Consider the following 288,358-nt stretch of genomic DNA (forward strand, 5'->3'; position numbering starts at 1 on the left):
AAACATTACCGGGAAGCAATCCTCAAGGAAAAAAACCCTACCACAGATAGTCCGCAAAAATCCACGCCGCAAGAAGCCGAGCTCCCTAAATCACCCTAGACCCTGAAGACCAGGAAGGACCCTCAGAATCCAGAACCAGTAAGGAGGTCACCACGACACCTGCACTTTAGCAAGTTCACAATGGAGGAAAAGGGTAAAGCGGTCACAATTGAAAGTGATTAGGAAGAAGAAGGTTCTCCCACATATGTCGAAGAAGTAAACCCTGAAGAGGATCCCATCCAGCCAGTAAGACGACCCAAGTATGTGTCTCCCAGCAAGGGGAAGGCGAAGGTACCTGCAAATTTGGATGAATTCGACACTATACTCATTACCTCGTCTCTTCCAAAAGTAGTCCCAGTAGAAAGCTTGATGGTTGGCCGTATTACGACAATGAAATTCGAAGACTGGGACCTGGTAGATATAGCCAAATTTCCCCACTTGGTGACTAACATGCTGATGGAGCAGAGTGTAGAAGGGACGGTGACAATGCTACAGCCAAAGGAGTGGTTGCGAAAGGTGGAAAAGGTCAGGTTTCTCTGTCTCTTGTCTATTCACTTTCTCTAGCCCCCTATCACAATGTTGGTCATAAGGTAGTTGCTCTGTTTTGTTCATGAGGAAATATTATGGGTTGGCAAACCCATTCGCATCACAACTGAACTTGTTTATCGGGTTTCGCACCTTCCCTGCGAAGGAAGAGACCCCCGGGAAATGCTGATAGAAGTGGCAATGTCGCGATGATAGATAACCTAAAAAATAAGTATAAGATCGAGAAGGGGCAACGAGGGTACATCATTGATATCATTTCAAATAAAGTAGTCTGCATCACCACCCAGTTGCTGGTAGGGAAAGTGATGCGGAAATGTCGTGGCACTGAGGTTCCGGCAGTAGTCATTCCACTCACTGAGGAATGCACAGCTGGAGAATGGTTCAATTGGTCACAGTTCCTTTGTGAAGAATTTTTGTCCAACTGCTGAGAGGTTCAGGAGGAGGGCAAGACCTTCCATTATGCATGGCTACTCCTATCTATTATGTTGCTCACCACTGACTTACCCAAAGACAACCAGTTTCCTGTTCTAGACCCGAATTGGCCGAAAGCCGTTAGATATGCTTCCCTCTAGGCAACAAGGGACGCTGGACGAATTCAAAACATCAAATTTTTTTGGAGACTGATGGACGCGAATGTGCGCCAATGGATTAACGAGCTACCCCGCCTATCCAATGGGATCTATGAAAGCATGAAGCATATTTCCGAGTTCTAGTGAGAAAAGTTCATAGTGAGAGAATGAAGCATATTCACCAACAACGATAGATTTCTGCAATATCATTCGTGTCTCCCCTTTTCCGGTACATCCCTACTGTGAGAGCATATACAAGTTCATAGTGATAGCATGAAGCATATTCGCCAGCAATGATAGATTTTACAATAAATACCATATCATACTTGACCATTCCACATCATATTACCCTCAAGGTAATGGATTCGCAGAATCCTCAAACAAAAGCCTAGTTGACACAGGCGGAAATAATGCCTTTAGAAATCTCAACAATCACCCCATGATTAACCCATTCTTTACTATTCTGCCTTTTCCTTTATTACCAGAATGCCTTTGGAAAAAGGCCAAAATAATGCTTTTCCCCTTTACAAATATAAATTTTCGCGATTCACCAGAGATCGCGATCTAAATGAGCCAATGGTCTAGATTAAATTGCAAGTCGCAAGTCGCAAGGCTATGATCTAGTGCTTTTCCCTTAAAAGTTCTAATGCGATTTATTGTGCTAATCGCATCACATATCAACAATCGTTGTTCCATTGGATTAAGGCCATATCACTCCAACTCAAATGTTGTGATGCGATATATCGGTGGTCGCACGTCACAATGTTTCAATGTTGAGGCCCTTACCATATGCCACTCCATTATTGTGATGTAATATTTCGGGGATCGCAAATTGTAACTCTTGAAGACTTGAGGTCTGCCCTTCTCCTAAATAATCTTGTGATGCGATATATGGTGATCCAATGGTCGGGGAAGGTTTGCTCCATTGATTCAAACGGGAATCAACAGTTGAGATCTAATCTAGCTCAACACTATAAAAAAAATACAAAAGCTCTCATTTTTTCTGTTAAGTCTGTGTTTTCTATTGCGAAGCGTGAAAACAAAGAAATCATCAATTCTCTCCCGAATATAAAGAAAACAAAAGCATAATGAGGATTTCCATAAGCTTGATAAATAATCACACACATAGCAACAATTTGTTCATAATAGCAAAAGTTACAGAGTCTCGGCCTTGGCTCGATTACAACATATGAAAAGACCTCTATTTCAACGGAAATCCACATGCTAATTCTTGGCTCTTACTCACTCAAATCCCTATGTCTCTCTCTATATTACATTTTTTCTTCCTTTGTTCAATTGAAGATTACTCTGACTGTTCTTAACAACTCAATCTCTATTTTTAATCAATCTAACAGTAAATATCTAATTCCTAGCTCTACCACACACCTATGCTAACAAATTATCTTTGAACCTAAAATAAGACGATTTCTAACTATTACAATAATTAAATACAACTCATTTCTTGATAGATCCAAACCTCTAAGTAAAACTAACTTTTGACCAATCAAGTTAATGAAATTCAACTTATTTAGCCACAACATGTGAACAAACTTTCACATTGTTGGCTAAGTCCGGATGCTCCTGCATCAGACTACCGGGGAAGAAAGAAATCATCCTTCGTACTTTCAGGGCTTACTCCATACTTCTGCAACTCTGTTGTGGTTAACCAGCTAGAATCCTCCACTGGCTGTCCTTTCCATTTGACTAGATATTGAAAATAAGTCTGCCCTCTGGTTCTTTTGGATACTCTTTTCTCCAAAACAACTTCTACTTCTTTCTTAGCTGTCTTTGGCATTTGTTCTTCCCAGTTCAAGGTTTGAACTTCATCTTCTGTAATTTCCTCCTTTAGCTTTGTCTCTGTCTCTTTGTATGGATACAAATCTGCAATATTGAAAATAGGTGATATTCCAATCCCTTCTGGCAATTCAATTTCATATGCATTAGCTGAAAACTTTCTTACAATTCTACATGGTCCTATCTTTTTCATCTTTAGTTTATTGTAAGTCTTAGTAGGAAATCTTTCTTTTCTCAAATATACCCTTACTAAATCTCCCACTTGGAATTCTTTTTCTCTTCTCTTCATATCCACTCTCTGTTTGTATTTGCTATTGCTTTCCTGCAATCTGCTTTTGACATCTTCTTGTAGTCTTTGCATCTTCTCTGCAAACTCTTCAGCTTTTGCACTTCTTGTCTCTTGTTTACCCAAATTTCTGAGCTCATACACACCGCTTGGATTCATTCCAAAAACAATCTGAAATGGACTCATTCTAGTACTTCGGTTTGGAGTGTCATTATAAGCAAACTCAGCTTGACCTAGTGCTAAATCCCACTGCTTAGGATTTTGATAAACTAAACTTCTCAATATGTTTACCAAGCTCCTGTTTACTACTTCAGTCTGTCCATCTGTTTAAGGATGGTATGCTAAACTAAAACTGAGGTTAGCTCCCAGTTTCTTCCAAAGAGTTCTCCAGAAATTCCCTACAAACCTTGTATCTCGATCAGACACAATACTTACAGGTAACCCATGTAATCTTACAATTTCTGAAAAAAAATAGATTATCTATATTTGTTTCATCACTAGCCTTCTTACAAGCAATGAAATGGGCCATATTGGAAAATATATCTATTACAACATAAATGCAATCATTCGCACTCTGTGTTTTTGGAAACCCCAAAACAAAATCCATGCTAAACAACATCCCACGGTCAGTCTGGTATTGGTAATGGCTGATACAATCCTATATTTTGGCTCCTTCCTTTAGCATGCTGACATATCCTGCACTTCTCAACAAATTTCTTAACATAAGTCTGCATTTTTGGCCAATAATAAAAAGCATTCACCTGAGCAAAGGTTTTATCTTGTCCAAAGTGACCAGATAATCCTCCACTATGTTTCTTCTTTATTATGTTTTCCCTCATAGAACATTTGGGAATACACAGCTTGTTGCTTTTAAGCAATAAGCCTCCTTGAATGAGATAACCCAACCATTGAATTTTGTTATGAACTATTGGATTCTGAACTGTTGTATAGATATCTTGAAATCTACATCATCTTTGTACATTTCAATCATTTCCTTAAATCCTACAACACCCACTTTGAATTCTTGCACAATAAAACTTATCCTGCTTAATGCATCAACGACTTTATTTTACTTACCACTCTTGTGTTTTATCACAAAAGTAAAGCTTTAGAAAAATTCTACCCACTTGGCATGTTTCTGGTTCAGTTTCGGCTGGTTATTGATGAACTGTAAGGTATGATTGTCCGAATACAATATGAATTCTTTTGGCAGAAAATAATGTCTCCATTTTTCCAAGGCTTGTACAATAGCGTAAAACTCTTTATCATAAGAAGAATATTTTTTCTTTGCTTCATTCAATTTCTCACTGAAGTACGTTATCGGTCTTTATTCCTAACTCAGAACTGTGCCAACTGCAACTCCACTAGCATCTGTTTCAACTTGAAATACTTTTTCAAAATCAGGCAAAGCTAAAATTGGTTCCTCTCTAATTTTCTTCTTCAGCAATTTAAAATTTTTGTCTGTTGCTTCTGTCTACTTGAACGACTGATTGTTCTCCTTAATTGTTTCAAGAATTGGTGCACAAATCTAAGTAAAGCCTTTGATAAACTTTCTGTAAAAACTTGCAAGACCATGGAAGCTCCTTACCTAAAATATATTTCTAAGAATAGGGCAGTTCCAAATTACTTGGACTTTCTTTGGATCCATTTTCAATCCTTCTTTAGAAACTACAAATCCCAAGTAAATTAATTCTTCCTTCATGAAACTACATTTCCTCAAATTTATCAGTAGTTTCTCTTTCTACAGAGTTCTTAAAACCAACTTAAGATTCTCTAGATGTTCTTCTTTACTTTTACTAAAAACTAGAATATCATCAAGATAAACAATAACAAACTTCCCTGCATATTCCTTCAAGACTTCATTCATTAATCTCATGAACGTGCTAGGTGCATTAATGAGTCCAAAAGACATCACTAACCACTCATACAACCCACTATTTGTTTTAAATGCAGTCTTCCATTCATCGCCTTCTCAAATTATTATTTGATGATATCCACTCTTCAAATCTATTTTAGTAAAATATTTTGATCCACTCAAACAATCCATTAAATCATCCATGCGTGCCAAAGGAAATCTATACCTGATAGTGATCTTGTTGATGGCTCTAGAATCTATGCACATACGCCATTCTCCTCCTTTCTTTGGACTGAGTACTGTTGGTACAACATATGGACTAATACTTTCTCTGATTAGCCCCTTATCCATCAACTCCTACACTTGTCTTCCAACTTCTACATTCTCTTGAGGAGTTAATCTATATGCTGCTTTATTTGGCAGACTTGCTCCTGGTATTAGATCAATATGATGACTAATACTCCTAATCGGTGGTAATGCATTTGGAAACTCATCCACAATAATATCAGTGAAATCATCTAACAGAATTTTAACTCCTTCAAGAAAATCGTCCAAGTTTGTGGAAGTTAAATTACCTTTGGTCTTCCCACAATAGCAAAATGCAACTCCTCGTTTTTCACTACCTCCTGTAGCAGCGCCTTTCCGCTTATCAGCATAATACTACTTCTAGGTGTTCCTTTGTCAACGTCATCCTTAAATGGTAGCAATGTATGTTTAGTTCCATCCTTCTCCAGAGTATAAGTGTTTCTCCTCCCATCATGAATATCTTTTCGATCAAGTTGCCACGGTCTTCCCAGTAATACATGGCATACATCCATGGGCATTACATCACATAATATCACATCTTTATACGTACCAATTTGTATCTCAACCTTGCATTGTTTTGTCACAATAATCTGATGTCCTTTATGTAACCATGACACTTTATAAGGAGTAGGGTGTATTGTCTTTGCTAGTCTGAGCTTGTCCACCATCTCTGTAGAAACAAGGTTGTCAGTGCTTCCACTGTCAATTATTACTTTACAACACTTACCTTTTGATTTACAGGTAGTTTTAAATAATTTCTTCCTCTGCGCTGGTTCTTCAATCTCCTTCTCTGTCTTAAGCAAGGTCCTTCTCAATAATAGGGATTCTCCTACTTTAGGGGATTCTTCCTTTTCCATCAGTCAAGGTGGTTCTGGCTTTGCCTCTGCCACATTCGCATTCCTCTGACTTGCTGATTTATTATGAGGACCGTCCCACGACACATGTCCCCATTCTCCACATGTATAACACCGAATATCTCTTCCTCGGCCTCTTCCTCTAGGCGCAAATATTTCTCTATTAAATTCTCCTCTCTATGGTGGTCTGCTACTTAAGCTGCCTACTTCATGTTGATGTTGTTGTCCCCTTGGTCTGGTAGTTCCTCTACCTCTTACTGAGCTTCTTCCTATATTCCTCTGATTCTGTTTTCTCAATATCTTCTCTTCTGATCCGGATTTAAACAGGAATGCAATAAAACACAGAGATAACCATAAACATAGATATGCAGCGGAAATAATACTTCACTTCATTAATGTAAAATATTGAAATATGCTTACAAACAGTAATGGAAATAAACCAGCTAGGGTGATGGTAGCTTATCTCTGAGAAGAGATGTGGTGGCTACATGCCTCTGAACTGTTCCGAATTGAGTTACAATGAGGCTCGAAGGCCTATTTATTGTTGAGAAACAATGGAAAACCCTTCACATTCCAAAACCTAACCCTAGAAGATGAAACGCCAAATTGTGGGCCTCGTTTGGTTAAATTGGTACATCAATTTCTCGGGGTCGTAACTTTGGCATACGATCTCCGTTTGACGCGTACAATAGCTCGTTAGAAAGATCTATCTGAGTACTACCACTTTGGTAGGCAACATCGGTCCATGGACCCATGTTGCCCTAGATTACCCAAAAAACATCGTTTAGGGCCTCAAAACGGCTCCGGAAGTTCAGGACCCGAAAAACTGCTAAAAATAGTAAACTGCTACAATTTAGGAAATTGAAAAAGTTGAAAGAGACAGTTGTGGGGATCCAAATGGGATAGGTGGGTGGCCACCAACATCCACCTGGATCATTCCTCCCCCCTTAGGAAGCAATGGTCCCCATTGCATTGAGTTCCTCCATGAGATGAGGAAGCTTCTGCTGAGCTGGGTCTCTGGTGAGCTGTTCTGCAATCTCTGATGTGACCAGAAATGGTGGGAAGCATGGTCGATGATGGTCCATATTGAACATTCGGTGCAAGCGAAGGAATGGAGGAATGTTGTGCTTCAAATCTTTGTTGCCCGTAGCCTTGGTATAGGTGTAAGGACCATGTTGGAGTGGTCGGAGCTTCTGATGGGCTCTTGTAAGGCGTTCTTTTTGCATATGTAACCAAACTTTGTCGTCCACCTAAAACTTATGTGGTACCCCTGTAGGTGAGGAGAAGTTGTTCCTGCGTTCTGTCATGGCCGTATCCCTTTGCTGCTGCTACTGCTACGTGGAGGAACCCTTTGCGGGGGTCATGGATGTAGCACGATCTTCCCCTTACTTTGGAAGCAAACCAGACAGAAAATAAATTTCCTAGTTTGTGATATGAGCTTGTTGCCTTTCTTAGCAGTGATCAAAGAGGTGGCGGTAGGTGGGGCTACCTCCGGTATCCTGTATAATGAATTATCCAAAGAAATAATGACAGCGCGAGGCCTTGACTCATACACAGCATGTCGCCTCCACAAGTATGGCTGGCCTAATAGTACATCACAAACATCCAGAGGTGTAACATCACATAATACCTCGTCTATGAAGGGCTTGATAGCGCCAGTACGGATTGTGCTCCCACGTACCGTCGCGTATATATTGGGAGACCCCTATAGGAATATAACCTTTATCCTTAGGAAGCCATGTCGGCCGCCCTACTGATCGCAATGCACTGAACACAGCATTCAGGAAGATCGACCGCCCGTACCTTAAAAAGTATTCTGCGGTTTTGCGAGAAGTTTGGCACACCCTCTACCTAGAACTCCAGAGCAGTTCCTTTTGGCCTTTTTCAGACTCTATAACGGAAAAAGTCCATCCGATCATTTGTCACTTCGGGCTCGTTAAAACATCGAAGGAGACTAGAGTCATCTTTAGCTTTTTCTCGACTCTTTAAAATTGAAAAAGCAAGTTGTGTCTAAGCGTCGTTAAAAAATTATTTTAAACGGAACAATCACCCTTTATTCCTGCGTTGATCTTTAGGTTGAAAAGATGGAGCCCACCAACCAAGGAATTCCCCTTGGTGGAAATCCTAGTCCCTTCTCCTCTTGGGGAGATGTTGGTGCGCCTCACATGGCCACATTGTCGCTTCCAGGACTGACAATTGGCCTGTCGGTCTGGCTCTTTTCAACCAATGTCGTTCAGAACACCACTATTCCTGAACAGTCGAGTCAACAGTTAGACCAGACCAGAATTGCCCACCAGCCTTTGACTTCATCTAATTCTTCCTCTCCTCCTTCCTCTTCGCTTGACGGAACTGGTAGAGCAAAAAACCAAGTTCCTAAGGAGAAGAAGGAAAAGGAGAAGAAAGAGAAGAAGAAGAAGGAGCCAAAGGCGCCTAGGGGCAAACAAGTGTCGTCTGACAAAAATCCACACACAGCACTGACCAGGCCTAAATCGCCATGTGTCATATGCAAGGGAGACCACTTCCACAGAGATTGTCCCTGCATCCCTCAGATACTAAGGGACTGGTCTCCCCGTTTGCACAATTCGGTAGCGTCGACCTCTGATAGCCATGTTGACAGCTCACCGTCAACTAGTGGAAGTGAAGCCCCAGGACAGAGAGGGAAAGCTAGATTTCCCTGCAGACTGTGTGAAGGCGATCATGCGATCCACCGTTGTCCCTTCTTAGACGAGGCAAAAAGAGTTTTGGAAGATCGCCCGATTTTACGAGCGCAACTTCCTCCTAGATGTCAAAAACTCCTGCCAAGTCCTTCGCTAGTTGAGAACCCGGCTGGCCCGCTCAGGTGGTCAGCCGAAGCACCTATCATTGGAGATGAACCATCTGAATCCATACCTAAAGAAAGTCAAAAGGTTGAGGCGGCAGTTGACCCAGTTTTGCCTTCAGAGGCTCTATCTTCGAATGATACCATCACAGAGGAGAATAAAGACGACACCGTCCAAATTCTCTTCATCAACACTGACTCCGATGAACAAGGGGGCAATGCCCCCATTCCTTTATCGCAGGAAGGAAGTTCGTCAGAGCGATATCCGGCCGTCTATTCGGTCCCACCACCAAGCAACCTAGTTGTCTCGTTCGACTGGAACCAACTAGGCAGACCCCGGTTGCCAGCCAGTATACCATTCAGAATTATCGTTCAAATATATAGAATGGTAATGGCTGGCACTATCATTGATGAGGGGGCATCTGTGAGTATCCTTTCCTCTATTGCTTGGAAAGCGCTTGGTTCGCCAGCGCTTTTGCCTGAAATGAGAAATCTATCAGGCTTTGATAAAGGAACCAGTCGACCTTTAGGGATCCTCCCCAATGTGCCCGTAACATTGAAAGGGAAGACCGTTCAAATGAATGGGATGGTCGTTCAAGGACCCTTGGATTATAACCTACTCCTTGGACGAGACTATATATATTGCAAGGGAGCCGTCGTCTCCTCACTCTTTAGAGTAATGTGTTTTCCGCATGAAGGAAGAATGGTCAAGCTCATGGACCAACTTTCATTCCCCGGATCACGCATCGCAAATAGTCATATACCATCCCTAAATGGTCTATTCACACAAGAATTGTCTCAACCCACGGTCCGTCCTCCTGATGAGCGCGAGTAATCCGGGAGGATATGACTGGAACCCAGGGGGCATGAGTCCTGGTCTGCTTCGGCAGGGAAACTTTGGGTATAGAGTAGGTTTCCGCGGGAGAATATGACTAGTCCGTACCCCGTCCGTCTAGGAAGAGGGTTGTTCTAGAATAAGATTCTTTTGTCAAAGTTATGTGAGTTGGCGGGCTACGTCGCTCACCTTTGTCTATTTCGGTAAACATTTCCGAGGAAGTGTTTTGTTTGAAATATTAACGAGACAATCTTTGGGTAACCTGAAAGAGGTAAGCCTCTCTCGTTAAAACAAATGTTTTGGCGGAAGTGAAGTAGAGGTAACCTTGAAATCGCACTTTATGCCTGGGGGCATGCAAACCTTTTGGAATGCTAGCAAGGGGCGGCTATTTATTTTTTAAATTTTTAGGTCTTCACTTTAAACCTGTAGGTCTAACCCTTTAAACTCGTAGGATTAGTCGTTTCCGAACTTGCATAACGAAAGGATCCGGGGCAAAGCTTCGTGAGATGAAGCTCCATAAAAAATAGAATATCAATGAGACACTCTTATCATATGACTGGTATAATCGAGCAGTTTTAGCACAAAGTTCATGCTCGTTAAAAAATAACGCAAGATCCGAGCAGTTTTAACGCGGCCTTCATGCTCGTTAAAAAATAAACATAAGCACCGAGCAGTTCTAACGCGGACTTCATGCTCGTTAAAAATAAACATAAGCACCGAGCAGTTTTAACGCGGACTTCATGCTCGTTAAAAAATAAACATAAGCACCGAGCAGTTTTAACGCGGACTTCATGCTCGTTAAAAAATAAACATAAGCAATGAGCAAGTGTTTCCACCAGCGTTTAAGCTCATTCTAAAATAAAAAATGAACCTCTACCCGGTAAATAACCACTGTGAATGTAACCTTATCAGCCATTAAAGCCTTGGTCGTGTTTGCACCGTCACCTCCACTTTTCATTTGGCCGATCGTTCACCTCCATCTGATTGTTTACCCATTTTGAGGAACAGCTGCGAAGAGTGATTTCACCTAGCCATCCTTGTGACACTGCCGTGATTGGAAAATTCCAACCTGTACCTGGAATCAGCTGCTAACCCTGTTTATCACTCGTTCCTCAAAAGACAAGTCTTCTTTAAGCTCTTTTCAACTGACTCATAAAACATGAAAAGATTTTCGAGTCCTTGGCCTTCCATCTCGTTAAAGGGACAGGAAGTGCTATCCCTCCTCTAGATTTTAATCTTTTTGGACCTGAGGGATTATTGCACAAAAAGATCGAGCGCTTGTTTTGTTCGGCTCGTTAAAACTATCGAAAACTCATCCCTTCTGTATTGTTTTATACTTTTTCGGACTTAAGGGATTAAATGACGAAAAAAGAATTTTGGAGTTAACTTTATGTACCTTTTCAGACTCTCTAAAAATGAAAAGGACCGAGTTATCCTTGTCGTTAGACTCGTTAAAATCATTAAATAGCGACAAACTTGTCTTTAGACGAGAACGAGTTTCACTATTGCTAGGCTCGTTAAAACATAGCGATGGGCTTGCCCGAAGGGCAGGTTATAGAACAAGCATATGTTATCCTCCTCAAGCTTGACAAAAATAAAGAGGTACTGGTCAGCAATGACTGGGAAAAAATTGGGAGAAACTCAAGAAAACTTTGATGGTAGCAAGTCGCTCTTGAACATGACACTTTTCCTCCATACCACAATCGGGTTGGGTTGTTTCATTCACCGGTCACATCACCATGGTCTCGCCATACCATCCATATTTGGGGTAATGCTACCGATCCATCGCATCAGTGTCGCCATATGTTCAAGAGAAGTCGTTCAGAAAAGTCAACCGTGTCCCATCCACTGCCATACATTATCCTTCATCCTTTCATGACCGCCACCCTGAATCATATGTCACAGATCGTTTTCACCTCCATCAAAATCATTAGCTCCGTTCCGTGTCATTGATGTGGGATTCATTAAGGCCCTCCTTTTACGGATCGCTTCTTGTCGACATCAGCTCATTATCCAAGAAGTTGATCTAGGAACAACCCCTTAAGTATTTTGAAGCTTGCATGCCTCAATGGCAAGTTTCTCACTTCCGGCGACAGGTATACATCAATGACCTTCGACCGAAAGATTTTGCGTGGTGTTCGACGCCAAGTCCTTTATTCACACCACGTGAATTGTACTGCAGTACCTTGAGGGTCATTATCATTATCGGTGATTCCTCTCGCGCTTGTTAACGGTTTACCTCATTGGCCGGTAATCAAGCGATGTCTTTCCATGTTCGACTTCAGAACATTTCTCACATGGATCGACTTGTACTTAGAGTGAAGATCGAACGAGTTTGAAGACCCCAGATCTAGTTTCATCCATCCGGGCTGCGATATATATTCAGGAAAGATAAAGACATTGACATGTACATCATTGCAGCAGATAATCATCCTACTCAAAGGATGATAATTTCATCAAAATTATCAGTCTACCATCAGACGATTGTCTGTTCTATGTACAGAGAAATGAATTTATAAAGCTGAGCATGGGAATGCCCGCCTCAGCTAGATCATGAAAGCAGTATGAAAAATAATGTATTGTATTGTATCTTATTACAGGTCTCCTCCCAGCATTGGATGAACTTCGGACCCTCCTGGATAAAGCATTTCACCCGATAAACGGCCTCATACTTTAGGGGGAAACTGTTATAAACATTTTTGTGCCTTACAGCATTGAGCATGAAATGTCCATAATCTAAGGGATCCAAAGTCCCTAAACATGTTGTTCATACCCCTAGAGGAACAAGGCTAACAAACCACAGCAATTCACAGAAGTTCTCCACCAGAAACTACTCAAAAACAAGTCAATTCAGGATCATGTCAATGGCTCCACTAGCTGTCTGCGTTGAATGTCAAAGCCAACACTGGCTACCTACGCTGAGCGAGAGTGGACATGTGGCAAGCTCATTTCTCAAGGTGTCAAAACCCAGGAAGCTTCCAAAATGACACTTGCCTCAGGGAATTCGACTATGATGAGTAAGAGGTTCCAAATCTCCAAGTGGAAGCAAGAACCTCCAAGTGGAATCAAGAACTGAAAGAGGGAGAGGACACTAGTCAGATCTCAAGCTGACTCATCCTCTCTCCAAACATCTATATATGGATCTCTCCTCCATGAGATCTAGAGGCTGGAATTTTGTTATTGCAAAGAATTGTTGTTGGTTTGAGACTGGGATCATTGGGTGCTTAATGCTTTGAAGGGAGGTGAAGATAGGAATTCCATTTTGCTGGGAAGGAGATGCTGGATTGGAGCCCTCTGGGTTGTATCTCTTCCTGAACCTTGTTATTCATCAATAAAGCTATATTGGTTTCTCCTATATACTGATGTATCTTTGATGTATGATTGCATTAGTATGTTTAGTTTACTTCTAATCCTGAACTAGTTATGTTTATGAATCTATGTCTTTGTGTAGTGTTCTTCTCTTGTAATCTTGCAGAGACCTGTTGAAGATGGGTGAGCGAGAAGACAAGTAGCTGTGAACTCCCAAAGAGAAGAGAAACTGGATCGAGGGACAAACGGAAGACACCGGTTAGTCCATCCATCTCTCTTCATTCTTAATTCATAAAGGAAGAATACTATAATAGATGTCTCTGTTTGTTGCTAAGGCACTGTCACACCTTAGGTGGATAGGATCGTCCTGCATAGGCATTTTTCCCCACAACACGCCCAGCTTCACAAAGTACCTGTAAGATCACAGAAGCATAGCACTATACAAAGACATGGATCTATAATCATAAACAATCTAGGATCAGATGTAAATTGACCATACAAATGTAACAAGCATCAATGACACAAAAGCATGGAGGAAAACTCAAATAGCTTTTATTGATAAACAAGAAAAGAGCCAAGAGGAGTTACAACCAGTTGTTCTGACCCAGCATCAACCTCCCAGCAAAGAAGCCCCTCTTCACCTCAAACAAAGCTTAGATCACCCAACAATCTGATGTTTGTCTCAGGAAAGCAATAGCAATTCCTTACAATATGCAAAATTCCAGCCTCTGGATCTCTGGGATGAGGGATCCATATATAGATATCTGTAAGGGGGATGAGTCAGCTTGTGATTTGATTAGTGTCTTTTCTCTGATAGTTCTTGCTTCCACTTGGAGAGTGATGGCCTCTTACTCATCCTTGGTCGAATTCAGTGAGGCAAGTGTCACAGGAGAAGATTCTGGAAGCTTCCATTGCCTCTCCACCTCGCGGAATGACACTGCCATTTGTCATTTCTCCCCCATCGCACCCCACAGAAGGGACTTTTGAAATGCAACGCACCCTCACAGTGTATTTGGGTGAGATGCAATGCACTTAGCCAGTGGAGAAGCTGCAATGATCCTGTTTTGACCAATTCTGAGCAGTTTCTCATGGAGAACTTCTGGGAGAAGCTGTAATCTGTTGACCTTGTTCCTTTAGGGGTTAAAACAAAACTTTTAGGGACTTAGGAGCCCTTGGTTTATGGACATTTCATGCTTGGGGTTGTAGGGCCCAAAAATGTCTACAACAGTTGCCCCCTAAAGTATGAGGCCGTTAATCTTTTGGTGTCGGGTGAAATGCTTTATTTTGAGGATCCGAAGTTCTTTCAATGCTGGGAGGAGACCTGTAATAAGATACAATACAATACATTATCTTCATACTATTTTCATGATCTAGCTGAGGCGGGCATTCCCATGCTCAGCTTTATAAATTCATTTTCATGTACATAGGACAGACATTCGTCTGAGTGTAGACTGATGATTCTGATAGAGCCATCATCCTTTTGAGTGGATGATTATCTGTGTAGCAATGATGTACATTTAATGTCTTTATTTCCCTGAATATATATCGCAGCCCGGATGGATGAAACTAGATCCGGGGTCTTTAATCTCGTCTGATCTTCACTCGAAGTACAAGTCGATCCATGTGAGAAATGTTCTGAAGTCGAACATGGAAAGACATCGCTTGATTACCAGTCAATGATGTAAACTATTAACAAGCGCGAGAGGAATCACTGATAATGATAATGACCCTCAAGGTACTGCAGTACAATTCACGTGGTGTGAATAAAGGACTTGGCGTCGAACACCACGCAAAATGTTTCGGTCGAAGGCCATTGATGTAAACCTGTCGCCGGAAGTGAGAAACTTGCCATTGAGGCATGCAAGCTTCAAAGTACTGAATGGGGTGTTCCTAGATCAACTTCTTGGATAATGAGCTGATGTCGACAAGAAGTGATCTGTCACAGGAAGGCCTTAATGAATCCCACATCAATGACATGGAATGGAGAAAATGATTTTAATGGAGGTGAAAACGATCTGGTGATATAAGGTTCAGGGTGGCGGTCATGAAAGAATGGAGTATAATGTATGGTAGTGGGTGAGACACAGGTGAATTCTCTGAATGACTTCTCTTGAACATATCGGTGACACTGATGTGATGGATTGGTAGCATTAACCCCAAATGTGGATGGTATGGCATGACCATGGTGATGTGACTGGTGAATGAAATAACCCAACCCGACTCGGACACGGAGTGGAAGTGTCATGTTCAAGAGCGACTTGCTACCAACAAAGTTTCTTCAAGTTTTCTTCCCAATTTTCCCCAGTCATTGCTGACCAGTACCTCTTTATTTTTGTCAAGCTTGAGGAGGATAACATATGCTTGTTCTATAATTTTCCCTTCGGGCAAACCCATCGCTATGTTTCAACGAGCCTAGCAATAGTGAAACTCTTTCTCGTCTATAGACAAGTTTGTCGCTATTAATCTTTTTAATGAGTTTAACGACAAAGATAACTCAGTCCTTTTCAATTTTAGAGAGTCTGAAAAGGAACGTAAAGGTAACTCCAAAATTCCTTTTTCGTCATCTAATCCCTTAAGTCCGAAAAAGTATAAAACAATACAGAAGGAATGGATTTTCGATACATTTAACGAGTCGAACAAAACAAGCGCTCAATCTTTTTGTGTAATAATCCCTCAGGTCCAAAAAGATTAAAATCTAGAGGAGGGATAGCACTTCCTGTCCCTTTAACGAGCTGGAGAGGCCAATGGCTCGGCAATCTTTTCATATTTTACGAGTCAGTTGAAAAGATCTTAAATGAGACTCGTCTTTTGAGGAACGAGTGATAAAACGGGTAGCAGCTGATTCCAGGTAAGGTTTGAAATTTTCCAATCATGGCAGTGTCACAAGGATGGCTAGTGAAATCACTCTTCGCAGCTGTTCCTCAAAATGGGTAAACAATCAAATGGAGGTGAATGATTGGCCAATGAAAAAGTGGAGGTGAAGGTGCAAACACGACCAAGGCTTTAACGGCTGAAGTACTACATTCACGATGGTTATTTACCGGGGAATAGTTCATTTTTTAACGAGCTTAAACGCGGGGGGAAACATTTGCTCATGTCTTATGTTTATTTTTTAACGAGCTTGAACTATGTGCTAAAACTGCTCGATTAATCCAGTCGTGTGATAAGAATGTCTCATATAAAACGACAACTTTTAGAGTTTTGCCCCACATCCTTTCTTTATGCAAGTTAGGAGACGACCAATCCTACGAGTTTAAAGGGTTAGAGGTCCTACAAATTTAAAAAATAAATAGTCGCTCTTCGCTTGCACGCCAAAAGGCTTGCATGCCCCCAGGTATAAAACAGAGTTTCAAGGTTACCCCTTCTTTAGTCCGTTAAAACATTTGTTTTACCGAGAGAGGCCTACCTCTTATAGGTTACCAAAGATTGTTCCATTTACAGCGCAAACAAAACACTTCTTCGGCGATGTCTACCAAAATAGACAAAGGTGAGTGAAGGAGGCTACTCCACTCACATAACTTTGACAAGAGAATCTTGTTCTAGAATAACCCCCTCTTCCAATCACGGACGGGGGTACAGACTAGTCATATTCTCTCGCGGAAACCTACCCTATACCCAAAGTTTTCCTGCAGAAGCAGACCAGGGTGCATGCCCCCTGGGTTTCAGTCATGTCCCCCCGAATCACTGGCGCTCATCGGGAGGACGGACTGGAGATTGAGACATTTCTTGCGTGAAAAGACCATTTAGGGATGGTATATGACTATTTGCTATGCGTGAACCGGGAAATGAAAGCTGGTCCATGAGCTTGACCACTCTTCCTTCGTGGGGAAAACACATCACTCTAAAGAGTGATGAGATAATGGCTCTCATGCAATAAATATAGTCTCGTCCAAGGAGTAGATTGTAATCTAGGGGTCCTTGAACTACCATTACGTTCATGTGAACGGTTTTCCCTCTCAATGTTATGGGCACATTGGGAAGGATCCCTAACGGTCGACTGGTTCCTTTATCAAAGCCTGTTAGATTTCTCATCTCAGCCAAAAGCGATGGCGAACCAAGCGCTTTCCAAGCAGTTAAGGAAAGGATGCTCACAGAAGCCCCTTCATCTATGATGGTACCAGCCATAACCATTCTATATATTTGAACAATGATTCGGAATGGTATACTAGCTGGTAAATGGGGTCTGCCTAGTTGATTCTAGTCGAAGGAGACAACTAGGTTGCTTGGAGGTGGGACCGAATAGATGGCCGGATACGACTCTGACGAACTTCCTTCCTACGGTAAAGGAACAGGTAAATTGCCCCCATGTTCGTTGGAGTCTGTGCTTATGAAAAGAATTTGGACGGTGTCATCCTTGTTCTCTTCAGTGACTATATCATCTGAAGATGGAACCTCTAAAGGCAAGACCGGGTCAACTGTCGCCTCGACCTTTTGACTTTCGTCTGGTATGGATTCAGATGGTTTATCTTCAATGATAGATGCTTTGGCCGACCACCTGAGCGGGCCAGTCGGATTTTCAACTAGTGACGGACTCGGCAAGAGTTTTTTATATCCAGGAGGAAGTCGTAACGGTGAAACCGGACGATCATCCAAAACTCTTTTAGCTTCGTCTAAGAAGGGACAACGGTGGACGGCATGATCGCCTTCGCACAGTTTACAAGGAAATCTATATTTTCCTTTTTGTCCTGGGGCTTCACTTTCACTAGTTGACGGTGTGTTTTCAACATGATCATCAGAGGTTGATGACACCAGGTTGTGCAAACGAGGAGACCAGTCCCTTAAGATCCGAGGGATGCAAGGACAATCTCTGTGATAGTGGTCTCCTTTGCAAATGACACATGGTGATTTAGGCCTGGTCGGTGCGGTGTGTGGGTTTTCGCTAGATGACACTCGTTTGCCCCCATTCGCTTTTGGCTCCTTCTTCTTCTTCTCTTTCTTCTTCTTTTCCTTCTTCTCCTTAGGTACTTGTCTTTTGGCTTTACCAGCCCCATCAAGCGAAGAGGAAGGAGGAGAGGAAGAATTAGAGGAAGTAGAAGGTTGGTGGATAACTCTGGACTCATCTACTTGTTGATTCGATTGTTCAGGAATTGTGGTGTTCTGAACGACAAAGGTTGAGAAGAGCCATACAGGCAAACCAATTGTCAGTCCTGGAAGCGACAATGTGGCCATATGGGGTGCACCAACATCTCCCCAAGAGGAGAAGGGACTAGGATTTCCTCCAAGGGGAATTCCTTGGTTGGTGGACTCCATTTTCTCAACCCAAGATCAACACAGGAAAGGGTAATGAATATTCTGTTTAAAATAAATTTTAGACGCTTTGGCACAACTTGTTTTTTCATTTTTTAAGAGTCGAGAAAAAACAAAATATGACTCTAGTCTCCTTCGATTTTTTATGATCCTGAAGTGACAAGTGCTCAGATGGACCTTTTCTGTTAAGGAGTCTGAAAAGGAACGAAAGGGACTGCTCTGGAAATCTAGGTAGAGGAATTACCAAACCAATCGCAAAACTGCAGAATACTTTTTACGGTACGGCAGTCAATCTTCCCGAATGTTGTGTTCAGTGCATTGCGATCGATAGGGCGGCAGACACGCCTATGGATAAAGGATTAAGCCTATTGGGGTCTCCCAAAATATACTCGACGGTACGTGGGAGCACAAGTCAGTACTAGCACTTATCGTCCCAAAGTGGAGGAATCACCCAACCATCAGTGAGAACAACAGTTACCAGGCTTTACGACACCGGAATATGTCTCTAGCCTAGACTTCTAAATGTTGTGCATTAAGTTCCAAAGCGTTGTTAGATTCATTGAATTTATTTTAAGTTGATCTTGTTTATGAAGTTTGCCTTTCGGGTTCACCACGAGATGTAGATGTAATTCCTAAAATGCAATCCAAGGTAATAAACAAACTTTTTATCTCCTTTATGCAATGAAAATCCTAGCTACTAGGGAAAAGAAAGACAGAATCTTTTCACAAAGAGCAAAGAGCACACTCTAAATGCACTTTCCTAAATCAAGTCAATCAGACTGTCTATATGCAAATGCACATGCATGTATTTGTTTTCAACTTTCTTAGTATATGAATTCTAAAAAGAAAGTTGATGCACAAATCTGAATTTCTTTTCAAGCGACAAATATCAACAAGTTTCGTTTCGAAATCAAAAAATGGAGACGATTATAACACCTTACGATTTTGAAATGAATACTTGTTCTTGACACTAAAAAATTACAAATTCAGACCAAAAGCAATACAAGATAATCGACCATCAACAACAATTAAACTTTTTCCTACGATTGAAATCGACACTTGCGACAGTTTCAAATCAAAGGGCGACAGTACGATTACGCTACTTTTGCAAAGGAGAACTGTAAATGACTCAACAAACACACAAAAACATCTACAGTTCTTTTGTACAAAGGAGGCGGAATAACAGTAAGGAAAAGGGGTTTCAAACAGACATATACTGATCACAGGCAGCAAAATTCAAGAATAGAACTAGAAAGAATGAACCACAGAAGCCACAACTGCACAGAGCTAATCTGATCAACGCACCTATAACACAGAGAATCTGAAATGCAACGCAGGTTGTCCACTCGGGAAGTGCGCTGAAATTCAGAATCTCTGAACAGTACCTGCGCTGGACCAGAAACGAGACTCTGTTCGGATTCCGGGTCACAGTTTGTAGTTCAGTTCTTGGGTTTTGGTCGAGCAAAAAGCAATCAGTAATGCAACAATCAGGGGTAGATCTAAGGAGGATCTAAGAGCTATCACAAGGGCAATCAGATAGTTTGTGAATCAGTTGTTTAAATCATAAACAGATCCAGTAGATGGATTGAAGTAGTAGTTGTCTACTTTGCATTTGTTATGGCAAATGCAGTTCGATTGCTACTTGTAAGTTTATGAAACAAACAACAAAGAATGATAAACAAACAAACTAATTAGCTCCCCAGCGGAGTCACCATTTTGTTACAGGGAAAAGTGTCTATTTAGAACTGCTCTATCCCACTAAGGTGTGACAGCTGCCTTAGAAACAAACAGAGAAAAGCTACTTTTGTTTTTCCTTTATGAATTATAGATAGAGAGGAACAAAAAGACCAACCTCTGTCTTGCGCCAATCTCCTGATTTGATCCCTCTCTTCTTTGATAGTCCTCAGCTACCTGTTCCCTTGCACGCCCAGCTTCACAAAGTACCTGTAAGATCACAGAAGCATAGCACTATACAAAGACATGGATTTATAATCATAAACAATCTAGGATCAGATGTAAATTGACCATACAAATGTAACAAGCATCAATGACACAAAATCATGGAGGAAACCTCAAATAGCTTTTATTGATAAAAAAGAAAAGAGCCAAGAGGAGTTACAACCAGTTGTTCTGACCCAGCATCAACCTCCCAGCAAAGAAGCCCCTCTTCACCTCAAACAAAGCTTAGATCACCCAACAATCTGATGTTTGTCTCAGGAAACCAACAGCAATTCCTTACAATATGCAAAATTCCAGCCTCTAGATCTCTGGGATGAGGGATCCATATATAGATATCTGTAAGGGGGATGAGTCAGCTTGTGATTTGATTAGTGTCTTTTCTCTGATAGTTCTTGCTTCCACTTGGAGACTGACGGCCTCTTACTCATCCTTTGTCAAATTCAGTGAGGCAAGTGTCACAGGAGAAGATTCTGGAAGCTTCCATTGCCTCTCCACCTCGCGGAAGCAAAGTACATTTCAGCATGGGAAGCAGCGTGTGAAATTGTTTGGTTGCGCAGAATTTTGCAGGACTTGGGCATCTCTCAGATAGAAGCTACATCATTATTCATTAACAGCCAGTCAGCCATCAAACTTGCCAAGAACCCAGTTTTTCATTCAAAGACAAAGCATGTGGACACCAAGTATCATCATATTAGATCTCTCATTGCCAAAGATGTCCTCAAGCCAGTTTATTGTCCTTCCAAAGATCAGATCTCCGACATTTTCACGAAACCGCTTGGCAGAATAAAATTTACTAAGTTCAGGGATGAGCTTGGTATCTGTTGTAATGTATCTTTGGATCACAGGCGGGAATGTTAGGTGATCCAAAAATACAATTTATCATAGGTTATAAAATTAAAATAAAATAATTATTAATTTAAGATATTAAATTAATAATTATTATTCTAGAATGTTTAATCATTTAGAATTAGTACATTGTTGTAACTAGATATGACTCTCCAAATGTGTCGTATCTTAGGCTCTATTTTAGGAGATTTTTTAGCTAGTTGGTTTGAATAGCATTTATTGTAAATGGACACTTGTTATTTAATAAGTGATCCATAATTAGAGGTAGTTAGGACATGGAGCTTATAAATAGCTCATTGCAAGAGTGTTTGGATGTTCGGGTGTAAACTCTTGCAAAATCAATTATGTAATTATTTTTTCTGATTAATAAAATTACGTGTCTTAGGACACTTCTGCCATTAGCCTTTACATTATTATTGTTATTTCGGCTCTGATTATATTATGACCCCTTAGACTCCTATATATAGAAAGGAGGTTTTGTCATTTGAATCATCCAAGAATTGTTCATTTGTGTAATGTAAAAGAGGTTGCCCCCTCGAAGAGGCTTATTTCTAAGGCGTTGATCTATCATTTCTATATTTTTGTGAGCTGGTTTCATAACATTTGGTATCAAAGCTTTGGATTCTAGGGTATCGCTGCTCCAAACAGGTCATCGTGGGATTTTCGATATAACTGTTTTTCTGTGATGTTTCAGAAGCTAAAAAAAAACTCATTTGAGGAAAAATCTCGTTGAACCTCAGGTCTGAATTTCACATCTTGTCTCGCTATATTTTTGGAGATATGATCTGATGAAGTTATGGTTTTTCCAAGATCCTGAATTTCATCTAAAACAGGTCATCGTGGAATTTTCGCTATAACGTTGTTAATGAGAAGTTTCAGAAGCTAAAAAAAACCATTTGAGAATAATTCGATCTGATCCTCAGGTCTAAATTTCAGATCTCGTCTCGCTATATTTACGGATATATGGTCTGAGGAAGTTAGGATTTTGGAAGATGCCCAAATTACATCCTAAACAGGTGACCTAGGGAAAATCGTCATAACTATCTTTCTGAGCATCAAATTGAAATTCAGTAAGAAGTTGCAGAAAGAGGTCAGACTGTAGTTTTCTGTGTATATTTTTCAGATCCGAAGGTCAAAGCAGTGACATGTGGCACTTCATACAAGTTCGATCTTCTGAAAAAGGTATATAATCAGGTCATCTTGGGAGATTATGCATAACTCCTTCTTGGAGAATCCAATTTCTATCAGACTGGCGGCATTAGAAAGAGAATGTAGAGGGCTACTGCAGGTCACTATTTTAGAACTGGCAGATCCAAAATGACAGAGTTACAGTCGTTTCAATATAGAGCTAATAAAATCAAGAAAAGGCAATATGAGGAAGTTTGATGTCATGGATCCGGTAAATTGGATACTACAAATGGAGAAATATTTTGATCACATCGAGAAAGAAGAAATGAATCCAACCATATCTTGTAATGCATTGGAAGAAATTACCACTCCTCAAACTCTAAAGATAGAAGGACATATCAAGAAGAAAAAGATTCAAGCAGTGAAAGATCACATCGAGCATCCACAACAAGTTCTCCAACTTTTAAACGATAACGCGACTTTGGCGCATAATCAAATGAAACAACAGGTAGATCAACATCGCAGTGAAAGAAATTTTTATGTAGGCAATTGGGTATTTTTATGGCTAAATCTCAAGCAATCTATTTATGAGAAGGAAATGTTGGCAATACTACATGCACTTAAAAATGGCGACCTTACCTAATGGGAAGACACTTCAAGGTAAAACTGGATCATGATAGTCTGAAATACTTTTTAAAACAAATATTATCTTTAGAAGAAAAGAAAAATGGGTCACAAATATGTTGGGTTAGGATTTTGAAATCATCTACAAAAAAGGGAAGCAAAATGTTGTTGCAGATGCACTATCAAGAAAGGATGAGGATGTGGAAGCATTGTTTTGTGCTATTTCTATTATCCAACCAGATTGGATAAATGAAGCAAGGGATGAATGGAAGAAGGATGAAGAAGTGTCACCACTCATTCAAAAGTTGCAGAAGATCCTAGTTCAAACAATATTGCTAGAACTTGACAAGGAAGGAAAAATCATATTGGAACCTGAAGCAGTGACAGAAACAAGAACCCAACATCTACGAAATTGATCAATTTCAGAGTATCTTATCAAGTGGAAGAACTTACTCGCTGAATATTCCACATGGGAGGACAAGAATTTTATACAGAAGCATCAAGAACTACTCAAGCGTTGAGGACAACACTTTTTGAAGGAGAGGGGCATGATAGGTCCCTATACTACTAGTGTAACCCCTTATTGTTATTAGTAGAACCCCCTTATTATATTGTTGTGCCCATGTAGTCCCCATATTGTTATTATTGTGCCCCATAGAAGCCCACTATTGTTATTATTGTGCCCTTACATTATTATTGTTATGTCGGCTCTGATTATATTATGACCCCTTAGACTCCTATATATAGAAAGGAGGTCTTGTCATTTGAATCATCCAAGAATTGTTCATTTTTGTAATGTAAAGGAGGTTGCCCCCTCAAAGAGGCTTATTTCTAAGGCGTTGATCTATCTTGTCTATATTTTTGTGAGCTGGTTTCATAACATTTAAGGTTATATAGGGAAGTCAGATTCCTTCATATTGTTTATAGGTCTAGTCAAGCAAAAAACCACCCTATCTATGCAGTAGATCAGGATTTTGGTTTCTTTGAGTTGTCTTCACAAAATGCATCAAATACTCAGCTTGCCATTGAAAATATAGTTTCCAAACCTAAAGTTGTAGAATCAGATATCTGAAAACTTTACTTTGATGGCTCTTTCTCAAAAGAAGGAACACGAGTAGGAATTGTTTTAATTTCACCAAATAAAGAAAACATAACTCGGTCATGTAAACTTGCATTTGAGGTCACCAATAATGTGGTTGAGTATGAGGCTTTTCTTCTTGGTCTTGAGCTAGCTAGGAGTTTAAAGGTTCAAAACTTGAGTGTCTTTTCTGATTATGAGCTTATAGTGAACCAGGTTAGAAATCTTTGCCAAACGAAACACCCAAGGCTTAGGTCCTATAGAAATGAAGCTTGGGACACAATTGAAAATTTCTTCCAAGGATTTAACATAATTGTTATTCCCAGAGATGAAAATATGCATGTTGACTCACTAGCTGTATCAGCAAGCTCTTTCAAAATCCTTGAGCCAGTGTTGTTAGAATACCAAATCCAAGTCAAGTATAGACCATCAATTCCTGATAACCTTAAACACTGGCAAATTTTTGAAGATGATGAACAATTAAAATCTTTTCTTCAAGTCATTGATGAATTCTCAAATATGCAAATTGATGAAGATCAAAACGATGTTCAAGAATCAAATCCAGAAACTTCATTCAGTCCTAAAATTATTGATCATGATATCATCCAATTATCTAATAATTTTATTCATGAAAGATTGGTTCTGTTGGAAAAACTATTTGATAATAGTGATATCCCTAAAAATCCTTTGTTTAACTCACCTAAAGAAGAAATCGAAGAATGCAATATTGGGACTTTGGATGATGTGAGAAATATTAAATTGTCATCAACCTTACCTTTGGATGTAAAAATCAAATACTTGAATCTTCTTAAAAATTACAAAGATGTTTTTGCCTGGTCTTATAATGAGTTAAAAACTTATGATACATCTTTGATTGAGCATAAGATTCCTTTGAAACCAAAAGCAAAACCATTTCAACAAAAACTAAGAAGAATCAATCCCATACTACTTCCAACCATTGAGAAAGAACTTAAAAAGTTGCTTGATTCTCATATTATAGTACCTTTAAGGTATTCTAATTGGGTAGCCAACCTAGTTCCTATCAGAAAGAAAAATGGTGAGATTAGGCTATGTGTAGACTTCCGAAATTTGAAAAAATCATCTTTAAAGGATAATTATCCATTGCCCAAAATGGATCATCTACTTCAGAAAGTTTCATGTGCAAATAGGATTTCTATGCTAGATGGATTTTCTGATTACAACCAGATCATGGTAAGTCAAGTTGACCAAGACAAAATTGATTTCGCCACACTTTGGGGTACATTTATGTATGCAAGAATGCCATTTGGGTTAACCAATGTTGGAGCCACTTTCCAGAAAGCCATGTATCTAGCATTTGTAGGTAAAACATCTGAATTTGTTGTCATTTATTTAGATGATTTAACTGTTTTCTCTGATTCTGATGAAAATCATTTAAAACACTTGAGCAAGGTTTTTGACAGGTGCAGGAAATTTGGCATATCCATCAATCCAAAGAAATCTTTATTTGTTGTAAAGGAAGGGAAATTACTAGGGCATATAATCTCCAAGGAGGGAGTTATAATTGACCCAAAGAGAGTTTCAACTATTCAGACCCTATCTCTACCAAGGAATAAGAAAGAGATACAAACCTTCCTTGGAAAGATCAATTTTCTCATAAGGTTCATCCCAAATTATGCTGAGATAGTTAAAGATATAACAGATATGCTGAAGAAAAACAATGAAGTGAAATGGACAGTTCCTGCTAGATATGCTTTTGATCAGATCAAAAAGGCTATATCTAAGGCCCCTACATTAGCTAGCCTTGATTATTCTTCACCTTTTAGCATATTTTCTTTTGCATCCGAGACAACCTTAGCTGTTGTACTTTTATAAAAGAACACAAATGGTGATGACCAACCTATAGCCTTATTTTCCAAAGTTATGAGGGATGTTGAACTTAGGTATGATATTATTGAAAAACAAGCTTATGCCTTAATTCAAGCCCTCAAAGCCTTTAGAACCTATGTCTTTCATTCACACATTACAGCGTATGTCGCTAATCATGTTGTTAAAACTATTTTGACCTAACCTAATACTGATGGAAGAAGAGGGAGATGGATTGCTAAAATCCTTGAATTTGACCTTGAAATTAAGACCACAAAGCTAGTAAAAGGCCATGCCTGGCCAAATTGTTCGTTGAATCCAACTGCAAGGTATTGGGGATAAATCTGGTTTCTGAACTGTCATATAGGGAGAATCCACAAGAATCTTCTTTAATATCAGGGGAGAATCCAGAAGAACCTTCCTTAATATCTGAGGAGAATCCACAAGAACCCCTTTCTTCGGATCAAGCCATTCTTGTTAAATAGATCAGAAATATCTACTCTCTTCTTGGTACTTTGATATTGTTCAATTTCTTAGGGATTTTCAATGTCCAGTTGATCTTAACTTGAAGCAGTACAAAGCCCTGAAGCTTAAAGCAGTGAAATATTGCATTATCAATGTTAATCTATACTGGAAAGACCCTCTTAATATCCTTCTTCTTTGTTTAAATGAAAATGAAACAGAGGAATTATAGATCAGTTCCATGCAGGGGTTTGTGGTGGACATTATCCCTGGAGAGCAACAGCCTACAAAATTTTAAAAATAGGTTTCTATTGGCCCACACTTTTCAAAGAAGTTGGAGCAAGAGTAAGAAGTTGCAAACCATGCTAATTATTTGCAGGAAAACAGAAACTGTCAACACTTCCTTTGGTTCCAGTGTTGGTTCATGCTCCTTTTCTACAATGGGGATTGGACTTTATAGGGGAAATTCATCCACAATCAAGCAATCAACACATATGGATTTTAACTGCTATAGACTATTTTACCAAGTGGGTAGAATCCATACCTGTTAAAAATGCAACTGACACTGTTGTGATTAAATTTCTTGAAGAAAACATCCTATCAAGATTTGGATGTCCTCAACAAATTGTTACAAATAATGCAGCAGCTTTCAGCAGTGTTAAAATGATTGAGTTCTGTCAAAAATATTCAATCCTATTACACCATTCTACACCATACTATCCATAGGGTAATGGCCTAACAGAGTCTTCCAACAAGAGCTTAGTTAAGGTCATTAAGAAGACTCTTTAAGACCATAAAAAGAGTTGGGACAGCCATCTAATCCATGCAATTTGGGCAAACAGAGTTTCTCCTAAGAGATCAACAGGCAAGTCTCCTTTCCAGTTAGTTTATGGCAAGGAAGCAGTTTTTCCTACTCATTTAGCTTTACTTGTTATGATATTCCTTCAGGAATCCTATGAAGAAAAAGATGATTTCTCAAGAAGGATTAATCAAATTATTGAGTTAAATGAAGACAGGGATGAAATTCAATACAAGCTAAGGAAATACCAAAACAAGATGAAAGAACTGTTCGACAGAAAGGCTAGAGAAAGAAATTTCAAGAAAGGTGACCTAGTGCTTAGGTGGGATACAAGGAGAGAAGATAAAGGCAAGCATGCAAAATTTGACAAACTTTGGTTTAGTCCATTCAGCATTGAAGAAGTCAAAGGGAACAATACATTCATCCTACAGAATCTAGAAGGAGATTATTCCTCATTTCCAGTCAATGGGAAATACTTGAAACATTAGATTCAGTATCGATTTTTCATTCATTCATCATCTGTAAATATCCGGAGAGTTTATTTCATTTTTTACAAATTTGCAAGTGAGTATTTGTTTCAGCAAAGACTCCATAGCCCGAGGAAAAGGCACTTGGATCTGCTTGTTCTCTGCATCCCACGGGGGGAAGCAGTCCCCAACAGGAGTCGATGTTGTAACATTATTTGGTTTTGATAAGTTAGTATATTAGTCAAAAATAATTTTAAATGTTAAATTAGGATATGGAGGCAAAAGAAAAAAAAAAAGTTAAAATGTTAGACCAATTTAATGTTTTATAGGCATCCATATCAATAAAATGTTAAATGTTAGCTACCCTAAATAAATAAGGCAAAAGAGAAATAAAATGTTAGGAAAGAAAAAATAAAAGAATGGCTTCATTTCATATTTTATAAATGCACAGGCTGCGAGTCAAAATGTGCCACAAGTCAAAAATCAAATGTAATCTTCATGTGTAGAAGCAAAAAGGCAAGGAGTAAAGGTTTTGCTCTAAGGTTTTATATATCAATTAATTTTGGTATTAATCCCTATTCCCAAGTTTAAAAACCCACAAATCATCCCTCCGCTCATATTATCCTCCACCTTCATATACCTAAGTTTTTATACCCCTTTCATACATTGCAAATATCCCTCTATGCATTAAATAATTCCCGTCGGCCCCACCGGTTGTCTCATCTGATCACGATAATTCTCCGCCACATCATGCTCCATCTCTGCCCATCTCCCAAGATCTAATGGCCCACATGACGTTTCGCCTCCCCCCCCCACTATCTGGACTTTATCGTCGAGGGGGGGGGTCTGAAATGGGCGGTTTACGAAACCGCGCTCACCCCTACGTGTCAACACCATGGCTTTTCGGACCCCCCTCAGGTAAAACCACTAACCGCTCCCCTGCCCCTCCAAAAATTTGTTTCCCTTGCTACTAATACCATCCTCCTAACCTGTGTGCTCTTTCCACTCACCTTCTACCACAACATTTTCCGGTTAAATCCACCAATCACCACCACTCCCTCCAGAATTAAGTCGTTAAGCAATTAATGGCTTAGCCGTTAATCCAACGGACCCATGCCACCTCCAATGAAAAAACTAGATTGATTATAAACCTCTCTTTCGCTTTTGAACATGTTACTAAACTCATGCATTATCACTATTATTCATTTGTTACAGGTTTTTTGGACTAAAAATTCCACTGTTTCAACCCGCCAGCGACACTGTTTGCTCATTCTTTTTAGTTTATTGCCTTTGTTCTTGCCTCCAAAACCTGACTTCTCTTTATGTATTCAAGCCTCCAATCTAGTTTTCGCTCTTGTCCTTAGCTTTATTCAAAGATGCATCCAAAGGAAAAAGGACTAGAGGAACCTGTTAATCCTCTGATCTATCCTCCCATAGATTTTCATCACATACCTTTGGCTGACAGAGACTTTAAAATCCATGAAACTCTCTGCGAATTGGACCTCTTTGAGATGTATTGTTGGCTTGAGGACAAATACATTGACAAATCCGATGACATTCAACTGTGGGAGACCACTTTACCCCACTATATTTTTCCTCGTACCCACAGCACCCCAGAGTTTGTTAGGAAGTTCCATGCATCTTATTTACCAAACCAAAGGGCTATCATTACCCCCACTAGACAAATTCTCTTTACTATTACTCCTCGGGCCATAGACCAGATGATGAAAGTCCCCACAGTAAAGAATGCCACCCCCTTTTCCTATGAAGCACTTCTTGAGTTATACCAAAAATTAGACTTTTCCAAGAGGGCCCAAACTCTTGAGTTGTTCTTGACACAAGATGCCCCATTGCCAAAGAAAAATCCCCCCTATCCCTCCTCTATTTTCCCTGAGAGAGCCAAACAAATCATCACAGTTATCTCCTACCTCCTTGGCTACTAGTCAAATCAATGGGTAGATGAGGCCATCATAGGATTTTTGTCCATTTTCTCTGCTGATTCTAAACCCTCCATTGTGTTTAACTTCAACGAATTTCTTGTAGAATCAATTCATGAGCAAATTATCAAATTCCCAACTGAGGAGGTATTCAAGTATTCTTTTGTATTAGTTTATAAGTTCTTATACTTCCAGGGACACAACATCAACCTTTCCTTACAAAAGTTGGATGCAGAAGGGAACCAACAGTCAGTCATCTTTTGGACTACTCTGGTGATGAAGGAATAGAAGGAATATACATATAAACAGTTTACATAAATGTTTTTTCATCCAGCAATCAGTCTTCTGAGCAGCAGGATAGAACCAAGGATTAATGAGGAAATCAGAAAGGTGTTGCAGCTATCAGACCAAGTTCAGACATGGGATTGGTACCACTACCAAAACTATACTAAATTGAGAATATTTGGATGTGAGGTTGCACCTTACAAGCTAACTAAATTCCTCCCAATGAGGATTTTTTCCCTGAAGTACATAAGGCAAATGCTAAATATGGATGAAATCCACTTTGTTGCTACCAAGAAGAAGTCCCAGTTTAAAATCAAAACACAGATTGGGCCTTTCATTTGTAACACAAGAGTAGCAGGGGAAGAAGCAAACAAGCTACTAAAGGAAACGCAGTTCATCTTAAGCTTTACTTGGTCATATGATCCATTAGGGATCATTTCTAAATTAATAGTAGAAACCAAATCTACTCCTCATTTTCACACTGCCAAACGAGAGATAGAGAAGTACAAAAATCAGCGAGAATGGGTTGAGAATATCCTAAAAGAGGTAGAAGAGCAGTGGGGTTCATCCTCTATAGTACATACTCCTACCATGCAAGAGAAAACAGCTAAGAGAAGCATGGAAGAAGTTAGCAGTTGAGTCTTCTATTGGCTATACACTGGGTCATGTTAAAGAAATCATCTGGAATAATATCATTGAAGAAATAGATGAAATTTGGCCATGTATCCTAATTATTTTTAGCAGAAGGAATTGATGGAGATAGCTAAGCAAACTATTTCTACTATCAATGCTCAATTGGGAGAAATGCCTGCTACAGCCAACAAAATCATAAAGTTCCTCAATTCCAAAAACAGATATGAGTTGAATGATCTAGGAGTGGAAGACAGAACAAAAACTATTCTAGAGGTAAAGAAATTTCTAACAAAGAAGAACTTGGTTGTACCGCTGACAGAGAAGTGTCACACTCTAGAGGTAGCAGTTAACAGGTTTTTCACTAGGATAGATGCATTGAATAAGAAAGGTTTGCCTTCATCGTTTGTAATCAATGACAAATTAATGACTAGGGTAGATTACATGAATAAGCTTCAAGACATTTCCAAGGATACAGTTAAGTCTTCCAACATCAAAGGTTCTATGATAGGCAGATCTTTTTACAAAGCTATCAGCAACATAAGTTTTATTCAACATGAGATAAAACATATTTTTGCAGTAAAACCCACTTTTGCTCAGTGTACTGAGGTAGATGAAATCTACAGCAAGGTAACCAAGATTTATATTCCAGATGAAGAACGTGTTGATCTAGGTTATCATTAATGTCAATATTAAGCCAAGGAGAAGCATAGCAGACCTGTGAAGAACAGGAGCAAAGCCACTGGAAAGAGGATCGCATCAACGAAGGAACATAAGAAGAGGTCATTGGAGAAGCATAAACAGTGTTAGCGGAGGAGCCATATCGGAAGTATCGCATGAAATATATGCCCAAGAAAGAGCAAAGAGGAGGAAATATCGGAAGTATCGCATATGTCGAGAGTATCGCATAACGGAGGAGTTAACAATTATAAACCATGAAAAATCCTTAAAGAAATGTATTACAGACCCAATGGTTCCATAATAATGTGCTTTATTGTAATATCGCTTCCGCGGTAATCACAAGTCTTGAAGAGAGGTAACAAGGGAAAATTGTTGAATGTGATAAGCTATGGACCCGACGGATGTATCAACAAGCGCTTAATATCATATCGTGTCTGCGTCATCGGAAATATCATATCATAAGTTAAATATGTATATTATATATGCAATTGCGATATATATGTATAGTATATATGTGATTGTGATATATATATATATATATATATATATATAGATGTGTTATAATAACGGACCCGCTACACCATTATAAAATACCCTATTGCTATATTGCATCCGCGGTAATCGCAATGTATAAAGGGTTGTGACCCCCGAACCACCAATTGCATATATATATATATATATATATATATATATATATATATATTTATGGACCTGACAGAGGCATTAAAAATAGTCTATAATGATATCGCGTTCGTCATATCGGGAGTTATGTATCACAGCGCTTAAAGCCCTTGTCACATTAAAACTGCGATTGCGATAATAACACAGACCTGACTACACCATTGCAATATAAGTTAATATATTATCGCATCCATTGCATATCGCATATATTGTAAAGCCTTGCCACACTATAAAGCGCCAATTGCGATAAAGTTGTGGAGGAGCGGACCCAATGAAGTTATAGATGCGGTAGTAATGCATTTGAAGTCCGGCCTTAAGCGTTCGGTTGGGTTTTTTCATGTATTCCTGTGTATTCAAATAAATGTGTTGCCCGGGGTTTTTTAAGGCCAAACGCATAAATAAATGCTTCTGATAGTTTAGTGGGCCTGAACCGTTGCGATTGTGATTGCGGGATTACTATTGTATATTGAAAAAAAAGGTGGGGGGGGGGGCTTCTCTGATATAGTCATTTCTTTAATATGCAACATTATTATTACTCGGCCTCTTTTCCACATTAACGTGTCTTGTATGTATTGATGGATTTGAAGAGACAAAGGAAGCCGAAGAGTGAGTGCAGAGGAAGTTGAAAGGTCAAGCGAGCGTTGAGGAAGCCGAAGATCCAGCGGAGAAAGGAATCCAAAGGCCAAGGGTATCAGGAATATAAAACAGAGAACAAGGAATGATGAGGGTAACTGGCAAAACCGTAAGAAACAGAGGAAGCTGAAGTTCTGGCAGAGGAGGAAGAAGCAGGAAGACAGAAGTAGTCACAGGTCCAGCAGGGTTGGGAGCAGAGAATTACAACCAAACAGATCCAGACAGTCTACAACAGAGGGTTGGAGCCCTTGAGGTCGGTGCCTTAGAGCTAAAAGGGTTGGTGTCCTGGGATTTGGTGCTCCTAAATTCAAGGTTGGTGCCTTGACAAAACAAATTTGGCGCTCTGGAGGTTGGAGCCTCACAAAGAGTCCAAGTTGGTGCTTGGCAACTGATTGAAACCATAGATATGTATATATATTGTATTTGATTTATTGCAAAGACCACATTAATAAAATCATCTATTTCTGTTATCTAATTCTGTGTTCCAAATATGAATGTTTTAACTAATAAAATTAATAATTGAAAATAAATATTGATTCACCCCCCCAGTATTTCCAACAATTGGTATCAGAGTAGGCTTCTTCATATCAGTCTAACAGCTTGAAGAAGGATTCTTAGTCATGACGAGAAATCAAGAAGTGTCAAGAAGACCTCCTCTGTTTGATGGCACAAACTTTGGTTTTTGGAAAAAGAGAATGACCTACTAGTTAATGTCCCTTGGACCTAAAGTTTGGCATTCGGTCTTAAATGAGTACATAGCTCCTTCCACTCTTCCAATAGATCAAGATGAGAGGAAAGTCTAAACTCCATCACTAGTGGAATCACTAATTCTGAATTTACAAAAGTCATGAATTGTAACTCTGCCAAAGAAGTATGGGATAAGTTAATTGGCTTATACGATGGGGACTCCAAAGCCAAGAAGGAAAAGCTTCAAACTCATAGAAGGCAATTTGAAAGTCTGAAAATGGATGATGAAGAAGATATTGCATCATACTTTCTCCGAGTAGCTGAAGTGGTCAATTCTCTTAAAGGATTGGACGAAAGCATTGAAGAAAGTACCATTGTTCAAAAGGTCTTAAGATCTCTCCCAGACAGGTTTGACTCCAAAATAAGCGCCATAGAAGAAATAAAGGAACTAGATACTCTCAAGATGGATGAACTCCATGGAATCCTCACTGCCTATGAGATGAGAAAAGGTTGCCCAAGTTCCAAAGATGTAGCATTCAAGGCCTCAAAATCAAAAATGGGGAAAGAAAGGAATGTCAGTAGTGATGACTCCGATGTTGAATCCGAATTGGCACAATTTGTATGAACGCTGAAGAAAGGATCTAATCTAAAAGGTAAATACCCTCTTATTTGTTTCAATTGTGGAAAAATATATCATTATGTTGCAAATGTCCTAACAAGCATGAGAGTGATGATGAAGAAAATTCTAAAAGAATGGTATACAAAAAGAAAGGGTGCAATAAGAAGAATTTCCTCTCTAAGCAAGATGAGTCTGATGAAGATGAATTTGTAGTCATCAAAAAGAAATCAACTAACCAGTTCCCTCACCACAAAGGAGGTAAGGACGAATCAAATGAAGAAAATGACCATTCTGGAAGCCAAAAAGTATTATTCATGGCATTCACAAATGATGATGGCTTAGGGCTAGAAGGAAATGTAGATGAATTATTAATAAGTGTCATTGAAGAAGATGAGAAATTACGAAATAAAATCATTTCTCTCAAGGTAGAAAACGAGGAAACAAAAAGAAGGGAAGATCTCTTGGAAAATAAGCTAAAAGAAAAAGAAGAAGCTTGCAAAGAACGTGAAGCTGAAATAGTATCTTTGAGTAAGGAATTGGAGCAAGTTAAAAATGGTTGAAAAAGCTCTCAAATACTTGACATTATCCTAAATAATTAAAATCCTCAACATGATAAATCTGGAATAGGTTTTAAAGGAGAATCATCAAGCACTAAGAATAATGCGAAAAGTTATGCCGATGTACTTTCCAACAACCTAAAGGAAGAAAGATTATTTCATCAAAGGCTCATCCCAAATTCAAATAATGAAGAGAGAGTAACTCCAAGGAAAAATGTTGATTCGAATCACGGATGCTGCAACAGATACAAAACAGTGTTTCATCAAAGGCCCATCTCAAAATCAAAGAATGAAGCGGGAGTAACTCCAAGGAAGAATGTTGATTCAAATCGTGGCTATTACAACAGGTACAAAACTATCTTTTTTGGGCATTGTTTCCATTGTAAAAAATTTGTTCATCAAGCTAGACATTGCATGGCTCGTAAGAATGACACACCAAAACTGAAGAATCAAATAAACAAACCATATGGCCCCGAAGGGCAAGGACAAATCAAGACCTACAATTCTTTTGATCCCTTGGCCAAATTTGATCTGATTTGCTCATTATGTAATAATAATGGACACAATGAACAAAATTGCCCACTCAAGAGAGGAAAGCAAGAAGTGAGAATCCCAACACGGATAAATGTGGCCTAGATCTATGTGCTCAAAATAATGAAAATCATTGGTTTGTGGATAGTGGGTGCTCCAAACACATGACAGGGGACAGAAGGAAGTTTGTCTCATTGAACAAAAAGGAAGGAAATGTATCCTTTGGAAGTGGATCTGCCAAAATTGTTGGAAAAGGAACTGTTACTCTTATTAATGGAAAAGGAAAAGCTCAAAATGCTTTGCTAGTAGACGGGCTCAAACACAACCTCCTGATTGTTAGCCAAATCTGTGATCAAGGAAATAATGTTGTCTTTAGCACCAAAGACTATGAAATAAAGAACTCTTCCTCAGGGGAACTTGTGGCAAAATGGATTAGAACACCAGACAACATCTACATTCTGAACAAGATTCAAGAAGATAAATGCTACTTAAGTCAAACAAATGAAATTTGGTTGTGGCACAAGCAAATTGGACATACAAGCTTCAATAACTTGATCAATATCAGCAAGATTAAAGTAGTACGAGACATCCCAAAGTTATTCAAACCAAATCAAGAAATATGTGGACCATGTCAACATGGAAAGCAAACCAGAACCAGCCACAAGACCAAGGAATTTTCTACATCAAAGCCTTTGGAAATCACTCATGCTGATTTATGTGGACCAACTAGAACTCCGACACTCCAAGGAGAAAGGTACTTTGCTTTATTTGTTGATGACTATACTAGAATAATGTGGATATATTTTATAAAATATAAATCCGAAGCATTTGAGCGTTTTAAGAATCTTAAAGCTCTTGTGGAAAATGAAAAGGACTCAAAGATTAAGTGTCTCAGAACAGATAGAGGGGGAGAATTCACATCAAAAGAATTTGATGAATTCTGTAAAATACATGGAATTAAAAGAGAACTCTCTGCTGCCAGAACACCCAAGCAAAATGGGGTAGTTGAAAGAAGAAATAGAACAGTTCAAGAAATGGCAAGAACAATGTTAATAGCAACTGACTTACAGCCAAAATTCTGGAAAGAAGTAGTCGGGACAGCTGTCTATACCTTGAATCGAACTCAATTAAGACCAACTAATGAAAAGAATCCTTATGAATTATGGAAAGGAAGACCTGCTTCAGTAAAATACTTCAAGATTTTTGGAAGAAAGTGCTTCATAAAAATCAATGATGGCTCTCCAGGAAAGTTTGATTCTCAGATTGACGAAAGGGATCTTTCTTGGATATTCTACACAGAGCAAAGCCTACAAGTGCTACAATAATCAACTACGGAAAATAGTGGAAAGCATTGATGTAAAGATTGATAAAGACCTTCCAGAAAAAGAAATTGAAGAACATGAAGTTGATCCTCTCATTGAAGAAGAAGAACCTGAAAAAGAAGAAATAGATCAAGAAAAACCCAAGGAAAAAGAACCATATCAAACCCCTTCAAAGATGAAGTTTCTCCAAAAATATCACCCAAACAAGCAAATTATTGGCAAGGTAGATGAAGGGATGCAGACACGAAGAAGAATGACAAGTACACCAAGGAAGAATGATGTTGCTCTTCTACCCATGATAGAACCATAAACATTTACTCAAGCAAGTAAGGATCCTCATTGGGTAAAAGCCATGGAAGAAGAAATGTCTCAAATGGAGAAGAATGAGACATGGGCGCTGGTCCCTCATCCAAAGGACAAAAACATAATAGGAACCAAGTGGGTATTCAAAAACAAAATGAATGAAGATGGACAAATCATTAGAAACAAGGCAAGGCTTGTTTGTAAAGGTTATTCACAAGTTGAAGGAATTGACTTTGAAGAAACATTTGCACCAGTAGCTTGTATGGAAGCTATTAGGATGTTATTGGCATTTTCTTGCTCAAAAGGATTCAAAATCTATCAAATGGACGTAAAATCAGCATTTCTGAATGGGGAACTCAAGGAAGAAGTCTACATGGAGCAACCAGAAGGGTTTAATCTAACAAAAGGAAAAGATTGTTTGTAAGTTGAAAAAGGAATTATATGGGTTGAAACAAGCTCCTAGAGCTTGGTACTCAAGATTGGATCACTATCTACAACAACAAGGCTTCAAGAAGGGGGTGGCAAGAAGTATTCTCTACATAAAAACGGATGAGGATAAGTTACTAGTCACATTTGTTTATGTTGATGATCTGATTTTTGCTAGTAATAATGATGAGATGAGCCATGAATTTTCTCAAAACATGTCAAAAGAGTTCGAGATGTCGATGATAGAAGAGTTATCTCACATCCTTGGACTACAAGTATCTCAAACCACGGTAGGTCTGTTTATATATCAAGCCAAATATCTTAAGGACATTCTTAAAAAATATGGAATTGAAGACTGTGCACCCATGAGCACACCTATGACCACAAATTGCAAATTGAGCAAAAATGATGACTCCCCTCCAGTAGATGCAACTCATTACAGGTAAATAATTGGATCCCTTCTGTACTTAACCACTACAAGACCCGACATTATGCAAGCAATAGGAATGGTGGGAAGATTTCAATCAGCTCCTAAACAATCCCATTTGTTGGTCGTAAAAAGAATTCTCAGATACCTGAAAGGAACTTCTGATTTCAGTCTTTGGTACCCTAAGATCTCAACCCTTACTTTGATTGCATACACCGATGTTGATTGGGCCGGAAGTGTCGATGATCGAAAAAGTGCTAGTGGAAATGCATTTTTCCTAGGAGATAGTTTAGTATCTTGGCTCAGTAAAAAAAACAGACATCCATATCATTATCTATCGTTGAAGCCAAGTATATCGCTATTGCAGATTATTGTACTCAAATATTATGGATGAATGAAGCTCTAAAAGATATCAACATTGACACAAATCAACCAATTACCATCTATTGTGATAACACAAGCGCGATCAGCCTCAACAAGATCCAGTGATGCACTCAAAGACCAAAATATACCAATCAAGTATCATTTCCTTCATGAACAAGTAGCTGAACAAAACATCATCTTGGAATATATCAATACTAAGGAGCAGATAGCTGATATTTTCACAAAAAATCTTCCTCGAGAAGCATTTGAACATCTTCATCAAAATATGGGGGTTATCTCTTTAGCATCACTTAAGTTGATCCATAAAGATGTTACAGGACAGGGGGAGCAGTTCGACAAGGGGAGTCCTTGTGCACTCTTTTGCCACTGATGTCAAAGGGGGAGAGAAGAAGAATATTGCCATCAATGACAAAGGGGGAGATTGTTGATCTAGGTTGTCATCAATGTCAATATGAAGACAAAGAGAAGCAGAGTAGACTTGTGAAGAACAGGAGCAAAGCCACTGGAAAGAGGATCGCATCAGCGAAGAAACATAAGAAGAGGTCATTGGAGGAGCATAAACAATGTTAGCGGAGGAGCCATATTGGAAGTATCACATGAAATATATGCCCAAGAAAGAGCAAAGAGGAAGAACTATCGAAAGTATCGCATATTCCAAGAGTATCGCATAATGGAGGAGTTAACATTTATAAACCATGAAAAATCCTTAAAGAAATGTATTACGGACCCAATGGTTCCATAACAATATGCTCTATTGTAATATTGCATCCGCAATAATCAGAAGTCTTGAAGAGAGGTAACAAGGGAAAACTATCGAATGCGATAAGCTATGGACCCGATGGATGTAGCAACAACAGCTTAATATGATATCGCATCCGCCTCATCGGAAATATCATATCATAAGTTATATATGTATATTATATATGTGATTGCGATATATATGTATATTATATATGCGAATGTGATATCTATATATATATATATATATATATATATAGATGTGTTATAATAACGGACCCAATGCACCATTATAAAATACTCTATTTTTATATCGCATTTGCAGTAATCGCAATGTATAAAGGGCTATCACCCCCAAACCACCGATTGCGATATATATATATATATGGACTTGACGGAGGCATTAAAAACAGTCTATAATAATATCGTGTCTGTCATATCGGGAGTTATGTATCGCAGCGCTTAAATCCCTTGTCACATTAAAACTGCGATTGCGATAATAACACGGACCCGACTACACCATTGCAATATAAGTTAATATATTATCGCATCCGTCGCATATCGCATATATTGTAAAGCCTTGCCACACTATAAAGCGTTGATTGTGATAAAGTTGTGGAGGAGTGGATCCGATGAAGTTATAGATGTGGGCGTAATGCATTTGAAGTCTAGCTTTAAGATTTCAGTCGGGTTTTTTTCCGTGTATTCCTATGTATTCAAATAAATGTGTTTCCCGGGGTTTCTTAAGGCCAAATGCATAAATAAATGCTTCCGATAGTTTAGTGGCCCTAAACCGTTGCGATTGTGATTGCGGGATTACTATTGTATATTGAAAAAAAAGGGGGGCTTCTCTGATATAGTCATTTCTTTAATATGTAACATTACTATTACTTGGCCTCTTTTCCACATTAACATGTCCTATATGTATTGATGGATTTGAAGAGATAGAGGAAGCCAAAGAGTGAGCGCAGAGAAAGCTGAAAGGTCAAGCAAGCGTTGAGGAAGCTGAAGAGCCAGCAAAGAAAGGAAGCCAAAGGCCATGGGTGTCAGAAATATAAAACAAAGAACAAGGAATGATGAGGGTAACTGGAAAAACCATAAGAAACAGAGGAAGCCAAAGTTCTAGCAGAGGAGGAAGAAGCAAGAAGACAGAAGTAATCACAGGCCCAGTAGGGTTGGGAGCAGAGAATTACAACCAAACAAATCCAGACAGTGTACAGTAGAGGGTTGGAACCCTTGAGGTTGGTGCCTCAGAACTAAAAGGATTGGTGTCCATATATATGTATATATATGTATATATATTGTATTTGATTTATTGCAAAGACCACACTAATAAAAGCATTTATTTCTGTTATCTACTTCTGTGTTCCAAATATGAATGTTTTCACTGATAAAATTAATAATTGAAAATAAATATTGATTCACCCCCCCTCCTCTCAGTATTTCCAACAAAACAGTGGGATAAGTTATGTGAATTTCAGGATTAAAGGACAGGTCAACTTCACCAACGCAACACTTGAATAGTGGCCACTCAGCAACTGTTCTACTTCAAAGCAGGGCCAGATGTTCAGATTCATTCCATTTGATCGAATTACTTATTTTTTGTTAGTTCTAAGTTAATAATAGAATGTCATGTCACTCGGGCATTAATTGTAATATTTTTGTAATTGTGTATAAATACTTCATTCTGTCGAAGTATTCAGTGGTGAACCCTTGAACCAGTGATCACACAAATTTGTACTAAGCTAGAGCATTTTTTAGATAATAAAAGATTTTGGATTTGCCTCATATGGTCTGTCTCTCAATGAGTTGTTTTCATCTTGGTTTTTTCATTATGTTTTCTTCATGTAAATTAATTCTTTTACAGTCATCCAATTTAAAATTTAATTGAATATCAATTTCATTTTGAATCCTCTGTGAAGTTGTAATTTAAATAAGAGATTATTCGCAGAACTATCTGTTATTGTAAATTCCTCTTTGAACGTAAATTACACTAGATTTCTGTAATAGTTTAATTATATTCTGTTGATCAAGGAAATATTGTTTCCTTGATTTCTGCTTATAAATGATTAAATACTCAGTTTGAATACTAAATCAATTATACTTCTCCACATTCTTCTTATCCATCCAACTAAAATCAAAATAACCATGTGCATGTAAAGAACAAAGTTTTATTTTATTGAAGATCTATCTAAGTTTAAAGCACATGTTTATAAACAATTCACTAGTCATCCAATCATTAAAATCAACGGAACATTATAGATGCTTTGGCATAACCAATTGACCTTAGGTTATCTCAAAAGACAACACAGTTATTATTACCGGACTTTGTGGATCTTATCTTTATTGTATTTTTCCTATATATCACATGAGAAATGAGGGGAAAAGGTTGGAATTTAATGAAAAGATAGTTATTTTTTGTGTGTTTAAGGCTTTATTAATCTACAGTTTGCTAAGATCAGTAGATTTTGATCAATGACAAAGATTCATGTGATGGTATCTCTTAGTATGTATTTTCTACATGTTTTAGTGTTTCGCTCTTTGTAATATCATTTGAATGTAATGTCTTTTGATATTTGAATGAGAATAAATGCTACAAAATTCATCCTTGCTTTGATGCTTTGTCTCATACATTCAAATATTTGCACTCCTATCTTCTAAAGCTACTTTAGGATTCATTTCTTATGCTCTACTGTAGTGGATTGTTCTTCTATTTTCTTCTTTCAGCTATAACGATGACAAATGTCTAGGATGTGTTATCTACCTTGCCTTTGTCAATCCTGATCAGACAACCAGTATCTTGGTAAGTTGACATAAACCCTAGCTTGTTAACTCCATTGCCCAATGGACTATCTCCCTCATGCCCAACCAAATCCTACCTCAACACAATTCAACTGAATATCTAGCCATTGTGTGAATGTACAGTCAGTTGTTAATTTAGTGATTAGACTATCAGAGAGAGCTCTTTTTGGATTGAAGGGGCTAGCCTTCACTCTGTAAGATGGGTTTGAATGGTTACCTTAGGAATTTCTCTCCTACAACCAAGAGGACATTTCTGAGTGATAACGATGAGATTCCAAGAACTAGTTGGTATAGTGTATCTTGTTCACCATCCAAAAAGAAGTCATATAAGGTTTACTCCTTTTGTGATAAGAAGGAAAATATGGTTAATGAGAGTGTGTTGAAAATTTAGTGATGGAAGGTCGTTTAGCTTATGCCTTAGCTAATGAAGACCATGAGTCTCTCCCACATGAGTGTGAATTCATGAGATAGACTTCAGTGAAAATGAGTTTATTTCTAATTTACATGAATGGCCTTCAAGTTTACATTCGTAGTGTGTTGTCATTGTGATAAACACCCTCCAAAATTTTGCGTAAACTTGAATTTTGTAGCCTATTGTGGATCTTGCAATTAGTCGTTCCATAGTTACTTCTTGGTCAGTTGATGTTTTTTGAGCTCCCTTCTTGGATTGGAAGTGTCGAAGTCACTTACTCACACATGCTCAGTCTATAACGAGTGCATGAGCGCATTCTTTTACACAATATTGAACAAGCATAGCACGTTCCATCAAGATTGTGCCTGTGCGATGTCCAATCCATGTTGACAGTCAATGCGCACTGACAACCACAGTTTCTCACATTCTATTTGCGTTTGTACTTCTATTTCGGTGAGCTTTGCAAACTCTCTCCCGCGCAGACTTTTGTTTTCGCGAGTATCGCTTTCATGTTTTTGGTTGTCGCTTTCGCTTGCTTCCACTTTAATTAGTGTCGTTTTCATCTTATCTTTGCTCTATCATGTGTTACTTTCATTTTCGTTCACATATTGCAAGCGGCATTCGCACTTTAGCAATTTTCATCTTTTCGCATGTTAGTTATCGCACAATGTATGAATGCTTGTTTTGGTGGTTTCAAGGGGTTATCTTTGTGTGAATGAGTTGGTCTAACCATGCGAAAATCAGTCCAGTCGCACTCATTCCCAAAGTTTTAAGCATTGTCGCACAAGTGTCATCATGATTGTCGCAAAAGTCTATCTTTATTGTCGCGCTTGTTGTAACTTGTTACAAAGTTATCGCAATTGAGGGAAATATGTTGTTAACATGTTCTGGATGATCTATGTTGTTGTCAAAGTGTTTCAAGTGTGTGATCACAATAAAGTCATATCATTTTTCACATCAGACTGTTTGGTCCCACACAAATTCCCCAACAACTCAGCCTCATCTAGCCTTCCTTAATTGTGCACTACTAAGTTCGAACCCTCAAGTTGCATCATTGTCCCTTGACACTGCGCAATGCACAGTTCTTGCTCCTCGGGACTGCTGCACTGCGCAATCCCAGTGCTCAAGCCCAACCTTGCCTCCAAAAATTATGCAATTCATTTTCCCAGCCTATCCTCAACTGTGCAATCTATAGCCTCAAGTTCATCCCTTGAGCTCCTAAGGTGTGCAATGGCCCAACCTCCTCTACCTCCCAGAACTGCATAGTTCTCCCAAGCTGTGCAAAACCCCGCAACTAAGCTCACTAAGTCCAGAAACTGCACAGTTTGTCTCCCTAGTCCTACCTGAACTGCGCACTGTGCAGTCTTAGGGCTCAAGCTTCACCACTGAGATCTTGAATTGTACAATTGCGCAATCACTTAGGCTCCTCTCTCCTCCAAAATTGCACAATTATGCAATCACTTGGGCTCCTCTCTCCTCCAGAACTGCGCAATAGGCTGATCCAGTGCCCATCCACTCAGTATGTCACCCTGAGCTCCCAGACTACACAATTTTCTTCCTCAACCTAGCCTGAGCTGCACATTACGTAATCTCAAGGCTCAAGCTTCACCCCTGACTATCTGAGCTATGCAATTGCACAGTTACTAAGCCTCTTTCCTAGTATGTCTCCCAATTTGAGCTCAGTCAATGGATCAATATGCACCATCTTAGACTAGGGGCTTATCGGACTAATGTCGTCTTGTCATGAGTGGATTGCAGATGTAGGTACTCTATCATGCTACAGCAAGATGATGAAGGAGATGGATAAGGAGGACATGCTTGAAGACACATATGGAGTTGAAGAGATAAGATAATCATTAGGCGAGAAAACAAAGGAACATTGAACTATAACAGAAGATCAAGATCAAGATCACATGGAAGACTCGCCATCTTCAATTCATAAGGAGGAGGAAGAAGAAGAACATGTACCATCTTTTCAAGAAGACACAAAGAAAGAAGCAGCAAGAAACACAGCGTGGCACTGTCACATCATCATGCAATCCATGTCATCAATGTCATGTCATACCATGTCACAATTCATCATATGTCACATCATTATTGTGGATTATGTAATTACCTATTCAAAATGTATTGTAAAGTGGAAGTCCAAAGGACACATTCAGAACATGAAGAGTCATGTAAAGTCGAAAAATCAAAGGAAGTCAATTAGTCATGAGGGTAGTCAAAGAGTCACAAGGAAGGTGAAGCATCACCTCTTGGTTATATATACACCCTCATTGTATGAGCAAAGGACTTTTCACCTTGACTCCCCCTACAAGGCATTAGAGAGACAAACCAGTTCTTTTGAGGAGCAGCGAGTGGCTCCAACACTCCACTATCGGAGCTAGTGATGTTCATTGTATACATGTCTTGGAACTTTTACTTAATAATAGAAGCCTTCAAGGCCAACACATTCTTCATGCATGGATTATGAATATTTGTAAGTCTATTTTGCAAATGCTTGTATTTCATGTTTGTTTTCATTTGTGCTAAAGTAGTTGAACTATTTCGGTTATTTTACTACTTATCTTATTGAGAATGTGTTGTAATGGTTGTTATGACATCGCATATTTTGTGGACTATTATGACGGATGTTAGAAGGATACTTCTTGTTTGCATGTGTCTCTACTTGGGTGTTACTATTACCTCTCCCTTAGGGGCTCACTTTACCCTTTCCCTCCACTGTAGAAAAACTCTGACACAGCTACAACCGAACACTCACCAAGCACACCTTCTTGCTTTTAGAAGGCACCATGCATTCCTCTCTTGTTGAAAGAGAGAGCTAAGGAAAATCTATACATGGCAACGGGGTCGATATTCCAGAAGGGGCTCCTACTCCAAACAGTGTGAGGTCTAATTGGGATTTCACATCAGGGAGATCCCTTGGTTGACATATTTCCAGCACCGTCATATTTAGTTAGTTGGAGTCTTTGTTAGTTAGACTACAAGAAGAGGTGGCAGTGACAACTTAAGTTAGAACGAGTTAAGATTTTAGTGTTGAATGGAGAGAGAATGAGTTGAATTCTCAATTAAATCACAACTACAGTAAATCAAGGAGGAACTCAAACTAGTTAATTGAGAGCTAGTCCAAGTGTAACTAGGACATTCTCCAATTAACTAGCAAAAGAAACTCATGACACTAGTGTAAACTGAAATTCGACTAGGCCTCCTGCATGCATCGATTTCTATCTATAAAGAGAAGGACGAAGGCACAAGATAATAGATCATTGTTCATTGTGGAGTGTGCATAATTGAGGAGCAATTAAACCTAGATTTTGGAGCCTAAGTGCGCAAGGAAATAGGAGCCTAAGTGCACAAGGAAATAGGAGCCAAAAGTGCGCAAGGAAATACGAGAAATAGTGCGCAAGGAAATAGGAGCTATAGTGTGCAAGTATTGTGGAGATGAGTTCAATATTTGTTGAGCAAGTCAAGGCTATTCAGCAGGGGAACAATTGTGTGCAGGACCGAGATCAAACAGTAATCAAGGTAGGCTGAGATCAACTGTAGAAGTTGAGATTAGCAAGAAGAATCCTAGTGCTTTCTCAAAGACAGGTTGTTGGTTGTGGTAGTAGCATGAATTGTAATAGATCCATTTCCTCAAAGGACAATCAAGAAAATACCACAACAAAGAAAGTATGTTTGCCCTTTCGGGTTTTTTGGGTAAAACAAGTGTGTCAATTTTGTGTGCATGTGTTTTTATCTCTAGTGTTTCTTTCGTTGCTTTTTTATTGTTAAGAAACTCTATATCTTGTTGAAAGTAAATTTGGTTTCAATTTTAAGTAATTCATCCAAGTAATGGACAGAGTTTCAAGAAAATTAACAATGGACATTTCACTCCAAAATTGTGTCTAAGATGTAAAGTGAGCAGATGGTTGTGCATAGCATTGGAGAAAGTGGTGAACCAAACCATTACGAACTATGTCTTCAAAGTAATAGGAAAGAAGTTGGACCTAATATTGATGGAGAGCTGATTAAAATTCATCAAGATGAAGGGTTTGATTTGCATAGGAGTGGAAGAGAGATGACACCTCATACCAGCAAGCAAGAAGCAAAAGAACATGATAATAAACTAGTTGAAAATTTGTGCAAAATATGTTCAACCAAAAAAAAAGAGGATAATGTTTGTCTTATAGAATGTAGTAATAAGAATTGCCTCTATAAAGTTTATCATTTAAGATGCTTGAGGCATCCATTAGCAAGTGTTCCTCCACCAAAATGGTTTCGTCCTTCATGTCTCTCTTGATGAATACGATCAAGATATCATCCTTAGTGATGGTGGTGATGATTGGCTATCACACATATTGTTTGAATCCACATCTCATGGTGGAACAACAGGAGATGGTTGGAAAGTACAAGCTACAAACAGAAACAAATGTATTTATAAAGTTTATCTTTCTCCAAATAGGAAAAGGCACAAGTCAATGAAAGAAGTTGAAAATTCTCTTCGAATTTTCTAACAATAAACGTTTTATTGTTATTGAAGAGGACCTAGATAATGCAAAGTCAAAAGTAGATAATTCTCTTGAATGCCAATTCTTCCAGCAAGTAACTAGAAATTTGGGCAGTGATGAAATTTCCAGGAGAACAGCAAGCATGGTGAAAGAATCAAGAAAATGCCATGGACTTTCCACCTATCCAATTATAACATTTGAACCAAAACGGGCAGAGCTTTTGGCTAAAGAAAAAGTACAGCCTTCAAGTGGATTATTGATTATGGGATTGAAGGACAAAAGCATAACAAATACTCCAAAAGCATCAGTTTTGTCATATTGTACAAAGAAGAAGAAAAAAATTAAAAATATGCATTGGGCAAAAATATTGGAGAAAAAATTGAAAACGTCAAACATGAGTGCAGGTGGGATCAGAAATCAATTTTGAAGGTTGTTGCATTTGATCCACACAAATGAATCGAGCAAGTGCTACATCCTTTAATTGCTACAAATGCTCCTATTCCAAGTGGATTTGGACTAGTGAAGGAAGTTGTATTCTTAGTCTTGAAACAGTATCGAGATGAAGAAATAAGTTGCAAACAGATAACCAAGGAGACATTCTATAAATTACTCGTTAGTGTTGAAGAAATAGGCAAGACAAATAAAGGAATAATTGAAAATGATTAGATGGAAGAATTATGGTCAAAAGGTAATTCCACCTTCTGAAGTGATCACTGAAGGTTGTCAAAATTTATTCCAAGATATTACTTAAGCAAAAATATTTGCAGATCTTTGTACCTTGATTCACAATACTTTTACTGGATCCAGGACACTTGAATTTTTTGATTTCCCACCTATAGATGTGAGAATGAAAGTTGGAACATTTGGAAGCAAATGTGAGGTATCGTCAGGAGATGATTAACCTTGCAAAAAGTCTTGCACATTATTCACAGGGTTCTTATAAGAAACAAGTGTCTAGTTTGCTCAAGGGAGAAGTTGAAGGAAATTGCAACATCCTTCATACAAACATGACTATGAGGGAAAGTATCAATGGAGCAACGTTTGGTCATAATGTTCTAGATCAGCAGTCTCGGGAAATCATTGATTGTTGCCACAACAGTTGCATGGGTGGACTTGATCTTCCATATGTGTTTTTGGTAAAGAAAAGTTATGAAGAAGCGCCAAAAGAACCAGGGAAAACATCAGCCTTGAAAGCTCAAATTATTTCCCATGGAGTTTGGATTGTCTTCCAAAGGCAAATTGAAAGATGGGAAGGAAGACGAAGATTATGTATAGATATTGAAAGCACGAGCTCAGGGGAAGCTCAAGCAATCCTCAGTGATACAAAAGGAGGAACACCTATCAAGCTGTGTTGAAAAAATGTTGGCAGAGAGAGCACCCTTTTTTATTGATGTCAAAGGGGAAGAATGTAGGCAAGGGGAGCAAATGTTGGAAGAAGCAAATATCGAATTGTTGCCATCAATAATAAAGGGGGAGATTGTTGAAAATTATTGCGATTGATGTCAAAGCTTATGTTATGAATGAAATATGTATATTATAATATAAATAATGTAAACAATAATAATAAATAATGATTAATTAACTAGAAATTAGTTAATGAAGAGGTATGTCCCTGAGGACATGACCGTTGGTGAAGAGGTATTTTCTAGGTATATAAGCAGGTCTTCACCCTCATTGTAATCATCTCATATCTTCTATACAATTCTTATGTAATATATTGTTCTATAATGGATATTTACATATACCATATATTCTACGTATTTTACTGCGTATAAAAACTTTGCTCGTTACAATGGTCCCAGAACCACGTTGGCAGATCCTAGCCTTTTGCCATCAACCTATCATCAACCTTCTTGTTGTCGTGATTTAAGTGGTTCGCCACACCAATCTTGGAGATTCTCCATTCTACTGGATTCACTGTCAGGCCTTTGGCCATTATATATATATATATATATATATAAAGTGAAGTATATAATAAAATAAATAAAAAATAAAAAATGAATAAGTTATATAAAAAGAATATAAAAAAAGGAGTCAAAAGAAAATTATTAAAAATACATACATATATATATATAAAAAGAAAAAAAGTCAAAGTATATTAAAAAAAAATAATAATAAAAGATTATTTAGAATTCATAAAAAAAAAATAATAATAATAATAATAAATAAATAAATAAACAAAACAACAATAAAAAATTACCATGTCGACTCCTTCTCACCTATCGCAGCACTCAACCTCATTCCGTCGCCAGCCACCATCATCAATGATGCCCCCGACTAACACCTTTTCCGTCAGGCACACCACCACTGTTAGATCGTCGCACAGCTGACAACCAGTGTTCACCGCCTCTGTTCGGCTGTCACCACAACTATTACTTCTGCCTACCACGAATGCCCTACAACCCTGTGTTAGTTGCAACCACCACCTTATCCCTGCTACCAATTCCCTGCCACCACACTGTCATTAACATTGCAGCGACGATCCACTACTTTTGTATCATTTGCAAATGTCCAATGATTTTTCCCTTACATTGCTCTTCACTGTACGTCCATCAAATTGTGACAACACAATTGTCATATGAAATTAATCTAAAATTCATCTATATAAAATTTATAAAACATTTATTATCTGTGCAGATTCTTTCCCAGCGAGTACAAAAGCAGCAAGTCTTCTTTGTGGTCACAAGGAATGTATTTATTGGTGCAATTGGTTTTTAACACATTACCGTACCAACCATACTATAATAACATCAATTATACAATTGAATAATTGAAATTCCATTCGACCTGTTCTTACCTGAAAATTTCGGTACGACTCGTTTGAACAGTGACCTCATCTCATAACAATTACTTCAAATTTTATACACGGAAATAATCCTTATATTATATATTAAGTTAATGTTAGAATTAAAACAACCAAAAAAAAGGTGACTTCTAAAACTTCATATCTTTTTGTGAAGGAAAAAAAACAATATTCCTATTTAAAATAATAATTACAATAATTATCCCCCGATCCGGGTGTGATGGGAGAGGGGATCCAGAATTGGATCGTTGACATGCGAGAAGGACAAATGGACAGGGTACGTGGGTGACCCACCCAAGGATCCCACACGAGCGTGGCAGGAGGTACCAGGAGAGATAGGCAGGTGGAGGCTGCCTCGGGAAAACAAAAGGGTAGGTTGGTAAGTTTTCAAGGCAGAAAGGTGGTGAAGGCGATCAGTGCATGCATGCAAGGTTGGAGGAGGAAACGGGCAGCAAGCGACAAGATTGGAAGTCGAGAGGAGAACCAGGCCTGCGGGAGAAGGGACTGTCGTCTGCACCTGGAAATCGCCTTCAACGACTTGGAAGGAGACTGTTATGTAATTCAAGCCTACCTAAGTCTAGATATGGAATCAATGTTGCAAGAATGGAGTCTGGTCTGGCATCGAATGGTGGTGGTTTTGAATGTTTCGAGAGAATTCTGGTTCAGTCTTTTGTTGTTGATGTCTGGGTTTTTATTTGTTGCAATATATGGAAGGCTGCAAGACTTTTGGTTCAGTCTTTTGTTGTCAATGTCTGGTTTTTTACTTGCTGCAATATATGGAAGGTTGCGGGGGAATAAGGGGATCCATGGAGGGTTAAGAGTGACTCTCGGTTCCTGGGTAATGAAATTGGCAATGGCCACCGTGAAAACCCACAAATTGGGATATAGAAGGGGTTGAGGCTCCTTTGAGAGCCTACAGCGGTCTAGTAGCCTCCAGAACCTGCGAGGGGTGCGAGGGGGTATGGGAAGTGGAAGATATGCTTAGTCTGGTTAGTAAACCCAAGGGGGTAGGAAAGGGGTGGTGGAGAACCTTAATTTAGGTAAGCTCAACCAACTGGTGTCAGCGTGGCTCCCAAGTAATCCGGAGAAGCAGCAGGGCAATAATAGGGAGGTGGGGGACTGGAACCCCAGTGCAGCTGGTAATTCCGCCATGGCAAATACAATCTGGTGGAAATGACGAGATGGTTGGGTAGAGGCCATAAGACGGGCCGGGGGGGAGCTTTGGGTATGCTCTTAACATCTCTCTCAGTCATTCTAGTTCAAGTCAGACTGTAGGGTAGCGTCAATATCCTCAGGGGTAGGAGGGAGGAGTCGGGGTATCCTAACTCCAGTGGGCTTGCAATTTCAGCTAGAACTGAGCCAAACTTCTACATTTCTTGTTTTGGTTACCCCAAACCTTGCTTGTCAACAAACCCGAGTGTCGTTGGACTCACGTTGGAACCCAGTTGGCCGACTTCTCCAAGTAGGGAATCAAGTGGTGGAGGGAAGAGAATCTGTTACTGTTGCACATAGTGAGGATGAAGGAAAGATGGGAAGGGACTAAGGGGTACCCGGGTCATCTCATGCAAATTCAAATTCGTAATTCTGTAAATATGATTCACATGGAAAGGTTGAAGGCCACGAATGAAATATGGACTAGTTATAATGCTTGTACTTATGCTACTCTTACAGGTTTATCTAACTCTTCGACCACTCTGACTCCGGCACTCTGATACTAGGAGCAGGAAAGAGCTAGAGAGGGGTGGAGGTTGGAAGAATTTCATAAGGAAAACAAAATGGTGAAGGAGGAAGCGAGGCCGGGAAGAAAAAGGGGTCGTCGGACTGGAAAATATATAGAAAAGAAATGAAGGTGTCGTGGCTTCGGCGAGCAAGACCCAGCGAAAAAGGGGCAGGAAAACTGGAGAGGAAAGCATGCAAAACCTAATGCATGCATACCATGGAGGAACTCCTGCTCAATTTAAAGCCATAATTTCAACTTGGGAGGCAGAGTTAAATGCCAAGGTTGCGACAGAATCGCTTCCAACAGAGGAATAGGACACATTAGAGGTCGGGGCACACACTGTTTAGAAGTTGTGTGCCTCTGGATCTGGGGCACACCAGAGGTCAGCAAACGTTGTTTAGACAGATAGTCCAGTTGTATTGGGTAATGAAGAACCTGTTGGCCAGGGCCATGAAAACACACAGGGACCTGGAAGAACCAATGCAAGCTCATCAAGAGGATCCAAGCCTAAAGGACATCCAAAAGGATATTTAGACGGCGCAGTTATAGCAATATCATCAGAATGTTCGTTTTGGCTGAATTGAAAAACAAATTCAAACCTTGCTGCAGAATGAAGTGTCTGGGTCGAGTGCAAAGGACCTAGCCCCTATTGAGTCATCTGATGACTGAAGTAGAGTAGAAGAAAACATTTTTTTGGTTTTATATTGATCTGGTCGGATAGCATTTACTTTAAAAGTCGAAGGATTAAGCATACAGTAGATACAGTAGTATATTTAGCATGGATGGATATTCTCAAACTGTTTAAATTTTGGACGGCATATGATGTTGATCGGTGGCCAACAGACCTGGTTTCCCTCGAGCAGGTTGAGGCCACCAGACATATTTTTTGTTACCTGCCTATATATAATTAATAGAAAAAGGAAGTACTACCAAGCTTACACAAACAAACAAACAAACAAAAAAATTACAATAATTATTGAAAATTTATATTAGAAGAAAAGAAAAATATTAAGGAGTAAAGTGAAAAAAAAGGGGATCAAATTATATTAAAGGGAAAAAAAAAAGTATTTAGGTTTTGAAGGTTTATAAAAAAAAATGGTTGCTTTAAAAACCCTAAGTTCATCGCAATAAACACAAAATGGAGTCTAATTCGAAAATAAAAGATGATTTTCCTATAAAGGTTTTTCGATCACGGATTACAAAATAATTGAATAAAAAGGGAACATCCAAGGGGTTAATTCAATATTGTTATCAGTACAGATTACATTAACATTAATCTGGTGAATCAGCTATTAATCTCATATGCCAATGTAGGCAAAACAGAAGATGTTTTTGGTAAAAAAATATGAAATTAATGATTAACAAGTGACAGTGGATCATTATGGGTATGTATCTCAATTTTTTGTTGTAACCATGTATGACAAAGAGGTTGACATAATTTTTGGTCAACCTTGGTTTAAAGAATTTGGTGCAATCATGTTAAACATAGAGAAAAGAAAAAATTGACATTTTCTTATAAGGGAAGGATGATCACATTTTGAGACATGACAATGAAGTCGGAGTCTATAATGCCTTCTTCAAAGATATTATGTAATTAATACCTGAAAAGAAGCAAACATAGCTTGAGGAGGTCATATCCAATAAAAACGAAGAGAATTATCATTTAAAAGATCATATCCAAAACTACTTGCACAAGTCAAAAGTGTAAAAACTAAGAAGCATAAGTTAGAACAAGAAAAGGAAAGTTCCAACAAAAAGTTCAACGAAAGTTTATTAGAGAAAAAAGAGGAAAATTTACGTTTAAATAACCTTGATGAAAAATTATTAGAACAAATTAAGTGTTTAAAAGATGTGAAGTTTAAATGCCAAAATAAAGTCGACTCAAAAAATGAGGAACTCTTACGACTCAAAAATCATAATCAGAGTCTAGTCACTCAAATTAAGAAACTTTAAAATGATAAGAAAACATTGAACAACAAATTAGAAGAATTTATGATGAAAGAAGTGTCGAAGTCTTCAGTCCAAGTTGAAGAAAAAGATACAAACGTCGATCCAATCAATATCACAACTCAAGAAAATATCAAACCAATTGAATGAAAAACATATTCAGATGTTGCAATTCAAATAATGGAAATTCCAAGTGAAGATTTTGTTACCAACTCATCAACCTTAGTACCTGAAGTACATTAGAAAATTGCCACACATTGATAACAGTAAGTCAAACCAAAAGAATTCTTTATGAACCTCTGAATCGCAAGAGCAGACAACACAATGAGTTTGTGTATCTGTATGACTCAAAACAGAAACAACAGACTTATGTTCCCAAGGATGATGATTTTGGCACTAACGATAACAATTTATCGCAACTATCAAGTAATTGCAAAATTCCTCAAAATATTGATTTAGGATGGTCTAAACCCTTCTCAGTTCGGCAATTTTATTTATCACTCAACGGTTTATAACATCTTGTATCAACAAATACGACAGTTCCGGGATGAGAAGATATTCAAAACATAAAAAGAGATAGTATTTTCATCAGTAAGCTTTGAGGACAAAGCTTTTGAAAAGGAACATTATCTTATGAATAAAATATATATATAATAATATAACTAATGTAAACAATAATAATAATAAATAATGATTAATTAACTAGCAATTAGTTAATGAAGAGATATGTCCCTAAGGGCATGACTGTTGGTGAAGAAGTATATGCCTAGGTATATAAGCAAACCTTCACCCACACTATAATCATATCTTTTGTACAATTCTTATATAATATATTGTCTAAATACATACACCACATATTATGAGTATTTTAATGCGTATACGAACTTTGTTTGTTACAGGCTATCCAAATGAAGGAGAAGATTATAAAAGTATATTTTGAGACCTTTTCGTCGATATATGTCACACCTTCTAACTCCTCATAATTGACAAGATGTTAATTTTTGAAATATATATTAATTACCATGCCAGAGCACAAGTCCACCCATCCAATGGGAAAGTCAACCCTACTTTTGGGGGTCAAACACACTATATATAGGTATTGAGGAGGAGACATTTAGGCCACTCACTCAAGTATTTGGTTTTTCATTAAGGGAAGCGAAGTAGCAAGTTGAGCTAGAGAAATCTTGGGTTTTGTGCAAGAGTATAAGGTTTCAAGTAAACCAGGTCAAGGGAAGTTAAAGGAGTAGGTTTCAATCATGTTCTAAATAACATCGCTTATATATTTCAATAGTGGGAAACAGAACATGTGCTTTGTAACTCAAAGAAGAAGAGACAAATGAAGGATCCAACCAATCATAACTTAGAGGCATAACTCAATAAGGCAATAAGATAGTGTGACCATCCAAGGTGGAGAAATGAATGATCACTCAGCATTACAGGTCATCGTGACTCATTCCTATCAATAAACAGTGTCGTGAAAGTCTGTGAGTGGACATTGGTGTTATTATATTCGACGGATAAGAAATCTATGTGTGGGTTTCAGTGAAGGTACATCCAACGGCTAAGACATAACTTTGTACATGGGACCTGTGAGTTGTAAGTCCATGTGAAGTTGACAAAGTTTATTGAGTTGACATCTTGGTTCGTGATCTTGGTAGTAAGGCACACTGGTTAAGTCTATTACAGAACTCGGCATGGGGACAGTTGGGAATCCACAATGGCATGTCTACTCAACATAGTGAGCAAGAGACCTATGGCCTTGGACGAGTCAATCTAAGAGTTGGAATTCAATGAAATGGTGAACAGAGGTACAATAGAATTGCCAATTGGAAAGCGCAGTAACATTATAGCTCCAGTGGCTATATGGGCAAGGAGTCAATCTCGACGTCCAACAAAGATGTTGTGAGTGTCAACAAGATTATGTGAGAATTCGAGAAGATCTATGGGAAATACTATGCAAGCTTGGTGAACAATTGTGACAGGCTCAAAGAATGTGGGCAATTACACGGAGAAGGATCCTAAGATGTCCAAGTTGAAGGGTCAACTCAATGTTATGGAGAAAGCAAAAGAAGATGAGTTGGCTCCTACCCTTAAGTGATTGAAGGACCAAAAAGATACAATGGAGAACCCGGACAAGTTGTGAAGCATCTTGAAGTAGGTTGGTGGCTACAAATTGCTAAGTATGTGCTCAGCTGAAGGGATTAGTGTCTCTTGTAGGTCAGTGGCTATGGTGTCACTGAGTTGGTGCTCAGATAGGGAACTAAAATATCTTGTAGGTTGGTGCCTACAAAAGTTATAAGTTGGTACTTTGTACAAGGATGTTTACAAAAGATTTATAAAGAAAATTGTATAAGTGTTTCTTATAAAATATTGTGTATTATGATTTATGTGCATCTAATGTTTTTAAAGGTGAAAGTTTATTAAAAGTAACAAAATATTGATGCACCCCCCTCTGTATTTCTAACAAGAACTTGGTCACAAAGAGATCATATCCACAAAGTTTAGCAAGCAATTTGAGAGAACCATCAAGGCGCCTAGAAAATATGGATTGAACTTATGGTACTGAGATGTCATTGTAAGCTTGTATATATTACCAACCTACTCTATTAAATTACCACCCACAACACAAATAAGATGTGAAGTAAGTAGAAATTACGCCGATATGTAGAAAGGTGATATGTAGAAAGGTTATATCATGTTAGTAATCTACCATGCTAATCACATATAACAAAATGAAGCTTAAATAATGCACTTGTCATATGTTTGGAATCTCAATATCTTTTTATTTGAAGTTCCAAGTATTGTTTAAGCATATTATACTATAAAAAAGATTGACTTCCATTCAAACTAGGACCTATATCAATCGCAGTTGAATATAACATGAATACATATCAACCCTTGCCAATTCAGTCTCTACATCGTTGATAAGTTCCATGCTAATTTGGTGACCTTTAACACGAGCATTGTTCAAACTTGTCATGAATTCCCTCAAAAGTAACGCTTTTCAAGCCCTCACTTAATTTCGATATTGATTATGTAAGCACTTCGTAATTCCTCCAAATTGAGGAGAGGAACTCAAAGGTAACCACAAACCACTTTAAAACTGGAATCTAGCCCTTCCAACTTCAGAGAGGGCTCTCTCTATATGAATCTTCAGTCACTTGGATGATTGATTGTCTTAGGTTTTAGGCTAGGTCTTGAGATCAAAAAGGAATAGGGTTTTAACAATGTGATGGCAGGGGAGAGGGAAGATCCATTGGGCATGGAGTCATATTGAGTTAATGATTTTTAGTGAGAGGATGAAAATTGGAGGCATCCTTCAACAGGGGCAAGGTAGGACTTCCTTATGGTGTTTTCTATCAAATTTTGTTTTAGATGGTGAGAAGAAGAATTGTGGAATTGACAACATCTAAAGCATCTAGCTAAAAGGATGAATTCTAGATATATCAATAGAAGAAAACATCAAAATTTTCATTAAACCACAACAGAGCACTTAAAAGTGAATTATGTAACAAATTATGCTTAATTAAACATGAAGACCTAACATTCAAGAATAATTGTAACAAGATAGAAAATTACAACACAGAAGAACACATCGCTATAAGAAACTGACACATGAATCCCTGAGAAAACAAACCTCGACCTTGATCATTTACTGAAAACTTTAAAATGGACAAGTACATTGCACAGTGTTTTTTTTCTCTAACCCATTACCAACCAATCTTTTGCACATTGAAATTCATGAAATATATACAATTAGCTCATCCATGGACTTAGGGGGTCGACCTCAACCATTTCCCCAAAGATAGAGTCAATTACATTAGATTTAGAAACTGTCTACTAGGAAATAGGGACCGAATTTCTGGAAAATAATGGGTCGGGGATTAGATTATATCTCTCGAATCATGACAGTTGTTACAAAACCGAAGGAGGTTTTTGTTGATGAGTTTGTGCTTAAGAGAAACCTCTCTCATTTTTCAAAAATTCTTCTCCAACTCCTCGGAATCTGCACCCAAAGATCATGACTAAAACTAGGAAATGACCAAATCTGAATAATAGGTTGTAAAGATTCACTTGAATCTTCCCATGACACCTATTACAAAACTGAAGGAGGTTATTGTAACTTAGCTCGTGTTGGAAAAAAACCTCTCATTTTTTTAAAATTTATCTCCATTTGGTCATAAACTGATTTTGAACTTAACTACTAAAGCAGTCAAACATGCGACAAATCCCTTGCAGCAAAAGCACAGCGAACTCCCTTTTCATATTATATGATCAATGCTTGAATGTTGAACCTACAAGAAACTCAAGGACATTTGGCATAACCATGAGAATAAATTTCATGAGGTTTGGAGTCTAATTAAAAGGTCAAAATGTTGTGTTGCGCTACTTCAAAAGCGAAGTGAATTCACCATTTGTATACTTCTCATCATCCCCTGTACCTATGAATGTGCCAAACAGGTGGAAAATAACTCCTTAATCATGAAATACCTATTAAGAAACACCTGACCAAACTACAAACCTTCCTTCTTTGAAAATCATCATCTACAGCGGAAGCGCGTCGCAATTTCACCTACAAGGTTTTGCTAACCACTAGGGTCTCTAAACAAAGAAAATAGCTTGTTGATGATGCTGGCAGTCTTAACAACCTCTTTGAGCCTCCATGAAATGAAATAGCACAAAAAAACCCATCTTCTACTAAACTGCATGCTTATGACAATGGCGCAGCAAGAAAGCACAACACATTCAAGTTTACGAGGGTTGCGAGCTTTTCTGGGTGTTCTTTTCAATTACTAAAGATGAAACTGGCAACATACATCATGAATTATCTTAGAGAATAAATTTTGAACCTGAGAGTGATTGTGGCAGAAGAAAGCCTCCAATTTGCAGAAGTGCAGCAAACCCCTGCAGACAAAGCGCAACAACTCTTGTTTGATTTTCAGAGCATCTGAAGGGGATGAGTAACGTGTTGAATGGGTTTTTTGAAAGCCAAAACTTGCCTTTATACTCCTCCATGCGGTCCAAAACTTCCTTCAAGTGTAATCATGAATCATCAAGCTTAAAATGTTCAAGCACAACACAAAAGAGAAGTGCAACAACAGCTTGTGGTGACAAGGATATGATGTGTTATCTAATTTGACCTTGCAACTAACTAAAAAGGCACCACTAACTGTCCCAATGATGAGAAAACAAGACTCACTATGACCTCACTCATGATTTTGTATGAGACATTAACCCTAGGACTCACCTAACTCAACCCTTTAGAGAATTGATCACTATCTTTACAATTCTAACATAGTTACAACAATAATATAATTGTACATTCTTCACAAAGACTAATAACTTGATTTCTAAGAGATCATAGCAAAATCTTTACACATTGACCAAAATAATAAAAAGACTCATCTTGCTTTTGACTACAATAACATAGAACATTAACATTTGCACCAATGAGGATGACATCCTCCCTGTGAGGTGCCAAAGAACACCATAGACTAGTAGCCTGATCCATTGGGATGTTCCCAACCATAACCGTACAACTTGATTGTTGCTTTGAACTGCAACCAACTTATTTTGTAACCAAATCCATTGAAACCAAAATCATTGTTCAAACTGAAAATCACAACTGCACACTACAAATTAAAAAGGCTACCACTGCAATCTTAAAATACATACTACTGAAATGGATGCTCATAACTATGAGCTTATTCACAAGCACTCCTACCTACTCCAAGTTGTGAAAACAATTGTTGAATCAAGTGATGCAAAAATGCAAGTGCAACCAATCAAGTAGTTGTTGAAATAAGTAGATTGCTTGACTGTGCTTGCACCATATGGAAATTGGACAATGTAATGGCTGTGGCAACTCATGATGCATCTGGTCCCCATATTGAAAACATGATTGAAAACACAAGCTAAAAAACCTTCCATATAGTGAGCTACACGATAAAAGACATGAGTTGTTCGATGATACTCAAGGCATTCCACAATTTGATTGTCATTGTTGGACAGTTCATATGTGCTCTCTTTGCCAACATATGGTTTCAGTTGTGAGTCATCAAACCCATTCCCAAAAACAAAACATTCTTCAATCTCGATATCAAAGGGTAGCACCACCTCCTTTCGTTTTGGATGAATAAGGTTTTCAAAGGACTGACTCTGATCTTGGAAATTATGGGACTGTATTTGGGCCTCTAAAACCTCAATATCTTTCACAAGATTTTCAACAAATGTTTCTAAAAATTAGATCTTAGCTTCTGAGTTGCATTTGCATGAATTTAAATAAATAGACAAAAACCTTGGAAAAGGTTCATCAAATTCATCGTCATCCAAATTGTCCCAATACTCCTTAAAGCCTTCAACAGAAACAAGAATTTCAACATACCTTGTCATATTGATGACTAGGCAACTAGATCTGAAATTATGCTCTGAATTCCTTGGATAGTGAAGTCGCCATAGATGTTCTGAACTTGAGACTGTTTGGCAATGGAGTTGCTCAGTGAATAATGCACAGCCTTCTTATGTCTGATCATTATTCATCGTCAGTAATCAGATCTGAAACTTGATGGTTCTTTCCCATGGAAGATGGAACCTTTCGCTCCCCGAAAATGGCGCCACTATGTTAGCACTTTGTAATTCCTCCAGGCGGAGGAGAGGAACCCAAAGGCAACCACAAACCACTTTAAAACGAGAATCTGGCCCTTCCAGCTTCAGAGAGGGCTCTCTCTATATGAATCTTCAATCACTTGCATGACTGGTTGTCTTAGGTTTTAGGCTAGGTATTAAGATCAAAAAGGAATAGGGTTTTAACAGTTTGATGGAAGGGGAGAGGGAAGATCCATTGGGCATGGATTCATTAAGTTAATGATTTTTAGAGAGAGGATGAAAAGTGGAGGAATCTTTCAACAGAGCAAGGTAGGCAATCCTTATGATGTTTTATGTCAAATTTCGTTATAGATGGTGAGCAGAAGAATTGTGGAATTGGAAACATCTAAAGCATCTAACTAAGGATGAAAACATCAAAATGTTCAGTAAGCCATAACATAGCACTTAAAAAGTGAATTTTGAAACAAATTATGCTTAATTAAACATGAAGACCTAGCATTCAAGCATGATTGTAACAAGATAGAAACTTACAACACAGGAGAACACATCACCATAAGAAATTGACACATGAATCCCTGAGAAAACATACCTCGGTCTTGATTATTCACTAGAACATTGAAAATGGAAAAGTACAATGCACAATGTTTTCTTTCTCTAACCCTTGACTAGCCAACCTTTTGCACACTAAAATTCATGAAATATATACAATTAGCTCATGCTTGGACTTAGGGGTCGAGCTCAACCATTTCCCCAAAGTTAGAGTAGGTTACATTAGATTTAGAAACTTCCTGCTAGGAAATAAGGACTGAATTTCTGGAAAATAGGAGTCATAGATTAGATCATATCTCTCGAATCATGACAGTTACAAGATCAAAGGAGGTTTTTGTTGATGAGTTTGTGCTTGAGAGAAACCTCTCTCAAATTTTGTAAATTCTTCTCCAACTCTTCAGAATCCACACCCAAATATCATGACTAAAATAGGCAATGACCAATTTTGAAAAATAGGTTGTAAAGATTTATTTGAATCTTCCCATTTATGGCACATGTTACAAAACTGAAGGAGGTTACTTTAACTTAGCTAATTTTGGACAAAAACCTCGTTCACTTTCTCAAAATTCATCTCCATTTGGTCAGAAACCGATTTGAAGTTAGATGTTAAAACAGTAAAAAAACGTAACAAATCCCCTCTAGCACAAGCACAACGAGCATCCATTTCATATTGTATGATCAATGCTTGAATGTTGAACCTAAAAAACACTCAAGGACATTGGCATAACCATGAGAATCAATTTCATGAGATTTGGAGTCGAATTAAAAGGTCAAAATGCTAACTGTGTGGAAGTGCAACGCATTTGCTGCACAACTTCAAAAGCGCGAGGAATTCACCATTTGTATACTTTTGTTCATCCCCTGTACCTATGAATGTGCCAAACAGGGGGAAAATAAATCTTAAATCCTCAAATACCTATTAAGAAACACCTAACCAAACTACAAACCTTCCTCCTTTGAATTTCATCATATATAGCAGAGCGCAGCGCAATTTCTCCTGCATAGGTTTGGCTGACCATTGAGGTCTCCAAACAACGAAAATAGCCTGTTGATGATGTTGACAGTCTTAACAACCTCCTTAAGCCTCCATGAACTGAAATAGCACAAAAAAACCCATATTCTACTAAACTTCATGCTTATGATAGTAGCACAGCAAGAGAGCGTAGCGCATTCAAGTTTATGAGGGTTGCGATATTTTTTGGGTGTTCTTCTCAATTACTAAAGTTGAAACTGACCGCATACAATACGAATTATCTTAGAGAAGAGAAATTTGGAACCTGAGAGTGATCGTGGCACAAGAAAGCCTCCAATTTGCAAAAGTGTGGCGAACCCCTGCAGACAAAGTGCAACAACTCATGTTTGATTTTCAGAGCATTTGAGGGGGATGAGTAATGTGTTGAATGGGTTTTTTGAAAGCCAAAACATGCCTTTATACTCCACGCGGTCTAGAACTTCCTTCAAGTGTAATCGTGACTCTTCAAGCTTAAAATGGTCAAGCACAACGCAAAAGAGAAGTGCAGCAGCACCTTATGGTGACAAGGATATGATGTGTTATCTGATTTGACATTGCAACTAACTAAAATGACACCACTAATTGTCCCAATGATGAGAAACAAGACTCATTATGACCTCACTCATGATTTTGTATGAGACACGAACCCTAGACTCACTTAACTCAACCCTTTAGAGAATTGATCACTATCTTTACAATTCTAACATAATTACATCAATAATATAATTGAACATTCTTCACAAAAACTAATAACTTGATCTCTATGAGATCATAGCAAAACCTTTACACATTTACCAAAATAATAAAAAGACTCAGCTTGCTTTTCACTACTATAACATAGGACACTAACATTGGCTCTAATGGGGATGGCATCCTCCCTGTAAGGTACCAAAGGACATTGTAGACTAGTAGCATGATTCATTGGGATGTTCCCAATCATAACCATGCAACTTGATTGTTGCTCTGAACTGCAACCCACTTACTCTGTAACCAAATCCATTGAAACCAAAATCATTGTACAAAACTGAAAATCACAACTGCACACTGCAAACTGAAAAAGGCTACCATTGTAATCTTAAAATACATATGGATGAAAGGGATGCTCAGAACTATGAGCTTATTCAAAAGCACTCCTACCTACTCCAAGTTGCGGAAAAATTTGTTGAATCAAGGGATACTAAAATGCCAGTGCAGCTAATCAAGTAGTTGTTTAAATCAATAGATTGCTTGATTGTGCTTGCACCATATGGAAATCGGACATTGTGATGGTGGTGGCAACTCATGATGCATTTGGTCCCCATATTGAAAACATAATTGAAAACACAAGCTGAAAAAACCTTCCATATAGTGAGGTACAGGATCATAAAAGACATTATTTGTTTGATGATCCACAAGGCATTCCACAATTTGATTGCCATCATTGGACAATTCATATGTGCTCTCTTTGGCAACATATGGTTTCAGTTGAGTCATCAAACCCATTCCCAAAAAAAAAAACATTCTTCAATCTCGATATCAAAAGGTAGCAGCACCTCCTTTCGTTTTGGATGAATAAGGTTGTCAAAGCACTGACTCTGATCTTGGAAATTATGGGACTGTATTTGGGCCTCTAAAATCTCAATATCTTTCACAAGGGTTTCAGCAAATGTTTCTAAAAATTAGATCTTAGCTTCTCAGTTGCATTTGCATGACTTTAAATAAATAGACAAAAACCTTGGAAAAGCTTCATCAAATTGATCATCATCAAATTTGTCCCAATATTCCTTAAAACCTTGAATAGAAACAAGAATTTCAACATACCTTGTCATCTCGATTGACTAAGCAACTGGATCTGAAATTATGCTCTGAATTCCTTGGATAGTGAAGTCGCCATAGATGTTCTGAACTCGGGAATGTTTGGCAATGGAGTTGCTCAGTGAATAATGGACATCCTTCTTGTGTCTGATCGCTATTCACCGTCAGTAATCATATCTCAAACTTAATGGTTCTTTCTTGGGGAAGATGAAACCTTTCGCTCCCTGACAACAACGCCGCTATGTTAGCACTTTGTAATTCCTCCGAGCTGAGGAGAGGAACCCAAAGGTAATCACAAACCACTTTAAAACTAGAATCTGACACTTATAGCTTTAAAGAGGGCTCTCTCGATATGAATCTTCAGTCACTTGGATCACTGATTGTCTTAGGTTTTAGGCTAGGTATTGAGATCATAAAGGAATAGGGTTTTAACAGTCAAATGGCAAGGGAGAGCGAAGATCCATTGGGTATGGAGTAATTGAATTAATGATTTTCAAAGAGAAGACGAAAAGTGGAGGATCCTTCAACAGGGGCAAGGTAGGCAATTCTTATGGTGTTTTCTGTCAAATTTCGTTGTAAATGATGAACAAAAGAAATGTGGAATTGACAACATCTAAATCATCTAACTGAGGATGAATTCGAGATATCTCAATAGAAGAAAACATCAAAATGTTCATTAAGCCATAACAGAGCACTTAAAAAGTGAATTCTGAAACAAATTATGCTTAATTAAACATGAAGACCTAACATTCAAGCATGATTGTAACAAGATAGAAACTTACAACATGGGAGAACAAATCACCGTAAGAAATTGACACATGAATCCCTGAGAAAACAGACCTCAGCCTTGATTATTCAAGGAAAACTTTAAAATGGAAAAGTACAATGCACAATGTTTTCTTTCTCTAACCCATGACCAACCAACCTTTTGCACACTGAAATTCATGAAATATATACAATTAGCTCATCCTTGGACTTAGGGGGTTGAGCCCAACCATTTCCCGAAATATAGAGTCAGTTACATTAGATTTAGAAACTCCCTGCTAGGAAATAGGGAGCGAATTTCTGGAAAATAGGAGCCAGAGATTAGATCATATCTCTCGAATCATGGCAGTTGTTACAAAACTAAAGGACATTTTTGTTGATGAGTTTGTTCTTGATAAAAAACCCTCTCAGCTTTCGAAAAATTCTTCTCCAATTCCTCGATATCCTCACCCAAGGATCCACTAAAACAAGAAATGACGAAATCCGAAAAATAGCTTGTAAATATTCATTTGAATCATCCAATCTATGACACTTGTTACAAAATTGAAGGAGATTATTGTAATTTAGCTCGTGTTGGACAAAAACCACTTTCATTTTTTTCAAAATTCATCTCCATTTGGTCGGAAACCGGTTTTGAAGTTAACTGCTAAAATAGTAAAAAATGCAGCAAATTCCCTACAACAAAAGCGCAGCGAGCTTCCTTTTCATATTATATGATCAATGCTTGAATGTTGAACCTGCAAGCCACTCAAGGACATTTGTCATAACCATGAGAATCAATTTCATGAGTTTTGGAGTCGAATTAAAAGGTCAAAATGTTGATTGTGTAGAAGCGCAACACATTCACAAACGCAGCGAATTCACCATATGTATACTTCTGATCATCCCTTGTATCTACGAATGTGCCAAACAGGTGGAAAATAACTCCTAAATCACCAAATACCTATTAAGAAACATTTGACCAAACTACGAACCTTCCTTCTTTGAAATTCATCATCTACAGCAGAAGCGCAACACAATGCAATTTCACCTACATAGGTTTGGCTGAACACTAAGGTCTCTGAACGAAGAAAATGGCTTGTTGATGATGCAGACAATCTTAATAACCTCCTTGAGCCTCCATGAATTGAAATAGCACAAAAAACCCCATCTTCTACTAAACTTCATGCTTCTGAGAGTAGCGCAGCAAGAAAGCGTAGCACCCTCAAGCTTATGAGGGTTGCAAGCTTTATGGGCATTCTTCTCAATTACTAAAGATGACACTGACAGCTTACAACATGAATTATGTTAGAGAAGAGAAATTTGGAACTTGAGAGTGATTGTGGCACAAGAAAGCCTCCAATTTGCAGAAGCACAGTGAACCCCAGCAAACAAAGCACAGCAACTCTTATTTGATTTTCAGAGCATTTGAGGGGGATGAGTAACGTGTTGAATAGGTGTTTTGAAAGCCAAAACATGCCTTTATATGTTAAAATTTGAGTACCAGAGGTCAAGTGGTTCCCTAAGGCTTTGATCTTTGGCCTAGGGAAAAGTGTCCAAATTTATTTTACTTTTCTCCTAAAGTGACTTTATAAGTGGTAAAGTCAATTTAATTTAAAAGTGACTTTATAAGTGGTAAAGTTACATTATAATTTAAAAGTGACTTTGTAAGTGGTAAAGTTACATTCTAATTTAAAAGTGACTTTATTAAAGTCAATGAAGAATTAGAAAGTGAAAAAGTAACTGTGGAAATAAAAGGCTAAGTGGGTCTTTATTTAAGTGGGTAAGTTAAAATAGAAAGTGAGAATTAAATGCACATTTATTCTCATCCCTAGATCTAAATGAATCTCAGCGATTGGATCTTAGGGTTACCCAAAAGATCATTTAGAGAGGAAGGAGAAGAAAAGAGTGAAAAATCAATTCATTATTTCATGAGCATTTAAGAGAAAGAGAAGAGAGAGCAAGGAGAAAATTTCTGAGCAGTGAGGAAGTGAAGTAGAGAAGCAAAAAGACATTTCAGCAAATCTGGGCAACAGCATTTATCAGCACGCATCCCAAGGCAAAATCATACAGAAGGAGAAAGGCACAGAAATCAAGGAAGAGGGATAGCACAAAAATCAAGGAAGAGGGACAGCAACAAGGGCACAAATTTCGAGGTAGTCGTACTGTTGAAATCCGTACGATCTATACAATCTGCACAGCATGTTTTGGGCACATTTTCCGAGGCATGTTGTACAGCATTTAATGTTGTTTTATTTCTAGAAAAAAATTGTTCTAGGCACAAATTTCGAGGCAATCGTACTACTGAAATCCATACAGTTTGTATAGCAAATTTTGTGAATGTTTTTCGAGGCAAGTCGTACAACATTTAATGTTGTTTTATTGCTGGAAAAAACAAATTGTTTTGGTTGTTGCTAATTGGCACAATTTTTCGAGGTGGAGTTCAAGCACGAAAATCGAGATAAGTTGTAATTTGTGGTTGTTGGAAGTTTTACCGTGTATTTTAGTTTCTCTGTAAAAGCATTTTCAGAAATAAAGAAGAACTCTCAAACTGGTTTTCCCCAAGAATTGTAGGGGGTTTTTCTAGGGTCACATTGACCAAAAATCAGTGATTTTTTATGTGCGACTGTCATAATTTTGTTGTGTTTTATTTCTGCAATTTTAGCAATTGTGAAATCTCTAAATTTGTGTTTTCAGAAAATATTGTCATTTCTAGATTTTAGAACTTTTATCATGCTTGGATTTAAAACTAAATGCATGGAGTGATAAGGAAAACTGATAACTAGAGTGGGTTGAAATTTCTTCATGGTATCAGAGCTTGGGTCGCTGAAAAGTGCAGTTTGAAAAAGCAAAATGAAAATTACAGCAAGCTAATTTTTACACAGAAAACAGAAACCTTTACCACAAATTTGAAAATTTCAATTTGGTAGGACAGTGAAACATGTCTTTGGGTTTGAGAGCGGAAGACAGGTTGGATGGGCAGAACAACTACAGTGCATGGAAGGAGAGAATTCAGAGCATCTTTGAGGAAGCAGAAGTCTAGGGCATTACGGTAAATACCACACAGAACCCAGTGGTAGTACATGTTGAATATGTATCGTTGGCAAAGTTTAACAAAAAGAATGTGAAGGCAAAAAGATTGATTCTAGAGATCATGTCATTCCTCATGTGAGAGGAAAAACGTATGCACATGAGATGTGAACAACTTTGACCAGGCTTTATCAGAGCTCAAAATGAAAACAGAAAAATGGTCCTAAAGGAGAAACTGAAGGCCATTAAAATGGCTAAGACTGATAGTGCTACAGCATACCTCACAAAGATCACTTCAGTGACAGATGAGTTGGCAATCATAGGTGAGATCATTGCACCCACTAAGTTGGTGAGGATTGCTTTGAATGGTCTTCCCAAGACTTGGGAGAATTTTGTGGATACCGTTGTTGCACGGGAAAACCTTCCCGATTGGGAGAGTTTGTGGGATGATTTCATTCAGAATGAGATCAGAAAGAACCATCTTGGGGCAACCAAATAGATGGCGGAGGATGACAATGTGGCATTGTTAGCAAGAGGCAAGAAGGGCAGAGCAAAGAAGTAAACTTCCAACTTCCAACAGTGGAGGAAAAGGCAAAGGTAAAGGCAAGCAGCAGAACAAGGAGAAGGACTATTCCAAAGTCAAATGTTGGAATTGTCAAAAGTTGGGAGACTATGTTGTTGTGTGTCCGGAAAAGAAAAACAAGAAAGGGAGAGACAAACCCATGGCAGCTTCTGCAGAGATAGAGAGCTTTGATCGGTAGTTTGGGTTCATAGCTTGTGAGGCCACTAGTGCAGGATCACCTGCCATACAGTTTCAGATGGCATGTCCATTCCCCGCTACTAGCAGAGCATCTTCTAGCATTTGGTATGTTGACAGTGGCACTTCCTGCCACATGACAGGAGTTGAAGAGTATTTCTCAGAGCTTTCAAAGGATGATACTGATATGGAGGTAGTACTTGGTGATGACAGCATGATTAGAGCAGTTGGTGTGGGGACATTGACATTTGATAAGGGACCCAAACCTCTCTTGAAAGTGTCAGATGTTCTATATGTGCATGGAATGAAGAAGAACCTGATATTCGTCTCAGCGCTTAAGGACAGAGGGTATGATGTGTTGTTCAGGAGAGGGTTGGTGCTTATATATCCTAGGGGAACTCCAGCTTCTTCAGCTAGAGAGATTGGTGTGCACCATGCCAAGGTGTACAAGTTCTCATTCCAACCCCTGATGGCATTGAGTAGCAGCCCCGAGATAGGACTGACAGCAAATCTAGCAATTCAGAGTTGTGTGAGATTTGGCACCGCAAGATGAGGCACATGTATCATGGGGCCTTGAGTACATTGCAGGAGATCACCACTAGTGTGCCAAATTTCAGTTTTGATCACCTTGATGTATGCAGAGGATGTGATATGGGGAAGTTTTTCAGATCCCCTTTTCCCAGCAGTGACAGTAGAATGACCGGGATCCTTGACTTGATTCATACCGATGTGAGTGGTTGGATGTCTCATGTATCCTTGTGTGGCTATGAGTACTATGTTTTATTCATTCATGACCACTCCAAGAAGACCTGGATTTATTTCTTGAAGACCAAGAGTGAGGTATTCAAGCGGTTTCAAGAGTTCAAATCTCTTGTGGAGACCCAGACAGGTAGGAAAATCAAGGTTCTCAGGTCAGACAATGGAGGGGAGTATACCCTTGGTGATTTTGTTGATTTTGTGCTTTGGCGGGCATTAGGAGGGAGTTCACAGTTCCTTACAACCCCCAGCAGAATGGGGTTGCGGAAAGGAAGAACAGAACCATTATAGGGGTTGCAAAAGCCATGCTTAATGATCAGGGGTTGCCTTTATTTTTGTGGGCAATGGTCTGCAACACTATTGTGTACTTGCAGAACAAGAGTCCACATCGTGCCTTGGGAAATGTGACTCCGGAGGAGGGTTTTTCTGGGAAGAAGCCTGATGTTGGGCACTTTCATATCTTTGGGTGCCTTACATATTCCTATGTCCCCAAGGAGAACGGGACCAAGCTAGAGCCCACTGCAGACACGGGCATCTTTGTTGGTTATAGTGAGACCTCGAAAGCTTGTCAGATTTATATTCCTACACAAAGGAAAGTGGTTGTCAAGAAGGATGTGAAGTTCGAGGAGGAGAGAGCTTTTAGGAGGTCACGGGAGTTAGAGTTTCCATAGTCACCAAACCCTTAGGAGCAGTTGAGTCAGTTCACAGGGATCCAGTGGTCAGGGATCAGGAGGTACATCGATTATAGTGGCAGGTCCATCAGTGAGCAGTGGCTCTCAGAGTCAGGTAGGTGGTTCTTCGGGCAGCATGCAGGCAGCGTGCAGGGCAGTCCACAGAGCAGTTCACAAGGTATTCCATTAATGGACAGTTCGCACGATACTTCAACATCTACAGGCACAAATTCAGGCATGAGGTCAGTCGAAAAGCCTTCAGGAGTTCAAGCTTCTGATGATGATGAGGATTCTTTCACTCCAGTGCAAGAAGTATCCTCAGGGAAGAGGAAGCCTAAGTGGCTTCAAGACTCCTTGCGTGAGGCCACATCAGTTGCTGGACCAAAGAGACGAGTTAGAGAGAGTAAACCACCTGAGCGGTTCTATAGTTACATGGCATTGGTAACAAGCATCGTCGACTCTGAGCCTTCTAGTTATGAGGAGGCAGCGAGCCAATAGGTCTGGAGAGAGGCCATGATGGAGAAATATTCTTCTATTATGAAGAACGATGTTTGGGAGGTAGTGTCGAGGCATGAAGGCTTCTAAATGGATCTACAAGATAAAGCATGTTGCAGATGGCAGCATCGAGAAGTTCAAAATGTGATTTGTGGTTGTTAAACACATACATGGCGGCAACGGAATGTTAAAGATAAGCATGAGAGTATATATATTATTAACAAATGATATACATTTATAGTACATTCATATGACCTTTGGTTTCGTATTCCAAGGTCTCTTGGACTTCCTTAGACTATTCAGCTTCCACACTAACCCTTAGAGGATTAGGTGTCCAACATTCCCCCCTTAATCCGAAGGGTTATGTATGAGTCCAATAAGAGAGTTGTAATACAAAATGTGCAAAAATGCATGGCAGCACTAGGTTGCATGTGCTCTCTGAAATGTTGATATAATGGAGGTGGTTTAAGGATGACCACCAACAATGGAATGCTTAGTGCAGTTCACAGAACTCTTCCGAGTCTGGCATGAATCTCGGGTCTTCTGCTAGAGGAAGTGCTCCTGATGTTTTGAAGAGGGAAACCTTCAACCATGAAAGGGAGGTCTCACCCTGCATAAAAGGCAGAACCACAACCTGAAAAGAGAGGTCTCAACCTGTGATGGTTTAAGAATGACCAACAACTCTGGGATGCTTAATGCAATCCCTGGAACTCTTCCAAAACTAGCAAGACGCTGAAGTATTCTGCTAGAGGAAGTGTCTCCAATTCTTTGAAGAGGCATCACCAACTGAAGGCATGCTCAGGGGCATATTTGTCTCTGGCTACAACTCTGAATCTGGTATGGCAGGTTGTGGCTAAAGCTCGCTTGTTGTGGCTTTGAAGCTTGCAGATGACCGTCACTTCCCCCCTATCAGATGTAAGGTGAGAAGATGAAGAAAACTCAACTGCAAGACTATTCAATACTTGAGAACAAATCATGTTGTATGAGTGAAATATCTTCTTGGTTGTTGAAGCCCATTGCCAAGAAGTGATACATCCAAGATGAATCGTTGTTCTTGGAGGGGGTTTGCTTTTGAAGCATTTGTTTGAAGAATGATTGGTTTTATGACAGTGCTTACATGGATGAAGATCAAAACAATGATCTTTCATGTGGCCAACTTGGTCACAGTGTTGGCATTTCACAATCTATTGTTGTTGTTGTGGAAGAGGAGCAGAATCTGGAACAACAGGAGGTGAATTGTCATGAAGGAATCCAGCACTCTGAAACTGAATGGGCTTTGAGTAATCTGGAATATGAAAGGACGCGTCCTTGTCATATCCAAGACCAATTATGTGCTTGTTATCGACAAGCTCTTCCCAAGGTCTGATGATGGGCTTGGGAAGTGCAGACTGGATTTCTGCATCTACATGTAACCTTGCTGCTTCATTGGGAAATGGATCTGAATCACCTACAACATTATTGACTTGTTGTTGAGGGGTTGTTGTTTCAATTTTCTGAACAAAAACAAGTTTAGAATGATGTCTATTCTGTTGTAACTCCTCTTGTTGTAGCTTTGTCTCAAGCTGCAAAAACTCAATATTCTCTTGTGCATTTTGCAGACACATTATAATATTGGAAAGAGAGGTTTTGTTGATCTTAACCATCTCATCAACAATGGAATGTATCAAAGTATTTAACAACTCTAATGCATTATCAAGTATGGTCATTTTCTTCATTATCAAACTTAAACTTTAAAGAAACCGATCACAACTATTAGACAATGAAGAAGAGGCAACAGTCATTGACAATTCAATGTTACTGCAATATCCTCTGTTCTAGAAAGTCACATAATATTCTTACTGCTTTTGTGCTCTTACATCGATAACCTACCTCTACCTTTGTTCAACTCGATGGATGTCAACTTTGTAATATCCTTCTCAGCCAAGGATAGAATCAACCATAACAATTTGTTGTCCTCGTTCGAGATATTCCTCCTATACCAACTGGAATAACATGCAAAGAACAAGTGGACTCTTTCTTTAGGAGGTTGTACCCGAAAACTTATGAAGGATCTGTGATTGTCACTAACATAGCAGAGGTATTTGAAATTTCAAACAATCTTATCCTTCTCATTGATGTTCTTGCTAACAGTTTTCAGAGAGGCCAAAAATTATTTTCCTACTGTGTCGTGTATGGTTGAATGAAATATACTTTTGTACATTAGTGAAGGGGTCCACAGAATGTTCGGTCGAGTCTGGCTATTCAGAGATCCACAAATAGCGACAGAAAGTGGCATCTTCAGGAGTATTTCGTTCTGATGGACAGATCATTGTTGTTGCGGAATAGTGGAGATAACTGGGCCGTATCTCTGCACATTATCGTAGAGCTCAAACAGTGGAACAACAAGCAGGTTTAGAATGCAACCAATGTGGCGGTGAAATGTGGTTGTATGCAACTTTGCAAGGTAGATAGTTGAAAGAAGAAATTTGTTTGACTTGTATGACCGGAATTCAAATAAAATTTAATCCTCTTTGATAACATATCGGGTCACAATAGGTCCGTTAACCCACGCACATGTTTATGCGCGATTATCGTCCAATCAATCAACCAATGAATGGTCTTGATGGCCGGAACTCAACGAGGTTTTAATCCCGTTGTGTAAAACCTTATTGCATCCATTTCTAACATTAACCTGCGTGCACTTTCGGAAGTGATATGCATCCGATCACCCTTTCAACGGACAGTCCGATCACTCTAAACCTTAAACTCTTTTCAATAACCACATTGCGTCCGTTTAAAATGTTAACCTGCTTGCATGTCCTAACACGATATGCGTCAATCTCCTCTTATCAGACAATTACTGCTTCCTTGCGGCTCAGATACAGGGTTTGGTGATTTACTATCACAAAGTACAGACCATATATGCAATTAGAATACACATCCACACAGGTGCTAATACCATTCAGACAGAGATATTAAATCACGAAGGATAACTGGGAAAAGGTCAGTCTATAAATCAAAAAAAAGATATGGAGACTCGAGTGGCGTTCTGATCATTTATTAATATTTCAACAATGGAAGGATCTTCTTCCAGCCTAAGCCGCACATACCCACAGTATGCATATAAAATGCATGTCATAATATTCATGTTTAGTAAAACCTTTCATAACCCAAGGCTTAATGCTCTTTAATTAAATGCTTAAGCAGAAACTAATAAAGCACATCTTAATAAGATTATACCTACGGATCCTCTTTCCGTCCGATTCACAACAAACCTAACCAATCACTGTCAACCGTGTGTCGCATAGCTAACATATTTAGTTCAACGTTTTATCTTTGTACGCCCAAATCTCCACCGTCGATCAATCCGGTGTGATCCAACGGCTATCGCGTAATCTCGCGTGAATTCTTGCACAATCAATATCAGGTCGAGAGCACGCGAGAAAAGTGGTTTTCCCGTGCTACATGTCAACGCCTCAGGTTAATCGCGTGAATTTGCAAAATACCATTTACATCTTTTAGGGTGCGCAAGATACTGCTTACTGCCTACGAAGACCGTGAAGCAAACAAAGTTCCTTCTACAAATTAATTACTCCAAAACACTTGGAATATCAAAATATCCATAAAGATACAAATATTATATATTAAATATATGAATAAGAATGAGAATGATTTACAATGAGAACGAGAGGCTTGATTATATATTAAGCAAGTGTCTCTTCATGGAGAGTCGCGTCCTATTTAGACATGCCTCTTCAACCTAACTATTGATTATTATTAACTAATCATTATTACAATTATCCTCGTTACTTATATTTATATTATCTATATATATTTTATTCGTAACATTGCCTTCTTCCTCAAAAAGTTTTGTCCTCAAAGCTTGTCGATGAAAAAGGCTTGATCTCTCAGCTTCAAATGACTCTCTCGGAACAATCGTCTTCGTCAATACAAGCTAATATGATATTCTAAGTGACAAACAAAATTGTCGCACTGAGAAGGGATCAGAGAATCCTAAATTGATTTTCTGTGGAATATTTTGATCACTGGAATTTTGTAACGACTTGCCAACATAAGACGGGATTGATGTTACGTCATTATTCTCTGGAACATCAAATTGCTTTTTTTGGTTTGAATGGTCCCGATAAGTAGCTTGGTTGATTTGTATACTCTCGTGATTCGGATGCCGATATGGAACTTTTCTGGTTTGACTTTCACTTATTGGGCATGTGGCAATTTTTAGATTTTCTTCTGGCGAAAATGTTGTCGCATTGGTTATGGAACATTCACTTGGGATGTTCATTGTCTGAACTACAACATCTAAGTTTGTATTTTCTTCAACTTTCTTGTCTTCTTCTTGAGTTGTGATATTCACTGGATCGGTATCTGTTATTTTGTCATCAACTTGAATACCTACATTTGATGCTTCCTTCTCAATAAGTTGTTGTACCTTGTTTTTTAATGACTTCTTATCTTTCTTAAGTTTCTTAATTTGCGTTAGTAGTTTTTCACAATGGTTTTCAAGTCGAGAAACTTCTTCATTTTTGTCAACAATGATTTTGTCAATTTCATTTTGCATATTTTGCAATACTTTTTTTCCTTCTTGAGAAATTACTTTTGAAATATCTGATATATCTTATGGCGTTATTGAATTTGGTTTCAGTGTAACATCTTGGAATGTTATTTTCTTCTTCTTGTGGGAAAATGTCAAAAACTTCTTTTTTGTATTTAAAATAAAGGACCCTAGAGATTTCATCCAGGGTGAGCCCAAAACAATGTCACTATCGTCAAAAAATAAGGTTTTCACGGTGAATTGCGAAGTACAAATATAATCTCCAATATTTAGGTGTAGATTGCTTATGTCGTATTGTTTGTCATGTGTCAACAAAAATCGTTTCAACTATATTTGATTTAGGAATCACCAATTGGTTAGCACATTTAGGACTAACATAATTACTTGTTTCAGTAGAACTGATAGATATTATGATACCTCTTCCTGTGAGTGATCCTTTGATTTTAAATAGTGTGTCAACATATTTACTAAAAGTTTTAAGAAATCTTCCCTCACTAGTTTCCATTTTTCATTAATGTATCTATATATATTTTTTCAAATATTCTCCTTTAACGTGACTTGTTAAAAACTTGAATACCCCTTTTTTTTAATTAAAAAAAATACTCATTTATCTTGTTTCCCTCTATAAATGTATGTCTTTCTTTATATTAAGACCCCTTTTCAAAATAACTTTATTATCATTATTATTATCTTATAATAATAATAATAGTTTCACCTTTTTTTTAATAATAAATTGGTCCCTTTTTTTATATACTTCAATAATATAATCTTTTGAATTGATTAACCTCACCAAAAAGATGCAACGTCGACCTTTAATTAATTGGGTTAGTCAGATTAACTGGTTTTGTTAGTGTTGGAAGGTCACGAATTATCGTTGACCAACTCGTTAACTTTCCTCCTCGATTACGAATGGTTAGAGAGTGGCACAACCACTAGAGCTCCTCTGAATCTGTGGTTACACGGTACAATAAAAATAATTGGAAATATATGGCTAGATTATATGAGTTTCGAACGGATTAAATCAGTGCCAAAGTGAATCGTGTTGTACAGTCCTTATGTTTTTCACTTATTGGTGCTGCAAAGACTGCAACAACGACTATACAGATTGTATAGGCAGCAATGGCAAATGCTGAAGCGTTTTGCAACGGAGGTTGAGAAGGTTAGCCGAGAATGTTGCGGTGTCACAGAGATTTGCAAACAGTGTCCGGCGATGGTTGTAGTGAAGTTTTTTTGTTGGATGATGGAGGTCAGCTTGATGGCAGCGACAAACCCTACAGAGTAACTACAGTGGTTGTTTGTGGCATTGAACAGCGGTTTAATGGGATTGAGACGGGGTCGATGGGGCACTGTCAGGGTCAATGGGAATTCCGCAGTGTTCGAAGGTCGAAGCCACAACTGTACTTGCATAGTTTTGGATACCAACGGTTACAGATGTCAAGCCCAATCAATGTGTAGAGCTACTTCTTGTGCTTGCAGGGAAAACACATTGTTCAGTAGCAGTGGCAGTTGCAGAGGGCGTAAGGTAGGTTTTATATATATATATATATATATTAATAAATGGCCAAAGACTTGAAAAATGGAGAATCTCCCAATGTGTAGCGAAACGCTTCAAGTATGACAACAACAAGGTTGATGACGATTGATGGCCAAGGGCCGGTGACTGGAGAACGAGCTCTGTGCAGCAGTGAAGCAGCCAAAGGGTCAACTGCTCTGATACCAAATGAAGCAAACAAAGTTCCTTCTACAAATTAATTACTCCAAAAGACTTGGAATATCAAGATATCCATGAGGATACAAATATTATATATTAAATATATGAATAAGAATGAGAATGATTTACAATGAGAACGAGAGGCTTGCTTATATATCAAACGTCTCTTCATGGAGAGTCGTGTCCTATTTAGACATGCCTCTTCAACCTAACTACTGATTATTATTAACTAATCATTATTACAAGTATCCTCGTTACTTATATATATATTATCTATATATATTTTATTCGTAACAGACCGCTCCACTATTCTACACATTTTCCACCCTTCTGTCGACACGTGCCTTGATGTGATCCGTCCATTTCTTAACTTAATCCCCTGCGATAAGATCTTCGTCGCTCATCTTCCATTAACCATGTCCATTGATCCAACGGTTACTGTGCACTATCACCTAATTCACTAGACCTCGAACTGGAAGGATTTCCAGCCTCCAGCAAAGTATCAATTCCGCATGTTCAGCTTCCTGGCCCGGTTAAGGGTTTCGGTCTTGGCTTCGAGCTTCTTGGGAAGTCACCTGTGGACAAGAAAGTCATGGTCCATAGATCCTCTAATGTGGCAGCAGGGGCAACGTTCATATAACTGGACAGTGTATATACTAATATGATTCAACACAACCACAGTGATTGTGTAAAGTCGTGGTGTACATGCCAACACAATTTCACTGATAATTTCACTGACAAGGAGGTATTATGGTGTGGAGTCAGGAGTATTAAATGTGCAGAAGGAAAGGCGTTAACCAAGAAACAGTCATGGTAATGCAGTATTATGAACACAGTAATACTGCATGACAATCACTCCACAACAAGCAACACAATGTTCATCCAAAACGCAGTCAACACATTACCATTCAATGCAAAATATGTACCGAATCTATATGGCCGCAATACATACTTCACTCATGGCACTCACCACAGACATCTCAGTCTTCCACGCAACACAGACTTTAAAGGTCGTTCGATTTTCTATCAAACGCAGAGTGTTCAGGTGCAGAGTCCAGGCGGGTGCATTTTTGCTATTTGAGGCAGTGGATAGAGAACCCAGCACAAATATAGCTAAGAGAGGTCAGTCGGACAGTGTGAAGCATGAAATAGGCATGCACACAATAATGGGAGTTCTATCCGCAGGAATGCAAAACTGACATGCATAGAGAGGCCACAACACAAGTGGCTCAAATTGGAGCAGGTCAAGAGTACTCCCGCTCTGATACCATGTTAAACACATACATGGTGGCAACAAAATATTAAAGATAAGCATGAGAGTATATATATTATTAACAAATGATATATATTTATAGTACATTCATATGACCTTTGGTTCCGTATTCCAAGGTCTCTTGGACTTCCTTAGACTATTCAGCTTCCACACCAACCCTTAGAGAATTAGGTGTCCAACAACGGCAAGAGGATTCTCATGGGTACAAGGAGTTGACTATGAGGAGACCTTCGCACAAATAGCTCGGTGTATATCTATTCGCTCCATTATATCGATTGCAACAAAGATGGGTTGGAAGATCCACCAGATGGATGTGAAGACCGCATTTCCCAATGGCTTCATTCAGGAGGAGGTTTATATTGAGCAGCCACAGGGCTTTGAGCTGCATGGGAAGGAGTCCCATGTATGCAAATTGAAAAAGGCACTCTATGGCCTAAAGCAAGCTCCTAGGGCTTGGTACTTTAAGATTGATACATACTTGCAGCAGTTGGGATTCACAAAGAGTGAGGCTGATCTGAACCTATACATCATTGTGGTGGGTGAGGAGCCTCTCATTCTGGTGTTGTATGTTGATGACTTGATCATCACTGGTGCAGAGAGAGTCATTGAGGGCTACAAGAGAGATCTTGCTTCAGACTTTGAGATGAAGGATATCGGCTTGATGCACTATTTTTTGGGATTAGAGGTGTGGCAGGAGGAGGGGCATTTCTTCCTGGGACAAAGGAAGTACATTGTAGATATTCTTAGCAGATTTCACATGGAGGACTGCAAACCCATATCTACACCTATGATCACCAACTGGAAGAAGCTCCATGCTTCTGATTCTAAGTTGGTGGATCCTACTCTATACAAACCACTGATTGGTAAATTGATGTATTTGGTCATCACTCGACTAGATATATGTTTTGAAATTAACACTACGAATCAGCATTGGGTCGCTGCAAAACACATTCTTCGTTACTTGTAGGGGACTGGATTTTGGTCTGGATTACAGACAAGGTGATGGAGTGAGACTAGCAAGGTACACGGATTCAAATTGGGCAGGTTGTGCTTCAGATAGGAAGAGTGCTTCCAGGTGCTGTTTTGGGTTGGGTTCGGCAGTTGTGTCCTGGATCAGCCGAAAACAACAGTTAGTTGCATTGAACTCAGCTGAGGCAGAGTATATGGTTGCTAGTTTGGCTAGTTGTGAGGCCATATGGCTTCGCAAAATGTTGTTTGGTCTCTTTGGTCAGGCATTGAGACTTACAGTAATTTACTGTGATAATCAGAGTTGCATAAAACTCATGGAGAATCCAATTTTTCATTACAGGTCAAAGCATATTGAGATCAAGTATCACTTCATTAGAAACTATGTCCAAAAGGGAGCTATCAAGCTTGAGTACATTTCCACAAATGAGCGGGTAGAGGACATTTTCACTAAAGCCTTACCACGGGGCAAGCATGTCTACTTCAGAGACAAGACGAGAGTGGTGATGAACACTTTCTTCGGTAAGAGGGAGTGTTAAAATCTGGGTACCAGAGGCCTATGGAAAAGTGTCCAAATTTATTTGTATTTTCTCCTAAAGTGACTTTATAAGTGGTAAAGTTATATTCTAATTTAAAAGTGACGTTATAAGTGGTAAAGTTACATTCTAATTTAAATGTGACTTTATTAAAGTCAATGAAGAATTAGAAAGTGAAAAAGTAAATGTGGAAATAAAAGGCTAAGGGGATCTTTATTCAAGTGGGTGAGTTAAAAAATAAAAAGTGAGAATTAAATGCACATTTATTCTCATCCCTAAATCTAAATGAATGCCAGCCATTAGATCCTAGGGTAACCCAAAAAGTCAATTAAAGAGTAAAAGGAAAAGAGAAGAGTAAAAGATCAATTTATTCTTTCATGAGCATTTGAGAGAAAGAGAAGAGAGAGCAAGGAGAAAATTTCTTAGAGAGAAAGTGAAGGAGAGCAACAAGAAAACATTTCAACAAATCTGGGTAGCAGCTTTTATTGGCACGCATCCCAAGGCAAAAACGTACAATAGGAGAAAGGCATAGAAATCGAGGAAGAGGGACAGCACAGAAATCGAGGAAGAGGGACAACAACAAGGGCATGAATTTCGATGCTGATTTGGGCATGAATTTCGAGGCAATCGTATAGCTGAAATCCATACGGTCCGTACAGTCTGTACATAAATTTCTAGGCACATTTTTCGAGGCAAGTCGTATAGCATTTAATGTTATTTGATCGCTGGAAAAATTTTGTTTTCGCTGTTTGTTGATTGGCGCAATTTTCAAGGTGGAGTTCAAGCACGGAGATCGATATAAGTTGTAATTTGTGGTTGCTGGAATTTTTACTGTGTATTTCAATTTTTCTGTAAAAGCGTTTTCAGAAATAAAAAAGAGCTCTCAAACTGGTTTTCCCCAAGAGTTGTAGGGGGGGTTTCCCGGGTTACATTGACCAAAAATCATTGCGTTATTTTCGATGTGTGACTGTCATAATTTTATTGTGTTTTATTCCTGCAATTTCAGCAATTGCGAAATCTCTAAATTTGTGTTTTCAGAAAATATTGTCATTTCCGGATCTTAGAAATTTTATCATGCATAGATTTAAAACTAAATGCATGGAGTGATAAGGAAAACTGATAACCGAAGTAGGGGCTAAAATTTCTTCATTATACTCCTCCACACGGTCCAGAACTTCAAGTTCAAAATGTGCAAGCATGGCGCAAAAGAGAAGCGCAGCAGCAGCTTACTCCTCCACACGGTCCAGAACTTCAAGTTCAAAATGTGCAAGCATGGCGCAAAAGAGAAGCGCAGCAGCAGCTTGTGGTGACAAGGATATGATATCATTTTTGGGATTCAACTGCGTTAAGTAAGTCATTCAAACGTATGACCATTTCCATGAGAGGTAGTCGTAACTGACTAATTTCTCATGATTTTTGAATAGTTCACTTAGCACTCATTGCATCGGGTGATGCTCACAGGGGTGAAGAAGTGGGATTGAAACTAGTGAAATGTGGAGAACGAATCACATAGCATCAATCATCACTTCCGGGGCTTGCACCCGGTAACCAGGACTTCCCAGGAGGTCACCCATCCCAGAACTCCTCTGGCTCAAGCGCGCTTAACTGTGGAGTTTTTCCCCACAATCAAGCCCACTTAGCTTGCTACCCCATTTGCAAAACCTTAGCAAGTATTGTGCCTCATGAACCATTCAAGAAGAGATCCCTTGACTCTTTTTGAATTTAAGTATGGGGGATTTACGCAGTGCATTATATTAGATATCATTTTTGGGATTCAACTGCGTTAAGTAAGTCATTCAAACGTATGACCATTTCCATGAGAGGTAGTCGTAACTGACTAATTTCTCATGATTTTTGAATAGTTCACTTAGCACTCATTGCATCGGGTGATGCTCACAGGGGTGAAGAAGTAGGATTGAAACTAGTGAAATGTGGAGAACGAATCACATAGCATCAATCATCACTTCCGGGGCTTGCACCCGGTAACCAGGACTTCCCAGGAGGTCACCCATCCCAGAACTCCTCTGGCTCAAGCGCGCTTAACTGTGGAGTTTTTCCCCACAATCAAGCCCACTTAGCTTGCTACCCCATTTGCAAAACCTTAGCAAGTATTGTGCCTCATGAACCATTCAAGAAGAGATCCCTTGACTCTTTTTGAATTTAAGTATGGGGGATTTACGCAGTGCATTATATTAGATATCATTTTTGGGATTCAACTGCGTTAAGTAAGTCATTCAAACGTATGACCATTTCCATGAGAGGTAGTCGTAACTGACTAATTTCTCATGATTTTTGAATAGTTCACTTAGCACTCATTGCATCGGGTGATGCTCACAGGGGTGAAGAAGTGGGATTGAAACTAGTGAAATGTGGAGAACGAATCACATAGCATCAATCATCACTTCCGGGGCTTGCACCCGGTAACCAGGACTTCCCAGGAGGTCACCCATCCCAGAACTCCTCTGGCTCAAGCGCGCTTAACTGTGGAGTTTTTCCCCACAATCAAGCCCACTTAGCTTGCTACCCCATTTGCAAAACCTTAGCAAGTATTGTGCCTCATGAACCATTCAAGAAGAGATCCCTTGACTCTTTTTGAATTTAAGTATGGGGGATTTACGCAGTGCATTATATTAGATATCATTTTTGGGATTCAACTGCGTTAAGTAAGTCATTCAAACGTATGACCATTTCCATGAGAGGTAGTCGTAACTGACTAATTTCTCATGATTTTTGAATAGTTCACTTAGCACTCATTGCATCGGGTGATGCTCACAGGGGTGAAGAAGTGGGATTGAAACTAGTGAAATGTGGAGAACGAATCACATAGCATCAATCATCACTTCCGGGGCTTGCACCCGGTAACCAGGACTTCCCAGGAGGTCACCCATCCCAGAACTCCTCTGGCTCAAGCGCGCTTAACTGTGGAGTTTTTCCCCACAATCAAGCCCACTTAGCTTGCTACCCCATTTGCAAAACCTTAGCAAGTATTGTGCCTCATGAACCATTCAAGAAGAGATCCCTTGACTCTTTTTGAATTTAAGTATGGGGGATTTACGCAGTGCATTATATTAGATATCATTTTTGGGATTCAACTGCGTTAAGTAAGTCATTCAAACGTATGACCATTTCCATGAGAGGTAGTCGTAACTGACTAATTTCTCATGATTTTTGAATAGTTCACTTAGCACTCATTGCATCGGGTGATGCTCACAGGGGTGAAGAAGTGGGATTGAAACTAGTGAAATGTGGAGAACGAATCACATAGCATCAATCATCACTTCCGGGGCTTGCACCCGGTAACCAGGACTTCCCAGGAGGTCACCCATCCCAGAACTCCTCTGGCTCAAGCGCGCTTAACTGTGGAGTTTTTCCCCACAATCAAGCCCACTTAGCTTGCTACCCCATTTGCAAAACCTTAGCAAGTATTGTGCCTCATGAACCATTCAAGAAGAGATCCCTTGACTCTTTTTGAATTTAAGTATGGGGGATTTACGCAACTAACTGAAAAGACACCACTAACTGTCCCAATGATGAGAAAACAGGACTCACTATGACCTCACTCATGATTTTGTATGAGATGTTAACCCTAGACTCACTTAACTCAACCCTTTAGAGAATCAATGACTATCTTTACAATTCATAATTACATCAATAATATAATTTTACATTCTTCACAAAGACTAATAACTTGATCTCTAAGAGATCATAGCAAAATCTTTACACATTTACCAAAATAATAAAAAGACTAAGCTTGCTTTTGACTACTATAACATAGGACACTAACAGAGTCCATGTCTATAGAATCTGGGATTGTTTCTTATGGTTATCTACCCATATGAGCATTTGAAAATTGAGATCTGGTGTTAGCAAAAGTTGAAAATAAAATTTCGAAAATCTAAAGAGGGGTTTGAGCTGGGATAAAACAAGCATTATTGAGTAGCTCTCTTGGTAATTCGAGTTACTGGCTATTTCATGTCGTAAAGGTAGAGAACTATTGCTCTGTACAAGAATTTGTCGCTTTCTTAAGCATGAACACAATGAACAAGGAATAATGCAGTGTCAAATAACGGCTCAGCTATTCTGATATAAAGCTTATACATTGTAATCTTATACTTTGTTTCTAAACTCTAGTCACAGAGCTCCTTGTTGAAATACCAAAACCAAGAAGTGGCAAACCAATCAGTGGCATAGTTATAATGATTGGACAGTACGCTGTAGCAGAGTATCAAAGAATCAGAGAATGATCAAGGTCACCATACTATAGAAACAACTAAAATGATCAAATGCTGACATCCAGCAACATAGAAAGTATGGAATTTAGTAGCACAATGGCTAATAACTCTCTCGAAGGAAATGTTCACTAAATCAAACAGTGAAATACATGCAAACATGTCTAAGCATATTTTTTCTTTTCTGATGGAAACAGGAAAGGATGGATCCACTAACATGTCCAATTCAGTGTATCAGTATAAACTTATTAAGGGTGAATATGAAAAAAAAAATCAGAATCCGAGCATCTATCATTCAATAATTGCTAGTCTCAGAAAATTATGGAAAGTCAATCTTGCTAATAGCATGAACATCCCAAGACTGGTGAACAAAATATTAACCCAGTTGCTGCGAAATTCCAACCTTTGAAATCTCCGAAAACCATGTTTCTTGTCTAACAGGTATCATTTTCCTGCTAATGTTTATTTTGGGTCTGGCTCTGGGAAGTTTTTGCACCACTTCTGAGATGGAATTGGGTGAACTGGATAGTGTGGACGTTGCTGCACAATTCAGAAATGTTAGCTCTTCTCCTCACAAACAAAGAGAGAGAAATGCTAAAGAAACAAACATGAATCATGCTGAATAACACTGATAGTAACATGAAAACTTAATAAAGGATCTAAAGAAGTTATCAATTCTGACCACCTTCTCAGGGTTAAGAAATACAAAGCTTAAATAAATCATCTGATCCTCCTTATATTGGCTACTAGAACTTATTAGTATTTTAAATTAAGGCAATACTATTATACAATTCACTATCATGAAACATGTCAACCTAATAGTTACGCCCAAAAGCATGGTTCAAACAGAATCAAAAACTATGGAACAATCATTACATGTTTAAATAGTTGAAATTTTGTAAAATTCACTATTCATTAAACTTGTGACTTGGCTTTCTACTACAGATTTAGTACGAATTAAGTCAAATAGAGCCAGGTTAATATTTTGACAGATCACTTCTCTGTCAAGAACAGATTTCCACAATATTCACATGACCGAAATGTAATACCATGGAATAGCAAAGACTTCGCATCGTAACCAGCCAAGCACTGCATCTGCCATATTAAGCACAGATCCCTCCCACAAGTAATTTTACTATTAAATATTGTCTTTTGACACTAAACAATTCCAATTTTATTAACCCTTAGAGCGATACCATATATTGTTCTCTACATCAAATTTTCTGTTCAAATTAACCTCCGTAAGGATCTTGATTTGGCTCCTCTTCAGGTCATCTTCGAGAGTATTATAAAGAACTACTTCCTCATCTTTATCCAATCTTTCGTTTGCAGTGCTTGCAAATTGCAATACTATTTTTAAGGATATATTATTTTATGCGCTTGACATTTTTTTCTGATGCTGTTGGAATTGACTTTTCACGTGTCTTCAATATGGTTGATGTCATAGTTAAAACTTTAAATATTGATTTAAAAATCAACGCTGAAACAGTATGATATTTTCAAGCTCTCATTGCACAATCAGGTGTAATCGTGGATTATATTCTGAGAGACTTCCATCAATCGAAACAAGTTTGATTGTAATTAGGATTTAAATAAATATGGAATAAATGATCTGTAGGGTCAGTCCAGGAGTGTCAGGTACAGGTGGGTGTCTTCATGATCCGCGAGGAAATATGATTGCCCATAACACTAAGGGATTAGGGAAGACCTCAAAGAATCTGGCAGATCCTTACTCCCTGTGGGGTGGATTATCCATCACAGAGGGGTAAGCATTCAATTTTTGGAGATTCAATGTTGATCATTAAAGTGATGAAAGCTCATTCATATCCAGTAAGGAATATACTCAGAATTTTAATCTCTAGAATCAAACATGAACTCTCCTCATTCGACAAAATTCCCTTCCTGCAAATCAAATGGGTTTGAACTCAAAAGGCTGATGATTGATCAATGGGCCAAGTTTGCGGTTGATTTAAGCCCATGAACATCGTTGAACAATGTGGATTTAAGCTCTTGCCCAATCCCTTAGATTGATTAACTAGTGGCTCTTAACGAAATATTTTCTAATCATGAATCAATTATTGGCACTGGATATGCCTTGTGAAGGACAATGGGTAGGAGCTCCATCCCCCCAATTCAATCAATCATGCAGGCATTGTTCGTCGCAAATCAATGCCCCTTGGAATCTGGGATTTGGCAATATGCAATAGGTGCTTGGCACTCTCCGTAGAGATCTTTGGTGGATCTTGTGGCCCTAAGTTTGCCAGGTTCTGGTGGCAATTTCCCTGGTGATTTTGGTGGCATTTTTTATTTGTTAGGCTCCTGCAGAAATCATGTTGGTGATGCTGGGTTCTGTGCAGGTCCTGTGTTTCTCCCTTGGTCATGGTTGAGGTTCTATAGGTGGCTTCAGTGGGAATCTTTGCATTTTGGGCTCTGTGGGGTGTTGGTTCTATGTCATGGTTAAAACTTGGCTGGTGGGAGGTTGTTCTAAATCAAAGTAATGCAGTAGAATTCCCGAATGGCCAGGTTATAATTCAAGGAACCTGCTTCTCTCAAATGGTGCGAACTTCTTGCCATCCTAAACTCTGTGCTCCAAAGCAGAATATTCATTCCCTGGAACTGAAATAAAATAGAGTCTAGACGCTGTAGATTGATTCTCTCCTAGCAGGTGGAAAATCTTTCAATGGCTTCAAATAATCAGAGAACAGAAAATTCAGTCCAAGCAGTCCAGAAGGGAGAAGAATCAATCATTCATCTTAGTGATCTGATGAAAATTGAAGGACCTGACCCATCTCAGTCTGATGAGGGGCAAGAAACAGAAGTGCCTATCACTGTCATCCTCAATATGTATTATCAGGTTCTGTAAGCCAACTTAGACTCCTGTTTTGTTAGGATTCTCAAGATTCTGGATGTATGTTCTGATTTATGTATAGCCTTTGGGAAACTGATGTTTCGGAAGAATGTACTCAACTGCTAGCTTCGGCACAGCACTTTTTTGAATTGATATAAAGTTCGTTTTTGGTTTAAAAAAAAAAAACAGAAATTAAGGTTGGTAGGTGGCACATCCTTGTTTAAGAGACAAGCATAGTTTTCATTTTTTTGGATGTCATACACTTCACTCATGTAAAATACTTGGGCACAAGACCATAAAACAATGCAAAGGATGTTCCAAAGGATGTGTAAAACATGGAAGAGCATAAACGAGCTGCATGAAGGGTAGCTCACATGCATAGTAGCAAGGGTCACTAGGTATAACCCTGACTTGTGAATCTTACCAAGACCCATGCCTAAATCAGGACAAGTTGACACGGCCCAGAAAAAATTCACCATCTGTGAGTCAAACTTGGCTACAATGACTTTGACTGGTGAGTAACTTGTGAGTTGTTCAATGATCCCAACCCAAAAATTCATTGCAGAATCACTATACAATTACAAAAGTCGGGTCGTTCATGTTGAGCAAGTTTATGTTTCTTATTCCTCATCCAGAATGAACTAATGAAGCTCCTCTTGATCCGCCAAAGGAGACGCTGGATTGATTGCAGGTTATAATACAGAATATGCACAGAATGCAATCCTTCCACATTTACTTTGTCGCCCAATCCCAGAGACTAGTTTTGACTGAAACAAGGGTCTTTCCCAACTGAAAACTTCCTACCAATTCTGGCCAACCAGGAAAAGAGCAAAGGTTGTTAGCAGGGTAATTCTTTGCGTCAGAGGAAAAAACTAAAGAATGTATTTCTATCAATAATCAAGTTGGGTTTAAAGGGTTCAGGAAAACTCCTCTCCTTGGCAAAGGACTTCAGACATAGAACCCATTTTTGTTGCTTAACACTACTCTTTTTTTATATCAGTATGGTGTGTGGCACTATCATCTGCCTCCAGGTAGGAAGACAACTCTATGCCACCCAGTACAAAAGAATATGCATTAGAAAGGGAAACCTGTAATCATCAAAATAGCAAAATGTTTCTAAGCCGCCTGACATGATGATACAGGGAATCAAGTATATGATACAGGACTAGCAGAACAACGAAAGAGGACATGGTTGGGTACATACGTGCGTAACAGAAATAAATATAATTATATGGGCATAATGTCATCAAAATGTATTACATAGATAAGAAGGTGCATGGGAATGCCAACAACAAAACACAAAATATGGAAGTAGAGGAAGAGCAGCACCACTGACCACATTCTTTCCCTCGCTTTGAGCTTGAGCAGCAGCCCTTGACAACTGAGCCATAATTTCAATCACATGACTGTAAAAGAACACTGTTGCTCATGAAATGATGAATACAGTAAGATAATCATAGCCTATAGATGCACCAACTGCAAGCAATTCCATTCTTCATTCTCCTTTTCTGCTAGAGTCTTTATAAAAGATTGTGTGAGAAATGGGGCAAAACACCCCTTTATTTCTCAGTTGGTCATGGCTTTTCCTGTCCCACAATTCTGACTTGAGGAAAGGATGAGCCCCAATGCGTCAGACTCACATGTGTCTGACTTAAGTCTGTCTCATAGGGAGGGCAAATCGCAGTGTCAACAAGCCTGATTTGTCGAATTTATGACACAAAAAGGGGAGGGGAGCATCAAGTATCCTAGGAATTATGTAAAACTAAATTCACTAGGTAGTAGGCTCATGGAAACTAGTGAGTAGTTCTTCAGTTATTTTGATTTCAAATCCTATTTCAATATGAATCTCAATCCATTCTTGGTCTCGTCCAAGAAAAGTATGTTGGAGTAAAATAAGGAACATGCCTATGAGGTGTAGGCCACTTGGTTTGTATGGGGTTTAGTCCCCATCAGGTCTCAGGTTCAAACCTCATTGGGGGAGAGAAGAGGGGTGGTTGAGGGTGAGAGCTAACTGTGGGGGAAATGAACTATTCCAAGAAGCACCCAGACTCAACCAAGTCTCACACAATCCTGGTGACTAAACGAACAAAGTTCGTACTTACAAGTTAAATACTCTAAAGCACTTGGAATATGAAGATTTAGAAAAGTTTTGTCCTCAAAGCTTTTTAATGAAAAGGCTTGATATCTTTTTCTGTCTCATAATGTCTCTTTGTCTTCTCAACTTGTGGAACTATCATCTTTGATGATACAAGACGATATGAACTTTTGAATGTGGTAAAAAATTGTCACAATAAAATGATCTAACCATCCCAAATTAACTTTCTGTGGAATCTTGCAATTAATGGAAACTTGGAATGAATTGTTATCATAAGATTGGATTATGGTGATATCAAAGTTCTTGGGAACATATGTCACTTGTTTCTGTTTTGAGTGATAAGGATATGCAGACTGGTTCAGATTTTTGCTTTCATGATTCGGGTGTCGATAAGGAGTTTTTTTTATCTAATTTCCCTTCAACCTGTTTGTGGCGATTTATTGATTTACTTGAGGTATCTGATTTCCTTCAGGTACAAAAACCGCTTGGTTAATTGTTGGATCTTCAATTGAAATACTTGTCATTTGAACTGCAACATCTGAATGTTTTAGCCTCTGTTATGTAAAAATTATATAATTTTAGGTTTATTATTTAATTTTAGGTTAATTAGACGAATGGGCACGATCATAAGATCATGCCCTTTCCCCAAAGGGTGCCCATGGCGATATATAAGCCAGAGACCCTCATTGTAAACATTCATCATTCAGTTCAATCAATTGTTTCCATAGAAGTTTTTACTTCATCTGGTATCAGAGCGGGTTCATTCCTTTGTCCAGGGTCATCAAGATCGTGTTAATCGGTTCTGTGAAGCTGTCTTCTGCTTTTCCACTACATAGATCGTTGTCCCTCTCCGTTGTGCTCCGCCCTTGATTTCCGTCTGTGTATCGTAGAAGTTTTTACTTCATTTGGTATCAGAGCAGATTCATTCCTTCGTCCAGGGTCATCAAGATCGTGTTAATCGGTTCTGTGAAGTTGTCTTCTGCTTTTCCACTACATAGATCATCATCCCTCTCCGTTGTGCTCCGCCCTTGATTTCTGCCACCGTCTTCCTCTCCATTGGCTTACGGTGCCTCCTCGTTCGTGCTCCCTGTCTCCGTCAACGCTTTCCCTTTTGTTATCACCGCATCCACGACACTCTGCATCCGCACCAGTCCCGCTCGTCCGCTGCAACCCCATCGACAGCCAATCCCCAAACTCGAATTTCACCATTCATACTCCACCTTCCGCCCAGCGTTCACTTCTTCCGCCTTCGTCCGCTACCCTGTCACCATTCAGTTGATGCATGTTTTTCGTGGTTTTTCCTATCTGTTGTTAACGTCCCTCATCCACCCATTTTTTTTGAACGGTCAAACGAACGTGACCGATCAGTCAGACGTGACTATCTGTAATATATATATATATATATATATATATATAAAGATAATAACTTTAATTTAATCATAAGTTATAACGTTAATTTAATTAATTAAATTTTTTAATTAATTAATTCAAAAAACTAAACTTATGTCAAATAGTTTAATTAATTAATTTAATTTAATTATTTAGATATAACAAAAAAAAATTAAGCTGGCAGATAAATATACGCCCCCACAAACTCGCTCAATGTCGACAATGTCAATGGCCGATTTCAATAAAAGATTGATTGAAGTGGAGAATAAGATGACTAACAACTCCGATGATGTCAATACGAGATTAATCGATCTTGAGGGTAAGTTTAGTAGGCAGTCGAATGATATCAAGAGACTTCAGGATCCGACAAATCGAATAGAATAGCAGATGGATCTAAATAAGAGCTAGTCCGAATTCAACCAAAAACAGGCCTTGGCAATGTTGAATCTCTTGTGTAGAAAGCAGGATATTACACCCGAACAACTACTCCAAGAAGATGAAGAAAATCAAGAGCACCACTCATCAAACTCAACAAAATCAACAGATTCTCATAAAGCTGAATCTCCAAAAAAATCAGCGACACCCCACCAAGAAATTAGTAACGCGACTCTTACAAATAAGCAACTCTGGAATACCTTTAGCAATCAACACCCCTTTTTCGCTCAACCATTAGCGACATACCAGCGAAGGGCAAAATTCGAGATTCCTAAATTCGATGGAAACAAAAAAAAAAAAAAAATGTTTCATGGATAAATAAAGTAGAAGAATACTTTGAGATATATGACATCAATGATGATGACGAAAAGCTTAGGCACGCATCCATGAAAATGGAAGGGGAAGCATATAATTGGTATATGTGGTGGAAAAAGACAAAACACGCCATTAGTTGGAGAAAATTTAAGGAAGCATTCTTTAAAAGATTCCAAGGTGTAAAGGAAGAAGAGTTCTTCTCAACACTCATCAAATTACGACAAAAAGGAAGTGTGCACGAATACACTCAATGGGAGAACTTAGTAACACGAGTACCTGGATTTTTAGAGTCTCGTCTAATTCAATCATACGTCTCCGACTTAAAACCCATTTACAAGTAGAACTTGAGATGCATGACATTACATCAATAGATGTAGCAAGACGAAAAGCAAAAACTGCTGAAAAGAAATTTGAACAAATATTTTGGTCGAAATCGGAAACATATTTAAGACGAAGAGTACCCCAGTCTATGGACTCAAACAATACAAGATATGTTCCACCACATCGTTGTGAAGATGAAAAATCTAATGTGGAAATACAAAGGATAAAAGAAGGCAAATGCAAACGCTGTGGTGAGAAGTGGGACCCCAAGCATAGGTGTGTTAAGCAAAAAAAATCAAAGAACCTATATAATTGTGAAGCAACTAATGATTCAAACAGTGAAGACTCTGATATAGAAGATACAAAAGATGCCCCAGAATTCTCACCAGAATTAGATGACGGAAGTATTCCGCAAGTGTCACTATCAACTATGACAGGTATATCACAACCTCAGACCTTAAAGTTAAAGGACACATAAAGAAGAACAATCGAGATTAATCGATCTTCAGGGTAAGTTTAGTAGGCAGTCGAATGATATCAAGAGACTTCAGGATCCGACGAATCGAATAGAATAGCAGATGGATCTAAATAAGAGCTAGTCCGAATTCAACCAAAACAGGCCTTGGCAATGCTGAATCTCTTGTGTAGAAAGCAGGATATTACACCCGAACAACTACTCCAAGAAGATGAAGAAAATCAAGAGCACCACTCATCAAACTCAACAAAATCAACAGATTCTCATAAAGTTGAATCTCCAAAAAAATCAGCGACACCCCACCAAGAAATTAGTAACGCGACTCTTACAAATAAGCAACTCTGGAATACCTTTAGCAATCAACACCCCTTTTTCGCTCAACCATTAGCGACATACCAACGAAGGGCAAAATTCGAGATTCCTAAATTCGATGGAAACAAAAAAAAAAAAAAAAAATGTTGCATGGATAAATAAAGTAGAAGAATACTTTGAGATATATGACATCAATGATGATGACGAAAAGCTTAGGCACGCATCCATGAAAATGGAAGGGGAAGCATATAATTGGTATATGTGGTGGAAAAAGACAAAACACGCCATTAGTTGGAGAAAATTTAAGGAAGCATTCTTTAAAAGATTCCAAGGTGTAAAGGAAGAAGAGTTCTTCTCAACACTCATCAAATTACGACAAAAAGGAAGTGTGCACGAATACACTCAAGAATGGGAGACCTTAGTAACACGAGTACCTGGATTTTTAGAGTCTCGTCTAATTCAATCATACGTCTCCGACTTAAAACCCATTTACAAGTAGAACTTGAGATGCATGACATTACATCAATAGAAGTAGCAAGACGAAAAGCAAAAACTGCTGAAAAGAAATTTGAACAAATATTTTGGTCAAAATCGGAAAAAGCATATTTAAGACGAAGAGTACCCCAGTCTATGGACTCAAACAATACAAGATATGTTCCACCACATCGTTTTGAAGATGAAAAATCTAATGTGGAAATACAAAGGATAAAAGAAGGCAAATGCAAACGCTGTGGTGAGAAGTGGGACCCCAAGCATAGGTGTGTTAAGCAAAAAGAATCAAAGAACCTATATAATTGTGAAGCAACTAATGATTCAAACAGTGAAGACTCTGATATAGAAGATACAAAATATGCCCCAGAATTCTCACCAGAATTAGATGACGGAAGTATTCCGCAAGTGTCACTATCAACTATGACAGGTATATCACAACCTCAGACCTTAAAGTTAAAGGACACATAAAGAAGAACAACGTAGTGGTTCTCATCGACTCTGGTAGCACACACAATTTTTTAGATGCAACCATGGCAAAGAGACTCAATATTTTTTCATTTCCCTTACCAAACATGAAAGTGATGGTATTTGACGGTAAGAAGATTGAAAAGGTGGGGAAATGCCATAAGGTCAAATTGCAGATTCAAGACTTTAATTTAGAGTCTCCGTTCTTCACGGTACCATTAGGAGTAGATGTAGTCTTATTTATCCAATGGCTACGAACTTTAGGTACTTATGCCGCCAACCATCAAGTACAATTCATAAAATTCAATGGGGAGGTCAGAAGTACAAATTACACGGATTCCAAGCACCAGAGAATCAAATTGTATCATCATCTCAGATGATGAAGATGATTCGAAAAGGAGCATCCGCTTATGTAGTACAATGTCACCAATTAGAAATGTTATCTGCAAATATGATCAGTGAAGAATCACCAGAGATACAAGATCTACTTCAGAAGCATGAAAAAGTATTTCAAGACCTACCTATGAAGATGCCTCCTAATAGGGAAATTGAGCATACAATAGAAGTCAAAGCAGGGTCAGAACCCGTCAACATCAAGCCATACCGATATCCACATCACCAAAAAAGGAAATTGAGAGATTAATCCAAGACCTTTTAAAGTGTGGGATCATCTCGAAAAGTAAAAGTCCTTACGCTGCTCCAGTGGTATTGGTAAGGAAGAAGGATGGTTCATTTAGGCTATGCATTGATTATAGAGGATTGAAGAAAATAACAATTAAAAACAAGTTCCCAATTCCATTTATCGACGAAATGTTGGATGATGAGCTACATGGCGCAAAATACTTCTCAAAATTGGACTTAAGGTCAGGCTACTATCAAATCAGGATCAAATTGGAAGACATACCAAAAACGGCATTCCGAACACACAAAGGTCACTATGAATTTAAAGTAATGTCGTTTGGGTTAACCAATGCACCAGCAACGTTTCAAGCAACTATGAACGAATTATTTTGTCCACATCTTAGGAAGTTTGTATTAGTATTCTTTGACAATATTTTAATTTACAGTAAATCTTGGAAAGAGCACTTACAACATCTGGATAAAGTTCTTACACTACTAAAAGAGCATCAATTTTATGCAAAAAAATCAAAATGCACCTTAAGAAAGGAAGAAGTAGAATACCTTGGACAGATTATATCCCATGAAGGCATAAAGGTGGACCCTAATAAAATCAAAGCTATAAAAGAATGGACCAAACCTGTTAATGTATCCAAGCTAAGAGGGTTCTTAGGTTTGACTGGATACTACCGAAGGTTAGTAAAAACTATGCACATATAACTGCACCTCTGACAAACCTTTTAAAGAATAATTCATTTCTATGGGATGAGGAAGCAGGAAAGTGTTTTGAAAAATTAAAGGAAGTTATGTCTAATGCCCCCGTATTGGCAACACCAAATTTTTCTAAACCATTTATCATTGAGTGTGATGCTTCCGGATTCGGTATAGGTGCAGTATTAATGCAAGAAGGGCATCCAATAGCTTTTGAAAGTAGGAAGCTCAATAAAAGAGAACGCCTCAAGTCCACATAAAACAAATAAATGCTCGCTATTATGCACGCACTAGCTAAGTGGAGGCAATATCTTTTGGGAAGTAAGTTTTCCATTCGAATAGTCTATAATAGTCTCCAGCACCTCCTTCAACAAAAAATACTTTCCAAAGAACAACAAAAATGGTTTGAAAAAATTGTCGCCTTTGACATCGAAATACTACATAAAAGAGGAAAAGACAATGTAGTAGCAGATGCCTTATCCAGGAAGGATGAAGAACCAACACTACTTGCAATCTCAGTTGTTGTTCCTGAATGGCTTAACGAAATTCGAAGTGAGATTCGAAGTGAGTATGCCAAGGATCCAGAAACAATGGCAATAATCAATAACCTTCCCAACAACTCAAGGAAGAATCTTTCTAAATGCAAATTCCAAGTCTAAATTTAAGATACTCAAGGAGTCACATGACTCACCATCAGCTGGACATGTAGGATTGTTTAAGACTTACTACAATGCACGTCAATCCTTCTTTTGGAAAGGAATGAGTCGCGATATTCAGAGGTATGTAGCAGAGTGTGACACATGTCAAAGGAATAAAAGTGAAAATATTACGACACTGGGATTACTTCACCCTTTAAACATTCCAAATCAGAAATGGGAAGAAATTTCGATGGACTTTATCGAAGAATTACCAGTATCTGAAGGCAAGGACAAGATTTGACAAGATTTTCGTAGTAGTCGACAGACTTACCAAATATGCTCACTTTATGGCAATAAAGAAATCATACTCAGCGAAAGATATCGCTGAAATATTTTGTAAAAATATATATAAGTTACACGGTTTTCCGAAAGTCATTGTGAGTGATAGAGATGCCAAATTCAAGGGTAATTTCTGGAAGGAGTTGTACAACCCATAGTTTTAAAACTCCGACTCGGCCGAGGATCGACTCCGACTCCGACTCTGAAACGGTAATGACTCGGCCGGCTCGATTTCAATGACTCGGTGGTTGTAAAAAATACATTAAATATTTATTTTTTTTATAAAAAAACATAATTTTAAAGATTTTCATTCATGTTTCCAAACACACAACATCATAATATAGATGGAAGATAACATATGATCAAAGTAGGCTCATGAACCAATCCATTATATCAAAATGGTACCCAATGGCAATACATAGTCAACTGTCATACATGATCAAAGACTCAAAACAAAAAACACATAACCAAGGAGGCTAGAAATGGCCTCTACAACAAAAGTAAACTGTGACCAGACTCTAGTACTAGTACTACAGCGACTAGCTAGTAGCTACTGCCAGAGGAGCCAAGATCATGTCGATCAATCTCTGGATCATCATCAGAGTCAGACAGGGGGCCCCATGGCTCCTCATCATCATCATCATCTCCAACTGCAGTTGTAGAAGTGGTACCACTAGCAGGCTGTACAACTGCAGCAGATGCAAGCTAAGATAGAGTAGATATGCGGTTGCGCTTCTGTCGTGGCTGAGCAGAGGAAGCACCTGCAACTGGAGTCCTTGCTGGCTATGAGACTGAGGCTAGTGGATTGGGATCTGCATTCAACTGAACAGCATGTTCAAGTTCAACTGATGTCTTGATATCTAAATCTAAATCAAGATCCTCATCAGGATCAAACTCTACTGGACGACTCTCCACTACCCAATCTGATGTTGGATCAATTTCTTCCAACACAATGGGATCTGAATCAGGTCTTTTGTTCAGCAAATGGTTTCGTTTGAGCCGGAGGTTGTATTGGACATAAACTAGATCATTTAACCGTTTTTGATCCAAACGATTTCTCTTCTTTGTGTTACTTGGGAGCAGGAGCGACATTTTTAGAAGCTCCTGGTTTGGGAGCGAATCCCAGAGGAGTTCGACAACCAATGTCACTAACATCAAGGTACATAGAGGGATTGGGGGTCTTGATTAAATACGAGTTCCATACCCTAATACATGACAAAATTCAATGGAAACATTGCAATCCTCCAATCCTGAAATCCTGAAAAACTGATAAGTCTGTTGGATTTTGAATGCAATCTAAAATTCTACTTTCTCCATATGAAATCCAATGAGGCCGAAACCACTCTCAAACATCCTAAGTCATTTCATGGTAATGTTAAAAATTTAAGTAAAAGGATGAAGATGAAGATTAAGGAGAATGTCACTTTTACTTTAAGAATTTAACATTACCATGAAATTTGAATAGCATATCAATAGTAGAGTGCATTTGAGTGTGTTAAATAGGGTTTGGGAGAGGGAAATGGACCCCAAATAACATTTAGCTAATTCATAAAACACCTTGAAGTCCAAACCAATCAGCAAACCCCTTAAAATTTCATTAAAATAATGTTAAATCGTTGTTTTAGTGGGTTATGGGCCGCAGTTTGTGACTCGGCCGAGTCAGTACAAAAAACGGTCGAGTTGGCCAAGTCAGCCATGACTCGGCCCAATCATTCAGTGACTCGGCCGAGTCATGGCTGACTCGGCCAACTGAGCCGTTTTTTGTACCGAGTCACTCCGGAGGGCAATGGAACGGACCAACTCGGTCGTTTCCATTTCGAAACGGCCGTTTTTTAAAACTATGGTTCAACCATATAGGAACCTACCTAAATATGAGTTCCACTTATCATCCTCAAACAGATGGACAAACAGAAGTTGTCAATAAATGTTTGGAGGCCTACCTACGTTGCTACGCTACAAAAAAACAAAATAAGTGGTCTCAATGGTTACATCTCGTTGAGTGGTGGTATAATTCTACTTATCGTACGTCAACAAAAATGACGCCATTTCAAGCTTTGTATGGATATGAACCCCCAAAATGGAAGGATCTAGCTGTTGTCCAGACAAATCTACCTGTTGTTAAAGATCAACTAGAAGAAACCCAAAAAATCGTCCAAATATTAAAAGAAAACTTGAATAATGCAAGGAATCGTATGAAGCAACAAGCAGACCAAAACAGAACCGAAAGAGAGTTTGAAGTCGGAGAATGGGTGTTTGTCAAGCTCCAACCATACAAACAATTGTCCTTAAAACAGAAAGGAAAAAACAAATTGGCACCAAAGTTCTACGGACCTTATCAGATCAACAAAAAGATCAGCGAAGTTGTATATGGTTTAAGCCTTCCAGAGAAAGGTCGTGTTCACAATGTCTTCCATGTCTCCTGCCTTAAAAGGGCACTAGGCGACCATCAATCAGCGCAAACAACGCTTCCATCCCTGGATGATGAGGGAAGGGTCATTCTAGAACCAGAAGGTATTTTATCTACTAGAGAAAGAAAGCTTTGACATCGTACAATCAAGGAATATCTAATCAAGTGGAAGGACTTACCCGAAGAAGAAGCTTCTTGGGAGAATGAATCATTTTGTCAACAACATCCGTCGTTACGTATGCTTTGAGGACAAAGCATTCTTTCGAGAGGAAGGCAATGTTATGTAAAAATTATTTAATTTTAGGTTAATTAAACAAAAGGAAACGATCATAAGATCATGCCCTTTCCCCAAAGGGTGCCCATGGTGGTATATAAGCCAAAGACCCTCACTGTAAACATTCATCATTCAGTTCAATCAATTATTAATAAATATTTTATATATGTGTGTGTGTGTGTGTGTGTGTGTGTGTCGTAGAAGTTTTTACTTCAGCCTCGAGAGTTAACTTAATTGGTTGAGTTCTTGTCGCTAAAGCATCTCGCTAATGGGAGGTCACAGGGTCAATTCTCCTCAACGCCTTCGGGGTTGGGCTCTGCTAATAAGCCGACGAGATGTGATCCCTTTGGGTGCATCTACCCGAATATTTCCTCGTGAAAAAACATCTGAATATGTTTTTACTTCAACTGAATTGGGATCATTCCAAATGGTGATATTATCTGGATCAATGCTTGTTCTTTCTTTTCCAACTTGAATTCTTCAATGTTCCTTCTTCAATAAGTTGTTCTAACTTGTCTTTTAGCATCTCCTTATCACTCTTAAGCTTATTTATTTGTGTAAGTAGATTTTTATTATGATTCTTTAGACATGAAAGTTCTTCGTTTTCTGGATTGTTGACATCATTCTTAGTGTCCTCCTCATCTTTCAAACTTTTCATTTTTTCTAATAACCTTTAAGGTTCTTCAAGGGTAAATTTTCCTCTTCTTATTCTGCTAGGTGCTTCTTAAGTTCTTTCCTTTTTACCATAGTCTTCTTGACTCGTGCAACAAGTTTTTAATTGCGGACCCTAATTCTTGACCATAGTCTTCTTCGTTCTTTTATATTACTTCTTTATAATGCATATCTTCAAGTTCTTTATATTTTTGTTGTGATTCCTCCTTGTTTTGTTGAAATTTGGCAATTTTGCTTTCTAAATTTTTAATATATGAATTCCCTTGATCTTCCAACTGCAATTTCTCGGTACACGGGATTGCATTGTATTGTAGAAGTGATGTTGGGTGTTCAACTTGCAATTTGGATTATGCTTTCTTCAATTCATGAACCACGAGTTTTGTTAAAATCTGCCTTTTTTAACTCAAGTGTTGCTATTAGTTGTTTTATCCCTTCGCGAAACTTCATATCTCCTTCTAACGATTGTTTGTGTCACATTGATATTCAACTAAAGTAAAAGTTTTGTGACACTCACTGCATTTGACATTTTGATTTCTAAATGATTCACAACAATCTGGATATTCCTCTCCACAAAAAGTACACTTCGAAAAATAACCACAATTTCTTATGAAGGTCATCCTTCGCTATTTTTTTTTTTTGGCTTTCTTTTGAATCCTTAAATAATTTGGTTAATTTTTTTTAATTAATTTTTTGAATAAATTTGTATATTCCTTCAACCAAGCTTAGGCTTGGAGGTAAGTTGACTAATGCTAATCTAGGCCTAAGATGCAATGCAAGATAGTTGAGTGCTCTTGATTTAAGATTGCTTATGCTTTCAAGTACTTGTTTACAATTGATATTTAGGTATCACACAAGAGTACTTAATAAATGAGAGACAATCTTAATCACAAGATAAAGTGCTCAATTTTACTTAGTGCCCATTAGATATATGTAATGCATTCAACATAACCAAGGAGCAATTGCTCAAATTACCAAATGATAAGAAGATAACGCTCTTTAAGAATAAATCACCAATATCTCAAAAAATTATCATCCACAATAGATATAACTGTGAAACATCAATGACGATGATGGCAAGTAAAAGATAGTAGAGAAATTATCACCAAGATATTATTGAAACAATTAACCAAGGTTCCTTTTAGAGACAATGTGAGATGCCAATGACAATTATCCAAGAGATGGACAATATCATCAATGATTACCACAAATTACCACATAGCCAATTTAATGTTGAACAATCAGGCTTCCAATATCCTTTAGGAATATTTAACCATACAAGATGAGATTCAATTTTTTATTAGACAAGTGCTTGTGTGAGTGCACAATTAGGGTTATGGAACTTCACAAGAAACCAATATGCAAGTGTCCTTAGTCCTTACTAGGAATGAAATAACTTCACCAATTACTAAATTACTTGAAAATTTTAAAGCAAAGAGCATAAAACCATTCAAGAAACCTAAAGTAACTTATGTTTCAATGAGAAATAATCCAACCTTTAGGACAGCAGTAAACAAGTTATGATAGCGGTGAGTTAACCAATGCCAAATGTGCCAAAACAGTCCCAAAACTTATCTCTTTCATTTATTAAATAAGAGCACTTTGTTGAGATACCAGTGTTGTCATTGATGGCCATATGGATTGAATATAGCATAAGCATTGAATATATATATACAGACATAATCCCAAGAAGCATTGGAACCAAGGAGTAGTCCCAAGGAGCAAGAGGAGAAGTACCAAAGAGAAAAGCGAGAAGCAGTTCAAGGGGAAGCCATCGGAAGCCAAGAGCAGAAACCAAGACAAGCCAAGGAGGAGCAGATCCAAGAGAAGACCACATATACCCAAGAGAAAGAGCCAAAAGGAAAAAGCAATGGTATTGGAGTTTTGGAGCCCAAGAAAGGAATGAAAAGAAAAATCGGAAGGAGATCAAACAATTATAACACACCTGATGACATATATCATATTAAATCAAAGTTAAAACGGATAAATATCATATCAGTGTTATATCATATCGGCATTTTTATTGTGTCACCACACAAAACCTCCAATCTCTGACTTCGATCTTTGATCTCAGATTCTGATCTCCGACTCTGATCTTTGATCTGCGATCAGATCTTCGATCTCCAATTTCCGATTTGCTTCAACTTCTGATATGCGGACCCAACATGATTTAAGTTAACAATTTAATTATTAAATCGCATCCGCCACTTTATCAAAACTTTGGCATGTGCACAACCTAAAAATCCTTGATATCCATGTAGTCCCAATGTACGGGAGTAAAATGATGATGTGGCATGTGGGACCTGCAGGCATCCATTATAATATGGTTTCGCATTGTTTAAGTGTATTCGTTTGATTAAAACCTATGGCCCCTCCTATTGTGCTATTATAATATGGTTTCCGTAACAATGAAACTATGTTATATTTGGTCGATTATTAACAAAGAGCCATTCAAACAGCTATTTATATATTTTCAATGCGCCACCTCATGTACAAGTCGGCGTCTCCTCTAATGAACGTGTCTTTTCGTTTATTGGCGAGACTCATATAAACACAAGTCAAATACTTCATTTCAAGTATCTATCTCAACGATCCATCACAGAGATAAATACATTGTTCACAACTTGTGAACTTAGAAGCGTCGAGGAGCAAGAAAATATTATTTTGGGCAAATTCTTTTGAGGAAATCTTGTGTTAATAGGCCAGATTTCTTGCACAGAACCACAAGCATACTCGGCAAGCTTAAGCTACAGGCAGCAGAACTCGGACAGATCTGAAGTACACACTTGTTGTAAATCTCTGATTGTAGATTACAGCTCGGTGCTTTCATTTGTGAAGGAACAATGAAGAATTCCTCGGTGCTCAGCCTGAGGGGTACAACCTCAGACCAATCCTTACCTACAACTCGGTGAGTGGACAATTGCATTGTTTTGGCTCTGACCTTACTTATACACATCAGACTTAAGGTTGGGCAATGATCAAGTCTCTTGGAGGCACAATTTGGAGCTCACCTTGTACATATTGCTACACGGTGCTATAATACGCTTGAAAAATAGTCTCATTTTGGAAAGATACACCTACAATCACACTTGTACAGACCTGTGTTTGTTGGAAGCTCAAGCTATACTATAGTGAATAGAGAGCTCGGATTTGTGCAGACCCCAGACTAGTAAACAATGTGAGAGACTCGGATTAACAGTGTCAATTGTGAAGGGCTCGGACAGACTTCCTTTGGAGTTAACTCAAGACAATCATCTTGAAAGAAGGCTCGGACCCGTTGCTTTGAAGAAACTCATATTACAGTAGTAGCATTTAGAAATATCTTGTTGTTGAAGCACTGTGAAGACTTCCTTGGAGATTTCTTGAAGAAGCCCTTGAAGAGGCTTAGAACAGGTACAAAACTTGGGCTCCCTATTGAAGACATATTGAAGGTCTTGGAGATATTATTGGAGACTATGATGCGTTGAAGCAATCATGAGGTGACTTTGGAGATATTTGTTTGGGTGGCATGAAGAGCAGTGGTGACACCTTCTAAGAAGACACAGTTGTCATTGATGACGAGATTTGGAGAAGACATTACTGAAGAGATTGACAGAGGTCATTGAAGAAGATATTGGGAGTTGTCAAGAATCATCAAACTTATCCTGACGAATTGAAGCTGAGGGTTGGAGCCCAAGAGGTTGGAACGTCATAGAGACAAGGTTGGTGCCTTGGAAGATAGCGTTGGAGCCCTAGAGGATAGGAGTCCTCAAGAGACCAGGTTGGAGCCGGTACCAGAGATAGAGCTAGAGCCCTAGAGGTTGGTGCCTCAAAGTGACAAGGTTGGAGCCTTGGGAAGTCCTATTCAGTGCTTGGCAAACTACAAGTTGGAGCCTTGGGAAGTCCAAGTTGATGCTTGGCAAACTACAGGTTGGAGCCTCTAAGATTGAAGATTGGTGTCTTCATCTAGGGTTGGATCCCTACACATTATTGTATTGAATTTATTGTAAAGAAGAGGATTGGAGTCCTCATCATTGATTAATAAAAGTATTTATTCTTATTGTTCATTTTGTGTTCTAATTATAAGTGATCTAACTGGTAAAAATAACAATTGAAAAGAAATATTTATTCACCCCCTCTCAATATTTCCAACACACTTTGGATGAGAATGCAAACCATGAGGAAATGCTTATGTCATTGTTATATATCAAACTCTTATGATGCCTTTTAAAACAGTTACATAATCACCCAAAATTTATGAAACAAGTTAAGCAATTCCTACCCAATTTATCCAATGACTAGTTAATGAGCTTAGATAACTTGTTAATGATTTTTAGGGCATCTTAATGAGATTTTTACCACTGTAAATACAATTATCAGATAGTTGTAAACAAATCAGTGAGGAAGCAAGGGTTTGAAGAGGCAAACAACTAGGCCTCTAGGCCTTAGAGATGATTAGAAAAATTGCCCAACACTTCTCTTATGAGATGACCAACTGCAGCGACCAATGTTAGCTCAAAATCCCATGAATATATTGCAACCACAATATGTTAGAGGCAAAAATTAAGCAATAACCCAATGCAAGGACTAAAAGAAGCAAAGAAGTTGGGTAAGGACTAGAAGAGGGGACAAGAGAACAACGATAGGCCTGAAAATGACAGTGGCTAGGGTTAGAGGCCTAACTAGGCCCACAGCAAGGGTAAAAAAGACTTTAAGGCTTGCGGCAATGCTGAGGAAGGTTGGCCGAGGGAGAAAAGAGGGCAGCGAAGGAGGGAGGTGGCCAAGAAGGCTTGCAGCAAAGGCTAAAATTCCTAAGAAAGGCAGTCACAAACCTTTCTAGGCCTGTAGCCAAGGGAGGAAGCCCCTTAGGGGCTGTGGCCAAGCCCTAAGGGTTGTCGCTAGTAGGTCGAGTCCTATAGACGGCCAAACAGCTCCCTAAAAGGGAAGTTGAGGCCTCTAAGAGAGCCTTCAAGGGGATGGAAAGGGAAAAGAAGGTTGTGGCTAGGGTTGGAAGGTTGATGCTCAACCTAAAGCCCTAAAAAAATCGGACTGTAAAAAATTTAAATTTGCTTCACATCATCGAAATTCACCACAAATCGCCACAAAATCTTCCTCCTTAGGCTTGAGCATTGAGCTTGGAGAAGAGATAGAGGGTGGATCTTGCCTTCCTAGAATCCACCTCTAAGAACCTCAACGAAAATTTTCCAAGAGTAGAAACCCTTCCAAATTTTCAAAATTTGCTTGAAAAGTCACCTGCACAAATGAAAATAGAAATTTCCCCAAAACCCCAATATATACAAAATTTCAAATAAACCCCAACCCTAATTGCTAAAAAACAAGGGTTAGAAAAAATTATCTTACAAAATATTTACACTTATCTACAAATATACAATGCTTGTAAAATGAAATTTTTTGAGAAATAATTCTTTAAATAATGACACTAGATCGATGTGTTTTCAAAAGTTGTAGTATCAACCACAACCTTTAGCGATGTAAGAAAATCACATAAAAATTCCTAGAGCCCAAACAAGGTCAACTCTTCTCTAAAGTCTATGAACTTGGAGTCTAGAATGTTCTTATCACTGACAAATGAAATAACAAGCATATATAAAAATTTAGCACAATTTAGGAAAGCAATAACCAGCACGTACCACAGATCAATGGAAAAAGAACACCATGAACTGAACCCCGAAGTCTTTTTATTGTGATCTCCAATGTTCCCAGCAGATCAGTGGATCAATACTAGCATTACAAAATTACATAGACTAGAGCCAGAATTTTCATCCTGACTTGAGAAGCAAAATGACTTCTAATTTATAGAGAAATCCTCCAAGTGGAAAATAACGGCTAGTTGGCTTGATCCCCGTCAAAATAATCTCGACCGTTGATAAAAGTTCAATGATCTTTTAATTTCCACCATCGAAAATATTTGTTTTTGAGGAATTTTCGAATCTCTTAAAAACATTTTTTTATTAACCCAAAATTAAATATTTTGGATTAATTTCCTCAAAATTTTGACTTTGACTTAACCACCAAGATCCAAGGGCTCAATTTTTCTTAAAATATCCATTTTCGCCTTGGTGGGGGACCTCCAAAAATTAACTTCTTTTTGACCCACGAATTTTTTGGTCATTTTTACCTTGGAGAAAATTAATTTCTATATAATTATTCTTTGACTCTAAATTAATTAATTTTCTGACCTATGATTTAATTTTTTTTGCAAGAAAAAATAATTAATTGACACAAGAGGGGATTAATTATTTTTCCACCCTTAAATATTTTAGCCATGTTGTCTAAGTATGAGGGACCATGTACTAAAATATATTTTACGTCAAGATTTATAATAATTCAACCCTCAAAGGGAGAATACCTCTTTACATAGACCCTCAAAATAATTACTCAATTCTACGAAACAATATGCTCTAGTAGACCAAGTGATTTGTAATAAAATAATCTAGCCAAATAGCTTAAATTATTCCCAAACCAATTTTACAAAGACTTGATATAGGACTAGGACTCACCTTAGAGTTTGTCAATAAATTCCACCCTAGCTTTGGGGTTTAAGCTAGAGGAAAAACTCTACGGATTATCTGTGTTTAGAAACACACATAATTCCGTGAGGTTTAAAAATCTCGTAGGATGAAATTCCTCGCCAAAATGAGAGGCTTACCTAGGTGTTGTTACATAATTAAACGGTCATACTAGCGTCATTTACATTACAATTTGCATAATTGGGTTTACAATGATACAACAAAGTGTGGGTTGATGATTTTGAACTCTGAAAAAAATTTCACAACTGCTTCCTTGGACTTGTGACAAAATGGGTGCAACAGGTGGCATTGACTGTCGAACTCCTCTGTCATGACCCTAGCAAAAACGTACACCTTACTCAAGCAATATCATTGATTAGGTATGCTAAAGCTTTTATAAACTTATTTTAATGCTTAGAAAGAAATCTTGCTGAGGAGGATCCCAATATAAGCAATGATTTTGATGTTATATAACTATTTGTTGTAGCATGATTGTTTTTTACTCTAGAGACCATTTAGAGCCTTTCTATTGATATATTTTGATTCAATAATGGATTGCACCCAATGCTATTTTGGTTATATGCACCCTTACTTGTTATATACTTGAGAACCTTTGCATATTTGTGCATGATAATTTGGATTCATATGGATGCACATGAATTATATGTTCTTTTCAAAATTTGAATATTTTATGTATTTTTTGGTCAACAAATCCTCTAGTCTGGTTCTAATAACATTGTTGAAGATGTCATGACCATTTTCCATCAAGCAAACAAGAGGAAATCCATTGCTTTCATTGCCATGATTCATATCATAAGATACATTTCATTTTTTACTCAAGACAATATCATATTTCAATATTGATATCTTATGTGCCACTTGACATCTTATACATCATATATATCGATTTCATTTTCATATTTATGTTGCAATGTGTTTGTTTGATGTTTATGTTGCTTTAAAAGTTAAATAACTGAAAAACAATTGATTATGTTTGCATTTACTTTTAAGTTTCTAGATAATTTCAGATAGTTTCCTTAGTATTACCAATAATTTAAATTTCAGACCCTCGCTAATCAATTGTCAATAACGATAAATGTAACATTCATATAATCATATTGATTAGGATGGCTATATCATTGACTTGAGGATTTTAAAGAATCTTTTCCTGGATGAACAAAGGGTACAAGATCCGGTTCCTGTAAATTAAAAATGGTTGATAAATCCAAGGGAATTGCATCTAGCAATAAAGTCACCAAATATCGAAGGCTTGCTCACACTGGTGCCATTCCAAGCTTAGGAGTAATAGTTCGTTGTCCATGCTCAACAAGTCAACCACTAGCATAGCCCATCCTTGCTCACATTGGTGTCATTCCAAGCTTAGGAGTAACAGTTCCTTGTCCATGCTCAACAAGTCAACCACTAGCATAGCCCACCTTATTTGACAAAACAATTAGGAACCAAAAGCCTTTAGTGTGCTGATCAAAATTGGAGGGGAGACCATTCATGGGTAGCCAACAATGCATTAGGGGCAAATTTATATTGATCGTTATCAACAATTTATCGCTAGGGGTCTGAAATTTAAATTATCAACAATATCAGGGAAAATATTGAAAATTATTGAGAAGATTAGAAAAATACAAAAATAAACACTTTTTAACTTTTTATTCTTTTAAAGCGATATCAACATCAAACAATCACATTATCACATAACTATGAAAATAAAATTGCCATATAATATGTACAAGATGCCAAGTGGTATATCAACAATTGATACTGAAACATGATATCCATCCTGAGTCATAAACCCCCACAAGATAATACAAAATCACATCAAAACAAAGGTAAATATATCCCATGAGATTATCATCATGAGGCATCTCAATACTATATGTTAAATTTTGGGCACTAGACAAAGTGCGCGCGCGCACACACACACCAGATCTGGTAACAACTTCTACTTAACTTTACTCAGCGAATAAACTGAAACACACTAATGTGTCTAAGTTTTACACATCGGAAACTTTAAAAGTAGAAATTAGATCATGAACAAAAAATTCAGCCCCAAAAATAGAATTCTCATTAGGCCTTCAATAAGAATTTAGGGCTCTCATACAAAGGAAAATGGCCCTTTTACAATGCTCAATAAAATGCCAAATCATAAGGGAAAACTTACAAAAAAAAACCCTTGTCCTTACTACTAAAAACCCTCCTCGATCTCCATGCCACAATATGCTCATTATACTTGCCACAATTTGCTCATTGATGGCTACTCACATGGTTGTCCAATCACTAGAATTCAAGGGCCAACTCAGCCTTCCAAGTTGTCCAAACGCTACTGCAAAACAAGCGCAAACTCAATCCTTCACTGTTGTCCAAACACTGTTATAACATAGCCCTTCTCTATTCTCCAAACAGAGGCAAACTCAACCCTTCTCTGTTATCCAAGCACGAGTGAACTCAACCTTTCTCTGCAATGCAAACAGGGGCAAACTTAGCCCTTCTTTGTTGTTGAAACAGGAGCAAATTGTTGAAAAGTGTAACTAGGTTCGGTCTTCATAATGACATATAATTATGATTTTATGTAATGAGATGTAAAGAAAAAAATAAAATTATTATATTGACTTGCTTCATGGGTTTCATGAGCAAGAGATTTTGTTTTTGAGTCAACACTCCCATTGAAAGTCTTTAGGAATTATTTGTCATCTAGTCATAAAATGATAGAGTCGTTGTCATGTTACACTTTTTAAAAGGTCAATCTTGTCTATGTAATGTATCCTCCAAGACCTTGTCACTTATCCTCTTCAAGTCGGCCTACAACGATGGAAGAAACTTCTAGAAGAAGTGCGCCTAACTACAAGTAATCATGTCGGCCTAAAGGACATGAGGAAAGGTGTATATATAAGCAACACTCGGCCTCACTTAGAGCAAGCAACTCGACATACATTCAGAAAAGAAGTTCAAAGAAGAAGGGCTACAAAGAGAAGTGCGAAGAAGTGAAAAAGAGAGTTTCTTCTGGGCAAGCGAAGGAAGTTTATTTTGGGCAAACAAAGGAGTCTTCTGGGCATAACAAGGAAGGTTTCTTTTGGGGCGGCGAAGGAGGTTTCTTCTAGGACAACGAAGGAAGGATTCTTCTGGATACTTGTTCTAGGTAATCGGAATAGAGATCTAGAGACCAAGATTCTCTAGGGGCATCCAGTGAAATCATAGAGACCAAGTTTCTCTAAGAGAAGTCGAGAAGTAATGAGAAGTATAGAGACCAAGTTTCTCTAGGAGTCTAGGAGAGTAGTTCAAGATCAAGCATAACATCGATAAAAGGGAAGAGGCAGAGCATCAAGGTTAGTGACGAGGTTCTTGGGAGGATACTAGAGTCAAGGGTATTTGTCATGGTCTTGGTACTCATCAATTGAAGATCTAGGAGATTTTGATCAAGTTTTCCTCTCAAGAGGTGAGAGGTTTTGGCCCTGGCTGACAAGCCTACATACTGTGTCACTTGTCTTTTATTAGACATAGTGAGTGCATTTGTATGATTTTGTACGAAGTTACGGATATGTCGTGCATCCTTAATAATGTTACCAATCTAAAGCACATCAGAAGCAATGGATTTAAGTGCTAAGTTCAATGAATGGACAATGCAAGGTGTCCAAAACACTTGTGGATATTTAGCTTCCATAATCATGCCAGCAGCCTTGCAAACAAGTGCATTATCTGTAATAATTTGCACACAAGAATCAACACCTACGTCTTCAATAACCTTAATAAACAACTCACCCATATATTCTGCATCCTTGTATTCTCCAAGTGTATCCACAGCTTTCAAGAAAACTGGAGCATTCAAGGAAGACACCATGAAGTTGATGAGTGGGTGTCGTGCTGGATTTGTCCATCCATCAGAAACAATGCTAACCCCAGATGTTGGCCATGATGCTTTAATAGGCTCAAACATTTTTTGCAACTCTTTTTTTCCTTTGTCAACAATGTGGTTCTAAGCTTCTCTGAACCAGGAGGCACATACCCTGATGGAGCCCCTTGAGTTAGAGCTCGGCACATCTCAATAAATAGAGGTGATCATGCAACATTAAAGAATATGAAGTTTTGATATTTAAAAAAAGGCAATGGTCAGATCAAGCTCTTCCCGTTTCTCCTTTTGAAAAATCTTATCCATTGGAATTTGGAACAAGTGAAATTGCCTTTCTTTTTGCTGCTTGTCACCCACTAGAACTCTCAAATGGGAATTTGTTGCTGTCTTTCATAAAAAATGGAAGGGGGTCATCATTCTTGGTTTTTTTTATTTTGCAGCCACATTACCAACATTGAACTCTCTTTCCATTTCTTTCCTCTTTTGTAAAGGAACTTTTGTACAAGCTCTAACTCCACAACCTGGTAAAGCCAACAAATAGCCTTTCACATGGAAATATGTGCTCGTGAAAGTATTGTGGCAAAAGTTGCATCTCCAATAAACATCGCCTCCTCCCTTCACCTTGTTGCTTGGTCCTTGCTATCTTGTGACATATTTCCACAAGGGATATTTCTCAATGTTACATTGAGGAGGAAGTCTTCCCTCAACATTACTTGCAATAGAGGGAATACTTGCAGCAGACTTTGATGAAATTGGGGGAGGAGGGGCATCTCCAATGGGGACATTCTTCCCCTTCCTTTGCCCCTTGCTTGCTGCCTTTGATTGAGCCATGAATACTGTAAAAAAATAAACCAAAAATGCACAAATTTGTAAAAGAAATGCATATGCAAACTGCTATAATACAAATGCAAAAAAATAGAGAGGAAATGCACTTACATGTTGCTTGAATCTCCTTGAAAACGCTCCCACACCCTTTGCTCCTTGCTCCAAACCCCTCACAGCAAACCCACAACAAAAGAGAGAAGAGAAAATGAATAAAAAGACCAGTAACTCGCCTTTTTTATGTCGCATGGGTCACTTTTTCCCAATTCGTGTCCAGAAATCGATACACAATGTGTCCGATTGGGACACGATTCGGATGATCGTGTCCCAATAGGACACATTGTGTCCCGATTTCCGGACACGAATTGGCACGAATCGTGTTTGATTCACCAGATTCGAGGCATGTCGGCCTACTTCAATGAATCTGATTTAAGAGGATTAAACGCTTTGATGTCATCATCCTTGAAAGCTTCATAAAGGGTTGTAATGGGCACTTAACTTATGTACTCAAAGATAAGAGCCCTCAAACTCTGGTTGATGTAATGAAAATTACTATTAAAGTTGAACAAAATCTAAATTTTGCTTGAATAGACATGTTCAACTACCCTATGGCCAAGATTGAACCTAAACCTAAGCCTAGGTCCCAAGATGACCCCATTATCCAAGCCTTTGCTCAAAAATTGGATAAATTCACTACCGAAATCACTCAATGGCAAAGGGCTCTCATGAATAGAATGATTGTTGTTGAAAGAAATCAACATTCTAGGTCGAATTTTCCTCAAAGGAACAAATTCAACAAGGACAAATCTTTCCCTAGGAAGGCCACCAATGAAGACCATACCATGCAACAAAATGTCCCAAACACCCTTGCCCCAACCAACTTGGTGGGACAAGGAGAGTCACCCTAGTATATGCCTTTTGAACATCCCGAGGAGGATGGTCCTTATGAATAAGAAGAGTGAGAGGAAAACCCAAAACACTTGAATGTTGTAAATGAAACCAATGCATTTAATATCTTACTTGGGGATATTTATGTCCAACCACAGTCTAGCAAAACACAAATCAATGTTGATCAGGTAGAAACTTTACTCGTTATTGATAATAGTGGAAGATTCAAGGGCCTACAGTATTCTAGGAGGAATAACGATCAACCCCAAGCAAGCTCTAGCATTCAAAACCCACCTCAAAGGAAGGACACATCCCAAGGGAAACTGCAAAGTAAACCAAAATAAAAACCCAAAAAAGATGAGACAGATTTAGATGTTGCCATGGGCAATGATTTGGCTAAGTTTCATGTGCAGTTCCTCGTTGTAGAGATGGCTAAGCATCCCCATCATAAGCGGCAAATCAAAAAGCTTTAGGTCATGATGATGAACCAAATGACCCATCTGTCATGTTACAAAATATGCACATTGATAAGAATGGGTGTTATGATTCATTCCTAGTGTCCCTAGTAATTAACAATCTCATATTACAAAATTGCATGTTTGATTCAGGGGCATCGGAAATTGTCATGCCATCGAAAGTGATGCATCAATTGGAAATGAAAACTACTAGGCCATATATAAATGTACGTGGATTTTATTCTAAGTCTATTCATGTCTATGGTCTTATCAAAGATGTGAAGGTCTCTCTAGCAACTAACAAGGACATTTATGTATTCATGGATATTGTTGTCATTGATGTGCCTAATGCTTGGGGGATGTTTCTGTCAAGGAAATGGTCCACTTCAATTGGTGGGCATCTACAAATGGATTTATCATATGCCACCATTCCCGAGCCTGATGGAACCCCCTTTGTCCTCTATAGCGAACCTCAATTGCCCGAGCATGTCGAAGATCTTGAACCATTCCCTTTCCCATCCCACAACACCAATAGGACCACTTCTAAAAAGGCTACAAATCACAATTCTCATCATGAGACACCAAAGCTTGTCTAGCCTCTCACTTCTAAAGAGGTCTGTCAAATTAAAAAGATCAAACAAGTTCAACCATTGCTAAGAAGCAATGGGTCTAGAAACCAAAGAGGGCTTACCAAGTGGGTGACCGTGTCTTGATTGATAAGGATCTTATTCCCATCAAAATCCATGGAAAAGTGGGTGTAGGTTACTTCTATATTGCTAAACTTGATGGTGTAATTTTGCCTTCCCTGGTTAAAGGGAGTCGCCTCACCTTCTTTGATAGGAATTGATCTTTACATGTTATGCATGGTAGTGTCGCTGCATTGCATATTGTGTGAGCAACACTAATTACATCCATATCATGTTTCATGTAGATTAGATTGCATTTAGAATAGATTTTATTTTTCATATGGATTTATACTCTTGTATAAAACATGGGCGATACCTATGCCCAGTGCACATGCTCCAAAACAAGTTATTGCAATATGCAAGTTATAGGTCTACAATCCCAGGGATTGTTGGAGTTTTCATGGACTCCTCGATCGAGTACATGGATCATGTGCTCTACGTTGACTTCATGTCCCAATTGGAGCCAGAAGTTACCCACCAAAAGTGGGTAACCCCATAGGAGAATTTTTTCTCCCCTCATCTCTTCCAGTGAACCAACCAACAGCCCCTGACAGCCACCACTAGTTGATGACGACGTGCCATTCATATCAGTGATATGTCTTCTCATCCATCTCGTAGTAACACACCAACAAAGGTGGGCTTCTGATCAAAAGGTATTTTATTCATTTTACAATCGAGTCCTTATGCTTGTTTCCATGAAACCGGATTCGCTGGAAATCCCCTGCGTATCCGAATCGAACACGATTCGTTGGGGATTCGGCTCCCAGAATGGGACATGTCGTGTCCTAACGGGACACGTACGAATCCCCTACGTGTCCCATTAGGACACAACGTGTCCCAATTTTGGGATTCGAATCCCAAAAAAATGAAACTTGCGGGCTTAAAAAGGCGTTGTTCTTTCAGTCATTTACCATTTCTCTCTTTCAGTTTTGCATACATTGAGCTGTGGGCAAGGAGCTAAGGGTTTGGATCATGATGATGAGGACATTGATGCTGATTCTGATGATGACTATGAGGATTGTTGACTCATGAGTCATGGGCTACCTATTGCCTTGAGGCTTGTATACCTATAGTTGTTTTATATTTTCTATTTCTATTTGCCATTGCACTATCTATGTAACACATTTTGATTTGATGACTTAATGAGAAAACTACAGTTGTCAGTGTCTTTATCTTACTATATTGTAATTGTAAGTTGTCTTTCATTTATGAACCAAGATTTATCATTTTATGTGACATGTATTTGAATTTTGTATGTACTATGCATGCTAATTGCTACTATGTTACTAACTTACTTTGTAAACAGTAAAACTAACATCTAGATGATCTATGTTTGAAATCAATGAATTTGTATCATTAATGAGAATTTGTGTAAGAAATATGTAATTTTTAGTATATATATATATAATAAAATAATATATAACGAATCTTATGTGTCCTGTTCTGAGGGGTCAAAGTGTCCGAATCCAACTCTCGAATCCCCGTATCCTACGAATCCCGAATCCCCGTGTCAGGTGACTTAGGCTTGTTTGTATTTGGGATTTTGGCATGGATTATCTGATGAACTAGAAGGAGGAGAGGGTTTGACCATGATCTTGTTCCCTCATCTTCAATGGGGGGTCAATCTTCAATTCTAGTATGGTGGCACCTCCCCTAATGGCCGAGCTAGTATAGGAGGGGCACTACTTGGGAAGCCCTGATTAAGATACCGTGTTCCACCTATCCCCATCCCATACTTACCACTTTCCATCTTACATTACAAGCCCTCTATTCCACCTCCATTCTTTGGGTTCCACTGACCATTGGTTCTCTGGAATTTGGCACCCATACATCCTCACACCTGGGTAGGGCCCGGAACTTCACCCTGGGAGGTTGAGGCAGCTAAAAGAAAAGGAAAAATCACATATTGGCCACAAGCAAAATAAAAGAAAGAATATTAAAATGCAAAAGATGGCCAGGACATACACATTAGCACGTGGACAAATATCAAAAACCTAGCATGAGCTCTATCTCACTCACTTATGGCTATTACCTGATTCCTAAGCACCAAATGGCTCTTATACATCATGAAAGGAACCCTCACATGTCCCAACCCCAATCGGAAATCAATTGCCTCATTATTAAAGGGAAAAATAGTGGTTATACATCATACAAAGCAAGCTCTAACCCTTTGAGCTATGAGCAATAATATAATGAAAGATCAAGAAAAAAGTAAAAGGTGCAGAAGAAGGGTGGAAAAACAAAGGCTGGGTTGGTAACTCATGCATCCACGATTGCTCCCTCCTCCCATCTATACACTCAAGATATGGATCCCCATCATGTTGGTCCTTTTGACCATGGCACTTGGCCATGAAGTCTTTTCCCCTCAGTTACCATCATTGTTCACATAACACCTATTGATTGAAGGGTGGATTGAGGAAATGTCAATTCCCCTTGGGGACTGAAAACACCTAAAAAGGTCGTCCTTAAGCCTCTCTTAGGGAGGTAACACCATTGCAAGTTCTAAGCCCCAAATTTGGAAGGGAAGCTTTGTTTGAAGAGTCAAATAGCCTATTACTTTCAAGCTTGGTCCAATTAGATACAAAAATGATTATTGTACCTAATGATTTGTTGCTTTGACTAGATTTTGTGATGTGATAGTTAGGTCGTTCCACAGCTATGACCTGGGCAACTTAATTGGGGCCCAGGCCTCCAAAGGAGCATATTGACACACACAGGTGAAGCCCTGAGAGCCTTGGGTTTCTCAGCAGTAGCAGCATGACATTTTCACCGCTAGACACCTCCTACACCCAGGACGTTCTGCCACTTTGCACACTATTTGTGATTCTACAAGATGACATTCACTGGACCCAGCATACCCATGGTCGACCTTAGCACTCTAAAGGTATGTCAACTGATCTAGAGCCCAAATGAGGATGGTCACACCTTCTAAGAAATGGGAGGACTTATGGCACCTGGAAAGACCGCAACATCGGAGCAAAGATGGGCACTTTACTCAAATTTGGGGCCTACAAGGAGATTTTGACAAGAGTGTGAAGGCCAACCTTCACGTCATGAATTTAGAGGTCCTCTACACCGCTCATGGCACCTTGAGCCCTCAATGCATGCCCTGGAGGACCTCACGCATAGATGACGCCAACATATCTTGCCCTATAGCTCACGTGTGGGCAAATTATTATGTTTTTTTCTAATCTAGTACGTCAGCTTGTGACCTAACTCATCATTGTGACATATTTTATTGTATTAGGGGCTTTTAGGCTAAAAAGAACATTAGTACTCCTCATATAAATAGAGTAGAAGAATCATTTGTTTCCCATCATCATACACACTTGGAATTTCGGCCTCTTGTGAATTTCAGCCTATTTGTCTTGTGGAGAAAACCAAATCTATGAATGCATTTTGACATTTGGAGCTATTCGCTTGTCTTTGGAGCTATTGTCTTGGATCAATGGATGGATTTTCATGGCATGTTATTGTTAAAATCGGCAACTACGGTCAAAATCCATGTGGGTCATCTTATTTATGGCAGCTGATATTTTTCTTGGACTCCTCTCATCAAGAGGTGTAGGATTGATCTAAAGATCATCCAATTCCGATAAGTATTCACGGAGATACGAACTTATTTGTGTTATAGGACAATTCGTCAAGGTCGGCCAGCAACTAAACTGCCCCCACCTGTGCTCCACGTTTTGGTATAAATGCAAGTGCTTTGCATATCATTTGGACACACTTCACTCTTGATTTCTCTCCACTTGTTTTGGGTTTTAGTGAAAGAGAAGTTTAAGAGGAGGAAGCCCTAGATGCAGTAAGGAAGGAGCCTAAGCTTGAACTCTAAACGCAGTCCTAGATGATGCCCTAGCAAGGAAGACGTAGTCATGTTGTGAAGAAGAGATGCCCTAATCCTCTACGCTATCAAGGAACACTGCCCTCATCTATATGTTGTCCCAAGGGTGATCGTAACCGCAGTAAAGAGGCTCCCTAACTCGCTGTCTATAGGATGCCCTAACCACAGTCAACAAAAGCTTTGTCCTAGCCACAGCGAAGGAGAATTGAACAACGTGGCAATAGAGGTATGTTTCTAGGGTCTGTTTGAGGGTCGAATCGCTGTGAGGGGAGGCTGAAAAGAAGATTGACTCCCTCCTTGACACCAGATCATGAGACTTCTCAACCCTCAAGCTATTTGCTTGACCTTCACTCTAAGTTTCTCACTTGGATCTCCAATGGCTATCTCATCCCTCTAACCATCTTGATCCTGCCTTTTGGGCCCCTCTCCTACCGTAGGATCAAATCTGGCCCTTACTCAGCCCCTCCAAGCTCAAATCTCCTCATAAGACCTTCACACCATGATCATAATGAATCTCTCATTCGTTTCTCTCAATCTACACACTAGGCTACAACTGTCCACAACTCCTCGTGTGAAGGATCTGCTATATGTCCCACCAGGCCTACTGATCTTGGCCTTCAAGGCATATACAAGCAGTCTGCCAGACTTAGACAACTCTCTTGGCATGGTTCTTCAAAACATTGTTGCTACCTGCAATAGTTCCTACAGTTCCTTCTTAGAGCTATCACTTATGCAAATCTGAAATCCAACCATCTTTCTCAGAGGCCATGTTCTGGTAGCATGTTAGATTTTTGGGTACTAGAATCAGTGCACACACACTAGAACTAGTAATAGCTTCCACTTAACTTTACTCAACAAATAAATTGAAAAACGCTAATGTGTCTAACTTTTACACAGTGAAAACATAAAACTAGCATTTAGATCATGCACAAAAAATTATTCCCCAAAAACAGAATACACATTAATTTTCAACAAGAATCTAGGGCTCCCGTACAAGGGAAAATAGTCCTATTACAATACTCAAAAAAAACATGCCAAATCACAAGGTAAAACTTACACAGAAAAAGCCTTGTCCTTACTACTGAAACCCTCCACAGTCTCAATGCCATGGTCTTCTCACTGTTGGTTGCTCTTGTTGCTGTCCAATCACTAGAAGTCAAGGGAAAACTTAGCCCTCCAAGCTGTCCAAACACTACTGCAAAACAAGTACAAACTCAACCCTTCATTGTTGTCCAAACACTGTTTTAGCTCAGCCCTTCTCTCCTGTCCAAACAGGGGAAAACTCATCCCGTCTCTGTTGTCCAAATAGGGGCAAACAAAGTATTTTACAGCCTTCGGCTTGTCTCCGACAGGCCTACGGCCTATACCTATGTTATGGCCTCCTCTTCACATGTTTGTGCCCTTTCTTTCAGGTATAAGGCCTCCTTTTCTGTTGTGTCCTATCCTCAGATCTGCGGCCACTCCTTTAGGGCAACAACCTTACCTTTCTCTGTTGCAATCCTCCACAAGGGCCACAACCCCTCCTCTCCAACTCTCTCAGCATTCTTTTAGCCTACTCAGCCTCTCCCTTTTGTTGTTACAGCTACCTAAGGCCTACTCGGCCTCCACAAAACAGCCCTGCTCAGCCTTCATATACAGCTCACAGTGTTGCTCCAGATTTGAGGACTACTCTAATTGCTCCACAAGACACCTCTCTTGTTCTTTTTTCCACCTCCTGTTGGAAACACACAGTGATACTGAGAGGACGGTTGAGTCGATATCACTTAAATTTAATTTATTTTTAACTTTAAAACATAAGTCACATCACATAATCAATCATTAACACAATGCATGAACACAAAGATGGTAGAAAAACACTTGAATACTTTTCTAGTCTTCAATTTATTACAATGTTACAGGCAACCACTTGTGAGGACACCAATCCTGTGCAAGCACCAACTCACAATATTGCAGACTTCAACATGTCATGGAGATGAGGACACTGATCCTCTGTAAGCACCAACTTACAACTACTCAAGCTCCAACTTGTTGTATAGATGACAATATTGATCCTCTGCAAACCAACACAGCCAAGCCCTTGCTGTTCACCATTCTAGTGCCAATATTTAGACTTGACAACTTGTACCCAATACTGTCCATACTCGATATTTACAAATCTGTTATCACTTCTGTTTAGAATAGAGCTCAGTCTCCTCCAAAACCAGCTAAACACAAAACTTACCCTGCTGCCTAGATAGACTAGGGCTTATCTGCAAAAACTGTCAAAATTATGCACTATTCAATGGTTTATGACTCAGCCTACTCAACAGGTTTGATGTCTCATCTGACAAGTGTTGCCAACTAACCCTTTACATGGGCTCGACCTGCTCCAAAACACGTGTAAAAGCTACCCAAAATGCTGTCTACTCAAGCACAAAAAAGCTTAGCCTTGTCACAGTATTATATCACAATTGAATATCCACAATAGTTACCACAGAGCAACAAAAAAAATGATCCTCCTTTACCTCAGATTTGCCACAGATTTCCTTCTCAGCTCCTCGGTTCAGCCTTCTTTGTTCCCTAGCTTGGCCCTTTTCCTTAGCTTGCATCCTCTGATCACCTCAGACCTTATTCCTTGCTCAGAAACCGAGTTGCTTCCACAAATGAGCCACACGAGCGGCTTATTTATACTAAACTATGGGGATCTAAAAGCCGAGTTGTCACCACAAAAATTTGAGTTGGTTTTTAATGATAGGGCCAACTTAAGGTCGACTTTAGCTGATCCATGTATATAATCAAAAAATTCATTTATCTTCAACCGTGAAGAGTTAGGCATGCCACCTATCATCAGAAAGATCTCGAAAAAATGCCATCTGATTAGGACTGCCTTTGACATTAATAAACATTTTCAACACCTTCCATAGGCCCTCTCAGCCCTCCACGGGTCTGAAGCCTACTTGGCCTTCTCATCCACAAGATGCTCTCTTGCCAACCACTAGAATGAATCACTCACCCTTGCACTTATACTTCTCCAAAGCGTGTAATACCATGGGTTATTAGAATAGCATGGGTTATTAGAATACCATGGGACATCAAAATACCATGGGTCATTAGAATACCACGGATCTATGGGTGCAAAGCCCCATCACCTAGCCCACTTGCCCCCACACAAGAGAATACTCCCGATGCTACCCAAAACATCAACACAAAAAGGATAATCTGATAATCAAAATGCACTAAGAAGGTGAAGCTCAGGGTTGGGTTTCCCTCACCCTTGGGAAGCCTGTGGTTCCCATGCAATTCCTCAATTCATCCCTCTAGTCTCTATTTCCAACAGTATCAAGAATTGAGTTCTTTGCAATAAGGACAACGCGTAGTGCAGCTATAGGGCAAATATCCACATCATACACTGGAATTTTGGCAAAGTGGTATTTCAAGCAGATGATTCTGCCAAACATTTCCATTCTATGTAGCTTGCAACTCCAAATGGGGAAAATTCAAACTCCAAATCCACAAAAAACATGAAGACTGTTGCAATTAAAAGATCACAGCTATATAAGTATTAAATGTCTCATTAAAAAAGGGCAAGAAGAGGCCTATCTAATGGACATGGTAAACACTATACTAAATCTTGAAAAACAAAGAAAATGTAGGCATAATTTTTTTTACAGACCAAGGAATATGGATATGGCAGATTGGAGTAGATCCCCACTCCATAAATGCTTAGTTTATAGCAATGAAAACTATATATTTCCCCTCTTTTGCTTGACGGAAAATGGTCGCACTGGCCTTTGAGCTCAATACCCTTACAAAAATTTGCAAAATGTGGTCAAAAATCCCAAACCAGTGTCTTAAATCATAACTTTAAATAGCAAGGCGATAATTTGCTTCATCTCATTATAATTACAAAAATTATCACAATAATTTGAGCTAATATTATCATCGAGTTCAGATTTACTAATATTATCATGATAATTATGATATATCGGTGATAAGTGTAACATTGGTTAGGAGTGGCAATAGAATATGATTGAATATCGTTTTGAAAAGTGCCAAGTAGTGCTTCCCTCTCCTGTGATTCATCTAGGAGTTTCTGGAAGTCACGACCACAAATTTCTTCAAGCTCATTAAGGTAATGCATCAAGTTCTCAATAATTTCATCATACTTCTCAAAAGCAAAAGAAGCACAAATTTGTAATTTGCTATGGTAATATTGTAACATAACTTTAACAATTCTCAAATCATTTCTATGGTCCCAATTGAGGTATTGCCGGTTCTACAAGGACTTGTGCCTTTCCTACAATGGAATATGGAGTAGATCATAATCTTGCTTCAATTCTTTATTCTTGTCAAACAGTGAAGACTAACATAGTGAAATGGGGCAATTTCTTCACTAAGTTGGGAAAAAAAGGTCCTACAAAAAATCATCTTGAAGTTGGATATTAGTTTCTTGCAGAGAAACAACATATTCCTAAGTCTTGTATGAGCATGTTGCAACTAGGAAACAGTATCCTTCAGTGAAGCAATCTCAACATGATGCCTATCATTAATAATACCCTGCAAAGAAACAAATTCATTGAAAGCATGTGTAGTGTCCTGTAAGGAAATGATCTTCTCCCAACATTTCCAAAGGAGTAAATCTTCATCATGATAGTTGAAGTCAACCATAGTGGAAGAAAAAATTATGCAACTTTCAACATGCTACAGAGTGACTAAGTAGAGCACATGGAGCCCAAGGCTCCTCACAATTAATGAAAGAAAAATAAAACAATACCCTTGTTTCACAAAATATAACTTGGGAAAAAGGATATTCCCCCCTCAACAAGAATATACAAAAATGTTTTTTTGAAGGAAAGAATATAAAGGTGACTTTCGAATTTTTCACTTTTCAAAAGTAATCACCTTCAATTAAAAAAAAAGAAAAACAAATTTCCCATAAAGTAACTAAAGAATTTTGCCTCATATCTGCCAATAGGTATGATAAATGTTCTCAACAATGTCAATGCAAGTGACATATGTAAGTGGATAGATGATGAAACTTGAAAGTATTACAACTCAAGAGGGAAGTACGCCCACGGTTCCACCAAGTAATAATGAGGTAGAGTATTCCAGACTTTAGACCTTTGCACACTCATGAAGCTAACACACCCTAGCCATAGACATGCTCAACATTGCTTGTCCATCATGATCAGTATGTAGGAAATTATAGTTTAAACAAGAATTTGTGCCACTGCCCATCATGATTGGATCAAGCTGTGGGTGGTTAAAGGTGAGGCCTTAGTGGGAAAGGAAGCTTAGAGCAAGTAATTGGCCAAGCAACCCTCTCTAGTCAACCTGTTTGTTGTTCTGTCATGTTTGGTTCTACCCCCTTGATTTAAGGCCTCTCTGTCGTTTGTCAGCTTCTAGCTTACTATCTGGTCTCACACTTGGTTGATCTCTTCAACAATGTGATATGTACAAGGTTTCCATCTAAGTCGCCAGACGCAAGACACGTAGGACACGCAAATTTGAGTGTCTGACATAGGGCACGTAGACCCCCCGGAACAGGACACATAGGACACGTTATATATATATATATATATATATATATATATATATATAATCCTAAATAGATATTTCATATTACACAAATTCTCATGATGATACAAATTCAGACATACATCTAAATTCTACATTATAAATTTGTAACATTATGCATACAAATACAATCGTGACAGATTCATCAATGATCCAATACAAGAAAGACGAGAAATTAACAACAAACTGCAGTTTCTCATTAAGTCATCAAAATCAAAATGTGTTACAAAGGTACTGAGTCCTGAGGACTCCTAACTAGGAATGCCAATGGAAAATACAAAACAACTACAAGGTAGTAGGTAGATCATCAATCATCATCATCATCAAAATTAGCATCACTGTCATGGTCACCACTACTCTCCTCTGCTCCTCCTCCTCTGTATCCAATGTAATCTCTACATCTGTTGGTGTGGAGGATGACCCCTCAAGAGTATCACCATCAACAAAAGTGACAAGCTCTAGCACTAGCTCATTAAGATCCAAGAACTCAACACTGTTGTCCAAACCCATATCATCACGAAAGTTGAAACACATCCCACATCTTTATCTTTCCTTTCAACCACTCCTCCCTCAGCCTGTAAATAAGACGAAGGTTGGTGTGCACATACACCATTGTCTTTTCCCTGGACTACTCAAGCCTGCTCTTCTTCAAACTATACAAATTCCCATATGTGCTCCAATTCTTCTCACAACAAGAGGATGAAGTAAACTAAGAAAAAGCCTCATGGCTAACTGTTGTAGAGAGGGCATGTTGCCCCATGAGTTGCCCACCAAGAATAGGGCTTCTTACACCCCCTGTCTCTAATCACATCATAGCCTGCAAATTGCCCAGTGCTAGTGGAAAACTCTGCAAAGGCATCCTCCACCTCATCAAGTGATGCTCTATCCTGAAATATCTGTCTCAATGCATCTTTCCTCCCCTGTGAAATTTCACCATCCATGTGAGGAGAATCTACAAGAAGGTCCACCATTCAACCACTCATGACTATAATATTTTGGATTCAATGAGTAAGCCAAACAATACAAAGGTGTGCAATTCTTGTCCCACCTGCTAACAAGAATATCTTGTATGGTGGTGAAGAAAGCATCTAAAGATGTCTCAAACTCAGGGCACTCACTCTATAAAATAATGGTCCTCATGGACTCAATCATGGAATCCCATGCCTCATAAACAACTCCTAGGATAGGTTGGTTTGTATCTGCAAATCATAGCAAAGCAATGATAGGGTCCATGATCTTAATAGTGAGATCTACCCTCTCCCACCAAGCATCATCTAACACCTTGTCCTTGACTCTTTTTGAGGCTACTTGATTTGTCTTTCTCCAAAAATTCCAAAACCCAGAAATAACCATGGCCCCAAGAGCGATCTTGACCTCCCTCAACCTCTTTAGGATGACAAATGAAGAGGCAAACCGTGTATCTACAATCTTCAACAATGATAGATGTGTGTACTCTTTGTAGATTCTGAGGGCATTGGTATGATTTTGTATAAAGTTACAAATATGTCGTGCATCCTCAATAGGATTTCCAATCCAAGGCACATCATAAGCAATAGTTGTAAGCGCTAAATTCAAGGGACAATGCTCCTAAACCCTTTGCTACTTGCTCCCACACACCCACAGCAAAAGAGATGCATTACAATGAAGAGAAAGCAACCCAAATCAATGTTTTAAAGAGTCGTGGAATACTTTTCGAGAGGGATGCATGTCCAAAAATCGTGCCACATATCCCAAAATCATGACACGTTCGGGAGAATCGAATTCGCTAGGTCCACGAAACCTTCATGTTCGGACATGGTCAACCCATCGAACACATGTCCCTCGACAAGAATGTCTGACAAGCAAGATTCAGGACACATTGGGGGAGGGGAGGCACGAATCTGGTTACTTAGGTGTCCATCTATTAGGGTCCTATAATTTATAGGATCTCAAGGTGATTGAGTATTGTATCTCAGAAATCTCATATTGCAAATAATTGTCAATCTGCAAATAATTTCCAAAAGAAAATAGAATAAAAATGAAAAGAGAGTATAAATAGAAAGAAAAGGGAAAACAAAAAAACATTAAAAAGGAATAAAAGATAGAACCCCATCAAAGAAAGAAAAAGAAAAAGAAAATAATACTCAAAGTGTTGCAAATTCAAATGCCACTACTGATAAATAGTTTTGTTCCTGATTGATAAAGAAAGGTTGTGTGCATCTTATTTAAAATGCCACAATGACTAGTTATTTGTTTAATCATACAGTATAATCATGGTTAAACATATTTGAATTTCTATAAATTAGATTAGAAAATAAAGATTTGCCAAACAGTTTAATCTTGGTAAATCAGTAGTTAGGTAGAAAATGACATTGGTTCAACCTTTTAATCTGAATCGATAGGAGAAGTAAGTGATAGGATTTAAGTAGTTTTGATTTTCCATAAAAGAAAAAAATCATGGGTTTGCTAGTCCAAATGCACCCCTTTAGAAAAATAAAAAATGTTAGTTTAGAAAAGAGATGAAGTTAAAAGGGTAGGTAGAATAGTTATAAATGAATTTATTTGCCCTTTATCCTAAGTTCCAAGAACATTATAAACAGGTGCATCTAGACAAAGTCTTTTTGTCGTATATGGTTAAAAGGTTGCAAAGTAAAAAGTGGCAGGATTCTCCAGCACTTCAAATCGACGGCGCTCATATGTTTTCAGCCCCCCCTCTCCATCCTAGCTTTACTACCAGAGGGGGGGGTCCGAAAAAGCGTCGAGCCCCATCACCACGTAGCCTCCTCTCTACGTTTTGCACCCCCCAGCCTATACCACCTACCGTTCCCTACCCCCTTCGAAAACCACTTCCCCCTCATCCCTTTACCGTTGTCCCTACCCGACACCTCCGCCACTCCCGTCCCACCACGTCTCCATAACCATTGCCCAATTAAATTCCTTCCCGAAAAAATTACCGTTAGCTATTTAATGTTTTCCCTCCCAGGTAATCGTTTGACTTCAACAGTCCTGCGCCATCCTCCAACAGAACTTGTCACTCCCTCCTTTAAAAACCTTGAACCGACCTTCATTATACCTTTCCACCCGCTTATTCTCTGCAATTCAAAGGTTTTTCTGCAAAGCGAACCAGTTTCGCAAGATTTGTTGAAGCTAGAACAACTGTCAGCATTCTTTTCCCCTCTCCTCACGACTAAAGACCTGCCATTCCTTTCCTTGTAAATATTTATTCCCAAATTCAAATTTATTATTTACTGATCAACTAGGCCTCTAAAGAACAAGGACCGGGAGGAATTTGTCAATCCATTAATCCCTCCATCTATAGACTTCGACCATATTCCATTAGCTGATAAGGATTATAAGATCAGTGGGACACAATGCGACTGTGAATTTTTGGAACTTTATTACTGGCTAGAGGATAAACATGTTGATAAAACAGATGAAATTGGACTCTGGGAGTCCAATCTTCCTCACTATATTTTCCCTCTGACCTTCCATGCCCCTAAATTCACCAAGAAATGCCAAGCTTGCTATGTTCCCAGCCAAAGAGCCATTATAACCCCATCTGGTGAAATCCTTTTTTCAATCACTGCCCAATCTATAAACCAGATGATGCTAGCTCCCCCTGTGGAAAATAGTGCCCCATTTTCCTTAGAAGCCCTCACAGAACTCTATCAGAAGCTTGATTTTGCCAAAAGAGCCAAGATTTTTGATATCTTCTTACCAGAAAATGCCCAATTGCCAAAGAAGAATCCTCCATACCCTTCCTCAATCTTCCCTGATCAAGCTAAACAGATCATAACCATAATTTCATACATTCTGGGTTATTATTATGATCAGTGGGTAGATGAACCCATTCTAGGTTTCCTTTCCATCTTTTCCACAAATAGCAAACCATCTATTTTGTTTAATTTCAGTCAATTCCTGGCTGATAACATCCATGAGCAATTTCTTAAATTTCCAACAGAACAAGTGTTTAAGTACACTTCAATTTTAGTTTATATGTTTCTATATTATCAAGCAGACAGGTTCAGTTTTGCCATGCAGAAGCTAGATGAAGAGGGAAACCAGCAGTCTGTAATATTTTGGACATCTTTAGTGATGAAAGAACAACAAGAATTCTCCTATAAACAGTTCATTGAAGAGTTTGTTCACCCAGCTATGAGTATCCTAAACAGCTCAGCACAACCCAGAATCAGTGAAGACATCAAGAGGATTCTACATTTGACAGATCGGGCTAGGACTGGAGACTGGTATTTATAGCAGAATTACACGGAAATCAAAGTTTATGGATGCGAGTTAGCACCATACAAGCTCCCAAACTACCTCCCCATGAGAATTTTTGCCCTTGACTATATCAGACAAATGCTAAATTCAGATGATATTCACTTTGTGGTGGCAAAGAAGATGTCCCAGTTTCGGATAAAGACACAGGTGGGCCCTTTCATATGCAACACCAGGTCAGCAAGAGAAGAGGCAAATGAAATTCAACCTGAGTTTCACATGGTCGTATGACCCTTGGGGTATCATTTCTAAGCTGAGAGTAGAAAACAAAACTACTCCATACATCCATACCCCAAGGGCTGAGTGTTAGAAAATTATATATTACAGAGCAATGGAACACATAAAATATTGCAAAAATATAAACACAGAAAACGCATAAAACAAGAGAGACACAGATATACGTGGTTCACCCAGTTTGGGCTACGTCCACCCCGAACAGCTAGTCCTTCCTTTCTATTATCCAGCAAAATGAAGAGACACAACCTTCAGCAGATCCGCTGTAATATCCTCTATTTTCTCTCATAGTCTCACCTCTCTGTTTCTTGCTCACAAAATACACATCTATATCTCAGCCTCAAATACAATGCCCTCATACAAAGAGAGGGGTTGCCTTCTAGGGCAAAAAACCCTAAACTAAACATAAGTTCTACCATCAGATCATCCGCCTAATGAACGGCCCAGATTGACTAGAAAATACTATACTTTTACAAGGCAATTTTACATCTGTTTTTAGCTTCGGGGGCGCTGCCCCTGAACCCCCCAACCGGGGGGGATCGGCCCCCCAGGACCCCCGCGGGGGCGACAAGTCCCCCCCGTGTGGAGGGGTGTACAAACTTCCTAGGGTATACATCTGGCTGAAACAAAGACCTCTGAACAATCATGCTCCACACACAACAATCTCCCACTTGGAGAATGATTGTAGCAACTCCACCGCTGCTTCATTTGCTGGACAATGACTCCTCTTTGGACCTGGCTGTTTCTCATCTTCATCGTCATCCTTGAAGACCAATTGAAACTAAGCATATTCTCAGTTTCTCCCTGGTTACAACTTTTGTTAGCATATCTGCAGGATTCTGGCTAGTGTGTATCTTTTCCAGCTTTAACTCTCCATCTTCCAACACTGATCGTATGAAATGGTACTTGAGCTGTATGTGTTTAGTCCTAGAATGAAATGTTGAGTTCTTTGCAAGATGAATGGCACTTTGGCTATCACTGTATAACGTGCCCATATCATGCTCCTTACCCAATTCACCCATAAACCTTTGTAACCAAATCATTTCTTTACTAACCTCTGTAGCAGCAACATCCTCTGCTTCTGTTGTTGAAAGTGCAACAACACTTTGGATTTTTGAAACCCAACTGACAGTTGTTCCACCAACAGTAAATACATATCCTGTAGTGCTCCTCCTGTTATCTCTGTCACCTGCCATAGCTGCATCAACATATCCCTATAGAGACATGTTTGCACCACCAAAGCATAATGCTTGATTTGTGGTACCTTTCAAATATCTGAGAATCCATTTCACTGCCATCCAATGTTCCTTTCCTGGATTGTTCATGTACCTGCTTACAACTCCCACTGCATGTGCAATATCAGGCCTTGTGCAGACCATTGCATACATTAAGCTTCCAACTGCTGATGCATATGGAACTTTAGACATATAATCCATGTCTTCTTGGGTCTTTGGGCACATTTCCTTACTAAGTTTGAAATGGCTAGCAAAAGGTGTACTAACTGGTTTTGCATTGTGCATATTAAATCTTTTCAACACCTTTTGTATGTACTCATTCTGAGACAATGTTAATTTGCAATTTTTCCTGTCTCTAGTGATTCTCATACCAAGGATTTGTTTTGCAGCTCCCAAATCCTTCATTTCAAATGAATTTGCCAATTTTCTTTTGAGCACATTTATTTCCTACATGTTAGACCCTACAACAAGCATGTCATCTACATACAATAACAATATAATATCACTACCATCATTTTGCTTTTTCAGATAAACACAATGATCAGAGTGGCATCTAGTATAACCTTGTTCAGACATAAACTTGTCAAATTTTAGATACCACTGTCTTGGAGCCTGTTTTAAGCCATACAAGCTCTTCTTCAACCTGCATACTAATTTCTCCTTCCCTTTCACCTCATATCCTTGTGGCTGTTGCAGATATATCTCTTCCTCCAAATCCCCATGGAGAAAGGTTGTCTTTACATCTAATTGCTCAAGATGCAAATCTTCAGCTGCTACTAGACTTAAAATAGTTCTGATTGAAGTCATTTTAACAACAGGAGAAAATATTTCATCAAAATTAATACCTTTCTTCTGTTTAGGGTTTTTTTGCCTCCTAGGGCAAAAAACCCTAAACTAAACATAAGTTCTACCATCAGATCATCCGCAAGGCAATTTTACATCTGTTTTTAGCTTCGGGGGCGCTGCCCCCGAGCCCCCGCCGAGGGACCGCTAGCCCCCGCACCCCCCCCCCGTGTGGAGGGATGTACAAACTTCCTGGGGTATACATCTGGCTGAAACAAAGACCTCTGAACAATCATGCTCCACACACAACACTGAGATAGAGAAATATGTGAACCAGTCAGTATGGGCAGAGAATACACTACAGGAAACTGAAGAGCAATTGTTTTCTACTTCAAATTTACAGACTCCCACTCCTCAAGAGAAAACAAGTAAAAGACAGAGAGAGGAGGGATCATCATCAACAACAAGTAGTGAGGCCAAGGATTTCAGAATTAGTTACAGGAAAAGAGCTAAGATGACTCCTAGGACAAATGCAAAAAAGGAGGCAGAAGATCAAGTTGCCATCATAATTGGAGAAACACCATCTACAAGCAACAAGTTTGTTACATCTCCTACTGGACCTTCACTATCACAAGGTCAAAAAGATACAAAGCTAGCTTCGCAGGATGTCCAAGGAGAAAAGGAAAAAAAGTGTTTTTGACAGGTACCAAGAGATCAAACTTAAGAATGAAATTCTTAAGAACAGCACCTACACTCAGTTTTGGAAGTAGACTTCCAGTTCACAGAGCAGACTTTTGTCAGTTTTTTATACAGAACAAGGAAAGATGCAGATGGCCTTCCTTGAGGCTCAAATTCCACATCCTAAGACACTAGCAGATTACAAGAGCACAGCGTTTGAATTCAGCACCAAAGATATCCATCCCATTGATCAAATGGAGATGCATAAACAGACTGGTGAGAAGATTTCATCTACCTTAACTAATACTGCTATGTCATTATCAAAGCTTCAAGTTTCATATGTAAACATTCAGTCCCAATTAAGAATGAAGAAGATATCTTCTTTAGCAAAGGACAATAGAATCAAATCTTTGGAAGATTTGGTAGTCAAGATAGGATATGATCCTAAAGATATAAATGTTGCAGAGGAGATCATCAAGAAGAAAAATCTTGACATTGCAGCATTGAGAAAGCAGTTGAAACTGCCAGCCACAGAGGATCCCTTGACTAAAGATATTGAAGAAAATGAGACACGGAAGAGTGACATGATGAAGTTAATCATGGAGCAGAATGTTCATATCAGACAGATGGAGGTAGAAATAGAAAAAATGATCAAAGAGAAAGAACATAGTCAAAGGCTAGCCACAATCCGCCTAGATGCTATACCCATTACTCAAATCCCAGCTACAGGAACTGCAACTGCAGCAACCTCTTCAACTCAAGCTACAAGTGTCGAGCAGGTGACAAAGACATTGGAAAATATGTCAATCGAGTCAGAAGAAATTAGGAATTTGCATGGGCGGCTCAAAGCTCTGCAAGAACAGAAAGCTGGAACCGAAGCTTCTCATTTGGTTAAAGTACAAAAGTCACAAAGGCTGCTAGAAAGGTTACAGAGGGTGGAGAAAGATACATCAACTGGTCAAACCTTGGCCCAAGCCAAGGAAGTCATTTGGATGGATACTTTGGACTCCATGAATGAGATTTGGCCATGCAACCAAATCATTTTTTAACAGAAGGAACTGATACAAAAGGCCACTGAAACCAATATTGAAGTAAGGGAGAAGCTGGGAGACATGCCTACAAGAGCTTCCAACATCATCAAATTCTTGAATTCAAAGAATAAGTATGAACTTGAAGAATTAGAAATTAATGACAGCACTGCCACCATCTTGGAAGTCAAGAAGGTTTTAACTAAAAAAAATTCATTACTCAATTAGAGGAGAAACATGAAACACCGGAGTTGGGAATAAACAGATTCTTCAACAAGATTGAAGCATTAAATCAGAGAGGATTGCCTAGCATACATGTAATTAATGACAAACTAATTACTCAAGAAGATTATGTTATAAAGATGAAGGAAGTGGCCAGAAGCAGTATTAAATTCAATGGTATAAAAGGCAGCATGACAGCTAGAGCATTCTTAGAGACAATGGGAAATGACTTCTTTATCCAGCATGAGGTAAAACATATCTTCACAGTAAAGCCAACATTTGCAAAGTATACTGAGGTTGATGAGATTTACCAAAGGGTAATCAAGTTAACCATTCCAGATGAAAAAAGGTGGGAGCAACTATGTGATCTATTGGATTAAAAAGCAACTCGAATGCAGTAAGAACATCAACCAACATATCAGCCAAAACAGCACAGTTATAGGTTGATTCAGCAACCGAATCCTCCAAAACAAAGCCACCTCTTCATGCAGTTGTACACCGTGCCTATGATTCTGCAGAAGATCGATTTCATTGTTTAGATAATGCTAATAATACACTGTCAGCTGAGACAACGATTTTGTGATCATTTTGTAATTATTTTATAAATACTTCATACTTTGAAATATTACAGGTTGATTGTTGAATATAATTTCCTCTGGGAATTGTAATTTTCCAGTTGTTGGAAGCATCAATAATACAAGGACATTTTCATAGGATTCGTGTGGTGTACAAATTGGTGATGTTTTTCTTCTGTTCATGTGTTTAATCATTGTCTCTTTTCTTTGTCATTTCGGAAAGGCTTAATTACATCACAAAAATTGTGACGAATAGGATATGTTATACATACACCCTATTCTAGCTGTTAGTAATTTATATGTTTTTTTGTTGAAGTCAAAGTAAGGAATTCTTCATTACTCCTTAGTTTCTACTGAATCTTACATTTCTTCTATTTCATAATACATTTAAAATTCAGAAAGATTCAACTAGTGCAACCTAGCATGCCCTGTGAAACTCCTTCAAAATTTGATGCAGATCTAGTTAATTTTTAGACTCCATAGCCCAATGGAATTATAACAATTTAATCAACCAAGCAATCCAATCAAAAAACAATCAGTACAGTAATAACTAGCCTAAAATTCACATAAAACATAGCTAAATTTTACAAAGAGATCCCTCTCTGAAGCTGGCAGGGGTGGATCCCAACTTCCAAAGTGGTTTTGATGTTGTCCTATGTTTTTACTCCCTCAACCTCAAAAATATAAAACGACAACACCATCAACATGGTCACATCACATCATTCACCCAATACACAAATTAAGCCCTAGTTTAAATCTTGTTAAGTTATGGTATGTTCTATGCTTAGAGCAGTTTACTTATCTTTCTTATTATTATCCACAGATTAGCAATCACATGTACATTAAGTAAAGTGCAGATAGAACATTTAAACGATCAACAAAAAACAAGCCAAGACAAGAGACACAAGATGTGGCAGTGAGCCAGGGACAAACCCCAATATGGGGAAACCCTTTGATCAAATCTTCTTTTATCTTCAATAATTCAACAGAGAGAAATAGTACAAAGATCTGATTTATATCAACAGCAGCAAACCCTAGATCAACCCTAAACTAGGGTAGAAAACCCTAGATCGAACTCGTCAAGTCTCCACCGGTGAGTCGTTCACTATGCACCAGTCCAAGACTTCGCCACGCATCAGTCCAAGACCTCGCCGCGCACCAATCCAAGACTTCGCCACGCATCAGTGCAAGACTTCGTCGTGCACCAGTTCAAGACTTCACCGTGCACCAATGCAAGACTTCGCAGCGCATCAGTCCAAGACTTCGCCGTGCACCAGTCCAAGACTTAGGCGTCTGAGCCTACATAAGTTGCTGGCCGGCTTTGATAATTTGTCAATAATCAAAATAAATTCATATCTCCATAAATACTTATCGGAATCGGATGATCTTTAGATCAATCCTACACCTCTTGACGAGAGGAATCTAAGAAAAATATTATCAGCGATGAATAAGGTGACCCACATGGAGTTTGGCCCTAGTTGCCAATTTTAACACTCCCTATCAACTAGGGAGAACTCCATCTGCAATTCGTCTGACCGTCGCTACTATTCATCCATTAAATCCACTGCCTTGTACAGCTTGACCTCTGCTCTGCTCTGCTCTACTTTGTTATGTTCTGCTCTGCTCGAACTATGAAGAAGAAGAATTGATCGAGGATGTCTCATACCATCCTCCACTGACCCGAAGTCAGTCTGGAGTGTGTACCACTTTCACTGGTCCCAGACTAGTCCTCTACTGACCCGAAGTCAATTTCAGAGGGTGTACCACTCTCACTGGTCCCAGACCAGTATCATTGATCCCAGATCAATGGAGGTCATCCTAGCATAAGGAGTACGGTAGATACAACGATGCGTCCATCGATAGAACTACTATGGTCCCTATCCTCATTTCCCTGCTCATTGATCAGATGAGAGGTACTTCCCATGAGTCCTAGACTGCATGGGTAGGATGCCTCGACAGGAGAACTAATCATCTTGTCCACAGGAGAACGAATCATCCTGTCCAGTGGATGCCACGAAGAACTAATCATCCTGTCCACAGGAGAACAAATCATCCTGTCCAGTGGATGCCACGGAGAACTAATCATCCTGGCCTACAGGAGAACGAATCATCCTGTTCCACAATCGCCATGGAGAACGAATCATCCTGGCCCACACGAGAACTAATCATCCTGTTCCATAGTCACCAGGGGATGTCAGGGCAAGGTTGAACCTTTAACCCTATACAAAGTGCACCAACAGGGGATGGTGAGTTACCCTGTGATCATATGTTGCTCCAAGAAGTACCCCGCGCCCACTAGAGCTCCCAGAGCTCAGTACATCATACTTGACCCTCAAAAGAGGGTCTCTAAACGACTCCAGGTTGTTCTCGGAAAGTCGGAACTTTGACCTTTCCTAAGGGCTTTGTCAAAATGTCGACGACCTGTTCATCTGTACCAATACGTTAAAGCCTTATAGCTTCCCGCTACACCATGTCACGAATATAGTGGTATCTGATATCGATATGCTTGGAGCGATCATGGAATACGAGATTCTCTGATAAACGAATCTCGCTCTGGTTGTCACATAGGATCACGGTGGTATCCAATGTAAATCCAAACAGCTCACTGAAGAGCTTTCGTAACCAGACTGCCTCACAGGAGGCCATGCTAGCAGCAATGTACTCTGCCTCGGCGGTGCTCAAAGCCACAGACTTCTGCTTCCTGCTCATCCAGGATATCGAAGCAGATCCCAAGGAGAAACAGCACCCAGAAGTGCTCTTACGGTCCACCACATTGCCTGCCCAATCAGCATCAATATATCCAAGTAGTCTCACATTTCCGGCAGTGTATCTTAACCCATAAGTAATTGTGCCACGAAGATATCTCAGCAAATTCTTGGCACCAATCCAATGTATGTGGTGAGGTTCAACCATGTGTTGACTCAACGTGTTGACTGCAAAGCATATATCTGGGTGGGAGTTTACTAGGAACATCAATGCTCCGACGAGTTGACAATACTCGGTGGTATTTCGTAAAACAGGTCCAGGAGCATTACCGCTTAACTTCTTGAAGTCAAGCTCCATCGGGGTGGTTACGGGCTTGCAGTCCACCATGCTGAATCTCTCCAATATCTTCACCACATATTTTCCTTGAGACAGGAAAATCTCCCCTGGTTTCTGCCAGACTTCCAATCCTAAGAAATAGTGCATAAGTCCTAGGTCTTTCATCTCGAACTCAGAAGCCAGCGCCCTCTTACATTCGTGAATGAGAGGGTCTGCACCTGTTAAAAAGAGGTCGTCAACATATAGCACCAATATGAGAAGCCTGTCATATATAACCTTAAAGTAAAGGTTGGGGTCGGCTTCACTCCTAGCGAATCCCAGCTTCATCAAGTAGTTATTTATCCTCTCATACCATGCTCGGGGTGCTTGCTTTAGCCCATAGAGGGCCTTCTTCAACCTGCACACATGAGATTCTCGATCATGAATCTCAAATCCTTCGAGTTGCTCCACATAGACCTCTTCTTTGATCGAACCATGTAAGAACGCAGTCTTGACATCCATCTGATGTAGGTTCCATCCTTACGAAGCAGCAAGGGCTATGATCGAGCGGATGGTGGTATATCGGGCAACAGGTGCAAATATCTCGTCATAGTCTATACCTTCCTTCTAGGAGAAGCCACGAGCGACAAAACGAACCTAATACTTTTCACAATGCCATCAACTGCATGCTTTATCTTGTAAAGCCATTTTGAAGTGACAACTGCCTTGTCCTGGGGTCTAGGGACTACATCCCAGACATCGTTCTTCATAATAGACTCATATTCTTCGGTCATAGCATCCTTCCATACTTGATGCTTGACGGCATCTATGAATGATGAAGGCTCATCTTGGATGATCGTGCTCATGATGGTCAGGTATCCCTGATACCTGTTTGGTTTCTTACTTTCACAGAAGGTTCCTCGAGATGCTATGTGTTCTTCAGCATCATCAAGTGTCCCCCTAAGCCATGAAGGCCTCTTCGTTGAAGAGGAGGGCTCAGGCAGAGGAGGATCAATAGGATCCAGGGGTTCTTCCACATCGGGCATTGTCTCCTCTTCTTTTTCTTTCAGTTCCCTGGTGTCAACTTCTTCAATGTTCCTCAAAGTAGGAAGATTGTCCACCTTGCTAAGGGCCATATCTTCGTCAAAGGTGACATCATGACTAATCTCGACTTCCCTTTGACCAGCTACATAGATTCTATAGCCCTTAGTATTTTCACTATAACCCACAAAGATTCATTTCTTTCCAGATGCACCCAATTTATTCATTTTCTCTTTCGGCACATGAAAATATATCGGGCTTCCAAAAATTCTAAAATGAGATACGTCAAGTTTCTTACCGATGAACATTTCTTCAGGAGTTTTGGAACCCAATGCTTGATGAGGACATTGGTTTTGTACATATATAGCAGTGTTCGCAGCGTTAGCCCATAGAAATTTTGGAAGTCTTTGATCATGGAGCATAGCACGGACAGCGTCCACAATCGCACGGTTCTTCCTTTCCGCCACACCATTCTGCTCAGGAGTATAGGGTGTAGTGGTCTCCCTCTTAATGCCAGCCTCTTTGCAAAAGTCATGAAACTCATTGGATTCATATTCAATCCCATTAGCAGTCCTTAGGATCTTGATCTTCTTTTCGGTTTGATTCTCGATCAAGGCTTTGAAGTGTCGAAACTAGGAGAACACTTCATCCTTCTTTTCAAGAAATATATCCAAGTCTTGCGAGAATAATCATCTGTAAAAGTGAGGTAATATAAATATCCTCCCAAAGAGTTCACAGGCATCATACCGGATATGTCTGAGTGAACCAATTGCAATATATCGGAGGTCTTGCTTTGGCTTGAGGGGAATGGTCCCCTTTTGAGCTTCCCTTCGACACATCCTGGACATACACCTTCTTGCTCTAATCTGAACTCGGCCATCCCAGAGCTTTATATAACGAATCAACTCGTAATCCAAGAGTAAAAGCATCTTTAAAGTTCTTTTTCCATACACGTACCTAAGTATGGGTATTTCTTGCTCTTCCATCCTTGTTTCTTCTTGATTGCATCTGGCCATTAATTCCTCAAATCCAAGAATTACGTTATTGTTGAGAAGAGTAGTCCTGAATATATACCATTCAAACGGTAGTCCTCCAAGAGTGGTGAGTGTCATTTCCCTGTCAGGAATTACTTCCCCAATAGATAGGAGATCGTTCTTGATCTCCGTGATGCTTAAGAAGTACGCTTGCATACTCTCATCTTTGCCCGTCTTAATTTCCTTCAGCTTATTTCTAAGAAACAAGACTTCATTTGCATCATTAACTTTAAATAAACTCACCAGTCTATCATAGATTTCCTTGGAGGTGTTCAGCTCAGAAACATAGGCCACAAGTGTTTGTCGATAGAGTCCCGGATGATCTTCTTTGTTTGACTTCTCCCTTGGTCCATTTGTTCCTAGCAGCAGCGGATGCATTTGATGGAGGCTCAAAACTTCTGCCTCTCACATGGTCCAACACTTCCTGTTCTTCTAATGTTAGATCAAGAGACATCTTCCATCCGTGATAGTCAGACTTCTCACGGAGTTTGTCTTCAGCAGGGAAGTGTGTTGAGGACCCCATGATTTCTTTCAGATAACCTTGCCAACCTTCTCTTTGGTGATTGCTCTTGCTCTTGCTTGGGCATTGTCTTCACCTCAGCTCTGATACCATGTTAAGTTATGGTATGTTCTATGCTTAGAGCAGTTTACTTATCTTTCTTATTATTATCCACAAATTAGCAATCACATGTACATTAAGTAAAGTGCAGATAGAACATATAAACGGTCAACAGAAAACAAGCCAAGACAAGAGACACAAGATGTGGTGGCTAGCCAAGGACAAACCCCAATATGGGGAAACCCTTTGATCAAATCTTCTTTTATCTTCAATAATTCAGCAAAGAGAAGTAGTACAAAGATCTTATTTATATCAATAGCAGCAAACCCTAGATCAAACTCGTCAAGTCTCCATCGATGAGTCGTTCACCGTGCACCAGTCCAAGACTTCGCCGCGCACCAGTCCAAGACTTCGCTGTGCACCAGTCCAAGACTTCGTCGCACATCAGTCCAAGACTTCACCGCGCACCAGTCCAAGACTTCGCCGCGCACCGATCCAAGACTTCGCCGCGCACCAGTCCAAGACGTCGCCGCGCACCAGTCCAAGACTTCACCGCGCACCAGTCCAAGACTTCGCCGCACACCAGTCCAAGACTTCGCAGCGCACCAGTCCAAGACGTCGCAGCGCACCAGTCCAAGACTTCGCCGCGCACCAATCCAAGACTTCTGTGTCCTTCTTTTCACATGTGTGAGAGAGAGAGAGCCTTTCTGCGCAGGAGAGAGAAGAGACATTTTTTCTGCATAGGAGAGAGAGAGATATGATGAGAAGTGAGTGACCAAATGAGGAGTCATCCTATATTTATATCCAAATGTTGAAGGTGAATAGATGTGTCTGTTGGGCATCTGAGCCTGCATAAGTTGCTGGCCGACTTTGATAATTTGTCAATAATCAAAATAAATTCATATCTCCATAAATACTTATCGGAATCAGATGATCTTTAGATCAATCCTACACCTTTCGACGAGAGGAATCTAGGAAAAATATTATCAGCCATGAATAAGGTGACCCACATGGAGTTTAGCCCTAGTTGCCAATTTTAACAAATCCCAACAACTACAAGATGATCATGGTGGGCCACACATTCTTGAAGCTCTATGCTACAGGTCTCCATATGAAGCATCCTAATGAACATGAGCAAAGCAACCTTAGAGCTATGAGGTAGGCAGGATTCCAACCTACTCACCAAACCATCAATCACATCTTCAACCTCCAAGCCATCATTAATGAGGTATGGCATCGCTCATCGAAAGTCTATTGTTGCTTTGTAGACTTTCGAAAAGCTTTTGACTATGTCCCAGAAGAAGCCTCGTTCTTGAGGCTTAAAGACATTGACATCTCCTAAAACTTGTTGATTTCCATCATGTGCCTATATGAATCGGTCCTTAGTCATCTATGCACAATTAATGGGATGTCCAAATTCACCAAGAGCAAGGTTGCGAGGGAGGACCCCCCCCCTCGAACCCGTCTCGAAGCGCGCTTCCCTCGAGAGTGGATCAGGATCGACCTCAAGAGCACGCTCCCTTAAAAAAATTGCTCCCTATTTTTTCCAGAGAAAACTAAGGAGCATTTGCTCTCTAACCGTTCCCGTTTGATCCCCGTTGATGAAAAAGGTGGGTCGCGCAACGGGTAAGGTAGGCAGGGGAGGGGCCAAAAGAAATAAAAGGCCTTCCACCCTGCCCATAATTCACCATTTTCATATTGAGAGAGCAAGAGAGGGCTTTTGGAATTGGAGCTTGAGTTGAGGGGGAAGATTGAGAGAAAGATTGAGAGGATTGCTTGGGAGCTTGAGGAGCTTGCAAGGGAGATTGGAGTTTGGGATTGAAGGCCAAAGAGGTAAGATCTAGATTCTAATCTCGCATTTGTGTTTTTTTATAAGTTCATTGTTAAATGAAAACGTTCTCTTCTCTCCTTCCCATTCCCATTCCTCCATTTTATTGCAGGCAAGAAACTGTAACCCCACCAAAGTTCAAAGAATCAAAATTTCAAACATCATGGCTATATGGCTTGGCATTCTCTTGATGTTGGTTCCTTTTTCGTTATTATGGTGTTGGAGAGTAGGAGGAGGGTTGATCATGATGAAGAGGATGACGAAGTGGGTAGTGGTGGATTTGAAAACCCTAGAGACGAGGAGTACCTTGGTGAGGAGGAAGAGGAGAATGGAGATGATGAGGGCAAAAAAATGAAAGTTGACCAAACCCCATTATGGAAATATGTTTCTAGGCCTAAAGGAGGGAAAGGGGGTGGAACCACTAAATTTACATACCTCCATTGCAAAAACACTTACACAGGTTCATACACCCATGCCAGAAAGCACCTCTGTGGGAAAATGCCACGAGATAGAAATAAGTTGTTCCACTTGTATGTGAAACAGCTTCCTTCACCTGCAAGTACCTGCTTCACTGTCACCAACTGTCAAGTGTATATACACCTGCTTCACCCAGCTTCCTGCAAGACTCCTCCAAGTCTTCAGACTAGCTCTGATACCACCTGTCACGCCCCCAAGCCGGCGGTAGTCTTTCAACCGCTCTTAGCGAGGTGCGGCACCACCGAACACTTTCTTTTCACCAATACTTATGTTCGTGGACTATGCCTAACCACTTACTCCTACTTAGTTTGTGTTTCGCAACCAAGTATTATTATATTATCCTTTATACCAATGAACACCCATACACATTCATTATCAACAGCGATTATAAACGAGAACACAATTGCACAGTATAAAGGGAGGGGCAACTCCCTGAACAATGAGTCTACCCAAAATATATGTATTAATCAATCTTAAATATTACAAGCTTATACAAGTATACTTGGAAGTCCAAGTTTCATACTTAGCCAATTTTACAATCAAGGCAAACCTCCGTTCACCTTCGTGCACACTTGCACGATGGGCGGGCGCTCACCCGAGCCACCAAGACACCCACGCCAAGACTTAGCACAAACGGGCGCTACACGTTCACCGTGCACGCCTCAACCGACCAACAGGCACACCTTGCCCAACGCCTTCACCCAACTCCAAGTGTGTTTCCAACCATGCGGCTAAACCAAGACTTAGCGCATGAACTATGCGCTCTTCTTCTTGATCCTTCTGCGCACTACTCCATGTGCGAAGTGTTGATCGAATGCTTGATGTCCAAATGCTCTCCAACGCATTACATATATATCCATCGCAATGTGTGTGGGTGGGGCTGCCCAGCCGACCACCCAACCTTCGTTCACACCCCTTAACCAACGCTCAAGCGCCCACACTTCAAGTCGGCCCGCCCTCCATCATGAGTCGGCCTCCAAGTGCCTCGCTCCACGCTCCAAGGTGTACATATAACTCTATCGCATTTCATTTGTCACATGTTTCGTCGCAAGTATTGTTGCATAACCTGTCGCAGCTCCGTCGCACTTGTGTTGCGCCCGTCGCACAACCGCCCGTGCGCTCCAACTCGTCGCCTACCCGCGCGCGCCCAGTCCGCCCGGCGCCCAAACGCGTCGCACATCCGAGGACGTTACATCCCGCTCCACCTGAAACTGTTGTCGTCCTCGACAACATACCATCCTGGTAGCCATCCACCAAGATCATCAATGTCCATGATGTCAACTCCTCCACATACTGCAAACATCCCTGCAACATATGTAGAACTCCATCTCCACCATGTCTCGCCTCAGCAACCATCTGTCACCAAGCTCACCATACCAAGGTATACACCTCATTGGTATGTCATACATCAGATATCATCTCAATCCATTACCATCGATCACCCTGTCACAATCTCCACATGCTGCTCTCCATCATGGAAGGCTGGTCGTTCCATCCAAGCTACATGTCCACTGCAACATCTCGTGTCGACCCCATCATGTGTCACCATGTGAACCTCTGCCATGATACTCCAACAAGTGCTAACACATTTCTACCATGTGCCAACATCTCATCCCAACAGCAACATCAATCTGTACACTGGATCCCCTCATGATTCGAACTAGTTGGGTAGCTAATCCAACCATACGCCCAAACCACAAGAATGCACATTCTCATATCACCATCAGTCGTTTCTCAAAACATCCTGTCACATATACAAGTGTAAACCATGCTCAGGTCCATGGAAACTCCATCCCATCTGCAACATGTCATGATAACCCACAATCACATAGACAAAGAACTCCATCAGCATCCTCCCGTGGCAGTGGATATGGAGGCATAAGAACAAACATCCCTTTAATCCGTAGAACCATATCAAATTTCCTTGACAAAGGGTGTAGGAATGATGTGAATTCAAAAATTTACCGATTTCTCTATGCATGTGGGATACCATTCAATGTTCTTCACTCACCTTATTGGCATGAAATTGTTTCCGCCATTAATATTGCCCCCAAAGGATACAAGAGCCCTGGGCATGATAGGGCCAGAACCGTGGGACCTGATCATGAAAAAGCAAAAATAACACATGCTTTGGGTAAAATGACAAATCCTGGGAATGAACGTGGGTTATCCATTGTATCTAATGGCTGGACAATGCTTTGGGTAAAATGACAAATCCTTGGAATGAACATGGGCTATCCATTGTATCTGATGGATGGACAAACGTAAAAGGCAAGCCATTGATAAGTGTTCTTGCTTTGTCTACTAGTGGTGCAATCTTCCTTTCAGCATATGATTATCAAAAAGTTCAAGACCATCATCAACATTGCAGAACCATTACTTCAAACAATTGAATGTTGTTGGCATTATGATTCAAGTGTTGTCCTTGATGGCAACTCACTCAGAGGTTGGTACAGGTGCTCAGAGGTTGGTATAGGTGATGGCAACTTAATCAGAGGACAGATCTTAGTACAGCATGCCAAGAAAGTTCATACACACAGGTTCGTTAAGCCCAAGTCGCGTATACAAGCAGGTTCACTATATACCAAGTCGCGTATACGCAGGTTCACTATATACCAAGTCGCGTGTACACGCAGGTTGGCTTCAGTAAAAGAGCGTGTATGTGAAAAAGTACCTTTGGTCCGTGGCGGTTAGTCCTTGGAAGTTGTGCCTATGGTTTCGGACCATGGTGTCTCGACGGGCGTGTCGATCCCTAGTTTTGAGGTTGATGGTATTGTGTTACTATGGTTTTGGACCGTGGTATTGTGAAGTACCTAAGGCTATATAAGGAGAAGATCATTAGGCAAAAGGAGCAAGCAATGGGTGTCTGACGAAGTGAGAAGATCTGGTATTACTGTTTATCTGTTCGGGACGCTTGGCAAGGGTCGGATCTGACAGCGAAGGCATAAGAAACTATTTCTAGATCTACACGCGGGTTGCCTTTGGTGAAAGCGCGTATACACGCGGTTTTGGTACAGTGAAGTAGCGTATGCATAATAAGATTTGATATTTCAGGTTGTTGTTGATTCTGGTGGTTGTTGCAGAGTTCTGGGCTCTGGTTTGGGTTCTGTGTTCTTGATGACAGGGTTTCAGTGATTCAGTATTGGGTTGTTTAATGAATTATGATGCAAGTATAAGTTGATGATTGTATTGCAGTAATGTTTGTTTTGTACTCTTGGATCCAGTCTGAAAATTGATGAAACGTGGTCCCTGAAGGAAAGAAGGTTGTAGGGTCAGCACCTATGTACTAGTAAATGGATCGGCTAGTACAAGAGCTGAGGGGGTTGTAGCTCCCTTCCAAAAGTAGTTGGAAAACGAGAGAGGGTTGTAGCCCTCTGCAGGTTGTAGCCTGCGTACTGGTAAAGGACTGCACCAGTACATTGTAAAAGAAGTTCTTATTAAAGAAGAAAGAGACGAATTGCAGCAGGTGGTTTTCACCCACATCGGGTTTCCACCTTATATCATGGTGTTCATGTGTGTGGCTCTTGTGTGATGTTCTGTTCTGTTATTCTGCACCTGTTTACTGTTAATATGCTTAATAATGTTCTAATGCATTTACTGAAGATTAAGCTAACTGAATTATAAGATTTCTGGATATACGCGAGTTTCATTAGACACAGTAGCGTGTACACGCGGGTTCACTTAACTGAAGTAGCGTATATGTTTTTGAGCATTGAAAAAGTTTTAATGATCTGATAATACTGATTCACCCCCCCCCCCTCTCAGTATTATTTCCAACAATTGGTATCGGAGCAGGTCCTTCAGAGGAAGCTTGATCGCTTGAAGGAAAAGATCCATCAGAATGGCTAATCCAGAAAGAGAGGCACACATCAGGCCACCAGTCTTTGACGGGAACAATTTTACTCACTGGAAGATAAGAACCACTGCATATCTACAATCACTTGGAGCAGAAGTTTGGGGAATCGTAGGAGGATACAAATTCCCATCAGCAACTCCTACAGATCCAGCAGAGAAAAAGCAATATGAGCTCAATGCCAAAGCTGTTACTGTCCTATTGAGTAGTTTGACTCAATCAGAATTTATGAAGATCATGCATTTCAAATCAGCTAAGGAAATATGGAACAAAATCGTTACAAGCTACGAAGGAGATGATCAGGTAAAAAGAGCAAAGCTTCAAACTCTCAGAATCCGGTATGAAACTCTTAAGATGCGTAGTAATGAAAGCATAGCTAATTATTTCCTGCGTATGAATGAGATTGTGAATTGTATGAGGGATCTGGGTGAAGAATTTGAGGAAGTTGTCTTAGTTGAAAAGGTTTTGAGATCTCTGTCTACTAAATTTGATTCTAAAGTATCTGCCATAGAAGAAAAGGAGAATGTGCAGAAAATCACCATGTCACAGCTTCACGGGATCTTAACTGCCTTTGAAATGTGACAGGAGGTACCACCAGAGGCCGCATTCGAAGTGTCAGAGGAAGAAGATGAGGTAAATTTTGTCAAGAATCTTGAACAGGGAACTGGACTGTTCAAAGGCAAGCTACCTTTCAAATGTTTTCTATGTGGTAGGGTTGGTCACTATGCTGCTAGATGTCCTCATAACAAAGGAAAGATATCTGAAGAAGATGGTAGAAGCTATTATACCCATATTAAAAGTTCATTCAATGATAGTGAAGATATTAGAAGTCTCATGGCACATAAGAAGAAGAATGCTTCATCCAATAATAGCGAAGATATTAAAAGTCTCATGGCACATGAAGAGAAGAATGCAGAAACTGAAGAAGTTGCCAAATTAAAAGAACAATTGGAGACAGAAATCAGGGTAAGGGAGCAATTGCAGGATATAGTAAAGGATCAGAGTACAACTATTCAGAGACTTGAATCAAAGATCCTCTCTCTAAAAGAAGATCTTAAAAAATCAAGAGAACAGAACAGAGAAGATCTTGAAGATCAAGAACATGAAGTGACCAAACTAAAGCGACAAGTGGAAGAAGGAAGAAAAGCTGAAGAAGACCTAAGGAATCAATATCTGAAAAAGGAAGAACAACATCAAGTTGAGGTAAATATCTTGAAAGGTAAAATAGAAGAAAATGATAAGCTTTTACGATTTCAAGATAGTACTAAAGTCTTGAATGATATTCTTAATAGTCAAAGGTCTCCTGCTATCAAGACTGGTCTTGGTTTTCATGAATATGTTGAAGGTGAATCTAGTTCACAAAGTGAGGCAAGAAACTCTAATGAGAAATCTGAAATGCTCAACAAGGAACAACCAAGGAAAGAAATTCCTCAAGGAAGATCTTTTACTCCTAACTATGGACGTGATAGACGATTATTTCCTCCACTGAATAATGTTGAATGTTATGTATGTCATAATCTTGGACATGTTGCAGCCAGATGTAGAAGTAGAATGGTTCAAGAAAGATCATCGCATCCCAGGTATTTCAGAGGATATTGCTTTGCCTGCAATGCATATGGACACAAAGCAATTGATTGTGATAGAAGGAACATGAAAAATGTAAGGTGTTATACATGCAACAACTATGGGCATAAAGCAAGGGAATGCAGGAGCAGATTTCAAAATTCAAGACAAGAGGACCATACATCATCACAGTTGCAGGAATTGAAGAAGACAGAGACAGAAAGGTGTGGCATAATTCAGACAGCGGACATAACAGACACAGGGGAATCTGAAAGTGATGAAATTCAGTATTCCATCTTGCATACGTTGATATAACGAAGACAAGTCGCGTATATACGCGAGTTACAGGCTGCAAAGTCGCGTATATGAAGAAAGGGCAGCAGAACAGACCCAGGCTTATGATAAATAGTTATTGCTGGTCTTAGAACCTGCATCTGCTCAGGGGGAGCATGGATGGATTGATACAACTTGGCATATACAAAGGGGGAGCCAAATCAGAAACTTCAGCATGTACTCAGGGGGAGTATGGACAGCAGGAGGTATACCAAAGAAGAGAACATCTTGGTCCGCCCTTTGCCCTTGATGTCAAAGGGGGAGAGTGACTTGGTGTGGTGGTTGCCATCAAGTCCAAAGGGGGAGATTGTTGGCATTATGATTCAAGTGTTGTCCTTGATGGCAACTCACTCAGAGGTTGGTACAGGTGCTCAGAGGTTGGTACAGGTGATGGCAACTTAATCAGAGGACAGATCTTAGTACAGCATGCCAAGAAAGTTCATACACGCAGGTTCGTTAAGCCCAAGTCGCGTATACAAGCAGGTTCACTATATACCAAGTCGCGTATACGCAGGTTCACTATATACCAAGTCGCGTGTACACGCAGGTTGGCTTCAGTAAAAGAGCGTGTATGTGAAAAAGTACCTTTGGTCTGTGGCGGTTAGTCCTTGGAAGTTGTGCCTATGGTTTCGGACCATGATGTCTCGACGGGCGTGTCGATCCCTAGTTTTGAGGTTGATGGTATTGTGTTACTATGGTTTTGGACCGTGGTATTGTGAAGTACCTAAGGCTATATAAGGAGAAGATCATTAGGCAAAAGGAGCAAGCAATGGGTGTCTGACGAAGTGAGAAGATCTGGTATTACTTTTTATCTGTTCGGGACGCTTGGCAAGGGTCGGATCTGACAGCGAAGGCATAAGAAACTATTTCTAGATCTACACGCGGGTTGCCTTTGGTGAAAGCGCGTATACACGCGGTTTTGGTACAGTGAAGTAGCGTATGCATAATAAGATTTGATATTTCAGGTTGCTGTTGATTCTGGTGGTTGTTGCAGAGTTTTGGGCTCTGGTTTGGGTTCTGTGTTCTTGATGACAGGGTTTCAGTGATTCAGTATTGGGTTGTTTAATGAATTATGATGCAAGTATAAGTTGATGATTGTATTGCAGTAATGTTTGTTTTGTACTCTTGGATCCAGTCTGAAAATTGATGAAACGTGGTCCCTGAAGGAAAGAAGGTTGTAGGGTCAGCACCTACGTACTAGTAAATGGATCGGCTAGTACAAGAGCTGAGGGGGTTGTAACTCCCTTCCAAAAGCAGTTGGAAAACGAGAGAGGGTTGTAGCCCTCTGCAGGTTGTAGCCTGCGTACTGGTAAAGGACTGCACCAGTACATTGTAAAAGAAGTTATATTTAAAGAAGAAAGATACGAATTGCAGCAGGTGGTTTTCACCCACATCGGGTTTCCACCTTATATCATGGTGTTCATGTGTGTGGCTCTTGTGTGATGTTCTGTTCTGTTATTCTACACCTATTTACTGTTAATATGCTTAATAATGTTCTGATGCATTTACTAAAGATTAAGCTAACTGAATTATAAGATTTCTGGATATACGCGAGTTTCATTAGACACAGTAGCGTGTACACGCGGGTTCACTTAACTGAAGTAGCGTATATGTTTTTGAGCATTGAAAAAGTTTTAATGATCTGATAATACTGATTCACCCCCCCCCTCTCAGTATTATTTCCAACAAATGTATTGGGCCATACAATGTCATCTAAGTCATCACTGATAATGCTTCTAATTGTAACGCAGCGAAAGCAATTACTGAGGATAGATACCCCAACATATTCTGGTCTGGGTGTTTGGTTCACACAATGAACCTTTTGATGCATGATATTATTAAGAACAAACACCCTCAATACAAATGGATTGGTGATTTGTACAAGAGAGGCAAGAGAATGATAAAATTTATTACCAATCATAGCAATACCCATGGGCTTTTCCACATTAACTCAAGTTTAAAGTTGTTGAAGATTGTGAAGACAAGATTTGTTAGCTATTACCTCACCTTCAAGCGCCTTTTGAAGGTAAGAGAGTCATTGGTTGGCATGGTATCAATTCAACACTGGTAGGTAATAAAGGACAGGGCTCCAACCACAGTTGACAAGCAAGGTTTTTAACGGTGGAGGACAATGCTCTTGATGGTCTATTTTGGGCACGTGCGAGGGAAGTTTTGCAATTCACCTAGCCCATTTATAACATGATTTGTTCTACAGATACAGATGGACTAGTGATTGGGGAGGTGTATGAGCAGATGGATAACATGTTGGGGCAAATAAAAGATATTGTTCACGAAAAAGATCCCAACTTGTATGATATTATTCACAATTTTGTGTGTGCACGGTGGAATAAACTTAATGTTCCACTACATGCCTTGGTGTATATCCTTATGCCAAAATACTACTCTCCATCTTGGTTGGGAAACCATGCACCTGGGAGTGGGGTTAGGGCCAAACCCCATACAGATCCAGAGGTACCAAATGGATATATGAAAGCATTAGACAAGTTGGTCCCTGACAAGGAGTGTGCTAATATGTGTCTTGAATTAGGCAGTTACTTCACTAGCACTGTTGGTTGTTTGCATGCAATGGAAGATTGGGATAGATTTGATGGTATCACATGGTGGGACACATATGGCGACTAGGGACTTTTGCCAAAATTGGCAAAAAAAATTGCTCTTGCAGGTTGTAAATACTTCTTCTGCAAAGACGTGTTGGAGCACCTACAGCTTCATCCATAATGTGAGAAGAAAGAGACTTAATGAAAATAGGGCAAAAAGCTTGATTTATGTGCACTAAACTTGAGGTTGTTGAATCATTATTGTGATTGGACTTGCGAGGATACATTATATACAACTTGGGACAACAACCCAAAGGAAGATAATTTGGAGGATGGTGCTCTAAATCTAGAAGAATTGCAAACAAAATTTTTGAAAGATGATGATGAAGCAACAGCAGCCATGCCACCCCCACCATCCACTAGAAATGCTTGAGTTCCAACATCTTTGCATTTCCTGCCACCACCTCCATCTACATCCTCACGTGGAGGGCATGTGCCTTCTGGTTCTGGTCGTCCGACTATGCGGGAGGAGACTCCCAAAAGACCACCGCGACCTTCTCAAAAATTAGACATTTCCCGTGGCAACAAGAGGAAGCAGTAGATAATAGATTTACTTGTCTTTTCCAGTTTCTAGTAGTTTTTATAACTATTGACTCTTTCTTATTTATTATGATATTTTTTGTAAACAATATATAACAATTTAAGTTTGAACTTGGCAATTATAACTCATTGCTAATGAATTATGAATATGATGCTTCATGAAAGTTGAAAGTTGAAACATTTCATTTCATGTTAGATATTCTTTGTTGTAATGGTTAAAAGTACAACTTTAGTGATCAATGATGATAAATGTCATATATTGAATTTTGAAAGCTTGAAACTTTAAGATTTATGAATCATGAGACTCGATATGTTGTATGTTACTAACTTGTGGATGTGGTTGATGAAGATTATAACTTCTAGATGATTGATGTTATATGGTTCGATCCATTTTTTTAATGATTTTTATATATGATTCATCATCCCACATGCTTTTGTTGACATATATGCATCAAAACATATAAAAATATATATTATATAAAATTTCGCTCCCGAACCGAGAGCTTTTGAAAATGCCACTCCCCGCTTCCACTCCCACTCCCAAGTAACCATGATCAAGAGTGCCAATGGGGTTAAGCAAGGCTGCCCCTTATCCCATACATTCTTTGGAATCTATATTGATGAGTTGGAGGCCTTTCTTCACAAGCAAAACCATGACAGCGATGGGTTCCTCCTCCACGAAGTTTTGACATCCATCCTACTCTTTGCTAATGACATGATCCTCCTAGCATTATCTCTAGAGGGGTTACAAAGACAGATGGATGACTTCGCGCTCTTCTGTGACCTTTGACAATTCATTGTCAACTTAGGTAAAAACAAGGTTATGCTCTTCAACAAGTTGAAGAAGACCCTAAACCTTCATTTCTTCTTTGTAGGTGCAATTTTCAAGACCCCACTTCATTTTGTGACTAGCCCTCCAACCTCGAATCAACAAAGGCTACAGCTCCTTAGTCCTCCTCAAGAGGCAATGATTTTGACACCATCTTTAGGACATCTCTTATATGATGTCCCTTATGGACTCCCTTATCCAACCTATTGTTCTCTATAGTTCATAGATTTGGGGGCTTTCTTTACTTAATTATGGTTGGGTTTCCATTAAGAGAGTCCAAACACTTTTTTGACACATCATTAGATGCACGTAAACATTCCCTCAACACATCATTCTAGCAAAATTTGGGGCCCGACCCTTTTGACTTGGGACAATATTTAGACTAGTCTCTTTTTTGCATCTCATTCAAAGCTTTGTGACTGAGTAAAGATGAGTGACCAGTACAAACATTTGGCCTATTGTTCTTCAGAGATCATTGCCCTTTCCAACCCTTCGGGCCTAGCTCGTGGTTGGTTCATGGGAGTTTCAAATCTTCTAGAGCTAGTGAGAATTTGAACGAACCATCTCCTTCCATTTAGATATTCCTTGGACGCACCTAGCCACCTCCTACCTGAGAGTGTAGGTTTTCGCAGTTTGAAATCATATTGTCGACCAATTGCTTCTATAAATAATTGTCTAGTGTGCGAAAGATCCAATGATTCGAATGGGCGCTCCACCTATCATCAGGGATATACAAAGTATTTTAATGAAAGTTAAAAAGCACAAGACCAACATAAATAAATTGAGTTTATAACAGATAAATGAAGGAGATCCAAGAAAGGCAGGGTGATAAATGATGAAATTTTTTAGATTAATATTGTACTTTAATATAATATTAATTTATTAATATTAATATTGTTCTTACATACTATATAATTTCCTTTTGAAAAATCTTTATCTTTTTTGCTCAATTCTCCCTAATTTTCTCTCTTATAATATTATTTTTAGTCAATCCTTCCCATCTGAAAAATTTTATCACTAATTACAGCGCCCTTTCTTGGATCTCCTTCATTTATCTGTTGCAAACTCAATCTATCTATATTGGTCCCACACTATACATAGTTATTTCCATAAGCAATTGATCGACACCTCCTACCTACCAAACAAGAGTTGAGTAGGATTATCAAGGATGACTTTAACAAGTAGTTTATCCAGACCACTTGGGTTAACCCTTAAGCTAGGTTATGCCTAAAGATGGCCTTCCATGTTGGGCACTTCTTGAAGCTTTGAGATAGGCTCATAGTTCAACCACAGTATACACTTCACCATTGGATGTGTTACCGATCAAACCAGTAGGGGTCCTATGAGTGGATCCTATAGAGCAACTACTAGGTTAAGGGCAACAATGGAGCGATAGCCCACTGTCACCTCAATTAAAGCTCCCTACTCTTTACGGACTTTCGTCGATGGGAGGAGTCTCAGTATGTGAGGAATCACTAGAATATATGGTCAATGATAAGATGAGGAGGTGATTCCTAAGCATGTTCACAAGAGAGACTCGATTATATGGCTTTCTTACTTGGGAAGCAAGGTGATATGCTCTCTAAGAAGGGCTAAGAGGATTGTTGAGGCTAGGGTTTGGGAATATATATTATGAGGATGATTTCTAGGCCTAGAGATCCTTACGAAGAATTGGTATTTGTGTGATCTTTGTGGAATTGGAGTTGCAAGGTTATGGGACCACACGGGACAAAGCAGACCCAAAATTAGGTCAAGGGTGTGGAGTTGATCACCTAAAGAGGGGCTTGACCTAATTAAGGAGGAGAAGGCGATCAAAGGACAAATTTTCATTGAGGTTTGTATTCAATGATCCCAATGAGAACACTAGCCAAAGGAAACATAGGGCAAGAAATGGTCCTTGAGCTAGGGCTTGCTATATCTCGAGATCCCACCGTCAGATTTGTTTCAAATTTGGAGGGCCTCTAGAGCAAACCTCAACGTAGTTGTGGACCAAAAATTGAAGTTTTTGGATGGCTAGAACATGAGATAAGTGATGCCCAAGATGACCTCTGAAGGCTAGGCCTAGAAATAAAAGGCGAGGTGAAAGGAATAAGCTTTGAAAGTGATCACCTATGGAGGATTAGTGCCTTGTCCTTTGGGAGAGATGGAGTCAAGGAGAATTTATGGTTCGGAAAGAATTCACCCAATCAAGGAGGCCTTTAACAACTTCGCATGGCATTTAGAGCATGAGACCCGCTGCTGCAAGGACTTTATACTTCGATTTGCAACAAATGATGACTTATGGAGATGTATTTAACATAAATTATCTCTAGGAACATTCACCCATTCATAGATGGCCCATGACATGATGCAAGTTGCAACGCTATAAAGAACAAAATTCCCACAATTTCGTATAAAGCAGCAGCAAATTTCAGACTTGTATAGCGAAAATCCCAACAACATTCATGTGACAAAAGCTAATGACAAGAATAAGAATTAAAAGAGCACTTACATGTATAAAAGAATATATCCAATCATCAAATTATGCCAATAATGAAGCTCCAAGACAAAAGAGAGGTATCCAAACATCAAAATTCATCCATATCATCCAAACTCGTCCTCCAAAAGGGATAGCAAAGATCTCACAAGAGCTAATAACTCAATCCCAGTGATGATGATCAAAACTAATCATCTCACTTCTATTTATACACTCTCTAATGAATTCGATTTGGCTAAATTGGCCTAATTGAGCCCCTAAAACAAAATAATGTGCATAAAACAATACTTTTGATGACAAGCCCACCATATAGCTCAATAATGTAAAGATAAACCTCTTAACAGGGAAGAATGTTCCAAAAGGGCCTTGGAACATCCGCCAAGTGTATGATACATATGTGGAATCGGTTGGGCATGATGAACCAGGTGCATCATCCTCATCCAAAAGGTGGAACACGAGCAATCATCGAGTGGTGTTGGAGATCCATGAAGTATACTTTGCTATGGTGGAGGCCCATGGCTCTCAACGCTCAGCCTACAAGTGCCAATACGGCCCTTAAGAGGGCCAGGACCCCGTATAGGGAGACCAAACCCCAAATGGAGACCCACCTGCAATCCTGCATAAGATCCAATGCATCCCCTTGCCCTCCAATACAACAAATCATTAGAATAATCAAGTAAAAAAGCTTACAATTCATGGAATCAATGGGGCACTTCATGGTGGCATGCCCTTCCATAATGGGTTTTGGTATGTAAAAGTGTCTCCAAGCTCAATAAGGGGTTAATCAAGGACCCTATTAGGTGGTTTCAACCTTTAAAGGGGATGACATGTCCATGGTACATCCCTCAAGTGGTAGGTGGTAGATGATATAGTAATGGAATGGAGTGGGGATCAGGGGGTTCATCCAGACCACATGTCATGGTACAAGGGTAGCTATAATAAGGGAAGCCCACACCTAGGTATATGAGTGTAGGAGGGGGAAAATCGTGGCACATGATTTACCCCAACCTTTGTTTTTCCACCCTTCTTCATATGCCTTTTGCCTTTGATTGATTTTTCTTCATAATTTTTCGGGGCTCCAGGGGATAAGAGCATGATGTGTAATATATGGAAATAGATACCCCTTTAAGGTGGGGCGGTTCATTGCCCACCAGGGGTTGGGGCAATCATGGGTTCCTTAATGATCGAGGGGGCTCATCTAGGCCCATAGGAACCAAGGTGATGGCCATGGATAAGAGGTAGAGCTCATGTTTGGCTTTTTCCCATGTGCTAAATTTGTATGTCTCGGCCATCTTTTGCACTTTGTGGTACGTTTCCTGTTCAAAGTGGCCAAATTATGCTTTTTCTTTTCTTTTTAGCTACATCAACCTCTAGGGCATCGTTCCAAGCCCGATCCAAGGTGTGGACAAGGGGAGGGGGAGGCTAACCCTATGTGGAACCAGTGGACACATGTGGACCCAAATGGGAAAAGAGATGAATATGTGGTGTCAGGAAGAAAGACCATGCAACCAAAGTTGGGATTTCCAAAGTAGTGTCAACCCTAAAGCTAGTGGCCAATAAAGGAGATCCCACGAGACTAGGATACAAGGTTAACCACAAAATTGGGTAATGGAGACAGGAATACAGACCTAGCCCACTCTTTCTGCCGAATCCCCCCGCCAATCAATACCCAAAAGTGCCCATGGAAAGTAAGGAAAATTATTCAACTATACCAATGAAAAGTCATACCTTGAGTTCGGGAGGCCCACCTTCAAACATGCAATCATATCAAGTGGGTGAGGGACCACATGGTTGGCTCACGTGGCGAAGATAATGGCACATCGAGCTATATGGTGGCTGCAAGGGGCTGCTGGCTATCAGCTGAGGACCCTCTAGGAGAAAAAATTTCTTCTATATACACTACCCACAGGGGGTGGGTAACAAGATGCACACTCTCTCCATTTCCCTTGACCAATTCGGAGTGGGTTCTCATCGACTTAAGAATCAAGATAGAGACAAACCATTGATTAACCGATCAAATAGGATCTGCCATGTATGCCATCTATAGGAGGTCTAGACTAAGGAGTGCTTCATCTTCCATTGCCCGATATATTATGAGATCAGGGAGAGGTCTTGTTGCCTATTTAAGGGAGAATAGACCCTCACTAGCTTCTTCAAATTCTCCAACCATAGATGTTAAACCTTAATTCAAGAGACCTTCATGCTCTTAAGCCCATACTCTTCAACCTCCTACTCAACCAAATTTTATCCAGTGGATCACCTCCTTCTTCATGGTGCTACCCTCAGGAAGGGGCACTAAGGGACAAATTGATATCAACACAACAATAGCCTCTAGATCAGTGCAAATTCGTGGGACATTTCCTCGTCCCACAATATTACAATGAAAAACTACCTCTTCCAAGCAACTACGCAACAAACAATCCAGGCATGCCACTTGTTCTCCCTCAAGACATCATATGATACTAGGCTTCCTTCATTCTACCTCGAATGTTATAACAGATGGATCTATGCCATGATAGACTACTTCCTTCCTTTTTGGTTCTTGTTATAGGTTCTTCTCCTCCAATACATCTCCTCCTCAAAGTGGGTTCCAGGGCTTGGGGTCAAGGGTTATTCATGCCTTTTGGACCTCACTTTTTGTTCTGCTTTACTTTATCTTCTGCATCTTTCCTTTTATAGGAGATCTTTTGGTACTCCTACTTTGTATTAACATCATTGTACTCAACAATCCCTTTGACCTACTTTTGTGGTCATTAGTTGGACATTAATAAAATTATCTTCTTATCTTTCTACTTATTTATTGTTGGTTTGTTCTTTGCTTATTTTTTCTGGAGGTTTGCAATGCTTTTTCTTGGTTTGCAATCTATTAATTGTTGTTTGTTTTGAGGATTTCTTCTCTAATATCCCATCCTTAATCTAGTAAAGGCCAAAGCTTCGTGAAGAGAGAAGGAAGGAAGGTTAAGCAGCTACTCACTAACACAAAGGAAAAGAGAATTACATGCCTGTGGGGCTCTCTCGAAAATGAAATGTCACCATAGCCTTCAATAAGGATGATGAGGATAATGAAGAGGGGACTTTGGAGAAAAGCATTGTTGCACCATACTCTGAAGCACGCAACAAGCATATGCACTCAACCTTAAGCATGCCCACTCTAAAGAGGTATGTAGAAAGGTTGCTAAGATCTAATATGAGGGCTCGATAGAACCCAAAAGAAAGAGGGACGACACCCGCCCCCCCTCTCGCCCGCTAATGACTTTCTTCTAGAAAATCCTATGAACACCCATGGTGGGCACACCTTCTAAATGAATACTCTTGACATGATATGGCATATATATTCCTTTGTTGCCTCTAACCTGAATGCTCAAAAAGAGTTATAGTAGTCGAGTGTTGATATATTGTCTTGTCTAGAAAGGACCCTTACTCCTCTCTCCAAGGAGCTTCTCAAGCAGAAAGGAGCTCACACAAGTAAGAGCCTCCAAGGTTTAACCATTGCATGACAAGGATGGAAAAGGCAAAGTTAGAGAATAGTAAGTCGATCCATTTTCACCAACAATACATATTAGCTAGTAACATAACTCAATATAATGTGTTGGGCCTCCATAATAGGCATGTAAAGGTATTTGGTTTCAATACTTAACCTACTTCGGGCTACTATACTTTTCTCATGCTTCCCCTATAAGGTTTATAGTTAACTCTTCAACTCTTTATGGTTTACAATTAAACCTAATATTTGCATCCTTATAGATATATAGGTTAATGATTTTGTGAACAAGTTTGTGGTTGGTTTGCAAGGGTTTTAGATTTTTTTGGCATCCATGGGTATCTTGATGGATCACCTCGTCCCATTCAAATATTCACTCAATGCACCTATTCACCTCCTCCATGCTAGGTAGGAGTTGAACAGGATCACTCAAGATGACCTTTGCAAGCAGTGCATGCCAATCACTTGGATAGACCTGCCGAATAGGTTATGCTCAAAGATGGCCTTTTACACAGCGCAACCTATGCCGCTAAGGGGTGGACTTTTGTCCGACTTTTGTACAACCACAATCACTAGACATGTATTCTCCACATCCATCTAATCCATTTCAGAGTGGCTTCTCATAGGCTTTCGTTATAGACAATTCGCCAGATTGATCAATCAAACAATTTTTTCCACCTATTTCATCTTCAAGAGGTTGAGATTGAGGAGCATTTCATCTTTTGTTGTCCCCTCAACTACGAGAATCAAGGGCAACTTCATTGTCTTTCAAAATTCATGTGCATTTTCCAATTTCTTCAAGTACCCCAACCAACATTGCTTGGCTCTTTATGTAAGGACCCTTAGGTTCCAATCCCATATTCTTTCACTACCCCCTTAGATCAGTGTGCTACAAAAGGATTACCTCTTCCTTCCCAATGCTCCCATCTACTAGGGATACTAAGGGATAGATCATTAGTAGTACAACTCCCAACTCTATCTCAATGCAAGCTCAAGAGGTATCACCACTTCTCAACAACAACAGCAATATGATCATTCCAAACCCTATAATAGCAAACAAGAAGGCCATCGATGGGCAACAATGTCCAAATAGTAGTATAATGCATAGTTTGGGCTCTATTCTAGTTCCTCTCCCAAGCAACATTCCATTAGGAGCTTCCTCCATTTGGCCTCAGATGTTATGAGAGAAAGTATAAGTGACCCATGTTTCCTCCCACCCTTTGTATTCGAAATTTTGGGTCTATCACTTCCAAATCTATTTTTCAATTATTACTGCCATGATTATGTCTTAGACTGGGGAAAAACCTCATTTTATTGGCATATTACAACCTTACTGCATAAAGTCCTTAGGGAGAAGGATACAAGTAAATTCTAGCACTACAAGACAATTTATTTTTTAGGTAACAAAGGAAATTAAAAAGTGGCACTAAATTTTATTGCTCTATCATCATAAGTAAACAAATCATCATGTAATTACAATGTGTCAAAATTTGGAACCTTCCATATGATATCTTATTTATTGTACAACTTTGCAATTACTAGATCTTCACCCCAACAAAAGGATAATTTCAAGCATTCCCTAATGTAGTATTGGCACCCTATAAGGTTTTGTTGGATAATTAAAAAAAAAATGATAAATTCACTTATAAGGATAGATTTGAAGCATTCCCCAATGTAGTATTGGCACCCTAAGGTTTAGCTTGATAATTATAGAAAAAACTTTTACATCTTAAATGATTCAGTTCTTTTGAATCAACCTACAGTAGCTTCAATAAAGATGAAAGACCTCATCTCGAGAAAAACTCTGGCTAGAACAACCCTTGAAGATACCTCCATTGAAACCCCATTATGAAACAATAGAGTTCAAATTCCCATATTGGCATATTACATCCTTATTATGTAAAGTCTTTAGGGAGAAGGATACAAGTAATTTCCAACACTACAAGGCAATTCATTTTTTAGATAACAAAAGAAATTAAAAAGTGGCACTAAATTTTACTGCACTATGATCATGCATGATCAAATCATCATGTAACTACAGTGTGTCAAAAATTGGCACTTTCCACATGGTGTCTTATTTATTGTACAACTTGCAATTACCATATCTTCACCCCAACAAAGTGTTAGATTTGAAGCATCTCCCAGTGTGGTATTGGCACTCGATTGGATGTTTGTAGAGAAAAGTTTTGGTGACAAATATATTGAAGAAAATTGTGACTAAGATGAAGTCCAATGGGAGATCCATGTCTCCCCCCCCATCAACCAATTCACAAAAAATATTTTGAAGAAGGATGGTGAGGACCCTTCCTCTTCATCCAAAGAAGGAACTAGAAAATCCTCAACTCTATCAATCCAAAAAGGAACTAGTTAAGGTGACAACTATAGGTCTCCAACAACCAAAACCAATCAAGGAGGAGATATCTCTAGGGCCAATAACGATAATAAGGACCCCAATAAAAGGGAAAATAAGGAAAAAATGGACACCCTAGGAAGCAACGGCATCCCAATGACCTAGAAAATATAATGGACTATTGCTAAGTTGACCAAATAAGGATACAATATCCAAAATGGATGCAACAAATTTAGAAAAAAAAAATCAAGAGAAGACACTACTAGGATACAACAAAGACATACATAAACACGTATACGTGTCTTGACTCTCTATATGGGTGGATTGTGGTACGAAAGTTAGAGAAGATGAAGGAAGAAAAGTTTGACTATGAAGAGAAGCCTTTGGGGATGGCTCTGGGATTTTCATCCCTATGAAGGAAATAATCATGGCTAAAAAAGGATCATTTGTCTCATCCACCTTTTGACTTGATAGATTCTCAAGATCTTTATTACTCTTCCAATCATTCCCTTGTAGTAGACTCTCAAAATCTCTACTACTCTCCCACCCATTGTCTTGCAATCTGGCATCACTCTAATGGTTTACTTCCTAAGGAAGTCATTCCTAGTATCCCTGGTGTCCCACTGGTGGTGAACCTTGGGAAAAAGCATTAGATCACGATGCACCCAACCTAGAGCGTATATGAGATGTCATAAGGAGTAAAGAAGAACTATACCTATCAATGTCTCAAAATACATTCACAAGGGTGAAGCATGGATGGATGGAATCAAACTTCAAAGTAATTCACATCCAAACCTCTCCCAACATATGATATTTACCAATTCAAGTCAATTTGAAGTGCTCTAGAGAAGAGATAAAACAAATCCCTCACACATGGGTTGCTAATCCAGTCAATAGTCTTTGCATAAAAGTACGAAGAAGTTTCAAGTGAAGAGGGCTTCAAGGGTTTTTTTGGAATCAACAAACCCAGGAGATCAAAGACCAACAAAGTCTCGAAGAATGCAAGGGGGGAGGACCAATAAAGAGGAAAAAGAAGTGCATAGAAAAAAGGTGTGAGAATTCAACTAGCAATCAATGAAAGACCTTATGATGGAACGAATAATTTTGATGAAGGATTTGGCCATGGTAAGGAGACACATGAAAATAAAGCCTTAAAATATGAGATGGGTAAAGATATGAAGTAATATATAAGGGTATTTGCCCACTTTTCACATCCTGGTCGAGAGCACAAGATCGAACAGCCTTTATCTTCAAGAATTATGAAGACCTAGAAAAGATAAGAAATGGAAACTAGTACAAGGGTAACGTTCTATTAACTCTTTAGTCATGGAGGTCGTACTTTGATCTTGGAGTACAAAGAGTCTTAGTCCTCCCTATATGGGTGAAGATACTTGTGTTGCCTCTATAATTATGAAGTGAAGCCATTTTGAAGAATATAGGGAGTAGGTTGGGGTCTTTTCTGGGACTCATCAAGGATCATTATGGGTCAACATCCAAATTAGCGACAAGAAATCTAGTGGAAAATGGATTTAAGTTTAGGCCTCCCAAAATGTGTAGAGCTAGAGCAGTGCAACCAGATTCTTACCTGAGTTTTAGATTGTGAGGAAGTTCCTTTTCATTGTTATCGTTGTCACTAGTATGGCCATATCAAAAATGATTACCCTTTCAGAAAGCTAACAAAAAAGGTATAGAAAAAGAAGGTTTTCGCGAATAAGGAGGAGGGGAAACATGCAAAGCAATATGAATTTTTTAAATGACCATGGTGAAAAAAAATGGACCATGTCATCCATTGTGATGAAGATAGGCATTTAGTGGCCCATCATTCAGGCAAGTTGACATGCAAGTGTCTTTCATCTCCTTATTAAAACATGAGATTATAATGACAGAAAAGAGCAATAAATACATCCAAAAGCATGAAAGGGCATCATCTCCAAAACAAGGAATGAAAGTAGTTCCACCTACCCTCCAGCCCCATCTCTCCTTATTAATCTTGAAATGTAATTAGAAAATAATAAAATATGTATGAAGCATGATAAAACCTCTCTTTCTCCCTATTCTTCAAATGGAGGATCCTAAGAAGTCTAACCCTTAGGAAAAAAATTCCTATAAGCTAATGGGCCCCACAACACCTTTTTTAGAGCATTAAGACTAAGGGGATTATGCTCTAGTAGTTAGTAATGGGAATTGGGTAGAGACAATAAACTATTTAGATGGATTTAAGGGACCATACACCTTCAAAATCAAACACTCTACACTCTTCCTACTCCACTAGGTCTCCTACCCAAATTTCAAAATATATATCATGGATAAGAGCAAGCCACGAGCCTCAATTACCCCAACCTTCAAACAATATTTCCAAGCCCAAATGGAAAACTAGATATCACCTTAGATCCTCAAAATCGAAGGTAGGGGACGCTAGCATAGGAGATGTGAAAGAAGGTCTAAAGCCTAGATAAGGGCATCACCCCAGTCATCACCCCTAAAAGAATCTCTAATTTGAAGTTGGCACAAAAAATATAGAACGTGAAATAAGAAGTGGTAAACAACAGTCAAATATGGGATCCCTTAGAGCGACAAAGGCTGTGGAAAAGGGTAAATGATGCTATTCCTTTCAATAAAAATAGGAGGGTTAGGCTCCCCTCAAAAAAAGATAGCCTAGAAGCACCGATGAAAGCTTCACAAGCCAAATATTATCCTAATTCAAGAAACCATGTTGAATGATGGATCTTTGATCCCTATGAGCATCTAAACAATATTAAACTCTATGGAATCCGATAAAAACATTTCAATAACCAATATGTATATGTGCCATAGTAACAAGAAAGAATTTGGAGATTCCTTCTTCTCAAATGATTGTCTAAAAAAGTACATAATTTTGAAAGGGTACCTAAATTTTGGGACAAAAAGAACAAAAATATGGTGAGAGGTTTGCCAGAATTGACCTTTCGCAAAATAATTTCTCCATAATATAGAGGAAACATGTTTATGTGATGTTAAGCCTATAGATATTGTGCCAACTTGGAGGAATTAGAGCATCAACAATGATGAAATCTCACAAAGACAACAATTTTTTATCTATGAAAACCTAATGGAAGAATCAAATAGAATAAGAAGTTGGGTATGGAATGTTGGCATTTCTTATCTTTCCCAATCTTGCTACAAGTTGAGAAGGTTGATAATAAGCTCGCTAAGCCTTTCAAATTCCACTCACTTTTGAATGGAAGATGAGGAATTTGTTAAAACAAAAAGGACGCATGGTAACATAAGTGAATAACAATGCAAGAGTCAACAACGTATTTATTTGTGGAAAATTTAAGAAATGTTAAAAGGGCACTCTAAAATGAGTTGAAGAAAAGCATTGGTCTTATAGCGCAAGCACTTTGCAATGCTTGTGAGACTACACCCTTGAGGTTGGGATTAAGTTAAACATGGCTAGGACTTCCATCATGACAATTTGGGGTTTCAAGTGTGCTTGAGCCTACCAACAGTTTTATAAACCCTGATGCATTTGAGAGAATGAGGACCAAGTCGATTTGAGGTTATCATCATACGATACTCCCCTAGACCCTAATTCATAAGCAATCATGCATCATGTAAATGTGTGCATCAACAGGGTTTGATGACAATTGGGTCATTGGGTAATTTAAAGTATAAACTTAACCTTTAGGACTTTGGGCAATCAGAGGGGGGACCCAAAAAAATTGGTAATAGGAAAAAACTTTGGGTGTTATTGTAGGCTTGTAGCGGCTACAACACTTTGAAACAGTCGTAACTGGTCCAGATCTGTAGGTTCTGCAACACCTTTCTTAGCAAACTCCCACGGTCCATACTCGTCCAACAAGAATATCATCTAGACTTTCCAAACACCCAAGTTCAAGGCACCATCAAGTCTATCCTGATCTCTCAACCCTACTGTGGCCATCTTGCCTACTTAGAGAATTCTCCAACACCTACCCACTAACAGACTTGTAGTCCTTCACAAGAGGTCGTACTTAGGGCTTGGAGGCTACCCACTTCACTACTCCTTTAGTCCTTCAAAGTCTGCAAAATTCTTAGGCTACAATATATCTAACACTACTATCACTCTTGTTGTCCTTCACAAGACTTGCTCTTTGGCCACAATTGTTGAAATATGTAAGTAGGTTCGGTCTTCATAATGACATATGTAATCATGATTTTATGAAATGAGAAAAATAAATTTAATATTGTTGCTCTTTAGGCATGGGTTTCATGCTCAAGGAAATTTATTGTTTAGGTCAAGCCCCCATTGTGAGCTTCTAGGGCTTGTCATTGAGTCTACAAGTCATTAAGTCATTGTCATGTATGAAAGACCCTTTTGGGCAGTTACATATTGTAAAAAAATATTATTTGAGTCAAAAAAAGAGTCAAAAGACCCCTCCAAGGCCTTGTCAATGGGCTACCATAAAATCAGTCTCCTTAAGAAGTAAGTCGGCCTACCAAGTGGATATGTCGGCCTAGAGACAATGTCAAGTCGGCCTAATTGCATGGTGAGAAGCCTATATAAAGGAGGACTCGACCTCACTTAAGGAGCATTCATTCATTCATTCACGTCAAGGAAAAGAAGTGTGAATAAGGAAGAAAGGAAGCCTCTTGTGCAACAAAGAGAAGGAGAAGAGTGAAGTCTTTAAGGACACTTTTTGGGCCATTCATCTCACACGTGTGATTGTAGCTAGGGTTTCTGCAGTAAGAAATTGCAGAGCTTGAAGAAGCTGAGATATAGCCAAAGGAAGGATTATTTTTGCTAGCCGAATGCAAAAGAAGCAGAGTCCGAGACAAGAGAAGGAGAGAAAGCACTGAAATTTTCCTTCATCATCTCACACATGTGGCCTAGGGTTTCTGAAGCAAGGGCTGAAAATTGTAGAAGTTGCAGGCAAGTCAAACTTGCAGGAAGACAAGTTGAAGTTGAAGTCAAGGTGTTGGAAGGTTGAATTTGAAGACAAGGAAGGAGCAGATGATTTGACTTGGCAAAAGAAGCAAGGTTGACTTGGTCTTGGAGGAGTTTTGGTCCAAGGGTCTAGGTCTTGGAAGTTGTCAATTGAAGATTCTATAAGAATAAGAATTCTTGTGGGTTTTACACTCAGAGTTGGAGAGGTTTTGGCCCTCGTTGATTGCCTATATCTTGTGTCCTTTTTCTTATTTTTTTTTTATGGTTTGGTAATAGTTTGATGAAGAAAAACACTAATAATAAACAAAAGAAAGAAGAAGCTAACTAAGTGAAGTAAAAATATATCACAAGCAATTATCAAAATTCAAGAAATCATCTATCTAATTGCCCCTAGATTTCTCAACATGGTACCAAAGCTAAGGCAACAAGTCAAGAAAGGGCGACTCAAGGAAGTACATTGAAGGGTTGAAGCACTAGAAGATTTTCAAGAGCTAAGATAGCAAGATAAGGAAGGGCATCAAAAAAAACATTGAATCTTCAAGAATACTTAAGGGCCAAGTTCAAGAGAAAGCTTGATAAAAATTCTGGGCACCAAATTCTCAAGGTCTGATCTTAAAATAGCAAGGAAGTTACAGTGAACTACATCTCTCTCTCAAGACATTGAAAAGAACCAAACTCATTCCAAAGTCAAACAAAAGTTCTGACTACAATATTTGCCCTTCGCCAAGCAAGTAGACCTACAAACTGTGGGCATAATAAAGTGATTTCTGAGGGATGTTAAATCACTATTTAAAGGAGTCGAAAGAATAATTCAAATATTCAAGACAATCTGAATCCCCTGGAAAGAAGATCAAACATCTGAGTCTTGAAAGAAAGGACTGTTTACATTTTCTAAAGGGTTATCCTACTGAAGCAACTTCAGAGTCAAGTATCTCGGCATCCTCAGAATCACCAATTAATGAAGGCAATCAAGATATATCATATTCCTTTCACTGATTGCAAAACCCAAGTTTGGGGTGAGTCAAACATCTATGGCACTAAGAGTGCAAACATCAACAATTCAAATATACTTGTTCTCTGTAGAATGATCAATCATTCGAGAAGGCTAACCTTCCAATGGAAGTGCCTTGATAATCATTTAATACATTCCAAAAGGTAGTGAAAACAAGAATCTACAAGCAATAGATAAATACAGCAAGAAGATTCTCTACTGTGAAGATCTGTAGCAAAGAAGTCTTGTAGTTGTCAACATAGCAGAAAAGAGCTCGTAGAGAAGCAGGTCCCATCAGAAGAGCAGTCATATCCCTAGTTGAAGCCTCATTAAAAGAAAGTCTTGAAGGTAGCAAAGGGTCAATAAAGATCACAGTACCTTTGTGAAGTAACCATGGCATTCTGAAGAACTGAGCACTACAGGTAGGTATCCATGAGGTATGTATAATATTTTCATTTTTTTTATTTTTAAGGGTCCATCATAAGATGTTTTAAGGGTTGAAGTTATGGCTCTAGGGTTTGTATATGGCTCATAACAAACCCTAGTGACGAGAAACCTTAGTCTTAAAGTACTTGTTCCCTATGATTTGAGCTCTAGGGTTTGTTAGGATTCTAGGACATGGGATAAACACTAGAATGACATGAAGAGAAAATAATATGGTCTAGGGTTTGAACTTAAGAAACCCTAAGATGACCTCTTGATTGCATAAAACCCTAGAAAGATAACTTGACATCATGTTTTGGTATTGTATACTTTGCTTGGGGTGCTTGTCAATAAATATTGCAGGTACAAGAAGTAAAGATGGATGGGTTGATCCTTTGTTTTAAAAAGCATGATGGAAGGAGGGAACTATATGGACCCTTGGGCACTATTCATGATGTAATTATGGATACCTAGAAGAAGTAGAAGGTGGAAGACCTCTACCATGGTTAAAGAATTACAGTCAGATAGAAAGCACAGTAAAGTATGATAGGATGGATCATATTAAAGATGACATCATATTGGAAGCATACAATGGAAGAGCGAGCTCATGACATCATTATAAAAAGATAGTTGAAGTAGAAATCTATAGTAGTTTTCAAGAAGAAGGGAGAAGCTCTTTGTAGCCTCATTAAAAGCATGACTAGCACTTATGGACAGATTCATCTAGCATGGAATTCATCATACATCATTAGGAAAGAGCATTTGCAGGATGAGAATAATCTAGATCCTCTATGGGAATCTTCATTAGAAGGTTCATCTTGTGGAAGAAGCAAGTGTCTCGCTGAAACTTCCACCTTGGATGAAGAAGAATGATGGTATGATCATATGATGACAAAAAATTGCAACATGGTTGAAGTATTCTCAATCAAGGAATTGAAGTTGTTGAAGGAAGCCTAGATGACCAAAAGAAGAAAAAAGGTGTGTATGCATATGTTTGATAAATTGATTCATGTCATCATATGGTTGTTTATAGCATGTGTAAATTCTCTACCTCATGGGCATGGTCAAAGAAAAGGGATCTCCTTCTTTGAAAAGATATATGAAGGTATGGTTCACATATTGACTAGATGAAATCAACATGATATGTCCTCATATGGAATATGAGGTGGTTGACAAATATCAAGGAACTATGGATGGAAGTTCCTAGGGAGCAATATGTGAAGAAAGAAAGAAGAAATAGTGAAAGATGCAACTATGGTCACATAGAAAAAGGAAATCAACATTCAGTAACTAGAAGAATTGGTTATGACATCTCCATAGAGAAGGCATGAAGACCCTGATAAGGTCTGTAAAGAAAGGAGACCCTTGACATTAAATTTCTTGGAGATGTGTCAATTTGTATGCAAGATGTTGATGTTGCAATAAGCAGATGTCATGATGAAGGGCCATCACAAAAGGTAACTTTGATTTTATGTTCATTTTTTTTAACAACATCTGGATGGGTTGATACAGGGCTATCAAAAGAGAGTTGTGGATGTCACCTACAACTAGCACTCATGTGGTTGGATGGAAGATCCTGAAGAAAACATGATGTGGAAGAGGCAGTTGTATGAAGGAAAGCCAAATGTGGACTAGAAGATCACTTTCAAGACAAGGGGAAGGATGACATGACTTGAGGAAAGTGATGGATGGCCAATGCCCTACAAGATGAAGGCTCCATAATAATGAAGATGAAATTCATGACATCAAAAGGAGGAACTCAACAAACAGGGAAAAGTCCCATGACCTCCACTAAAGAAGAAAGTTGTTGTTGGAAACAAGTCCCTAGATAAGAGGGAACTTGGGTACATTCCTTTTTAGGAATGGATACATTCCTTTTTAGGAATGGGTACATTCCTTTATTGGAATGGGTATATCATCTCTAGTGGAGAGGGAGAGATAGACACATCATTTTTGTCTTCACTTTGGGAAGAAAGAATGGAGGATTGGGTAAGCATCTGGCATCCGATACTCTTTGAGGATGTGATAGGGCATCCAAGATAAGAGTAGTCGTAAAGGACCAATATTCTTTGAGGAATGGGAACCCAAGATAAGAATAGTCCTAGAAGGACATACCCTGTGGAGTATGTTCCTTGAGAGACAATGATAATGGTGTCTATAAATCATTGATCTCGCCAGCATTGTGCTCTGATCTTGTAGAGAGATAGAGTTGTTAGTCAAGGCCTTGCTATGTGACAATGTTGGATGATATGATGCTAAACAAATGGTTTACCAATCCGACTCTTCTTGTGAGAATTCTTCATATTGAGAATGTCCAAGTACCTTGTTTGGATTACCTCCCTAGTTAAGAGGAAGTGTTGAAATATGTAACTAGGTTCGGTCTTCATAATGACATATGTAATCATGATATATTGTTTAGGTCAAGCTCCCATTGTGAGCTTCTAGGGCTTGTCTTTGAGCCTACAAGTCATTAAGTCATTGTCATGTATGAAAGACCTTTTTGGACAGTTACATATTGTAAAAAAAAATTGAGTCAAAGAAAGAGTCAAAAGACCCTCCAAGACCTTGTCAATGGGCTATTATCAAATCAACCTCCTTAAGAAGTAAGTCGACCTATCAAGTGGATATGTCGGCCTAGAGACAATGTCAAGTCGGCTTAATTGCATGGTGAGAAGCCTATATAAAGGAGGACTCGACTAAAGGAGCATTCATTCATTCATCCACATAAAGGAAAAGAAGTGCAAATAAGGAAGAAAGGAAGCCTCTTGTGCAACGAAGAGAAGGGAGGAGAAGAGAGAAGTCTTTTAAGGACAATTTTTAAGCCATTCATCTCACACATGTGACTGCAGCTAGGGTTTCTACAATAAGGAATTGCAGATCTTGAAGAAGCCGAGATATAACCTAAGGAAGGATTATTTTTACTAACTGAATGCACAAGAAGCAGAGTCCAAGACAAGCGATGGAGAGAAAGGACTTAAATCTACTTTCATCATCTAACATGTGTGGCCTACGGTTTCTAAAGCAAGGGTCAAAAATTGTATAAGTTGCAAGCAAGCCAAAATCGCAGGAAGACAAGTTGAAGTTGCAGTCAAGGTGTTGGAAGGCTTAATTTGAAGACAAGGAAGGAGCAGTTGATTTGACTTGGAAAAAGAAGCAAGGTTGACTTGGTACTGGAGGAGTTTTGGTCAAGGGTCTAGGTCTTGGAATTCGTCAATTGAAGATTTTATAAGAAGAAGAATTCTTGTGGGTTTTCCTCTCTGAGTTGTTGCGGTTTTGGCCTTGGTTGATCGCCTATATCTTGTGTCCTTTGTCTTATTGTTCTTATGGTTTGGTAACTATTCGATGAAGAAAACACTAATAATAAACAAAAGAAAGAAGAAGCTAACTAAGTAAAAATATATCACAAGCAGTTATCAAAATTCGAAAAATCATCTATCAAGCTACCCTTAGATTTCTCAATAACAATCCTCCACCTGTACTTAAGTGGCCCCCAAAACTGTCCCAAACCTAGAAATTCCACCTTAGCATTAACACAAAACTTAGAAGGAGAATTACCAACCTGAGATGTCAACTTTTGTCCCAATACTACTGGATATGTGCCGCACCTTAGACTTGCAACTTCAACCCTGCTTGGGCTACCCCCAAGGCTACTGCTAAACTTCGCTCTTCTTCTCCCAACAGACCTCCCTCTTGCGCTACCTCTTGGTGTCTATACAAACCTTGTCCCAGCTCCCCTTGTAGCCTTACGACTCTCCTAAGACAGAGTTGCAAGAGCTCGGTCACCTTCCTAAAGAGCACAAGTTCTGCAACCTATTTAACACAGAGAAATAGCCCTTAAACTAGCACAGAAACTCGTCCAATTTTCGTCCTTACTCTCAACCAACACCTACCGAATCTCGGTTGCCCAAAAGAGGATACCCCAACTCGGCCTCCTTCACTTTAGATCAGCACCTAAGGGATTGTGGTTACCTCAAACCTCCTTCACCTTATGCGAGATGCACTTGTGATGATCTTAAATCTGTTCCAAGAGCTTTCATACCATGTAGAAAATCCATGAAATTCTGCAACTGCTAATATGAACAATCTAAAAACTACTTTCTTTTCATATAGACACAGAATTTCTCTACTAAATTTTGCAGTAGAATAGGAACAGAGATAAATCACAATCACACAGTAGCAAAACACAATATTTTTTCTAGGGAACCCAACTGGGAAAACCCTTTGCTTGCTTGAGAATTTTATTGAAGAAATTTGAGCAATAGATCTCTTACAAATACAACTTGTTTCAATAGAGAATACAATCTGATTCCCTCTGCTTGTACTAAGTTGAAACACTCCTTGCAAGACCCCTGATCTACTCCTCGATTTCCTCCTAATTCCTTGTGCATAGGCTGAAGTAAATTCTTTTGCAATTCCCAAGGAAATTCCTCTCTCCATTAATGTGCACAAGATATTCTTGGCACACCTTTCTCTCACAAGCTCCACAAATAAACCTGTGCAACCTTCTCACAAACTCATGAGCTCTATTGTCTTGTCTCATCAACTCGTGCTCACAAGACAATTATCAAATCCGTGCCTTCGTTCCTCATTTTAAAGGCAATTCGCATGGCTAAAATTAGCAAGTTTGTATTTTTGGAAAGTCAAACTGATGATTGAGTGAGTTAAGTGAGTCTAACTAACTCATGTAACTCGATCTGCCCAAATTTAGACTTGGAACTCACACATGTTGGCTTCCACAGCTAACTCGCACTAGAAAACACTAAATTGAGCCTTCCACTTCAGCCTATTAGTTAATTGCCTCATAACTCAACTTAAACTTTGGGAATGAATCCTAAACTATAGGAATTCGTGCTATCTTATAGGGAACTCAAGCATTTTAAGGAGAAACTCATTGTGGCTCATTGAATTAAGGCACAAATCAAGGAACCCTTTCTCACTATCATTTTCAACAATAATTTTTTAAAATAGATAGATGTTGATTACAAATTGATTCTATTAATAACAATTGGCTATAATTATTCACTTTTTTCTTCAAATCATTTGACAATGTTAACTCCCTTGCAAATCTTCTCAAATCGAAATTACAGAATTTTACAAATTTTCAATTTTCCAAGAAAAAGTTAATTCTAAGACTAAGTTTAAAACTCAAGCCCCACCTACTTGACTGCAATCAATATGCAAACTCAAAAGATACATCAATCTATCTTTCTCTAGTTCCCAAATAGTTATACATGTACTCTAAATAAGGGGGCTTTTAAAAACATTTATAAATGAAAAGTATATATAAACCCAAATGGATAGAATAGGTTCCCATGACACATTAATGTGAATCCAGGCTTCATTCTTTTACGAAACAAAAAGGTGGGGAAAAAATAAATTAACCTTCCAATCCGTAATCAAGATATAGATATTAGTAACATGAAACCATGGTCCATATCCAAGAATCACGATACCTGATCCTTAAAATTGGCTCATCCAGCTAGCAGTGGCCCTTCAGTGAATCCATGGGAATAGATCCAATAAATTCGGTCAGGTGAAACAGTTGAAGAATGTTGAAAAATTATGTAGCTACGGTCAGTATTTTTCATTAAAAATCATTGGAGAAATTTAAAATTTGATGTCTGGACAAGTTGGCCTCATGCTCCACAAGTTAGCCCCACTTAGAGAGACACCACACGTGCAAAGGACAGAAAGAGGACTATTACAGCTGTGTTGACTTTTCTTCTTGAAGCTAAATTGATTACATTTGACTTGGGCAAATTTCGGTATCTGTTAAGTCAGTTCCGACCATTTTTGAAGGCTGAATACTTCAAAGGTATATTGATTCTCACTGACTGTGATTTCGCTCCTACATTGGGACATTGACCTGAGTTGACCGCATTCCTTGACTGGGGATTTGACCAAAGTTTGAAGGCTGGTACGTTGACTTTTCTGTGGTGAGTTCAGGACTGAATTTCAGCTTCTCATCACAGTCACCTCAGGGCCGAATTTCTCTCTGTTGACCGACTTGACTGGTATTTTTCAATGAGGACAGATTTGGATTTGTTGGAATATTTTAATGTACTTTTGATGGACAGAATCTCTCTCTCATAAAGAAAGACTTTTGGGTTTTCCCCTTGTGGGTTTTGCCCTGGCTGTGAGCCTAATCTCAGTGTCTTTTGTCTATTGCTTATTGTTCATTGTCTACTGTGATCTCTATTTACTGCTCTTATTGAAGAATTGAATGGTTGAATTTTTTCATGTATAGCTACTTGTTGATTAAAGTATAAAGAAGGAACTGATTGCATCAATAAAAGTAGTTATCAATTGTGAAAAACTATTCTAGTCTTAGCTACGCTAGAATTTTAACAAAGAATAATGTAATGAAAGTTCTTTCTTGATAGCCATTATGCAGCAAGCAAGACCACTAGAAATAAATTTCTAACACTGTTACTTGCTCCTAGAAATCTCAGCATTACGTTCATCTGGGATATATGATGCTTCTCGTGACTCTCTGAGATTCCAATGCCTATAACCCATTTCTTGTGTACATTTAATTCAATGCATTACTAAAAATTGTCTATGTTTCCTTGTGTTCTTAAATCCCTAAGGGATAGCTCCATAAATCTAAAGAATACCATGGATTAATTAGTGATTATATGGGGAGGCAGGTATTGGTCAACAAGAGAAACCCATAGAATCAAGTATTCATCACTGCTGCCCTTGCAAGGTGGGGATATTGCATTTTATGCTCAATATTTTGCCTCGTCTTTTGGCCATCTCTTATTTATGGGCAAAACAGATATATTCATAACAGTTGGTTAAAATTATTCAATGTTCTCTTTGAATTATTTGACAGCATCCATTCCCTCGCGTATTTTCTCAAATCCAAATTGAAAAAAAAATTACGCTAGGAAGAAAAAACTGCGACACGATTCTCAATTTTCAGGAAAAAAATAATTCTAAAACCAAGTCCAAACCTCGAGCTCCGCAGACTTGACCGCAATCGGAATGCAAACTAGAAAGATACCAGCCAATGCAATGGCGGTATTGCGCCTCCAGTACTTGGGTCTACAGAACCATCCTCCAGTTAAACTCCATACATTGGTTGGGTAACCAGGGTATTTCCCCTCGACATGGCCTCCGTGACCTCCACCCATTCTTGTCAACAACTGATAAACCACGGTAAACCAATCATGGCTTATCAGAATTAATAAACCCCCGGTCAACAACATATGTTCAATTATACTGGCTAATAACCATATCTGGCAAACAGCTTAGAAAATGAAACGGATCATGCTACAAAATCTCCACGAGGATTAACAAAACCCAGGAAGAAAAATTAACAATTGTGTATCATTTTCACCTAAACGCAGATATGCAGACAAAAACTACAAGTTCAATATATGAATTTCAATCTGCATTCACATTCGACTGAGCATTACCTGTAATCGACAGAGGGTTAAGATCAAGCAACAAAAACCTCATAAGGTTAAACAATACCCAAGGAACAAAAGGGGGGCAGAAGAAAAAACTGAGGAAGACGATTTAAATTTGTGACCCTTTTTAACAGGGTGCAGACCAGGTTCAATAGGGTTACATGAATGAAAATAATCCATTAATGGAAAGACAGTCCGATGAATATGCACACAAAACCAGTAAACAAGAGAGAACAGAACCGACACAGTGTATAACATACCAACAACGATGAAGGATATACATGCCTGATCGGGATCGACTCTCTAAAGTCGCAAGGAATCCGCCAATGCAGCCCCGGATAATGACGACTATTTTTGCAGAGTAAATATTGTTAGGGGGAGGATGGAAAATGGATATAGTCGATGGTTTCCGGCAGAATTGGCAGAAGAGATCATCGGCTAGGTTAGTGGTGGAACATGCTAACTTCAAATGGTAATTGGTTGGTGTAGATTTACATCATATAATTGGTTTAATTAACTTAAATTGTAAATGGTGTAGGTTAATAATTGGTTTAATTAATTTATAGATTATATGCCATTATGTGTAACTGGTTTAATTAATCTATAAGCTATAGATAATGTAGATAAGTTGATTTAAGTGGGTTTAATTTGTTGTTTTAGGGTTTAATTTATTGTTTTAGGTTTAAAATTGATGAGAGAGGTTAAAAATGGAAGTTAATTATAAAAGATAAAATATATTAATAATAATAAAAAAAAACAAATTTAATTTAATTTTACATAATTTTAATATAGTATATTATTCTTTAATCTAATATGTAAGTTAACTTGATTCTAAACTTAATCTAAATTTATTTATATAATTTACTTAATAATTATAGATATTTTAAGGAGTATTTAGATTTAATCTAGCTTCAAATTTGAAGGAGTGTTTAGATTAATCTATCATGTCTTCACCACGAGTGTTTAGATTTAATCTATCATGTCTTTATTGGATTCTCTTTCTATCTTTCTCATAAATTGTGTTTTTTCTCTATTTGATTCATGATTAAAACAATCACAGGATTTGTGCCTTTTTGTCTTCTTTAATGCCTTTAAAGTTACTTCCTTATGTGTTGGATTTCTTTTACTGTTCTCGCTTCATATGCAATGAGGATCTCATGTAGCTCATCCATCGTCAATTTCTCCATATCCTTCATTTCTTCAATGGCAAAGACCTTGGCAACAAATCTTAAGGGGAGTGTCCTTAGCACCTCTTGCACAATCATTGGTTCTTCAGCCTTCTCACCCAATTCTCTAATGATGTTGACAATTTTATCCACACAAACGAAATAGGCTACAACATTTCCTCATCTTTCATTTTCAAACTCTTGAACTATCTTCTATGAGTTTGGAGCTTTTCTTTCTTCACCTTGTCATTGTCTCCATTGATTTTTTAAAGTTTGTCCCAAATTTCTTTTGCCAATCCACAATGCATCACCTTCACAAATTCTAATTCTGTTAAACCACACAAGATAGTATTCATAGTTTTTGCATTGTGTTCACTAGCCTTCTTTCTGTCACTGTTGGAGGAGTTTTTGGTGTCGTATAACTAAAATCACAACTGATTGCAAAATATAAAACCAAAAAAGCATTAGATAAGTCTACATCTTTAAACTCCATAATGCTTGGTTGTTGTGTCAAACAATGGGGCTTGGTTTGTGGAGAAACCTTCTTGACTAGCCATGTGTGTTCTCGAAATCTACCTTCCAATAGTTAGAGAGTTTTCGAATGTACTCTGATACCAATTGTTGAGTGCACACTTATACTGAGAAGGGGGAGGTGAACCAATATAAAATAGTTTTTATTGATTTAAACATTCATGAACCATGAGAAAACAATCAAATATGAGATCTATCCGCAGTAGAACATGTAACACAAGATTTAAGTGGAAACTCTTTCGAGAGAAAACCACAAAACTTTTTTTTATAATTCTCTATAGGCGCCAAACTATTAGAGACACCAATCCCCACTGCTACAAATATTTGTAAGCACCAACCCACTAGAGGCACCAATCCCTACCGTTGCAAGTATTCATAAGTGACAAATGTTATTGTTGGGTTGGCAGAAGTTAAACCTATCAGTGGTTATAACCATCGACCCCAAACCCAAACAATAGTCGGCAGTCAACAAAACACACAATGGTCACAACAAACATAGGCGTTTCAATTCATTTGTATTGTAATAAAATATGGGACCAACAGGGTTTAAACCCTCAACCGGCCTAAACATCCACGTTCTAAATATGGCAGGGGTGTCGTTTAGCTAAAGACCCTCTATTGGAACCTATACCCACCAAAAATAATATAAACTCTACCATTTGTCGCGGACCAAGAGGAGGAGACTAATGGAACCACACGGGCGGGAACTCAGACAGCATGGAATCTCAACCAAGGGTGGAATCCTGCCACAACATGTTTTTCGAGATTAAATATTCTAAGGAATATTATCTAGTATATTCTAAGAATATTCCCATAAGGAATCTGCTATGGAATCTTTTAGATTCTCTAAGGGGCCAGAGTTGTAGGTGATACAATATACTCAAGTTTATACTCAAACTACTCAAAATTTCGAGAGGATTTCACTAGTGCAGTCTGTTTCTAGATCTAAATAGCCCATTTTCAGGTCACTCCGATAATTGGTATAATGATGTATTTTTCCATGTACTCATTTGATTTTTTTTGAGAGGAATGAAGAGACATCCCCGCTACTTAAGCAAGGCCTAGAGACGTAGTCCACACTAGATGAACTCTGTTATAAAACTCTTTGTGTGCATTATCTTTATGGTCTCCCTTTCGTTTCATCTTCTTTAAGTGTTTGCACATATGTTTTTACATGTTTTTTTCATGCATTTCTGAAAACATCAATGAAGTAAAGATCTCAGATCATGTTTGGTATCAAAGCGGTCTTCTTGCTGATGTGAATGATAACCAAGGCCAAGCTCAAAAGGTTGAAGGAAAACTTAAGACTTTTGACCCAGAGATTGGACATGAAACACCAAGAAGGAAAATGGTAGATGATGATGCCCATACCAAGAATGAGCAAGCTTTATGTAAAGCTTTCTACACCATGGAAAATATGGTAGACAAATTCTTTGTAGATTATGATGATTAAGAAGGAAGAGAAAGTAGAGAATCATGCTTCAGTAAATCGGGAAAATGGAGGACCTCCTGAACCTCCATCTCCATCTTCTAGTAAATTTTCTACTTCATCTTATTCTTGCCATTCTGATAGACAACATAGAAATGCTTATATTCTTTTTTAATGTAAAGTTTGATTTACCCATGTTTAATGGAGAATGTAATGCAGAAAAGTTAAATAATTGGATCAAACATGTTGAAGCGTATTATTGGATACATCAGATCGAATAAGATGGGGCCAAGATCCAGTTAACTTCTCTTCCGCTGGGAGGCACCGCTCTCATAGGGTGGGAAAGCAAACTTCATAAAGGTAGCAAACATTTGGGTAAAATCCTTTCTTCCTGGTCTTAATTTGTTTCTACATTGAGAGATCAATTTTATCCATTAGGCTATCGACAAAAGGCCATGATGGAATGGCAATATTTGAGACAAGGCAAAGGCCAAAATGTTCAAAGTTTCACAAAGGAATTTAGGAAGCAAGCATTAGCATTGGGCATTCCTTTAGATTCACCTAAGACTGTGATGAAATATATTGGTGTTTTACATAGTTATCTCTAGCATTCTTTATTTTTGTTTGAACCCATTACTATTAATGCGTCTAGTGTGAAAGCTATCCATCTTGAAAGCAAGGGTAAACATGACAAGGAAGATCATCCAAAGAAGTCATCATCCAAACCTCATAACAGCAAAGGAAAAGGAAAAGGAAAGGGAAAGGACAAGAAGACAGTTACAACCAAGAAAGAAGAAGGGAAGCCAACTTGCACGCATTGCAAGAAAGAAGGGCATGATGAAGAGCATTGTTGGAAGTTGCATCCATAATTGAAGCCAAAGAAATATTGTGGAAAAGGAAAGATGAAGATGGTTGCAATAAGACCTTGGATCCAATTTGGTGACAAGATGCAAATTACAACTGTGGGCATACAAGGTAGCAGCTCTCTTCATGTTAATTCAAGCTCTGAAATTCATTCGAGTTTAAGTTCTACAAATGAATCTCATGTTCATGAACGAAAGAGGAGCGAATTGTTCCATATTAGGGTTATGTCCAAACACACCAGAAGAGAAACATTAATTGATTTGGGCTCTCAAGTCATTCTAATTTCATAATCAATTGTTAAGAAGTTGGGAATTGAAACCAAGCCTCATCCAAAACCTACCCTCTTGGTTGGGTATGTGACAATGCAAAACTACATGTAACCAAGCAATGTAGGGTTAGGTTTGTCATTGCATCAAAACTAGTAGATGAGGTTGATTTGGATATTTTCCCATTGGATATATGTGGCATAGTCTTGAGAAGTTCGTATTTGTGTGACAAGAAAGCAATCTTCTTCTGGCATGAGAAGAAATACCATCTCAATAAGAATGGGGTGGGGTATATTGTTAGAGCTCAAAGTATAAAGATCAGCGCAAACCTTGTTAGTGCAGATCAAATGAAAAGGTTCTTAACTCCGCAAAAATTGCATGTTCATGTGTTGTAGCGGCTACAACCACCCTCCAAAAATTTTCCTTAGCTTCATTTTGGAGCCTCCCTACCAACTATCCTTAGCAGCATGTCTTGCATTGTCCAGGTACATATGCTTTAGTTGAGTTTCAGTGGCTGGTCAGTTTGTGTTTGCTAGCTTGATTGTCTCCCATCCGCAAGCTGACATTCCAAAACTTGGTCATTTTATGGTTGTTTTCTTCACTTGGAAAATTGTGCAAATCTGGAGAGGAACCAACCTTGCTCTCCAGAATTGCGTAGACCATCTAGGTAGCCTGCTGCTCTCCAGAAATGCGCAGAGTAGCCAGGCAGCCTTCCCTCTGGAAATTGTGCAGAGCAGCCCATCACTGGGCTTGCTCTAAAATTTGGCGCAGTTATCGCTGATAACCAGGGCTTCAGTTTAGAAATTGCGCAGAGCCTGAGGGGAAGCCAAAGCCACTAAGCCCAGAAACTGCACAAAAGTCACTCCAAGGCTTGCAAAATGTTGCATGTACTCCAAAGTTGACCAGTTGCCTCCAGGACTAAGCAATCTTGATTTGCATGCATGAGATAATTTTCCCAAAAAAGCAAAAAAACAAAAAGCATACCTATATTTTAGGGATTCATTTTTAGCAGCTAAGGGTTACATGCAAAAGCCATTTTAGAAACCTCTCGCCAAGTGTCATTTTTTCCTAGATTTGTGGCATATGCGTCATAAGCCTTGATCTTATCAAAATTATTTATTCGATGCTTCAAATCTCATTCCTCACTTCGATCTAGGAGCTTTAAAATCCCATATCGCATCTAGGAGCATTGGGCACACTCAGCTCAGATTTTTCCAGGTAAGTCCACTTTAAATGTCTTTTGTTGCTTTTTTGTCGCTTTTTGTATTTCGATTTATGTGAGTGATGTTTGCTTGGTTTTATTAAAAGCTTCTTGTCGTTTTAATGCATGTTAGCTTGTAGAAGCATTGTTTCAAGTTTTCCATTGCATCTCACTGTTGTCACGTGCATGTCACTGTTTCTACACTAATGGTTGTCGTTGCGAAAACTCGCTTCACACACTTACTTGTTTTCCCATTTTCTGAATCTTGCACTCATTGTTTGCATGCATGATCATTCACTCTTGTCTGCACTCAGCTTCGCCATGCATTCAACCTTTGCATGTTTTCAGTTTCCCATTGATGGGTCTGGGCTGCCTTGGCCCGGACCTTGCCTTGCTCGACTTGCACAACGCATTATTGAGGGTGAAGGCTCTACCTTCCTCCCAGAAATTGCGCAGAGCTTTCCCAACACTGGCCTCTAGCCTTGCTCTACACAATTATGAGAGGCAGTGCCCATTGGCCTCCGGAATCGCGTAGATGCAAATCTTGGTTTGCAGTCACGGTGCAGTTTCAGTCCTCAGCAGGCCAGGTTGGACTGTGCTTTGTGCGATTTCAGCAGTTAGTTAGCCTACTGACAGTCCAAATTGTGTTTTGCACAGTTTTGGCAGTCAATCTCCTAGCCTCTCGGTGAAAATTGTGCAATCCTTCCAGTCAGTCACCCAGGTGTGTTGCATGTCAGTCCTCAAGTTGTTTTGGTTTTCAATTGACATTGTGCTTGCCATGAGTGTTGCTCTGTCTCCAGGTATCACAGGTGTTCGTCCGTCTCTCAGCAGTACAGGTACAATGGCTTCCAAGAGAGTAAGGTCAAAGGACACCGTTGAGAGTGCAACTGGAGATGCAGTTGAGCAAGTGTCTATGAGCTTGCCCATCTATGAAGACACTAAGTTGTTCATAGACAAGGAAATCAAGATGAAATGGCAAGACATCAATGACACATTTTCAGGCACATTTGAGGAGAATCTAGAAGACCGCAGGGTCTATGTCAACATACACAAGTCTAGCTTGTACCGGATTACATGTAGGTATCTCGCGTTTCCATGCGCAGACATGATCCACTGGATTGTCTTGCATATTGATCCAGAGACAATGGTGTTCAGCAGTGCCAGTGGAACAAAACTTGCTCCCTTCAGGGCAAAGGACTTTCAAGAGAGCACAAAAACCTTCCTGTAGAGTTGGATGATTGTGTTGGATCAACTAGCGAGCGAAGGAAGACCTTTCAACTGGTTTGACATGTTGGCTCTCAGGTTTAAGGAACAAGTAGTAGAAGCCTGACATCTGCCCAAGGGTTAAAAAGCGAAGATATTCATGTCTGCTTACTAATCCAAGTCCGAGTGTGAAGAAGGACCCTTCCAAGACCTTTTACTTTCGTGATGTATTAAAATTGCATATTTAAAAGAACATTAATGAATACATCTACATGCGGAAAAGAAGAGGAACATATCAATCATCAGCACATGAAAACATAAGCATTAATAACGGAGTTCGTCTAGGAGGGACTATGTCTCCAGGCCCCAGTGTCAAGATGGTGTAGGCCGCTGCATTAAGTGTTGTCAATAATGGTGATGTACATAAGAGATGATCTCGCGATCATACAAGGAAAAATGCCCTCATGCAGGAGTGGCTTTAAGAGTTGTTCCACTACAGGAACTCTCAATCAAAACTCCTATTAGTATGATACAAAAACATGCATGGTGAGCATCCCGCCAACATGGCACAAAAGGGATGTCAAAGCAAAACACATGCATGACAACAACAAGAATATCCCTGCAACATACAACACGGGATCTCAAAACATAACATGATGAGTTATGACAACAAGTACATCACATAAAAGATTTCGCATAACATGAAGCAAAGAATCATGACAACATGTAATAAACAAGATCCTGCATCAATATCAGTCAAGGATCCATGCAGCATAATGTAAAAGAAGAAGTACATGAACAATAATCATATACCTCACCCCACGGGCCTTCTGAAGAAGTGGATGTCTCATTGCTGAAGCTGCTCAGACCATTGATCTCAAGGCATCGATGAAAGAAGATGGCTGCTCACACAAGAATGTGGACATCTGACACATAGCTGTCAATAAAAAGCTGGAGCTTGCTGAACATTGATTGCAAGAAGAATCGAACAAATCCCAGTGAGAAAATCATGCGAGAAGTAATTAAGAAAATCAAAGAATCATCTCTGGATGATGTCACAAAAAGGAAAATCATCCCTAACAGTTCCATTATTCCTAGAATTTATGGAGCTCCTAAAGTCCATAAACCTAACATACCTCTAAGACCTGTAGTTAATACCATAGGTTCCCCTACTTACCTTTTGGCAAAACACCTAGCCAAAAAACTCAGACCCCTGTCTGGTAATACCCCTTCTTATATTAAAGACTCCTATTCTTTTGTTCAATGGATTCATAACATAGAAATGAAAGAAGAAGACCTTATGGTTAGCTTTGATATTGTATCCCTTTATACCATGATTCCTATTGATGAAGCTATTGAGATCATGAGAAACATCACTGATAAAGAAACTGTTGATCTTTTGGAGCTATGTTTGAAATCCTCTTACTTCAGTTTCAAAGGTAAAATTTATGAACAAACTCATGGTGTGGCTATGGGCTCTTTATGGAGCACTTCAAACAGAAGGCTCTTAGGTCGTTTCCATACACCCCTGAAGAATGGAAAAGGTTTGTTGACGACATATTTGCCAAGTGGAGTCATGGAAAAGAAAAACTTGACCTATTCCTCAATCACTTAAATAGCCTCTCTAACCATATAAAATTCACTATTGAAATTGAAAATAACAACCAGCTTCCCTTTCTCGATATCCTTCTAACTAAAAGAGATGGGTCTCTTGGTTTCCAAGTCTATAGAAAGAAAACCCATACAGAAAGATATCTACATGCAAATTCCCATCACCACCCTAAACAGAAGATTGGCGTCATTAGGACCTTAACTACTAGGGCGGCCAGAATATATTATACGGACCATCTAAATGATGAACTCAACCATCTTCACAAGGTGTTTGAACTAAATGGCTACAATAGAAATACCATCAAAAAAGCCATGCACCTATCCCTAAACAAGATTAACAATGATATTAAAAATCAAAATTTATCCACTCCTAAAGTCTCCCTTCCATACATAAAAGGTACCACTGATCAAATCTCTAAAATTCTTAATAAACATAACATTAATGTAGCGTTCACCCCTATTAATACCATCAAACAATTATTCAACTCAGTCAAGGATCCCATAAACCCTAAACTTCAAAAAGGTGTTTATGTGATTCCTTGCTCATGCGGTAAGGAATACATAGGTGAAAAGGGTAGGTCTCTTAATATCAGAATTAAAGAACACACTGCTGACTTAAGAAGAGAAAGGATCTCTAAATCAGCCTTAGCAGAACATGTTCACTCTTCCTCTCATTACATCTGCATGGAAGACGTCAAACTGGTTAGAAAAGAAGACCACTATCTCAAAAGGAAAATCAAGGAAGCCATTAAAATAGAAAAAAGGAAGAATGACCTGAACCGGGATGATGGATTAAAACTAAGCAACACCTGGAAACCTTTACTTGAAACATTAAAAGCCAATAGTTAACTCTTTTCCCTTAAAAAACCTTCCAAAAAAAATAAAATAAATAAATAAATAAAATATTAATTAACAAAAACATCAATTATGTAACATCCTCCTTAAACAATAGATTCAATTAACAAACATAAACATAAATTAGTAATCGATTTCTTCACATATAATCATTTGATATCATTAAAAAATAACTAATAAAATGCATATAGGTGTAATTACTCAAATCTAAACAAGTAAATAAATAAATAAAATAAAATAAAAAATTAACTCTAGAAATTATAGATAATATTATAGCAAAATAACTCACTATATCTATAATAAATCAATTAATTAATCAAATAAAACAAATTAATCAAACAATTAAATAATTAAACAAAGAAATAAATACATAAAATTAAATTAATAAACATATTAACAAATAATAAATAATAAATTTAGCTAATTAATCTATTCTTTTAATTAACTAATCAAACAAATTAATTAATTATTAATGAATCAATTGAAGATGCCAATTATTTAAAATAAAATTAATAAACATAATAATTAATTCTATAAATAATAAAATTAATTAATTAAGTCATCCCTTTAAATAAATTTAATTAATTAATTAAAAAAAATAGTAGGATAAGAACCGACCTATTTTCTTATTTCTTTTCTTTAATAACATATATATATACCCTAATTATAGCTCTTGGATACATCATTAAGATCTGGAGAATATCTATTGACGCATCCTCCCCTGATGATGGACTCACTTGGTAGTCCGAAACGTTGGGTTCACAAAACTCTACAACAAGTCATTCCTCCTCTATCTAAAACTATCCTCACCTGTATGGATTCATTATGGATCAATCAAAGAAGAAGAATCGATCAAAAGAAGCAGAATCGATCATAAAAGAATAATTGCTCTGGACTTCTCGCTTTGCAGCTCTATGGCTATCTGCGCTCTAGATTGATCAAGCTTTGTGGCTCTATGGGGTTCAAGCGCTGCACTAGCTTTCAAGCCCTCTCTGGCACTCAGGCTCTCGGGCCTCTTCCTCGCAGCCTCTCGGGCTTTCTGTCATACTGCTCTTGCCCACTGTTACCCAGCCTTTCTGCGCTCCCCCTCGGCTCTCTGTCACCATCGTGTGTTATAACACGCTTGGATCAAAGTCGCGCTTAAAAATCGGAGGTCGGTTTTGTTCAGAATAGAAGTCGTTTGCTTAGAAGCATCGGTTGGTGCAACAAAATCCTCAGAATAACCTTCTTTCTGTTTAAAATAGAAATACACTAAAAACTGATAAATCCGACCAAAATCCTTTAAAGCCGGACTTCAAAACATTTTAAATCGGCCCTACAAACCCTATCGGGTCCGCCTTTAGACGCTTATAGCAATCGTTGCAGCCCGGGGTCCTGCCTTTGGCATCCGCCAATCACCGACGCCAATCGTTCCAATCGCCGATATCAACGATCGCTAATCACAATCGGCCCAAAGGTCCGGGTCTTGTGCCTTGGGTTTCACCGACCCGATCCACCGATGCCGACATTCCATCGCCAATATCACTAATTTGAGTTCTCTGACCCCATATGTCAGCAATCATTGATCAGGGGTCTTAAAGTCCGCCCTTTGCACGATTCCCGATGTGATTTACCTTATAAAGGCTATGAGTCCATTTTTGTGAGAAAAAATTCCTTTTTTCAAAGGAACCAAGGCAACTCTTTTCATGATAACTTCATCATCCGGACTCAAATTGACGAACCATTCGCACATCCACGATCAGGAAGATGAGATATATGCTCTGGTTCTGGTTTGAAGTCATTCTGAGTGCTTTTGATTTTCGAGCATTCATAACCCTCTGTCCTGTGTGTCTTTCTGGAGCCACCTGGATCACTTACATACTTGATGCGATCTGTGCCCGTCAACAGTTCCCAAGCTTGGGTTGGGCATGGACACCTTCAGAAACCTCTGTGCACACTTATTGCAAGTTGTTCTCAGAATGCAACTTCCGTGGGTTTATCATACAACTATCAGACCACTTCATCACCCCGATGTACATGATGATCTTTGAGCAGTATCCACCTTGCATATTGCAGGCAGCAATGAAGACATTGGTCGATATAATAGACTGGTATGCCTCACCCCTTGGCACCTTCATCCGGATGTACAATGCAGAGAAGGCTTCACATGTTTTGCCGAAGTTTGCCATGGATAAGCTGGTCATGCAAGAAGTCTCGTATCACATCTCGACAGGGTTGTCAATGAGACTGCATAGGAAGAAGAAGGCACCTTAGCCCGCTCTTCCTTTGCGGATCGGGTTATATGAGATCGGAAATCTCAAGCATGTTGAGGCTGAGACAGAGGAATTCAAGAGATTCACCTTCGACACTAGAAGTTTCAATTCGTATGACCCACATTGCTCAGTGAAGGACCATTATGCGAGAGTACATCATCTTTGGATCCACGGGGTGTGTCATTGGCTTGAGGAAGACCCATGGAGATATTGTTATCACTTCTCAATGCTCAATGAACCGATAAACATAATTGTAGAGTGGTTATCAAAGCAGAAGGAAGCAACATCATCATCAGCAACATAGGGCAACAGACTTGCACTTGACAAAGGAAAGAGGAAGGTTGCAGAAAACGCAGAGGTGGAGCAAAGCTGCAAGTTTAAAGCACATCCACTTGTGTTGAAATCAGCTTTGGAGATTGAGGTTAAGAGGCAACAACGCGACAGGAGGATCACGCAAAGGCAGAGGGAGAAGCAGCTAGAGGAAGAAAAAAAGGAGTTGCAGGAGTTGAAGTATCAACTCATGGAAGAACAAGAGTTGTGCAGAAAAGAGAAGAAAGCATAGAAGGAATAGGAATAGCAGGAGGCGCAACATGCACATGTTGATGAAACTGCACCCATACAGGTTATAGATTCATCGAAACAACTGGCACATAACAGACAGGGTGAGTAGTCACAGGAGCAGGAATTTTCTCAAGAGATTAAACAAATGCTAGAGCAGATGGACACAGATATGCTTCAGCCAGAGTTAGATCAGGATATTGACCTCATGCCTCTGGACCAAGAGGTCACCCCACCAGATTCACCAAATCTAGAAGCAGAGCAAGTCCCAAGCGATCAAGGAGACACTGAAATCCTTGAAGACAATTCAGAGGCAGAGATGCACAACATATATTTCGAAGATTCACAACATAGAGTTGTGCAGTCGCGCAAAGTGCCTACTCCAGATGTCCATGTATACCTTGCGCAGTTTGAAGAGTGAGTGATCATGTCCAATGTGCGCAAGCATCCAATTGCATTGGCCGATGCTACCAAATCATATGCCGAAGTCACCAGCTCGAGTGTTAGATTATTGATAACTGAGATCGAGCGCATGACTAAGGAGTTACAAGTGGCCAAGCAAGGAGGAGAGCAGGTTACAGCATCCGCCAGAGTAGATTTAAGGAGAGCAATACTAGATGAAGTATCATCTCTTGAGACAGTCATGGAGAAGTTGTACTTCAAATTTGTGATCATGCATAAGTCAGTTGTCCATCTTAATAGTTGGCAGCAACATTGTTCTAGGAGAGCACGCATCTTGTCATACTTGCACACTGTTGTCGATCACATGCAGATATGGAAAATGAGGTACAAGGGAGCCCCATTGCACTTTCCAAAGATGATGAAGCCAAAGGTGGTAGAGTTGAAGGCACGCATCCGGAGTCAGATCCAGAACTATGAGGAACTCCCGCAGCTCATCACCAGCTTGCAGGATTCACATGCACGGGTGTTCAGGAGCATGGATGTCATTGTGCGCACGCATGTGATCCCATCCATTGGCACACTCACCGAGGTGAAGACAAAGAACCAAGTCCGACTGGAGCTGGACATGTACTTTGATTAGTTGATGCGCATAGCCACTAGCGTAGACTTGCAGATGAGCATAAACACTATGCACCAGTATGTTGATGGTCTGGCTGCACTCAAGAATATGATGCACATGTTATCATATGAGTTGGACATAGGTTCCAAATCAGTGTAATCAGATGCAACAGAGGCAAGAGTTTACTTTTAGAAGGATGACACCACATAGTACACGGACACCATCAATCATTGCGAGGATGTCGAAGAGTTAGTCTTCCCACATCTGTCTGAGTCTTAGTGATCTCTTTCATGGCTTACTCGAGCCTATTTTTGTCTCACATGGGTGCATGTGCAGATTGTAATGTAAACATGTTGTAAAAGTGAAACACCAAGTGTTAATAGTAGAATGTAACAATCATGTATTAGTTGAAGAGTCATGAGAGTAGGTGAAGAGTCACAAATAGGAATGTCAAGGTTCACCCCACCCTTTGCTATTTATAGAACCTCATAACTAATTGTACAAGCTTTTGGGAGCCAAGCTTCCTATAGGTATAGCTTAGAGAAAGCTTGGAGTGCATTGTAATGAGCCATGGCTTCTCCACAGTGCATAGCTAGTACATCTCTTTGGAAGAGCAGGCGACAGTGACTGTAATGTTCTGCTATCGGGCCTAGTGGTTTACATGGTTGTATGTATGATTGGATCTTTCACCCTTTTAATATAACAGAGCCAACATGTTTCATGCATATTATTATTGTAGTTCGTTTATCCTGGTTACTCTAATGATATATGTAGTTGTTATTTACGCATGTATGTATGCACTATTCTGTATGTGTTTGTATGAATCTTATCGAAATGTGTTGTTGGTATAACCCATCACTTTGGATCAACGGCTATCTTGATTTCCATATTGTGATGTCTTTCTGCTCGTGTGTTCCCTTTCAAGTTGCGTGTTATCATAGGTTTCTAAGGGGCACACTCATCCCCCGTTCCGTGTGTTAGAGCCTTTCATGCACCTTTCTTGACTTGTTGCAAGGTCACACCCTTAATACCAACACGGACATCTTACTTACCTCTGCACGCAACCGCAGTCAAGGCGATACCATACTACCCGCTGCTGGGACTCCTACTCCAAACGGTGTGAGGTCTAATTGGGACTTCATACGAGGGAGATCCCCTTACATGTTGGCGGGTCCAACACCGTCAACATTTATGGCAATAGAAGGAGGGCCAAATGACAAGATGGGTCCTCACATTGTGTTTTGAATCTTCGCACATCTATCACGGATATCATTGTAGTTCATCCTCTGCGGTGTCTGTCTAATGCACATCCCTTTGAAATCATGAAGGAGTTTTATGATCACTTGTCAGAATTCACATATGATGGTGAAGGCGAAGTGGCCTGGCCTGAGCACTTATAAGACTTCCTTGCATTCCGGGAGGATGCATAAGAGTTTGATGAAGTTGAGGCCAATATGTTTCTTTCAATCACACTTCGTGAATCCCCACAACGATGGTGTCGTAACCTACCTCACAATTGCGTGCACTCATTTAAGCAGTTTAGTGATCTAATCAAATATGTTTTCCATCATTTTGATCCTGAACCTCTTGACAAAAAACTCTTAAATCAATGGAAGACCCCGCATGAATCGCTTATTGACATTTGGAAATGCTTGCGTTTACTTCAGTTTGAAGCTTTGAAAAACCAGATGAAATTCCAATATTTCATGGACAGATTTGAATATTTCCTTACCAAATCACTATGTCCCAAAATGAAGTTGAAGTTCAAACCCCACTCAGCGTACTTCGGTGATGGAGCTGCGCAATCACAAGCGAACACAGTTGCTGTCACAAGTGACTGTCCGCCTTCCCCTCATCAAACAACTCCACCACTGCAGAGTGATGTGGGAGAACATGCACACATGTCTGTTCAAATGTCACACCCTCCCACCATCACCACTCTCAATTTCTGCTTAGATTTGGTTGGGAAGCCCATGGGTTATCACATGCACTTGTTATCTCAATCTTCGTCTTCGCATTCTGTTGATCCTCTGGATTGCACTGTTTTGTGTTCTTTCATTTTAGACTCTACACCTGTTGTTAACGAGGATCAATCCATCGATAGAGTTGATGTTGTACAGCCAACCTGTGATGTCATTCATGATGAGTATGACTCAGGATCTAAACATTAACCCCCTGGTGAAGGATGACTTCCTTTTGTCCGTGCCTCCTCTGCTTTTTCTTGACATATTTAGTGATTCTGCTATCTCTGATTTTCCTTGCGTAAATCCATGTACGGATGCATCTACTTCTGATCATTCGCAGAATACACCCGATGTCAGTCCATCATTTGACAGCGTAGAGGACAAATTATTCATTGAAAATCCACTTGATTTTTCATCTGCTTTTTTCAGAAACGCAGAGGGTGAACATTCTTGCTTCTCGTCTACCCCTTTGTTTGATTCATCAAATCATGAGGATGTCGATGAACTCAATGATTTTTCTTATTGTAGATGTTGTGATCTATTTAATCTTGTATTCGATCACGATGTTGATTTTATCGTTGTTGATCTTTCAAAGCCACCTGTGTATGATGATCTATCTGTCGATGAAGTCGAAACCCTATAGGTTGTCGAGGCACTTTAGCCCGAGCTGATGGTTATATCAAGTCCTCGTTGTCCTCAGGTTGGTTTCACTTTCAAACAGTGAATTATTGAAACACCCAAGGCTCCTCATCACTCATATGTATGCATTGAAGATCTATCCAACAAACAAATTTTGCTACCTCCACATGAATCACATGATCCCATCGCTTATGCATTGGAGGAATCTAACACAACAAGCACACTTGCAAGATGTAAGTTATATACGTTTCTCACGTTTTCTTGCATATCACAGTCAAGAGAGTGCATATGCTTAATATCTGCATGTAGTGCATCACAACACCATGGTAAGTCCACAGGGTGCATGTCATGCGCTTTCACTTTTTTCATTTCTGTGGATGCATTTAAACTCAAAGTGTGTTTGTCTTCATTATTATATCTTTCATGTTTGTTGGTTCGCATGACTGTGTTGTCTGCAAACCATGCCTTCTCCAACATGGGTCAACCAATGTGCTGGTGGCTGCATTGGAAATATCACTTCATGTGAGTAGACCCATGTATTGTTAGCTTAAGAGTAGGAGTAGTGTATGCTTTATATTTTGTTTGCTTGCATGTGTTTTTGCTTTCTCACTTTGTTTATTTGCTTGCTTGCCTGCTTTGCTTACTTTCTTTGCTTTCGAATTTTGCTTCTACTCTTTGCTTTTTTGTTTTGTTTGCTTGTTTACGTTCATAGGTTAGTTTTGCATGAAACTGTGACAGACTGTTAAGACAAGCAGGGTAAAGTACAAAAGGACTTGTGCAGCTAACAATACTTAGTTATTTGTTGCCCTCTCTCTATGTAGAACTTGTTGTCTTCATTCAATGATACACCAATGGAAAATACGTTATGTTCGAAGTGAAGCCTAGTGAAAACACAACGCTTGCGCGCTAACTAGTACCACCTACTCCAGTCAGTTGTTTTTGGGTTAACCCTTGCCAACTCAGTCAAGTAGAGTAAGGTGAGGGGGGAAACCTTAACAAGTACGTCGGAGGTATACATAACATACTTCTATGAAGGAAAAACCTCTTCTGCTCTCAATAAGTTGTGATCCCTCTTCCGCCTCTGAAATAAATAAGTGCCTATGCACAGTTCTTGAAAAAAAAGAAAAATGAAAAAATAAAAATTTGAAAAATGAAAAATGAATAAGGCGAAAGAAGAGAAAGGCTTCATGCGTTAAGAGGTGATGCAAGTAACTCTGTCGGGGTACTGACCAGGCTCGCTGGCAGCGGAGCGATGCTTGTGTTCATGCATGACTCCGCCGGGGTACTTTCCAAGCCTACTTGCAGTGGAGCAACACCAAAGATGAAGCTTAAACTCTGACAACCATATTACTTGTGCACCAATATACCCCTCATCCCTAATCAAAACAACTGTGTTGACTTAGCTTGGAATGTGTGTTGACTGATCAAGAGCATGGCAGGTGCTACATCTTTCAATCAAGCTAGTGTGGAAACCAAGATGATCAGAGAATCGAACAATAGTTTCGTAGAGGTTAGACTTGTTTTTCATGGAACAAGGTCCATTCAGAGAGCTAGAGTTCTATCCGTGTCTCGCCAAGTGTTGTAGCGGCTACAACCACCCTCCAAAATTTTGCCTTAGCTTCGTTTTGGAGCCTCCCTACCAACCATCCTTAACAGCATGTCTTACACTATCCAAGTACATATGCTTCAGTTGAGTTTCAGTAGCTTGTCAGCTTGTGTTTACTAGCTTGATTTCCCCCCACCCGCAAGCTGACATTTTGGAACTTGGTCATTTTCTGGTTGTTGTGCTCACTTGGAAAATTATGCAAATCTGGAGGGGAACCAACCTTCCTCTCCATAATTGCGCAAACCATCTAGGCAACCTGTTTCTCTCCAGAAATGTGCAAAGCAGCCAAGCAACCTTCCCTATGGAAATTGTGCAAAGAAGCTCATCACTGGGCTTGCTCTCAAATTTGGCGCAGTTCTGGCTGATAGCCAGGGCTTCAGTCCAGAAATTGCGTAGACCCTGAGGGGCATCCAGAGCCACTTAGGCCAAAAACTGTGCAAAAGTCACTCCAAGGCTTGCAGATTGTTGCATGTGCTCCCAAGTTGACCAGTTCCCTCCAGGACTGAGCAATCTTGATTTACATGCATGGGTTGCTTTAAGCAAAAAAAGAAAAAAAGCAAGAAACATCGCTAGATTTTAGGTATCCATTTTTAGCAACTAGGGGTTACATGCAAAAGTCGTTTTAGAAACCTCCCGCCAAGTGTTGCTTTTTCCTAGATTTGTGGCATGCATGTCATAAGCCTCGATCTTATCAAAATTATTTATTCGACGCTTCAGAGCTCATTCCTCACTTCGATCTTGGAGCTCTGGCATCCCATATTGCATGTAGGAGCATTCGGCACACTCATCGCAACTTTTTCCAGGGAAGTTCGCTTCAGATGTCTTTTGCTGCTTTTTTGTTGCTTTTTGTATTTCAGTTTGTGTGAGTGTTGTTTACTTGGTTTTGTTGAACGCTTGTTGTCGTTTTAATGCATGTTAGCTTGCAGAAGTGTTGTTTCAAGTTTTCCATTGCATTTCATTGTTGTCACATGCATGACATTGTTTTTGCACTAACCGTCATCGTTGCGGAGACTCGCTTCACACACTTACTTGTTTTCCCGTTTTTTGAATCTTGCGCTCACTGTTGTTCATAGACAAGGAAATCAAGATGAAATGTCAGGACATCAATGACACCTTTTCAGACACATTTGAGGAGAATCTAGAAGATTGTGTTGGGCTACTAATTTGTCATTATTATTATCACTTCTTAACATCCATTTCATCCATTTATACTATTCTTTTATCACATTATTTATCATAATTTATTATATAATTCTATTTATAATTATTTATGCTCTTATGGATAAGTAATATTTGTTCTCCTTTATTTTTAATAAATTGATGATTATTATGCATGATTTTGCCAATGATGGTTTATCAATGAATTTGTTATAACATCACTCACGATTTTAGCCTTCAAGATCTCTTCCAAATTGCAAATTTGAGATTCATCTCATAATCAAATACTCCAACTCAGAAATTCGTTGGAATAAAAAGTGAAAGTTTTTCGTTGGACGTTTCTAGAAAATGAAGAAGAATATTGAAAATCTGAGACACGGGTTTTGTGCACAACAGACCAAATTAGTTTCCTAATGAGCATATTTCGAGAATTCGGTCTCGTTTGGGAGAAAAGCAAGGTTCTTCAAAGGACATATTTGCAAATTTTTTGGTGTGTCCGTTTTCCAAATTGCCCAATTGCAATAACTAGATTTGACTTGTTCCAGCTGAATCATGATGGGAAGGTCTCTTAGATCTCATCTTTCTTGTTGAGATTTTCTAACGAATCTAAATTGTATGGGAAACCATTTTGCAATCAATTTGTTGTAAATTTCCCTTTGTTGTTTTTATATTTAAAAGACATAAATTAGAGAGAAAAGGGAGATAACGCATATAAGGAGCAGATCAGATATTGAAGGTTTCCTTTGAGAATGTAATAGCAAGCCTCAATATTTTCCTTTTGATTAATGTAATCTTGATCTTCTAAGTATTATATAGCCTTTAATCTTTTTGCCACAGCCCTGATCGAAGAGTTGGGCCCACTCTCATGACCAGGTGCTACTGGATTAGATGTGTGTTAGGTTGATTTCTACAAGTTTATTATTGTTGTGAATGTTTATTAGTGCATGATGTGAGTCTTTATTGTTGTTACAATTATTACTTGTTGTTACTCTTATTCTTGTCATAGTATAGCTCGCTATTACATGTTGATGAATTTATAGTTAATATTTAATGCTGGGTAGGGAAACTGTGGCCTGCATAGACTTTACATGGTAGCCTTGAAATAAGAAGATGAGCCTCGGATTGAAAATTAATGTGGGGAAGGGTGAATTCTATAATTCATATATGAACACCAACATTTTGTAGTCATTATCAGGGAGGCTATCAAAGGCGCGAAATTACGACCAGTATTGATCATAGGACTGATCTCTCGTCCTGGGGAAGGAAGTTTACGCCTTGCTCCAGGTCCTGAGTATTAGATCATTTCGTTGATTGGTTTCATGTTTTTCTTGTTCTTTAGGATTACACTCTCGTCTTGGGGAAGGAAGTTTTTATCACCTTGCTCTAGGTCTGGAGCTTTAGATTGCTTTGTTTTGCTTTCATAAGTATTTCTCTCTCGTCCTCGGAAGGAAAGTTTTATTTTTTGTCCTGATTTAGGTCCTAAGCTTGATTTTTGTGATTTGTTTATTTATTTTTCTCTCGCTTTCTTTAGGGGCCACCCTCTCATCTCGGGGACGAAAGTTATTATCCTGCTCCATGTCTTGAGATTTTAATTTGCTTGAATGTTTCCCTTTTATTTCATGATTGCATGAAGAAAAAAAAGGCTAGAGGAAGACCCCCAAAACTCATGGGTCAAGGTCAAGGAAGAAAACATCAACAAAATATGGAACCCAATCGAAGAACTTCACGATGTGACAACTATGGGAAATGAAGAGTATATTGAAGAATGGTTTCCTCTATTAATTGCTTGCAACATCACTCCCTACTTCAATAATTCTTGGCACCATCCTTAACGGGTGATCTGAAAATGGGGCACTTAAGCTTCTTGCCTAATTTACAAGAACCTCTCCCACTTCCAAAGCTTTTGTTATTCCCCAAGTCTTATTGATTAACCAATGCGGAATTAAAAATGCTTGAAAATATAGGTGTGTGTTGGTATTTGTTTTTAACTGATTATGTGTTTTAAATTCCACTGTGTATGCTGATATGTAAATACATACAATAATAACTAATGCAACAATAAAAAAAACACACAGAACAACAATTTAATTAGGAGTTCACCCAAAATTCTTAGGCTACATCTCCGTGAGCTCTAGTCAACTCAATTAGGCTCTCTAGGATTGTGGCAGGTCTTTTTAAGAGCTCTTGGCTCAACTTCATTGTTTTACACAGGAATAATGGGCTTAGAACACTATCTCTCCCTGGCTCTTGAAGCTCTCAACTTTCTGGCCCTTGGCTCTTGGCTCTGGCTCTTCGGCTCTGGCTTCTTTGGCTCTCAACAATGTACAACTCTCTAGCTTTTCACTTGAACTCCAAGTGACTCCCTTGGCTACTCTAGCTTCAGCTTTTAGTGTCCTCCTTTTGCTTTTTATGCTGTTGCTCTCAATTGAGCTCTTTCAAACCTTTGCGCTGCCTGCTTTGGCTTCGCTTTTTGCTTATGCTCAGTTTCAGCAACAACTCCAACAACCTTTCTGTCTCTGACATTCATGGCTTTTAAGCCAACTGGCGTTGTCCGTTTGTTTCCTCTTCTCGGGCTCTCTGTCTCCCGGCCTCTGTCTGCTCGAATCCCCTCTCTGAGCGTTAGCAATCACTGCTAAACGCTTTCAGGGATGGTGGCCATCTGTTCTGTAACAGAAGATTCCATTGGGCATTTGAAATCCTCGAAATAGCCATTCTCTGTTTACACAGAGAAATGCATTCAAACACGGGAAAATCCGCCGAAACATTGTTTATCGGATTTCAAAAGTCCTTAAATCCGTTCTATACTCATATTAGGTCTGCCTAAAATCGCTTATCGCATGTCGCAAATCCTCATTCCATGGTTTCCCTTTGTATTTTAAAATTACATTAAAGCATTGGAAAATCCCGTAAAAATGGCTTTAGACGGACTTGAAATATTATATATTTTCATTCACAAACCCTTTTGGGTTCCGTTTTCATCGCATCGGCGCTTCCCTTCGTATTTCGTTTAATAAACAAAATATGCAAAAATACATGGAAATTGTTGTTTGATGGATCTCAAATTTTATGGAATATCGTTTATAGCTCTATTGGGTCCGGCTATCGCATCGCGCATATATCTATATATATATATATATATATATATATATATATATATATATATATATATATATATATATATATATATATATATATATATATAGCTCCACTCCTCTATGTAGCGTCGAAGCGATTTTGTGATATTGCAATCGCGTATCGCATGGACCGGGGTTCTGTGCATATTGCATGGCCGATTGCAATTCACCAATATCGATGATTGCGATATCACTCGTCGCGGGGTCACGTCTTTGCCTTATGTCGTCATCGATTGCGATTCACTGATATCGATGACAGCGATATCGCATCGACCTGGGTCTCGCTTTATGTTATATGCATGTGCCCGCCTCCGACCGGATATGTCGGGGATTGGCGATCGGGGGTGCTTCCCCTTTTCCACTTAAATCCGCCTTTGACCTCCTCCAATGCGATTTTCTTCATAAATCCTTTTAGGCCATTTTTAAAGGATTTTGCCTCTTTTTAGAAGGAATAAAGGGCATCTTCTTTGTGCGATAACTTCTGCATCCTAAGTCCATTTTTACCCATTCAAGTTGCAACAGATTCAGAACGAGACGATCTCTGCAATGGGGCTATTTCCAGGAACTTCCTTGGACTTTAATTTTCCTCAGTGAGGAACACTTAGACTTAGGAGTCTATCCAAAATCCATTTTGGATCACGCCTTCCCACTAAAAGAACTTTTGGTCTCCAAAAGACTGATACACTGATCTGAACAATACGTGAGAGTAACAACACCCTCTTCTTTCAGCCTCCACACACTTGCCTTGCATAGTGCCTCTGAACCAAAGTCTCTGACCATCTCCCTTCTTAGATGGGCTGGTCTTCCTACGAAGAACTGTCTTCCTCCTTGCCTTCCTATAGAATTGCTAAAATGGTTATAGAAGGTAGTTTGAGCTTTTTTGCCTTGATCATTGATCCAAGGTGGCTCAAACAAATGTGAAGTACACCTGCCCCACAAAAATTTCATTTGTTCCTTGTTGACAAGCTGTCAACAACAACAGAAATACGAACAACAACTGGATGGACTAAACTCTTGCTTCAACAAAAGAAACAGATTTCACAGCTTGTGCACACCTCCATGTCTTACATTTGCATACAAATGATGGACTAGCTAACAAGCCTACAAAACATGCCTTTAGAGCAAATGACCATTCAAGTCAAGCATGTAGAAAAAGACCATTAGTACTCTTTTCAAAAGATGAAACGCTTCATCACTATCTCCATCTTGGAGACCAATTCAACTTTTTCCAAGTTAATATTGGATTACATGCATGTCTACAACAAAGCAATCAACCCTTCAAGTTAATTACACATTCATGTTCAAATACAAGGAAAACATCAACATCCCTGTGTTCATGCATCTCATGCTCATGCATGCATTTCATCCATCAACTTTCACTTAAGCACACTGTACTTTCGAAGCTGAAATGAAATGTAATGTTGCAGAAACAAAGTGAGTCTCCTACTCAACCCTTTTCCCATTCACCTTCTTGGTAGAAACCTGCAAATTGCATCTCATCAACAAAGAAATGCGAATAGGTGCATTAATAGACATGCAACCTTAATTGGAAAAGAACTCTAACCATTTCTTACCAATCCAGTTCAAAGGTCTTTCCTTTGTCTACACATCAACATCAACATGTGGATCATTCCGAAGCACATCATTCATGGAAACTTCCTTTCCATTTCTGCCATCTTCTCTTTCCACTTTCTTCAGCTTTTGTGGAAGCATTGCTGGATTCAGAGTCCAACATCTTTCAGCAAGATGCCCTTGCTTATGGCAGTAAGTGAAACACACGTGCATCCTCTTGGTAGCATGATTTGCCTTGTCCAATGGACCTTGGTTTTTTGCTTCTTTTCCTTCAAAAGTTTACTATATGTGGCCATTCTCTTCCAACATCTAGAAACATGATGGTTATCCAACCACAAAAGGAACATGCAATTCTTTTCCCATGCTTATGTGGAAATTTACCATGCTTTGCGAAATCAAAAGGGATATGATTAGAACCAGATTTATACCCGCCTCTTTCACCTTTATTGCTTTCATGAGGAGGTGAAACAAATGAAGAAGTGGCTCCCTTTGGAACACCATCAATCTCTTCAAGGTTGTTAGAGTTTCCACAATTCTATGGTTCAAGTGTGTGCTTCTGAACACCTGCATCCTGCAAATGATGTTTCGAGCTATTACATTCCTCCTGAACACAATCTTCACACTCTGCAATGAAACTCCTTCTTGGAGTTATTTCAATGGCCTTCAGGGCAGCTTTGGAACTCTCTCCATAAGACTGTCCATAGCCAAGACCCAAATACTTAGGCCTTTCCTCAACTATTATTGGTTCAACAATACCTTGTGCATGCTTTCCCAAGCCCTTTCCTTCATAGTCCATCTTGGACATTAGCTTGGAACCTATGCCTCTAGTATATTTTTCAAAAGAACCAATATAAGCATTCTCAGAAAAATTTGAAGACAAACTGGAATGGTTTACCTCTTCTTCAAGCTTATACTTGACCAAGGCTTCTTTGGTAACAAAGAGCTGCGTCTCCAACTCATGCATCCTCTTTAGGTTCATATTTGCAATATGCAGTTGCCTCTCCGTTTCCTGCAGTCTGCCAGAAAGCAACTGCTTCTCTTCCTTCATGGAATTCAACTGCTCTCTAAGTATGTTGCTCTTTCTTCCATCCTCATACATTTCTCTTACCTTGTCTGTCATGATGAATAAGTCTTACTTCATGTCTCCATAAAAGAGTCTTGTGATGGAGAAGAAATTTGAGGATACACTTGAGGAAGTTGTCATTATGCCAATGAATAAAGAACTTCAAACAAGATTAATAAAGAGCTTATTTAGCAACGTTTTGCAACAAACCTCTTGTGCTCCAAGGATTGCCTTGAGTTCTTTTGGAATAGAAGAATGCCTTTAGCCCTTCTTCCTATTTGTCCTTCCTGGATTAAGCTATCAATAGCTTTCCCTTTGCCTCTACAAACACAGAAAATAGTCAGTCTACAAAACAGGCATACAATTAGCCTCTTGCTGTTCCAACACCTTTCAGACAAGCAGTCTTGGCTTTGTTAGTCAAGCATTCTGATATAACGTTGTTTGAAGGTGTGGTTAATCAAACTTAAGCTCCGATACCACCTGATCTGAAAATGGGGCACTTAGGCTTCTTCTCTAATTCACAAGAACCTCTCCCACTTCCAAAGCTTTTGTTATTCTCCAAGTCTTATTGATTAACCAATGCGAAATTAAAAATGCTTGAAAATATAAGTGTATGCTGGCATTTGTTTTTAACTGATTATGTGTTTTTAATTTTGTTGTGTATGCTGATATATAAATACATACAATAATAACTAATGCAGCAATAAACAAAACACACAGAACAACCATTTAATTAGGAGTTCACCCAAAATTCTTAGGCTACATCTCCGTGAGCTGTAGTCAACTCAACTAGGCTCTCTGGGATTATGGCAGGTCCTTTTACGAGCTCTTGGCTCATGTAGAGTCTCTACTTTACACTTGGTCATCCATCATTTCTCACAGTTTTCCCTCACTCATCTCTCCCTTTTGTTCTATTTTGCTGCATAAACTCACCCAGATCATTACATAAGATGGCATTAAGCATGATTTAGGGATTTTGCTAATGTGTGACTGTTTTGTTTAGATTTTGACATACTTACAGGCATTCCGCAGCCATCTGTTGATTCCGCAGCCATCTGATGATCCCGCAGCCTTTTTGTTAAACTAAAGGTTCCACGTGTCATTTTGCCAAATGAGCCACATGGGCACTTAGGAATCAAGGTGCTCGAAGTTCCTGTGCCATCTGTTCAGCCATCCACGTCATCTGTACCTCCGGTCAACGAGGGTCAAGTTACGGTCAATAAAGGTAGCTTAACGGTGATACGTAAGCTGCTAGGTCACGTCAGTCTAAAAGGTGACTTGTCCGTCTTATGCAGGTCGTGGGGGACATAATCCAACTCTGGATTCAATGCCCATATCGACCAGAACCTCCAGCTCATCCACGCAGCATTATGACGTGTTTTGTTCCTTAATTACGCATGACAGTTAGTTAGTTTTCCAGTTTTAGCTGTACGCATTAGGCCGTCTTTCAGATGCCTATAAAACTAAGCGTTTGCATACGCTGAAGGTTACTTTAGTTGCTGCACTTTATAAACTTGTTGTTATTTTAGAGCATTTGAAAACTCTGTTTTTATAGTGCTGTTCTAGCACTTTGAGATGTATTTTCTGCACATAGAGTAATGGAAACAGTGCTGTTTTGAAGTTCCCAATTCTCTGAGTTTCTTTGGATGATATGAATGGAGGGCCCCTGTTCATGTTAGCCTTGTAAAGTATTTTATGTATTTTATATGCAGCATTTCCTTATTTCTATTCAGCATTTCTCTTATTTGAAACATGTACAGCGTAATTTCTCTTTTTGTTATTTCATTTCCAGCCTTTCTTTTTAGCTGATCAGCATTGTTCTTTTGCAGGTTTTTAAGCCCGGGATTGATTTTGTGTTTGTGAATTTGCTTAAATATCTAGTGGTAGTTTTAGTTGACAGATTCAAGCTGCTGCCTTTACTTTATTTTCATAGCTGATTTTTTTAGTTTTATTTCTCAAAGTGGTTTGCTAACATATGAATGATCTTTTTATCATAAATTGTCTATCTTTTAAAGATCAGAATATTATTAACTTGCAGCTGGCTTTGGGTGCTTTTTAGACTAATCTTTAACTACTCTCTAATCGTGTCTTACACAATACTATGTGTTAGAGGCAGAGAGTTAGAGAGAGCTGAATATCATAACTAGTCTTTAAAGTAGATTTTCTCATTTTTATCATTTCTTAGACTTATCTTTAGCTACTTCCTAATCGTGTCTTACACAGTACTATGTGTTAGAGGCAGAGAGTTAGGAAGAGATAAACTTTATTATTGGTCTTTTAAGTGATTTTCTTATCTTTTATTTGCAGCAGCATGAATGGTGTCTAATGCCATTAGAAAGTGGTTCTTTGCTTTCAAGTTATTTCAAGTTGTTTATTTCATTCAAGCTTTTCCTTTTCAGCAAGTAGTTAGAAACCACTTACACACACTCTCACTCATCTAGAATTCACTTTACACACACCATCACTCATCTGTTTATAAATCACCACTCCATTTTAGGAAGATAAATCAACCACAAACAACACCCCCAAACGACAAAAACTCTAAGAGGTTGCTTAAGTACATATAGTACACCTTCACTTCATCAGCTTACGAGCCCCGAGTTGACAATTAATGACATCAATTTAGGAACACTAAATTGACTAAACATTTTGGCGCCGTTGCCGGGGAAGTGAAATTAAGTAGCCATATTCTTAAAAAAAAAAAACATAAAAAGATTTCAAGGAAAGAAGTTGATAACCTATGAAAGTATGCTCTCCTCTTGCACTACAAGGTGATCTGGAGGATCAGAAAAGAGAAAGTTATTGATTCGGTAGTTTCTTGAGTATGCTCTCTTCTTGCACCTAGAGTGAACTGGAAGATCAGAAAAAGAACTATTAACTTGACTTGAAGAAAAATAATAAAAAATGACATGCATAGAGCTAGAGATTCTAGAGGACGGTTTTTAGCTAGAGCTCGAAGTTCAATTTTTACAAGTCCATCTGCTTCAAGGGATAGACAAGAGACACCCCCCTTATCTCCAACTGAAACTCCTAGTCCTAGAATTCCTGGAATTCAAGAGCCAAGAGTTGACTCTCCTACACCTTCTATTGAGTTTGAACCAGGAAGAGACTCTTCTCTTTCTCTTACAGGAAGACCAATTGTAATTGAGGAATTGGAATCATCTGAAGAAGAAGGAGAAATCTCTTCTCATTCACCTTTTGTAGAGGAACCAGAAGATTTTGAAATCCCTAGGAGAATCATCATGGCAGAGGAAGAAGGAGGAGGTAGAGGTAGAGGTAGAGGAGGAGGAGGAAACAACAATAACAATAATGGAGGTAGAGGTCCCATTGGAGGAGGAAATAGAAATGGGGAAAATTCATTTGGGTTTCCCATTGTTAATGAGGATTCCCGAGCCACCATGAAAAACATATCACCATTTGTCCTCCCTAACTTCCATGGGTTAAGGATTGAGGACCCTGAAACATTCTTATTTGAGTTTGAAGTGGTGCGTCGAACTTATGACTACCTGGATGACTCTCAGAAACTCAAGTTGTTCCCTTTAACACTGAAGGATCAAGCCTTGAAATGGTTCATGGGGTTACTCACTCAATCCATTAGGACTTGGGATGAGATGAAACAGACATTTTTGGATAGGTATTTAGACTATTGCATGCCTACTAATCACAAGGACGAGGTTTTTAAAATGATACAAAAAGAAGATGAGAGTCTAGAAGATTTACTTGAAAGGTTTCAATATAACTTGAAAAGAGCAAAAATGAATACCTTGGATGAAGAGACCTTAAAAGCCCTCTTATTAAAAGCCATTAGGGATGAATGGATAGACATCTTAAACATGATGGGGAAAGGGGATATTTTTCAACTTTCTCTCAATGACATAGCAGAACTTTGTATCCATCTCTCAAGGGGCAAATCAAAAACTCAAAAAGGGCCTAGAGATCCTTCTCTCCTTAGGGCAAATAAATCTGCAACAGGATCAGTGAGTAGGGCTGAAATCGACAGTATGCTTGATGAATTTAAAACTGACATCTTAGGGAGTCTTAGTGAACAACTTGATACCCTTAAGATTCACAATAAACAAAAAGCAGAAGCTGAGGCTTTGGCTATTTTTTGCCCGAAATGTAGAAAGAAACATGCTTTAAGGGAATGTCCCTTAGATGCACACGTTGTAGAGACATGTGTAATTTGCTCAGAAACTCATGAGACCAAGGATTGTCCCTCAATTCCTGGCCTCAAAGCAGTCTTTCAAGAGGATCCAGATACACTTGAATCTCTCTGTTTTATTGCATGGAGACCTTGGCAAGGACAACATAATCAAGGGTTTAACAACTCTATGAATTCTCAATCCCAACCAAATTGGAATCCTTGGCAACAACCTTGGCCTCAACCTCAAAATGCTTTCCAAGCATGGATGCAAAGCATGCAAAATCCTTATGGGAGATTTGCACAATTCTATCAATATCCTCCATCATTTCAAAATCAGCAAGCTCCACAACTTCCAAACCAAGGTCAACAACTATCATTGCCATACCCTCAACAACAACAACCTCCTCCACAAAATCAAAATTCTCAATTAGCACTTCAATCCCAACAGAAATCAAATCAACTTCCCTCTCAGCCATTACCAAATCCAAATAATAGGAACCCTCAAAATGCTTACATGATGGAAGGTCAACCATTCCCTACCTATATGGTTGTTCCTCTCAATGAAGTACAACTTAGATAAGGTAGAATCTTAGATCAACCTTCTACAAGTGTTCAACAACCAAGCATTTCTGAGGAGGAATCTCTCAAAGTCAATAAAGGTTCTGAAGTATCACTTCAAAACCAAAATATCCAAAAAGAAAAAGTAAAAGAATCAACCTCTACAACTCCCATAGTTGAGCAACCTACACCTTTAGCTACACCTCCCTTTCCTGAAAGATTGCAAATTGACAAAGGGGTGGAAAAGCAGATATGGGTGCCTGACTATAGCTTCCTAGATGAATTGAAGAATGTATGTATCAAGATCCCCTTGTTACAAGCCATTAAGGAAATTCCCATTCTAGCGAAGACAATAAAGGAGTTGAGTTTGAAGAAAATAGGAAAAAGAACCAGAGATACTAAAAGGATACATCTAGTTGGAAAAATTGCAGACATAATGATGGGTAAGATTACCATGCAAAAATATGTAGATCCCGGTAGCCCTATTGTCAAAACTCATATTAATTGGGTTGAAATCCCAAATACTCTGATTGACTTAGGAGCCGCGATCAACATCATGAGTAGACAGACCATGGATCAGTTAAAGCTTCCTAACCTTCTCTTTACACCTACTTTGCTGCAGCTTGCAGATAGATCAATCATTAAACCTGATGGTGTATTGGAAGATATTCCAGTCTCTCTAGATTCTTGGGAATATCCAGTTGATTTTATGATTCTAACTCCCAAGAACAATCTAGGAGGACATCCTCTTATTTTAGGAAGACCTTGGCTGGCCACAGCTGATGCTTTCATAAGCTGTAGGTCTGGGGACATGTATATCTCAGATGGTAATTCCACCAAGAAATTCAACTTGTATCCCCCAGCAAAAGCTATAACAGAAATAGGAGAAGATGAATGGGTAGAGGATGAAGATACTATTCAACCTGTTCTAACCATCTCTGAGATTAGTGAAGACAGTCAAATTCTAAATACATTAGAAAATTTTGAAGTATCTCTAGAATATGACTCTACACATTTTCAGATAGATGCAGATATTGAATATCTCTCCTCTAGACAGATGTCTCTCTTCTCAATGGAAGAGTTTGGTAGTTCTACAGTTGAAATCCTTCCAGGAAAAACATTGAACATTAACAAAAACTTGGGAAGACCACAACAAGAAGAATTAACTAAACTGTTGCAAAAACATTCCACTGCCTTTGCATGGGAATACACTGACATGAAAGGAATCGATCCTAAGACTTGTATTCATCACATCTACATTGAAGAGAATAGCAGACCTATTAGGCAACCACAAAGAAGGATGAATCCAAACCTTAGGGAAATCGTGAAAGAAGAACTCCAGAAATTGCTCAAGGTAAACTTCATTTACCCCATCTCAGACAGCCAATGGGTTTCTCCCTTGGTTATAGTGCCCAAAAATAATGGTAAATGGAGAGTTTGCATTGATTATCGAGAATTGAACAAGGCAACCTTAAAGGATCATTTTCCTCTACCTTTTATTGATCAGGTACTAGACACTTTAGCAGGTAAAAAGTATTTCTCATTCTTGGATGGTTTTAGTGGGTACAATCAAATTCAGGTAGCACCTGAAGATCAAGACAAAACCACATTTACTTGTCCTTGGGGAACTTTTGCCTACCGAGTACTCCCTTTTGGATTGTGCAATGCACCCGCTACATTTCAAAGGGCTGTATTAGGAATCTTTTCAGATCTAATTCATGATTGTGTAGAGGTATACATGGACGATTTCACAGTTTATGGTAATACATTTGAAGAAGCTTTGGAAAATTTGGAAAAAGTACTGGTAAGATGTAAGGAAACAAATCTTTCTTTAAGTCATGAAAAGTGTTTTATGATGTTTACTGAAGGGATTGTTTTAGGACATCATATTTCAGGAGATGGGATTAAGGTTGATAGATCCAAAGTTGAATTCATCTCTAAGTTACCTGTTCCAAATTGCCAGAAGGATGTTAGAAGTTTTCTTGGGTTTACTGGGTATTACAGAAGATTTATTGAAAACTTCACTAGGATAGCATCTCCTCTTTTCAAATTGCTTACCAAAGACTGTGAGTTTAAATGGGATCCTGAGTGTCAATCTGCCTTTGAAGCTTTAAAGTCTAGAATATCTGAAGCACCCATCTTAAGGGGGCCAAATTGGAAACTCCCTTTCCACATCTCTACTGATGCTTCAGATACAGCTCTAGGAGCTGTTTTGGGACAAAAGGATTTGATCCCTTATGCCATTTATTACACAAGTAAGAATTTGACTCCCACTGAGTTAAATTATACTGTTACAGAAAAAGAGTTCTTAGTTGTGGTACATGCAATCAACAAGTTTATACATTACATAACCGGCTATGAAACCTTTGTCCATACTGATCACTCTGCCATAAGATATTTAATGAACAAACCTGTCACTAATGGTAGAGTTACAAGATGGCTTTTACTCTTACAAGAATTCAACATTACTGTGTTAGATAGACCTGGAAAACAAAACACAGTAGCTGATTTCTTGTCTAGAATCCAAAACACTAATGAGGATTCTCCAGTAGAAGATAAGTTTCCAGATGAATACTTGTTTGCAGTAACTACCAAGACTCCTTGGTATGCAGATATGGCTAATTATCTTGTTACAGGGAAGCTTCCTCTACACTTATTTCCTAATGAGAAAAGGAAAATCATTCAGGAGAGTGCACACTATTCTTGGATTTCTAATGAATTGTTCAAAACAGGGCCAGATTGTATAATCAGAAGGTGTGTTCGGGAAGATGAAATGCCTGACATCCTTAAGGCATGTCATGATGAACCATGTGGCGGGCACTTTGCTGACAAGAGGACAGCCTATAAAATCCTTTCTCTAGGATATTATTGGCCTTCTCTCTTTAAGGATGCAAAACAGTATGTTAGAAGGTGTGACAGCTGCCAAAGAGTTGGGAAACCAACTCCTTTAGATGAAATGCCTCTACAGCCTCAGGTATGCATCGAACCCTTTGAGAAGTGGGCTCTAGATTTCGTTGGACCAATTAATCCACCATCAAAGCAAAAGAGGTATATACTGGTTTGTACTGATTATGTTACTAAGTGGGTAGAAGCAAAAGCATTGCCTTCTGCCACTGAAAATGCAGTTGTTCAATTTCTTTTTGAGGATATTTTCACTCGTTTTGGTGTCCCAAGGGAAATTGTGACAGATCAGGGCAGCCAGTTTACATCTAAATTGATGGAGAAGCTGATGGAGGAATATAAGATCAAGCACAGAACATCCACTCCCTACCATCCGCAATCCAATGGCCAAGTGGAATCTACCAATAAAGTTCTTGAAGGCATTATCACCAAGACTGTTCATCTTCATAGAAGAGATTGGGCGGAAAGGCTCCCTGAAGCCTTATGGGCCTATAGGACTACATGGAAGAACACAACAGGACATTCTCCCTATGAACTTGTTTATGGGAAGGAAGTCCTGCTCCCCATTGAGTTCCAAATCAAGACCTTCAAGATGGCAGTCCAATTGGGAATGAGCCTCTCAGAAGCTCAAAGACACAGAATGGACCAGCTAAATGAGCTAGATGAAATAAGACAAGATGCAATTCTAAGGACCGATCTAGTTCAGCACCAAAGATCTAAATGGCATGATCGTCATATCAAAGAAAGAAAGTTTCAGAGAGGAGATTGGGCTCCATTGTTTGATTCAAAATTCAAAGACTTCAAAGGAAAGTTTCAAACTCATTGGCTTGGGCCATATGAGATTGATGAAGTCTTTAGTAATGGAGCGGTTCGAGTAAAAACTATTGATGAATTTCATACTCCTCTTATTGTGAATGGCCACCGCTTGAAAATCTACCAGAAGCCATTCTCAAAAGAAGAGTTTGTCAAATTGTTCAAAGAAGATTCTGCAATCAGGTTGGTGGAGAAGGATTCTTCTCCTCCATCAGCCTAATCTTTGGTTTTTGAAAAAAAAAAAAAAAAAAAAAAAGATAAATAAATGTATGGGCCTGAAAACCAATCTCTGATTGGCAGTCTCATACAGAAAACCTGAGGTGAAAATCAGGGTCACCTGACACCTCATGTTTTCCAAAAAAAAAAAAAAAAAAAACATCTCTCTCTCTTCCATTTCATTTCACCATTTCATCCACTTCATTCACCATCTCATCACTTTCACTTCACCTCATTTCTTTCTATCATCCATCCATTCATTATATTTCACTCCATCAATAAAGTCATTTTTTTTTACAACTAAGGTTATTTTGTGCAGCCGGAGGGTACTACTGCAGATTCCGCAGCCATCTGAAGATTCTGCAGCCATCTAACGATTCCGCAGCTCTCTGCACCTGCATAAAAAAACACAGTCTGTTTGAAAAGTTACAGTTCAGAAGTCATCAATAATAAGTGGAAAAGGGTCATGCAACAGCAACAACACAATGAAGGGTTAGTGGAAAATAATCAAAAGCAATTCAAACGCGGACCTAAGGTATGATTTAAAATCCTAAACTTACAGTTATCGCATTTTGCTAAAGTTCCGGGGTTATGTTTCTTGCCATTAAGTGTAATGATTATCCGTTTTTATCCATCATAAAATCCACGTATCTCCCCACTCACCGGTCATAATTCATAACGATTTTGAAAGTGGATTGCGGCTGCTCTTTCATTAAGGGTTTCGTACCTAAATGACGTAGACTGTTGTACTACGTCTCTCCAAGTCATAATCCCGCAGCCAAGTGGAGACCTGTGACCGAAGCCTAAGGACCTAACCGTTTACACCCATCACCTCATAACCCTCATACGCTCGTATCACTCCATTTCATTCACGCTGTTTCATTTCCTCATTTCCCTCATTCCGCTGTGCTCACTACGCTGCTACCTCAGTCATACTCTGTTTCACGTATTCCTCTCTGCTAATTCAGGTTATCAGTGTTACGGCTGTTACATTAGAGTCGTAATTTTATGGTGTTAAGGCCACTGTTGAAGCCGTGTAGTCTTTTGACTCAGAACAGAGCCGTAAATTCACTGTGTTAAGGCTACTGTTGAAGCCGTGTAACCTGCCTTTTCCAAAAGTTTGAAGAACAGAGCCATAGAGTCAATGGGTAAACTTTTAAGGGCAGAACCCGAGGGTTCAAAATTCCTAGAGGGATATCCTCAAGTCAAAGAAGCGTTGCAGAAAGCAAACTGGCTCCAATGCATCCAGAAGTTTAAAGGTTACCACAGAGAAGTTACGAAGGCCTTTGCACGTTCCTTCAGGGATAAAGATAATCAAGTGGAGATAGGGGACCTAAGATTTACAATCACTGAGAGCAGCATAGCACAAGCCACTTCCCTTCCACAAACTGGAGAAAGATGGTTTAAAAACCGATCAGTCCAAGACCAACAGTGGAAGCAAATCTTGAAGAACCCAGGTATGGATACCAGCATTTTTACCAAAGGGATTCCTGTTATTTAGGTCAAGGAAGAATGGACAACTTTACTGTTATTAGTGCAAAAATTCTTTACTTGTGAGGGAAGGTTTGGAGTCTTATATGTTTACCATGCTAAGGTCATGATGCATTTCTTAGGAGATGATATCAACCTTCCATATTTTCTACTCTCAAGTCTTAGGAAAATGTGTTCAATGGCCCAAAAGAACCCAACAAACATTGAATCACATCTATGTCATCATGGTCTTGTCAAAATGCTAGTTGAGGAACAGCTGAAAGCAAAAAGAGATACCTGGGAGAAATTTCTTGTAAGAAACCATTTTGAGGAAGCAGGAGAAACCTCTGTGCCTAGAAAGAGTAGAAGAAAACGAAAGGAGGTTACCCCTGAAACTGCTGACCAAGAGGAAACTATTGTCCAAGAAGAAACTGCTGTTCAAGAGCAGATTGTAGAAGAAACTGATGTACATAATCCTGAACATGAAATTGATCCTGAGCCTGCTATGGATACTGATCAAACAGCTCAAGGAATTATCACAAAAGCTCTTTCAGAACTTGCCCAAGAAATTGCTCAAAAGAGAAAAGAGAGTAGAATGAAACAAAAGAAAGATAAAGGCAAAGCTGTAGCTCAAGAAACTTATGCTACTCCTAATAATTCTAGTGAGGAAGACACTCAGCCCTTAGCCCAAAGAATGGCCAAACTCCATGAAACTGCCCTTTCCAAAAAGGAGGAAAAACAAAAGCAAAAAGTACCAAAAGAAAAACAGAGTACCACCTCTGTAAGAAGGAGCAGCAGATTACAAAACAGAAAGGTAGGGGCCACAAAGGGTAAACAGTCATTCTTTATTGACTTGAGTACACCTCAAAAAGGTGCTACAAGTCCTAACTTGGAGAAAAGTCCTTCACACACTGAGCATCTAGAGACCAGTCCTCCACGTGAGGAAAGTCCATTTGAGCGTGAGCCTGAATTTGAACAAGGATCCGAATTTCAGTATGAGCATAGCCCAAGGCATTCACCTGAGGTTGACCCTGATCAACAAAAAGTTTATAATTACCTGGAGACGCTGGAACAAGCAGTGGCTGGGCCAAGCACTGCTCAACCCTTGGAGCAACAAGTCCAATCACTGAAGCAGGAAATATTTGAACTAGAGGTGTTAAATCGCCACATCAAGCAAGAAAATGAAAAACTGAAGATACAGGGCAATGTGGACAAGATGGTCCAAGATAACACCATGCTTCATATGGGTCTGTGGCAGAAGGAAAACAAAAAGCTCAAGAAGAGATGCAGAAAATTAAACAGAGCTTTAATCAATCTGAAATTCAGGTGTTTGATGAAAAGGCCAAGGGTTAATGTGGCCACACAGAGAATGAAGAGAAGGCTGGATGTCCTAGCAGAGGCATCCCAGCAGGTGGACTGAATCATGTTTTTGATTGCATGAGGACATGCAATACCCTCGCAGTGGGGGTATGTAGAGTCTCTACTTTACACTTGGTCATCCATCATTTCTCACAGTTTTCCCTCACTCATCTCTCCCTTTTGTTCTATTTTGCTGCATAAACTCACCCAGATCATTACATAAGATGGCATTAAGCATGATTTAGGGATTTTGCTAATGTGTGACTGTTTTGTTTAGATTTTGACATACTTACAGGCATTCCGCAGCCATCTGTTGATTCCGCAGCCATCTGATGATCCCGCAGCCTTTTTGTTAAACTAAAGGTTCCACGTGTCATTTTGCCAAATGAGCCACATGGGCACTTAGGAATCAAGGTGCTCGAAGTTCCTGTGCCATCTGTTCAGCCATCCACGTCATCTGTACCTCCGGTCAACGAGGGTCAAGTTACGGTCAATAAAGGTAGCTTAACGGTGATACGTAAGCTGCTAGGTCACGTCAGTCTAAAAGGTGACTTGTCCGTCTTATGCAGGTCGTGGGGGACATAATCCAACTCTGGATTCAATGCCCATATCGACCAGAACCTCCAGCTGATCCACGCAGCATTATGACGTGTTTTGTTCCTTAATTACGCATGACAGTTAGTTAGTTTTCCAGTTTTAGCTGTACGCATTAGGCCGTCTTTCAGATGCCTATAAAACTAAGCGTTTGCATACGCTGAAGGTTACTTTAGTTGCTGCACTTTATAAACTTCTTGTTATTTTAGAGCATTTGAAAACTCTGTTTTTATAGTGCTGTTCTAGCACTTTGAGATGTATTTTCTGCACATAGAGTAATGGAAACAGTGCTGTTTTGAAGTTCCCAATTCTCTGAGTTTCTTTGGATGATATGAATGGAGGGCCCCTGTTCATGTTAGCCTTGTAAAGTATTTTATGTATTTTATATGCAGCATTTCCTTATTTCTATTCAGCATTTCTCTTATTTGAAACATGTACAACGTAATTTCTCTTTTTGTTATTTCATTTCCAGCCTTTCTTTTTAGCTGATTAGCATTGTTCTTTTGCAGGTTTTTAAGCCCGGGATTGATTTTGTGTTTGTGAATTTGATTAAATATCTAGTGGTAGTTTTAGTTGACAGATTCAAGCTGCTGCCTTTACTTTATTTTCATAGCTGATTTTTTTAGTTTTATTTCTCAAAGTGGTTTGCTAACATATGAATGATCTTTTTATCATAAATTGTCTATCTTTTAAAGATCAGAATATTAATAACTTGCAGCTGGCTTTGGGTGCTTTTTAGACTAATCTTTAACTACTCTCTAATCGTGTCTTACACAGTACTATGTGTTAGAGGCAGAGAGTTAGAGAGAGCTGAATATCATAACTAGTCTTTAAAGTAGATTTTCTCATTTTTATCATTTCTTAGACTTATCTTTAGCTACTTCCTAATCGTGTCTTACACAGTACTATGTGTTAGAGGCAGAGAGTTAGGAAGAGATAAACTTTATTATTGGTATTTTAAGTGATTTTCTTATCTTTTATTTGCAGCAACATGAATGGTGTCTAATGCCATTAGAAAGTGGTTCTTTGCTTTCAAGTTATTTCAAGTTGTTTATTTCATTCAAGCTTTTCCTTTTCAGCAAGTAGTTAGAAACCACTTACACACACTCTCACTCATCTAGAATTCACTTTACACACACCATCACTCATCTGTTTATAAATCACCACTCCATTTTAGGAAGATAAATCAACCACAAACAACACCCCCAAACGACAAAAACTCTAAGAGGTTGCTTAAGTACATATAGTACACCTTCACTTCATCAGCTTACGAGCCCCGGGTTGACAATTAATGACATCAATTTAGGAACACTAAATTGACTAAACAACTCAACTCCATTGTTTTACACAGGAACAATGGGCTCATAACACTATCTCTCCCTGGCTCTTGAAGCTCTCGGCTTTCTGGCTCTCGGCTCTCGCTCTCACTCTTGGCTCTGGCTCTTGGATTTGCCTCTTGGCTTTGGCTTTGGCTCTTCGGCTTTGGCTTCTTTGGCTCTTAGAAATGTACAACTCTCTAGCTTTTCACTTGAACTCCAAGTGACTCCCTTGGCTGCTCCGCGCTTCAGCTTTTGCTTTCCGCCTTTTGCTTTTTGTGCTGCTGCTCTCAATTGAGCTCTTTCAGACCTCTGCAATGCCTGCTTTGGCTTCGCTTTCTGTTTATGCTCGATTTCAGCAACAAATCCAACAACCTATTTGTCTCTGACATTCATGGCTTTTAAGCCAACTTGCATTGTCCGTTCATTTCCTCTTCTCGGGCTCTCTGTCTCCCGGCCTCTGTCCGCTCGAATCCCCTCTCTAAGCGTTAGCAATCACTGCTAAACGCTTTCAGGGATGGTGGCTACCTATTCTGTAACGGAAGAGTCCATGGGGCCTTTGAAATACCTGAAATAGCCATTCTCTGTTTACACAGAGTAATGCATTCAAACACGGGAAAATCCGCCAAAACACTGTTTATCGGACTTCAAAAGTCCTTAAATCCATTCTATACTCCTATCGGGTCCGCCTGAAATCGCTTATCGCATGTCGCAAATGCCCATTCCATGGTTTCCCTTTGTATTTTAAAAATACATTAAAACATTGGAAAATCCCGTAAAAATGGCTTTAGATGGACTTGAAATATTATATATTTTCATTCACAAACCCTTTCGGGTCTGATTTTCATCGCATCGGCGCTTCCCTTCGTATTTCATTTAATAAACGAAATATGAAAAAATACATAGAAACGGTCGTTTGACAGATCTCAAATTTTATGGAATATTGTTTATAGCTCTATCGGGTCCGGCTATCGCATCATGCATGTATATATGTATATAGCCCCGCTCCTCTGTGTAGATCCGATGCGATTTTGCGATATCGCAATCGCATATGCATGGACCCGGGTTCTGTGCATATGGCATGGCCGAGGCTAATGCCGATTGCGATCCGCAAATATCGGCAATCGCGATATCGCTCGTCGCGGGGTCACGCCTTTGCCTTATGTCGTCACCGATTGTGATTTGCAGATATCGACGATCATGGTATCGCATTGGCCTGGGTCTCGCTTTATGTTATATGCATGTGCCCGCCTCCGAACTGATATGTTGGGGATCGGCGATCGGGGGTGCTTCCCCTTTTCGCTTGAATCCGCCTTTGACCTCCTCCGATGCGATTTTCTTCATAAAGCGTTTTAGGCCATTTTTAAAGGATTTTGCCTCATTTTATAAGGAATAAAGGGCATCTTCTTTGCCCGATAACTTCTGCATACTGAGTCCATTTTTTCCCATTCAAGTTGCAGCAGATTCAGAACGAGACGATCTCTGTAATGGGGCTATTTCCAGGAACTTCCTTGGACTTTTATTTTCCTCAGTGAGGAACACTTAGACTTAGGAGTCTATCCAAAATCCATTTTGGATCGACGGGGAAGTTGGCTTCTCATACCCTAGTATTTATTGGCATGCATTTCTCAAATTTGGGTATACACACACTTGAGGCCTTATTTTCAAAAATGGTTCCATTGGAAGTACTCTTATACGTAAGTATATTTTATTTTTTAAGGTAGGGTAGGTTAATGTAGAAAATAGAATAAATAAGTACATAAATAAATAAATTTCTTTATATGTAAACAAAGTTGTGTTTGTTGCAATATGTTGAGTAAATCAATATCGGTGGTAGATATTTGAATTTATTTGTGTATGCAGACATAATATATTTAAAATAATATTTCTACAAACACTCATCATCAATTTGAAAAAAAAAATTCTTGTTTTTCATAACTTATGGCTTGTGGGCTTGATACAATCACTGAAAACATAGTCAGGACAGTCATGTTTTGAGGGACCAAATGGGCATATTTTCAAAACCTATTTCTATCCTAAGTAGCCCCTTATTTATAATTTCTAATCCAATTTGAATCACTCCAAATGGATTTGAAATGAAAAATTTATAACCAAACATTAAGAGGATGTCTAGTAGGCAACCCACAAACAAAGTTGGGATAGTCAGTTTTTGGAGGCCTAAATGACTAGATTTTGGAAATCTGTTTCTATGGTATATTCCTCTACTAATCTAGTTTACAACGAAATTTGAATCACTCAATTTCGATATCATATGAGAAATTTATGACCAAAATATTGACTGTCTATCGTAAATCAACACCCTTAAAACTTTGTTTTTCCGGTCATACCTTAGCACATTTGACTTATCAATTCTTCATGTCTTCAAAACCTGTGTATATTGGAGATATTTGCATGAATCTTCTTTAATCTCCAATTTTAAGCAGTTCAATCCGATATCAAACGAAAATGTTGTGATTAAAATATCAATTGTTGGTCTAAGTTGGGAAATCGAAAATGACTTTGTTATGCAGTTTATTCTAAGTAAATTTGAGATATCATATCATGGAATTTTAAAAACCTGTTTCTATTGGTGATATCTCTTTGAATTAACTTTCATTTGGATTTGGAATAATTCAAATCGGACGAAAAACAAAGGATTTATGATTAACATACTACTAGTTAGTATGGTAGACCACTGCTCTCCTGCAGGTAACAAATAAATTTTTCTTTGTTCATCTTTCCGTGGATTTGTTTTATTGAGTAATTATTTGTTATTTTTTCATACTTATTGGATTAAGAGATCCCGCACACCTCTCTTCTTCCATGATTTTATGTTTTATTGCAAGCAAATCCTCTTTGTTTTTTATTTTTATTTATTTTTATAAGGTCCAAGGAGAATTGTTAAAGTCACATGGAATGTAAACAACAAAGGTGGATGATAAACATTGAATTGTATTATTATTGACATGATATGCATTTATAGTACATTTGTGTGACCGTTGGGTTCCACATCCCAAGGTCTCTTGGACTCTCATGGTTGTTCACATTCTACGCCAACCCATAGAGGATTAGGTGTCTAACATTCCCCCCCTTAATCTGAAGGGGTATGTATGAGTCCAAGAAGAGAGCTGTAATACAAAATGTGCAAAAATACATGGAAACATGAGGCTGAATGTGCTCTCTGAAATGTTGGTATAAAGGGAGGTGGTTTAAGGATCACCACCAACACTGGAACGCTTAGTGCAGTTCCCGGAACTCTTCTAGGTCTGGCAAGAAGCTGAGGTCTTCTACTAGAGAAAGTGCTCCTGATGTTTTGAAGAGGGAAACCTTCAACCATGAAAGGGAGGTATCACCCCGCATAAAGGGAGAAACTCAACCTGAAAAGGGAGGTATCAACTTGTGATGGTTTAAGGATGACCAACAACTCTGGAATGCTTAATGCAATTCCTGGAACTCTTCTAAAACTTGCAAGAAGCTGAAGTCTTCTGCTAGAGGAAGTGTCCCCAATTCTTTGAAGAGGTATCACCAACTGAAGGCATGCTCAGGGGCATCTTTGTCTCTGGCTAGAACTCTAAATCTGGTATGGCAGGTTGTGGCTCAAGCTCACTTGATGTGGCTTTGAAGCTTGTAGATGACCATCATTTCCCCCTTGTCAAATACAAGGTGAGAATATGAAGAGATCTCAACTGCAAGACTTTTCAATATTCGAGAACAAATCCGGTTGTATGAGTGAAATATCTTCTTGGCTATTGAAGCCCATTGCCAAGAAGCGATCCATCCAAGATGAATCTTTGTTTCTGAAGCATTTGTTTGAAGAATGACTGGTTTTACGACAGTGCTTACATGGATGAATATTGAAACAATGATCTTTCATGTGGCCAACTCGGTCACAGTGTTGGAATTTCACAATTTGTTGTTGTTGCTGTGGAAGAGGAGAAGAATCTGGAACAACTGAAGGTGAACTGTCATGAAGGAATCCAGCACTCTGAAACTGAATGGGCTTTGAGTAATTTGGAATATGAAAGGAAACCTCCTTATCATATCCAAGACATGTTCTGTGCTTGTTATGGACAAGCTCTTCCCAAGGTCTGATGACCGACTTGGGAAGTGCAAACTGAATTTCTGCATCTGCATGTACAGCTGCTCCTGAGTGAGGCTCAATGATCAGACCAATTTTTGGTTGTTGATGGGAGTGTGTCTCAAACAAAGAATTTTCCTGAACAAAGACAAGTTCAGAATCATGACTATACTTTTGTAACTCCTCTTGCTGTAGCTGTGATACAAGCTGCAAAAGGTCAATCTTTTCATGTACATCTTGTAAACAACTATGAATATCCATGAAAAAATCCTTGCTGATTTTGACTGTATTATCCATAGTAGAGAGTATTAGATTGTCCAATAACTCTAAGATTGCACCAATTGGAGCCATTTTTTTTTAGCAAGTCAATCTCACAAAAATAGTAAAACAATGAGGAAAAGATGGACACCAATTGCTCTTTTATATAAACTTATGGCAACAACTTCAAATAAATCTTGGCAGCTTGCAATAGATTCAATGCACAAAGAATGGTGATACCCGGAAAACAGACTCCTCATGCAAAAATGAATTTGCTCCAATTCACCTGAGAATTTAACTTCCAACAGGCAACAAGTCAATTCAGGCCTCAAAAAGATATGTTCCTATACTAATCTTGAATCCAAGAGAACTTGTCATGGCAACAACTTCAATCTAGTTCAACAACAATCTTTGATATGGACAACCTCTAAGAAAATACACCAATTCGATCCACAAAGGATAGTCTTGGCCTCAAACAATTGCCACTGAACTCCCAAATACTGCCAAAATTACAATCCATAGTGATAGATAAATTTGTCCCCTTTTAAGAGAACCAATAGAGATCACAAAATCTTCAGAAGACAATCTCTAGACAATATCTCAAGCTATAGGAATATTGTTGGTAAAAGAGAATTCGGCCTTCTGTAACTGAACTCGGCCCTTTCAAAGATGAGAAACTCGACCTCAAAGAGAATAAATTCTTAGCAATTCAACCTCTTCTTTCAATGTAATAAAATCTGGAATAACCCTCTATAATCTGATTATCAAGTTGAGAGAATGGCACTGAAAACTAATGGCTGCAGATTCGTAGAATAGGATAATAATCAGAGAGCAGAGAACGCTACCAAAATTTTGTGAAACAATTTCTGAATGTATATCTGAATTGCTTTTATAATGTGATAGAGAATAATTGTTGCAGATATATGATATCTCAATAGGAAATGGATGCATCCCACTAGGAACTGGAATTCGAAATCATGGTTTATGGGTACCAATATCATTGATTGTATCGACAAATCCAATTTATCATTCAACAGGAAGAGCTATGAAGGATCATTGAACTATGTGTAACCCTTCAAAGGCGTCTGCACGATACTTTATTTAGAAGAAATGAAGCATTAAATCTCCTAGCAGAATCTATAGCTTCCACCTTGCTCAGTAGACTATCTATATATCGCCCAAACTATCTGGCACTTATGTATGAACTCTTCTCGTCGAGTTACATTGAGTTCACAATAATTAGAACTCTTTAATAAACAAACTACTTACACTGAACTCCGTTCAAAGTTAGAATGTCGCATTTTAAGCCTTCCATTGCCTTCCCCAACATCAATTCTCTCCGTCCATTGCAACAAATCATCAACTTTCAAAGTTGGAATTTGTAAACTGGACACAATTATCTCTATGTAATTATAATTTTAAACTATGTCATTATGTTTGAAAATCCACCATGCATACCTGCACAAGGAGGTGGTATAATGTTGTTTATCTTGTTGGATAAACCTTCACAGCCTTGAGCTCATTCATTGGCAACTTCATCATTAACATTTGCGATGGTTTCACCATTGGACCAACATTTGCAGAGGCCGCAGGAAATATTTGAGTGGCCTTGAAGACACATTTCCCAGATGAAACAAAGATCTCTGTTATCGCCGAACATGGCCGGTAATTCGCCGAATCTGCCTTCACGTCTTGTTCACCAATGTGATCAGTAAACGAGTGAGAGGCGGGCTGCAGGAGTATTAGATTAATGACAACATCTATGGGTCCATGAAATTGTCTTCTTTACGACCACACCGTCATCACTACGCTGCCTCTGGCTTGCAAATCCTGCCGCTCTAATCCTTCCTGCACTGGGTTGCCCAAGTTCTGATCCACTGTGTTTGGAACGACTTGTGACGCTTTGGAAGAGAATGAGCATACAACTTTCAAGTGGGAGTCACAACCTTCACAACAATCAGTTTCATGTACTGCTTCATTCACTGTCGTGGAATTCAATACAACGCCAAGTTGTTTTGTGTTCCCTTTGACCTTCAAATCCAGGATACGCTAGTATGGTCAGAGTTTAATGGAAAGATCATTGGCAAGAAGTAGGAATAGAGACCTTATGGAAATGATTGTCAGACACATCTGAGAAATATAGAGCATAAGAAACTCAGACCTGCAGACCTGACACTCTGATACCATGTTAAAGTCACATGGAATGTAAACAGCAAAGGTGGATGATAAACATTGAATTGCATTATTATTGACATGATATGCATTTACAGTACATTTGTGTGACCGTTGGGTTCCACATCCCAAGGTATCTTGGACTCTCATAGCTGTTGACATTCTACACCAACCCATAGAGGATTAGGTGTCCAACAAGAATAAAGGAGGTTCATTTGTGGAAAAGTGATTCTTGAAAACAATGTTAATTAAATAAGGGCATTTCGTCCAGGCATCCATTAAGAAATATGATATCATATGATTTTGAGTCTTTCTAGGTGCCATGATCTAAAAAAATTAGATCATAAGAGCTTGTTGCAAATTGTTCCTGCTATTGTTCACCAACACAGAGAAAACAACATGAAGACTTTTCATCACTTAATGGATTTATAATAGGAGAAATGGGGAATTTATTTCCATTTGAAGATCCAAGTCATTTTTGCCAAAGCATTTTTTTCTTTTTCTTTTCCAAAAGACCATTTTTCATTCACCATTGAAACAAATTGATAATTCCCTTACAAAAAAACAATGTTGCAACCAAAATCACAACCGCTGTAACTTAAGTTATTTATTTATTTATTGTTTTTCAATAAAGTGTTGTTTCTTTTCTGATTTCTCTTATGTTTTTATGTTTCAGGTATTTTTTACCTCAAAGTCACATATTTTTTTTTGTTCTCAAAATAAAATAAGGAAGTTCTTAAGTTTCATGATGATGCTATCCATTTGTTCCCCAGTCTTATCAGTGTATTGTTTCCTCAGATCTAATATAAAAAACTATTATGGTATTGTTACTCCGTCGATGCTATTACTCCATCGGTGTTATTACTCTGTCGGTGCTATTACTCCATCGGTGTTATTAGTCCGTCGGTGTTGTTACTTAGCCGATGTTGTTACTCCGGCGGTGCTGACTTTGCCATGATGTTACTCCGTTGATGTTACTCTGCTGGTGCTGTTACTCCGCTGGTGTTGTTACTCTGCTAGTGTTGTTACTCCACCGGTGTTGTTACTCTACCAATGTTGTTACTCCACCCATGTTGATATTCCACCAGTGCTGTTACTCCACCAAGGTAAGTCGTCAGGTACGTCCCTGACCAAATGATCTAAAATCTTTTGCTTATAGATGTGTTAAAAAATTACATGCATAAATTGTAGCTTAACAAAGAAAACTTAATGTGCACATGAGACAAGAGGAGAAATACATAAAGCATGAAAGAAGACAACAAGACTTGATAACGGAGTTCGTCTATCTTGGACTACGTCTCCGGGCCCTGCTCAATCAATGGGGAGGCATTCATTCATTAAGTGGCATGAAAAAGAAGAGTACAATCATCAATTACAAAAGAGTCTTATACCTCCATACTGAAAAATGGCCAAAAAATGCAGGACTCTGATCGAGAAACAGACAACGCCATTGCGTTCGTGGCATCGAGAAGTGTTGAAACCATATAAAATTTGTCAAATTCTGACAAAATGAAAATTCGGTCGTCCTGCAAAATTCTGCCTTGAACTACGTGCAATGCCTCCTCTTTGTCTTGTGTGTGTCTCTGGAGCCACCTAGATCAATCCTCCCCATTGAGGAGCTTTTGGTCCTGCAAAAGCATGAAAAGTAATGTGCAACTTCATTGTACCTTGTCTCCATCACAAGCGTCCTGAAAGGTCTCGCTTCCATCTCCTTCACCTTTGTTCTTCAGAGCCTTAAGCGATGAGCTGACACCTGCAACCTCTGTAACTTGTAGTACATTGTTTCGCAAGTTACATGCTTGAATTTCATGACCAACTAATGACCCAAACGTCCCACACTTGCCACGAGTTTATAACAAATACTCAGTGGTCAAGTTTACATCAAGATGGACGCAATACCCCAACTACGACAACAAGGCCAACCTATCATTGTTGCTTAAACAAGTGATGGCAAACACATCATCACTGCAACACATGATTTACAACAATAAAGACAAATGCTATTTTGTTTTGACAAGTGATGGAAACATGAAATCACTTTCACAGTTCAACATGCGACACAAAATAAGATCAGACATCATTGTTGTAGAACAAGTGATGGAAAACACATAATCACTTTTACATTTTAAAATGCAACAAATGATTCACAAAAGCATGACCATGAAATGACAACATGTATAGAAACCATTTTTCACTTATCAAGGTGAATGGGTCGCCTCCTTGTGGCGGTCTTCCTTGTCGAACAACTGCTTCACTCGGTTCACGCACCGATGCTTTGTCTTTAAGGTGCTGCTCTTGATGGAGCCTCCAACAAGTGGCTCTTTGATGGCCACTTCTGTCACAATGATTGCAATAGGTTTTCTTCCTCCAGATCTGTTTAACCTGTTTCTTTACCGTTGTTGTGAGGGTATTTCACACCTCATCCTTTTGTGTGCTTCCATTCTTTTCCAACACTTAGAAAATGTGTGGTTATGTAATCCACAAAGTGTACATGTTTTTCGATGCCATGTTTTACGCTCATCATTAACAACATGATCATAATCGAAATGAACATTCGAATGTTGAGAGTGGCTATATCTTTCCTTGTTGTTTCTGGTGTAAGTATGGCGATGAGAGCTTGCCTCAGCTCTTTCCCTGCCATGGAAACTTCCATGGGATGATGGGGATGGGTTCCCATCATTCTCTTTCCTCGACGATGTCTCGGAAGCATATGACACCTTTGAGCATTGTCCCTTGGTGTATCTCGAGCCTACAAATTGAGGTCTCTGCCCAACCTCTAATGGTTGAGTTATGCCTTGGTTATTAACACCAAGTTCTTCTTCCTTCTCGTGCTTTGTCCTTGTAAGGAGCCTCATGTTTGTCCCTGTAATTGGGAACTCCACATGTCCAATAGAAATCATAATATGTGACGACGAAACAGAAAGGAAATCAACATCTTTTACCTCCTTTATTTATTTGGAAAGAATTGATGAGGACTTCTCATCATCTGTTTTTGGTGGTTCTCTAGTTGTCTCGGCGCATTCCCCAACTTCCTTTTTGACATACCCAAGTCCTGTTCGACACGGTAATTCCTCTACTTTGATGGGGTTGACAATGCCTTGGCCATTGACACCCAAGCCTTTTCCTTCATACCCCATTTTCTTTAACAGTTTGAGGCAATTCCTGTGGTATGATTTTCGAAAACAACAAAATCATTATCAGGACACATACATGAATTTAGAGAATTACATTTTACCTCACATGGGTCATGCTACAGTGTTTCCAAGGCCTCGCCCTTTGCTTGCAGTTGTCGTAACAAACTAGGTTTCTCCTCTTTCTCTTCATGGAGACGCATCTTCAATTCAACATTCTTTGTTTGAATATTATGTTTGTTATGCTTCAGTTCTTCTAGGGCCTCTTCTGTGGCTTGCAACTGAAGCTGCAATTGCTCCTTTTCCTCTGTCTTTTTTGATTATGAGATGTTGTTACTCCCCCAGTGCTGACTTTGCCATGATGTTACTCCGTCGATGTTACTCTGCCGGTTTTGTTACTTCGCTGGTGTTGTTACTCCACTAGTGCTGTTACTTCGCCGGTGTTGTTACTTCACCAATATTGTTACTCCACCCATGCTGATACTCTGCCAATGCTGTTACTCCACCAATGTTGTTACTCCACCCATGTTGATACTCCACCAAGGTAAGTCGTCAGGTACGTCCCTGACCGACTCTGTGGATTTGATTGATGTTGTTACTCCGCCGGTGCTGACTTTTCCATGATGTTACTCCGTCGATGTTACTTTGCCGATGCTGTTACTCCATTGGTGTTGTTACTCCGCTAGTGCTATTACTCTGTCGGTGTTGTTACTCCACCCATGCTGATACTTCGCCAGTGCTGTTACTCCACCAATGTTGTTACTCCACCCATGTTGATACTCCACCAAGGTAAGTTGTCAGGTACATCCCTAACCAACTGCGTGGATTTGATTGGTATTTCACTTATGACATCATCATACCTTGCACACTTATCCACACATAATGGAACTTTAATCATGTATGATGACATTAACTTGGTGAATGGGAATTACTTTCAATGGTCTAGGTCCTCTTTGACATAATGATTGGGTAGTCAATTTATCTTCGTTTATCTATAAACATAATCTTGTTTTTAAGGAATAATTATGCAAAGATGATTTCATCATGCAAACTTTCAAATTTCCTAATTGGTTAAGTACCTGATCTTGGAAAATTTATGATGATAACCACAAAATTGTATTTAAATCTTTCTGTAACTATCTAATGAATTGTTCCTCAACCCCAATCTTAGCAAAGCAAAATATATTTATCAACAATCATTTGAAGTTTATAAGTTTTTGAGAAGCAAAAATACTACAAAACTTTTTACACCATCCCTAGCTCTTAAGGAGCTCGACTGCCACCCCATCTATTAAGTAATCTTTTGTTGATTAACAATAACCATAATTGAATTTTAAACATAAATAATCAACTGGAGGATAGAATATCTCATCATGAGCCGACCTACCATGATCATAGGTCCTAATAGAGTGACATTACCACTACTGGTCACCAAGCTAGGGTAATAGCCTTCGGTCATAAAACTGAAGGACAAGAGATCTCATCACGAGTCGAATTGCTCACTTTTGTTAGCTCCCGTGAATGGCATTAATATTAATTGGTTACCAAGCTAGAATAATGATCTTCAATAAACATCTAAATAAATTGAAATGTTTTGTAACTATGTACTTATTTCTAATAAATGGGACACTGACATCTCAATGGGTTAAATAGCAGCCCTGTCGAGGCTCTGGACACTTGCTGGCAGTAGTGGCCCATGCCTATTGTATAGAAGTTAATTCAATACTATGATCTACTTAGTTACCTTGTTTTGTCAAAACTAACTGCCGATAAATCCCACTATTGCATATACAAGGTTTGCTAGAACTCATGGTTAATGGGGTAATATTTAATCAATTCTTAGATGATGGTGGTTATGGTTTATATCTATTATTGAGTTATAAATATTTACTTTACACGTCAGGGATGAACTTTTAGGATATTTGATATTTGTCATTTTGTATCATCTAATCTATCATTCTTTTATTCTACAAGTATCATATCTTTAACCAAAGATAGTTGCTTTGCCCAATCAGTTACCATTTATTCATAGCTTAACAACACTACTATTTTGGTGTAGAATAAAGAGGCCTAATTCTGATTTTGAATCCAAGGTAATTGAAATATTGATTGAGGATACTCATGAGATGTGTGACAGGGAAACTAATCAGTTTGGGGGGGGGGAATCCTGCTACACTTTCTGATTACTTTATTTCAGCGTGCATGGCTTCCACCTTTCGCATCACTTTCAACATCAGCTCAACCTACATCAGCCTCCACAAATGTCAATCCATACATTCCATTCCACATTTTTGCAGAGGTAAAACTTGAGGTAAAATAACATAAGTTTTTTGTTTTATAAAAAGTTTAGGAGAATGTCATGAAAAACCACTAAGCATTATTCACTCATATTTTTCAACCATTATTTCCTTTTCTTTACCACTTCCCGTTTTTCAGAAACATAAAAGCTTTCAATTTGGGGGAGTGTTACGTTCATTAATTATTCCTCACGACCATGCCATTAATATTCTTTATCATCTATCAACCTCCTTATTCATTCTCAAAACCTCCTTTATTTCATGTTTTTATACATCAACAATTGTAGAAACCATCTCAATTTGCTTTCTAGTGTAGCATGAGGGCATGTTAATTCTCCAGTTTGGGGGAAGAGTTGTTATGCATGATGGATGTTTTCTCATTTCTTCCTCATTTAAGGTATACAATTTCATTTTATTTTACAGTGCATAAATTGATTTGTGTATATCTTTAAAACTATCAATTGGATTCTTGTGATTTTTGGACAACAAAGATGTATCATTAACCAAGAAAATTTTAAGCTAAACCAATTGGTAAATTCCAAAAATCATGCACTGTTACCTACAACCATTTTGCTAATATATTGAAACTCATTCATTAGATTGCTTTGATTTTTGGTGTGGAGAAGTATTGAGATAATAGGAACAAACCCGTCAAATTTCAAGCAAAACTGATTTACAATTTTTGAAAAATTAAACATCATTACTTACAGACATTTTATTGATATCTCGAGATCTATGCATCATATAGACTTGTTTTTCGGATTGGAGAAGCATTGATATAGTAGAAGTTTGCTTCCAAAAATTCAACAAAATCTGGTTTGAAATCTTTGAGAAAATGGTTAATGAAGTTTGTTTTAAACTGTATCATACTTTGCTGCAATTTCATATGATTGAAAGTGAATATGAAAATTGTTACAGCTTCACCAACAATGATAGAATTTAACAACTATTGTTTTAAAGAAGCATTTGGGGAAGAGACCTTTTGTTCCATCAATATCATGAACTGGGGCGAGCATTTTGATTATTGTATTACAACTTGGTTAATACAGAGGTATTGGGTTGCATGAGGACATGCAACATGTTCAGTTTGGGGGAGATGTTGGGCTACTAATTTGTCATTATTATTATCACTTCTTAACATCCATTTCATCCATTTATACTATTCTTTTATCACATTATTTATCATAATTTAATATATAATTCAATTTATAATTATTTATGCTCTTGTGGACAAGTTATATTTGTTCTCCTTTATTTTTAATAAATTGATGATTATTATGCATGATTATGTCAATTATGGTATATTGATGAATTTATTATAACATCACTCACGATTTTAGCCTCTAAGACCTCTTCTAGATTGCAAATTTGATTTCCAGTTCATAATAAAAAATTCGAACTCATAAATTCGTTGGAATAAAAAGCGACAATTTTGCGTTGGACGTTTATGGAAAACGAAGAAGAATATTGAAAATTTGAGATATGGGTTTTGTGCAGAATAGACCAAATTTGTTTCCAAATGAGCAGCTTCCATAATTCGGTATGGATTAAGAGAAAAGCAAGGTTCTTCGAAGGACATATTTGCAGATTTTCTGTTGTGACCGTTTTCCAAATTACCCAATTACAATAATCAGATTTGACTTGTTCCAGCTTAATCATGATGGGAAGATCTCTCAGATCACATCTTTCTTGTTGAGATTTTGTAATGAATCTAAATTGTATGGGAAATCATTTTGTTGTAAATTTCCCTTTGTTGTTTGTATATTTAAAATACATAAATCAGAGAGAAAAGGGAGATAACGCATATAGGGAGAAATCAGATATTGAAGGTTTCCTTTGAGAATGTAATAACAAACCTCAATGTTTTCCTTTTGATTAATGCAATCTTTATCTTTTGAGTATTATCTAGACTTCGATCTTTTTTGCCACAACCCTGATCAGAGAGTTGGGCCCACTCTCGTGACCATGTGCTGCTGGATTAGACGTGTGTTACGTTGATTTCTGCAAGTTTATTATTGTTGTGAATGTTTATCAGTGCTTGTTGTGAGTCTTTATTGCTGTTACTCTTATTGTTGTTACAGTTATTACTTGTTATTACTCATATTGTTGTTACAGTATTGCAGCTTATTACACATTAATGAATTTATAATTAATGTTCAATGTTGGGTAGGGAAACTGTAGCCTACATGGACTTTGCACAGTGGCCTTGAAATAACAAGATGAGCTCCAGGTTGACAATTAATGTGGGGAAGGGTGAATTCTATAATTCATATTTGAACACAAACAGACCGCAGGGTCTATGTCAACATACACAAGTATGGCTTGTATCAGATTGCATGCAGATATCCCACATTTCCATGCGTGAACATGATCCACTGGAGTGTCTCGCATACTAATCCAGAGACAATAGTGTTGAGAAATGTCAGTGGAACAAAACTTGTTATCTTCAGGGCAAAGGACTTTCAAGAGAGCACACAAACCTTCCCACAGAATTGGGTGATTGTGTTGGATCAACTGGCGAGCGAAGGAAGACCTTTCAACTTGATGGAATAATGGATCATTTGTCAAATTAAAGTTGTTGTTTTTAGTGAGAGATTTATGGAGAAATTAGTGGAATGACAAGTGAGAGATTTATGGATGATTGTTGAGAGAATGATGGAGTGATTTTTGGAGTTATTGATTGAGAAATTTGTGGAGTTGACAAAATCCCAATACCTCTCCTCATGTATAAATATATGCATATGTTAATGAAATACGATTGAGTTGGTGCGTGAGAGCTGTGCATTATTGTTGAATATTTTATACTTTTTAATTTAGTTTTTATTGTGTTGTTCCATCTTTCATTTGGTATTAGAGCCAGAGGTTTGAGAATTTGTGAAATCGATGAAATATTTGTGAATCCTAGTTTGAATCCTGAGCATAATATGTGGTGGAGTGTATTGCATTGTAAAGAGTCGTAAGAATCTGGCAAAACAGAATTTGTGAAGAATATTTCGTGAGGTTTGCTGGTACAATTTTTATTTTTCTAAATTGTGAAGAACTGCTGCATGTACTGATATATATTTTTGCAAAATTTGTTGCACTGAGCAAAATCATGAGGATCAGTATGATTGCCTAAGAGCTTCCCTGCAAAGAGGAGCATCGAAGAGGAGCAACAAACGAGGAGTTGCAAGCGTGGAGTAGGAGCAGAGTTTAATGCGCAGAGTTTAAGCGTTGCAGATGAGACCAACGTGTGAATGATTCTTCCTACAATGTTTGACTGTGAGAAGGATCTCTGTGCGGAGCTGAGCTGTCATGGAGAAATCTGTTTGCATAAAAAGTTGTTGCATGCTTGAGTTTTGTGAATACTTAAGAATTGGGTGTTGAACGCTATGTACACTAATTTCTGTTTGAGACAAAGCATCATTGGATGTGTTGTGTACGCATGCGTTAAATTCATATAAATTCATCCTTTAATTTTCCGTATGCCCACAACAATATTACATTTATATACACTAGCAATTGTCCCAAAAGGTACAACCGTATGCCCACAACAATATTGCATTTATATACACTAGCAATTGTCCCAAAAGGTACAAAGAGAGGCCGATAGGATTATTAAATTAGAATTGTTGAATTTCTCTTAAAGAGATGTTGGTTCAAGCCTACAAGGAGCAAAGATATTTGATGTTTGGAGTTCTATTTTTTTTGGACACCATATTCCTTTAAATACAACTTAATTTTTTAGAAAAGTTCAAGCCCAACGCAGTTTGCCATGCAGACATACACTTAAATCGCTACTAGGCTTATGATATTTACTAATTCAAAGTAAACTGGTATACAAGAGAATGTACCAAGCTAAACCACAAGTTACACATCTTCAGACCTGAAAAAGTACATAACAATGGTTTGGAAAATAAATAGCGATATCATAATTGCTTTTCCTTCCACATACATACAATTGCTCCAAAGGGGAGTGCAAAAGCAATCTCCTCTAAAAATGGACCTATATATCTAAAAACAAGATCTTAGCCATGAGGAAAAAGAATAGAAAGGTCTGAGGACCATAAAGCCACAGCCATGAGGATATCATAGCCTACTGGTGCTGTCTGATGAATGAACCGTGAAGGGGGAAAGCTCTGGTCTGTGACAACTGCTTTCTTTCACACAACTACCGAAGGGAGAAGAGAAGCAAACAGGACATCTAGAATAAGGCTGGAAAGAAGAACTCAGATCAGCTCTGTGTATTAAGGCAGCAACAAAATCTTACCACTAAAACCTGCTAATAGAGCCTTTTGATATCTCAAATCTCGATAGCAGACTAAACATGGGTCCTCGTCTAGGAAGAACTGAGATCAGTTGTGTACTCAATGGAAATTGGTAAGGGCCCCAGGCCTGTTGGTTTCCCTATTGATTTCTACCAAAAACTGTGGCACATTATTAGTAGGGACCTTTTAGCAGCTGCTGACTAAACATGGGTCCTCATCCAGGAAGAACTGAGATCAGTTGTGTACTCAATGGAAATTGGTAAGGGCCCCAGGCCTGTTGGTTTCCCTATTGATTTCTACCAAAAACTGTGGCACATTATTAGTAGGGACCTTTTAGCAGCTGCTGAGGAATCTAAGGTGTCTAGAAAGACACTGAAGGATATCAATTCACCTTTTTCTACACACTCAAAAGTAGAAAGCAGAAATGGGGAGAGATTTTATTTAGGTTCATCCAAAAATAAAATAACAAAGGGGAAAATAAAATAACAAAGGGGATTCAAGCAAGAACCCTCCATACAAAACAAGGGGATTCAAGCAAGAATCCTCCATACAAAACAGTACCTAGAAGAACAAATGTGTAAGGAAAACAGTCAAGGTTTTGAATTCAGTTTCAAATTTTGGAATAGAGAAAACAAAATAATTTATGAGTTCACTTGACCTTCACTGCCAATTTTGGTTAAGAAGTAATTCAGCGCCCAAAGATCATCCAATTGTACACAGTCTCTCGTATAATTGTCTACAACCTCTAAAGTTCTCCTAATTGGATAGTGGTACCGGTCTCTAAGAAGAGTGACACCCTTGCATTTCTCATGAAAATGATCAAGCTGTCCTAACACACAGAAAAACTACAAAACAACCATCATGTGACTTGCTTAATAGAAATGAAACTTACATCAGAGATTGATGGGTTTTCACATATCACTTTCACTGAAATAGAGAAGAGATGGTGAGAAAGACTTGATATTATGTATTTTTTTTTTTTCAATAAGTATGGTCAGCCTTTTTTTCCTTAGTTAATGTCCATGTGGATAACAATACTAAACTTCATTGTGGCTATCCTATTATGTAGCCTTTTTTACTTCATTTCATGTTATTTTAGATTGAACTTTGGCATTTTCTAAGAGTTGTGTTTGCACTCCCACATTGTACTCATATTAATTGTATCCTTCAGTCTCATTGACCTATGCAGAGACCTAATTCCCAAACAGGTTAACCATCACATACATTATCCAGCTGCGAACTCCTGCATGGCATATCACCAACATAAACCCACTGGGCAATGTACAACAATACTTTGTTGGCATCTAGTGTTATAACCATGGAGTAATTTTATGATCAAATATAGGTTTTTTTTCCATCTGAAAAATTAAAAAATGGCGAATGAGAATTCTTTCGTATTCAGATGAGTTGAATACCAGAGTCTCTCAAGCCATCAATGAGGGACTTAACCTTCCCGTGGTATTTATGTTCCCTCTTCATGAAGACTGAGACTGCGGGGATGTCCTAGAAGAGGAGACGCTGCCCCAATATTTTTCCGAAACCTATGCGTGTGCAATGGGATCCATGTTCTTGAGAACCATGTTGTGACAACTCGCAATAACCTCATCATTGCGAACCACGATCGCACCAAAAGGCCCACCATGGCCACAATTAACTGCATTGTGTGCTTCTTCAACAGCCTTGGTCAAGAATTTCATATCTCTGTCTTAAACAACTGAGCAACAACAACGAAAGACAGGAAATTCAGGAAGCAGATACGAGACTCATTTGAAGAGCTGCTAAAAAATTTGTCCAACTTGAAAAGCTGCTAAATAATTTTCCCCATCCATGCCTCGTGGCTTTTTCTATTGTGGATTAGATTTCAAATCATAGAATTCATCTTTGAAAAACAAAAGTTTGTCTAAAAATCTGTAAAAGAACATCACTCTGCAAATTATATGTAGATTTCTGCACCGATCTTCATGATCCCAAATAGAACAAATCCATTGAAAAGTAGCATAAAATATTGTTATCAAGCATAACCTAGCAAAATCTGACCTTCATGATGACCTGTATATGCTGATGCTGCAGAAATGGTCCCATCCTTGGATTCTACAACTGCATCAGAAAACATGTGATAAATTGTCATAACAAGGTCCTCCTATTTCCTCATTTCTTGTATTGAAACACACTGTTTTCAGTTTAAAGAATGGGTATTTGCATATTATATGTGTTTGGGTTTGTACGTATATCTCGTCTAATAAGGCACTGATGGGTGTGTGCACACATGCCCATCACATAAACAAGCTCGAAAACCAGAAATGAAAAATTATGTCGGAATAAATTAACTTTCAGCTAAATAAAAAGGCAAGAACCAGAATGCTTGCTTACCATTGGATTCTTCCATATCAATGATCCAGGTGACCAAGAAATCAAATTGAACTATAAATTCCAGACAAAATAAAAAACTGGGTCGCTAGATTATCAATGCAGGAAGCCCAAAAAGCTATACTGCAACAACGCTTTAGTCTTCCACATTTACCCAAATCTGCACACTCACAGACACCCAAAACAGTTTGATGCCCCCACAACTTGCACTCGCATTCCTTATAGACGTATTAGCCGTCTTCTCTACCTACCCCAATTGGCAAAATTTCGTTCAGAAACACAGAGGATAATGCATAGTAAAAAATAGGATTGTAAATGGGTCCACCGGATCCCAGATTCAGATATGACCCACTGAAAATAAAATGGAAAAGCTCCTGAAAACAAGTGTCCCACTAATAAAACTTATATGAAATATGAGAATGGGATCAGAGAATCTTACCTCCCAAAATCAACAGAGGGACCTGAAACACGAATTGAATTGATGGTCTAATACGGACTGAGTCTGTCATGTATAAAATGTTCGCGTGGAATGAAAGCGACTCGCAAGGAGGACAGTACAAGATGAGAAGAAGATTGGAACTTTTTTCCTTCTACGATATGTCTTGTCCTGTCCTCACCTCTCAGCTGCTCCTATATAGTGGGTATGGAACCCCAACGACCATCACCGACCAAGGGTGACCACCTCTTTTTCCCTTAGTAGTAAACAACGGGTGCGCCCAATTCCAATCGCAATTCCAAGGCCTGCACCACTTCTGCTGCATGAAGCCCATGGAGATCTAACTTCCAAATGTCCTTATGTTTTTCATTTCTAATTTGAAGAATTTCTGCAGCTGCCTTAGCATTTAGTTTATCTGCAGCCAAATGTTCCTCTTTTGATTTTAGAGAAATATTCCTAGCAGTGCTGTGATCGCCTCGCAAATAAGCTCTTTCAGCTTCCCTTGAATGTCGATTTGCAGCCCTGCTTGAAAACAAGCGATGATAATATATGTTCATGCCTTCCCAATTATCAGTAATGATCACCTTAAAAAAATTCATCGGACTTCATGGAAATAGGCTGGAAAAATATACCTGAGCATCCCCAATGCTTCCTTTCGATGTTTCAAATATACATCATCTTCCTCCCATTCTGGCTGAGGGGGAGCAGTTGGCATGTGTCCTCTTGAAACTGTCACATGTAAATTTTCAAAACCCAAGGACTCAAGAAATAGAGGGCCACTTCCTTCAGAACTCTGATCAGGTAGAGAATTCTCAACAGCTTTAGATGCATCAGAGGGATCTGAATTCTCCGGCAACGTCATCACAGCCATAGACTCCAGGGAAGCAGAGGCTTGTTCAAGCTCATAATTAACAGCCACTAAAACATCCTCTATCAGGCTCTCATCAGCCCAACCATACAAGGCCTTTAGTTTCTCTACTACAACCTTTTTCTGATTTGCATCATCTGTCACGCCCTGCAGCATAACAGTGCTAGCCAGGATTGTATTAGGATAAGGATCAATAAATTTCTCTGGCTTAACAGCAACTTTTTCTATTAATTGAGAAAATCCTTTCCAGGGTTTGCCTCTAGAATTTGGAGACATAAAGGAAATATTTTCGTGCCGCACCACAGCCGAGACATCATTCTATCTCTCAGATAATTCTTGTCCATAATAGAACCCTGACTTGGCTTTCTCTGCAGATGATTAGAAGAGGACGAGTTTGGAGAAAAAGGTGGGAAAGGGTCCACGTCAGCCTTAGGAACCCCACCCCGCTGTTGGGCATCAAAGGAAGCCCATCCTGGAACCTTAACCCTTTGCCGCGGTGGTCGGATGGACCTCTTGGGAGCACCACTGGTGCCCATCATGGAGCACTTATCTGCCGAGAAAAGTATTGTTGGGTCTGTATAAGGAGATCATGGGATCAAAACCCTTTGGGTTTCCGTCCAAAGCAAGATTAAAAAGGGGGGTCTACCGTTTACTCCTTCGCCTAAAGATAAAGGGAAACAAATCATTCATTAATGAGGATCTTATGCACAGAATTTCAATGCCGTACCTAGCTAAAGAGCTCTCAAAGCCACCATCTATACTTCCAGAGCTCGCGATACCACGCGCAGGATTTCAGAAAAACAGAGTCGCTAGATTGCTGTTGTCGATTTTGCTTTTGTCTCAAGGATTTGATGTAGAAAGATCAAGAGGATGCGTTGAACTTGCATTGAGAATTGGACTGAGAATCCATTAACAAAGCGCGTGAGCTCTGAGAAATTTTGACCCCCTCAAGAATTGCAGGCTGAGAACAGACCTCTAAACCCTATCGAATGAAGAGGGAGGAGTTTGTGCAGACAGGTGCATGCACCTGGACTTTGGATTGCGCTGCACCCAAGTGGTGTATTGGAACTCCGGCGTAAAATGGGTAACAACTGACTGTAAAATCGGCTGCAGAAACCACTCCGCCAGGTGTCAGCCTGAGAATCAAGCCTGAACAAATACGAAGTGAATTGCCCACTCCGCCAAGTGTCAGTCTGAGAATTAAAAAGACGACGAAAGTCTCTTTCAAAGGAAGGCCTATCGGCCTAAATATGATATGGTGTGAAATTGGTGGAGAACACTAACGTAAATAATTATGAAGATCACTCTTAATAATTATTGGGAAGTTTTGTATTTTTAATTATGAGGACCATTACAAGACCATATAATTTTTGGATGATATACTTTGCATTATTTGTAAATGTAAGTAGTGAATAAGGAGAGAGAATGAGTGGAGAACATGCTTTAAGTATGAGAGAGGATTAATTAATTCTTTTTAAGTATTAAGTTTGTATTTTAAGTTTTAAAATTGAGGGCACTTTTATAAACTCCTTTAGATGATATTTTGAGGAAGGATTTGTAACCAGTTGAAATTGAGAGTGAGTTATAATTGCGTATTTGTTGCGTTATATTGTACTCTTCCAATTAACAAAAAGGATATTTTGTGGTGGCGGTTGAGTCCCAATTTTTTGGGACATTTGGTTCTTGTCTTGCGTTGAAGTGGGACACATTGTATTCTTTTTCATTTTCTCTCTATCACTCTCTCTTACTCTCATCATGGCTACAACCAGTATTGTATTTCCTAAACTTGTTGGTAGAAACTATTTTTATTGGAGCAAATGTATGCAACCTATATTGATCACTAAAGATTTATGGGAAGTTGTATTAATGGATACAATATGCCTTCTCCTAATGAATTCAAAGCATTAAGTGATGATGAAAATAAATCTCTTAAGGAACTTATTAAGAAAGATAATGAAGCACTTTCACTTATAGGCAACGCTCTTGAAGAATCTATATTTCCAAGAATAAGTGGTGCAATATCATATGGGATATCTTAAAGAACACATTTGAAGGTGTTGTTGTAGCTAAAATGCAAATATTAAGGAGCAATTTTGAAAATGCCCATATGAAAAGTAATGAATCCATACATGATTACATCACAAAAATGCAAGATCTTGTTAATCAAATGAGTACATTACGTGAAGATGTTCCAGAAAGAAGGCTAATTGAGCAGATTTTAAGAAGTGTTCTGTCTAAGTTTCAAATGGTCACTACCAGTATTATGGTCTCCAAAGATTTAAATACCATGAAAATTGATGAATTAAGTGGATTCTTGTTAACTGTTGAAGAGAATCAACCATTTGAGCAAGTTGAACATGCCTTTTTCCGCAAAGCATAGAGAAAGAGGAAGGAGTAGGGGTCAATATCATAATCATAATCAAAATAGAAATCAACAAAGTTCACAAGGAAATGCATCACCTTCAAGAGGTAGAGGCAGGAATCCCAGCCAGTTTAGAAGAAGAGGCAGAGATGGATATGGCAGAAGAGGACAAGGAAGAGATGGAGGCAGAAATGGAGGAAGAGGAGGAGGACCACAATGTTATTATTGCCAAAAATTTGGCCATCTTGAAAGAGATTGTTATGCAAAAATGCGAGATACAGAGCGAAAAGGTGCTAATACAGTTGTTGAAGAAACTAGGAATGAGAAGTTATTCATCTCAAGTTTGATGGCACATAGTGAAGAAAGTGAAGCATGGTATATTGATTCAGGATGTTCAACTCATATGACATCTCAAGAGGAGTTGTTTACCAAAATTAATGACAATTATTCTGGTAAAGTCATATTTGGTGATGATAGTGTTTCTGAGGTGAAAGGGAAAGGCATAATTGCAATACCAACATTACATGGAAAGAAGAAGTTAATTGAGGACACTTTGTTGACACCAGCATTGAAGAAGAACCTACTTTCTGTAGGACAGATGATGGAGAAAAACTACAAGTTAGTGTTTGATAATAAAGAATGCTTAATCATGGATAAGTTGAATAAAAATGCAGTTGTAGCAAGAGATGAAATGATTGAAGACAAAATTTCAAGCTCTCCTTTGATTCAAGTAATTCACAAAGTTTGAATACAACAGAAGATACAAATAGTAAGCTTTGGCATTATAGGATGGGACATCTAAATTTTCAGAGTTTGGTGTTGTTAAGAAAGCAAAACATGGTGAATGGTCTTCCTTATATCAAATTGGATGATGATGTATGCGAAGGGCATATTTTTGGGAAACAACACAGGGAAATTTTCTCAGATAGAACATGGAAGGCTAGAGAACATCTAGCATTGGTACATTCAGATTTATGTGGTCCAATGGAGATTGTCTTTTGGAAAGGCACATTATTTTCTCGTTTTCATTGATGATTATTCTAGGAAGACATGGGTGTATTTTCTAAAAGAGAAGTCTGAAGTGTTTTCTCATTTTCTTGAGTGTAAGGCTTTAGTTGAAAAGAAAAGTGGTCTACAAATTCTCACCCTATGAACAGATAATGGGGGAGAATACAAGTCAAATGAGTTTTTGAATTATTGTAGGAAGAATGGAATAAAGTGAGAATTTACTAATTCATATTCTCCTCAACAAAATGGTGTTCCAGAGAGGACGAATAAAACCATAGTTGAAATGGCTAGAACCATGTTAAAAACTAAGTCACTTGGAAATGAGTTTTGGGCTGAAGCAGTACAGACAACAGTATACACTCTTAACCGATATCCTACAAAGGCAACGTTGGATTTGACTCCAGAAGAAGGATGGTCAGGATACAAACCAAGTGTTGCACATATGAAAGTTTTTGGTTGTACTACATATGCATATGTTCCTAAGGGAAAGAGGAAGAAATTGGATGATAAGAGTGTGAAGTGTATCTTTATTGGATACAATATTTAAACAAGAAGTTACAGGGTGTTTGATCCAAAGGCAAAGAAGGTGATAATAAGCAGAGATGTTGTGTTTGATGAGAAGGGAGTCTATCATCCAGAACAGGTACAATTTGAATTGATGAATGATGCAGTGAATATTGGTGATGATGCTTGGATGAACCACATGATTACGCAAAAGCATAAAGAAAGAATGAATGGAATGAAGCTATGGAAGCAGAAATGAATGCCTTGGTAAAAAATGATACATGGGACTTGGTCAAATTACTAAAGGGAAAATATGTAATTGGCACTAAGTGGGTTTATAAAATTAAGTATAAATCAGATGGCACAATTGATAAGTATAAGGCTCGTTTGGTTGCAAAAGTCTATGCACAAAAAGAAGGAATTGATTATACTGAGACATTTTCCCCAGTGGCAAAGTTGGATACAATCAGGATGGTTCTTGCATTAGTTGCACAGTACAAGTGGCCAATTTTTCAAATGGATGTTAAATCAACCTTTCTAAATGGTTATGTGGATGAAGAAATTTATGTGGAGCAACCTGAAGGTTTTGAAGTGCCAGGAAAAGAAGATTATGTTTATAAGTTGAAGAAGGCCTTGCATGGTCTTAAGAAAGCGCCAAGGGCATGGTATTCAAGAATTCATAAGTATTTCAGGACCATGGCTTAGTTAAAAATTTATCTGAGCCCAATCTCTATATCTTTCAGTTAGGACATGACATTTTGATAGTTGTCTTATATGTTGATGATTTGATCTATACAGGGAATAGTACAAAGTTATTTCAAAGGTTTAAGTCACATACGATTGTTGAGTTTGAGATGACAGATCTTGGTGAGTTACATTATTTCTTGGGTATTGAAGTTTGGTAGAAGGAAGATGGTATTTTCATGTCACAAACCAAGTATACTTGGGACATTTTGAAGAAGTTCAGAATGTTGAGTTGCAAGCCAGCGACAACTCCTTTGGAAGTTAGGTTGAAGTTATACAGACATGATGACTCCAATTCAGTTGATGTTACTTTGTATTGTTAATTGGTTGGAAGTTTGATCTACTTAACTACAACTCGACCAGATATTTCTTTTGCAGTCAGTATGGTATCAAGATTTATGGCAGAACCTAAGGAATTGCATTGGAAAGCAGCAAAGAGGATTTTAAGATATCTGCGTGGAAAAATTGGTTATGGTTTGGTATACAGGTCTAAAGAAGATTTCAGGTTGATTGGTTATGCAGATTTTGATTAGGCTGGATGTATGGATGACAGGAAATCAACTTTAGGGTATTCATTCAATATGGGTTCAGCGGTAATTTCTTGGAGTATTAATAAGAAATCAACAGTTTCTCTCTTGACAACAGAAGCAGAGCATAAAGCGGCAACGACAGTAGCATGTGAAACAGTTTGGTTAAGAAGAATTCTAGATGACCTACATGAACAACAAAAGCAACCCACTCAGTTGATGTGTGATAATCAAAGTGTTATTGAGATGACCAAGAATCCAGTTTTCCATAAGAAGACCAAGCATATTGATATTCATTATCATTTTGTTCAGGATCTGGTTCAACAAGGAGTGATCGAGATTGACTATTGCATAACAGATAAACTGGTAGCTGATATATTCACCAAAGCACTGTTTAAGGAAAAGTTTCACAAATTCAGAGATGACGTTGGAATATTTCCAAATCATCATTATGGGGGGGAAATGATGGAATAATTGATCATTTGTCAAATATTCAATAATTAAAGTTTTTCTTTTTAGTGAGAGATTTATGGAGAAATTAGTGGAAAGACAGGTGAGAGATTTATGGATAATTGTTGAGAGAATTATGAAGTGATTTGTGGAGTTATTGATTGATAAATTTGTGGAGTTGACAAAATCCCAATACCTCTCCTCATGTATAAATATATGCCTATGTTAATGAAATAAGATTGAGTTGGTGTGTGAGAGTTGTTCATTATTGTTGAATGTTCTATGCTTTGTAATTTAGTTTTTATTGTGTTGTTCCATCTTTCACAACTGGTTTGACATGTTGGCTCTGTTATCACTCCTCTGGATCTCCAAGGCTAAGGAAGAGTCTAGCTGAGGTTACCACAGACCAATATTTTGACTTGGTAACTAGCCCTACCAAGCCAAAGAGGGCTCTCTCAAAAGGATCACAACCAAGAGGGCTGGATAGATTAGGGTTTTAGGCTAGATATTATATCTCAGGGTTTGTTTGATTTGGTTTGGTTGGGATAGTCACTTGATGAGTGAATTAGGTCAGAGAGTGAACTAGGTCAGGGCACAAGAGAATCAAAATTGCAGAAATTTGATGGGGAAAGGTAGGCAATACTTGCTAAGGTTTTGCAAATGGGGTAGCAAGCTAAGTGGGCTTGATTGTGGGGAAAAACTCCACAGTTAAGCGCGCTTGAGCCAGAGGAGTTCTGGGATGGGTGACCTCCTGGGAAGTCCTGGTTACCGGGTGCAAGCCCCGGAAGTGATGATTGATGCTACGTGATTTGTTCTCCACATTTCACTAGTTTCAATCCCACTTCTTCACCCCTGTGAGCATCACCCGATGCAATGAGTGCTAAGTGAACTATTCAAAAATCATGAGAAATTAGTCAGTTACGACTACCTCTCATGGAAATGGTCATACGTTTGAATGACTTACTTAACGCAGTTGAATCCCAAAAATGATATCTAATATAATGCACTGCGTAATCCCCCATACTTAAATTCAAAAAGAGTCAAGGGATCTCTACTTGAATGGTTCATGAGGCACAATACTTGCTAAGGTTTTGCAAATGGGGTAGCAAGCTAAGTGGGCTTGATTGTGGGGAAAAACTCCACAGTTAAGCGCGCTTGAGCCAGAGGAGTTCTGAGATGGGTGACCTCTTGGGAAGTCCTGGTTACCGGGTGCAAGCCCCGGAAGTGATGATTGATGCTATGTGATTTGTTCTCCACATTTCACTAGTTTCAATCCCACTTCTTCACCCCTGTGAGCATCACCCGATGCAATGAGTGCTAAGTGAACTATTCAAAAATCATGAGAAATTAGTCAGTTACGACTACCTCTCATGGAAATGGTCATACGTTTGAATGACTTACTTAACGCAGTTGAATCCCAAAAATGATATCTAATATAATGCACTGCGTAATCCCCCATACTTAAATTCAAAAAGAGTCAAGGGATCTCTACTTGAATGGTTCATGAGGCACAATACTTGCTAAGGTTTTGCAAATGGGGTAGCAAGCTAAGTGGGCTTGATTGTGGGGAAAAACTCCACAGTTAAGCGTGCTTGAGCCAGAGGAGTTCTGGGATGGGTGACCTCCTGGGAAGTCCTGGTTACCGGGTGCAAGCCCCGGAAGTGATGATTGATGCTATGTGATTTGTTCTCCACATTTCACTAGTTTCAATCCCACTTCTTCACCCCTGTGAGCATCACCCGATGCAATGAGTGCTAAGTGAACTATTCAAAAATCATGAGAAATTAGTCAGTTACGACTACCTCTCATGGAAATGGTCATACGTTTGAATGACTTACTTAACGCAGTTGAATCCCAAAAATGATATCTAATAAGTTACTTTAATACTTTTCTAGTATAGTGATGAGATGATTTAGACTAGTGAGGTGCTAAAAAGAGCATGAAGATCAATGAATTCTTTTTAAACTGAAGAAATGAAACAACCTATGATGATTTTCCCAAAACAGAGCATGCAAGATGAATTTTGCTTATCACACCTTGCAAATCAAACATACTTAGAGAAATGGATCATGAGAGGTACAAAACATTCAAACATATGAAACTGAAGAAGAAACAAGATCAAAATACCATGCCACAATAGTTGCAACTCATCCAATATATTCCATGTCAAAGTCTGAAACACTATTACAACATCCAAGAGAGTCCAACCTATAGAATGACTAAGAAGTTACATAATATAGGCCTTAAACCAACTCATCCTAGCCTTAGGGGTCAAATCCATGAGAGGAGGAGCAGTTGCAACAAAAACTGAACTGATAGCTAGAGTGTAGGGTGGTCAAAGTGACTCATCCCTAACTCGGGCAAATTGATTAATTACAAGTCATGGAGGCTATTTACCTAATGTACTTACCCTAGGTAATAGTAAAAACATAATAATTACATCATACTTAGTAATTACATCAGTAAAACATTAATTTCCCATAGAAAATTTGGGTTGACTATCAAACGCGCAGTGCTAGTGTCAAATGTGCAACGCCATCTTCAAGCTGACTTTTACCTGCCTTGCTGATGTCCAAATCTAGCCCAGGATATCTCACTGGAAATCTTATCCTATCTAGTTTCCAAACCTGCCCTTGGTTTTGAAAATGGGCTTGATTTGCCCCTCCAGAATTCCATTCTCCCAAGACAACTCAAACGTGCAGCGCCTGGTCCAAAAAAGAGGCAGAAACATGATTTTTGGGTGGTTTTTTGCCTTTTCTACCCACCAGTTTTTCTTTCTAGGTATGGAAACATGGTTTTCTTGGATGTCTTGGTCCTTCTAAATCCAATGGTGCTGGCCATTCCTCCAAAAAGTGTGCAACGCCTAGGACGCTACGCGTTTGACCAAACTGTTGATATAAAAATTGCCTTAAAAAGACAACAAAAGGAAGATGACAAAAATTGAGCCAAGGGTCTTCAAAATTATTCAATAAGTTGATGTTTGAGGTGGCTAGGCATGGGGTGAAGCCTCTACAAGTATGTCAAGATTCTTTTTCTCCTCATGGCGAGTTAGGGCTTCAATTCTTGCCCTAGCAGCTTTGAGCTTTGCCCTTGCTATTTGGTTTCTTCGACAATAATGCTTTGCCATCTTTCTTTGAATGTCAATGTCTCTTTTGTCATTTTCCAGGAGGTTTTCAGGATGGTTGTTCACCCTATCAAGCCAATACTCGTGGTTCTCATTGACCATGTTGGCAAATTGTTCATTTAGGGTGAGCTCTTTAGCTAGCTCAACCTCTCTCTGTTTTTCTTGCTCCAATGCTCTCTTTAGCCCTCTAGTCCTTGGTCTTCTTCTTGGTACCTGTTCCTTCAGCTAGTCTTCATATTATCCATATGCTTCATCAAGTAAAATCTTGGCCTTTTCAGCCTCCCTCTTTGCCTTGATGAGTTGAATCTCCATAAGCTCATGTTTGGTTTCAAACTGCTTGTTTTCTTGCTCATAATATGTGATGATATATTTTGCCCTTTGCAAATTGACCTGGAGCACATTGATGAGTGCTTCCTTCTCTTTGATGATAATTGTTGTGCTCTCACTATCATCATGCTCATTTAGGTCAACTAAGTGGAAATCATTCTTTGTCTCATGGAGGTCCTCCTCTTGCTGCTGAATCTCTGCCTCTGTCACCTTTTCATTTCCTTTTTGTACTTGCTTTGCTGTTGAAGAAGGCAAGGCCCCTGGTATGAAACCAACTCACAAAAAGATAGAAAAGATAGATCAATGCCTTAGAAATCAACCTCTTCGAGGGGAAAACCTCCTTTACATTACACAAATGAACAATTCTTGGATGATACAAATGACAAAACCTCCTTTCTATATATAGGAGTCTACAGGGTCACAATATAACCAAAGTCGACCTAACAATAATAATATAAGGGCACAAAAATAACAATAGTGGGCTTCTATGGGGCACAATAATAATAATATGGGGACAATTGGGGCACAACAATAGTAATAAGGGATACAATGACAATAGTAATGGGGTAATCACTACCCCAGATGCGGGTGATTAAATGTTCGAAGGACATTCGGGCGGCGTTTCATGTGGGCATCTGTCAGCGCGCATACGCCATGAGTAAGTTCACTTGGGAATGGGAAAAGGCCTGCATAACCACATTAATGTGGCCATTATGGTGTTCATCTGCCGTCATTATCGTTGCGTCTTGCTGCTCCTTAAACGCTCATCGCATTCCAGCTCCAATGCATTCCGCCGTCGAGGTTTCACCTGCAGTTCTGGGCGTTTCTCTGCATCCCGTTGCAGGGTTTCACAGCACTGTTAGTGTGCAGAGATTGTATGGTTATTGGGAGGTTCTGCAATTACCCAGCGCACAGCAAGCCAACATGCGGCACGAAAGAGTCAGGCTACTGAGCAGAAGGGGGGGCTCTGGTGGTTGAGCTGTCTCGCAGCGCTCCTCCGACACTCTGGAACCTGAACGGCGAAGTCCTCCGTCAACGAGGAGTGGTAGAGGAAGGGGTCGCGGTAGATCAGGAGAGGTGGTAAGTGAGCTTGCCGCTCACCAGACAGCGCGATATCGCTTCCCTTGCTCGTTCGACAACGCCATTTTTATTATTTCTGTCTCTATTGAAAAGCTTGAAGACAACAGCAATTTGGGAGCGACCCAAGTTGTTGAACTTGTGGAGCAGAGAATTGCAAACCTGGAGGAGCGCCTGCGCTCAGTCTCGAAGGATGCTTCATCGCCAATTCTGGCAAACCCCGCTGGCCCAGGTGTGTCCGTGCATGGCGATCCCACTGGCTCGGTTGCTCCTTATTTGGACTCGGAGGACCTTCTTCGGTACGGGTGTCTGGTTGTTGAGGAGCCCTATACCACAGATGATGACTAGCCTAGCTTATTCTGGTTTTGTTGCTATGTTTTGGCTCCGATTCTTGCAAGTTAATGTGTTGTTTCTACATATATCAGCTGTTTCTGTCCGTCTCTGGGCAGGGTCTATCCATGTTTCTGTCAGTCTCATGGGTGTTGTCTATCAAAATGTACTGGTCTGGTCACTATGGAAAACTGTAATGTGTCGGAGAACTGCACTGATCTTATGTGTTTTTGTAAAATGCCATCGTCAGGCTGAACTCTGAAGGCCACTGCCTCGCTGTAACTTTTTGTATCCATAATAGAATTAGTCTTATTGAGAAAAAAAAATGGGGTAATCACTAGTATTATTGAGACCTAACATGCCCCTCTCCTTCAAAAAAGTGGTGTCCTCAATGCTTGAGTAGTTCTGGATGCTTCTGTATAAAATTGTCATCCTCCCATGTGGAATCTTCAACGGGTAGGTTCTTCCACTTGATGAGATACTTTGAAATTGATCGATTTCGTAGCTGTCGATGTTTCTTTGACTGCTTCAGGTTTCAATACGATTTTTCCTTCCTCATCAAGTTCTGGCAATATTGTTTGAACTAGGAGCTTGTCACCTATAACCTTCTTTAAGCATGACACATGGAAAACTAGGTGCACTCGGGAAGCTGCAGGAAGCTCCAATTTGTATGCCATAGTACCTATCTTTTGCAACACCTTATACAGATCATAATACTTTGGTGATAATTTAATATCCTTCTCAGCTTGCTTGAGGGACATTTGTTTATATGGTTGTAGCCGTAGGAATACCCAATCACCTACATCAAAACTTCTTTCACTGTGATGTTGATTTGCTTGTTGTTTCATTCTATTATGCGCCAAGGTGAGGTTATCCTTTAAGAGTTGGAGAACTTGTTGTTGATGCTTGATGTGATCTTCCACTGCTTGCACCTTAGAATTTTCTCTTAAATATGATGTGAAGGATGGTGGATGATATCCATAAAGTGCCATAAATGGGGTCATTTTTGTTGCAATATGGAAGGAAGTGTTATACCACCATTCAGCCAGAGGCAACCATTTGACCCATTGTGTCTGTTTATCATATATAAAGCAACAAAGATATCCTTCCAAACATTTGTTTACTATCTCCATTTTCCCATCAGATTGAGGATGATAAGATGAATTATGAGCTAACTGAGTACCAAGACAAGAAAATAATTCTTTCCAAAAATTTCCAGTGAAAATGGGATCTTTGTCACTTACAATAATCTTTGGGTTTCCATGTAGCTTTTGAATTGTTTTCATAAATGCAGTAGAAACTGCACTCGCTTTAAATGGATGAGATAATGCACAAAAGTGTGCATACTTGGTAAGTCTGTCAACTACCACCATGATAACACTTTTTCCTTCGGACTTGGGTAAACCTATGATAAAATCCATTGAAACCTCCTCCCAACGTTGGCTTGGAATGGATAAAGGTTGTAATAGACCCGGGGTCTTAATTGTTTCAACTTTATTTTGTTGGCAAACCAAACATTTGGCCACAAACTTTTGAATATCCGATTTAAGGCCATCCCAAAAAAATTCCTTCTTAACCCTGTGGTAAGTTTTTAGAAATCCTGAATGCCCTCCTAAGGGAGAGGTGTGCAATTCCCTAAGAATATTTTGTTTGAGTTGGGAATTCTTACATAGGTATAACTGATCTTTTTGCCATAACGAATCATTTTTGCAACTAAATGTATCAGACGTACTGGGATCTTATTGTAACTTTTGAATGAGTGCCCACACTTCTTTGTCATTATTCCATTCATCCCTTGGTTCGTTTATCCAATATGGTTGGATAATATATATGGCGCAAGAAATGCTTCCACATCCTCATCCTTTCTTGAGAGTGCATCTGCCACAACGTTTTGCTTCCCTTTTTTGTAGATGATTTCAAAGTCATAATCCTGTTGAAGATGTTGGAAATAATACTGAGAGGGGGGGGTGAATCAGTATTATCAAGTTCTTTTAATAAAACTTCCTTATTTATACTTTGAATTATTTTTTCATGTCAGTACCATAAAATAAAGAGCATGAACAAAGAAAACAAATAGTCACACCAAAGGACACCAGACGTAAGGTGGAAACCCAATGTGGGTGAAAACCACCTGCTGCAATATGTCTCTATCTTCTTTCAAATTAGAAACTCCTTTTACAATGGTTTTGTACTGGTGCAGTCCTTTACCAGCACGCAGGCTGCAACCTGCAGAGAGCTACAACTCTCTCTCGTTTTCCAGTCTCTCCTGGAAGGGAGCTACAACCCCCCTACTTCTTTCAAGGACCACTTTTCATAAATTTTCAAACTGGATCCAAGAATATCAAATGATCATCAAGTACAAGTAAATCACCCAATCAACTGCAGTAACCAGATCAATAGTAACAGTAAACTGAACCCAGAACACCTTATCAACAGAGAAAAGTCAGTTAAATAAATGCTTTAATACAGATACGCAGTTTTTCTTTCTCTGGCCTGCGTTGCTATGCACTTCACCTTCTGCTCCCCTGCGTATACCCGCAGAGAGCCTTCTGCTGCCCCGCGTACCCACACACTGTTTCTTCATTCACGCTGTGTACTATTACTGTAGGCACGCACCCAGAGAAGCTATCGCGCCGCGTACTGCTACTGTAGCTACGCACCCACATAAGTTATCGCGCTGCGTACCCACGCACCTGCGGCTTCTGAAGCGCCGCGTACTTTCACCGTGCCTACGCACCTGAACTTCTGTCGCGCTGCGTACCCATGCACTTCTCCTTCTTCTGCTCTGCGTACCCACACACTTGCACCATTAGTCACCTGCGTACCTCTGATTAGGGCCGAATTGGTAGTCCACCAGTGTGCCACAGATAGTCATATGCCCAGATCTGATCATGCGCCCGAGAGATCACCCTTCATAGATTCACCTTCAACTTCACTTTTATATAGATCAAGCTTTTAAACAGATAACCCAATATTCAGATCTTAAGATATTTAATTTGCAAAAGATGCATTGGCCAAGTGATCTCCTTTGCTTTATATAGGCAAGCTCTTCCTAAAATCATGGATCAATACCATAGATAACCAATACAAGGGGCCCAAAAACATGGGGCTCAATAATAATAATAATATAAAACAATACCACGGGCCAAAACCATAGAATCAAGAATGGTGGGCTAAATACCACAGGCCAAACATTAGAAACCCCACGAGAGCGCGCTTCTCTGCCTTGAAGTGAGTGAACTGGGGGTACGCACCTCATGAACGGGTGACCTGCGTGTTTGGCCGCAGCCCCTGCACGGCGTACCTGCGGGTACGCACACTTTTCATGGAGCACATGCGTACTTCTTAATTTTTATCATTTTGAGAGCCTGATTAGAGTTTTGCCACTTGAGGGTGTTGCCATCAAGTACAACATCAGAAACATAATGCCAACAGAAGATAATGGAGAATCCTATAATAGCGTGAGATGGTTCACGAGACCTTAGGATAGGAATTAGTTTCTATTTCTTAGGGTATGGTTCTAACTTCCCTATAGCTATGTGTGCTATATAATGTTTGATGTTTATTGAGAATGTAGAGTGTTTTGCAGAGCCAAACTCTCCTAGTTCAGACTCTCCTTCGTAGAGTTGACCAGTGAGTTTATTTATTAATTCAAGCATATCATTTTGACATGGTATCAAAGCTTCAGGGCTGAAGCCTGTACCTGAGTGGAGAAAGGCTGGTGCGACTGAGGCGGAATTAGCATGGAGATTGAGGAGAAAATCGCGCCGATTCATTGTTAAGACTTATGCACTTTTTTATTTGCGGATCGACGCGAAGTCCGAGGAGAAAATCGCGCTGACACTGTGAGGGAAAAACGTTTGCGTTGTTTTTGCATGTTGCGTGAAATTGCTGCAGCCTTCCTCCTCGCTGCCATCTGAGAAGGCCGTGTTGGATGCTTGGAGGTGTGCATCGAGCAGAGGCAACGTGGTGGATTTCAATGCGGGGAGTAAGCTGCTGATTTGTGGAGGAGACTTGCGCAACAGAAGAGGAGTCCTGTTGTGTGAGCTGCATGGAGGCAATGTGTTTACAACCTTCTCTGTGATCTGGCACAGAACCACGAGGTGCTCAGAGTGGAAGCTGTGTTAGCGTCCGAGCTTCTGAGAGCAATACATTTCTTGGAAGAAAGTTGGCAGTCATTGTGCCAAGATATTCGCAGTGGCATAATAAACGATGAAGAGGTGATAGATCCTTGCCTCAGAGAGAGCGTGATGAGTAATTAAAATTCATCTCTAAAAGGAGAGGTGTATTGAATTCAATGATTATTTGCGGGAGTTTTGTGTTTTGAGGAATGCGTTTTGAATTCACGCATCGTGGAGATTATTTTTTAGGTTTTTTGAAATTAAAGTTTTTTAGTTTCACTCTATAAGTAAAAAAAAGGGGGCGATTGTTTTAAGAGGAAAGAATTTAAGTAATGTTTTTATAAAGGAAAGAGGAAAGGGGCCATTGAAAAAGAGGGCTTTTTTATTTAAGTTCTTTTTTTTTTTTTTTTTTTTAAGAATTGAAAGGAGTTCATTCTTTAATTAAAAAGAAAAGGAGGGGCTGTGTATCATTTTGGGGGAGCAAATAAAAAAAGGAGATCTGGCCTTGTTTTTGTTGTGGATCTGGCATTTGGCAGTTTATTTTTTATTCATTCAAGATGAATAATCAAGTAGCAGAAGCTTACCTCAATGAAAACAACAAGCTAGATGGATCTAATTACTTTGGTTGGAAATTCAGACTGCAAACCCTGCTTGAGGGACACAATGCATGGATGATTGTGAACAATGATGAGGTGAAGCCAAACCTTGTTGCAGGAGGAACAACACCAATCCAAAACTAGGACAAGCGAGAGACTAAGGCGAGAATGCTCCTGAAATTGTCAATCAAAGGTTGCATTCCTCCATATCCATGATTGCAAGACTGCACCAGAGATCTGGAAGACACTCAAGGATCTCTATGAGGTCAAGAACACCAATCGACTACTCTTCTTGAAGAGAAAGATTCTCTCCATCAAGATGGAGGAGAATGAGACAGTTGTAGCATTCATTTCGCGGATCAAGGAGCTCAAGAATAAGCTGGGTGATATCAGTGAAGCTATTTCAGATACAGATCTGGTCGCGATTACCATGAATGGTATGAATGACAAATATCAGATGTTCATCACTAGCTTGAATGCAAGAGAAAAAGCCCCCATGTTTGAAGAAATGACATGGATCCTCATGTAAAAGGAGGAAATAAGATTGACTCATATACCCCAGAGTTCAGATCTGGCCTTAATGGCGAAGAAGAAGCCCTTCAAAGGAAAGCCAAATCCAGTGCAGAAGAGTAGCGCAGCCCCATAGAGAAGGATGCCCTCACCTCAAGGTACGTCTTTCAATAGAAATGACTCCGCGACCAAATGTTTTTATTGTGGTAGAACCGGCCATATAGCCAGATATTGTATGAAAAAGAAGTTTGATGAAGGTTGGAAGAGACATAAGTAGCATTAAGGTCATTTTGCTGATGAGTAACAAAGTCAGAACATCGGACTATTCATATCTAACTCTGCACTTTCGGCTAAGGAGGATGAAACAAATACCTAGTTTGTCGACTTAGGGGCATCCACACATGACAGGGAATAGACAGTTGTTTGAAGACTTCAAAGAGACCAGTAGTGGAGCAAACATCTACCTTGGCGATGATAGAGGGTACCAAATGAAAGGTTATGGTAATCTTCGTGTTGTTTTGCCGCATGGAAATATTAGACATATCCATAATGTTATGTATGTACCCGGAATAAAAAAGAATCTGATCTCTATTTCTACTATGACTGATCAAAATCTCAAGGTAGAGTTTTATAAATCATATTGTGTCATTAAATACTTGTTGGATTCTATGAAGCCTATTGCATTAGGTATTCCTGTGGGAGGATTGTACAAATTAAATGTCAAAAGCACACCACATCAGGCATTGGCATCATTTTCCATGACTACAGTGGACTTATGGCACCAGAGGTTCGGCCATATTAACTTCAATGATTTTCTGCTTTTACAGAAAATAGGTATGGTCGAAGGTCTTCCTGTTTTAAAATCTGCTCATATTGATTGTGATGCATGTGCACTGGGAAAGTTGCACAAAGATGAATTTCCTGTGAATCCTAATAGAAAGAAGAGAGATATACTTGAGCTGGTACACACAGATCTATGTGGGTCCATGTAGACAAGATCGTTAGGCGCTGCATATTTTTTTTATTGTTTATTGATGACTGTACTAGATTTACTTGGGTGTATTTCCTCAGGAAGAAGAACAACACTTTTGAATACTTCAAGGAGTTCAAAAGTATGGTTGAAAAACAGACAGGTAAATGCATCAGGATTCTCCGCTTGGATCAAGGGGGAGAGTACAAGAAAGCTTTTGTACTCAAATACTGCAAAGATAATGGGATACAACAACAGTTTACAGTACCCCACACTCCTCAACAAAACAAGGTTGTAGAGAGGAAGAACAAAACCCTTGTGGAGTGTGCTCGTAGTATGTTGAAAGGTAAGAATCTTTCTAACGGCTTTTGGGCTGAAGCGATTAATACTACAGTATATCTAAAGAATAGGAGTCCAATAAGAAGTTTATATTTCAAAACTCCTTTTGAAGCTTTATTTGGTTTTAAGCCTGTAGTTAAGCATTTGAGAGTTTTTGGCAGCAAAGCCTTTGCTCATATCCCAAAGGAAGATAGAAAGAAACTTGACTCAAAGGCCATCAAATGTATTTTTGTTGGCTATTGTATAGAATTTAAGGCTTACAAACTGTTTAATCCCTCTACTCATAAAGTGTTTGCGAGCAGAGATGTAGTGTTTCATGAGTAGGTTAATGATGGAAGCCATGAGAGTGCTAAGGAAGAATGGCACGTGCCCTTGTTGGTGGAAGAAGGAAGTGATGAATCAGGTGACAACAATGAGTAGCAATAGATGCAGCAACAGTATAAAGGGAAAGAAGATGATGTAGTTGTCAAGCCAAGTCCAGAAAATGATGATCAGACAAGGTTTGAAGCTACCCCACCACTCAGGAGATCTGTCAGGCGGAAAGAGTCGATAGTGCGGACACAACCAACCTCCCTAGGAGCCTAAGACTCTCTAGTGACAAACAATACAAACAAGAGCAATCCTTCTCTAAACATGCATTTACTATATAAGAAATCAAGTGTTTAGATCCTACCTGTAGTCCAGCGCTGTTGTAGCAGTCCAGCTCTGCTGATCCGGATGAGCTCCTCCTTCACTTTGAAACCTGCATCCACTAACAATCAAATGATTAAATAGCACTTGATAATCTTATAGAATAAAACATATTTAACACATAGACCAAGGAGTACTTGAAACAACTCATAAATAACAAGTTATTGAGAAGAATGGACTCATTTGCATTAATAGGAAACAAAAGGAACAATTACAACCTGAGCCTTGGTGTTGTGCAAGTCCCTCCCAGGGTCCATCAAGAGTTCTCCTTTACTTTGACAAAGCTCACCCACTTCCAAATAAAACAAGCAAAGATGGTAATCTCTCCTCACAAGCTTCTAAATGGGAGTCCTAATTCCAGCAGCATCTACCCTTAGAAATCTTTAGCTTCCAACCTCTCCTCCTTCTGGCCCAATGCCTGTATTTATAGTGCTCAAGAGGAAGTTAATCAGGTCCACCATCAATGGGATAATCCCCTCTTTGGATGGGATAGCTCCCTTATTGATGGGATAAGTTCCTCTTTGATAGGGGTACATGAACCATCTGGAGGCGCTCAATACACGTCGAACAACCTTCTAGAATGCTCTAGAAATGACCACAAGTAACTTTTTAAAGATGAAACTTGCGCATTTTGACCTTTACAGGGGCTGGGGGACGCACCTGCCTCTTTACATACAGAGCGTACAAGTACGCAGTTTTTGTGAACATTGGGTGCATACCCGCAGGTAAGGTTGAGAGAACCTGCGTACCCAGAGATAAACACATTTATAAAGACTTTCTCTCTTTTTGGAGTTTGACATGGAGAGTAGAGGCATAAGACTTGCCCAGGAGGATAGCATGACTGTTGATAGAGCCATACTAACTGTAAATAGTCATGGTGACATTTTTTAGTGTAACAGATTGCCCCCTAAAGTGCGAAGCCTGTAATAGATTAGGGTTTTGTATTATCTAGGAAGGGTGAAGCACTTTATCATTTCAAGGATTATCTCGTGGAGAGCCTGGTCAGAGCCTGCAATTTTCAACACAAAATACATTTATAATATTATATCATCACTGAGGTAGGCATTCCCATACTCAGATCGAAACTTTAACTAACAGACTAACTACTCTGATACAGGAATGATCTTGCAGTACATCATAATCATAGACTTTTGTAGACACAGTATGGGCGCAACCATCTGTTTATGATTAGTCTACTTAGATAATGAATACAAAACTCCTCGCAGGCTGGATGGTGGAAACTAGATCCAGGGTCTTCATTTCTGCTTCCCGAATTGGTACAATTCTAGCCATGCGAATGAATGAGTTGATGTCGAACATGGTAGAAACCACTTGATTACCAGTCGATGATGTAAACTGTTAACAAGTGTGAGAGAGACCACCAGTAATGTCAATGGTTCTCAAAGTACCTAGTACAATCCATGAGATGTGAATGAATGAATTGATGTCGAACATTTCACGGAATCCTTCGATCGAGAGTCATTGATGTAAACTGACAAAATGGCGACTCCGCTGGGGAATCCATTGATGTGAAAGTCTTTTCCTTTGTATGCAACTTTGATCTGAGAAAAGTCATTTATTTTCTGGTTTTTGGCCCTGTGACTTTGCATTTGGGTGGATTAGCTTAGGGTTAGATTGAATTTAGCTTTTCTTGGTTTTTTCAGTAGGACGCACCCTCTGAGTATTGCACAGTGCGTCCCTGTACGCACTGTTGCTGTGTGCACAGAGCGGGCCCGCACCTGGCTTAACTGGTTGCCTGCGTCCCCTGCTAAAAATTAAGAAATTTCCATTTTTTGCATTTTTTCTCTTGGATTTTGCTTTTTATTAGTTTTTACTGCCCAGATCCATTAGTCTCTTGTCAAAGATTTTCACCTGAACTTGTTTCGATAGCATTGAGTGTTTTAGTGGATTTCATAGAAGTTTAAGCCCTAGGGTTTGATTTTTGAGTAGGTCTTGTAGTGACTTTGGCGGTAGAAGTTGTCAAGCCTTAGATCTCTCTGGTTTTGTCAGCCTTCTTAGAAGTCGGACCTGTCATAAAGTCTACCTGTGAGAGTAACTTACCTTTGAGTTATCTCTTTGGTAAATTTCGAAGTGCTTGTTGATTGAGTATTGAATTCCATTTTATAAAAGAACAAAAAGATTTGAGTTTTGTTTTGACTGGTCTTTTGATTCTGCATTAGCTGGTCCTTGACTTGATTGTGGTCAAGTAAAACAACCTAGAATCATCCTTGTAGGCTTTTGCTTCGTTAGGTTTGCTTAGAGTAAATTTCTTTTTGATTTGCTTGTAAGTCAAGTTTTCATAGATTTTATAACTTTTGAGATTGATTTTCGGTAAAATAGATTTATATGCTTTATTAAATAAAAGAAAATACAGAAACATCTCCTTTGAAAAGTTTTGTTTCAAGTAGCTTTGAAGAATTTTGAAAGAAAAAGAGTTTTTCGTGCACGTAGGGAGTGGTCATGTTTGTATGCTTGGAAAGATAAAGAGAATTGTTTCTTTGATTGTCTTTACTAAGAAAGTTGTTTTCTATAAAATTTGCATTTCTCAACTCTCTTAGTTAGGAGTTTCATTGAAAGAGAAAAGTAGTGTAAATCATCCCAGGTGCATCTTTGTAGTGGTTTGAGTCGAGTCTACACACCATTGGTTTCACTTCCGCTACCCTTTGTCTTTAAGAAAAACCATAAAATTAACGCTTAAAGTAAAATCAACGTAGTAATTTTTATTTACTAGGGCTCTGAAACACCAATTTAGATCAGGCTAGTGTCTTGGAGTAGGAGAGTAATTAACTCTCCAAGACAACAAAACCAAACTAGTAGCTTATCTTGTGATAGAATAAATCCAATTGTCTCATTTGTACTCTGGTAAAGCTCCTCTTAAAGGAGAAGCACGAGCTCGTGTCCGAACCAGTGAGGGGATCAATCCCCCCTCGTTGGGAACGACGCCAGACACGCACGTATTCCAAACGGTAAACCTCGGATTAACCATTGTCGAGGAGCTAGGGGTCACTTGTCGGTAAACCTTGGATTATTGTCAAGGAATCGGCAAGGGGATTGAGCTTGATACTCTGCCCTTGCGTGCTGTCGGAGTGTAGACTGTTCCCCCAGGTGCATTTGTTGCGGTTGGTAACCTTAGTGACCATTATCTTTAGGATTCTACCGAGGTGACGGTGGAGGGAAGATCCCACTGTACCTGGAGCAGACGTCGGCTAGACTCACTTGGATTTTCCGGGGGGTTCACTTCACTCGAGACGGTTAAAGTGGAGGAACTTGTGCCGGTCTATTCATTAAGCAGGTTGCCGGGGTAACTGTTCCACCCGCCACTTCTGTACTGAATCCGGCGATGTTGGGTTTCATCTCCAACTAGCGTTTTTGGTCTGGAAGGCTACTGTTTGTGCTTGGTTTGACGCCCTAGATTCTTTAGGCGTGTGATTCAAATTTGTTTGGTTCTTTAGAGACTTTAGGTGGTTTGATTTGAGATTTTACTTTGTTTGCGTGTGTAGTAGTTAAAAGTTTTTAGCTGTGGCGGAATTACCGAGACAGTCCCGTAGACTTCGGGGCCAGTCTTCTGAAGTTGTTTCTGTGGCTGAATTGTTGAGAAGATCCCGTAGACTTAGGGGTGAACCTCCTCGAGACGACCCCAGTAATCTATAGGGTTTGAAGGTCCTTGTAACTCCTCCTAGTGGCAGTAGAGTAGGTTCACCTGAAAAAGGAGAATCTTCCTTGGTAGTCCATTCAGATTACCAAGGTCTAGAGACAGGTTATAATCCCGAAGCTGTTACAGTTTCTGAGCTTGTTGGTAGTTTTTCGTCTACTAGTGATACAGGTGAAGAACCTGAAATATCTGAACCTGTTACTCCGACTTCTAGTGTTCCAGATTCACCAAGAGTAGAACGTGTTATCACCGAAAATCTTCCTACTGGTCTGATTGCTATCGAAGAACTTGCTCCAGAGGAAGATATAGGCGTCTCTAACCTTGAAGATCAACTTACTATTGAACTCAGGGAGCGTGAATCTATCTTTTACAGTCCTCCTAGAAGTACTACTTGGTACCTTTTGTTAACCAATTATTTAGACAACTCAGGGGTAGGTTTTTCTACACCTCGTACTCCTTTCCCACCTAGAGGTATTTATACTCCTGTAAATATGTCTGGTCAGTCGTCCGTGTTTACTCAAACTCCTGAATCTTTCTTACACGGCGGTCCTTCTATTCCCACTGGGTATCAATCACTTTCTGGTACCTTTGCGGGGGCATCTCCTCAACCCATTGATCATGGGTTATTAGCTGGAAACAGTGGTAATATGCCATTGGGTGTAGGAGACATTTACATGATGTCAGGTTCAGTTCCCATTTCCCAACCTCAAGGTGGCCAATTACCGCCTGGGGGGCAGCCTCAGTTAACGCCTGGGGGGCAACCTCAAGGTACACAAATCGTGTCTGGGGGGCAACTTCAAGGTCAGTATGTACCTATGGTGCAATACATGCCTCAAGGTTAACCCCAACCTCAATATGTACCCCAGGGTCAACCTCAGTATCAACCTCAAGGGTATCAACCCCAAGGATGGCAACCTCAAGGGTATCAACCCCAAGGTTATCAACCTCAAGGTCAATACTCGAGTCAAGGTTATCAACCACCTCAAGGTCAATCATATGTTCAAGGCATGGGAACTGCACCTTTCAATTATCAATCCTATCCTCAATCCGGTTATGGATCTCAGTATCCTCAACCTGTTACGAGTCAATACCCCGGAATGTTAGTATGGGATCCATCACAGGGTCAACAGGTGTTGCAGCCAAGTATACAGTTGGTACCTCAAGCTGGATAACCCGTAGTTTCTGGTCCTCCCCAGCAACCACAACCTGTCCAGTCAAATGTTCAAACTTCTGTAACTTCGGTAGTTACTCAGCCGCCAATTGCACCTAGTACTCCATCTCAAACGGCTGCTGCAACTACCGCTACATCTGCCACGCTTACTTCTGGAGTATCGACAGCTCCGGTTTCTACTGTCTCTGCAACCACTCCTCAGACATCTTTACCGTTGTCTGGATCTACGATTCAAACCACGGTCCAGATGCCTACAGGTCAGCCTGGTATAAGTACGGTTGTCACTACTCAACCTCAATTTGTTCATCAACCATACCAGGGACAGTACCAACATGGGCAAGCTGTCCAACAGCTGGTTTACCAGTATCAACCGTATCCTGGTACACTTATCAACAACCTCAACAACCCCAGTACGGTCCGGTTAATCCTGGTTTTCCAGGAGGATATAATATCCCTAATGCGACTCCTGTTCCTAGTTATCCTGGATATCCTCCTCCTGGGACTGGTCTTGTGACCCAGAGTTTTAGAGATCCTAACCGGCAGTTACCGTTTATCGCAACTTTGGATTTACCAGACTTGACGCGCCTAACAAACGATCCAATTCAATATCTTCCGTTCTGGCCGCCAATGCCAAATAAGTTGCCCAGTGATATACCCAAGTTCGAAGGTAAGTCTGGAGAGGATCCGTCCAATCATGTGAAGACTTACCATCTCTGGTGTGCTTCAAATTCTATCTCGGATGATTCGATCCGTTTACGTCTTTTCCAGTGTACACTCATTGGTCTCGCGGCCAAGTGGTACATTGAGTTACCACGGGCCTCTTTTTACAATTTCAGCCAGTTAGCTACCTCGTTCCTAACTCAATTTCAGTTGCCAGTCAGATACGATAACGGCACGGAGTTATTAACTTCACTAAAACAATCGACGTCCACGTATATTTCTGATCACATTCATGAGTGGAGACGTCGAAGAAGGCTAGTGAAAGTTTTTATTCCGGACCAAATCTTATCTGAATGGTTTGTTAAATCATTATTACCGAAGATTACTGAAGATGTAACTAAGGCCGGAGTAGTTACTGAGGAGCAAGTCATTGCTCAGGCGCAGTACCTTGACTTAGTTTACACTCAGTCGGGTACGTTACACGAGAAGATTCCAGATCTTCCAAAATCGAATCAAATCGCTGCTACTCCTTCGGGATCTCATGCCGCTGATGGTATGATTGGCATCGTGAATACAAAGAGCAAGAAGAAGTCTTCCAAGAATTCTACTACTCCTATAATCACTTTACCTGATTCCCCGACAGGAGAGTCTTCTCCTGAACTTTCCGCCGATATTCACGCTGTAGAGTCATCTACGGTCAAATCAAAAAACGGTGGGAAGAAGAAAGGAAAGAAGAAGGCTAAAGTAGACAAGGCTCCGAAGGAGAAAACAGAAAAGTCGGAAACCAATGACGAAAAGCGCAAACCTCGATATCCTTGTCTTATTTGTGAAGAGGATCATTTTACAAGAGATTGCCCTCATCGGGCCGAGGTTGTGAAAATAGTCAAAGGTTCTCCCACTCCTGCTGTGTTGAAAAATCCATTTCCAGAGTAGGAGAATAAGATGATAGGTTCTTCCTCGACTGCCAGTGAAGAACCCATTTTGATGATGTCTCATGTGAGGATTGCGACTCGATCGCAAGATTATGGTAGTAAGAATCCTGTTGATGGTAAAGAAGCATAATATTCTCATTCTAATCCATCAACCTCAGCTCCTGGTTCCGATCCACTACAGATCGAAAAACCTAAACCGAACTTAGTAATTAAACCGCCTGCCAAGGGTGTACTTCGAAGGTCTGCTTTCAATCCACATGCGAGAGCGGCCCAGAATTACAACATTGTTGAGGACTTAGCTGTTTCACCCTCAGCAATGTCGGTGTTAGAAGTGTTGCAATCATGCCCAGCACAACGAAAATTACTTTTGTCGGCTATCGGAGCTGTTGATGTTCAGGACCCGAACCTGATAATCTTCGATCTAGAAAATAGTACACCGCGTCTACCCCATCAAATGGCTTTCCAAATTCCAGTGATAGTAAAAAACAGGCCTATTCATCAGACTGTGATTGATGAGGGAGCTTCTACGTGTATTATGTCGATTCAATGTTGGAGATCGCTTGGTTCTCCTTCATTGAACCAATCCCCGACCATCCTTAAGGCCTTTGATGGCCGTGGGTTCCGTCCGTTTGGTATTCTACAGGAATTGCCTATAGGGGTAGAAGGTAAAACCGTTAGTCTAGATGTGGAGGTGGTTGATGCCCCTCTAGACTACAACCTTCTTTTGGGTCGAAGTTGGTCATATGCTATGACAGCGGTCGTTTCATCGGTCTTCAGAGTAATTAAGTTTCCACATAACGGTAAGATCGTGACGATTGATCAGCTGACATACTTTTCATCCGACCTAGCCTCTTCAGAGAGTATCCAGCATGTCGGTAAGACGACAATCCCTTATAGGGACGTTGGCATAGGTTTAGTTAAAGATTCCGGTTTACTGGGAACTTTTCCTTTCCCTCCAATCAACGCAGACCCTTCATTTGCATCAATTCATATGATTACATCAGAAAACATTATTTATGATGATCCTTGGATCGTCCCATCTGAAACTGAGATAGACTCATTCGGTGATGCTATGCCTTTGAGTCCATATGAAATTGCTTATGAAGCCGTCATGTCTTTTACTGACTCGCGTTCAACCGAGATCGACCAAATGAATGTGGTCAATGAAGAATCACTTTTCACATCAACCTTAGAACGGATAGCGTTTCCCGAAGTCGTGTCATCTGACGAACAACTTCGCGAAATCCTAAGTGTAGACGATCTACCATGGGAAGATCTCTATCATAGATCTTCGTTTTTACCTAAGGATGATGCTTTTGAAAATGAATTTTCATCTATCTTTACCGCTGAATATGTCAAAGACGCTCAGAATCCAACGAAACATTCTGATTCAGAGTTGAATTTAGGGAATATTTCTCGCAATATTCCCATTGATATTTCAGTGAAGCCCGGAATTGAGGAAAACATTCATATAGGTGCCTCATGTACAGAAGATGAAATCCAAACTTACAAGGCCCTATTCCAAGAATTCCGCGATGTGTTTGCCTGGTCTTACGAGGAAATGCCGGGAATCGACCCTGCCATTGTTGTTCATGAAATAAAGACCTATCCAGATGCTAAACCCGTCCAGCAACGGTTGCGTCAGATTCACCCTCGGAAAGCGGTTGCGATTAAAGCAGAAGTTGAGAAGCTGTTGAAAGCAGGTTTCATTTATCCAATCCCGTTAACGGATTGGGTATCGAATATTGTTCCGGTCAACAAGAAACAAGGAACAATAAGAATCTGTATCGACTATAGGGATATAAATCGAGCTTGTCCAAAAGACAACTATCCTACGCCTTATATCGATCAAATTATTGATGATTGTGCCGGAAGTGAAATGTTTTCCTTCATGGATGGTTTTTCGGGCTATAATCAAATCAATATTCTGCCTGCCGATCAACAAAAAACGACATTCATTTGTCCATGGGGGACATTTGCTTATTGCAAATTACCTTTTGGGCTTAAGAATGCCGGGGCCACTTTTCAATGGGCGATGTCTTATGCATTTCATGACATCAAGCACATTGTGCAACCGTACCTCGATGATTTGCCTACTCATTCTTTACACCGAGCTGATCACCTTGTCCACTTACGAGCAATTTTTATGAGGTGTAGGCATTATCGAATTCGGTTGAATCCCCACAAGTGTGTGTACTGTATAGAGACGGGTCGATTGCTGGGATTTGTTGTTTCAAAAGACGGCATTCGCGTCGATCCCTCGAAGGTCGAAGCTATCATCAAATTGCCTCCTCCTTCGAGTTTGCGCCAACTCCAAAGTTTGCAAGGGAAAGCGAACTTTTTACGCCGATTCATTCCAAACTACGCCGAGGTCACTAAAGGTTTTACACGGTTGTTGAAACAGAACGCTCAATTCTTTTCGGATGAGATTGCCCAACAATCTTTTGATGCACTTAAACACGCGTTGACCCATGCACCGTTGTTGCATCCTCCCAACTACAACCATGACTACTTCTTATACCTCGCAACTTCGCATTCCACCATTGGAATGGTGTTAGTTCAAGAAGATGAATTCGGAGCGGAACATGTGATATATTATCTTAGTAGGACATTAAACCCCACTGAGCTAAAATATTCGCATGTGGAGAAATTGGCCCTGGTAGCCGTTCAAGCTGTCCAGCGTTTTCGTCACTACATTCTTCTCCGTAAAACTACAGTTATTTCGGATTGCAACCCTATGATTTATATCTTGACAAAACAACTCCTAGGGGGCAAGTACTCTAAATGGATCGTTATCCTGCAAGAGTTCGACTTGGAGTTTGAGAAGTCCAAGTCTAAGAAATCCTTAGTTTTTGCGGAATTGATGTGTGATTTCCCGCATACTGACACAGAAGCTGTGGCAGAGGAGTCCATTGCGGATGAATCTTTGTTTCTTATCAGTACTTTAGATCCGTGGTATGGGGATATAATCATCTATCTCCAAACCCAAACCTTTCGGCCTGAAGCTTCAAAGTCGGAACGTCGAAAAATTCGGTTTCAATCCCAGCAATACAAGATTATTGGAGATACACTTTATCGCCGGGGGGCAGACTTAGTTTTTCGACGTTGTTTAACTCACGAAGAGGCTGAGAGGGTTTTGAATGATTGTCACTCTGGAGCATGTGGCGGTCATATGTCTGGGTATGCCACAGCTCAGAAGGTGTTGCGCGCTGGCTATTTCTGGCCGTATATGTTTAAAGATTGTATCATTGCAGTCTGGAAGTGCCACAACTGTCAAGTGTTTGATCGCAAGATGCGCGCACCGCCTGCTCCTCTCCATCCCATAATTGCCGTTGGTCCATTCGCCAAATGGGGTATCGATTTTATTACTTGTAACCCTCACTCGGCCGGGGGGCATGCGTATATCATCCTCGCGGTTGATTATTTTACTAAATGGGCCGAGGCGATGCCTACATTCGACGCAAGCGGCAAAACAACTGCAGTTTTCGTATTCACTCATATTATAACTAGGTTTGGTGTCCCACAAGCAATCATCACTGACCATGGGAGCCATTTTCGAAACATCATGATGACTGAGCTTACAAGCCAGCTTGGTTTGCGCCACGATAGCTCTACTCCTTATTATCCGCAAGCCAACGGTTTGGTTGAGTCTATCAACAAAGTTCTCGTTATCATGATCCGACGAACCATTGGTATTCATCGGTCGAATTGGCATAACATGTTATTTTCAGCGCTATGGGCATACCGAACCTCAGTGAAAACTTCAACAGGGTTCACTCCTTTCCAGCTAGTTTATGGCTTGGAAGCTGTGTTACCCATTGAATGCGAAATCCCATCACTTCAAATGGCTGTCGAATTACTTCCAGCTACTTCCGAAGAGGAGAAGCGTTTATTATACTTAGCTAAATTAGATGAGACTCGACGTGATGCTGCATTGGCAATCGAGACTCACGCGAACCGAATGAAAGCTCAGTATGATAGAAATATGACCCCTCGAAGTTTTTCGAAGGGAGACCTAGTGCTATTATATGATCAAGCTAACGATAAGCTAGGTGCTGGAAAATTCGTTCCTATGTGGCATGGACCCTACATTGTAAAGCGAAAGCTAGCAAAAGGGGCTTATGAGCTGGTAGATTTTGATGGGGACTCTTTGGGTAAACCCAGAAATGGACTTTACCTAAAGAGGTATTATGCTTAAATGCTGGGTATGGAGAATGTTAGTCAGGTTAGGTTTTCTTTCTAGCTAGTATGTTTGTTAGTTTAGTTAGTGTGCTTAGCTTAGAAGGTGTGTTTTTCGTCGTTATTCTGGCTTATCTTGGTTTTACTCTTGATATTGCAGATGTCGACGCCTCTCCAAACATACATTGGATTTGCTGATGGTGCTTGTCGTAGTACACGGAATATCTCTTCCGCAGCTTGGGTTATCTATTCGCCCTCTGACGAGTTAGTTTCTATGCATGGGGTAAGCCTCGGTCAAACGACGAACAACATTGCAGAATACAGTGCAGTGGTTGAATTATTATCTGAATCTATTTCATTTGGAATTCGACGTTTGATAGTGAGGTTAGATTCTGAACTTGTTGTATTACAGCTTAATAGAGTATATGCCATTATAAATCCTGTGTTATTAAGGTTGTTTTTGAGAGTGAGTCTCTTGGAACGTGAATTTGATTACATTGAATATCAGCATATTCCAAGGTCTTTAAATACATTAGCAGATGCAATTGCTTCTCGAATGTTGGACAGACATTTACGATAACCATGCAAGTAAATTTAAAAACATTTCATCACATATGTTAAACAAGATAAGCCGGTAATAGTGATATATATATATAGATAGGAGTGTGTCAAAAAATATACATTGTCTTCGATCATAGGTTGAAAAACACCTTATGATCGGCAAAAATGATAAGTACAAAAAGCCAAAAATGTCATATGTGTCTACAAAAGTGACTAGCCAATCACTGGTGGTGCTCTCTATATGAGACCACTGCCCGCGCTACCCTACACAAGAACGTCCTAAAAGGTCCTGGGACTACGACCACATATAGCTGAAGTCGAATGGGAATGTCATCTATGGTGGTCTCTGGTATATCCGCCGTCAGACGCTCTAGATCGTTTATCACCAAGCCATTTGTTGTGTCGTTATGTGTTCAAGAGGTCTGCAAGTAAAACTTTCATCTGCAAAATACTTGTCATCCGTTTGACCATCCCTGAGTCAGTCCTTACAGCAACATTTCTTCAACTTGAACAATGATTTCGTGTTGTGGGCTAGCCTGCAACGGGTCGCTTTCTATTGACATCAACACATTATCTAGAGAGATGACTTAGAAATCGTCAGTACCTTGAAGTCTACATGCATCAATGGCAGGTTTCTCGCCTTTGACGTCAGTTTACATCAATGACTCTCGATCGAAGGATTCCGTGAAATGTTCGACATCAATTCATTCATTCACATCTCATGGATTGTACTGGGTACTTTGAGAACCATTGACATTACTGGTGGTCTCTCTCACACTTGTTAACAGTTTACATCATCGACTGGTAATCAAGTGGTTTCTACCATGTTCGACATCAACTCATTCATTCGCATGGCTAGAATCGTACCAATTCGGGAAGCAGAAATGAAGACCCTGGATCTAGTTTCCACCATCCAGGCTGCGAGGAGTTTTGTATTCATTATCTAAGTAGACTAATCATAAACAGATGGTTGCGCCCATACTGTGTCTACAAAATTCTATGATTATGATGTACTGCAAGATCATTCCTGTATCAAAGTAGTTAGTTTGTTAGTTAAAGTTTCGATCTGAGTATGGGAATGCCTACCTCAGTGATGATATAATCTTATACATGTATTTTGTGTTGAAAATTGCAGGCTCTGACCAGGCTCTCCACGAGATAATCCTTGAAATGATAAAGCGCTTCACCCTTCCTAGATAATACAAAACCCTAATCTATTACAGGCTTCGCAATTTTATTCTATAAGATTATCAAGTGCTATTTAATCGTTTGATTGTTAGTGGATGCAGGTTTCAAAGTGAAGGAGGAGCTCATCCGGATCAGCGGAGCTGGACTGCTACAACAACGCTGGACTACAGGTAGGATCTAAACACTTGATTTCTTATATAGTAAATGCATGTTTAGAGAAGGATTGCTCTTGTTTGTTACTAGAGAGTCTTAGGCTCCTAGGGAGGTTGGTTGTGTCCACACTATCGACTCTTTCCGCCTGACAAAATGGCGACTCCACTGGGGAATAGAACAAGCAAAGATGGTAATCTCTCCTCACAAGCTTCTAAATGGGAGTCCTAATTCCAGCAGCATCTACCCTTAGAAATATTTAGCTTCCAACCTCTCCTCCTTTTGGCCCAATGCCTGTATTTATAGTGCTCAAGAGGAAGTTAATCAGGTCCACCATCAATGGGATAATCCCCTCTTTGGATGGGATAGCTCCCTTATTGATGGGATAAGTTCCTCTTTGATAGGGGTACATGAACCATTTGGAGGCGCTCAATACACGTCGAACAACCTTCTAGAATGCTCTAGAAATGACCACAAGTAACTTTTAAAGATGAAACTTGCGCATTTTGACCTTTATAGGGGGACACACCTGCCTCTTTACATACAGAGCGTACAAGTACGCAGTTTTTGTGAACATTGGGTGCGTACCCGCAGGTAAGGTTGAGAGAACCTACGTACCCAGAGATAAACACATTTATAAAGACTTTCTCTCTTTTTGGAGTTTGACATGGAGAGCAGAGGCATAAGACTTGCCCAGGAGGATAGCATGACTGTTGATAGAGCCATACTAACTGTAAATAGTCATGGTGACATTTTTTAGTGTAACAAGATCAGGTAGGAAAGCTCAGTTTCCAACAAGATATAGGGAAAATGCTTTTATAACTAGTATGATGAATGTTGTTGAACCTTCTAGTTATAAGGAAGCAAATGAATGTAGTGAATGGAAAACAACTATGGAACAGGAATATGAATCTATAATCAGAAACAACACTTGGGAGCTGGTTGAACTTCCTAAAGGGAAACAAACCATAGGTTGTAAATGGTTGTATAAACCCAAGATGAATGCAGATGGAACCATAGATAAATTAAAAGCTAGATTGGTAGCAAAGGGGTATTCACAAAAAGAAGGCATTGACTATGAAGAAACCTTTGCCCCCGTAGCTAAACTAAATACTATCAGAATGTTGATTGCTTTAGCTACTAAGAAACATTGGATGATTCACCAACTAGATGTAAAATCTGCATTTTTAAATGGGGAATTGAAAGAGGAGGTTTATCTAGAGCAACCTGAGGGGTTTGTCCAGAAAGGGAAAGAACATTTAGTCTATAGATTAAAGAAAGCTCTATATGGACTAAAACAAGCACCCAGGTCCTGGTATGAAAAGATTGATTCATTTTTTCTGCAACTTGGTTACAACAGAAGTAAAAACGACCCTAATCTGTATACCATGAAAGATGAAAAGGGGCACATAGTGTTGATTTCTTTGTATGTAGATGATTTAATTATTACAGGTGATGTTATTGCTCTAATCAAAGAAATCAAGCAAAAAATGTCACAGGTGTTCGAAATGAAAGACCTTGGTGAATTAAGATACTGTTTGGGTCTTGAGATCTGGAGAGATTTGGGACAAACTTTTCTATCCCAGGGTAAGTATGTTAGAGGTCTACTGGAAATATTTAGGATGGATCAGTGTAAGGCTACAACAGTACCACTACAGTAGAACATTAAACTTCAGAGCAACGATGGCTCTAAAGAGGCAGATGTGATACTTTATAGACAGTTGGTTGGGAGCTTAATCTACCTAACCACTACTAGACCAGATTTGGCTTATGCAGTCAGTGTGCTAAGTCAATACATGTCCAAACCACTTGAGAGTCATTGGAATGCAACAAAAGGTGTCTTAAGGTACCTACAAGGAACTATAGACTATGGTATTATTTATACTGATTCTTCTGATGTTAGATTGACAAGATTTACAGATTCTGACTGGGCTAGAAATGTAGACGACCGTAGATCCATAACAGGCTATGCATTCAGCATTGGATCTGGGGTGATTACATGGAGTAGTAAGAAATAGAACACAATTTCCTTGTCTTTAGCAGAAGCAGAGTATCAAGCTATGTGTGCAGCAACATGTGAGGCAGTTTGGTTGTGGAGACTTCTCTAGGATGTCGGGGAAGAACAAAAAGATGCAACAACAATCAGATGTGACAACCAGAGTTCAATCAAACTTGATAATAATCCGATGTTTCACAAGAACACTAAACACATTGATACACAATTCCACTTTGTCAGGGAGAAAGTTTAATCAAAGGAAATCCATATTGTATATTGTAAAACGTGTGATAATGTTGCAAACATTTTCACTGAGCCTCTTGGAAAAATTAATTTTGAAATATTTAGGGAGATGTTAGGCATATTTGTGAACCCTGTCTCCATTAAGGGGGAGTGTTGAAGATAACGGAGAATCCTATAATAGTGTGAGTTGGTTCATGAGACCTTAGGATAGGAATTAGTTTCTATTTCTTACGGTATGGTTCTAACTTCCCTATAGTTATGTGTGCTATATAATGTCTGATGTTTATTGAGAATGTAGAGCGTTCTGCAGAGTCAGACTCTCCTTCGTAGAGCTAACCAGTGAGTTTATTTATTAATTCAAGCATATCATTTTGACAAACCCAACATCTTTGTGACCCATTTTTGCCGCTCTTCTGAAGATAATCTTTGTTCTAAAAAGTATTTAAGACTATCATGATTGTTTTTACCTTGAAGTGTCTTCCCATTAGGTAGGGTCGCCATTTCTTAAGTGCATGTAGTATTGCCAACATTTCCTTCTCATAAATAGCTTTGTGTAAATACTTTCCTTTGATTGGACGAATTTCGAAAGCAATGGGTCTTTCTTCTTGCATTAAAACAACACCAATTCCATTTCCTGAGGCATCACATTCCACAATAAAGGTTTTTGTGAAGTCCGGTGTAGCTAAGACCAGTGCTTGGCACATTGCCTCTTTAAGATGTTCAAAGGCCTTCGTTGCTTCTGGAGTCCATGAAAATGCATCTTTCTTCAATAATGTTGTTAGAGGTGTTGCTATTCTCCCATAATTCTTAACAAACTTGTGATAATACCCTGTCAACCCGAGAAATCCTCGTAGATGCTTTATGGATGTGGGGATTTTTCATTCCTTAATGGTTTTAATTTTGCTAGGGTCAACCTTAACACCTTCATGAGATACAATATGACCCAGATATTCCACCTCTTGTACTCCAAAGAAGCATTTGGAGCTTTTTGCATATAATTGTTTCTCCTCCAATAGTTTGAGAACCCCGTCAACATGTTGAACATGATCCTTCCAATACTTGTTGTAGATTAGTATATCATCAAAAAATACTAACACAAATTTTCTAAGGAAGGGTTTGAAAATGGAATTCATCAAACCTTGGAAATGTATAAGGTACATTGGTAATGCCAAAAGGCATGACCAAAAATTCATAATGACCCTCATGAGTTCTAAATGTTGTTTTTGGAGTGTCTTCAGTCTTCATTATGATTTGATGATATCCTGAACGGAGATCCAACTTGGTGAAGTAAATTGATCCATGCATTTCATCCAATAATTCATCAATGATAGGAATGGGAAATTTATCTTTAATAGTGATCTTGTTGAGCTCCCTATAATCTGGAAACATGTGCGATGATCCATCCTTCTTGTGAACCAATATTACTGGAGCAGAGAAAGAACTTTGACTAGGTTGAATTATACCAGCCTCTAGCATTTTTGCAACCATATGTTCAATTTCACTTTTTTGGGCATAGGGATATTTGTAAGGCCTGATGTTTGGAGGAATACTTCCTGGAATCAAATGAATAACATGATCATGATCACAAATAGGTGGGAAGCCTTTGGGAGTCTCAAATACCTTGGAATGATTGTCCAAGACTTTTTGGAGATCTAGAGACATAGATGATTTCGATGTAGGAACCTCTAGTGAACATAATCGTGCAATTATGCCTCGTTGTTATTTCTTTAGAAGTTTTGTCATTCTGTTAGAGTTGATTATCCTTCCCGGTTTCCCTGTGATACCCCTTAATTCCACTTCCTTTCCTTCTGGAGAAAATTTCATGAAAAGTTCTCTAAAATTAAAGGCTATTGTACCCAAGGATTGTAGCCATTGGACTTCTAGTACAACATCATCATCACCCATTGGAATGGAGAGCATTGGGCTATTCAATACATATTCTCCCATGGATAGCTTGATATTATGGCACTTTCCTGAGCAAGTTATGGTTCCTCCACTTGCAACCATCACTTGACACTTTGGTGCTAGATATAGGAAGAAATTAAATTCCTTGGCTATCTTACAATGAATAAAATTATGGGTACTGCCCGAGTCAATCAACACTATTACCTTCTTCTTCTTGATATGCCCTTCTATCTTGATAGTTTGAGGAGTGGTAATTCCAGCCAATGCATTACAAGATATGGTTGGATTCATTTCTTCTTTCTCCAGGGTTTGTTCATGGTGTATATCCTCTTCTTTTGACGTTTCTTGTTCTTTTTATTCCTCCTCTTCAAAATCTATGTAAAATAATTTCTTCTCAACACACTTATGACCTTTAGTGTATTTGCTATCACAACTTTAACAAAGCCCTTTTTCTCTTCTTTCTTCCAATTGTTGTGGTGTCAACCTTGTAGGTTATGGATGGTTAGGGGAAACAACACTTCCATATTTATGATTGTGAGTGGTAGGCTTCCTTGTTGCCATAATTTTTCTTTCCATTTTTCTTGCCAACCTGAACACCTTCTCCAATGAATCAGGTTCCCAAAGGCGAACCTCATGTTGGATATTATCCTTTAAAGTCCCTATGAACACATCAATCCAATGCTCCTCTAGAATATCTTTTACCCTTATATTTAATTTTTGGAAGTCCTCAATGTGCTACATCATTGAACCCTTTTGTTTGAGATTTATCAATTGGCTAAAAAAGGTGTTGCTTTTTTTATCCTCATAATCTGCTATCATTTCATCCGTAAAAATAGCCCAAGTGACAATTTGTTTACGAGAGCAAAGCCATCGATACCATACAAATTGATTTGGTTCCAAATATAAAGCTGCAATGTGTACCTTTTGTGTGTTTTGGACATTATGGAGATCGAAAAATTGCTCCATCTGTAGTATCCATGTTGCGGGATCCTTGCCATCAAACTTCCTCATATCGATCTTTGGAACATGGTGGTTCTTCGATCCAACGTTAGAGTCTATGAAATCATGATTAACATTTATTTTGTTCTCATCATGAGTTTTCTTTACTACCCTTTCACCATTAGTAAGCATTTCTTGTAGAAATTTTGTCAAATATGTCTTCAAATCTTCCATGTTAGCTTCCACGCCTTTCTTTAAATCATCCACCTTAACTTCCACGCCATCCATCTTAGCTTCCACACCATCTATCTTAGCTTCCACGTCATTCATCTTAGCTTCTACGCCTTTCTTTAAACCATCCATCTTAGCTTCTACGCCTTTCTTTAAACCATCCATCTTAGCTTCCATGCCATAAATCTTAGCTTCTACGTCTTTCTTTAAACCATCCATCTTAGCTTTTGTTAATTTTTGTGCGAGTGAAATTTGTTGCACTTGGTCTCGTAATTTTGATATATCATGTTTTATTTCTTCCTTTTCTTCCTGAGTCATGCTAGAACTTTCAGGTTGTTGACTAGGCGTTTCCATTTTCTTTCTTCGGAGCATCAATTACTGATAATAATGCTTCACTATGCCCTTTCAATTCCTTCAAACTAATTTTTCAAACCAAACTTATGCCAAAAAAAGAAAAAAAAACTACACACCTTTTTTTACTTTGTAGGAGCTCGATATTGAAACGACTTCAAACCAAACTTATGCCAAAAAAAGAAAAAAAAAACTACACACCTTTTTCTACTTTGTAGGAGCTCGATATTGAAACGACTGTAACTCTGTAATTTTGGATCTCCAAGGTTTGAAATTGCGACCTGTAGTATCCCTCTGTGACCTCTTTCCAATGCCACCAGTTTGATTGAAATTGAATTCTCCAAGAAAGAGCTATGCCCCACCTCCCAATATGACTTGCTTATATACTTTTTCAGTAGAGTGAGCTTGTATGAAGTGCCACGTGATACTTTTTCGACCTTTAGACCTGTTTAGAAGGTAATTCGAGAGTCTGCAAAAACCCTAACTTCCTCAGATTATATCTCTGAAAATATAGCGAGACAAGATCTAAAATTTGGACCTGAGCTTCACCAAGAGTTCGGCTCAAATGGGTTTTAATTTCAGAGTCTGAACCTTCGTAGACACAAAATTATAGTGAAACTTCCACGATGACTTGTTTGAGATGAAATTGTGGAGCTTGTAAAAACCCTAACTTCCTCAGATCATATCTCCGAAAATATGGCGAGACAAGATCTGAAATTCGGACCCGAGGTTCTGTTGTGGCCAGCAACAACCCCCCCCCTAATTCAGCCTAATATCAGTCATGATGATAGATTGAATAGGGGACCCTTAGTTAATTTTCGAAAAACAAAGACTTCTTATGAAATTACAAGCATAAAACGTAGAAAAAGGTCCTTGGACGATTTAAGCCTAAAACTATGTTCATAAAAGCAAATCTCTAAGAGTGCATCACGAAAAAGATAAAAAACACCTTCGTTCCCTCTCTAAAAAACGCCAATATGCGCATCGCCTCGGCGTTGATGAACAACATCGCATCGCAATACACTAGCCTCCATAAAGAAAAACTTGTAAACCCGCCGACCTGCGATCGTGCGATCGCGCGATCGCACATCGCAGAAACTAGGCGAAGTACGTTGGCAAGCATTGAATTGTTGCGATCTGCGATATGACGATCTGCGATGTTGCGATCACTGCCGTTTGCGATCGCGCGATATGCGAGGATGCGCTGGCAAGTCATAAAAGCACCTCGGTACGACTCTTTCGGGCACGCCACCCAAAGAAAATCCACTTACCATTACCTGACTTGGAAATTATGCGCATTCAATGTTAGTAATGAATTAGTTGTCAGTTATTAAGTGGCATGAAGACGCGTGCCTTAATGCGGATTTTGCTTCATGTAAGGTGGCGTATCTAATCTATCTCTTGCATTTAACGCCTTCCCATCACCTTTCTGATCGATCTTTCCATTTTGCTCTTAACTTGCAGGAGCAAAGCTCGAAGGCAAAACCGAACAGAAACGCTAAGCGAGATGGGGAAGAAGAACAAAGCTCAGAGCTCAGAGGCAAGGGAAAAGACCAAAGAGATGGCGCCCCTCTACACAGACACTGCATGCAATAAGGATGCGGGCATCTCAACCTGGGAAGGCATGTATAGGATATTGGAGGAAGAAAATCCGAGAATAATCAAAGTAACTCCTGCTGTCCCGGATGCATTACGTTCTTCAGAAGCATCCCTGGAAGACCTAGCATGTTCTTTCCTCCACAGAATTGCAGCAAGGCCGAAGATCCTGCCATACACAGACATGATCAAATGGATACTAGATGATGCGGAGTTGCACCAGAGACAGTTCAAAGCCCAGGGACATGGGATCGTAGCAGCGTTTGCAGCTCAAGACCTAAGGCTCATGTATCATTTACCTGAGCCGCAAGCGACCTACAATGCAGAATTCGTTACGAAGTTCGTAGCAGAAAATCCCGACTTATCTGATACCACTAAGGAGTGGTCAAAAAGAGATGAACCATTGAAGAAAGATAAGAACGGTATGTATAGCACTGGTTCTCTTACTTCCCCATATTGTTTTGCTGCAGCTATGCTCTGTAGAATATTCGGTAAGCCAGATATCAATAAATTTTCAACCGAATGGCTACCCCTAATCGATGCTGCAACTAACTCTGAGATAGTGGATTGGGCCAAAATCCTTTCTGACACTCTGTACACAGCGGTCCTCCACTACCGTTCTAAAAGATCCCACTCCCAAAGAGTCTATCCGCCTTTTTATTTGTCTGCCTATATAATGGATTCTGTCTGTCTTGTATCCAAATTCCCTACCATGGGTTGGCAATGGACTACCCAGGACCCATTGCCTATTCATGTCTATCATAAAATTCTGTGGGATTCCCAGTTCGCCCCCCATTTTTACCAGATTTGCCATGGACTTATATTACCCATACATAGGATAATATACAATACAGATCCCCCAAGATGCTCTCCCGAGGCACAGATTGATATCACCTCCATCGAAAGATGGTTTGGGGAAGAATGGTTTACCTATATCCGAGTTTTTGGAAGCACAGTACCCCCGCATGTCCTACCTTTATATATCCCAGATAAATTGTTGACCCGTGAAATCGCTTATCAGACTTGTTCTGAAGGTGGTTTAACTGAGGACCTAAAGAACGAAAAGAAGGCCATTTGGCCTCAATTCCCAGTCACGTGTGGGGTCTTCTCTTTATTCGATGTAGGGCACGCTTTTGGTGAGGTGGAGAATGTGACGTGTCTCCAACTATTTAAACTCCCACCAAGGCCATTCGACCCAAATAAAGTTGCCCAGGAATTTACAACTAGCGTCAGGATAAGTGTGTTCTCTGGACAGAAAGATCTGTTTGACGATCTTTTTCAGGGAAAGAACTCGCTCGAAGAAGTTTTGCAGGAAGCACGATCGAGGCTGTCCCCGGACGACTTCTGGAAATTCACATTGTATAGAGAAAGAAGGCTGGCTAACATTCCACTGGAAGGACTGCGGATAGCTACCAGAGAACCGACTCCAAGCGTTAGCCTCAGTGAACACTCCAGTGCCTCCAAATCTGATTCCAGCGCCGTGCAAGAAATATCTCCAGATCTTGAAGAGTCTGTCCGCAAAGAAGAAAGAAACGAAGAAACAATCAAGGACACAGCTCAGTCAAGTTCGATGGCTCAGCAACAAGTTGCCGCCTCGTCATCAAGAGAAGTTCCTCCCCCCGTCGCCGAAACACCTCTTGTTACAGTAGACTTAGATAAAGAATGGGAGACCTTCAATGAACTGATTAATCTTGAAGGTCAGGTCCCGAAAACACCCGTGGACAACACGCAGGTGGAACAAGAGGTCCTCTCAACCATAGTCAGTAGCACCACAGAGATGGAGCATCTTCCTATCGCTCCATCCTCAGAACTTCTACTTAGCGTAGAAGAGATCCCTCCACTGGACGTATTCTACAACCCACAGCACAAGGCAGCTGTAAGGAGACAAAGAAAGAAAAGAAAGCTTGCGGATGCACTAGCTCAAGATGCTGAACACCTAGATGTCTTGTGGAAAGATCCGAATAGCAATCCAACCGAAAACCTCACCAAGTTGTCTCAGATTGCAGGAGCATATGCTTCTGCGACCATCGACAAGGCTTCTAAAGTTCAGCAACTTCTAAAAGAACGTGAGAGTCAAATACAACTGCTGCAACAACAGTTGCAACAAGCCAATATAAACGCTGAAGCTTCCAAGCAGCTTGAAAAACTACAAGAAGACTTTCGCCAGATGCAGCTGAGCCACCAGAGAAATATTGAAGAAAAGGAAAAGCAACTGCAGACGGTGCAAGAAATGCACAAGGATGAACCCAAGCTAACAGAATTTATTTCAGAGTCCATCAGCTTGAACGACCAACTGTCACAGCAACAGGAAGACATGGTACGTAGAATATCACAGTGGAGGCATTTTTGTGAGCTGAGCGACAAGATCACCAGCCAGGTAGTGGAACTACGAAACGACTATGACCAGGCCAACAAAAGAGTAACAGAATATCTGGCTTGGCAAAATGAAGAGGAAGGGAAGAAAGCAGGGGCGCCTAAGATTAATGAAAATCACAAAGACTTGCTCTTCAACAAATGGGACGAGCAAATAACACAGGCGGAGCAGGCAGCAGAGTCAGCGGCAACACAGGCGACCATACTTATCGATTGTGTAAATGAAAATTTGCACAGAGCTAATTTGATTTCAGAGTCCACCCCGGGATACTTACCAAGTGCGTTACAGCTGGGAGCAGAATGGAAGCAGAAAGCACAGGCGAACGGGAAGACAATTCAGGCATTGGCTAGGTTAAACTGGGAAAGTTACTGGACTTACTTAGTTAAGCCTCACAGCCAATGCATGACGGTAAGGTGCATCATGAACGTGGCCGAGAAAGTAGCGCCAGCTCTTATGGACGCTGTTTTCGCAGCCCAACTAAGCACGGAAGTCGGCCAACCGACTCTTCTCAAGCCCATGCTTGATAACTGCAATTTCAGGGACCAAATTAAGAAGTAATTTCAATTTAGAAAGTTGTTTTTCTTTTTGTTTTACTGAATTAGAAAAAGGGCGGTCATTTGAGAGCCGTATCCTAAATTTTGTAATAATACTATTATTAGGATTAGATAGTAGTATTTGAACCCTTCTCATTGCATTGGAGAAGGGTCCAGAAATTTGTCAAAAACTTGTCCTCAGAACATGCACTTCTGCACCCTCAGAGGAGGTTTTGATGAATGGAAGGATCGTGATTTATTTATGTTTGCATTTTTATGTCTGCTACTGATGTTGCACTTCTGTACTCTTGGTAGACGTTAGAAGCAAGTAGAGGTAGATCGTTATTATTTGAAGTCTATGAGTAAGAATTAGTCATTAATGGTACTTTTATCTCTTGATTAATTTCTGCTTGTATTCTTAAAGCGATATACAACTGATATTGTTTGCATGCTAATGTATGAATATATAAGTTATCATTTGGCACTTCTGTACAGTGGATTTATCTATTCATGCTTAATATGCGAATGATTTGATTATGCGATGTGCTGTTCACAACCGCTCTGCCTAACTTCTTATGCAGAATGGTTTATCTTTATTGATTTATATTCTGATATCAGTTGAATGATCTTTATTACCAGCTGCTGTTAGAAATCTTTCTAGATCGCATAACAAAAGAAACATCCCGGGTTAATGTAAATTCTGTGTGTTGTTTTTCATTTGATTATAGTAATTTAGATTCAAGTTCGCAAGATAGATTTACAGTAGTTTTAGAACGTTTCTTAGAAGTAACCTAACCAAAATTCCATACACACACACATACACATCCCATGCATCGGGAAGCTGGTCCCGTTATGCCCAGTCGGACCCGCTACTCCAAACGGGCAAGGAGCCGCCAACCAGGTTCCGGACCGGGTGGGTATCCCCCTTGTTGTTGACCCGACTTCGGGGCCCTCAACATTTCTGGCGCTAGAAGGAGGGCCTGAGCCTATTGTCTGTTGGAATATTTTTAAAACTAAAAGAGGATGTCTACTCACAGAATTCCCATTTGGAGTTGCATCCATGTTCCTACATCTTCCAACACTCCACCGGATGTGGTAAGACTATTATCTCAGGTAAAATTTAATGGTGAGAATAATTCTTCTGCATTTCATCACGCCTTACAGTTCATTCATAGAGTCTCTAGTGCTGATATTCAGAAAATTGACGAAGGCGTTTTATGCAGGATTTTTACTCTCACATTCACAGCAGAAGCTAGGAAATGGTGCAGAAACCTCCCAGCTGCATCAGTCCACAGTTGGGACCAACTCGTTAAAGCTTTCATCTTGGAATTTGATTGCTATGAATACGACCAGGTGTATGATGAAATCGACTATCTGCGAAAACAAGACGAACCCGTGAGGGATTTCAATATACGATTTCATCTTAAATGCCTACAATATGATCTTGAGGATGAGCTCACAGATGAAGAATCTTCGGATTGTGATGAGGTTTCCCTACCTCCTGTACCTGAACAAACAGAATTTAGCCTAGGAGTTTTGCATGCTCTGACATCAAAAGAAGAAGGCGAAAGTACTGAAGAGGAAAGCACCCTGACACCAGAAGACGACTTTAAAATAAAGTCAAACAGTATTTTTTCGAATCAAATACTGATGCCAAGGTTAGATCCATCCACCGTTTCTCTTTCGAAAAGTATCGACGAAAAAAGGTATGATCTAAATCCTGATACTTATTGTGGATCTGATGAACGAGATTTATTTAATGTTTTTAAATGCATTTTTCCAGATCCACACTTTTCTCTTTACCCTGATGTTTTTAGTAGTAACAATCTTCTCCCTCATAATATCAAGTCTATTCCATCAGAGGATTATTCAAACAAGACATCGTTGGGTTTCCGAAATAAAGAGACCAATATATCACAGCCTACGATTTATACCAAACAAGAGCTGCCTCATCTCCCTTGTCTAAAAACACATAATGAAAAAGAGGAACATAGGGAAAATGGTAAAGTCTTTCGAGATAATTGCTGTGATAACTGTGATAATGTCGAATTGTCACAAGTAACTCAATTAGGGTCAGATCATAAGAAACATATTAAATCAGAAGCTATCCCATCTAACCCTCATCTCAAAGCAAAATCCCATTTGAATATCCACGACGATGCTCATATTTATGATTCATATCCAGAGGAGGTCTCCATCCCTGATCGCAATCATGATTTAATTCCTAATTCGTAGAACCCGGCCAGTTCTTGTGAAAAGCAGAAAGTTACAAGTAACTCCCAGACGTGCGACGCCACTGTATATACAGCTACCCAATCTTTTCTTTTTCGCTTACATTCCTTTTGTACAAAATCAGACTTCTTTTTAAAACTCCAAAATTTTGATAGATTAGATTTTGGCGATTTATGTAAAAAAACTTTCATTTCAAGCGAGATCGCTAAAAATTCAGAATTAACAATCAACGGGTTACAAGCCATTGAAATTGAAGAACCTATTTCACGGTTCGGCTTGTTATCCTTACTATTGAAAGATCACCCATTTACAAAAGAAATTCATCCCAATTTTTGTGATCCAATAGGTATTCGGTTGGAAGAAACCTATCATAAGAAGATAAAATCAGACAAGATTCCAACTAGATTCACGGTTCCTTACCCCCTAACCAACAAGTTCTACCCAAGGGGAATTCAATTCATTTTTTTTATGCTCGGGCGATCTATGCGGCTAAGAATAATAATGAATCGTTGGTTCCATTGGAAATACCATTTTTCTTAGCTATTTCCTGTACATAATTAGAGTAGGAGTAGTGGTAATTTAGATAGGGTATTAGTTTGCTTCCAATAAAGATAGGCAAAGTCAGTTGTATTCTCTACATGACCCTAGATAACAATTGCCTATCCAAAATAAAGTTTGTTCTGGCTAAACAGTATTTGACGGTTACTGAAGAAACCTTGTCTCTGTTAAAGATTTTGGAATTTCGGCTCTTATGAACAGCTAATCCTGTGGGAGTCTGGCCTTTATTATCAATAGATCTTTAACCCAGAGATGATGTTAAAGTTCAAACCCAGAAATTTTTTAAAGAAAGTTATCTCGGTGAGGAATTCGTTTTAGATCAGCACAATGAAAGGTATCAATATTAGAATAAAGATTCTCTGTAAAAGCAACCATTATCAAAAGCAACCCTATCATTGTCGTCCAGAACTTTCTTAAGGAAAGAGAATTTGACTTCCTCCCTGCTAAAGGAAAATGCAACGTTCAGAGAAATGACCCAGAAAGATGCTATATCTCAAAGAATAAGAGGTCTCATCACGAGCCGACTTATCATAATCACAGATGTTATAACTTGCTGACTTTGCCAAAACTGTCTACCAAAACAGGGCAACGACTCAAGATTGTTGCGATCAAAAGACAAGGGGTCTCATCACGAGCCAGCTTGTTCAGCAAAAGTATAAATCGAGTGAATGACTGTGTCGTAATTTGGCCACCAAACCAAGACATTGTTCTTTAGAGAATAAAAAAAGGAAAAAGCATCAGCAAAGGTATATTTCTTTTGAAAAAGTTGTTAAAAAACCCAAAGTTGGATAAAGGATCATTCCTGGATAATAGGTAACCCTGTCGAGGCTATGGACGCCTGCTGGCAGCAGTGGCTCTACCTGCGACAAAAGGGCATTCTTAAAAAGGGGTTGATACATAAGAGAACTCTTTATTTCTATGTCTTAACAAGACCAAGTAGTAACTGATCTAAACTCGGAAAACAACCTGGGAATGCAAGTAATTGAAATAAGATGGGGATAAAACAAAACATCATTGATGCTTTGAAGTATTGTTTGTTGTTATCTTTTTATAATAAAGTTCGAATTCCCTGAGAAATTTTTTAAAAGAAAAGTCCGAAAACATCAATAGAAAAAGAGCAGAGATAACTGGTTCTCCCAAGTGAATCGCCAATTGTTGTGGCCAGCAACAACCCCCCCCTAATTCAGCCTAATATCAGTCATGATGATAGATTGAATAGGGGACCCTTAGTTAATTTTCGAAAAACAAAGACTTCTTATGAAATTACAAGCATAAAACGTAGAAAAAGGTCCTTGGACGATTTAAGCCTAAAACTATGTTCATAAAAGCAAATCTCTAAGAGTGCATCACGAAAAAGATAAAAAACACCTTCGTTCCCTCTCTAAAAAATGCCAATATGCGCATCGCCTCGGTGTTGATGAACAACATCGCATCGCAATACACTAGCCTCCATAAAGAAAAACTTGTAAACCCGCCGACCTGCGATCATGCGATCGCGTGATCACACATCGCAGAAACTAGGTGAAGTACGTTGGCAAGCATTGAATTGTTGCGATCTGCGATATGACAATCTGCGATGTTGCGATCACTGCCGTTTGCGATCGCGCGATATGCGAGGATGCGCTGGCAAGTCATAAAAGCACCTCGGTACGACTCTTTCGGGCACGCCACCCAAAGAAAATCCACTTACCATTACCTGACTTGGAAATTATGTGCATTCAATGTTAGTAATGAATTAGTTGTCAGTTATTAAGTGGCATGAAGACGCGTGCCTTAATGCGGATTTTGCTTCACGTAAGGTGGCGTATCTAATCTATCTCTTGCATTTAACGCCTTCCCATCACCTTTCTGATCGATCTTTCCATTTCGCTCTTAACTTGCAGGAGCAAAGCTCGAAGGCAAAACCGAACAGAAACGCTAAGCGAGATGGGGAAGAAGAACAAAGCTCAGAGCTCAGAGGCAAGGGAAAAGACCAAAGAGATGGCGCCCCTCTACACAGACACTGCATGCAATAAGGATGCGGGCATCTCAACCTGGGAAGGCATGTATAGGATATTGGAGGAAGAAAATCCGAGAATAATCAAAGTAACTCCTGCTGTCCTGGATGCATTACGTTCTTCAGAAGCATCCCTGGAAGACCTAGCATGTTCTTTCCTCCACAGAATTGCAGCAAGGCCGAAGATCCTTCCATACACAGACATGATCAAATGGATACTAGATGATGCGGAGTTGCACCAGAGACAGTTCAAAGCCCAGGGACATGGGATCGTAGCAGCGTTTGCAGCTCAAGACCTAAGGCTCATGTATCATTTACCTGAGCCGCAAGCGACCTACAATGCAGAATTCGTTACGAAGTTCGTAGCAGAAAATCCTGACTTATCTGATACCACTAAGGAGTGGTCAAAAAGAGATGAACCATTGAAGAAAGATAAGAACGGTATGTATAGCACTGGTTCTCTTACTTCCCCATATTGTTTTGCTGCAGCTATGCTCTGTAGAATATTCGGTAAGCCAGATATCAATAAATTTTCAACCGAATGGCTACCCCTAATCGATGCTGCAACTAACTCTGAGATAGTGGATTGGGCCAAAATCCTTTCTGACACTCTGTACACAGCGGTCCTCCACTACCGTTCTAAAAGATCCCACTCCCAAAGAGTCTATCCGCCTTTTTATTTGTCTGCCTATATAATGGATTCTGTCTGTCTTGTATCCAAATTCCCTACCATGGGTTGGCAATGGACTACCCAGGACCCATTGCCTATTCATGTCTATCATAAAATTCTGTGGGATTCCCAGTTCGCCCCCCATTTTTACCAGATTTGCCATGGACTTATATTACCCATACATAGGATAATATATAATAAAGATCCCCCAAGATGCTCTCCCAAGGCACAGATTGATATCACCTCCATCGCAAGATGGTTTGGGGAAGAATGGTTTACCTATATCCGAGTTTTTGGAAGCACAGTACCCCCGCATGTCCTACCCTTATATATCCCAGATAAACTGTTGGCCCGAGAAATCGCTTATCAGACTTGTTCTGAAGGTGGTTTAACTAAGGACCTAAAGAACAAAAAGAAGGCCATTTGGCCTCAATTCCCAGTCACGTGTGGGGTCTTCTCTTTATTCGATGTAGGGCACGCTTTTGGTGAGGTGGAGAATGTGACGTGTCTCCAACTATTTAAACTCCCACCAAGGCCATTCGACCCAAATAAAGTTGCCCAGGAATTTACAACTAGCGTCAGGATAAGTGTGTTCTCTGGACAGAAAGATCTGTTTGACGATCTTTTTCAGGGAAAGAACTCGCTCGAAGAAGTTTTGCAGGAAGCACGATCGAGGCTGTCCCCGGACAACTTCCAGAAATTCACATTGTATAGAGAAAGAAGGCTGGCTAACATTCCACTGGAAGGACTGTGGATAGCTGCCAGAGAACCGACTCCAAGCGTCAGCCTCAGTGAACACTCCAGTGCCTCCAAATCTGATTCCAGCGCCGTGCAAGAAATATCTCCAGATCTTGAAGAGTCTGTCTGCAAAGAAGAAAGAAACGAAGAAACAATCAAGGACACAACTCAGTCAAGTTCGATGGCTCAGCAGCAAGTTGCCGCCTCGTCATCAAGAGAAGTTCCTCCCCCCGTCGCCGAAACACCTCTTGTTACAGTAGAATTAGATAAAGAATGGGAGACCTTCAATGAACTGATTAATCTTGAAGGTCAGGTCCCGAAAACACCCGTGGACAACACGCAGGTGGCGCAAGAGGTCCTCTCAACCATAGTCAGTAGCACCACAGAGATGGAGCATCTTCCTATCGCTCCATCCTCAGAACTTCTACTTAGCGTAGAAGAGATCCCTCCACTGGACGTATTCTACAGCCCACAGCACAAGGCAGTTGTAAGGAGACAAAGAAAGAAAAGAAAGCTTGCGGATGCACTAGCTCAAGATGCTGAACACCTAGATGTCTTGTGGAAAGATCCGAATAGCAATCCAACCGAAAACCTCACCAAGTTGTCTCAGATTGCAGGAGCATATGCTTCTGCGACCATCGACAAGGCTTCTGAAGTTCAACAACTTCTAAAAGAACGTGAGAGTCAAATACAACTGCTGCAACAACAGTTGCAACAAGCCAATATAAACGCTGAAGCTTCCAAGCAGCTTGAAAAACTACAAGAAGACTTTCGCCAGATGCAGCTGAGCCACCAGAGAAATATTGAAGAAAAGGAAAAGCAACTGCAGACGGTGCAAGAAATGCACAAGGATGAACCCAAGCTAACAGAATTTATTTCAGAGTCCATCAGCTTGAACGACCAACTGTCACAGCAACAGGAAGACATGGTACGTAGAATATCACAGTGGAGGCATTTTTTTGAGCTGAGCGACAAGATCACCAGCCAGGTAGTGGAACTACGGAATGACTATGACCAGGCCAACAAAAGAGTAACAGAATATCTGGCTTGGCAAAATGACGAGGAAGGGAAGAAAGCAGGGGCGCCTAAGATTAATGAAAATCACAAAGACTTGCTCTTCAACAAATGGGACGAGCAAATAACACAGGCGGAGCAGGCAGCAGAGTCAGCGGCAACACAGGCGACCATACTTATCGATTGTGTAAATGAAAATTTGCACAGAGCTAATTTGATTTCAGAGTCCACCCCGGGATACTTACCAAGTGCGTTACAGCTGGGAGCAGAATGGAAGCAGAAAGCACAGGCGAACGACAAGACAATTCAGGCATTGGCTAGGTTAAACTGGGAAAGTTACTGGACTTACTTAGTTAAGCCTCACAGCCAATGCATGACGGTAAGGTGCATCATGAACGCGACCGAGAAAGTAGCGCCAACTCTTATGGACGCTGTTTTCGCAGCCCAACTAAGCACGGAAGTCGGCCAACCGACTCTTCTCAAGCCCATGCTTGATAACTGCAATTTCAGGAACCAAATTAAGAAGTAATTTCAATTTAGAAAGTTGTTTTTCTTTTTGTTTTACTGAATTAGAAAAAGGGCGGTCATTTGAGAGCCGTATCCTAAATTTTGTAATAATACTATTATTAGGATTAGATAGTAGTATTTGAACCCTTCTCATTGCATTGGAGAAGGGTCCAGAAATTTGTCAAAAACTTGTCCTCAGAACATGCACTTCTGCACCCTCAGAGGAGGTTTTGATGAATGGAAGGATCGTGATTTATTTATGTTTGCATTTTTATGTCTGCTACTGATGTTGCACTTTTGTACTCTTGGTAGACGTTAGAAGCAAGTAGAGGTAGATCGTTATTGTTTGAAGTCTATGAGTAAGAATTAGTCATTAATGGTACTTTTATCTCTTGATTAATTTCTGCTTGTATTCTTAAAGCGATATACAGCTTATATTGTTTGCATGCTAATGTATGAATATATAAGTTATCATTTGGCACTTCTGTACAGTGGATTTATCTATTCATGCTTAATATGCGAATGATTTGATTATGCGATGTGCTGTTCACAACCGCTCTGCCTAACTTCTTATGCAGAATGGTTTATCTTTATTGATTTATATTCTGATATCAGTTGAATGATCTTTATTACCAGCTGCTGTTAGAAATCTTTCTAGATCGCATAACAAAAGAAACATCCCGGGTTAATGTAAATTCTGTGTGTTGTTTTTCATTTGATTATAGTAATTTAGATTCAAGTTTGCAAGATAGATTTACAGTAGTTTTAGAACGTTTCTTAGAAGTAACCTAACCAAAATTCCATACACACACACATACACATCCCATGCATCGGGAAGCTGGTCCCGTTATCCCCAGTCGGACCCGCTACTCCAAACGGGCAAGGAGCCGCCAACCAGGTTCCGGACCGGGTGGGTATCCCCCTTGTTGTTGACCCGACTTCGGGGCCCTCAACATTTTTGGCGCTAGAAGGAGGGCCTGAGCCTATTGTCTGTTGGAATATTTTTAAAACTAAAAGAGGATGTCTACTCACAGAATTCCCATTTGGAGTTGCATCCATGTTCCTACATCTTCCAACACTCCACCGGATGTGGTAAGCCTATTATCTCAGGTAAAATTTAATGGTGAGAATAATTCTTCTGCATTTCATCACGCCTTACAGTTCATTCATAGAGTCTCTAGTGCTGATATTCAGAAAATTGACGAAGGCGTTTTATGCAGGATTTTTACTCTCACATTCACAGCAGAAGCTAGGAAATGGTGCAGAAACCTCCCAGCTGCATCAGTCCACAGCTGGGACCAACTCGTTAAAGCTTTCATCTTGGAATTTGATTGCTATGAATACGACCAGGTGTATGATGAAATCGACTATCTGCGAAAACAAGACGAACCCGTGAGGGATTTCAATATACGATTTCATCTTAAATGCCTACAATATGATCTTGAGGATGAGCTCACAGATGAAGAATCTTCGGATTGTGATGAGGTTTCCCTACCTCCTGTACCTGAACAAACATAATTTAGCCTAGGAGTTTTGCATGCTCTGACATCAAAAGAAGAAGGCGAAAGTACTGAAGAGGAAAGCACCCTGACACCAGAAGACGACTTTAAAATAAAGTCAAACAGTATTTTTTCGAATCAAATACTGATGCCAAGGTTAGATCCATCCACCGTTTCTCTTTCGAAAAGTATCGACGAAAAAAGGTATGATCTAAAGCCTGATACTTATTGTGGATCTGATGAACGAGATTTATTTAATGTTTTTAAATGCATTTTTCCAGATCCACACTTTTCTCTTTACCCTAATGTTTTTAGTAGTAACAATCTTCTCCCTCATAATATCAAGTCTATTCCATCAGAGGATTGTTCAAACAAGACAATAAGGGATACAATGACAATAGTAATGGGGGAATCACTAGTATTATAGGGACCTAACAGCCCCTCCCACAATCTGTGGGGAAAACAATTTTCTATGTCCCCTATGATAGGTATGTGTCACAGTGCCCAAATCAACTCTTTTAGGCTTGCTGACCTCACCATGTTCAATGTGCTCTTGCTCTCTACCTTCATCTCTGCTATGTGAACTAATAGGCTCATGAAATGGTGATGATGGAGGTGATGGTGAGGCTGACTCATCAGATAAGGATGAATGCTCAATGGGCTGAGATGGATGAATGGAGGTGGATGGATGAGATGATGAAGGGATGCTTTGACATTTTGAGTAGATGCATGAGTGAATATGGGATTAGATATGAAGGCACTCCATGCAATGTTGAGTTTTTGAGATGGTAAAGGACTATGATTTTAATGAGGGAATGATGAAATAGACTCTTTATTTGATCTTTGTACTCCCTCTTTTGGGCAATGTAGTCCATCTTCTCAACACTCTGGAAAAGATAATAGGGTATATCGAGCATTTTTATCCTAGTGAAATGCATTAAAAGCCAGATATGATAAGAATAGAACCTGGAAAATCTACCTTCACATGAAAAATACTTCATAATAATCTTCATCATTGGGTCATATCTGTCAAGGAGGTGTGAAAAAGGAAAATATCCCCTTCTTTCATTTCGGTACCTTGGTTTCATGTAAGGCTCATAATAATGCCTCTCCAAATCACCCTGTTTAAACCATTTTTCTCCAACATCTGGGATTCCGGTGGCAGCTGATATAATGGCAGTAGATAGGGTAAATGTGACACCTGCTAGAGTGACCTGGTTGTCTTAGAGTTTAGAGATGAAGAACCTAGTCAACTTAGGATGATGTTGGACTGCCTGAACTTGCTCACAGAAATCATAAAAGCCTAGCCATTTGAAGGATGTCACAGGCATAGGGGATGCTAAGAGTTGCCTAAGATATGTGGGCTCAAACCTATGTATCTGGCCTTGTTGTTGGGAAAAATAGTGTCCATTCAGAGCTGCTAGTCCCACTAAGACAAGTAGCTATCTTAGAAACAAACAAACTAAAGCTACTTGTGTTTTCCTTTATGAGAGATAGATGAGAGAGAAGCAGAGAGTACCAACCTCAGTCTTTCGCTTAGCTCCTTGCTTGTTTCCTCCCTCCTTTGACAGAGCTCCGCCACTTCTTCCTTACTTGTCCCACTTCAAAGAACACTTGTAGAGTCAAAGCAGCATAATACCATCAAAGCATAGAGATCTATAACCATAAAAAATATAGGATCAAATGTATATTAACCATACACATGCATATATCAATACAAGATTCAGAGATATACAAGAATATGGAGGAAAACTCAAATAACTTTATTGATAGAAGTAGTAGAAGAGAGGATTACAACCCATTGGTCTGACCCAGCGCCATCCTCCTAGCATGAAAGCCCTCTTCACCTCATGAAAAGCTTAGATCACCCAACCATACAATGTTTCATAGAGAAACCAACAACACTTCCTTACAAAATACAAAATTCTAACCCCTGGATCTCTAGGATGAGGGATCCATATATAGATATTTGCAGGTGGGTGAGTCAGCTTCTGGGATTTTGATTAGCATTTCTCTGATAGTTCTTAGTTCCACTTGGATATTTTATGATCTCTTACTCATCCTTGGGCGAATTCAGAGAGGCAATTGTCAAGTGGGCAGTTTCTAGAAGATTCTCTGGGTTTCCACCTAGCCAACTGCCTCTGCCATTTGTCTGCTCTCGCTCATCGCACCCTACAGAAGGGCTTTCCAGTATGCATCGCACCTTTTGCATGTAGTAGGTGAGATGCATCGCACCCTTAGCGCTAAGCAGTCTGTATGGTCCAGTTTTGACCAGTTCTGAGTAGTTTCTTAGGGAGAACTTCTGGGAGATGATGTAATCAACTAACCTTGTTCCTTTAGGGTATGAAACAACACTTTTAGGGGCTTAGAAGCCCTTGGTTTATGGACATATGAGATTGGGGTTGCAGTGCCCAAATATGTCTATAACAGTTGCTCCCTAAAGCACGAGGTCGTAAATCTTCTGATGTCGGGTGAAATGCTTTATCATGAGGATCCGAGGTTTTTCGAAATGGAAGGTGACCTGTAATAAGATACCATACAATACATTATCTTCATAATATTTTCATGATCTAGCTGAGGCGGGTATTCCCATGCTCAGCTTTATAAATTCATTTTCATGTACATATGACAGACAACTGTCTGTGTGACAGACTGTTGATTTTGGTGGAGCCATCATCCCTTAGCTTGGATGATTATCTGTGAAGCTATGATGTACATTTGATGTATTTATTTTCCTGAATATATCGCAGCTCAGATGGATGAAACTAGATCCGGGGTCTTCAAACTCATTCAATCTTCATCCGGAGTACAAGTCGATCCATGTGAAAAGATGTTCTGGTGTCGAACATGGAAAGACATCGCCTGATTACCAACCAATGATGTAAGCGGTTAACAGGCGCAAGAGGAGTCACCGATAATGATAATGACCCTCAAGGTACTGCAGTACAATTCACGTGGTGTGAATACATGAGTCGATGTTGAACAACACGCAAAATATTTCGGTCGAAGGCCATTGACGTAAACCTGTCGCCGGAAGTGAGAAACTTGCCATTGAGGCATGCAAACTTCAAAGTACTGAAAGGGTTGTTCCTAAGTCGACTTCTTGGATAATGAGCTGATGTCGACAAGAAGTGACCCGTCGTAGGAGGGCCTTAATGAATCCCACATATACGAAACGGAACGGAGCAAATGATTTTGTGGAGGTGAAAACAATATGATGATACAAGGTTCAGGGTGGCAGTCATGAAAAAATGAAGCGTGAAGGTATTGCAGCGGATGAGACGTAAGCTGGGTTGGTGAATTCTTTGAGCGACTTCTCTTGAACATATCGATGACACTGAAATGGATTGGTAGTGTTAACCCCAAAAATGGATGGTACGGAGGACCAACAGTGATATGACTGGTGAACGAAATAACCCAACCCGACTCAATCATGGTGATGGAGTGAAAGTGTCATGTTCAAGAGCGACCTGCTACCAATAAAGTTTCTTCAAGTTTTCTTCCCAATTTTTCCCTAGTCATTGCTGACCAGTACCTCTTTATTTTTGTCAAGCTTGAGGAGGATAATATATGCTTGTTCTATAATTTTCCCTTTGGGCAAACCCGTCGCTATGTTTTAACGAGCCTAGCGACAGTGAAACTTGCTCTTGTCTGCATGGACAAGTTTGTCGCTATTGTTTTAATGAGTTTAACAACAAAGATAACTCAGTCCTTTTCAATTTTAGAGAGTCTAAAAAGAGATGAAAAGGCAACTCCAGTATTCCTTTTTCGTAATATAATCCCTTAACTCTAAAAAAGTATAAAATAATACGAAAGGGATGAATTTTTGATAGTTTTAACGAGCCGAACAAGACAAACGCTCGATCTTTTTGTGTAATGATCCCTCAGGTCCAAAAAGATTAAAATCTAGAGGAGGGATGGCACTTCCGATCACTTTAACGAGCTGGAGAGGCCAATTGCTTGGCAATCTTTTCATATTTTACGAGTCAGATGAAAAGAGCTTAAAGTAGGCTCGTTTTTTGAGGAACGAGTGATGTTTTCGGATAGCAACTGGTTCCAGGTAAGGTTTGGAACTTTTCAATCACGGCAGTGTAAAGAAGGTGGCTGATAGAATCACTTGTCGCAGTTGTTCCTCAAAAGGTGTAAACAATCAAATGGAGGCGTATGATCGACTAAAAAAGAGTGGAGGTGATGGTAAGAACATGACCAAGGTTCAAAAGCTGATAATTATGCGATCACAATGGTTATTTACCGAAGGTGGGTTCATTTTTTAATGAGCTTAAACTCTGGTGGAACATATGCTCATTGCTAGGTTTATTTTTTAATGAGCTTGAACTTCACGTAAAACTACTCGTGCCAGTCGTATAATAAGGATATCTCTCATCAGTAGGTTCATTTTTTAGGGAGCTTGCCCCATGTGCAACTTTGCTCCGAAGCCTTTATTATGCAAGCTAGGAACGACCCACCTACGAGGTTAAAGGGTTGAGAGCCTACAAACTAAGAAAATAAGCCTACAAACTACAAAAATAAAAGGTCGCTTTTCACTTGCATGCAAAAGGTTTGCATGCCCCCAAGTATAAAGAAAAGTAGAGTTTCCAGGTTACCATATGAAAGTTCTCGCATTTGCAAGATTGCTCCATCTGCATTTGTAGACAAAACACTTCCTTGGCTCTGTCCATCGAAATGGACAAAGGTGAATGGTGGGATGCATCCACTCACATAACTTTGACGAGGGAATCTTATTCCAGTCTAATCCCATTTTCCTAAACGGACGGGTGTGTCAGACTAGTCATATATCCTCCGCGGAAACCTACCCTATACCTAAAGTTTTCCTGCCGAAGCAGACCAGGGTGCATGCCCCCTGGGTTTCAGTCACAATCACCGAATCACTCGCGCTCATCAGGTGGACAGACTGGAGATTGATGAGACATTCCTTGCGTAAAAAGACCAGTTAGGGATGGAATTTGACTAATAGCTATGTTTGAACCAAGGAATGGAAGCTGGTCAACTAGGTGGACCATTCTGCCTTCATGCGGATAACACATCACTCGAAAGAGTGAGGAAACAATAGCTCCCATGCTATAAATATAGTCACATCCAAGGAGTAGATTGTAATCTAAAGGTCCTTGGACTACCATTATGTTTAGATGAACGGTTTTCCTTCTCAAAGTTATAGGAAAATTTGGAAGGATCCCTAACGGTCGAATGGTTCCTTTGTTGAAGCCTGTCAAATTTCGAATCTCAGGCAGAAGCGATGGAGAACCAAGCACTTTCCAAGTAGTTGAGGAAAGGATGCTCACAGAAGCCCCTTCATCTATGATAGTACCAACCATGATAATTCTGTAAGCTTGTACTATGATTCAAAATGGTATGTTAGATGGTAGGCGGGGTCTGCCTAGTAGATTCCAATTGAACGAAACGACTAGATTGCTTGGAGGAGGGGCCGAATAAACAGCCGGGTAAATCTCTGACGAACTTCCTTCCTATGGTAAAGGAATGGGTAGATTGCCCCCATGTTCATCGGATTCTGTGTTAACAAAAAGAATTTGAACGGTGTCGTCCTCATTCTCTTTGGTGACTGTATCATCTGAGGGTGGACCTTCTGAAGACAAGACTAGGTCGACTGCCGTCTCGACTTGTTGACTTTGGTCTGGTGTGGACTCAGAGGGTTTATCTTCAATGATAGGTGCTTCGACCAACAACAAAGGTGTGTCAGTCGGATTTTCAACTAGCGATGGATTTGGCAAGATTTTTTTGTATCCAGGAGGAAGTCACCGCGGTGAACCAGGACGGTTGTCCAAGATTCTTTTAGCTTCATCCAATAAGGGACAATGGTGGAGGGCATGATCGCCTTCACACAATCTACAAGGAAATTTAGATCTTCCTTTCTGTCCATTGACTTCATTTTCACTAGTTGACGGTGTACTCTCAACATGATCATCAGAGGTTGACGACACCGGATTGTGCAAGCGAGGAGACCAGTCCCTTAAGATCCGTGGGATGCAAGGACAATCTTGATGATAGTGCTCCCCTTTGCAATTGACACATGGAGATTTAGGTTTGGATGGTGCAGTGTGTGGATTTTCGCCAGATGATGCATGGTTGCCCCCTTTCGCCGTTGGCTTCTTCTTCTTCTTCTCCTTCCCTTTCTTCTTCTTCTCAGTTACTTGGTTCTTAGTTTCACTAGCTTCACCAAGCGAAGAGGAAGAAGGAGAGGGAGAAACAAACGAAGTAGAAGGTTGGGAGGTAACTCTAGTATCATCTGGTTGCCGATTTGATTGCATAGGAATCACAGTGTTTTGAACGACAGAGGTCGAGAAAAGCCATACTGGCAGGCCAATTGTAATCCCTGGAAGGGACAATGTAGCCATATGGGCTGCACCAACATCTCCCCAAGAGGAGAAGGGACTAGGATTTCCCCCAAGGGGAAATCCTTGATTGGTGGACTCCATTTTCTCAACCTAAGACCAATGAGGGAACAATGATGTTATTCCGATTAAAATAAATTTTATGACGCTTTGACACAACTTGCTTTTTCAATTTTAAAGAGTCGAGAAAAAGCTAAAGATGACTCTAGTCGCCTTCGATTTTTTAATGAGCCTGAAGTGACAAGTGCTCAGATGGACCTTTTCTTTTAAGGAGTCTGAAAAGGAATAAAAGTGACTACTCTGGAAATCTAGTCAGAGGGATTACCAAACCAATCACAAAACTGCGGAATACTTTTTACGGTACGGCAGTCAATCTTCTCGAATGCTGTGTTCAGTGCATTGCCATCGATAAGGTGGGAGACACAACTTCCTAAGGATAAAGGATAAAGGATAAAGCTTATTGTGGTCTCCCAATATATACTCGATGGTGTGTGGGAGCACAAGTCCGTACTGGCACTTGTCGTCTCATAGAGGAGGAATCACCCAACCTACGATGAAAGCGATAGTTACAAGGCTTTACGACGTCGGAATACGTCTCTAGCCTAGACTTCTAAATGTTGTGCGTTAGGTTCTGTTGTGGCCACCAACAACCCCCCTCCTTATTTAGTATTAGCAATAACACTATGTAAGTGGGGACCCTTAGTCAAAAAATTCAAAAAATTAATTAGTGTTCATATATGTCACTCCTTAAGAAATATCGCATCGCGCAAAGAATGATAGGGCATTTTCTTATGAGTCAAAATGATAAAATGCGAGATTGTGACGCGAACTCCATCGCATCACATGCATTAAGAAACACTCACGTTGAAAAACCTTAAAAATCGCCGATATGCGATATCACATATCGCATCTCGCAAAATTGCATGGAGGACACAAAACGATTAAGCGATCTGCGATCTTGCGATACTGCGATCTGTGATCCTTGCGATATCGCGATCAAAGATCCTTGTGATATTGTGATCTGCAATCCTTGCGATAGAACATCACGATGAGATTGCGGTAATGCGATACTGCGATGCAGATCGCAAAAACATTCCATCGCAGATTTTCCTGGCTCAATATTCGAGAAAAAGTTTTCCATGAACCAAAAACTGGATATGCGCTTTAATGATAATTAATGAGTTATATGCCAGTTGTTAATAAAATGTGGTTTTGTGTTGTTCGAAGAGCCAGTTCACGTGAGGTGGCGTGTTTTTGCATATCCGTAGCATTTAAAGCTTTCCTGTCGTTATTTATTATCATTACTCTCTCCTCACTTGTGAACTGCAGGAACGAAAAACAAAAGTTACAGAAAGCAATGTGCAGGAAGCAATGAGGAAAAAGGGTAGAGCTCCAATGTTCAAATACAGAGAAAAGACGCCCTCATAAACAGATACCGCATGTAGCAGAGCCCCAGATTCACATAATGCTGCTGAGCCATCCATTACAGGTCTCTCATATACAACCATGATTAAATGGGTACTAAGCGATGCTGATATCAACAGACAGTTTAATGCTCAGGGTCAAGAGCTCACGAGGTCATTATTTTTACAAATTTTGAAGCTTTATACTCGATAAAGATGAAGAGGCACAAAGGTGAAAGACGCATCAGACAAGCCCGGATCAAAGAATGGAGGCAGTTTCCGATGCATGATTAGCGCCTAGTGCTAATCGCGCATCACTGAGAAAATTGCTCGAGAAGGAAAGCCTCTAACTGCTCAGTCACCTGTAAGCCCGAAAAATGCAAGAAAGCAATGGTAAAAAAAACAAACTGGAAACAGAAAGCTAAAGAAAAGGCAGAAGCAATCCAAAGGGTTAACCAAGTTGAACTAAGATTATTACTGGGCATACACGGTAAAGCCACATAGTCAGAGGATGACTCTCGAGCATATCATCGATTTTGCTGAGAAGATGGTGCCAGCTCTTAAAAATTCTGTTTGCTTAGCTCAACCAAAAGCGGAAGACAGTCAGCCGACTCTACTCAGGCAAACACTGATTGCTTGCAACATTAAGGAGCAGATGCAAAAATAGTTAGATATTAGATTTAATTTTTAGAAATAGTTTTGTTTTATTTTTGCTTAGAAAAAGGGCGGTCATTTAAACCATATCCTGAATCTGTGTAATTAAGTTATTTAGTTAGTAGTATTTAAACCCTTCTCATGCATTTAGAGAAGGGTCCAAGAATTTATCAAAAACTTGTCCTCAGAACATGCACTTTTGCACCCTCAGAGGAGGTTTTGGTGAATGAATGGAACAAGATTTGTTGATGTTTGCATTTGATATCTGCTACTGATGTTGCACTTCTGTACTCTTAGTGGATGCTAGAGCAAAGAGAGATAAATCATTGTCGCTTGAAGCTCATGAGTAGGACTAGTTATAAATGGTACTTTTATCTCTTAACCATTTCTGCTTATGTGCTAAAGTGATATACGATTTTTAGTTGTTTATGTATTACTGCATGAATGCCTGAGTTATCATTTGGCACTTTTGTACGGTGATAGCTATTTATTTATGCTTAATGTATGAATAGCTCATCATGCGATATGTTATTATTCACAACTGTTTCGTCTAACTTTTTATACGAAGTGGTTCATCCTTATTGATTTCTTTTCTCATAATAGCTGAATGATCTTTATTACCAGTTGTTATTTGCAAATATTTTTAGATCGCATAATAGAAGAATTACACCCCGGGTTAGTATAGACTTAGATGTTGCTGCTTATTAGATTACAATAGCATAACATTAGATTAAATTTAGAATTAGAATATCTTAATTAGGAACTGTTAGATCAGGAACATCAAAATCTACACACACACACATAGATTGGGAAACTAGTCCCATATCCCCAGTCGGACCCGCTATACCAAACAGATAAGGAGCTACCAACCAAGGTCTGGACCGGGCGGGTATCCCCCTTGTTGTAGACCCGATTTTCAGGGCTTCAACATATTTGGCACTAGAAGGAGGGCCTGAACTATGAATGGCAAGTAAATCTAAATCTAAATACCATTCTGAGAGTAAATATCCCTCACCATCTCCCCCGACTTCTCCATTACACTTAAATCCAGAGTTAGAAGTCGCTCAAGTATCAACCACTACTACAAACCCTGACATTTCAGAACAATCTACTATTGAACCTCCTGAAGTCGAATCTCTGATTCACAAACTTCAGCATTTTCCATTTCTCCTCAAAGATCTGATAAATATCAAGGTAGCGTGACTTCGCAATATAACCCTGCTCATCCCCTGACCAGATTAAAGAGTGAAAAATTTGGCGTTAAACCAACCGAATTACCTCTTCCCAATAGGAAAAGAGAAAGGAAATCACCCAAAGGGTTCGAAAACGAGACTCTTTCATCAACATCATCCATCTCAACCTCTTCACCGCGAAGTCAACCATCCACTCCTCCACTTCAGACCATTGTCAATCCACCCACTGGAACCCCTACAACTCCTCCTCAATCATCTACGATTGTAATATCCTCATCCTCCCAACTGCAGGGATCATCTTCTGCACTTTCCTCTGTTAGTAGTCCAACAATGGCCCAAACTCCATGGAATAACCCTGGGGCAGTCTTAATGTCTGCACCCTTGAGTCAAATACCGGCCCATCCTGAAAAATGGCTGCCTAAGTTCAATCCCGAGGTAGGCATGCTAGCAGAAGAGCACATAAACAACTTTATGCTATCCATTAATCTCAATGGGGTTACTAATGAAGATGCTGTTGTTCGACTCTTTCCTTACACCCTGCAAGGAACAACCGGATCATGGTATTTTTCATTACCCTCCGGATCTATCACTAGTTGGGATATCTTCCAGGAGCAATTCCTGACCAAGTTTGGTGATGACAGGTCTACGGCAACGTTAATCAACGACCTATCTAACCTTAGGGCTGAATCTAAAGAGCCTATCAAAGACTTCAATCTACGTTTCAATAAAATTCTAAACAAAATTCCTGCTGCTTCCCAGCCTAGCGAAGAAGTAAGGTGTGAACGGTATATCACTGCTCTACCATCAAACATAGCAATCTTCGTGGACAGGGCTAATAAAACAACCTTAGCCGAAAACATGAAAGAAGCCATAGCAGTAGAGAAACGTATAATAGCCCTAGAGAAGAAATCCGTGATAGAAGACCGAAAATCCAAGAAAGTCACCTTCAAAGAAGATTCCAAGAAGAAACAAGCAAAAGATCCATTCGATTTGGAGGGATTGCAAAAAGTTCTAAAGACCATGTCCAATGAAATGGTCAACATCAAAAAGCAAGTAGCAGAATTTTTTTCAAAAAGGCCCTATAGAGCTTTTAAAAGAGGCCCTTCAACGGATTCAAAGCCACTCAATGCTATTTCAAATGTTGAATCCGAAGAAGAGGAAGAGGAAATTGCCACTGAAGGGCAAACCTATGATGAAGAAGTTGTAGAATTACAAGGAATGTGGGATTTCATCCTCCCAAAAGAAGAAGATCAAGAAGTATTCCCAGTTAGCACACGAAGTAAAAATTAGCTTGATCCTCCCCAAAATGTCCCCAAGCCAAAGAGCGTAAGCTCTGCAATAAAGGATAAAGTCGCAACAAAGAAAACGACATCCAAAGCAACTCAAACCAGCCCAGTCCAAACAGATCCATCAACTCCATCTAAAAGGTTGATCGTATCGGCTGAAATGGAGTACAACATTATTGAAGATATGAAAAAGACTAGGGCCAACATCACCCTTTACGAACTGAGCAAGTTGAAGCATCAACAGAAGATAATGTTGAAGGAATTACATGCTGTGCCAATTGCACCTTTGCCTGCCGCTGTACTTTCTCAAGCTTCCCATAACATGGGAAGACCTCCAACTAATGCGACCAACAAAATTGATCCAAATGACATCGCTTTAATTGGAGGAAGATCGAGATCTCATACTCCCCCGTTTCTCCTTACTTATGAAATTTTCAATAAAAATGTGCACAATTGCTTAGTGGATATTGGTGCTTCATCGAATATTTTACCAAAATCCATATGTGCCAAATTAAACGTTTAACCACAGAAATCCGCTGTGCGCATAGTTCAGCTAGACCGATCTCAAGTCGAAGTGATTGGCGAACTAAATCAAGTAAACATAAGGTTGTCATTCAACCCAAAGGTATGTCAAGTTATTGACATTTTAGTTGCTGATATTCCAGAATTTTATGGCTTAATTCTTAGCAGGGATTGGTCAGAAAAACTGCATGGATACTTCGCAACTAACTGGTCGCACATGTGGCTGCCCTACAATGGTAAGCCAAATCAAATAAAAGTTGAATGAGAGCTACACCAGAAATACATAGTAACGGAGCTAGAAGGGGAAAATGAACCAGTGGCATACAACAATAGCATTATTAGCAATTACTCGGTAGATTCTTTCCTCGGCAATTTTAATGCTCATACGTCACCTTATTTAGAACATTCTGTTTTGTCCCAAGTCAAATTTTTTTCTCAAACAGATAGTTCAAAATGTATCAATTTTTTAGATAGTCCTGTAGATAAATCTTTGTTTTGGAAATTATTTTTTGATGGTTATAAATCTAGTGAAGGAGGAGGAGCAGGATGCATTCTAATTTGTCCAGAAGGAGATAAAATTATGCTGACATGCAGACTCGAATTTGATTGCACCAACAATACAACAGAATATGAGGCTTTAGTCCAAGGGTTGTACAAAGCAATCGGGTTAGATGTCAAGTACCTTCAAGTGTTCGGAGACTCTGAGATTGTAGTCAAACAGGTACGTAATACTATACATTGCTTGTCGGGTCATTTAAAACATTATCAATCCTTAGTTCAAGATCTGACTGAGCATTTTATAGCATTTAATATTTCTTCAATTCCCAAACTCCAGAATGCAAGTACAAACTTGTTAGCTAATGTAGCTTCTAAGCTCATTCCTTCAGAAGATTTTAGTCCAGATAGATTCTCAATAGAATTAATCTTTAGACCATCCATTCCTGATAACATCACAAATTGGAGAGTATTCAATGACGATCCTGATATTGTAAATTTCCTCACATCTGAAGGATCTTACTCCAATCAAACAATTGACGAAGACCAACATGATCGACAATTGCAACAAGATAGCACTAATAATGCTATACCTAAGTTGGTAGTCAAGTTAGAAGATCTGTACGATTTGAAAGATCGGTTTAAAAGGTCTACCAATTCAAAACTCCAAAGTTCAACTTTGAACTACGAATTAGTAAACCTAGGGACCGATGCCAAACCACAAAACATTAATCTAGGTCTCGGCCGAGCCCCTGATGAAAAACTAGCGTATATTCATCTTTTGAGACAATATAAAAATGTTTTTGCTTGGAACTATGATGAACTCAAAACATACGACACTTCCATCATCCAACATACTATTCCCATGATCGATAATGAAAAACCTGTCCAACAAAAATTGAGAAATATCCATCCCAATTTAGAAAATCAGATAAAAACTGAGCTCAATAAGTTATTGAAAGCCAAAATAATCTTTCCCGTCAGACATTCTAAATGGGTCTCCAACATGGTACCTGTTAGAAAGAAAA

At 39.3% G+C, this 288,358-nt stretch overlaps 2 protein-coding genes across 3 annotated transcripts; both read right to left on the bottom strand.

The window, feature by feature from the left end:
• Window positions 1-82,449: 82,449 nt before the first annotated feature.
• On the bottom strand, window positions 82,450-169,003 carry LOC149173847 (uncharacterized). Of its 2 annotated transcripts, none has more exons than XM_089424755.1 (3): window positions 168,798-169,003; window positions 168,079-168,270; window positions 82,450-82,902 (listed from the first exon to the last, which is right to left on the bottom strand). In XM_089424755.1, the coding sequence occupies exons 2-3, from the start codon at window positions 168,256-168,258 to the stop codon at window positions 82,825-82,827; spliced, it is 258 nt and encodes an 85-aa protein (XP_089280881.1). In that variant the 5' UTR covers window positions 168,259-168,270; window positions 168,798-169,003; the 3' UTR covers window positions 82,450-82,824. The 2 variants fall into 2 exon arrangements, with proteins under 2 accessions (XP_089280881.1, XP_089280880.1); XM_089424754.1 differs by having other exon boundaries at window positions 168,823-169,000.
• A 56,241-nt stretch (window positions 169,004-225,244) lies between these two features.
• Window positions 225,245-226,131, bottom strand: LOC149173848 (uncharacterized). Its single transcript, XM_089426846.1, has 2 exons — window positions 225,620-226,131; window positions 225,245-225,509 (listed from the first exon to the last, which is right to left on the bottom strand). Exons 1-2 carry the CDS (start codon window positions 226,129-226,131, stop codon window positions 225,245-225,247), a joined length of 777 nt encoding a protein of 258 aa, XP_089282972.1.
• Window positions 226,132-288,358: the final 62,227 nt, after the last annotated feature.

The sequence above is a fragment of the Pinus tabuliformis genome, chromosome 4_2, assembly GCF_031772625.1.
Source record: "Pinus tabuliformis cultivar Carrire ecotype Pingquan chromosome 4_2, CPIR1, whole genome shotgun sequence".
NCBI lineage: Eukaryota > Viridiplantae > Streptophyta > Pinopsida > Pinales > Pinaceae > Pinus > Pinus tabuliformis.

Excerpts from the sequence above, each read along its gene's own strand:
- LOC149173847 (XM_089424755.1), bottom strand. The coding sequence starts at position 168,258 with ATGGGTGGAGGTCACGGAGGCCATGTCGAGGGGAAATACCCTGGTTAC. Across the intron at positions 82,903-168,078 it reads TCAAGTCTGCGGAGCTCGAG|CAACGTCCACACTATCCAGT; the intron begins GTTTGGACTTGG and ends TGAATTGTGCAG.
- LOC149173848 (XM_089426846.1), bottom strand. The coding sequence starts at position 226,131 with ATGTCTCCAAATTCTAGAGGCAAACCCTGGAAAGGATTTTCTCAATTA. Across the intron at positions 225,510-225,619 it reads GAAGCATTGGGGATGCTCAG|GGCTGCAAATCGACATTCAA; the intron begins GTATATTTTTCC and ends GTTTTCAAGCAG.